Source organism: Lolium perenne, chromosome 7 (assembly GCF_019359855.2).
Source record: "Lolium perenne isolate Kyuss_39 chromosome 7, Kyuss_2.0, whole genome shotgun sequence".
In the NCBI taxonomy this organism is placed as follows: Eukaryota; Viridiplantae; Streptophyta; class Magnoliopsida; order Poales; family Poaceae; genus Lolium; species Lolium perenne.
In genome coordinates this window covers 159,294,309-159,582,666 of record NC_067250.2, presented here as the reverse complement: position 1 = coordinate 159,582,666, position 288,358 = coordinate 159,294,309, and positions in this window count along the sequence as shown.

Below are 288,358 nucleotides of genomic sequence, written 5' to 3'. Positions count from 1 at the left end.
CGCAACCAAATCACAGATCGGTCAAGAGGTAATTTAGGGCTATTTTTGGGGATTTTTTGGAAAATTTTCTAGGGACGAAATCGAGTGGGTGGAAGGTCAAATCCGCGGTAACCAAGAGCTGCTGATACCATATGATGAGGTCTAAGACCCCGTGTGTGGCCCGATCTCGCGGATTGACTTCGAAACCAAGAGGGAAGATGGGAAAACGCGAGGAACACGAAGAACACGACAAACACGAGGAACTCCGAGACTCACGCACGCACACCAACCCGATACACCCGATACTTACCCCCGTGGCTCGATGGACCACTCCAATAGAATCACCCGGAAGAGGCACGCGGCAGAATTCCCGGTGAGAGATTGGTGTTGGAGAAAAGAGATTGGTGAGGGAGAGAGAGTAGCTTGTACTAGAATCTCACTCAACAATATCCAAATCAACAACAAGGATGGCCTTGATTACAGAGGGATGATACCCAAGGGAGACTAAGCTCAAAGGTAGGTTTGAGTTCAAAACAAGTCTAAAGAGGTCTAGGGGCGTCCTGGGGGTATATATAGTCTTACAAGGTGTCATGGGCCAAAAAGGTACAAGTGAAACGGTTCGGGCCGAAATAAGTGACTTAAGTCGTGCAGGCCGGTCAGGGGGCCGGTCAGACCGGGCCTGTGACCGGGCAGGCCGGTTTCAGACCGGGCCTGGGACCGGGCGGCGACCGGACGAGGCTCCAAGTCCCCTGGATGGCGCCCGGATGTCACGAGCGCAAATCCCGGTTTCCGACCGGGCGGCCCGGTCAGGAGGCCGGTCACACCGGGCTGTGGACCGGGTGACCCGGTCAGGAGGCCGGTCTGACCGGGTTCTGGACCGGCCGTCCATCTTCTCTTCCTTGCGCTCTTCGGGCGACTTCCGGTCCAGCTCCATGTCCATCTTCGCGTCCAGCTGCTCCTCTCCTCCTCTTGACCATGGTGTGTCCTCCTCTTGGTGACCTTGATGCTCCTTGTACCTAATGACACATAACACGTCGGCATGAGGTAGCAATCCATCCAAAGGGGTACCAAGATCAAGGGTGGTGAGGAGCGACTTCACCTCATCATGTAGAGCTTTGACTCGGGCTCGTGTCATCGGTCCACTTGGGGGACTTGTTGGTCTTGGTGTAGCGACGTCGGTGACCGGGGCTACATCACCATTGCTCGTTTCTTCAATGGCCTTACTTACCCCATCAAGAGGATTGTCGAGTTCCAACCCTACTCCAACATGGTTGAGTTGGTCCACCAAGCATCGAAGGCCGAGCGCCAAGTGATTGAGGACATCAAGTACTCCAAGGCCAAGACCTATTTCTCCTCCAAGCTCGCTACATCAACTCCTCCTACTACATCAACTACTCATGCTACAAGTGCCAAGGCCGACGCATCTTCTACACCATCCAAGAAACCGACTATCCAAAGTCGCATGAAGCAAACGGTCTCCTCCACCGCCTCCTCTAAGGCATCCACGGGACCCTCTAGTGTCACTTGCTTCAAGTGCGGCACCCAAGGTCACAAATCGTTTGAGTGCAAGAACACCAAGGTTATGATCACTATGGAGAATGGTGACATCGAGACACTAGATGAAGAAGAATACGAGGCCCTTGTGCAAGCCGCCGTGGAAAGTGAAGAAGCTTATGAGCAAGAATGTGGAGAAGATCCTCTCTTATGTGAGCATGACCCAAGTCCCTCACTTGTGGTCACAAGGGTGCTAACCACACAACCTCATGATGTGGAAGAACAACGTTGCAACATCTTCCAAACCCGTGCCGGAATTGGTGGAAAATCGATCAAGGTCATCATCGATGGTGGAAGTTGCCATAACCTTGCGAGCACCGAGTTGTGTGAGAAGCTCAACCTCACTCTCCGCAAGCATCCTCACCCTTACCATATCCAATGGTTGAGTGACAAGGGCAACGTCAAGATACAACATACCGTCACCGTCACTTTCAAGATTGGACCTTATGAGGACACTATCGAGTGTGACGTGGTACCCATGACCGTGTGCCACATGTTGCTTGGCCGCCCTTGGCAATATGACAAGAAGGCTATACATGATGGACTCTCCAACACATACACCTTCAAGGTCAACGACAAGAAGTTCGAGTTGCGCCCGATGACTCCTAGCCAAATCATCGCGGATAATGCGAAGGCTTTAGCGAGGGCACAACTCCGCACCCACCATAGTGAGATGAGAGGAGAGGGAGCGACCCACCACAAAGATAGTGAGCGCCACAAGCCATACATGAGTGAGTCCAAGAGTGTCCTTCTAGCCACCAAGAGTGAGTGGAGAGAGCTCCAAGAGAACCCATCCACCATATTGCACTATGTGCTCATATGCAAGGGACCATCATCGGTGACTAACGACTTAACCAACATTCCTTCGTCTTTGTTGTCTCTTTTGAAGGAGTTTCAAGACGTCTTCCCCGACGAGCTTCCTCATGGACTACCACCACTCCGAGGCATAGAACACCGCATCGACCTCATACCCGGCGCTCCGCTCCCAAACCGTGCCGCCTACCGCACCAACCCCGAAGAGACCAAGGAGATCCAACGCCAAATTCAAGATCTCCTCGCCAAAGGGTACGTCCGCGAAAGCCTTAGCCCTTGTGCGGTTCCCGTGATTCTTGTGCCTAAACCGGATGAGACGCAACGGATGTGTATGGATTGTCGCCCCATCAATGCCATTACCGTCCGTTACCGCCATCCCATTCCGCGTTTAGACGACATGCTTGATGAACTTAGTGGTGCCACGATTTTCTCTAAAGTCGATTTGCGAAGTGGTTACCATCAAATCCGCATGGCTATTGGTGATGAATGGAAAACGGCATTCAAGACCAAACTCGGTCTCTATGAATGGCTCGTTATGCCTTTCGGTCTTTCCAATGCTCCATCAACTTTCATGCGCCTCATGAATCACATCTTCCGTCCTCTCATTGGCAAGAGCGTGGTTGTCTACTTCGATGATATTCTTATTTATAGCAAAAACCTCGAGGACCATGTGCAACATGTGAGAGAGGTCTTGTGCATCTTGCGCCATGAAAAGCTTTATGCTAACCTCCCTAAATGCACATTTGCTCAAAACAAATTGGTTTTCCATGGTTTTGTGGTTTCCGCTAATGGGATTGAAGCTGATTCTTCCAAGGTGGAGGCCATCCACAATTGGCCTACTCCTACAAATGTTGGTCAAGTTCGAAGCTTCCATGGACTTGCCGGGTTTTACCGCCGCTTTGTGAAAGATTTTAGCACCATTGCTTGCCCTTTGAATGAGCTTACCAAGAAAAATGTTCCGTTTGTTTGGGGCAAGGCCCAACAAAATGCTTTTGATGAGTTGAAGAAACGCCTTACCGAAGCTCCCCTTCTTGTTCTTCCAAATTTTGCAAAAACTTTTGAGATTGAGTGTGATGCAAGTGGGCTTGGTATTGGTGGTGTTCTTATGCAAGAGGGCAAACCCGTGGCATACTATAGTGAGAAGTTAGATGGCGCACGCCTCAACTATCCTATATATGACAAGGAGCTCTACGCTTTGGTTCGTGTTCTTGAAGTTTGGCAACACTATCTTTGGCCAAAAGAGTTTATCATTCATTCCGACCATGAGTCCTTGAAATATTTGAAAAGCCAACACAACTTGAACAAACGACATGCAAAATGGGTCGAGTTCATTGAGTCCTTCCCATATGTGATCAAATACAAGAAGGGCAAGGACAATGTTGTGGCGGATGCTCTTTCCCGCAAAAACACCCTTTTGCTAACTCGTTTGGATTTTCATGTTTTGGGACTTGAAGAGATCAAAGAACTCTATCCTTCCGATTCTTTCTTTGCTCCAATTTTTGAGAAGTGCTCCGTTGAGCGAGGAGTGGATGATTTCTATTTGCATGATGGCTACTTGTTCAAAGCTAACAAGATTTGCATTCCCGAGTCTTCGCTTCGAAAATTGCTTTTGCAAGAGTCACATGGAGGTGGTCTTATGGGACACTTTGGTCGAGAGAAGACATATGCCGTGCTTTCAGCCCACTACTATTGGCCAAGAATGTACCGCGACGTCGAACGCCTTTGCCGCCGGTGCACCACATGCTTACAAGCTAAGTCTACCTCCAACCCTTATGGCCTTTACACTCCTTTGCCTATTCCACATGCACCATGGACCGATATTAGCATGGATTTTGTTCTAGGATTGCCTCGCACTAAGCATGGTCATGATTCCATATTCGTCGTAGTGGATAGATTCTCTAAGATGGCTCATTTCATACCTTGCCATAAGAGCGACGATGCTTCACACATTGCTTCTTTGTTTTTCAGGGAAATTGTTCGCCTACATGGAGTACCGCAAAGCATTGTGTCGGATCGAGACGTCAAGTTCATGAGTTATCTTTGGAAGTCACTCATGGCAAAGTTTGGAGTGAAGCTCTTATTCTCATCATCCTCGCACCCGCAAACGGACGGCCAAACGGAAGTGGTCAATCGAAGCCTCGGCACACTCCTACGCATTCTCGTGAAGAAGAACTTGAAGTCATGGGAAGAATGTCTCCCACACGCGGAGTTCGCCTACAACCGCGCCAAGCACTCGACTACATCAAGGAGTCCCTTCATGGTCGTCTACGGATTTGAGCCACTCACGGCACTCGACATACTCCCGCTCCCCCTTCATGAGCGGATCAACATGGATTTCGACAAGCGCACCGCCGCCGTGAAGAAACTTCATGAAGAAACAAGAGCTACCATTCAAGAACATGTGCATCGTCAAGCTACCCGCCTCAACGCCAAGAAGAAGGAACGCATATTTCCAGAAGGCGACCTCGTTTGGATCCACCTCCGGAAGGAAAGATTCCCTCATGAACGCAACTCGAAGCTCAAGCCAAGAGGAGATGGCCCCTTCAAGGTCCGATCTCGCGGATTGACTTCGAAACCAAGAGGGAAGATGGGAAAACGCGAGGAACACGAAGAACACGACGAACACGAGGAACTCCGAAACTCACGCACGCACGCCAACCCGATACACCCGATACTTACCCCCGTGGCTCGATGGACCACGCCAATAGAATCACCCGGAAGAGGCACGCGGCAGAATTCCCGGTGAGAGATTGGTGTTGGAGAAGAAGAGATTGGTGAGGGAGAGAGAGTAGCTTGTACTAGAATCTCACTCAACAATATCCAAATCAACAACAAGGATGGCCTTGATTACAGAGGGATGATACCCAAGGGAGACTAAGCTCAAAGGTAGGTTTGAGTTCAAAACAAGTCTAAAGAGGTAAAGGGGCGTCTAGGGTGCTTATATAGTCTTACAAGGCGTCACGGGCCGAAAAGGTACAAAGGAAACAAGTTCGGGCCGATTTGGCGACTTAAGTCGTGCAGGCCGGTCAGGAGGCCGGTCAGACCGGGCCTGGGACCGGGCAGGCCGGTCCAGACTGGGCCCCAGACCGGGCGGCAACCGGACGAGGTTCCGAGGCCCCGGGATAGCGCCCGGATGGCACAAGCGCAAAATCCGGTTTGGACCGGGTGGCCTGGTCAGGAGGCCGGTCAGACCGGATTCTGGACCGGGTGGCCCGGTCAGGAGGCCGGTCAGACCGGGTTCTGGACCGGCCGGCCAACTTCTCTTCGTTGTGCTCTTCGGGCGACTTCCGGTCCAGCTCCATGTCCATCTTCACGTCCAGCTGCTCCTCTCCTCCCTTTGACCATGGTGTGTCCTCCTCTCCGTGATCTTGATGCTCCTTGTACCTAATGACACATAGCACGTCGGCATGAGGTAGCAATCCATCCAAAGGGGTACCAAGATCAAGGGTGGTGAGGAGCGAGTTCACCTCATCATGAAGAGCTTTAACTCGGGCTCGCGTCATTGGTCCACTTGGGGGACTTGTTGGTCTTGGTGTGGGAGTGACCGAAGGCCACCCCGCATCATCTTTCCCTTGTGATACTTGTGATACCACCATTGTTGATCATGTGGAAGTAGTTGCTTATGATAATATGTCCAGGACATGCTATGAGAGTTTCACTTTCTCTCCCATTGCTTGCAATATGTCGAACAATTGCTCTTTCCCATGTATTGCTTGCAATGATAATGATAATGATGCTTGTGTTGTGACAACCTTGCCGAACAATTGCTCTTTCCCTAGGTTTGTCGACAACAATGATAAAATGTTGAACATGTTTTGTGCTAGATGCTTGCAATACTCTCCCATTAATGCAACCAAAATGTTGAACAATTGTTCTTTCCAATGCTTGGTTTGCCATAATGTTAATATGCTTGTATATGAGATTGCCCCCATAGCTCTCTCAAATTTTGGAGACTTTGCCTATATCCATGATGAGCATGTTCCCATGTTTACTCCGCATATTCACCATATCTATTATGATGCTTTGCTTAACGCTAATGGTGATGTGCAAAAGAAATGGACCATCATGATGGATGATGTGTTCATATACCATGCACACACGTTCTTTGCTTTGCCTATTGTGTGTGTAGGTACAAGAATGCCAATGTCAACCTCGATTGAGCACGAGTTGACAAAGAGAGCTCTAGAGAGCATAATACACGTAAGTTCAAGATCGAACCCGGCTCTAATACCTTTCCCATGCTTTGCATTGAACATGCCGAACAATTTCTCTTTCTCATGGTTCTTTTGCAAGCATGATGATGTGATTTTTACCGTTGGTGTTGCCTCCAACAAGTTGACCAATTTCTCTTTCATTTGGTTTGTTGGCACACACGGTTGTGTAAATGTTGTCTTGATGAACTTTTTGGATGATATGTTGTGTGTTGCACCAAATATGAGGACCAATTTCTCTTTCCAATGGTTTGTGTGCACACATATTGATGATATTTTGGACACTCTTCCGTATGTGTTTCTCCCAAATTCTCCACTTGTTGCTTCAAGGATGTTGAACAATTTCTCTTTCTGATGCCTTGAGTGCAATAATGCACATGAGTTTCTACATGAGATGGACACCATGGTCGTCTCACAATTTGGAGTTTTTGTGTTTCCGCATTTGGAAGATGTTCATATGGAGTTCTTACACATTGACCTTGCACATGCATTATTCTTGATAAATTTGTGTTGTGATAATGGTGTTGTGAACATGAATGGACATGTCGTTGATGATATGCTCCTATATCACGCACACATATACTTTGCTTGGTCTTTGTTGTGTGAAGGTACATGTGACTTGTGGATGAGCGTCAATGAGTGGTTCCGCCCACATACTTCGACGACCCAAGATCTATCGATGAGAGCACACCGACATTATGCAAAGGTGACCTCCTTCTACTTGCGCTCTCTTGCTAAACCCGTGGAACATTGGCTATGCTTTGAGTGTTGTTTGGCTTTTCTTGTGCTATTGATAGGGCTCTTGACAAGTGAAGCGACATTCAAGCGTTGGTGTCATCTACCTCCTCTACACATTCATGAAGATTTATCGTCGAGGACGACTCTTTTTCAAGTGGGGGGAGATGATACGGGGCGACCTTCGGTCTTCACCGCATCATGTGCTTCATCGACAAGACGGCACGCTAAGGTGAATCTTCTCCTTTACGCGTGCCTCGAATCGCCTACTTGGAATGATATACTACTTCATACTCCGTCATACCTTGATGATAGGAACTCGACGACAAGTACGGAGGGAAGAGAGGACGCCACGGAGACCCGAGGACGCAAGGCCGATATCACGGAAGCATGGAAGAGAAGAAGGAAGAAGAGGAGCTGGACACTCCAGGCCGGCACTGCCGCTGCATCCTGGCCGGCACTGCCGCCTACCCCGGCACTGCCGCCCTGCCTCCACCGGCACTGCCGCCGCACCGGCACTGCCGGCCTCCCCACGCCGGCACTGCCGCCGATGTCGTGACCACTCACAATCTAAACCCTAATCTGCCACATGTATGGCTGTGCTTGTATCTTAGTTTCCCCAAACTACCCCTCCTTAGTGGCTCCCTATAAATAGACCTCCACCCCCACCTTCATGAGGGAGAGAGGATGTTTAGATGAATTGGCTTATGCCTCTATTATCCCTTTGTGGATTTGGGAAACCCCCACCTTAGATTAACCATCTATTGTATCCCTCCTTATACGGATTTTTTTCCATTCTAGTAATTCTATCAATTGAGAATCTCTTGCTTTGCAACTCTATTCTTAGTTGGTCTTTTACTCTTTGGGAATTCTATTTGGATTTGTCGATCTTTTGCAAGAGATTCTACCTTTGGTCTTTCTCTCGCACGTCTATCGAGTTGGTGGTTCGGGCCAACGAGGATAACCGATTTGTGTGTGTGCGTGTGTTTGTATCGTGTTCTTCGCGTTCATCCACTTCCCCGCGAATCCCCCTCCGCAATCACACTCACCTGGGTCAATTCGTAAGATCGGGCAACCCACACGGGCTTAGCCCGCATCACTATCTTTGGAAGTCGCTCATGGCAAAGTTTGGAGTGAAGCTCTTATTCTCATCATCCTCGCACCCGCAAACGGACGGCCAAACGGAAGTGGTCAATCGAAGCCTCTCCACTCTCCTACGCATCCTCGTGAAGAAGAACTTGAAGTCATGGGAGGAGTGCCTTCCACACGCGGAGTTCGCCTACAACCGCTGATGAGGTCTACGACCCCATTTGTGGCCCGATCTTGCGAATTGACCCGGAATCGAAAGAGGAAAAGAGGGGAAACGAAGAACACGATGAACACGACGAACACGAAGAACACGAGGACACACGCACGCACGCCAACCCGATACAACCGATGCTTACCCTCGTGGCTCGATGGACCACGCCGAATAGAATCACCCACGGAAGAGACCGCGGTAGAATTCCGAGGTGAGAGACCGGTGTTGGAGACGGAGATCGGTGAGGGAGAGAGAGTGCACCACACTAGAATCTGATGCGGTCTAAGGCCACGTGGGTTGCCCGATCTCACGAATTGACCGAGGGAAAGGCGGGGGAGAGGAAGAACACGAAGAACATGGCGATGAACACGATGAACACACGCAAACACACACCAACCCGATACAATTCCGGTTTACTCCCGATAGCCCGAACCACTATCCCGATAGAATCTCTCAAGGGAGAGACACGCGGTAGAATCCCCGAGAGGAAGATCGGTATACGATCGGTGGAATCACACGAGTGAGAGACCGGTGGTAGAATCACAAGTGTGAGAGACTAATCATATAAGGAGTGCCTTGATACAATAGATATGATAATCTAAGGAGGGGGTTTCCCTAATCCCAAAGGGATGGTGGAGGCATGAGCCAAATTCTAGTTCATCTACTCTTCCCTAATGAAGGGGGAGGTGGGAGCCTATATATAGGGAGCCACTAAGGAGGGGTAGTTTGGGCATAGAAGGGGGTACATGGGCCTTGGCCCTAATTGACTTGTGGATAGCGCTTCACATAGTCCGGAGACACTCATGTATGTAGGCCGGAGACTTCGGTCTTGATCTTCATGGGCCGGAGACTCCGTTGTGAGTTGGCGAGGCCGGCGACTTCGGTGTAGCTGCGCCTGGAGCTTCTTCCATGCTTCCACGACCTCGGCCTTGAGTCCTCGAGCATCCATGGCATCCTCCACTTCCTCCGTACTTGGCGATGTATTCCTATCACGGTCATATGACGGAGGATGAAGTAGCATACCATTCCACATAGGTAATTGTACGCACGCATAAAGGAGAAGATTCACCTTTGCGTGACATGTCGGCGTCGATGCATATGATGTGGCGAAGACCGAAGGTCGGGCTACATCATCTCCCCCCACTTGAAAAAGAGTCGCCCTCGACGATAACTCATCATGAACGGGTAGAGGTGGGAGATGACAACAACTCTTGAATGTGGCATCACTTATCATGAACCCTATCAATAGCACAAGACAAGCAACGCAACACTCAAAGAGTAGCCGAAGTTCCATGGGTATAGCAAGAGAGCGCAAGTTGAAGGAGGTCACCTTATCGAAGTGTCGTTGTGCTCTCATTGAGAGATCTTGTATAGTCGAAGTGTGTGGGCGAAACCACTCATTGGAGCTCACTTGTATCATGCTCTCAAGAGCTCTTTTTGTCAACTCGTGCTCAATCGAGGTTGACATTGGAGTTTGGGTACCTACACACATGTTAGACAACAAGAACAACATGTGTGCGTGGTATATGAACACATCATCCATCATGATGGTCCATTTCTTTTGCACATCACCATTAGCGTTAAGCCAAGCATCATAATAGATATGGTGAATATGCGGAGTAAACATGGGAACATGATCAACATGGATATATGCAAAGTCTCCAAAATTTGAGAGAGCTATGGGGGCAATCTCATTTACAAGCATATTAACACTATTGCAAGCCAAGCATTGGAAAGAGAAATTGTTCATCATTTTGGTTGCATTAATGGGAGAATATTGCAAGCATGTAGCACAAAACATGTTCAACATTTGATCATTGTTGTTGACCAACTTAGGGAAAGAGCAATTGTTCATCAAGGTTGTCACAACACAAGCATTATCATTTTCATTGCAAGCAATACATGGGAAAGAGCAATTGTTCGACATATTGCAAGCAATAGGAGAGAAAGTGAAACTCTCATAGCATGGCATGGACATATTATCATAAGCAACTAATTCCACATGATCAACAATGTTGGCACAAATATCACAAGGGAGAGTGAAAGAAGCATATGACATAGCAATTGTATCATCAAGATCATGCATGCACTCATAAGTCATCATGTCCACTAGTGGGATCATGGCATCATCAACACCCATATATGTACCTTTGTAGTTCCGCTCATATGAGGTAGGTGTTGTGGAAGTGGTAGGCTCGATGTGGCATCCATGTTCATCTTCAATCAAGCATGGTGTGATATCATCATCTTCATGCACCATGTACATCTTCTCCATGATCGGCGTCTCGTCATCCATGGGACCTAATAAGACACAAGGAAACACACTTGAGGTAGAGGGTAAGTTGTTAGAATTCGAAATGGCCTCACATGACCTATCAACTACCACTCTCATCTCACTTGGTGTATCGCTCATGCTCTCGAAGTGGAGGCACTCAAGCTCACATATGGTGGAATCGCTCATCTCACATATAGTGGAGTCGCTCATCTCACATATAGTGGAGTCGCTCATCTCACATATAGTGGAGTCCCTCATCTCCATGGCAATGGCGTCGTCGATGTCCGAGCAACCTAGCAAAGAGGAAGACAGCACAAGAGGAGTAGAGGTTAAGTTGTTAGAAATCAAAACATCCTCACTCGACTCATGGTGTGTATCACTCTTGCTCTCAAGGTGTTTGAAGTATGCGTTGCACTCGGCTTTTTCTTTGGGTGTCATTTGGGCTTCTCGAGCATCTAGCTCAGCGAAATATGCTCTCATCTCGTCTTGTTCTTGTGGGGTCATCATGTATATCTCACTAGGATAGGTGTATATGTATGGTGGAAGGAAAACTACACAAGTATCCCACCTTTCAAGAAAGTATCGGAAAAATGGTTCAAGTCAAGAGCAAAACCAAAATGTATCGGGGTTACTCACACACACACTCAAAGCACACACAAAAGGCTAAGAACTCTATATGTGGTGGGTAAGGAGTGGATAGCAAACGAAAAAGATCAACGGAAAAGTCTATTGTCAAATGTGGGTAAGATCCAAAGTCAAATGTCAAAAGTGATGATCTATGTCAAGGAAACACGGAAACACACACAACGGAGAACAATGGGGTTAGCGCGACCAAGGAAGTGAGCAAGTGACAAAGATGGTCCTAACGAAGACTATATGCTCGATGTCACGCCAACACAAGAGAGACCGTAGCTTGGTTGCACAAGAAAGAAGCAACAAGATTTGCACAAATGCCACTCTTCTCTTTTCTCTCTTAGTGCTCACAAGCTTTGCACTTCTCGGTATCGGTGGACACACACTCTTTTCTATTTCTTTTTTTTTTCTTTTCACTTTTTTTTCTATGCATAGAAGCTTTATTTTTCTCTATGTCACACTTTTCTTCTTTTGTGTATCTTTCTCACCGAGCTTGCTTTGGAGCTTCGCTCAACACAACACACACACACCCTCTCACGGTCGTGACACTTGTGCAATGCTTCGCAACATTCGGAAAGCCACTCTCAATGGGATAGGTACACAAAGAAAGAAATGGGGCTACAAGGGGTAAGGGGAGGCAAGTTATACCTATTGACGTTAGGCGGTGTCAAGCACATGAACTTGCGATGATGATGATGACGATGGTGTCGAAGATGCGCCGGAATCCGGGGTGCCAACGGTGTCGTCGCGGTGTTGATGTAGGCGCCGAAGCGGAATAGACAACCGATGCACTCCAAATCGGAAACCGAGCAAATTAAGTCAATGCCCGAAAAGTTGGTTCAAAACGAGCGGTCAAAAAATATGTTCCAAAAATCGTCAAAAATTAGGGATGGGCTATGTGGAGTATTTGGGGGATGCTGTTAAAATTTGGAGTCAAACGGGCTTCGGAAAGTTGTCAAAATTTGGGGCAAAAAGTGGAGTCAAAATTGGCCGAAATTTGGGTCAAAACTGTGAAATCCGGTCAGGGGGCCGGTTTGACCGGATCCTGGGCCGGACCACCCGGTCTGCAGCCCGGTTTGGCTCCGGTCCGGTTGCCGCCCGGTCTGGATCCGGTTTCAACAAGAATTTCCGGCGTACCGCCCGGTTTTGGTCCGGTCAGAAGAATTTTGCGCGAAACTGAAGTGGAATTGGGGAATCGAGCGGGGCAGCTTGGTCTGGCGGTGGAAATTGATGCGCGGGTGAGCGGCGCTGATAAGGGGTAGCCCGATCTTCTCAGTAAGCGACGGTGGTGATGAACACACAATGGTAGCAGCGGATAGAATCGATGATGATGAGGAGGATAACTTGTATGACGCCGACGAAGTCTCTCGATTGATTCCTGATGCCAATGCAACAGCTCTCAACCCTGCAAGATATTCGCAACTCCACACACTTGCGCACGTAGCCGCCGACCACGAAGCGGTAAATTGCAATCTTCTAATCCCCAATGGAACAGCAGATCACACACAAACTTTCAGTAGCATAAAACTCCAGATCGATGCGAATTGGAGAGTAATATTCAATAGTTTTGCAGAGCAAACAACTAAGAACTAGGGTTTATCTTAAACGTGGTCTCAAGCAACTTTGGGGGCGTCCCAGGGACTTATATAGGCGTTCGGGACGACCTCAGGTCGAAAAAGTACGGAAATAACCGACCCAGAATAGATCTGGTCGAGACAGACTCGGACTCGGCCGGTCTGGGGGCCGGTCGACCGGGCCTGGGACCGGGTGGTCCGGTCCTAGACCGGGTTCTGTGGATCGGCGGAAACCGGACGAAGGGTCCGTGTTCCCTGGATGTGGCCCGGATGGCACCGGTTCAAAATCCGGTTTGTGACCGGGTGGCCCGGCGCCAGGGCCGGTCTGACCGGGCCTGGGACCGGCCTGAAGAACTCCTCCTCTCGCGCATGCCTCCCGCTCCTCCCTCGCGCGTCCATGAGATGTCTTCACGTCCAGCTCCATGTCCAGCTTCACGTCCAGCTTCTTGTCCAGCTGCTCCTCTCCTCCTCGTGCGATGCTTGGTTCCTCCTCATACCTGATCATACATAAGTAATACGACTTAGGTAATATAAAGTTCTCGTCGATCAAAGTATCGTTTAGGAACAAGTTCACCTGTTGTTTAAGTAGCTTCGCACGAGCTCGTGTCATTGGTCCAATCCTAACTTCATTGGACTTGAGCTTCACAGACTTCATCTTCATCTTGCAATGACGGAGGTAGTAGTGAGGTAGGGATGTCCTCATCATCTCCCCCCCCTTCAAAAGGCGTCGACCTCGACGCTCCAAGGTCTTCTCCGTCATATGGTGTCAAATCAGCAACATTGAAAGAATTACTGACACCAAACTCATCAGCTGGAAGATCTATCGAGTATGCATTATCATTGATCTTGGCAAGCACTTTGTAAGGACCAGCACCACGAGGCTTCAACTTAGACTTCCGCAGCTTCGGGAACCTATCCTTGCGAAAATGTACCTGCACCATATCACCAGGCTTGAACAACATCTCTTTGCGCTTCTTGTTCATCCTTGCAGCATTGCTCTTGCCTTTCTTTTCTATCAACTCTTTAGTCTTCACATGTATTTTCTTCACAAAATCTGCCCTCTTGGATGCCTCCATATGAACTCTCTCATGTATGGGCAAAGGCAATAAGTCAAGTGGAGTAATGGGTTTGAAACCATACACCACCTCAAAAGGACACAACTCTGTGGTAGAGTGTACCGCCCTGTTGTAAGCAAACTCCACATGCGGCAAACACTCTTCCCACTCCTTCAGGTTCTTCTTGATCATGGATCTCAACAGTTGTGACAAGGTTCGATTCACCACCTCAGTTTGACCATCAGTTTGGGGATGACAAGTAGTACTGAACAGTAGCTTTGTCCCCAGCTTCCCCCAAAGTGTCTTCCAGAAGTAGCTCATGAACTTCACATCACGATCAGAAACAATAGTCTTCGGGACTCCATGTAGTCGAACAATCTCCCTGAAAAACAGGTTAGCAATATGCGATGCATCGTCGCTTTTGTGGCAGGCAATAAAGTGTGACATTTTAGAAAATCTGTCCACTACCACAAATATAGAATCATGGCCTCTCTTAGTACGCGGCAAACCCAACACAAAATCCATACTAATATCTTCCCAAGGTGTAGTAGGTGCCGGTAAAGGAGTATACAAACCGTGAGGCTTCAGCTTGGACTTGGACTTGTTGCAAGTAATGCACCTCTTGACATACCTGTCCACGTCCCGCCTCATCTTTGGCCAATAAAAGTGATCAGCGAGCATGAGTAGCGTCTTCTCACGCCCAAAGTGACCCATCAAACCTCCAGCATGAGATTCCTGCAATAAGAGCAAACGCACAGACGATTCTGGAACACATAGTTTGTTAGCTCTAAACAAGAACCCATCGTGTATGTGATATTTTTCCCATGCTTTACCAATAACACATAAGCGGTATGGTTCAGCAAAATCATGATCAGTCGCATATAAATCACATAACACCTCTAATCCAGTGGGTTGATAGCATGGCATATGTCTTGTCACGTCCAAAGTGACCCATAAGACCACCTCCATGTGACTCTTGCAAAAGCAATTTTTGAAGCGAAGACTTGGGAATGCAAATCTTGTTAGCTTTGAACAAGTAGCCATCATGCAAATAGAAATCATCCACTCCTCGTTCAACGGAGCACTTCTCAAAAATTGGAGCAAAGAAAGAATCGGAAGGATAGAGTTCTTTGATCTCTTCAAGTCCCAAAACATGAAAATCCAAACGAGTTAGCAAAAGGGTGTTTTTGCGGGAAAGAGCATCCGCCACAACATTGTCCTTGCCCTTCTTGTATTTGATCACATATGGGAAGGACTCAATGAACTCGACCCATTTTGCGTGTCGTTTGTTCAAGTTGTGTTGGCTTTTCAAATATTTCAAGGACTCATGGTCGGAATGAATGATAAACTCTTTTGGCCAAAGATAGTGTTGCCAAACTTCAAGAACACGAACCAAAGCGTAGAGCTCCTTGTCATATATAGGATAGTTGAGGCGTGCGCCATCTAACTTCTCACTATAGTATGCCACGGGTTTGCCCTCTTGCATAAGAACACCACCAATACCAAGCCCACTTGCATCACACTCAATCTCAAAAGTTTTTGCAAAATTTGGAAGAACAAGAAGGGGAGCTTCGGTAAGGCGTTTCTTCAACTCATCAAAAGCATTTTGTTGGGCGTTGCCCCAAACAAACGGAACATTCTTCTTGGTAAGCTCATTCAAAGGGCAAGCAATGGTGCTAAAATCTTTCACAAAGCGGCGGTAAAACCCGGCAAGTCCATGGAAGCTTCGGACTTGACCAACATTTGTAGGAGTAGGCCAATTATGGATGGCCTCCACCTTGGAAGAATCAACTTCAATCCCATTAGCGGAAACCACAAAGCCAAGGAAAACCAATTTGTTTTGAGCAAATGTGCATTTAGGGAGGTTAGCATAAAGCTTTTCATGTCGCAAGATGCACAAGACCTCTCTCACATGTTGCACATGGTCCTTGAGGTTTTTGCTATAAATAAGAATATCATCAAAGTAGACAACCACGCTCTTGCCAATGAGAGGACGCAAGATGTGATTCATGAGGCGCATGAAAGTAGATGGAGCATTGGAAAGACCGAAAGGCATAACGAGCCATTCATAGAGACCGAGTTTGGTCTTGAATGCCGTTTTCCATTCATCACCAATAGCCATGCGGATTTGATGGTAACCACTACGCAAATCGACTTTAGAGAAAATCGTGGCACCACTAAGTTCATCAAGCATGTCATCTAAACGCGGAATGGGATGGCGGTAACGGACGGTAATGGCATTGATGAGGCGACAATCCATACACATCCGTTGCGTCTCATCCGGTTTAGGCACAAGAATCACGGGAACCGCACAAGGGCTAAGGCTTTCGCGGACGTACCCTTTGGCGATGAGATCTTGAATTTGACGTTGGATCTCCTTGGTCTCTTCGGGGTTGGTTCGGTAGGCGGCACGGTTTGGAAGCGGAGCGCCGGGTATGAGGTCGATGCGGTGTTCTATGCCTCGGAGTGGTGGTAGTCCATGAGGGAGCTCGTCGGGGAAGACGTCTTGAAATTCCTGCAAAAGAGACAACAAAGACGGAGGAATGTTGGTTAAGTCGTTAGTCGCCGACGAAGGTCCCTTGCATATGAGCACATAGTGCAATATGGTGGATGGGTTCTCTTGGAGCTCTCTCCACTCACTCTTGGTGGCTAGAAGGACACTCTTGGACTCACTCATATATGGCTTGTGGCGCTCACTATCTTTGTGGTGGGTCGCTCCCTCTCCTCTCATCTCACTATGGTGGGTGCGGAGTTGTGCCGTCGCTAAAGCCTTCGCATTATCCGCGATGATTTGGCTAGGAGTCATCGGGCGCAACTCGAACTTCTTGTCGTTGACGTTGAAGGTGTATGTGTTGGAGAGTCCATCATGTATAGCCTTCTTGTCATATTGCCAAGGGCGGCCAAGCAACATGTGGCACACCGTCATGGGTACCACGTCACACTCGATAGTGTCCTCATAAGGTCCAATCTTGAAAGTGACGGTGACGGTATGTTGTATCTTGACGTTGCCCTTGTCACTCAACCATTGGATATGGTAAGGGTGAGGATGCTTGCGGAGAGTGAGGTTGAGCTTCTCACACAACTCGGTGCTTGCAAGGTTATGGCAACTTCCACCATCTATGATGACCTTGATCGACTTGCCACCAATTCCGGCACGGGTTTGGAAGATGTTACACCGTTGTTCTTCCATAGCATGAGGTTGTGTGGTTAGCACCCTTGTGACCACAAGTGAGGGACTTGGGTCATGCTCACATAAGAGAGGATCTTCTCCACTTTCTTGCTCATAAGCTTCTTCACTTTCCACGGCGGCTTGCACAAGGGCTTCATATTCATCCTCATCAAGCGTCTCGATGTCACCATTCTCCATAGTGATCATAACCTTGGTGTTCTTGCACTCAAACGATTTGTGACCTTGGGTGCCACACTTGAAGCAAGTGACACTAGAGGGTCCCGTGGATGCCTTAGAAGAGGCGGTGGAGGAGACCGTTTGCTTCATGCGACTTTGGATAGTCGGTTTCTTGGATGGTGTAGATGACACGTCGGCCTTGGCACTTGTAGCATGAGGAATTGATGTAGTAGGAGGAGTCGATGTAGCGAGCTTGGAGGAGAAATAGGTCTTGGCCTTGGAGTACTTGATGTCCTCAATCACTTGGCGCTCGGCCCATTGAAGAAGCGAGCAATGGTTTGTTCCTCGGACTCTTGGATGTTGGCTCGCATCATAGTGAGCTCCATCTCCTTGTAGAACTCCTCAACGGTCTTGGTGCCTTGCTTCAACTTTTGGAGCTTGTTGAAGAGGTCGGTCATGTAGTGCGTGGGGACAAAGCGAGCATGCATCTCTTTCTTCATTTCTTCCCAAGTGTCAATAGGAGGTTCACCCTTCTCTTCTCGAAGAGTGAGGACTTGCTCCCACCAAGTGTTGGCGTAGTCTTCAAACTCAAGAGACGCCATAGCCACCTTCTTGGCACCGGAGTAGTTGTGGATGCGGAATATCTTGTCAACCTTGAGTGCCCATGAGAGGTAGGCCTCGGCATCTTCTTCTCCCTTGAACTTTGGCATGGTGAACTTGAGTCTTCCGAACATGTTCTCTTCATCCTCCAAGGTTCTTCTACGAGGAGGGGCGCCTTCATCTCTTGCGGCTAGAGGAGGAATAGGAGGTCTTCTACGGCCAACCATAGCATTGGGTTGGCGTTGAAGATGAACGCTTGCTTCACTTGGTTCACGGTGAGGATGTGGTTGAAGATCTTGTCGCGGTTGAGGACGATGCTCAAGGTTGGGTCTCTCATCTTGATCATGGTGTGGCTCTCCTCGTCCACGTTGGTCATGGCGAGGGTGGCGGCGGAGATCTCGCCGAGGTTGATCTTGAGGACCTTGGTCTTGGGGTTGGCCGTCACGCCCATGGTGGGCATGGCGATCCGCTTGGTGACGATCTTGTTGAAGGCCTTGGTCTTGTGGAGGACGCTCATGTGGGCGAGCATGGCGATGTATCTCTCCACGCCTAGAGTTGGAGTGAGAGTCTTCATGACGAGCTTGTGGGCGATGAGGTCGATGATGGTCTTCATGCCTTGAGGAAGAGCTTGAGGACGAAAGGCCACCATGAGAGTAATAGTCTTGTGGCGAGCTTGAGGATGATGAAGTAGAGCGGTGTCGGTGATGACGACCCAAGTTGGTGATGGCGCGCTCGAGGCTATCCATGCGCCGCTCCATGTTGGCATCATTGGCCGCCATTTGGCCATTCAAGTTGTCCGTAGCTTCACGAAGAAGAGCCAAGTCTTGGTTCACGGCGGAGAAGTTGTGAGCCACCTCATCGTATTGCTCATCGATACGCGTCTCGAAGAGGGTGAGTTGCTCCTTGAACTCTTGTCGTTGCGTCCATAGGTTGTGTTGAGTAGCCAACCTCTCGGTGTTGCGGAGGATCTCTTCATCCCGTGTGGTATCTCCGTTCCTATCCATGATGGAAAGACAAGAACTATGTTGTGTATGTTAGTGGAAGGAGACTACCTCGCACTCTTACCAAGGTAAGATAGTATTGAGGCAATCCACCAAGCCGAAAGCAAGATCAAGTGTATCGGGAACACACGCAAAACCACACGCAAAAGCTAGCAAATATGGTGTTAGGCGAGTGTTGTGGAAATGATACGGGGCGACCTTCGGTCTCCACCGCATCATGTGCGTCAACATCTACACGTCACGCAAAGGTGAATCTTCTCCTTTATGCGTTCCTACAAATGTCTCTCTTGAATGGTATGCTACTTCATCCTACGTCATATGACCATGATAGGAATGCATCGCCGAGTATAGAGGAAGTGGATGACGCCATGGAGGCTCGAGGACTCAAGGTCAACGTCAAGGTCATGGGAAGCATGGAAGAGATCGTCAAGGAGAAGGGGACGCGCCGCGAAGGCCGTCACTGCCGCTCAGGACGACCGGCACTGCCGCCCATCTCCACCGGCACTGCCGCCCTACCACTACACCTGAGGATGACGGCCCTGTCGCCCTACCTGCGCCGACACTACCGCCCCACTGCAAAGAGCATCAAATCTGAACCCTTTATCCCTTTGTATGCCTAAACTACCCCTCCTTAGTGGCTCCCTATATATAGGCTCCCACCTCCCCCTTCATTAGGTTAGAGTTGATGAACTAGAACTAGGCTCATGCCTCCACCATCCCTTTGGGATTAGGGAAACCCCCTCCTTAGATTACCATAATCTATTGTACAAGGCACTCCTTATATGATTAGTCTCTCACACTTGTGATTCTACCACCGGTCTCTCACTCGTGTGATTCCACCGATCGTATACCGATCTTCCTCTCGGGGATTCTACCGCCTGTCTTTCTCTTGAGGGATTCTATCGGGATAGTGGTTCGGGCTATCGGGAGTAAACCGAATTGTATCGGGTTGGTGTGCGTTTGCGTGTGTTCATCGTGTTCATCGCCGTGTTCTTCGTGTTCTTCCTCTCCCCCGCCTTTCCCTCGGTCAATTCATGAGATCGGGCAACCCACGTCGCCTTAGGCCGCATCATATGGTATCAGAGCAAAGGTTGCCACGAATTTGACCCTCGAATCTCTCCAATTTCGCCCAAAAATTTTCCCTAAAAATTGCCCCAAAAATAGCTCGAAAATTGATCTCCGGATTTGTTGCGTTTTTTTGTGGTTTTGATCCATTGATTTGTTGTTATTGGTGTTGATCTACATCTCCACAAATTTTCCCCTTCAAATTTCATCAATTCCTTGCAAATCTGAGCAATTTTTGGGACTTGCCCGTGAGCTGTTCATCGCGTGTTCTTGAGGAACCCGAGTGGGTCAACGCCCACACATCCATCCATCACGCGCGCAGCCTACCAGCGCTCACCATCGCCGCCCGCCTCCCGCGCGGCAAGTCAACGCGCCGCCGGTCTCCTCCGTCCGCCCCTGCCGGCCAAGCGCGCCCAAGCTAGCTGCGCCTCGCCTCCAGCCGCGCACAGCCCCACCCCGCTCGCCTCGCCAACTGCCTGCGCGCAAGCCACGCACAGCATCGCCTCCTTGGCTTCGATCTCCACATACAGCAGCACATCCGGCCGGCCGACCACGTCCGCCCAGCTCCGGCCTGGCCCACCCGCCGCCACCAGCTCGATCTGGGCCGGCAATCACCCAGCTTCCCACGCCCGCCCCTGGCTCCGCTCAAAGCCGCTCGCAGCTCCCGTGGTCCGCGCGCGGTCAACCTCCCCAAGCCGCCCCAGATCCTCCCTGGCTCGCGCGCCTCCGCCTGGCCCCAGCTCCGCTTCGCTGCTCGCCTCGGCTGCTCTCGCCCCGCAAGTCCACGTCGCCGCCTGGCTCTGCTGCAGCTCGCGCACCAGCTCCATCCGCGCGCCAAGCTTCACCGCAAAATCCGGTTGAAACCGGAGCAAAACCGGGCGTTGACACCGGATATCTCGCAAAAAAATGCTCGGACCAGGCGCCAACCGGACGGCAACCGGATGGTCCGGCCCTAGACCCGGTCCAACCGGGCTCCTGACCGGATTTGACGATTCTGACCCAAATTTCGGCCAATTTTGACTCCTTTTTTTGCCCCAAATTTTGACAACTTTCCGGAGCCCGTTTGACTCCAAATTTTAACAGCATCCCCCAAATACTCCACATAGTCTACCCTCCATTTTTGATGATTTTTGGAGCCCAACTTTTGACCGCTCGTTTTGACCCAATTTTTCGGGCATTGACTTAATTTGCCCGGTTTCTGTTTTGGAGTGCCTTTGGTCCGTGAGAACTGCTTCCGCGCCTACATCAACACCGCGACAACGGTATCGGCACCCCGGATTCCGGTGCATCTTCGACACCACCGTCATCACCATCATCGCAAGTTTGTGTGCTTGACACCGCCTAACGCCAATAGGTATAACTTGCCTCCCCTACCCCTTGTAGCCCCTTTCTTCCTTTGCGTACCTATCCCATTGAGAGTGGCTTTCCGAGCGTTGCGAAGTATTGCACAAGTGTCACGACCGTGAGAGGGTGTGTGTGTGCGTTGTGTTGAGCGAAGCTCCGAAGCAAGATCGGTGTGAAAGATACACAAAAGAAGAAAAGTGTGACATATACATAGAGAAAAATAAAGCTTCTAAGCATAGAGAAAAAAAAAGAGTGAAAAAAAGAGAAAAATAAGAAGAAATAGAAAAAGAGTGTGTGTGCCACCGACCCAAAGGAGTGCAAAGCTTGTGATCACTAAGAGAGAAAAGAGAAGAGTGGCATTTGTGCAAATCTTGTTGCTTCTTTCTTGTGCAACCAAGCTACGGTCTCTCTTGTGTTGGCGTGACATCGAGCATATAGTCTTCGTTAGGACCATCTTTGTCACTTGCTCACTTCCTTGGTCGCGCTAACCCCATTGATCTTCTTGTGTGTGTTTCCGTGTTTTCTTGACATAGATCACCACTTTTGACATTTGACTTTGGATCTTACCCACATTTGACAATAGACTTTTCCGTTGATCTTTTTCGTTTGCTATCCACCCCTTACCCACCACATATAGTGTTTCTTAGCCTTTTGCGTGTGCTTTGAGTGTGTGTGTGTGAGTAACCCCGATACATTTTGGCTTTGCTCTTGACTTGAACCATTTTTCCGATACTTTCTTGAAAGGTGGGATACTTGTGTAGTTTTCCTTCCACCATACATATACACCTTACCTAGTGAGAGATATACATGATGACCCCACAAGAGCAAGCCGAGATGAGAGCATACTTCGCCGAGCTAGATGCTCGAGAAGCCCAAATGACACCCAACGATAAAGCCGAGTGCAACGCATACTTCAAATACCTTGAGAGCAAGAGTGACACACACCATGAGTTGAGTGAGGACACTTTGATTTCTAACAACTTAACCTCTACTCCTCTTGCGTTGTCTTCCTCTTTGCTAGGTCGCTCGGACATCGACGACGCCATTGCCATGGAGATGAGGGACTCCACTATATGTGAGATGAGAGACTCCACTATATGTGAGATGAGCGATTCCACCATATGTGAGCTTGAGTGCCTCCACTTCGAGAGCATGAGCGATACACCAAGTGAGATGAGAGTGGTAGTTGATAGGTCATGTGAGGCCATTTCAAGTTCTAACAACTTACCCTCTACCTCTAGTGTGTTCTCTTGTGTCTCATTAGGTACCATGGATGACTAGACGCCGATCATGGAGAAGATGTACATGGTGCATGAAGATGATGATATCACACCATGCTTGATTGAAGATGAACATGGAGGCCACATCGAGCCTACCACTTCCACAACACCTACCTCATATGAGCGGGACTACAAAGGTACCTATATGGGTGTTGATGATGCCATGATCCCACTAGTGGACATGATGATTTGTGAGTGCTTGCATGAGTTGGATGATCCTATTGCTATGTCATATGCTTCTTTCACTTTCCCTTGTGATACTTGTGATACCACCATTGTTGATCATGTGGAAATAGTTGCTTGTGACAACATGACCATGCCATGCTATGAGTGTTTCGATTTCTATCCTATTGCTTGCAATATGTCGAACAATTTCTCTTTCCCATGTATTGCTTGCAATGTTGATAATGATGCTTGTGTTGTGACAACCTTGCCGAACAATTGCTCTTTCCCTAGGTTTGTCGACAACAATGATCAAATGTCGAACATGTTTTGTGCTACATGCTTGCAATATTCTCCCATTAATGCAACCAAAATGATGAACAATTTCTCTTTCCAATGCTTGGCTTGCAATAGTGTTAATATGCTTGTAAATGAGATTGCCCCCATAGCTCTCTCAAATTTTGGAGACGTTACCTATATCCATGATGAGCATGTTCATGTGTTTATCCCGCATATTCACCATATCTATTATAATGCTTTGCTTAACGCTAATGGTGATGTGCAAAAGAAATGGACCATCATGATGGATGATGTGTTCATATACCATGCACACACGTTCTTTGCTTTTCCTATTGTGTGTGTAGGTACACGGAAGACAAGGTCAACCTCGATTGAGCACGAGTTGACCAAACGAGCTCTTGAGAGCATGATACAAGTGAGCTCCAATGAATGGTTTTGCCCGCACACTTCAACTACACAAGATCTCTCAATGAGAGCACACCGACATCTTGCTAAGGTGACCTCCTTCAACTTGCGCTCTCTTTCTATACCCGTGGAACTTCATCTACTCTTTGAGTGTTGTGTTGCTTGTCTTGTGCTATTGATAGGGTTCATGATAAGTGATGCCACATTCAAGAGTTGTTGCCATCTCCCACCTCTACCCGTTCATGATGACTTATCGTCGAGGTCGACTCTTTTTCAAGTGGGGGGAGATGATACGGGGCGACCTTCGGTCTCCACCGCATCATGTGCGTCAACATCTACACGTCACGCAAAGGTGAATCTTCTCCTTTATGCGTTCCTACAAATGTCTCTCTTGAATGGTATGCTACTTCATCCTACGTCATATGACCATGATAGGTATGCATCGCCGAGTATAGAGGAAGTGGATGACGCCATGGAGGCTCGAGGACTCAAGGTCAACGTCAAGGTCATGGGAAGCATGGAAGAGATCGTCAAGGAGAAGGGGACGCGCCGCGAAGGCCGGCTGATATGGGGTTGCCCGATCTTCTCAGTAAGCGACGGGTGGTGATGAACACGCGATGGTAGCAGCGGATGGAATCGATGATATGAGGAGGATAACTTGTATGACGCCGACGAAGTCTCTCGATTGATTCCTGTCGCCAATGCAACAGCTCTCAACCCTGCAAGATATTCGCAACTCCACACACTTGCGCACGTAGCCGCCGACCACGAAGCGGTAAATTGCAATCTTCTAATCCCCAATGGAACAGCAGATCACACACAAACTTTCAGTAGCATAAAACTCCAGATCGATGCGAATTGGAGAGTAGTATTCAATAGTTTTGCAGAGCAAACAACTAAGAACTAGGGTTTATCTTAAACGTGGTCTAAAGCAACTTTGGGGGCGTCCCAGGGACTTATATAGGCGTTCGGGATGACCTCAGGTCGAAAAAGTACGGAAAAAACCGACCCAGAATAGATCTGGTCGAGACAGACTCGGACTCGGCGGTGCAGGGGCCGATCGACCGGCCTGGGACCGGGTGGTCCGGTCCTAGACCGGGTTCGTGATCGGCGGAAACCGGACGAAGGGTCCGTGGTCCCTGGATGTGGCCCGGATGGCACCGGTTCAAAATCCGGTTTGCGACCGGGTGGCCCGGCGCCAGGGCCGGTCTGACCGGGCCTGGGACCGGCCTGAAGAACTCCTCCTCTCGCGCATGCCTCCCGCTCCTCCCTCGCGCGTCCATGAGATGTCTTCACGTCCAGCTCCATGTCCAGCTTCACGTCCAGCTTCTTGTCCAGCTGCTCCTCTCCTCCTCGTGCGATGCTTGGTTCCTCCTCATACCTGATCATACATAAGTAATACGACTTAGGTAATATAAAGTTCTCGTCGATCAAAGTATCGTTTAGGAACAAGTTCACCTGTTGTTTAAGTAGCTTCGCACGAGCTCGTGTCATTGGTCCAATCCTAACTTCATTGGACTTGAGCTTCACAGCTTCATCTTCATCTTGCAATGACGGAGGTAGTAGTGAGGTAGGGATGTCCTCATCATCTCCCCCCCCCTTCAAAAGGCGTCGACCTCGACGCTCCAAGGTCTTCTCCGTCATATGGTGTCAAATCAGCAACATTGAAAGAATTACTGACACCAAACTCATCAACTGGAAGATCTATCGAGTATGCATTATCATTGATCTTGGCAAGCACTTTGTAAGGACCAGCACCACGAGGCGTCAACTTAGACTTCCGCAGCTTCGGGAACCTATCCTTGCGAAAATGTACCCAGACCATATCACCAGGCTTGAACAACATCTCTTTGCGCTTCTTGTTCATCCTTGCAGCATTGCTCTTGCCTTTCTGTTCTATCAACTCTTTAGTCTTCACATGTATTTTCTTCACAAAATCTGCCCTCTTGGATGCCTCCATATTAACTCTCTCATGTATGGGCAAAGGCAACAAGTCAAGTGGAGTAATGGGTTTGAAACCATACACCACCTCAAAAGGACACAGCTCTGTAGTAGAGTGTACCGCCCTGTTGTAAGCAAACTCCACATGCGGCAAACACTCTTCCCACTCCTTCAGGTTCTTCTTGATCATGGATCTCAACAGTTGTGACAAAGTTCGATTCACCACCTCAGTTTGACCATCAGTTTGGGGATGACAAGTAGTACTGAACAGTAGCTTTGTCCCCAGCTTTCCCCAAAGTGTCTTCCAGAAGTAGCTCATGAACTTCACATCACGATCAGAAACAATAGTCTTCAGGACTCCATGCAGTCGAACAATCTCCCTGAAAAACAGGTTAGCAATATGCGACGCATCGTCGCTTTTGTGGCATGCAATAAAGTGTGACATTTTAGAAAATCTATCCACTACCACAAATATAGAATCATGGCCTCTCTTAGTACGCGGCAAACCCAACACAAAATCCATACTAATATCTTCCCAAGGTGTAGTAGGTGCCGGTAAAGGAGTATACAAACCGTGAGGCTTCAGCTTGGACTTGGACTTGTTGCAAGTAATGCACCTCTTGACATACCTGTCCACGTCCCGCCTCATCTTTGGCCAATAAAAGTGATCAGCGAGCATGAGTAGCGTCTACTCACGCCCAAAGTGACCCATCAAACCTCCAGCATGAGATTCCTGTAATAAGAGCAAACGCACAGACGATTCTGGAACACATAGTTTGTTAGCTCTAAACAAAAACCCATCATGTATGTGATATTTGCCCCATGCTTTACCAATAACACATAAGCGGTATGGTTCAGCAAAATCATGATCAGTCGCATATAAATCACATAACACCTCTAATCCAGGAATTTTAACATCAAGATGGGTTAATAGCATAGTTTTCCTAGATAGAGCATCAGCAACAATATTATCTTTTCCCTTCTTATGCTTAATAATGTACGGAAAAGACTCAATAAACTCAACCCACTTAGCAAGACGCCTATGCAAAGTAGATTGGGCTTTCAGATATTTCAAAGCTTCATGATCAGAATGTATGATAAATTCTTTTGGCCACAAATAATGTTGCCAAACCTCAAGAACTCTAATTAAAGCATACAATTCTTTATCATATATTGGATAGTTCAACTTAGCACCAGAAAGTTTCTCAGAAAAATATGCAATTGGGCGACCCTCTTGCATCAACACACCACCAATTCCAATACCACTAGCATCACATTCAATCTCAAATTGCTTATTGAAATCAGGAAGTGCAAGCAACGGTGCAGAAGTTAACAATCGTTTCAGTTCATCAAAAGCATGATCTTGGGCAACGCCCCACTCAAAAACAACACCCTTTTTAGTCAATTCATTCAAAGGTGCAGCAATAGTAGAAAAATTGGGCACAAAACGGCGATAAAACCCAGCTAGACCATGAAAACTTCTAACTTGACTCACATTCATGGGAGTAGGCCAATTTTGAATAGCTTCAATTTTAGACACATCTACTTCTACTCCATGCTTAGAGACAACATAACCCAGAAATATGACCTTATCTTTGCAAAATGTGCACTTCTCAAGATTACCATAGAGTTTACTATCACGCAACACTTGCAAAACATGTCGAATATGTATAATATGATCAGATTCATTGCGGCTGTAGATTAATATGTCATCAAAATACACAACCACAAACTTGCCAATAAAATCACGCAAAACATGGTTCATCAGTCTCATGAAAGTGCTAGGTGCATTAGTTAAACCAAAAGGCATTACTAACCACTCATATAAACCAAATTTTGTTTTAAAGGCGGTTTTCCACTCATCCCCTTCTTTCATCCTAATTTGATGATAACCACTACGCAAATCAATTTTAGTGAAAACAGCAGCACCACTCAATTCATCTAGCATATCCTCTAAACGGGGAATAGGATGACGATATCGAATAGTAATGTTGTTTATCGCTCTACAATCTACGCACATACGCCATGTACCATCTTTCTTAGGAACAAGAATAACAGGAACAGCACAAGGACTAAGGCTTATGCGGATATAACCTTTGTCGAGTAGCGCTTGTACTTGCTTCTGTATCTCCTTCATTTCTTCGGGATTCGTTCTATATGGCGCCCTATTGGGCAGCGATGCGCCGGGGATCAAGTCAATTTGATGCTCAATACCTCGCAATGGTGGAAGTCCTGCGGGTACCTCTTCCGGAAACACGTCGCTGAATTCCTGCAAAACATTAGAAACACCAAGAGGAAGAGGGGTCATGTCGTTAGAAACCAAAACCGTACCCTTGTACATGAGCACAATAGGCATGGCTGTAGGATCCTCACAAAATTCTCTCATGTCTTGTTTGGTGGCTAATGATACTAAGGAATTCACTCTCTCACTTTTCGTTATATCACTCACGGCATTACAATTCTCTCGTCTATCTATGGATGCATCCTCCAAGTTTACTTCAATCTTCTGACGAGACTCATTGACAATTTGCTGTGGTGACATAGGCTGTAAGTTAATTTTCTTGCCCTTGAACTCCAAGTGATATGTATTGGCGCGGCCATTGTGTTGCACAGAACGGTCATAGAGCCATGGCCGGCCCAACAGCAGGTGACAAACCGTCATAGGAACCACATCAAATTCAATGGAATCCTTATACGGTCCAATCTCAAAATCAACTCGCACCATGTGGGTCACCTTCATCTCACCATTATTGCTCAACCACTGAATATAATATGGATGTGGGTGCGGTAGATACTTCAGTTTCAGCTTGGCACATAACTCTTTGCTTGCTAGATTGCGACAACTCCCGCCATCAATAATGACCTTGCAAGCTTTATCAGGACCAACTAGTGCCTTTGTTTGGAACAAATTACAGCGCTGTGTAGATGCACTTGACTGCACATTAAGAACACGCTGCGAGACAACAATAGTTTGAGCTTCAGAAGGGAAAGCATCAAACCCATCACTGTCATAATCATCCTCATCTGGAGCATTTGGATCAGCATCATCTCCAGTTTCATACTCATTGTCCTCATTAATGATCATAACTTTGCGGTTAGGACAATCTCGCTTGAAGTGACCCTTGCCACCACATGTATGACAAACCATATCACGGTTGCGCGCTGTCGACATGTTAGAACTAGTTCCACTTGCTGCAGGAGCGGGCTTCTTTGTGTTGGTGACACTAGAGACCGGCTTGCTAGACGAAGTAGGAACATCTGCAGGGCGCGAAGATGGCGCCATGGAGGGCGGCGCGCGGGATGTGTAGCGCCCAGCGCCTGTAGCACGGCCCTTCATTTGCAGTTCTTCAGCCAACTGTGACTCAGCTTCTCTTGCATGATGTAGTAGCTCATTCATAGTAGCGTAGCTCTGATGACGCACAATGCCCTTGATGTTAAATCTGAGACCATTCAGAAATCGCTGTAGTGTCATCTCAAGAGACTCACGGACACGGGCACGCTGCATAAGCATCTCCATCTCCATGTAGTAAGCATCAACCGTCAACACACCTTGTTTCAATTGGGTCAACTTGTCAAAGACGGAACGCAAATAATTGGTAGGCACAAAACGAGCTCTCATTGCCGCCTTCATAGCACGCCATGTGATAATAGGCAGCTCACCATCTTCTTCACGAGCACGAACAAGTCCATCCCACCAACGCAATGCATAGCCATCAAATTCAGAGGAAGCAAGCTTGATCTTCCTATCTTCAGTATAGTCAGGATGTAAACGCCATAATCTCTCAATCTTCAGCTCCCATGTAAGATATTCTTCAACATCAGTACCTCCTTCAAATCTGGGAATTGAGAACTTGGGCTTACCCAAACCATCGTCTTGTTGTTGAGGAACACGTTGGGCTCCGACGGGGACAAAACCACGACCACGGAACGCATCTCCAACGCCACGTCCAAGACCACGACCAACACCACGCCCTTGAGCATTAGCAGCTTCAGCATTGTCACCTTGCACACTGCCATCTTCATCAGGTGGTGGTTGTTGTTGCACCATTGTACGTATCTCACCGACAGCGGTTGTCAAAGCTTGTATAGATGCTTGAAGAGTCGTCACCGACGTTTGAATGGTGTTAACCGCTGTAGTAGTCTCGTCGACCTTCAAGTGAACACTCTGAATATCCTTGTCCAACACATCACTAGCAACTCGTATTTCACGTTGCATGTGATCACGAAGTGCCTCAAATTCACGCCAAGTAACTGGTGTAGCGGCGTCCTTTTTCTGCATCACATCAACATTCTCGGTAGAAGACATGACTAGTAGGTTAGTGCACTAAACAAAGATCTTTGGTGGTACTCTCACAACTCACTCAAAACTGATAAGAAAGGTAAATCTTACCGCTCCAAAGTGAATTAGTATTGCTTACCAACTTGGATTGACGGACTAGTGCACGGATGTAGCGAAGCGAATATCAAGGGTATAAGACAAATCACACGACAAAGCAGGATATATGTGGGGCTGTAGGTGGGTTACCTATTTGCACCAATAACAAGCTCTAGCGCTGACCGTAGACAACCAATGATACTCACACAAGGCGATATAAAGGGGCAATGCAACTATATGTGGGAAAAGTTGCAATGCACTAGAGAGACGCTAGCAAAGCTCAACGAGACAGGCCCAAGATTGCTCAACTACGGGTGCAGGAAAGTAAACTTAGGCCTTCACTTGATTCAACTAGCACAACACTTTTCTTTTTGGATTTTCTATTTGTAGAACACACGCAGCTATGTAGCTCTTTTTGCTTCTTTTCAATTTTCTCTTTTTGTTTTTTTTTTGATTGTCTGACACAACTCCTTGATAACACGGCCAACAGAAATTGCAAAGCACCAAAACCCTAACGAGCAGCCTGTCGAGCGGTAAAACTAGTCTCTTCTGGGGAAGTTCCTAGTCACGTATATCGATAGGCTGTGGCTATGGTTGGGAACAAGCACACTGTACGCTATGTGGACTCGGAGTAACAAAAACTGACACACTATGATAAACTAGATGATAGAGAAAACACAACCCTAACAATTCTACTATAAGAAAGATAAAGATACGCAAAAACAACTACGAAAAGCAACTAAAACTCGAAATTAGTGCAATCTAAGGCTATGGCAAACCCTAACCCTAACTTTTTTATGGCTTTTTCTGGATAGGGAAAACACTCACAACTCAACTATGGGGTGGATTGTGGATGGCTTACCGAGGAAAACTGGAAATCTGATACCAAGATGATATGGGGTTGCCCGATCTTCTCAGTAAGCGACGGGTGGTGATGAACACGCGATGGTAGCAGCGGATGGAATCGATGATATGAGGAGGATAACTTGTATGACGCCGACGAAGTCTCTCGATTGATTCCTGTCGCCAATGCAACAGCTCTCAACCCTGCAAGATATTCGCAACTCCACACACTTGCGCACGTAGCCGCCGACCACGAAGCGGTAAATTGCAATCTTCTAATCCCCAATGGAACAGCAGATCACACACAAACTTTCAGTAGCATAAAACTCCAGATCGATGCGAATTGGAGAGTAGTATTCAATAGTTTTGCAGAGCAAACAACTAAGAACTAGGGTTTATCTTAAACGTGGTCTAAAGCAACTTTGGGGGCGTCCCAGGGACTTATATAGGCGTTCGGGACGACCTCGGGTCGAAAAAGTACGGAAAAAAACCGACCCAGAATAGATCTGGTCGAGACAGACTCGGACTCGGCCGGTCTGGGGGCCGGTCGACCGGGCCTGGGACCGGGTGGTCCGGTCCTAGACCGGGTCTGTGACCGGGCGGAAACCGGACGAAGGGTCCGTGTTCCCTGGATGTGGCCCGGATGGCACCGGTTCAAAATCCGGTTTGCGACCGGGTGGCCCGGCGCCAGGGCCGGTCTGACCGGGCCTGGGACCGGCCTGAAGAACTCCTCCTCTCGCGCATGCCTCCCGCTCCTCCCTCGCGCGTCCATGAGATGTCTTCACGTCCAGCTCCATGTCCAGCTTCACGTCCAGCTTCTTGTCCAGCTGCTCCTCTCCTCCTCGTGCGATGCTTGGTTCCTCCTCATACCTGATCATACATAAGTAATACGACTTAGGTAATATAAAGTTCTCGTCGATCAAAGTATCGTTTAGGAACAAGTTCACCTGTTGTTTAAGTAGTTTCGCACGAGCTCGTGTCATTGGTCCAATCCTAACTTCATTGGACTTGAGCTTCACAGCTTCATCTTCATCTTGCAATGACGGAGGTAGTAGTGAGGTAGGGATGTCCTCATCACCGGCACTGCCGCTCAGGACGACCGGCACTGCCGCCCATCTCCACCGGCACTGCCGCCCTACCACTACACCTGAGGATGACGGCCCTGTCGCCCTACCTGCGCCGACACTACCGCCCCACTGCAAAGAGCATCAAATCTGAACCCTTTATCCCTTTGTATGCCTAAACTACCCCTCCTTAGTGGCTCCCTATATATAGGCTCCCACCTCCCCTGATGAGGTCTAAGACCCGTGTGTGGCCCGATCTTGCGGATTGACTTCGAAACCAAGGGGGAAGATGGGAAAAACGCGAGGAACACGAAGAACACGGCGATGAACACGAGGAACTCCGAGACTCACGCACACACACACCCCGATACACCCGATGCTTACCTCCGTGGCTCGATGGACCACGCCAATAGAATCACCCGGAAGAGGCACGCGGCAGAATTCCCGGTGAGAGATTGGGATTGGAGAAGAAGAGCTTGGTGAGGGAGAGAGAGTATCTTGTACTAGAATCTCACTCAACAAGTTCCAAATCAACAACCGAGGTGCCTTGATTACAGAGGGATGATACCCAAGGGAGACTAAGCTCAAATTTAGGTTTGAGTTCAAAACAAGTCTAAAGAGGTAAGGGGGGTGTCTTGGGTCTATATATAGGCCTACAAGACAACACATGGCAAAAAGGTACATAAGTGGGTAACTTAGGCAGTTTGGTGGGTAGTTCCCGTCGGATCCGGTCTGGGGCCGGTCAGACCGGGCCTGGCACCGGGCGGTCCGGTTGTGGAGCCGGTCGACCGGTCGCCAACCGGGCAGGTCGGTCTGGGGCCCGGTCGGACCGGACTACGGGCGGCTGGGCCTCCTCCTCCCTCTTCCTTCTTCTCTTCTTCTTCTTCCTTCTTCCTTCTTCCTTGCACCATGATGAATGGCTCCTCTTCCCTTCCCTCGCTTCCTTGCACCATGGGTGTTCCTCCTCTCCGGTTCCTCGATGATTCTTGTACCTAATGATATGTAGCACACCGATATGAGGTAGCATTCCATTCAAGGTATTGACGAGGTCGAGTATCGAGAGGAAGGAGTTCACCTTGTCGCGTGTAGCGTGGTTTAGGGTTGAAGGTCCACTTGGGGGACTCTTTGGCCATGGTGTAGCATCGACGATAGACGGGGTTGCACTTGACGGTCTTGAGGCGGAGGTGTCCGAAAGCCACCCCGCATCATCTCCCCCCCCTTGGGGAAGAGTCGTCCTCGACTCTTGTTTCTCCTCATCGAAGAGGTAGTCCATGACGGTTGTCCCATGTAGAGTCGGGTAGTCGCGGTCGAAGAAGAACTTGGAGAAAAACCATTTGCGAAGGGAAAGCTCCAAGAGGCATTTGGCAAAAATGGGAACCAAAAGAGTGTGGGTGTATCCAACATGTGGAAAGGCAAAAATTTGTGCATGTAAGAGTTGTATGGTGTCAAAAATGTGTGGTGTAGCATTGTCCCAAACAAGTGGAACAAACAAAAGGCAAGTGTCGGCGGCAAAATTTGGGGCAAAATTGTTATGTGCAATGGCAAAGCGATGGAGACTTCGAACTTGGGAGAGTATGGTTGGCTTGAGCCGAGTATGGGTGTCCTCAAGTGTGAAAGAATCCATTGTAAATGCCAAAGATGAAATGAGAAATCCAAAGAAGAGCAACTTTTTGTGTGACATGCGGCACAAGATGCATAAGGTGTCTCTCACATGTATGACATGGTCCTTGAGATTCTCGGAGTGTATGATGATAACATCAAGGCATACAACAATCATTGCGCCAACAAGATATTTCAAGATAAGTTGCATAAGAGGCAAAAGGGGCGACGAGGAGTTGGACCAAACCGGAAACTCGACAAGGCAAGCCGGAAACTCCCGAGGGCGAAGGCTTGTGGGAACATACCCTTTGGTGTGATTCCCGCGGGTTAGTTCCTTGTTGGGGTAACTCTCAATTGCGCGTTTCGTGAGCTCATGCTCCGTAGCGGTGGAAGTCGATGGTCGTGTACCTACACATGGAATGAGCAAAACAAAGAGCGTATGTGCATGGTAGAGGAACACATCATCCATCATGGTGTTCCAAGACTTGTGCACATCACCATTAGTGTCAAGCAAGATAGTATGAAATGCATGGCGATAGTGCAAATGGCATGAAAGTGCATGTGTGGTATGTGGGTACTCATGATCATCAAAAATGGAGAAGGCTATGGGGGCCATCTCGTGGACAATGAAATAAGCATGTTTGCATACCAAGCATAAGAAAGGGGAATTGTTCACAATCTTGGATGCAACGATCATGGAGTAGTGCAAACATTTTGGGCAAAGCATGCGGAAGCTAATATCATCATTGTCATTGCAAGCAATACATGTGAAAGAGCAAGTAGGTAACATATTGCAAGCAATGGTAGGAAAATTGAAGCTCTCATAGCATGGCATGGTCATGGTATCACAAGCACTCAATTTCACATGATCAACAATGTTATCAAGCAAAGTATCACATGGGAAAGTGAAAGTAGCATGTGAAGTAGCAAATGGATCATCGATATCATGCATGCACTCATAACTCATCATGTCCACTAGTGGGATCATGGCATCATCAACACCTATGTTGTTACCTTTGTAGGCCGACTCATTTGAAGTAGGTGTTGTGGAAGTAGGAGGATCCATGTGGTCGATATATCCATCTTGGAGCAAGCATGGTGAGATATCATCATCGTCATGCACCATGTACATCGTCTCCATGAGCGGGAACTCGTCCTCCGTGGGAACGTAGGGCAACATAAGAAGACACCAACGAGGGAGAGGTTAATGTGTTAGCAAATGCGATGTCCTCCATGGACCTATCATCTACCTCTCTCAACTCACTTTGTGTATCACTCATGTCCTCCAAACGGAAGCACTCAAACTCACATATGGGGTGGAAGTCGCTCAACTCACTATCACTCTCACTCAAGTGGGCTAAGTGGCTCTCATTCTCACATGGGATTGCTACCAACTCATCAATGAAGCATAGGGGAGTAGGCTCGACTTTCTCATCTCCATGCGCCTCCTTGGTTGAAGGGAAATTCCCATGCTCAACCATCTCAACTCCATGCGCCTCCGTAGGTGAAGGGAGAATCCCATGCTCACCATGCTCAACTCCATCGCCTCCCAAGTCATCCGCAAGCGGTGGCGTCGTGGTGTAGTAGAGAGCTAGGCTCGGATCCACATCAACCTTGAGTTGACCTTGGCGATCTTCATCTTGAAGTGTGGGCGCGATAGGCATCTTGGAGACTTGTGCATTGAGCTCGTCGAAGTAGAGCTTCTTGGCGCTTGGCGTTGTGCATTGCCATGCCACGTGACCCTTGGCCTTGCACACCTCACATAGGAGATTGGGACATTCCCGTGGAGGGTGGTCTTGTTGCTTGCACTTGTAGCATCGGAGTCCATAGGCATGTGACGAGGTAGGGGCCATTGTGGTGGTGGCGCAAGAGGTAGAAGTCGCCTCATGAGGAAGGTATGCGCGATGTGCACTTGCCGTCCTTGTAGTGGTGGACACCCTATCATGGTGTTTGTCGCCTTCATGTCGAGGCTCTCGTCTTCGGGCATCATCACCATGGCTTGAGTGGTGTCGTCGAAGACTCGTGGAAGATGTTGGTCGATGGCGATCATGAAGTGGCTTGTGGCGGCGAAGCTCATGTGGTGACGTATGTCGATGACAGTCCTTGCCATGCCTAGATGATGGCTCGTGCGACTTGGCATGTTGCTTGCGGCGCCTTGTGGAGCTTGGAGAAGAGTGTCGATGACGATCATGTTGGGGGCGCTCTTGTTGCTCCATATGATGTACGTGAGGTCGACGATCTTGTGCATAAGCACTCTCATGGTGGCGCCTCGTGGAGCTCGAAGAAGTGTGTCGATGGAGATCATGGTGGGGACGCTCTTGATGATCCATATGATGGTGCCATCGTGGCGGTCCTCCATCTTCATATGTAGCTCCAATGGCCAAGTGGTGGTACTTGGGAGCATCGTCGTTGCTCCTTGTGGAGACTAGGTGAGGTTCCGCCATGGTGTCGATGTTGTAGACGTGGCGTTGCTCCACCAAGTCGTCGATGCCGTAGTCGTGGCGTTGCTCCACCATGTCGTCCATGCTTGAGGAGCCATTGTCGATGTAGAGCTCCTCGATGTCGGTCATGTCGTTGATGCTCGCGGAGCCAAAGTCGGTGTAGAGCTCCTCGATGTCGGTCATGTTGGCGATGCTCGCGGAGCCATAGTCGGTGTCGAGCTCCACATGTTCCTCCACATCCGCGGTGCTTGAAGAGGTATCCTCCTCGAAGTGCTCCGTGTACTCCTCCGTATCTTCTTCGTCGCTATACATGTTAGCATGACAAGATCTATATGGTGTATGTTAGTGGAAGGAGACTACCTCGCACTCTTACCAAGGTAAGATAGTATTGAGGCAATCCACCAAACCGAAAGCAAGATCAAGTGTATCGGGAACACACGCAAAACCACACGCAAAAGCTAGCAAATATGGTGTTAGGCGAGTGTTGTGGAAAGCCAAAAGACGAAATCCGAAATCAAGTTTGTTGTTAAGAGTGGGTGAAGTCCAACGAAATCAAATGTCAAAGCGATGATCACTAGAAACACGGAAAAGATATGGAACACACACACGAGATGAACGGGGTTAGTGCGACCAAGGAATGAGCGGAAAAGTGTATGAAGCCCTTAATCAAGGGTGCTCGGTGTCACACTAACACAAGAAGAGATCAAAGCTTTGGTTGCAACGAAGAGACAACAAGATTTACACGCGGCCTCTCTTCTCTTTTTCTCTCTTTTGCTTAAAAGCTTTTCCCTCTTTTGTATTTGGTGGCACTTGCACTCTTTTGTATCTATGGTGGCGCTTTGTACACTTTGGTATGTATGATGGCACTATGCACACTTGTGCTCTTTTTGTAGTTTGGCGGCTTTTTCTCGCACTATGTTAGCGTTAGCTCGCTTTTGCTATCTTGCCACACGAGTTTTGCTTAGAAGCTTTACTCCACACGACACACACACCTCACAATCGGGGCCACGTGCAATGTCTCGCAACACTCGATAAGCAATGCTCGTAGGATAGATCGCAAAAGGAAGAGGGGTTACAAGGTGAAAGCTGCAAGTTATACCTGCGATGGTGGTGGTGGTGGTGGTGGTGGTGGAGATCGCCGGACGTCGAGGTCGAAGGAGGGCGCGAGGATGCGCTCGGTCCGGGGCCCTGCTGGACCGGCGCTCGGACCGGCTCTGTCTGCTTCCGCCTGGCCGACTGGTTCTCGTGCTGGCTCGTCCGGCTCAGGGGTCTGGACTGGTTCTCAGGCCGTCGTCCGGTCCGTGGCCCGGCCGACCGGGTTCTCAGGCTGCTCGTCCCGGCTCAGGTCTTGCGGTTGACCGGGTTCTCAGGCTGGCTCGTCCGGTCTGTGGCCCGGTTGACCGGGTTCTCAGGCTGGCTCGTCCGGTTGCCGCCCGGGCCGACCGGGTTCTCAGTGCTGGCCCGTCCGGTTCAGGTCTGCTGACCGGGCTCGAAACCGGATTTCGCGGGATGAAGGTTTCTCTCTCCTGTTCTTCACGAAAACCAAGCCAAATCGACCAAATCGAAGGGAAACGATGGAATTGGAGGCTAAAAGTTGGGGAAATAGTAGATCAAGCACAACAACACCAGATCCACGGACCAAAACCACTCAAAACGCAACCAAATCACAGATCGGTCAAGAGGCAATTTAGGGCTATTTTTTGGGGATTTTTTGGAAAATTTTTAGAGACGAAATCGGGTGGGTGGGAGGTCAAATCCGCGGTAACCAAGAGCTGCTGATACCATATGATGAGGTCTAAGACCCGTGTGTGGCCCGATCTTGCGGATTGACTTCGAAACCAAGGGGAAGATGGGAAAACGCGAGGAACACGAAGAACACGGCGATGAACACGAGGAACTCCGAGACTCACGCACACACACACCCCGATACACCCGATGCTTACCTCCGTGGCTCGATGGACCACGCCAATAGAATCACCCGGAAGAGGCACGCGGCAGAATTCCCGGTGAGAGATTGGGATTGGAGAAGAAGAGCTTGGTGAGGGAGAGAGAGTATCTTGTACTAGAATCTCACTCAACAAGTTCCAAATCAACAACCGAGGTGCCTTGATTACAGAGGGATGATACCCAAGGGAGACTAAGCTCAAATTTAGGTTTGAGTTCAAAACAAGTCTAAAGAGGTAAGGGGGGTGTCTTGGGTCTATATATAGGCCTACAAGACAACACATGGCAAAAAGGTACATAAGTGGGTAACTTAGGCAGTTTGGTGGGTAGTTCCGTCGGATCCGGTCTCAGGGCCGGTCAGACCGGGCCCGGCACCGGCGGTCCGGTTGTGGAGCCGGTCGACCGGTCGCCAACCGGGCAGGTCGGTCTGCGGGGCCCGGTCGGACCGGACTTCACAGTGGCCGAGTGGGCCTCCTCCTCCCTCTTCCTTCTTCTCTTCTTCTTCTTCCTTCTTCCTTCTTCCTTGCACCATGATGAATGGCTCCTCTTCCCTTCCCTCGCTTCCTTGCACCATGGGTGTTCCTCCTCTCCGGTTCCTCGATGATTCTTGTACCTAATGATATGTAGCACACCGATATGAGGTAGCATTCCATTCAAGGTATTGACGAGGTCGAGTATCGAGAGGAAGGAGTTCACCTTGTCGCGTGTAGCGTGGTTTAGGGTTGAAGGTCCACTTGGGGGACTCTTTGGCCATGGTGTAGCATCGACGATAGACGGGGTTGCACTTGACGGTCTTGAGGCGGAGGTGTCCGAAAGCCACCCCGCATCATCCCCCTTCATTAGGTTAGAGTTGATGAACTAGAACTAGGCTCATGCCTCCACCATCCCTTTGGGATTAGGGAAACCCCCTCCTTAGATTACCATAATCTATTGTACAAGGCACTCCTTATATGATTAGTCTCTCACACTTGTGATTCTACCACCGGTCTCTCACTCGTGTGATTCCACCGATCGTATACCGATCTTCCTCTCGGGGATTCTACCGCGTGTCTTTCTCTTGAGGGATTCTATCGGGATAGTGGTTCGGGCTATCGGGAGTAAACCGAATTGTATCGGGTTGGTGTGCGTTTGCGTGTGTTCATCGTGTTCATCGCCGTGTTCTTCGTGTTCTTCCTCTCCCCCGCCTTTCCCTCGATCAATTCGTGAGATCGGGCAACCCACGTCGCCTTAGGCCGCATCAGGAAAGCCAAAAGACAAATCCAAGATCGAGTATGTTGTTAAAAGTGGGTGAGGTCCAAAAATCCAAATGTCAATGTGAAGATCACTATAAACACGGAAAAAGTTGTGGAACACACACACGAGATAAGCGGGGTTAGTGCAACCAAAAGTGAGCGGAAAAGTGTATGTATAAGTGCTCGGTGTCACACTAACACAAGGAGAGCCAAAGCTTCGGTTGCAAAGGAAGAGACAACAAGATTCACACACGGCCTCTCTTCTCCTATATCTCTTTGCTTAAAAGCTTTTTCTCTTTTGTATATGGTGGCACTTGCACTCGTTTGTATCTTTGATGGCACGTGGACACTTTTGTATGTATGGGCGTATGGATGTATGGATGTATGGTGCTACTCGCACTCTTTTTGTGTTTTTGGGGCTTTTTCATGCACTATGTTAGCGTTAGCCTCGCTTTTGCTATCTTGCCACATGAGTGTTTGCTTGGATGCCTTACTCAACGCGACACACACACCTCACAATGCGGGGCCACGTGCAATGTCTCGCAACACTAGACAAGCAATGCTCGATGGGATAGATCGCAAAAGGAAGAGGGGTTACAAGGGTAAAGTTGCAGGTTATACCTGCGATGATGGTGGTGGTGGTGGTGGTGGTGGTGATCGCCGGAAAACGAGGTCGAAGGAGGGCGCGAAGATGCGCCCGGTCTGGGGCCCGGTTGGACCGGATCCTGGACCAGATGGTCCGGTTGCCGCCCGGTCGACCGGGTTCTGTGCTGGCTCGTCCGGTCCTGGGCCCGGTTGACCGGGTCCGAAACCGGATTTCACGATTTGGAGTTTTCTCTCTCCTGTTCTGATGCGGGGTGGCCTTCGGTCACCTCCACACCAAGACCAACAAGTCCCCCTAGTGGACCGATGACACGAGCCCGAGTCAAGGCTATCCATGATGAGGTGAACTCGCTCCTCACCACCCTTGATCTTGGTACCCCTTTGGATGGATTGCTACCTCATGCCGACGTGTTATGTGTCATTAGGTACAAGGAACATCAAGGTCACCAAGAGGAGGACACACCATGGTCAAAGGGAGGAGAGGAGCAGCTGGACATGAAGATGGACGCGAAGGTGGACATGGAGCCGGACCGGAAGTCGCCCGAAGAGCGCAAGGAAGAGAAGATGGACGGCCGGTCCAGAACCCGGTCCGACCGGCCTCCTGACCGGGCCACCCGGTCCAGAATCCGGTCTGACCGGCCCCCTGACCGGGCCACCCGGTCCAAACCGGGATTTGCGCTCGTGCCATCCGGGCAACATCCCGGGGCCTCGAAACCTCGTCCGGTTGCCGCCCGGTCCCAGGCCCGGTCTGGACCGGCCTGCCCGGTCCCAGGCCCGGTCTGACCGGCTCCCTGACCGGCCTGCGCAACTTAAGTCGCCCAATCGGCCCGAACTTGTTTCCTTCGTACCTTTTCGGCCCGTGACGCCTTGTAAGACTATATAAGCACCCCAGACGCCCCTTTAGCTCTTTAGACTTGTTTTGAACTCAAACCTAACTTTGAGCTTAGTCTCCCTTGGGTATCATCCCTCTGTAATCAAGGCCATCCTTGTTGTTGATTTGGATATTGTTGAGTGAGATTCTAGTACAAGCTACTCTCTCTCCCTCACCAATCTCTTTTTCTCCAACACCAATCTCTCACCGGGAATTCTGCCGCGTGCCTCTTCCGGGTGATTCTATTGGCGTGGTCCATCGAGCCACGGGGGTAAGTATCGGGTGTATCGGGTTGGTGTGCGTGCGTGAGTCTCGGAGTTCCTCGTGTTCGTCGTATTCTTCGTGTTCCTCGCGTTTTCCCATCTCCCCTCTTGGTTTTGATGAGGACATCCCTACTATTGTTCCATCTCCACTTCATGATGATGACAAGCAAGTTGCTGCAAAGAAGAAGTCCAATGATGAAATCAGAATTGGACCTATCACAAGAGCTCGTGCAAAGTTAATAGAACAACAGGTGAATTTGCTCCTAATAGAATCTGATTATTTTGTTAATGAGAATTGTTTACTGCCTAAGTCTTTGTGTGTTTGCATACTCAGGTTCATGGGAGAAGAAGGCATAGCACGAGGGAGCGAGGAGATGGAGCAAGACGTGATGATCATGCACATGGACGCGAGGGAGGAGAGGGAGGCCGGCGACCAGCATGAGGAGGAGGACATCACGCAGGAGGCTGCATATGGCGCACCACCACATGTTTGTGCGCCATACACATAAGGCCTGCGCGCCTAGTTGGCTGCACCCAACCATTGGGTCAGTTTGTATCACGTTTGGTTGAGTCGAACCAAGTTAGAGGACCAGGTCAGGTCGGTTTGCCTTTGGCCAGCCGCACCCCCCATATAATAAGCGCCTGATGCGCCATAGAGAGGTAGACCACGTTTTAGATGAACCCTAGTTCTTGAGACTGCTGCAAGCATTCATCTTGAATCCTGTCTCCAATTCGTTTCGATCTGGAGATTATATACTGCAAGTTAAGTGTGATCTGCTGTTCCATTGGGAATAAGTGAATTGCAATTATACCGTTTCGTGGTCGACGGCTGCGTTGCGCAAGTGTGTGAAGTCGTGAATATCCGAAGGGTAGAGAGCTGCTGCATTGGCATCAGGGATCTAGCGAGGAGAGATCATCGGCGACACCAAGTTATCTATCACCATCATCACCATTACCGCAAGCTTACTGAGAAGATCGGGCCCCCCCATATCATCTTGGTATCAGATTTCCAGTGTTTCCTCGGTAAGCAATCCACCAGATCATCCGTAGTTTAGTTTTGATTTTCGTCCTATCCAGAAAAACCCAAAAAAAAATTAGGGTTCATAGTTTTGCCATAGCCTAGATTGCATCGTAGATTGGTTTTAGTTGCTGGTCGTTTTCCTTCTTTGATCCGATCTATTTCTTGTTCCGTAGGAGTCTAGGTTCTAGTCGGTTTTAGGTTTCGAGTCCACTTCGATCGCTCGCCATCAGACAAAAGACGCGATCTGTCTGGTCTCGCGCGTAGGAAGCGAACGCTCCCGATCAGACACCGCGCCACGTTTTGTCTGGTCCAGCGCGTTGGCAAGCTTGCTCCGAGTCCTGCCGCGGCACGAGTTCTGTGCGTTCTTCTGCCGTGGTACAAATCCGAGTTTTTCTCGTTTTCCTTCAAAACCGAGTCCACATAGCGTACCTTTCTGCATCTTTTGATAAACATAGCCACAGCCTTTCTACTATATAATTGTGTAGGAGCTTACCTATTTGAGACAAGCATATTTTGTGCTCCACGGGCTGCTCTGTTTAGGGTTTTTGAGTGCAAATTGTTCTGCCGTGCCGAAAAATCTTCGCGGTGCGACGTATTGTGGCCGAAAAAGAGAGAGGAGAGAAAAAAAAGAGAAAAGAGAAAAGAATCAAAAACAGAAAAGTGAGAAGCCGGCCGAAGCATACATCTAAGTTGCTGCACTCGTAGATTGAGCAATCTTGTGCCTGTTACATTGAGCATTGCTAGTGTCTCTCTTGTGCATTGCAACATTCCCTGTTTTATAGTTGCTTTGCCACGTTTATCTCCACGTGTGTGTTTCCCTTGGGTGTTTTGTTCACACGATCAGCACTAGGACTTGTCTTTGGTGTAGTTAGGATTCCATACCTACAGCTCCACCATATACTCCTGCTTTGTCGTGTGATTGCTCTTATACCCTGGTATTCACTTCATCACATCAGTGCATTAGTCCTTTATCCGGACGGGTACGCATTTGCTATTCACTTTGGAACGGTAAGATTTCCTTTTCTTGTCAGTTTTGAGTGAGTTGTGAGTGTGCCACCATAAAGATTTTTGATTTAGTGCACTAACCTACTAATCATGTCTGTTAGTGGTGTTGATGATGTGATGCAGAAAAAGGCTGATGATGCTACTGTTACATGGAGGGAATATGAAGCTCTCCGTGATCATTTGCAAGGGGTTATTACTAGATCCACTGAAAACATTGACGCTGATATTCAAGCTGTGCAAATGAAAGTAGATGCCACTGAAACTACAGTCAATGCTATGCAAGCGCAAGTCACTGCTCTCCAGACAAGCATACAGCAATTGACAACTTCCGTCAATGGGCTGCGTGTAACTGTTGAGCAACGCCACCATGAGGACCATGGCGATGTTGATAGTGTCCATGGAGATAATGAAAACATGATGGGCAACAATGGACGTGGGCGTGGTTTTCCAGGACAGGGTCGACCACCACCACCTGGTGCTCGGCGTGTGCCATTTCAGGAGGATGATGGATTGGGCAAGCCCAAGTTCACGATTCCCAGATTTGAAGGTTCCACTGATGCGGAGGAGTACCTTACTTGGGAGCTCAAGATTGAAAAATTATGGCGTTTGCATGATTACACTGAAGATAGGAAGATCAAGCTTGCTTCTTCAGAATTTGATGGTTATGCCTTGCGTTGGTGGGATAGCATTGTGACGGAAAGACGAGATAACAACGAGCTTCCTGTTCTTACATGGCGCAATATGAAGGAGATCATGCGAGCTCGTTTTGTTCCCACTAATTACCTGCGTACTGTTTATGATAAATTGACACAGTTGAAGCAAGGAACCATGACTGTTGATGCTTATTACATGGAGATGGAGATGTTGCTGCAGCGTGCACGTGTTCGAGAATCTATTGAGATGACCATGCAGCGATTTCTTCATGGGCTGAAGTACAACATCAAAGGTATTGTTAGGCATCATTCCTACAACAATATGAACGAGCTTTTGCATCATGCAAGGGAGGCTGAATCGCAGCTAGCTGAAGAGGCTCAAATCAAGGCACGATATACTTCTTCTGGGAGGTTCTCTAGCAGGGCGCCACACCAATCTGCAGCGCCTATGGAGGGTGCCACCAGAGGCCCCTCTTCTTCACATTCTCACCCAGCCTCCAATGTTTCTCATGCAAAGAAACCAGCAGCTCCTGCGCCTAGCTCTGGTTCCAACATGTCTACAGCTCGTAATAGAGATATGCAATGCCATACATGTGGTGGCAAGGGGCACTTCAAGCGAGAGTGTCCAAACAGAAAGGTGATGATTGTTAATGATGATAATGAGTATGAGACTGGAGATGACGCTGATCCGTATGATTCCAATGATGATGGTTACACAAGTGAGGGCGGCATGGATGCCTTTGCTTCCCCAGCGCCTACCATTGTTGTCTCGCAGCGTGCTTTGAGTGTCACGCCACATGCTGATTCCCAGCGCTGCAATTTGTTCCAAACAAAAGCACTAGTTGGCCCAAACAAAGCTTGCAAAGTAATCATTGATGGAGGTAGCTGCCGCAATCTAGCAAGCAAGGAGTTATGTGCCAAGCTAAACCTGAAATATTTACCTCATCCAAATCCCTACTACATCCAATGGCTGAGTGATAATGGAGAGATGAAGGTAAATCATATGGTGCGTGTGAATTTTGAGATAGGACCATACAAGGATTCCATTGAGTTTGATGTCGTTCCTATGACTGTTTGTCACCTACTGCTGGGTCGGCCATGGCTGTATGATCGCCATGTGCAACACAATGGCCGAGCCAATACCTATCACTTGGAGTTTAAGGGCAAGAAAATTAATCTACAGCCTATGTCACCGCAGCAAATTGTCAATGAGTCTCGTCAGAAAACAGAAGTGAAGCTAGAACAGCCACCTACACGAGAAAATAATGTAATAGCTGTGAGTGAAAATATAACGAAAAGTGAGAGAGTGCCTAGTTTGCTTATATTAGCCACCAAAGAAGACATGGTAGAATTTAGAGAGGATCCTACAGCCATGCCACTTGTGCTTATGTACAAAGGCGAGGTGTTAGTTTCTAATGATATGCAACCTGTTTCTCTTGGTGTTTCTAATGTATTGCAGGAGTACGACGATGTGTTTCCGGAGGAGGTGCCCGCAGGACTGCCACCATTGCGTGGAATTGAGCATCAAATTGATTTGATTCCTGGTGCCACTCTTCCAAACCGTGCTCCGTACAGGACCAACCCCGAAGAGACAAAGGAAATACAGCAACAAGTACAAGCGCTTCTGGACAAGGGGTATATTCGTGTTTCTCTTAGCCCTTGTGCTGTTCCTGTTATTTTGGTGCCTAAGAAAGATGGTACATGGCGCATGTGCGTAGATTGTAGAGCTATTAATAACATCACTATTCGATATCGTCATCCTATTCCACGCTTAGAGGATATGCTAGATGAATTGAGTGGTGCTGCTATTTTCTCTAAGATTGATTTGCGTAGTGGATACCATCAAATTAGGATGAAAGAAGGGGATGAATGGAAAACTGCTTTCAAAACTAAATTTGGTTTATATGAGTGGCTAGTTATGCCTTTTGGTCTTACTAATGCACCTAGCACATTCATGCGCTTAATGAATCATGTTTTGCGAGAGTTTATTGGTCGTTTTGTGGTTGTATATTTTGATGATATACTTATTTATAGCCGCACTGAATCTGAACATTGTGCGCATATTAGACAAGTTTTGCAAGTGCTGCGTGATGCTAAATTGTATGCTAACCTTGAGAAGTGCACATTTGCAAAAGATAAAGTGATATTTCTGGGATATGTTGTATCTGCATGGGGTAGAGGTAGATTCATCTAAAATTGAAGCAATTCAAAATTGGCCTACTCCCATGAATGTTAGTCAAGTACGCAGTTTTCACGGTCTTGCTGGTTTCTATCGGCGTTTTGTGAAAGACTTTAGTACTATTGCTGCACCATTGAATGAATTAACTAAGAAAGGAGTGCCTTTTGTATGGGGCGCTGCACAAGATCATGCATTTGATGAGCTGAAACGTTTGCTTACTTCTGCACCATTGCTTGCACTACCAGATTTTTCTAAGCAATTTGAAGTTGAATGTGATGCTAGTGGTATAGGAATTGGTGGTGTGTTGATGCAAGAAGGTAGACCTATTGCTTATTTCAGCGAGAAACTTTCTGGTGCTAGACTGAATTATCCTGTGTATGATAAAGAATTGTATGCGCTTGTTCGAGTTCTTGAGGTTTGGCAACATTATTTATGGCCAAAAGAATTTATCATACATTCTGATCATGAAGCTTTAAAATATCTGAAAGCTCAATCTAACTTGCATAGGCGCCTAGCTAAGTGGGTTGAGTTCATTGAGTCGTTTCCCTACATAATCAAGTATAAGAAAGGGAAAGAAAATGTTGTTGCTGATGCTCTATCTAGGAAGAACATGCTATTGACACATCTTGATGTTAAAATTCCTGGTTTAGAGAGCTTGTGTGATTTGTATGCCACTGATCATGATTTTGCTGAACCATATCGTTTGTGTATGCTTAGAACTGCATGGGACAAGTACCACATACATGATAGATTTTTGTTTCGTGCTAACAAAATATGTGTTCCAGAATCGTCGGTACGTTTGCTATTGTTGCAGGAATCACATGCTGGCGGATTGATGGGTCACTTTGGGCGTGAGAAGACGCTTCTCATGCTCGCTGATCATTTTTATTGGCCCAAGATGAGGCGTGACGTGGACAGATTTGTTAGGCGCTGCATTGTATGCAACACGTCCAAGTCCAAGATGAAGCCTCACGGTTTGTATACTCCACTACCTGCACCTACCACACCATGGGAAGATATAAGTATGGATTTTGTGTTAGGTTTGCCACGCACTAAAAGAGGTCATGATAGTATATTTGTGGTAGTGGATAGATTCTCTAAGATGGCACACTTTATTGCATGCCACAAAAGCGACGATGCGTCGCACATAGCTAATCTGTTTTTCAGGGACATTGTTCGCTTGCATGGAGTGCCCAAGACAATTGTTTCTGACAGGGATGTGAAGTTTATGAGCTACTTCTGGAAGACACTATGGGGCAAGCTGGGAACGAAATTACTGTTCAGCACAACATGTCATCCCCAAACAGATGGTCAAACGGAGGTGGTGAATAGAACATTGTCACAATTGCTGCGAGCTATGATCAAGAAAAATCTGCGTGAGTGGGAGGAGTGTTTGCCACATGTTGAGTTTGCATATAACAGAGCGGTGCACACTACTACTCAGCTTTGTCCTTTCGAGGTGGTGTATGGTTTCAAGCCAATCACACCACTAGATTTGCTGCCTCTTCCATTGCATGAGAGAGTTAATATGGAGGCATCAAAAAGAGCAGATTATGTGAAGAAAATTCATGAGAAGACACGAGAGGCCATTGAGAAGAAAGGCAAGACCATTGCTGCTACACGAAACCAATCAAGAAAGCAAGTTTTGTTTCAGCCTGGAGATATGGTTTGGGTGCATCTGCGCAAGGATAGGTTCCCACAGCTGCGAAGGTCCAAGTTGAGGCCGCGTGGTGCTGGTCCTTACAAGGTGCTAGCCAAGATAAATGACAATGCCTACTCAATTGATATTCCTATTGCTGAGTTTGGTGGCGTTAGCAACAGCTTCAACGTTGCTGATTTGTCACCATATGATGGAGAAGACCTTGGAGCGTCGAGGTCGACGCCTTTTGAAGGGGGGGGAGATGATGAGGACATCCCTACTATTGTTCCATCTCCACTTCATGATGATGACAAGCAAGTTGCTGCAAAGAAGAAGTCCAATGATGAAATCAGAATTGGACCTATCACAAGAGCTCGTGCAAAGTTAATAGAACAACAGGTGAATTTGCTCCTAATAGAATCTGATTATTTTGTTAATGAGAATTGTTTACTGCCTAAGTCTTTGTGTGTTTGCATACTCAGGTTCATGGGAGAAGAAGGCATAGCACGAGGGAGCGAGGAGATGGAGCAAGACGTGATGATCATGCACATGGACGCGAGGGAGGAGAGGGAGGCCGGCGACCAGCATGAGGAGGAGGACATCACGCAGGAGGCTGCATATGGCGCACCACCACATGTTTGTGCGCCATACACATAAGGCCTGCGCGCCTAGTTGGCTGCACCCAACCATTGGGTCAGTTTGTATCACGTTTGGTTGAGTCGAACCAAGTTAGAGGACCAGGTCAGGTCGGTTTGCCTTTGGCCAGCCGCACCCCCCATATAATAAGCGCCTGATGCGCCATAGAGAGGTAGACCACGTTTTAGATGAACCCTAGTTCTTGAGACTGCTGCAAGCATTCATCTTGAATCCTGTCTCCAATTCGTTTCGATCTGGAGATTATATACTGCAAGTTAAGTGTGATCTGCTGTTCCATTGGGAATAAGTGAATTGCAATTATACCGTTTCGTGGTCGACGGCTGCGTTGCGCAAGTGTGTGAAGTCGTGAATATCCGAAGGGTAGAGAGCTGCTGCATTGGCATCAGGGATCTAGCGAGGAGAGATCATCGGCGACACCAAGTTATCTATCACCATCATCACCATTACCGCAAGCTTACTGAGAAGATCGGGCCCCCCCATATCAGGTTTCGAAGTCAATCCGCGAGATCGGGCCACACACGGGGTCTTAGACCTCATCATATGGTATCAGCAGCCTTTGGTTTCCGCGGATTTGACCCCCCACCCATCCAATTTCGTCTCTGAAAATTTTCCCCAAAAATCCCCAAAAATAGCCCTAATTTGCCTTTGGACGGATCTGCGATTTCGTTGCGTTTCGAGTGGTTTTAGTCCATGGATTTGATGTTGGAGTGATTGATCTACGTTTTCCCCATCTTTTCCCCATCAATTTCATCCGTTTTGGAGCAAATCTGAGCAAGTTTTGTGCGAGTTCCGTGAAGAACAGCTTCTTCAAGCTCGCGGCCGACCTCCCGTTGACTTCTCCGCCTGGCCCATCCCGCCGCCACTCCCCGCGCCCACGCCCAGGCCTCCGCGCCCACGCCGCCTGGCCACCTCGCAGCGCACAGCCGCCGGCCTCCTCGCGCCCAGCTGCCGCTGCACGCGCTCGGCCCGGCCGTCGCCCTCGCGACCTGCAGCTGGCCGCCCGCCCACCTCACCTTGATCCACTGTAGGGCCCCACCACGCATCGACCCGCTCCGGCCTCACGCCAACACCGCCAGGCCGCACGCCCGCACCGGGTTTGGTGGTCACAAGGGTGCTAACCACACAACCTCATGATATGGAAGAACAACGGTGCAACATCTTCCAAACCCGTGCCGGAATTGGTGGCAAGTCTATCAAGGTCATCATCGATGGTGGAAGTTGCCACAACCTTGCGAGCACCGAGTTGTGTGAGAAGCTCCACCTCACTCTCCGCAAGCATCCTCACCCTTACCATATCCAATGGTTGAGTGACAAGGGCAACGTCAAGATACAACATACCGTCACCGTCAACTTCAAGATCGGCCCTTATGAGGACACCATCGAGTGTGACGTGGTACCCATGACGGTGTGCCACATGTTGCTTGGCCGCCCTTGGCAATATGATAAGAAGGCTATACATGATGGACTCTCCAACACATACACCTTCAAGGTCAACGACAAGAAGTTCGAGTTGCGCCCGATGACTCCTAGCCAAATCATCGCGGATAATGCGAAGGCTTTAGCGAGGGCACAACTCCGCACCCACCATAGTGAGATGAGAGGAGAGGGAGCGACCCACCACAAAGATAGTGAGCGCCACAAGCCATATATGAGTGAGTCCAAGAGTGTCCTTCTAGCCACCAAGAGTGAGTGGAGAGAGCTACAAGAGAACCCATCCACCATATTGCACTATGTGCTCATATGCAAGGGACCCTCGTCGGCGACTAACGACTTGACCAACATTCCTCCGTCTTTGTTGTCTCTTTTGCAGGAATTTCAAGATGTCTTCCCCGACGAGCTCCCTCATGGACTACCACCACTCCGCGGCATAGAACACCGCATCGACCTAATACCCGGCGCTCCGCTCCCAAACCGTGCCGCCTACCGCACCAACCCCGAAGAGACAAAGGAGATCAACCGCCAAATTCAAGATCTCCTCGCCAAAGGGTACGTTCGAGAAAGCCTTAGCCCTTGTGCGGTTCCCGTGATCCTTGTGCCTAAACCGGATGAGACGCAACGGATGTGTATGGATTGTCGCCCCATCAATGCCATTACCGTCCGTTACCGCCATCCCATTCCGCGTTTAGATGATATGCTTGATGAACTTAGTGGTGCCACGATTTTCTCTAAAGTCGATTTGCGTAGTGGTTACCATCAAATCCGCATGGCTATTGGTGATGAATGGAAAACGGCATTCAAGACCAAACTTGGTCTCTATGAATGGCTCGTTATGCCTTTCGGTCTTTCCAATGCTCCATCAACTTTCATGCGCCTCATGAATCACATCTTGCGTCCTCTCATTGGCAAGAGCGTGGTTGTCTACTTCGATGATATTCTTATTTATAGCAAAAACCTCGAGGACCATGTGCAACATGTGAGAGAAGTCTTGTGCATCTTGCGCCATGAAAAGCTTTATGCTAACCTCCCCAAGTGCACATTTGCTCAAAACAAATTGGTTTTTCTTGGTTTTGTGGTTTCCGCTAATGGGATTGAAGTTGATTCTTCCAAGGTGGAGGCCATCCATAATTGGCCTACCCCTACAAATGTTGGCCAAGTCCGAAGCTTCCATGGACTTGCCGGGTTTTACCGCCGCTTTGTGAAAGACTTTAGCACCATTGCTTGCCCTTTGAATGAGCTTACCAAAAAGAATGTTCCGTTTGTTTGGGGCAAGGCCCAACAAAATGCTTTTGATGAGTTGAAGAAACGCCTTACCGAAGCTCCACTTCTTGTTCTTCCAAATTTTGCCAAAACTTTTGAGATTGAGTGTGATGCAAGTGGGCTTGGTATTGGTGGCGTCCTTATGCAAGAGGGCAAACCCGTGGCATACTATAGTGAGAAGTTGGATGGCGCACGCCTCAACTATCCTATATATGACAAGGAGCTCTACGCTTTGGTTCGTGTTCTTGAAGTTTGGCAACACTATCTTTGGCCAAAAGAGTTTATCATTCATTCCGACCATGAGTCCTTGAAGTATTTGAAAAGCCAACACAACTTGAACAAACGACATGCAAAATGGGTCGAGTTCATTGAGTCCTTCCCATATGTGATCAAATACAAGAAGGGCAAGGACAATGTTGTGGCGGATGCTCTTTCCCATAAAAACACCCTTTTGCTAACTCGTTTGGATTTTCATGTTTTGGGACTTGAAGAGATCAAAGAACTCTATCCTTCCGATTCTTTCTTTGCTCCAATTTTGAGAAGTGCTCCGTTGAGCGAGGAGTGGATGATTTCTATTTGCATGATGGCTATTTGTTTAAAGCTAACAAGATTTGCATCCCCGAGTCTTCGCTTCGAAAATTGCTTTTGCAAGAGTCACATGGAGGAGGTCTTATGGGTCACTTTGGTCGAGAGAAGACATATGCCATGCTCTCAACCCACTACTATTGGCCAAGAATGTACCGCGACGTCGAACGCCTTTGCCGCCGGTGCACCACATGCTTACAAGCTAAGTCTACCTCCAATCCCTATGGTCTTTATACCCCTTTGCCTATTCCACATGCACCATGGACCGATATTAGCATGGATTTTGTTCTAGGATTGCCTCGCACTAAGCATGGTCATGATTCTATATTCGTGGTAGTGGATAGATTCTCTAAGATGGCTCATTTCATACCTTGCCATAAGAGCGACGATGCTTCACACATTGCTTCATTGTTTTTCAGGGAAATCGTTCGCCTACATGGAGTACCACAAAGCATTGTGTCGGATCGAGATGTCAAGTTCATGAGTTATCTTTGGAAGACGCTCATGGCAAAGTTTGGAGTGAAGCTCTTATTCTCATCATCATCGCACCCGCAAACGGACGGCCAAACGGAAGTGGTCAATCGAAGCCTCTCCACCCTCCTACGCATCCTCGTGAAGAAAAACTTGAAGTCATGGGAGGAATGCATCCCACACGCGGAGTTCGCCTACAACCGCGCCAAGCACTCGACTACATCAAGGAGTCCATTCATGGTCGTCTACGGGTTTGAGCCGCTCACGGCATATATAGTGAGTCAAACCCGTAGACGACCATGAATGGACTCCTTGATGTAGTCGAGTGCTTGGCGCGGTTGTAGGCGAACTCCGCGTGTGGGATGCATTCCTCCCATGACTTCAAGTTTTTCTTCACGAGGATGCGTAGGAGGGTGGAGAGGCTTCGATTGACCACTTCCGTTTGGCCGTCCGTTTATGGGTGCGATGATGATGAGAATAAGAGCTTCACTCCAAACTTTGCCATGAGCGTCTTCCAAAGATAACTCATGAACTTGACATCTCGATCCGACACAATGCTTTGTGGTACTCCATGTAGGCGAACGATTTCCTGAAAAACAATGAAGCAATGTGTGAAGCATCGTCGCTCTTATGGCAAGGTATGAAATGAGCCATCTTAGAGAATCTATCCACTACCACGAATATAGAATCATGACCATGCTTAGTGCGAGGCAATCCTAGAACAAAATCCATGCTAATATCGGTCCATGGTGCATGTGGAATAGGCAAAGGGGTATAAAGACCATAGGGATTGGAGGTAGACTTAGCTTGTAAGCATGTGGTGCACCTACGCAAAGGCGTTCGACGTCGCGGTACATTCTGGCCAATAGTAGTGGGTTGAGAGCATGGCATATGTCTTCTCTCGACCAAAGTGACCCATAAGACCTCCTCCATGTGACTCTTGCAAAAGCAATTTTCGAAGCGAAGACTCGGGGATGCAAATCTTGTTAGCTTTAAACAAATAGCCATCATGCAAATAGAAATCATCCACTCCTCGCTCAACGGAGCACTTCTCAAAATTGGAGCAAAGAAAGAATCTGAAGTATAGATTTCTTTGATCTCTTCAAGTCCCAAAACATGAAAATCCAAACGAGTTAGCAAAAGGGTGTTTTTGCGGGAAAGAGCATCCGCCACAACATTGTCCTTGCCCTTCTTGTATTTGATCACATATGGGAAGGACTCAATGAACTCGACCCATTTTGCATGTCGTTTGTTCAAGTTGTGTTGGCTTTTCAAATACTTCAAGGACTCATGGTCGGAATGAATGATAAACTCTTTTGGCCAAAGATAGTGTTGCCAAACTTCAAGAACACGAACCAAAGCGTAGAGCTCCTTGTCATATATAGGATAGTTGAGGCGTGCGCCATCCAACTTCTCACTATAGTATGCCACGGGTTTGCCCTCTTGCATAAGGACGCCACCAATACCAAGCCCACTTGCATCACACTCAATCTCAAAAGTTTTGGCAAAATTTGGAAGAACAAGAAGTGGAGCTTCTGTAAGGCGTTTCTTCAACTCATCAAAAGCATTTTGTTGGGCCTTGCCCCAAACAAACGGAACATTCTTTTTGGTAAGCTCATTCAAAGGGCAAGCAATGGTGCTAAAGTCTTTCACAAAGCGGCGGTAAAAACCCGGCAAGTCCATGGAAGCTTCGGACTTGGCCAACATTTGTAGGGGTAGGCCAATTATGGATGGCCTCCACCTTGGAAGAATCAACTTCAATCCCATTAGCGGAAACCACAAAACCAAGAAAAACCAATTTGTTTTGAGCAAATGTGCACTTGGGGAGGTTAGCATAAAGCTTTTCATGGCGCAAGATGCACAAGACTTCTCTCACATGTTGCACATGGTCCTCGAGGTTTTTGCTATAAATAAGAATATCATCGAAGTAAACAACCACGCTCTTGCCAATGAGAGGACGCAAGATGTGATTCATGAGGCGCATGAAAGTTGATGGAGCATTGGAAAGACCGAAAGGCATAACGAGCCATTCATAGAGACCAAGTTTGGTCTTGAATGCCGTTTTCCATTCATCACCAATAGCCATGCGGATTTGATGGTAACCACTACGCAAATCGACTTTAGAGAAAATCGTGGCACCACTAAGTTCATCAAGCATATCATCTAAACGCGGAATGGGATGGCGGTAACGGACGGTAATGGCATTGATGGGGCGACAATCCATACACATCCGTTGCGTCTCATCCGGTTTAGGCACAAGAATCACGGAACCGCACAAGGGCTAAGGCTTTCAGACGTACCCTTTGGCGAGGAGATCTTGAATTTGGCGGTTGATCTCCTTGGTCTCTTCGGGTTGGTGCGGTAGGCGGCACGGTTTGGGAGCGGAGCGCCGGGTATGAGGTCGATGCGTGTTCTATGCCTCGGAGTGGTGGTAGTCCATGAGGGAGCTCGTCGGGAAGACATCTTGGAATTCCCGCAAAAGAGACAACAAAGATGGAGGAATGTTGGTCAAGTCGTTAGTCGCCGACGAGGGTCCCTTGCATATGAGCACATAGTGCAATATGGTGGATGGGTTCTCTTGGAGCTCTCTCCACTCACTCTTGGTGGCTAGAAGGACACTCTTGGGCTCACTCATGTATGGCTTGTGGCGCTCACTCTCTTTGTGGTGGGTCGCTCCTCTCCTCTCATCTCACTATGGTGGGTGCGGAGTTGTGCCCTCGCTAAAGCCTTCGCATTATCCGCGATGATTTGGCTAGGAGTCATCGGGCGCAACTCGAACTTCTTGTCGTTGACCTTGAAGGTGTATGTGTTGGAGAGTCCATCATGTATAGCCTTCTTGTCATATTGCCAAGGGCGGCCAAGCAACATGTGGCACACCGTCATGGGTACCACGTCACACTCGATGGTGTCCTCATAAGGGCCGATCTTGAAGTTGACGGTGACGGTATGTTGTATCTTGACGTTGCCCTTGTCGCTCAACCATTGGATATGGTAGGGGTGAGGATGCTTGCGGAGAGTGAGGTGGAGCTTCTCACACAACTCGGTGCTCGCAAGGTTGTGGCAACTTCCACCATCGATGATGACCTTGATAGACTTGCCACCAATTCCGGCACGGGTTTGGAAGATGTTGCACCGTTGTTCTTCCATATCATGAGGTTGTGTGGTTAGCACCCTTGTGACCACAAGTGAGGGACTTGGGTCATGTTCACATAAGAGAGGATCTTCTCCACTTTCTTGCTCATAAGCTTCTTCACTTGCCACGGCGGCTTGCACAAGGGCTTCATATTCATCCTCATCAAGAGTCTCGATGTCACCGTTCTCCATAGTGATCATGACCTTGGTGTTCTTGCACTCAAATGATTTGTGACCTTGGGTGCCACACTTGAAACAAGTGACACTAGAGGGTCCCGTGGATGCCTTAGAGGAGGCGGTGGAGGAGACCGTTTGCTTCATGCGACTTTGGATAGTCGGCTTCTTGGAAGGTGTAGAGGATGCGTCGGTCTTGGCACTTGTAGCATAAGTGATGTAGCCCCGGTCACCGACGTTGCTACACCAAGACCAACAAGTCCCCCAAGTGGACCGATGACACGAGCCCGAGTCAAAGCTCTTCATGATGAGGTGAACTCGCTCCTCACCACCCTTGATCTTGGTACCCCTTTGGATGGATTGCTACCTCATGCCGACGTGCTATGTGTCATTAGGTACAAGGCGCGTCAAGACCACGGAGAGGAGGAGACGCCAAGGTCAAGGGAAGGAGAGAAGCAACTGGACATGGAGATGATCATGAAGCCGAAGCCGACGTCGCACGAAGCGCTCCAAGGAAGAGACGGACGCTGGCCGGTCCAGGACCCGGTCAGACCGGACCTACAACCGGACGCCCCGGTCATAGGCCCGGTCGACCGGGCGCAAACCGGGCCAGCTCCCTCGTACTGGACGACGACCGGACCCAGGACCGGAAACTTCGCAGTTTCCCGGTTTGCGCCGCCGGTCGATCGGACCCATGACCGGACGGCCCGGTCACAGCCCGGCCGAGCCGGCCCCAAACCGGACAGCCCGGTCCCAGGCCCGTCCGACCGGCCCCAAACCGGACCTGACGAGAATGCCCCACCAAACTGCCTTAACTTATCCATTCGCGCACTGTTCGCCCTTGCGCCGTGTATGACTATATAAGTAGCTGGAACCCCTCATTAGCTCTTTAGACTTGTTTTGAACTCAAACCTAAATTTGAGCTTAGTCTCCCTTGGGTATCATCCCTCTGTAATCAAGGCACCTCGGTTGTTGATTTGGAACTTGTTGAGTGAGATTCTAGTACAAGATACTCTCTCTCCCTCACCAAGCTCTTCTTCTCCAATCCCAATCTCTCACCGGGAATTCTGCCGCGTGCCTCTTCCTCGGAGATTCTATTGGCGTGGTCCATCGAGCCACGGAGGTAAGCATCGGGTGTATCGGGTGTGTGTGTGCGTGAGTCTCGGAGTTCCTCGTGTTCATCGCCGTGTTCTTCGTGTTCCTCGCGTTTTTCCCATCTTCCCCCTTGGTTTCGAAGTCAATCCGCGAGATCGGGCCACACACGGGTCTCAGACCTCATCATATGGTATCAGCAGCTCTTGGTTACCGCGGATTTGACCTCCCACCCACCCAATTTCGTCCCTAGAAAATTTTTCAAAAAATCCCCAAAAATAGCCCTAAATTGCCTCTTGACCGATCTGTGATTTGGTTGCGTTTTGAGTGGTTTTGGTCCGTGGATCTGGTGTTGTTGTGCTTGATCTACTATTTCCCCAACTTTTAGCCTCCAATTCCATCGTTTCCCTTCGATTTGGTCGATTTGGCTTGGTTTTCGTGGAAGAACGGAGAGAGAAACCTTCATCCCGCGAAATCCGGTTTCGAGCCCGGTCAGCAAGACCTGAGACCGGACGGCCCAGCACAGAACCCGGTCGGCCGGCGGCAACCGGACAGGCCGGTCCAGGAGCCGGTCCAACCGGACCCTGCACCGGGCGCATCTTCGCCCCTCCTTCGACCTCGACATCCGGCGATCTCCACCACCACCACCACCACCACCATCATCGCAGGTATAACTTGCAGGTCACCTTGTAACCCCTCTTCCTTTTGCGATCTATCCCATCGAGCATTGCTTGTTTAGTGTTGCGAGACATTGCACGTGGCCCCGCATTGTGAGGTGTGTGTGTCGCGTTGAGTAAGGCACCCAAGCAAACACTCGTGTGGCAAGATAGCAAAAGCGAGGCTAACGCTAACATAGTGCGTCAAAAAGCCCCAAAACACAAAAAGAGTGCGAGTAGCACCATACATCCATACATCCATACATCCATACGCCCATATACACAAAAGTGTCCACGTGCCACCAAAGATACAAACGAGTGCAAGTGCCGCCATATACAAAAGAGAAAAAGCTTTTAAGCAAAGAGAGATAGGAGAAGAGAGGCCACGTGTGAATCTTGTTGTCTCTTCCTTTGCAACCAAAGCTTTGGCTCTCCTTGTGTTAGTGTGACACCGAGCACTTATACATACACTTTTCCGCTCACTTTTGGTTGCACTAACCCCGCTTATCTCGTGTGTGTGTTCCACATCTTTTTCCGTGTTTATAGTGATCTTCACATTGACATTTGGATTTTTGGACCTCACCCACTTTTGACAACATACTCGATCTTGGATTTGTCTTTTGGCTTTCCACAACACTCGCCTAACACCATATTTGCTAGCTTTTGCGTGTGGTTTTGCGTGTGTCCCGATACACTTGATCTTGCTTTCGGTTTGGTGGATTGCCTCAATACTATCTTACCTTGGTAAGGGTACGAGGTAGTCTCCTTCCACTAACATACACAACATAGTTCTTGTCTTTGCATCATGGATAGGACCGGAGATACCAATAGGGATGAAGAGATCCTTCGCAACACCGAGAGGTTGGCTACTCAACACAACCTATGGACGCAACGACAAGAGTTCAAGGAGCAACTCTCTCTCTTCGAGACGCGCATCGATGAGCAATACAATGAGGTGGCTCACAACTTCTCCACCGTCAACCAAGACTTGGCCCTTCTTCGTGAAGCTACGGACAACTTGAATGGCCAAATGGCGGCCAATGATGCCAACATGGAGCGGCGCATGGATAGCCTCGAGCGCGCCATCACCAACTTGGGTCGCCATCGTCGACACCGCTCTACTTCCTCTTCATCAAGCTCTTCCTCAAGGCATGAAGACCATTACTCTCATGGTGGCCTTTCGTCCCCAAGCTCCTCCTCAAGGCGTGAAGACCATCATCGACCTCATCGCTCACATGCTCGTCATGAAGACTCCCGCTCCAACTCTAGGCGTGGAGAAATACATCGCCATGCTCGTCCGCATGAGCGTCCTCCACAAGCTCAAGGCCTTCAACAAGATCGTCACCAAGCGGATCGCCATGCTCACCATGGGCGTGATGGCCATCCCCAAGACCAAGATCCTCAAGATCCACCTCGGCGAGATCTTCGTCGCCACCCTCACCATGACCAACGTGGCCGAGGAGAGCCTCACCATGATCAAGATGAGAGACCCAACATTGAGCATCGTCCTCAACCGCGACAAGATCTTCAACCACATCCTCACCGTGAACCAAGTGAAGCAAGTGTTCAACTCCACCACCAACCCAATGCTATGGTTGGCCGTAGAAGACCTCCTATTCCACCTCTAGCCGCAAGAGTTGACGGCGCCCCTCCTCGTAGAAGAAACTTGGAGGATGAAGAGAACATGTATGGCAAGCTCAAGTTCAACATGCCCAAGTTCAAAGGTGAAGACGACGCCTTGAAGCATACCTCTCATGGGCACTCAAGGTGGACAAGATCTTCCGCATCCACAACTACTCCGGTGCCAAGAAAGTGGCTATGGCATCACTCGAGTTTGAAGACTACGCCAACACTTGGTGGGAGCAAGTCCTCACTCTCCGAGAAGAGAAGGGTGAACCTCCAATTGACACTTGGGAAGATATGAAAAAGGAGATGCATGCTCGCTTTGTCCCAAAGCACTACATGAAAGACCTCTTCAACAAGCTCCAAAACTTGAAGCAAGGCACCAAAACCGTTGAGGAGTTCTACAAGGAGATGGAGCTCACTATGATGCGAGCCAACATCCAAGAGTCCGAAGAACAAACAATTGCTCGCTTCTTCAATGGCCTTACTTATCCCATCAAGAGGATTGTCGAGTTCCAACCTTACTCCAACATGGTTGAGCTAGTCCACCAAGCATCGAAGGCCGAGCGCCAAGTGATTGAGGACATCAAGTACTCCAAGGCCAAGTCCTATTTCTCCTCCAAGCTCGCTACATCGACTCCTCCTACTACATCAACTCCTTATGCTACAAGTGCCAAGGCCGACGCATCCTCTACACCGTCCAAGAAGACGACTATCCAAAGTCGCATGAAGCAAACGGTCTCCTCCACCGCCTCCTCTAAGGCATCCACGGGACCCTCTAGTGTCACTTGCTTCAAGTGTGGCACCCAAGGTCACAAATCGTTTGAGTGCAAGAACACCAAGGTCATGATCACTATGGAGAATGGTGACATCGAGACTCTTGATGAAGATGAATATGAAGCCCTTGTGCAAGCCGCCGTGGCAAGTGAAGAAGCCTATGAACAAGAAAGTGGAGAAGATCCTCTCTTATGTGAGCATGACCCAAGTCCCTCACTTGTGGTCACAAGGGTGCTAACCACACAACCTCATGATATGGAAGAACAACGGTGCAACATCTTCCAAACTCGTGCCGGAATTGGTGGCACGTCTATCAAGGTCATCATCGATGGTGGAAGTTGCCACAACCTTGCGAGCACCGAGTTGTGTGAGAAGCTCCACCTCACTCTCCGCAAGCATCCTCACCCTTACCATATCCAATGGTTGAGTGACAAGGGCAACGTCAAGATACAACATACCGTCACCGTCAACTTCAAGATCGGCCCTTATGAGGACACCATCGAGTGTGACGTGGTACCCATGACGGTGTGCCACATGTTGCTTGGCCGCCTCTTGGCAATATGACAAGAAGGCTATACATGATGGACTCTCCAACACATACACCTTCAAGGTCAACGACAAGAAGTTCGAATTGCGCCCGATGACTCCTAGCCAAATCATCGCGGATAATGCGAAGGCTTTAGCGAGGGCACAACTCCGCACCCACCATAGTGAGATGAGAGGAGAGGGAGCGACCCACCACAAAGATAGTGAGCACCACAAGCCATATATGAGTGAGTCCAAGAGTGTCCTTCTAGCCACCAAGAGTGAGTGGAGAGAGCTACAAGAGAACCCATCCACCATATTGCACTACGTGCTCATATGCAAGGGACCCTCGTCGGCAACTAACGACTTAACCAACATTCCTCCGTCTTTGTTGTCTCTTTTGCAGGAATTTCAAGACGTCTTCCCCGACGAGCTCCCTCATGGACTACCACCACTCCGCGGCATAGAACACCGCATCGACCTAATACCCGGCGCTCCGCTCCCAAACCGTGCCGCCTACCGCACCAACCCCGAAGAGACCAAGGAGATCAACCGTCAAATTCAAGATCTCCTCGCCAAAGGGTATGTCCGTGAAAGCCTTAGCCCTTGTGCGGTTCCCGTGATCCTCGTGCCTAAACCGGATGAGACGCAACGGATGTGTATGGATTGTCGCCCCATCAATGCCATTACCGTCCGTTACCGCCATCCCATTCCGCGTTTAGATGACATGCTTGATGAACTTAGTGGTGCCACGATTTTCTCTAAAGTCGATTTGCGTAGTGGTTACCATCAAATCCGCATGGCTATTGGTGACGAATGGAAAACGGCATTCAAGACCAAACTTGGTCTCTATGAATGGCTCGTTATGCCTTTTGGTCTTTCCAATGCACCATCTACTTTCATGCGCCTCATGAATCACATCTTGCGTCCTCTCATTGGCAAGAGCGTGGTTGTCTACTTCGATGATATTCTTATTTATAGCAAAAACCTCGAGGACCATGTGCAACATGTGAGAGAAGTCTTGTGCATCTTGCGCCATGAAAAGCTTTATGCTAACCTCCCCAAATGCACATTTGCTCAAAACAAATTGGTTTTTCTTGGTTTTGTGGTTTCCGCTAATGGGATTGAAGTTGATTCTTCCAAGGTGGAGGCCATCCATAATTGGCCTACCCCTACAAATGTTGGCCAAGTCCGAAGCTTCCATGGACTTGCCGGTTTGTATCTCAGCTTTGTGAAAGACTTTAGCACCATCGCTTGCCCTTTGAATGAGCTTACCAAGAAGAATGTTCCGTTTGTTTGGGGCAAGGCCCAACAAAATGCTTTTGATGAGTTGAAGAAACGCCTTACCGAAGCTCCACTTCTTGTTCTTCCAAATTTTGCCAAAACTTTTGAGATTGAGTGTGATGCAAGTGGGCTTGGTATTGGCGGTGTTCTTATGCAAGAGGGCAAACCCGTGGCATACTATAGTGAGAAGTTAGATGGCGCACGCCTCAACTATCCTATATATGACAAGGAGCTCTACGCTTTGGTTCGTGTTCTTGAAGTTTGGCAACATTACCTTTGGCCAAAAGAGTTTATCATTCATTCCGACCATGAGTCCTTGAAATATTTGAAAAGCCAACACAACTTGAACAAACGACATGCAAAATGGGTCGAGTTCATTGAGTCCTTCCCATATGTGATCAAATACAAGAAGGGCAAGGACAATGTTGTGGCGGATGCTCTTTCCCGCAAAAACACCCTTTTGTTAACTCGTTTGGATTTTCATGTTTTGGGACTTGAAGAGATCAAAGAACTCTATCCTTCCGATTCTTTCTTTGCTCCCATTTTTGAGAAGTGCTCCGTTGAGCGAGGAGTGGATGATTTCTATTTGCATGATGGCTATTTGTTTAAAGCCAACAAGATTTGCATTCCGCGTCTTCGCTTCGAAAATTGCTTTTGCAAGAGTCTCATGGAGGAGGTCTTATGGGCCACTTTGGCCGTGACAAGACATATGCCATGCTCTCAACCCACTACTATTGGCCAAAGATGAAGCGAGATGTGGAGCGCCTTTGCCGTCGGTGCACAACATGCTTACAAGCTAAGTCTACCTCCAACCCTTATGGTCTCTACATGCCATTGCCTATTCCTTTTGCACCATGGACAGATATTAGCATGGATTTCAGTTCTAGGCTTGCCTCGCACTAAGCATGGTCATGATTCCATATTTGTTGTAGTGGATAGATTCTCTAAGATGGCTCATTTCATACCTTGCCATAAGAGCGACGATGCTTCACACATTGCTTCATTGTTTTTCAGGGAAATCGTTCGCTTACATGGAGTACCGCAAAGCATTGTGTCGGATCGAGACGTCAAGTTCATGAGCTATCTTTGGAAGTCGATCATGGCGAAGTTTGGAGTCAAGCTCTTGTTCTCATCATCATCGCACCCGCAAACGGACGGCCAAACGGAAGTGGTCAATCGAAGCCTCTCCACCCTCCTACGGGTCCTCGTGAAGAAAAACTTGAGGTCATGGGAGGAGTGCCTTCCTCACGCCGAGTTCGCCTACAACCGCGCCAAGCACAAGACTACATCAAGGAGCCCCTTCATGGTCGTCTACGGCTTCGAACCTTACACGGCACTCGACATACTTCCGCTTCCCCTCCACGAGCGCATCAACATGGACTTCGACAAGCGCGCCGCCGTCAAGAAACTACATGAAGAGACAAGGGCAACCATACAAGCACATGTTCTTCGTCAAGCCAACCACATCAATGCCAAGAAGAAGGCAAGGATATTCGAAGAAGGAGACCTCGTTTGGATCCACCTCCGGAAGGACCGGTTTCCCCATGAGCGCAACTCCAAGCTCAAGCCAAGAGGAGATGGCCCCTTCAAGGTCCTCAAGCGCATCAATGACAACGCTTACGTCATCGACATACCAACATCCAAGTACTTGGTGAGCAACACGTTCAACGTCTCGGACTTGTCACCCTATCATGGAGATGAGGAGGTGCAAGAGTCGAGACGACTCTTTCCCAAGGGGGGGGAGATGATGTAGCCCCGGTCACCGACGTTGCTACACCAAGACCAACAAGTCCCCCAAGTGGACCGATGACACGAGCCCGAGTCAAAGCTCTTCATGATGAGGTGAACTCGCTCCTCACCACCCTTGATCTTGGTACCCCTTTGGATGGATTGCTACCTCATGCCGACGTGCTATGTGTCATTAGGTACAAGGCGCGTCAAGACCACGGAGAGGAGGAGACGCCAAGGTCAAGGGAAGGAGAGAAGCAACTGGACATGGAGATGATCATGAAGCCGAAGCCGACGTCGCACGAAGCGCTCCAAGGAAGAGACGGACGCCTGGCCGGTCCAGGACCCGGTCAGACCGGACCTACAACCGGACGCCCGGTCATAGGCCCGGTCGGCCGAGCGCAAACCGGAGCCAGCTCCCTCATCTTGGACGACGACCGGACCAGGACCGGAAACTCGCGATTTCCCGGTTTGCGCCCGGTCGACCGGACCATGACCGGACGGCCCGGTCCACGAGCCCGGTCAGACCGGCCCCAAACCGGACAGCCCGGTCCCAGGCCCGGTCCGACCGGCCCCAAACCGGACCTGACGAGAATGCCCCACCAAACTGCCTTAACTTATCCATTCGCGTACCTGTTCGCCCTTGCTGGCCGTGTATGACTATATAAGTAGCTGGAACCCCTCATTAGCTCTTTAGACTTGTTTTGAACTCAAACCTAAATTTGAGCTTAGTCTCCCTTGGGTATCATCCCTCTGTAATCAAGGCACCTCGGTTGTTGATTTGGAACTTGTTGAGTGAGATTCTAGTACAAGATACTCTCTCTCCCTCACCAAGCTCTTCTTCTCCAATCCCAATCTCTCACCGGGAATTCTGCCGCGTGCCTCTTCCGGGTGATTCTATTGGCGTGGTCCATCGAGCCACGGAGGTAAGCATCGGGTGTATCGGGGTGTGTGTGTGCGTGAGTCTCGGAGTTCCTCGTGTTCATCGCCGTGTTCTTCGTGTTCCTCGCGTTTTTCCCATCTTCCCCCTTGGTTTCGAAGTCAATCCGCGAGATCGGGCCACACACGGGTCTCAGACCTCATCAATAAGGAGTTGATGTAGTAGGAGGAGTCGATGTAGCGAGCTTGGAGGAGAAATAGGACTTGGCCTTGGAGTACTTGATGTCCTCAATCACTTGGCGCTCGGCCTTCGATGCTTGGTGGACTAACTCAACCATGTTGGAGTAGGGTTGGAACTCGACAATCCTCTTGATAGGATAAGTAAGGCCATTGAAGAAGCGGGCAATTGTTTGTTCCTCGGACTCTTGGATGTTGGCTCGCATCATAGTGAGCTCCATCTCCTTGTAGAACTCCTCAACGGTCTTGGTGCCTTGCTTCAACTTTTGGAGCTTGTTGAAGAGGTCGGTCATGTAGTGTGCGGGGACAAAACGAGCATGCATCTCCTTCTTCATATCTTCCCAAGTGTCAATAGGAGGTTCACCCTTTTCTTCTCGAAGAGTGAGGACTTGCTCCCACCAAGTGTTGGCGTAGTCTTCAAACTCGAGTGATGCCATAGCCACTTTCTTGGCACCGGAGTAGTTGTGGATGCGGAAGATCTTGTCCACCTTGAGTGCCCATGAGAGGTAGGCCTCGGCATCTTCTTCTCCCTTGAACTTTGGCATGGTGAACTTTAGTCTTCCAAACATGTTCTCTTCATCCTCCAAGGTTCGTCTACGAGGAGGGGCGCCTTCATCTCTTGCGGCTAGAGGTGGAATAGGAGGTCTTCTACGGCCAACCATAGCATTGGGTTGGCGTTGGAGTTGAACACTTGCTTCACTTGGTTCACGGTGAGGATGTGGTTGAAGATCTTGTCGCGGTTGAGGACGATGCTCAATGTTGGGTCTCTCATCTTGATCATGGTGTAGTTCTCCTCGTCCACGTTGATCATGGTGAGGGTGGCGACGAAGATCTCGCCGAGGTGGATCTTGAGGATCTTGGTCTTGGGGGTGGCCATCACGCCCATGGTGAGCATGGCGATCCGCTTGGTGACGATCTTGTTGAAGGCCTTGAGCTTGTGGAGGACGCTCATGTGGACGAGCATGGCGATGTATTTCTCCACGCCTAGAGTTGGAGCGGGAGTCTTCATGACGAACATGTGAGTGATGAGGTCGATGATGGTCTTCACGCCTTGAGGAAGAGCTTGGGGACGAAAGGCCACCATGAGAGTAATGGTCTTCATGCCTTGAGGAAGAGCTTGATGAAGAGGAAGTAGAACGGTGTCGACGATGGCGACCCAAGTTGGTGATGGCGCGCTCGAGGCTATCCATGCGCCGCTCCATGTTGGCATCATTGGCCGCCATTTGGCCATTCAAGTTGTCCGTAGCTTCACGAAGAAGGGCCAAGTCTTGGTTCACGGTGGAGAAGTTGTGAGCCACCTCATCGTATTGCTCGTCGATGCGCGTCTCGAAGAGGGAGAGTTGCTCCTTGAACTCTTGTCGTTGCGTCCATAGGTTGTGTTGAGTAGCCAACCTCTCGGTGTTGCGGAGGATCTCTTCATCCCTAGTGGTATCTCCGTTCCTATCCATGATGGAAAGACAAGAACTATGTTGTGTATGTTAGTGGAAGGAGACTACCTCGCACTCTTACCAAGGTAAGATAGTATTGAGGCAATCCACCAAACCGAAAGCAAGATCAAGTGTATCGGGAACACACGCAAAACCACACGCAAAAGCTAGCAAATATGGTGTTAGGCGAGTGTTGTGGAAAGCCAAAAGACAAATTCAAGATCGAGTATGTTGTTAAAAGTGGGTAAAGTCCAAAAATCCAAATGTCAATGTGACGATCACTATAAACACGGAAAAAGTTGTGGAACACACACACAAGATAAGCGGGGTTAGTGCAACCAAAAGTGAGCGGAAAAGTGTATGTATAAGTGCTCGGTGTCACACTAACACAAGGAGAGCCAAAGCTTTGGTTGCAAAGGAAGAGACAACAAGATTCACACGTGGCCTCTCTTCTCCTATCTCTCTTTGCTTAAAAGCTTTTTCTCTTTTGTATATGGCGGCACTTGCACTCGTTTGTATCTTTGGTGGCACGTGGACACTTTGTATGTATGGGCGTATGGATGTATGGATGTATGGATGTATGGTGCTACTCGCACTCTTTTTGTGTTTTTGGGCTTTTTCACACACTATGTTAGTGTTAGCCTCGCTTTTGCTATCTTGCCACACGAGTGTTTGCTTGGGTGCCTTACTCAACGCGACACACACTCCTCACAATGCGGGGCCACGTGCAATGTCTCGCAACACTAGACAAGCAATGCTCGATGGGATAGATCGCAAAAGGAAGATGGGTTACAAGGTGAAACCTGCAAGTTATACCTGCGATGGTGGTGGTGGTGGTGGTGGTGGAGATCGCCGGAAGACGAGGTCGACGGAGGGGGCGTAGCTGTGCCCGGTCTGGGGCCCGGTTGGACCGGCTGCTGGACCGGCCCGGCCGGTTGTACGGCCGGTCGACCGGATTCTGGACCGGACCGGCCGGTTCAGAGCCGGTTGACCGGTGCTCAACCGGATCGCACGATTTCTCTCTCCTGTTCTTCACGAAAACCAAGCCAAATCGACCAAATCGAAGGGAAACGATGGAATTGGAGGCTAAAAGTTGGGGAAATAGTAGATCAAGCACAACAACACCAGATCCACGGACCAAAACCACTCAAAACGCAACCAAATCACAGATCGGTCAAAAGGCACTTTGGGGCTATTTTTGGGGATTTTTTTGGAAAATTTTCTAGGAACGAAATCGGGTGGGTGGGAGGTCAAATCCGCGGTAACCAAGAGCTGCTGATACCATATGATGAGGTCTAAGACCCCGTGTGTGGCCCGATCTCGCGGATTGACTTCGAAACCAAGGGGGAAGATGGGAAAACGCGAGGAACACGAAGAACGCGATGAACACGAGGAACTCCGAGACTCACGCACACACACAACCCGATACACCCGATGCTTACCTCCATGGCTCGATGGACCACGCCAATAGAATCTCCGAGGAAGAGACACGCGGTAGAATTCCCCGGGGAGAGATTGGAGTTGGAGAGGAAGAACTTGTTGAGGGAGAGAGAGTAGCTTGTACTAGAATCTCACTCAACAAGTTCAAAGTCAACAACTAAGGTGCCTTGATTACAGAGGGATGATACCCAAGGGAGACTAAGCTCAAAGGTAGGTTTGAGTTCAAAACAAGTCTAAAGAGCTAAAGGGGTGCTTGGGGTGCTTATATAGTCTTACAAGGCGTCACAGGCCGAAAAGGTAAGTTCGGGCCGAAAATATAACTTAAGTCGCGCAGGCTGGTCAGGAGGCCGGTCAGACCGGGCCTGTGACCGGGCGGGCCGGTCAGGGGGCCGGTCAGACCGGGCCTGTGACCGGGCAGGCCGGTTTCAGACCGGGCCTGGGACCGGGCGGTGACCGGACGAGGCTCCAAGTCCCCTGGATGGTGCCCGGATGTCACGAGCGCGAATCCCGGTTTCTGACCGGGCGGCCCGTCGAGAGGCCGGTCGAGCCGGGCTGTGGACCGGGTGATCCGGTCAGGGAGCCGGTCTGACCGGGTTCTGGACCGGCCGTCCGTCTTCTCTTCCTTGCGCTCTTCGGGCGACTTCCTGTCCAGCTCCATGTCCATCTTCGTGTCCATCTTCTTGTCCAGCTGCTCCTCTCCTCCCTTTGACCATGGCGTATCCTCCTCTTGGTGACCTTGATGCTCCTTGTACCTAATGACACATAACACGTCGGCATGAGGTAGCAATCCATCCAAAGGTGTACCAAGATCAAGGGTGGTGAGGAGCGAGTTCACCTCATCATGTAGCGCTTTGACTCGGGCTCGTGTCATCGGTCCACTTGGGGGACTTGTTGGTCTTGGTGTGGAGGTGACCGAAGGCCACCCCGCATCATCCGCGGCAGAATTCCCGGTGAGAGATTGGTGTTGGAGAAAAGGGGATTGGTGAGGGAGAGAGAGTAGCTTGTACTAGAATCTCACTCAACAATATCCAAATCAACAACAAGGATGGCCTTGATTACAGAGGGATGATACCCAAGGGAGACTAAGCTCAAAATTAGGTTTGAGTTCAAAACAAGTCTAAAGAGCTAAAGGGGCGTCCTGGGGGTATTTATAGTCTTACAAGGCGTCACAGGCCGAAAAGGTAAGTTCGGGCCGAAAAGATAACTTAAGTCGCGCAGGCTGGTCAGGAGGCCGGTCAGACCGGGAACCTGTGACCGGCGGGCCGGTCGAGGCCGGTCGAGCCGGGCCTGTGGACCGGGCAGGCGGTTTCAGACCGGAACCTGGGACCGGCGGTGACCGGACGAGGCTCCAAGTCCCCTGGATGGTGCCGGATGTCACGAGCGTGAATCCCGGTTTCGACCGGCGGCCCGGTCGGAGGCCGGTCGACCGGGCTGTGGACCAGTGATCCGGTCGAGAGCCGGTCTGACCGGGTTCTGACCGACCGTCCGTCTTCTCTTCCTTGCGCTCTTCGGGCGACTTCCTGTCCAGCTCCATGTCCATCTTCGTGTCCATCTTCTTGTCCAGCTGCTCCTCTCCTCCCTTTGACCATGGCGTATCCTCCTCTTGGTGACCTTGATGCTCCTTGTACCTAATGACACATAACACGTCGGCATGAGGTAGCAATCCATCCAAAGGTGTACCAAGATCAAGGGTGGTGAGGAGCGAGTTCACCTCATCATGTAGCGCTTTGACTCGGGCTCGTGTCATCGGTCCACTTGGGGGACTTGTTGGTCTTGGTGTGGAGGTGACCGAAGGCCACCCCGCATCATCTCCCCCCCCTTGGGAAAGAGTCGTCCTCGACTCTTGTTCCTCTTCATCTTCATGATATGGCGACAAGTCCGCAACGTTGAAGGTGTTGCTCACCAAGTACTTGGAGGTGGGGATGTCGATGACGTAAGCATTGTTGTTGATGCGTTTGAGAACCTTGAAGGGACCATCTCCTCTTGGCTTGAGCTTGGAGTTGCGCTCACGAGGGAACCTTTCCTTCCGGAGGTGTATCCAAACGAGGTCTCCTTCTTGAAATATCCTTTCCTTTTTCTTGGCGTTGAGGCGGGTAGCTTGACGAAGCACATGTTCTTGAATGGTAGCTCTTGTTTCTTCATGAAGTTTCTTCACGTCGGCGGCGCGCTTGGCGAAGTCCATGTTCGTTCGCTCATGAAGGGGAAGTGGTAGTATGTCGAGTGCCGTGAGCGGCTCAAACCCGTAGACGACCATGAATGGACTCCTTGATGTAGTCGAGTGCTTGGCGCGGTTGTAGGCGAACTCCGCGTGTGGGATGCATTCCTCCCATGACTTCAAGTTTTTCTTCACGAGGATGCGTAGGAGGGTGGAGAGGCTTCGATTGACCACTTCCGTTTGGCCGTCCGTTTGCGGGTGCGATGATGATGAGAATAAGAGCTTCACTCCAAACTTTGCCATGAGCGTCTTCCAAAGATAACTCATGAACTTGACATCTCGATCCGACACAATGCTTTGTGGTACTCCATGTAGGCGAACGATTTCCCTGAAAAACAATGAAGCAATGTGTGAAGCATCGTCGCTCTTATGGCAAGGTATGAAATGAGCCATCTTAGAGAATCTATCCACTACCACGAATATAGAATCATGACCATGCTTAGTGCGAGGCAATCCTAGAACAAAATCCATGCTAATATCGGTCCATGGTGCATGTGGAATAGGCAAAGGGGTATAAAGACCATAGGGATTGGAGGTAGACTTAGCTTGTAAGCATGTGGTGCACCGGCGGCAAAGGCGTTCGACGTCGCGGTACATTCTTGGCCAATAGTAGTGGGTTGAGAGCATGGCATATGTCTTCTCTCGACCAAAGTGACCCATAAGACCTCCTCCATGAGACTCTTGCAAAAGCAATTTTCGAAGCGAAGACTCGGGAATGCAAATCTTGTTAGCTTTGAACAAATAGCCATCATGCAAATAGAAATCATCCACTCCTCGCTCAACGGAGCACTTCTCAAAAATGGGAGCAAAGAAAGAATCGGAAGGATAGAGTTCTTTGATCTCTTCAAGTCCCAAAACATGAAAATCCAAACGAGTTAGCAAAAGGGTGTTTTTATGAAAGAGCATCCGCCACAACATTGTCCTTGCCCTTCTTGTATTTGATCACATATGGGAAGGACTCAATGAACTCGACCCATTTTGCATGTCGTTTGTTCAAGTTGTGTTGGCTTTTCAAATATTTCAAGGACTCATGGTCGGAATGAATGATAAACTCTTTTGGCCAAAGATAGTGTTGCCAAACTTCAAGAACACGAACCAAAGCGTAGAGCTCCTTGTCATATATAGGATAGTTGAGGCGTGCGCCATCTAACTTCTCACTATAGTATGCCACGGGTTTGCCCTCTTGCATAAGAACACCGCCAATACCAAGCCCACTTGCATCACACTAAATCTCAAAAGTTTTGGCAAAATTTGGAAGAACAAGAAGTGGAGCTTCGGTAAGACGTTTCTTCAACTCATCAAAAGCATTTTGTTGGGCCTTGCCCCAAACAAACGGAACATTCTTCTTGGTAAGCTCATTCAAAGGGCAAGCGATGGTGCTAAAGTCTTTCACAAAGCGGCGATAAAACCCGGCAAGTCCATGGAAGCTTCGGACTTGGCCAACATTTGTAGGGGTAGGCCAATTATGGATGGCCTCCACCTTGGAAGAATCAACTTCAATCCCATTAGCGGAAACCACAAAACCAAGAAAAACCAATTTGTTTTGAGCAAATGTGCATTTGGGGAGGTTAGCATAAAGCTTTTCATGGCGCAAGATGCACAAGACTTCTCTCACATGTTGCACATGGTCCTCGAGGTTTTTGCTATAAATAAGAATATCATCGAAGTAGACAACCACGCTCTTGCCAATGAGAGGACGCAAGATGTGATTCATGAGGCGCATGAAAGTAGATGGTGCATTGGAAAGACCAAAAGGCATAACGAGCCATTCATAGAGACCAAGTTTGGTCTTGAATGCCGTTTTCCATTCGTCACCAATAGCCATGCGGATTTGATGGTAACCACTACGCAAATCGACTTTAGAGAAAATCGTGGCACCACTAAGTTCATCAAGCATATCATCTAAACGCGGAATGGGATGGCGGTAACGGACGGTAATGGCATTGATGGGGCGACAATCCATACACATCCGTTGCGTCTCATCCGGTTTAGGCACAAGGATCACGGGAACCGCACAAGGGCTAAGGCTTTCTCGGACGTACCCTTTGGCGAGGAGATCTTGAATTTGGCGGTTGATCTCCTTTGTCTCTTCGGGGTTGGTGCGGTAGGCGGCACGGTTTGGGAGCGGAGCGCCGGGTATTAGGTCGATGCGGTGTTCTATGCCGCGGAGTGGTGGTAGTCCATGAGGGAGCTCGTCGGGAAGACGTCTTGAAATTCCTGCAAAAGAGACAACAAAGACGGAGGAATGTTGGTTAAGTCGTTAGTTGCCGACGAGGGTCCCTTGCATATGAGCACGTAGTGCAATATGGTGGATGGGTTCTCTTGTAGCTCTCTCCACTCACTCTTGGTGGCTAGAAGGACACTCTTGGACTCACTCATATATGGCTTGTGGTGCTCACTATCTTTGTGGTGGGTCGCTCCCTCTCCTCTCATCTCACTATGGTGGGTGCGGAGTTGTGCCCTCGCTAAAGCCTTCGCATTATTCGCGATGATTTGGCTAGGAGTCATCGGCGCAACTCGAACTTCTTGTCGTTGACCTTGAAGGTGTATGTGTTGGAGAGTCCATCATGTATAGCCTTCTTATCATATTGCCAAGGGCGGCCAAGCAACATGTGGCACACCGTCATGGGTACCACGTCACACTCGATGGTGTCCTCATAAGGGCCGATCTTGAAGTTGACGGTGACGGTATGTTGTATCTTGACGTTGCCCTTGTCACTCCAACCATTGGATATGGTAAGGGTGAGGATGCTTGCGGAGAGTGAGGTGGAGCTTCTCACACAACTCGGTGCTCGCAAGGTTGTGGCAACTTCCACCATCGATGATGACCTTGATAGACTTGCCACCAATTCCGGCACGGGTTTGGAAGATGTTGCACCGTTGTTCTTCCATATCATGAGGTTGTGTGGTTAGCACCCTTGTGACCACAAGTGAGGGACTTGGGTCATGCTCACATAAGAGAGGATCTTCTCCACTTTCTTGTTCATAGGCTTCTTCACTTGCCACGGCGGCTTGCACAAGGGCTTCATATTCATCTTCATCAAGAGTCTCGATGTCACCATTCTCCATAGTGATCATGACCTTGGTGTTCTTGCACTCAAACGATTTGTGACCTTGGGTGCCACACTTGAAGCAAGTGACACTAGAGGGTCCCGTGGATGCCTTAGAGGAGGCGGTAGAGGAGACCGTTTGCTTCATTCGACTTTGGATAGTCGGCTTCTTGGAAGGTGTAGAGGATGCGTCGGCCTTGGCACTTGTAGCATAAGGAGTTGATGTAGTAGGAGGAGTCGATGTAGCGAGCTTGGAGGAGAAATAGGACTTGGCCTTGGAGTACTTGATGTCCTCAATCACTTGGCGCTCGGCCTTCGATGCTTGGTGGACTAACTCAACCATGTTGGAGTAGGGTTGGAACTCGACAATCCTCTTGATAGGATAAGTAAGGCCATTGAAGAAACGAGCAATTGTTTGTTCCTCGGACTCTTGAATGTTGGCTCGCATCATAGTGAGCTCCATCTCCTTGTAGAACTCCTCAACGGTTTTGGTGCCTTGCTTCAACTTTTGGAGCTTGTTGAAGAGGTCTTTCATGTAGTGCTTTGGGACAAAGCGAGCATGCATCTCCTTTTTCATATCTTCCCAAGTGTCAATAGGAGGTTCACCCTTTTCTTCGCGAAGAGTGAGGACTTGCTCCCACCAAGTGTTGGCGTAGTCTTCAAACTCGAGTGATGCCATAGCCACTTTCTTGGCACCGGAGTAGTTGTGGATGCGGAAGATCTTGTCCACCTTGAGTGCCCATGAGAGGTATGCTTCGGCGTCGTCTTCACCTTTGAACTTGGGCATGTTGAACTTGAGCTTGCCATACATGTTCTCTTCATCCTCCAAGTTTCTTCTACGAGGAGGGGCGCCGTCAACTCTTGCGGCTATAGGTGGAATAGGAGGTCTTCTATGGCCAACCATAGCATTGGGTTGGTGGTGGAGTTGAACACTTGCTTCACTTGGTGCACGGTGAGGATGTGGTTGAAGATCTTGTCGCGGTTGAGGACGATGCTCAATGTTGGGTCTCTCATCTTGATCATGGTGAGGCTCTCCTCGTCCACGTTGGTCATGGCGAGGGTGGCGACGAAGATCTCGCCGAGGGGGATCTTGAGGATCTTGGTCTTGGGGATGGCCATCACGCCCATGGTGAGCATGGCGATCCACTTGTTGACGATCTTGTTGAAGGTCTTGAGCTTGTGGAGGACGCTCATGTGGACGAGCATGGCGATGTATTTCTCCACGCCTAGAGTTGGAGCGGGAGTCTTCATGACGAGCATGTGAGCGATGAGGTCGATGATGGTCTTCACGCCTTGAAGAAGAGCTTGGGGACGTAAGGCCGCCATGAGAGTAATGGTCTTCATGCCTTGAGGAAGAGCTTGATGAAGAGGAAGTAGAGCGGTGTCGATGATGGCGACCCAAGTTGGTGATGGCGCGCTCGAGGCTATCCATGCGCCGCTCCATGTTGGCATCATTGGCCGCCATTTGGCCATTCAAGTTGTCCGTAGCTTCACGAAGAAGGGCCAAGTCGTGGTTCACGGTGGAGAAGTTGTGAGCCACTTCATCGTATTGCTCATCGATGCGCGTCTCGAAGAGGGAGAGTTGCTCCTTGAACTCTTGTCGTTGCGTCCATAGGTTGTGTTGAGTAGCCAACCTCTCGGTGTTGCGAAGGATCTCTTCATCCCTATTGGTATCTCCGTTCCTATCCATGATGGAAAGACAAGAACTATGTTGTGTATGTTAGTGGAAGGAGACTACCTCGCACTCTTACCAAGGTAAGATAGTATTGAGGCAATCCACCAAACCGAAAGCAAGATCAAGTGTATCGGGAACACACGCAAAACCACACGCAAAAGCTAGCAAATATGGTGTTAGGCGAGTGTTGTGGAAAGCCAAAAGACAAATCCAAGATCGAGTATGTTGTCAAAAGTGGGTGAGGTCCAAAAATCCAAATGTCAATGTGAAGATCACTATAAACACGGAAAAAGTTGTGGAACACACACACGAGATAAACGGGGTTAGTGCAACCAAAAGTGAGCGGAAAAGTGTATGTATAAGTGCTCGGTGTCACACTAACACAAGGAGAGCCAAAGCTTTGGTTGCAAAGGAAGAGACAACAAGATTCACACGCGGCCTCTCTTCTCCTATCTCTCTTTGCTTAAAAGCTTTTTCTCTTTGTATATGGCGGCACTTGCACTCGTTTGTATCTTTGGTGGCACGTGGACACTTTGTATGTATGGGCGTATGGATGTATGGATGTATGGTGCTACTCGCACTCTTTTTGTGTTTTTGGGGCTTTTTGACACACTATGTTAGCGTTAGCCTCGCTTTTGCTATCTTGCCACACGAGTGTTTGCTTGGGTGCCTTACTCAACGCGACACACACACCTCACAATGCGGGGCCACGTGCAATGTCTCGCAACACTAGACAAGCAATGCTCGATGGGATAGATCGCAAAAGGAAGAGGGGTTACAAGGTGAAACCTGCAAGTTATACCTGCGATGGTGGTGGTGGTAGTGGTGGTGGTGGTGGAGATCGCCGGAAGACGAGGTCGACGGAGTGGGCGTAGCTGTGCCCGGTCTGGGGCCCGGTTGGACCGGCTGCTGGTCCGGCCCGGCCGGTTGTACGGCCGGTCGACCGGATTCTGGACCGGACCGGCCGGTCTGTAGCCCGGTTGACCGGTGCTCAACCGGATCGCACGATTTCTCTCTCCTGTTCTTCACGAAAACCAAGCCAAATCGACCAAATCGAAGGGAAACGATGGAATTGGAGGCTAAAAGTTGGGGAAATAGTAGATCAAGCACAACAACACCAGATCCACGGACCAGAACCACTCAAAACGCAACCAAATCACAGATCGGTCAAAAGGCACTTTGGGGCTATTTTTGGGGATTTTTTGGAAAATTTTCTAGGAACGAAATCGGGTGGGTGGGAGGTCAAATCCGCGGTAACCAAGAGCTGCTGATACCATATGATGAGGTCTAAGACCCCGTGTGTGGCCCGATCTCGCGGATTGACTTCGAAACCAAGGGGAAAGAGGGGAAAACGCGAGGAACACGAAGAACGCGACGAACACGAGGAACTCCGAGACTCACGCACACACACAACCCGATACACCCGCCCCACCCGCCGGCCTCGCTCACCATCGCCTCGCCCAGCGCAAAATCCGGTTAGACCGGATTTCTGACCGGGACGTCCGGTCTACAACCGGGTCCCAGACCGGTGCCATCCGGGCACAATCCAGGGGCCCATCCGGTTCCAGATCCGGTTCTGGACCGGGCCGGCCGGTCCCAGGTCCGGTTTGACCGGGTTCTGGACCGGGTTTGACCCAGTTGTCGCCCATTTTGACTCCACTTTTTGCTCCAAATTGTGACAACTTTCCGGCGCCCGTTTGACCCCAAACTTTCACAGTTACCCCCTTTCATCTTAACTCTAATTTTGACACCGTTTCTGAAATTTTCCGACTCCAAAATTTTGACACCTTCGATCGCTCGTCGTGACCCAAATTTTCGGGCATTGACTTATTTTGCCCGGTTTACGTTTTGGAGTGCAAGGATTGTCGTTCGAGCTTCCGCGTCTACATCAACACCGCGGCGACACCTTCGGCACCCCGGACTCCGGCGCAACTACGACACCATCGTCGCCATCCTCGCAAGTTGTGTGTTACGACACCGCCTAACTTTTCATCTAGGTATAACTTGCTCCCCACCGTGTAGCCCCTCTTCCTTTTGCGATCTATCCTACGAGCATTGCTTATCGAGTGTTGCGAGACATTGCACGTGGCCCCGATTGTGAGGTGTGTGTGTCGTGTGGAGTAAAGCTTCTAAGCAAAACTCGTGTGGCAAGATAGCAAAAGCGAGCTAACGCTAACATAGTGCGAGAAAAAGCCGCCAAAATACAAAAAGAGCACAAGTGTGCATAGTGCCATCATATATACCAAAGTGTACAAAGCGCCACCATAGATACAAAAGAGTGCAAGTGCCACCAAATACAAAAGAGGGAAAAGCTTTTAAGCAAAAGAGAGACGAAGAGAAGAGAGGCCGCGTGTAAATCTTGTTGTCTCTTCGTTTGCAACCAAGCTTTGATCTCTTCTTGTGTTAGTGTGACACCGAGCACCCTTGATTAAGGGCTTCATACACTTTTCCGCTCATTCCTTGGTCGCACTAACCCCGTTCATCTCGTGTGTGTGTTCCATATCTTTTCCGTGTTTCTAGTGATCATCGCTTTGACATTTGATTTCGTTGGACTTCACCCACTCTTAACAACAAACTTGATTTCGGATTTCGTCTTTTGGCTTTCCACCACACTCACCTACTACCATATTTGCTAGCTTTTGCGTGTGTCTTTGTGTGAGTGCCCGATACACTTGATCTTGCTTTCGGTTTGGTGGATTACCTCAATACTATCTTACCTTGGTAAGAGTGCGAGGTAGTCTCCTTCCACTAACATACACCATATAGATCTTGTCATGCTAACATGTATAGCGACGAAGAAGATACGGAGGAGTACACGGAGCACCTCGAGGAGGATACCTCTTCAAGCACCGCGGATGTGGAGGAACATGTGGAGCTCGACACTGACTATGGCTCCGCGAGCATCACCGACATGACCGACATCGAGGAGCTCTACATCGACAATGGCTCCTCAAGCATGGACGACATGGTGGAGCACCACCTTGAGGACGACATCGACGAGCTCTACATCGACAATGGCTCGTCAAGCATCGACGACATGGTGGAGCAATGCCACGACTACGACATCGACACCATGGCGGAACCTCACCTCGACTCCACCTTGAGCAACGCCTATTTGGCCAATGGAGCTACATATGAGGATAGAGGACCTCCACGATGGCACCATCATATGGATCATCAAGAGCGTCCTCATCATGCTCGTCATCGACACTCGTCTACGAGCTCCACTAGGCGCCACCATGAGAGTGCTTATGCACAAGATCGTCGACTTCAAGTACACCATATGGAGCATCAAGAGCGCCCCCATCATGAGCGTCATCGACACTCTTCTCCAAGCTCCACAAGACGCCACAAGCAACATGCCAAGTCGCATGAGCCATCATCTAGGCATGGCAAGGACCGTCATCGACATACGTCACCACATGAGCTTCGCCGCCACAAGCCACTTCATGATCGCCATCGACCAACATCTTCCACGAGTCTTCGACGACACCACTCAAGCCATGGTGATGATGCCCGAAGACGAGAGCCTCGACATGAAGGCGACAAACACCATGATAGGGTGTCCACCACTACAAGGACGGCAAGTGCACATCGCGCATACCTTCCTCATGAGGCGACTTCTACCTCTTGTGCCACCACCACAATGGCCTCTACCTCGTCACGTGCCTATGGACTCCGATGCTACAAGTGCAAGCAACAAGACCACCCTCCACGGGAATGTCCCAATCTCCTATGTGAGGTGTGCAAGGCCAAGGGTCACGTGGCATGGCAATGCACAACGCCAAGCGCCAAGAAGCTCTACTTCGACGAGCTCAATGCACAAGTCTCCAAGATGCCTATCGCGCCCACACTTCAAGATGAAGATCGCCAAGGTCAACTCAAGGTTGATGTGGATCCGAGCATAGCTCTCTACTACACCACGACGCCACCGCTTGAGGATGACTTGGGAGGCGATGGAGTTGAGCATGGTGAGCATGGGATTCTCCCTTCACCTACGGAGGCGCATGGAGTTGAGATGGTTAAGCATGGGATTTTCCCTTCAACCAAGGAGGCGCATGGAGATGAGAAAGTCGAGCCTACTCCCCTATGCTTCATTGATGAGTTGGTACCAATCCCATGTGAGAATGAGAGCCACTTAGCCCACTTGAGTGAGAGTGATAGTGAGTTGAGTGACTTCCACCCCATATGTGAGTTTGAGTGCTTCCATTTGGAGGACATGAGTGATACACTAAGTGAGTTGAGAGAGGTAGATGATAGGTCCATGGAGGACATCGCATTTGCTAACACATTAACCTCTCCCTCGTTTGTGTCTTCTTATGTTGCACTAGGTTCCACGGAGGATGAGTTCCCGCTCATGGAGACGATGTACATGGTGCATGAAGATGATGATATCTCACCATGCTTGCTCCAAGAGGGACATGTCGACCACATGGATCCTCCTACTTCCACAACACCTACCTCAAATGAGTCGGCCTACAAAGGTAACAACATAGGTGTTGATGATGCCATGATCCCACTAGTGGACATGATGACTTATGAGTGCATGCATGAACCCGATGATCCATTTGCTACTTCACATGCTACTTTCATTTTCCCGTGTGATGCTTTGCTTGTTGATGATGTGGAAATGAGTGCTTGTGATACCATCAACATGCCATGCTATGAGAGCTTCAATTTTCCTACAATTGCTTGCAATATGTTACCTACTTGCTCTTTCACATGTATTGCTTGGAATGACAATGATGAGATTAGCTTCCGCATGCTTTGCCCAAAATGTTTGCACTACTCCATGATCGTTGCATCCAAGATTGTGAACAATTCCCCTTTCTTATGCTTGGTATGCAAACATGCTTATTTCATTGTCCACGAGATGGCCCCCATAGCCTTCTCCATTTTTGATGATCATGAGTACCCACATACCACACATGCACCTTCATGCCATTTGCACTATCGCCATGCATTTCATACTATCTTGCTTGACACTAATGGTGATGTGCACAAGTCTTGGAACATCATGATGGATGATGTGTTCCTCTACCATGCACATACGCTCTTTGTTTTGCTCATTCCATGTGTAGGTACCCGACCATCAACTTCCACCGCTACGGAGCATGAGCTCACGAAACGCGCAATTGAGAGCTACCCCAACAAGGACCTCACCCGCGGGAATCACACCAAAGGGTATGTTCCCACAAGCCTTCGCCCTCGTGTGTTTCCGACTTGCCTTGTCGAGTTTCCGGTTTGGCCCAAGGCCTCGTCCCCTCTTTGGCCTCTTTTGCAAACTATCTTGAAACATCTTGTTGGCACAATGATTGTTGTATGTCTTGATGTTATCATCATACACTCCAAGAATCTCAAGGACCATGTCATACATGTGAGAGACACCTTATGCATCTTGTGCCACATGTCACTCATAAAGTTGCTCTTCTTTGGATTTCTCATTTCATCTTTGGCAATTGCATTGGATTCTTTCACACTTGAGGACACCCATACTCGGATCAAGCCAACCATACTCTCCCAAGTTCGAAGTCTCCATCGCTTTGCCATTGCACATAACAATTTTGCCCCAAATTTTGCCGCCGACACTTGCCTTTTGTTTGTTCCACTTGTTTGGGACAATGCTACACCACACATTTTTGACACCATACAACTCTTACATGCACAAATTTTTGCCTTTCCACATGTTGGATACACCCACACTCTTTTGGTTCCCATTTTTGCCAAATGCCTCTTGGAGCTTTCCCTTCGCAAGTGGTTTTTCTCCAAGTTCTTCTTCGACCGCGACTACCCAACTCTACATGGGACAACCGTCATGGACGACCTCTTCGATGAGGAGAAACAAGAGTCGAGGACGACTCTTCCCCAAGGGGGGGAGATGATGCGGGGTGGCTTTCGGACACCTCCGCCTCAAGACCGTCAAGTGCAACCCCGCCTATCGTCGACGCTACACCATGGCCAAAGAGTCCCCCAAGTGGACCTTCAACCCTAAACCACGCTACACGTGACAAGGTGAACTCCTTCCTCTCGATACTCGACCTCGTCAATACCTTGAATGGAATGCTACCTCATATCGGTGTGCTACATATCATTAGGTACAAGAATCATCGAGGAACCGGAGAGGAGGAACACCCATGGCGCAAGGAAGCGAGGGAAGGGAAGAGGAGCCATTCATCATGGTGCAAGGAAGAAGGAAGAAGGAAGAAGAAGAAGAGAAGAAGGAAGAGGGAGGAGGAGGCCCAGCCGGCCCAGAGTCCGGTCCGACCGGGCCCCAGACCGACCCGCCCGGTTGGCGACCGGTCGACCGGCTCCACAACCGGACCGCCCGGTCCCAGGCCCGGTCTGACCGGTCCCAGACCAGATCCGACGGGAACTACCCACCCAACTGCCTAAGTTACCCACTTATGTACCTTTTCGCCATGTGTTGTCTTGTAGGCCTATATATAGACCCAAGACACCCCCCCTTACCTCTTTAGACTTGTTTTGAACTCAAACCTAATTTTGAGCTTAGTCTCCCTTGGGTATCATCCCTCTGTAATCAAGGCCATCCTTGTTGTTGATTTGGATATTGTTGAGTGAGATTCTAGTACAAGCTACTCTCTCTCCCTCACCAATCCCCTTTTCTCCAACACCAATCTCTCACCGGGAATTCTGCCGCGTGCCTCTTCCTCGGAGATTCTATTGGCGTGGTCCATCGAGCCACGGGGGTAAGTATCGGGTGTATCGGGTTGGTGTGCGTGCGTGAGTCTCGGAGTTCCTCGTGTTCGTCGTGTTCTTCGTGTTCCTCGCGTTTTCCCATCTCCCCTCTTGGTTTCGAAGTCAATCCGCGAGATCGGGCCACACACGGGGTCTTAGACCTCATCACCCAAGCAAACACTCGTGTGGCAAGATAGCAAAAGCGAGGCTAACGCTAACATAGTGCGTCAAAAAGCCCCAAAAACAAAAACAAAAAAGAGTGCGAGTAGCACCATACAACCATACATCCATACATCCATACGCCCATACATACAAAGTGTCCACGTGCCACCAAAGATACAAACGAGTGCAAGTGCCGCCATATACAAAAGAGAAAAAGCTTTTAAGCAAAGAGAGATAGGAGAAGAGAGGCCACGTGTGAATCTTGTTGTCTCTTCGTTTGCAACCAAAGCTTTGGCTCTCCTTGTGTTAGTGTGACACCGAGCACTTATACATACACTTTTCCGCTCACTTTTGGTTGCACTAACCCCGCTTATCTCGTGTGTGTGTTCCACATCTTTTTCCGTGTTTATAGTGATCTTCACATTAACATTTGGATTTTTGGACTTTACCCACTTTTAACAACATACTCGATCTTGGATTTGTCTTTTGGCTTTCCACAACACTCGCCTAACACCATATTTGCTAGCTTTTGCGTGTGGTTTTGCGTGTGTTCCCGATACACTTGATCTTGCTTTCGGTTTGGTGGATTGCCTCAATACTATCTTACCTTGGTAAGAGTGCGAGGTAGTCTCCTTCCACTAACATACACAACATAGTTCTTGTCTTTCCATCATGGATAGGAACGGAGATACCAATAGGGATGAAGAGATCCTCCGCAACACCGAGAGGTTGGCTACTCAACACAACCTATGGACGCAACGACAAGAGTTCAAGGAGCAACTCACCCTCTTCGAGACCCGCATCGATGAGCAATACGATGAGGTGGCTCACAACTTCTCCGCCGTGAACCAAGACTTGGCTCTCCTTCGTGAAGCTACGGACAACTTGAATGGCCAAATGGCGGCCAATGATGCTAACATGGAGCGGCGCATGGATAGCCTCGAGCGCGCCATCACCAACTTGGGTCGCCGTCGCCGACACCGCTCTACTTCATCTTCATCAAGCTCGCCACAAGACTATTACTCTCATGGTGGCCTTTCGTCCTCAAGCTCTTCCTCAAGGCATGAAGACCATCATCGACCTCATCGCCCACAAGCTCGTCATGAAGACTCCCGCTCCAACTCTAGGCGTGGAGAAATACATCGCCATGCTCGTCCACATGAGCGTCCTCCACAAGACCAAGTCCTTCACCAAGATCATCACCAAGCGGATCGCCATGCCCACCATGGGCGTGATGGCCATCCCCAAGACCAAGGTCCTCAAGATCAACCTCGGCGAGATCTCCGTCGCCACCCTCGCCATGACCAACGTGGACGAGGAGAACTACACCATGATCAAGATGAGAGACCCAACATTGAGCATCGTCCTCAACCGCGACAAGATCTTCAACAACATCCTCACCATGAACCAAGTGAAGCAAGCGTTCATCTTCAACGCCAACCCAATGCTATGGTTGGCCGTAGAAGACCTCCTATTCCACCTCTAGCCGCAAGAGATGACGGCGCACCTCCTCGTAGAAGAAACTTGGAGGATGAAGAGAACATGTATGGCAAGCTCAAGTTCAACATGCCCAAGTTCAAAGGTGAAGACGACGCCGAAGCTTACCTCTCATGGGCACTCAAGGTGGACAAGATCTTCCGCATCCACAACTACTCCGGTGAAAAGAAAGTGGCTATGGCATCACTCGAGTTTGAAGACTACGCCAACACTTGGTGGGAGCAAGTCCTCACTCTTCGAGAAGAGAAGGGTGAACCTCCAATCGACACTTGGGAAGATATGAAGAAGGAGATGCATGCTCGCTTTGTCCCAATGCACTACATGACCGACCTCTTCAACAAGCTCCAAAAGTTGAAGCAAGGCACCAAGACCGTTGAGGAGTTCTACAAGGAGATGGAGCTCACTATGATGCGAGCCAACATCCAAGAGTCCGAGGAACAAACCATTGCCCGCTTCTTCAATGGCCTTACTTACCCCATCAAGAAGATCGTCGAGTTCCAACCCTACTCCAACATGGTTGAGTTAGTCCACCAAGCGTCGAAGGCCGAGCGCCAAGTGATTGAGGACATCAAGTACTCCAAGGCCAAGTCCTATTTCTCCTCCAAGCTCGCTACATCGACTCCTCCTACTATATCAACTCCTTATGCTACAAGTGCCAAGGCCGACGCATCCTCTACACCTTCCAAGAAACCGACTATCCAAAGTCGCATGAAGCAAACGGTCTCCTCCACCGCCTCCTCTAAGGCATCCACGGGACCCTCTAGTGTCACTTGCTTCAAGTGTGGCACCCAAGGTCACAAATCATTTGAGTGCAAGAACACCAAGGTCATGATCACTATGGAGAATGGTGACATCGAGACTCTTGATGAGGATGAATATGAAGCCCTTGTGCAAGCCGCCGTGGAAAGTGAAGAAGCTTATGCGCAAGAAAGTGGAGAAGATCCTCTCTTATGTGAGCATGACCCAAGTCCCTCACTTGTGGTCACAAGGGTGCTAACCACACAACCTCATGCTATGGAAGAACAACGGTGCAACATCTTCCAAACCCGTGCCGGAATTGGTGGCAAGTCGATCAAGGTCATCATAGATGGTGGAAGTTGCCATAACCTTGCAAGCACCGAGTTGTGTGACAAGCTCAACCTCACTCTCCGCAAGCATCCTCACCCCTACCATATCCAATGGTTGAGTGACAAGGGCAACGTCAAGATACAACATACCGTCACCGTCAACTTCAAGATCGGCCCTTATGAGGACACCATCGAGTGTGACGTGGTACCCATGACGGTGTGCCACATGTTGCTTGGCCGCCCTTGGCAATATGACAAGAAGGCTATACATGATGGACTCTCCAACACATACACCTTCAAGGTCAACGACAAGAAGTTCGAGTTGCGCCCGATGACTCCTAGCCAAATCATCACGGATAATGCGAAGGCTTTAGCGAGGGCACAACTCCGCACCCACCATAGTGAGATGAGAGGAGAGGGAGCGACCCACCACAAAGAGAGTGAGCGCCACAAGCCATACATGAGTGAGTCAAAGAGTGTCCTTCTAGCCACCAAGAGTGAGTGGAGAGAGCTCCAAGAGAACCCATCCACCATATTGCACTATGTGCTCATATGCAAGGGACCATCATCGGCGGCTAACGACTTAACCAACATTCCTCCGTCTTTGTTGTCTTTTTTGCAGGAATTTCAAGACGTCTTCCCCGACGAGCTCCCTCATGGACTACCACCACTCCGAGGCATAGAACACCGCATCGACCTCATACCCGGCGCTCCGCTTCCAAACCGTGCCGCCTACCGCACCAACCCCGAAGAGACCAAGGAGATCAACCGCCAAATTCAAGATCTCCTCGCCAAAGGGTACGTCCGAGAAAGCCTTAGCCCTTGTGCGGTTCCCGTGATTCTTGTGCCTAAACCGGATGAGACGCAACGGATGTGTATGGATTGTCGCCCCATCAATGCCATTACCATCCGTTACCGCCATCCCATTCCGCGTTTAGATGACATGCTTGATGAACTTTGTGGTGCCACGATTTTCTCTAAAGTCGATTTGCGTAGTGGTTACCATCAAATCCGCATGGCTATTGGTGATGAATGGAAAACGGCATTCAAGACCAAACTCGGTCTCTATGAATGGCTCGTTATGCCTTTCGGTCTTTCCAATGCTCCATCAACTTTCATGCGCCTCATGAATCACATCTTGCGTCCTCTCATTGGCAAGAGTGTGGTTGTCTACTTCGATGATATTCTTATTTATAGCAAAAACCTCGAGGACCATGTGCAACATGTGAGAGAAGTCTTGTGCATCTTGCGCCATGAAAAGCTTTATGCTAACCTCCCCAAGTGCACCTTTGCTCAAAACAAATTGGTTTTTCTTGGTTTCGTGGTTTCCGCTAATGGGATTGAAGTTGATTCTTCCAAGGTGGAGGCCATCCATAATTGGCCTACCCCTACAAATGTTGGCCAAGTCCGAAGCTTCCATGGACTTGCCGGGTTTTACCGCCGCTTTGTGAAAGACTTTAGCACCATTGCTTGCCCTTTGAATGAGCTTACCAAAAAGAATGTTCCGTTTGTTTGGGGCAAGGCCCAACAAAATGCTTTTGATGAGTTGAAGAAACGCCTTACCGAAGCTCCTCTTCTTGTTCTTCCAAATTTTGCCAAAACTTTTGAGATTGAGTGTGATGCAAGTGGGCTTGGTATTGGTGGTGTTCTTATGCAAGAGGGCAAACCCGTGGCATACTATAGTGAGAAGTTGGATGGCGCACGCCTCAACTATCCTATATATGACAAGGAGCTCTACGCTTTGGTTCGTGTTCTTGAAGTTTGGCAACACTATCTTTGGCCAAAAGAGTTTATCATTCATTCCGACCATGAGTCCTTGAAATATTTGAAAAGCCAACACAACTTGAACAAACGACATGCAAAATGGGTCGAGTTCATTGAGTCCTTCCCATATGTGATCAAATACAAGAAGGGCAAGGACAATGTTGTGGCGGATGCTCTTTCCCGCAAAAACACCCTTTTGCTAACTCGTTTGGATTTTCATGTTTTCGGACTTGAAGAGATCAAAGAACTCTATCCTTCCTATTCTTTCTTTGCTCCAATTTTTGAGAAGTGCTCCGTTGAGCGAGGAGTGGATGATTTCTATTTGCATGATGGCTACTTGTTCAAAGCTAACAAGATTTGCATTCCCGAGTCTTCGCTTCGAAAATTGCTTTTGCAAGAATCTCATGGAGGAGGTCTTATGGGTCACTTTGGTCGAGAGAAGACATATGCCATGCTCTCAACCCACTACTATTGGCCAAGAATGTACCGCGACGTCGAACGCCATTGCCGCCGGTGCACCACATGCTTACAAGCTAAGTCTACCTCCAATCCCTATGGTCTTTATACCCCATTGCCTATTCCATATGCACCATGGACCGATATTAGCATGGATTTTGTTCTAGGATTGCCTCGCACTAAGCATGGTCATGATTCTATATTCGTGGTAGTGGATAGATTCTCTAAGATGGCTCATTTCATACCTTGCCATAAGAGCGACGATGCTTCACACATTGCTTCGTTGTTTTTCAGGGAAATTGTTCGCTTACATGGAGTACCGCAAAGCATTGTGTCGGATCGAGACGTCAAGTTCATGAGTTATCTTTGGAAGACGCTCATGGCAAAGTTTGGAGTGAAGCTCTTATTTTCATCATCCTCGCACCCGCAAACGGACGGCCAAACGGAAGTGGTCAATCGAAGCCTCTCCACCCTCCTACGCATCCTCGTGAAGAAGAACTTGAAGTCATGGGAGGAATGCATTCCACACGCGGAGTTCGCCTACAACCGCGCCAAGCACTCGACTACATCACGGAGTCCCTTCATGGTCGTCTACGGGTTTGAGCCGCTCACGGCACTCGACATACTACCACTTCCCCTTCATGAGCGGACGAACATGGACTTCGCCAAGCGCGCCGCCGACGTGAAGAAACTTCATGAAGAAACAAGAGCTACCATTCAAGAACATGTGCTTCGTCAAGCTACCTGCCTCAACGCCAAGAAGAAGGAAAGGATATTTCAAGAAGGAGACCTCGTTTGTTTCCACCTCCGGAAGGAAAGGTTTCCTCGTGAGCGCAACTCCAAGCTCAAGCCAAGAGGAGATGGACCCTTCAAGGTCCTCAAACGCATCAACAACAACGCGTACGTCATCGACATCCCCACCTCCAAGTACTTGGTGAGCAAGACCTTCAACGTTGCGGACTTGTCGCCATATCATGAAGATGAAGAGGAACAAGAGTCGAGGACGACTCTTTCCCAAGGGGGGGGAGATGATGCGGGGTGGCCTTCGGTCACCTCCACACCAAGACCAACAAGTCCCCCTAGTGGACCGATGACACGAGCCCGAGTCAAGGCTATCCACGATGAGGTGAACTCGCTCCTCACCACCCTTGATCTTGGTACCCCTTTGGATGGATTGCTACCTCATGCCGACGTGTTATGTGTCATTAGGTACAAGGAACATCAAGGTCACCAAGAGGAGGACACACCATGGTCAAAGGGAGGAGAGGAGCAGCTGGACATGAAGATGGACGCGAAGGTGGACATGGAGCCGGACCGGAAGTCGCCCGAAGAGCGCAAGGAAGGGAAGATGGACGGCCGGTCCAGAACCCGGTCAGACCGGCCTCCTGACCGGGCCACCCGGTCCAGAATCCGGTCTGACCGGCCCCTGACCGGGCCACCCGGTCCAAACCAGGATTTGCGCTCGTGCCATCCGGGCAACATCCCGGGGCCTCGGAACCTCGTCCGGTTGCCGCCCGGTCCCAGGCCCGGTCTGGACCAGCCTGCCCGGTCCCAGGCCCGGTCTGACCGGCTCCCTGACCGGCCTGCGCAACTTAAGTCGCCCAATCGGCCCGAACTTGTTTCCTTCGTACCTTTTCGGCCCGTGACGCCTTGTAAGACTATATAAGCACCCCAGACGCCCCTTTAGCTCTTTAGACTTGTTTTGAACTCAAACCTAACTTTGAGCTTAGTCTCCCTTGGGAGATGATGCGGGGTGGCCTTCGGTCACCTCCACACCAAGACCAACAAGTCCCCCAAGTGGACCGATGACACGAGCCCGAGTCAAGGCTCTCCATGATGAGGTGAACTCGCTCCTCACCACCCTTGATCTTGGTACACCTTTGGATGGATTGCTACCTCATGCCGACGTATTATGTGTCATTAGGTACAAGGAGCATCAAGGTCACCAAGAGGAGGATACGCCATGGTCAAAGGGAGGAGAGGAGCAGCGGGAAACGAAGATGGACATGGAGCTGGACAGGAAGTCGCCCGAAGAGCGCAAGGAAGAGAAGACGGACGGCCGGTCCAGAACCCGGTCAGACCGGCCTCCTGACCGGATCACCCGGTCCACAGCCCGGTCTGACCGGCCTCCTGACCGGGCCGCCCGGTCAGAAACCGGGATTCGCGCTCGTGACATCCGGGCGCCATCCAGGGGACTTGGAGCCTCGTCCGGTCTCCGCCGGTCCACGAGCCCGGTCTGAAACCGGCCTGCCCGGTCACAGGCCCGGTCTGACCGGCCCCCTGACCGGCCTGCACGACTTAAGTTATATTTTCGGCCCGAACTCACCTTTTCGGCCTGTGACGCCTTGTAAGACTATATAAGCACCCCCATCACCCCTTTAGCTCTTTAGACTTGTTTTGAACTCAAACCTACCTTTGAGCTTAGTCTCCCTTGGGTATCATCCCTCTGTAATCAAGGCACCTTAGTTGTTGACTTTGAACTTGTTGAGTGAGATTCTAGTACAAGCTACTCTCTCTCCCTCACCAAGTTCTTCCTCTCCAACTCCAATCTCTCCCCGGGGAATTCTACCGCGTGTCTCTTCCTCGGAGATTCTATTGGCGTGGTCCATCGAGCCACGGAGGTAAGCATCGGGTGTATCGGGTTGTGTGTGTGCGTGAGTCTCGGAGTTCCTCGTGTTCGTCGCGTTCTTCGTGTTCCTCGCATTTTCCCATCTTCCCCCTTGGTTTCGAAGTCAATCCGCGAGATCGGGCCACACACGGGGTCTTAGACCTCATCATATGGTATCAGCAGCTCTTGGTTACCGCGGATTTGACCTCCCACCCACCCGATTTCGTTCCTAGAAAATTTTCCAAAAAATCCCCAAAAATAGCCCTAAATTGCCTTTTGACCGATCTGTGATTTGGTTGCGTTTTGAGTGGTTTTGGTCCGTGGATCTGGTGTTGTTGTGCTTGATCTACTATTTCCCCAACTTTTAGCCTCCAATTCCATCGTTTCCCTTCGATTTGGTCTATTTGGCTTGGTTTTCGTGAAGAACATGATGTAGCCCCGGTCACCGACGTTGCTACACCAAGACCAACAAGTCCCCCAAGTGGACCGATGACACGAGCCCGAGTCAAAGCTCTTCATGATGAGGTGAACTCGCTCCTCACCACCCTTGATCTTGGTACCCCTTTGGATGGATTGCTACCTCATGCCGACGTGCTATGTGTCATTAGGTACAAGGCGCGTCAAGACCACGGAGAGGAGGAGACGCCAAGGTCAAGGGAAGGAGAGAAGCAACTGGACATGGAGATGATCATGAAGCCGAAGCCGACGTCGCACGAAGCGCTCCAAGGAAGAGACGGACGCTGGCCGGTCCAGGACCCGGTCAGACCGGACCTACAACCGGACGCCCCGGTCATAGGCCCGGTCGACCGGGCGCAAACCGGGCCAGCTCCCTCGTACTGGACGACGACCGGACCCATGACCGGAAACCGCAGCTTTCCGGTTTGCGCCCGGTCGGCCGGACCCATGACCGGACGGCCCGGTCACGAGCCCGGTCAGACCGGCCCCAAACCGGACAGCCCGGTCCCAGGCCCGGTCCGACCGGCCCCAAACCGGACCTGACGAGAATGCCCCACCAAACTGCCTTAACTTATCCATTCGCGTACCTGTTCGCCCTTGCTGGCCGTGTATGACTATATAAGTAGCTGGAACCCCTCATTAGCTCTTCAGACTTGTTTTGAACTCAAACCTAAATTTGAGCTTAGTCTCCCTTGGGTATCATCCCTCTGTAATCAAGGCACCTCGGTTGTTGATTTGGAACTTGTTGAGTGAGATTCTAGTACAAGATACTCTCTCTCCCTCACCAAGCTCTTCTTCTCCAATCCCAATCTCTCACCGGGAATTCTGCCGCGTGCCTCTTCCGGGTGATTCTATTGGCGTGGTCCATCGAGCCACGGAGGTAAGCATCGGGTGTATCGGGGTGTGTGTGTGCGTGAGTCTCGGAGTTCCTCGTGTTCATCGCCGTGTTCTTCGTGTTCCTCGCGTTTTCCCCATCTTCCCCCTTGGTTTCGAAGTCAATCCGCGAGATCGGGCCACACACGGGTCTCAGACCTCATCATATGGTATCAGCAGCTCTTGGTTACCGCGGATTTGACCTCCCACCCACCCGATTTCGTTCCTAGAAAATTTTTCAAAAAATCCCCAAAAATAGCCCTAAATTGCCTCTTGACCGATCTGTGATTTGGTTGCGTTTTGAGTGGTTTTGGTCCGTGGATCTGGTGTTGTTGTGCTTGATCTACTATTTCCCCAACTTTTAGCCTCCAATTCCATCGTTTCCCTTCGATTTGGTCGATTTGGCTTGGTTTTCGTGAAGAACAGGAGAGAGAAACCTTCATCCCGCGAAATCCGGTTTCGAGCCCGGTCAACCGGGCCACAGACCGGACGGCCCAGCACAGAACCCGGTCGACCGGGCGGCAACCGGACAGGCCGGTCCAGGAGCCGGTCCAACCGGACCCCAGACCGGGCGCAGCAACGCCCCCTCCTTCGACCTCGTCTTCCGGCGATCTCCACCACCACCACCACCACCACCACCATCATCGCAGGTATAACTTGCAGGTCACCTTGTAACCCCTCTTCCTTTTGCGATCTATCCCATCGAGCATTGCTTGTCTAGTGTTGCGAGACATTGCACGTGGCCCCGCATTGTGAGGTGTGTGTGTCGCGTTGAGTAAGGCACCCAAGCAAACACTCGTGTGGCAAGATAGCAAAAGCGAGGCTAACGCTAGCATAGTGCGTCAAAAAGCCCCAAAAACACAAAAAGAGTGCGAGTAGCACCATACATCCATACATCCATACATCCATACGCCCATATACACAAAAGTGTCCACGTGCCACCAAAGATACAAACGAGTGCAAGTGCCGCCATATACAAAAGAGAAAAAGCTTTTAAGCAAAGAGAGATAGGAGAAGAGAGGCCACGTGTGAATCTTGTTGTCTCTTCCTTTGCAACCAAAGCTTTGGCTCTCCTTGTGTTAGTGTGACACCGAGCACTTATACATACACTTTTCCGCTCACTTTTGGTTGCACTAACCCCGTTTATCTCGTGTGTGTGTTCCACATCTTTTCCGTGTTTATAGTGATCTTCACATTGACATTTGGATTTTTGGACCTCACCCACTTTTAACAACATACTTGATCTTGGATTTGTCTTTTGGCTTTCCACAACACTCGCCTAACACCATATTTGCTAGCTTTTGCGTGTGATTTTGCGTGTGTCCCCGATACACTTGATCTTGCTTTCGGTTTGGTGGATTGCCTCAATACTATCTTACCTTGGTAAGGGTACGAGGTAGTCTCCTTCCACTAACATACACAACATAGTTCTTGTCTTTGCATCATGGATAGGACCGGAGATACCAATAGGGATGAAGAGATCCTTCGCAACACCGAGAGGTTGGCTACTCAACACAACCTATGGACGCAACGACAAGAGTTCAAGGAGCAACTCTCCCTCTTCGAGACGCGCATCGATGAGCAATACAATGAAGTGGCTCACAACTTCTCCACCGTGAACCACGACTTGGCCCTTCTTCGTGAAGCTACGGACAACTTGAATGGCCAAATGGCGGCCAATGATGCCAACATGGAGCGGCGCATGGATAGCCTCGAGCGCGCCATCACCAACTTGGGTCGTCATCGTCGACACCGCTCTACTTCCTCTTCATCAAGCTCCTCCTCAAGGCATGAAGACCATTACTCTCATGGTGGCATTTCGTCCCCAAGCTCTTCTTCAAGGCGTGAAGACCATCATCGACCTCATCGCTCACATGCTCGTCATGAAGACTCCCGCTCCAACTCTAGGCGTGGAGAAATACATCGCCATGCTCGTCCACATGAGCGTCCTCCACAAGCTCAAGACCTTCAACAAGATCGTCACCAAGCGGATCGCCATGCTCACCATGGGCGTGATGGCCATCCACAAGACCAAGATCCTCAAGATCCACCTCGGCGAGATCTTCGTCGCCACCCTCACCATGACCAACGTGGACGAGGAGAGCCTCACCATGATCAAGATGAGAGACCCAACATTGAGCATCGTCCTCAACCGCGACAAGATCTTCAACCACATCCTCACCGTGGAACCAAGTGAAGCAAGTGTTCAACTCCACCACCAACCCAATGCTATGGTTGGCCGTAGAAGACCTCCTATTCCACCTCTAGCCGCAAGAGTTGACGGCGCCCCTCCTCGTAGAAGAAACTTGGAGGATGAAGAGAACATGTATGGCAAGCTCAAGTTCAACATGCCCAAGTTCAAAGGTGAAGACGACGCCTTGAAGCTTACCTCTCATGGGCACTCAAGGTGGACAAGATCTTCCGCATCCACAACTACTCCGGTGCCAAGAAAGTGGCTATGGCATCACTCGAGTTTGAGGACTACGCCAACACTTGGTGGGAGCAAGTCCTCACTCTCCGAGAAGAGAAGGGTGAACCTCCAATTGACACTTGGGAAGATATGAAAAAGGAGATGCATGCTCGCTTTGTCCCAAAGCACTACATGAAAGACCTCTTCAACAAGCTCCAAAACTTGAAGCAAGGCACCAAAACCGTTGAGGAGTTCTACAAGGAGATGGAGCTCACTATGATGCGAGCCAACATCCAAGAATCCGAGGAGCAAACCATTGCTCGCTTCTTCAATGGCCTTACTTATCCCATCAAGAGGATTGTCGAGTTCCAACCTTACTCCAACATGGTTGAGCTAGTCCACCAAGCATCGAAGGCCGAGCGCCAAGTGATTGAGGACATCAAGTACTCCAAGGCCAAGTCCTATTTCTCCTCCAAGCTCGCTACATCGACTCCTCCTACTACATCAACTCCTTATGCTACAAGTGCCAAGGCCGACGCATCCTCTACACCGTCCAAGAAGACGACTATCCAAAGTCGCATGAAGCAAACGGTCTCCTCCACCGCCTCCTCTAAGGCATCCACGGGACCCTCTAGTGTCACTTGCTTCAAGTGTGGCACCCAAGGTCACAAATCGTTTGAGTGCAAGAACACCAAGGTCATGATCACTATGGAGAATGGTGACATCGAGACTCTTGATGAAGATGAATATGAAGCCCTTGTGCAAGCCGCCGTGGCAAGTGAAGAAGCCTATGAACAAGAAAGTGGAGAAGATCCTCTCTTATGTGAGCATGACCCAAGTCCCTCACTTGTGGTCACAAGGGTGCTAACCACACAACCCCATGATATGGAAGAACAACGGTGCAACATCTTCCAAACCCGTGCCGGAATTGGTGGCAAGTCTATCAAGGTCATCATCGATGGTGGAAGTTGCCACAACCTTGCGAGCACCGAGTTGTGTGAGAAGCTCCACCTCACTCTCCGCAAGCATCCTCACCCTTACCATATCCAATGGTTGAGTGACAAGGGCAACGTCAAGATACAACATACCGTCACCGTCAACTTCAAGATCGGCCCTTATGAGGACACCATCGAGTGTGACGTGGTACCCATGACGGTGTGCCACATGTTGCTTGGCCGCCCTTGGCAATATGACAAGAAGGCTATACATGATGGACTCTCCAACACATACACCTTCAAGGTCAACGACAAGAAGTTCGAATTGCGCCCGATGACTCCTAGCCAAATCATCGCGGATAATGCGAAGGCTTTAGCGAGGGCACAACTCCGCACCCACCATAGTGAGATGAGAGGAGAGGGAGCGACCCACCACAAAGATAGTGAGCACCACAAGCCATATATGAGTGAGTCCAAGAGTGTCCTTCTAGCCACCAAGAGTGAGTGGAGAGAGCTACAAGAGAACCCATCCACCATATTGCACTACGTGCTCATATGCAAGGGACCCTCGTCGGCAACTAACGACTTAACCAACATTCCTCCGTCTTTGTTGTCTCTTTTGCAGGAATTTCAAGACGTCTTCCCCGACGAGCTCCCTCATGGACTACCACCACTCCGCGGCATAGAACACCGCATCGACCTAATACCCGGCGCTCCGCTACCAAACCGTGCCGCCTACCGCACCAACCCCGAAGAGACCAAGGAGATCAACCGTCAAATTCAAGATCTCCTCGCCAAAGGGTATGTCCGTGAAAGCCTTAGCCCTTGTGCGGTTCCCGTGATCCTCGTGCCTAAACCGGATGAGACGCAACGGATGTGTATGGATTGTCGCCCCATCAATGCCATTACCGTCCGTTACCGCCATCCCATTCCGCGTTTAGATGACATGCTTGATGAACTTAGTGGTGCCACGATTTTCTCTAAAGTCGATTTGCGTAGTGGTTACCATCAAATCCGCATGGCTATTGGTGACGAATGGAAAACGGCATTCAAGACCAAACTTGGTCTCTATGAATGGCTCGTTATGCCTTTTGGTCTTTCCAATGCACCATCTACTTTCATGCGCCTCATGAATCACATCTTGCGTCCTCTCATTGGCAAGAGCGTGGTTGTCTACTTCGATGATATTCTTATTTATAGCAAAAACCTCGAGGACCATGTGCAACATGTGAGAGAAGTCTTGTGCATCTTGCGCCATGAAAAGCTTTATGCTAACCTTCCCAAGTGCACATTCGCTCAAAACAAATTGGTTTTTCTTGGTTTTGTGGTTTCCGCTAATGGGATTGAAGTTGATTCTTCCAAGGTGGAGGCCATCCATAATTGGCCTACCCCTACAAATGTTGGCCAAGTCCGAAGCTTCCATGGACTTGCCGGGTTTTACCGCCGCTTTGTCAAAGACTTTAGCACCATTGCTTGCCCTTTGAATGAGCTTACCAAGAAGAATGTTCCGTTTGTTTGGGGCAAGGCCCAACAAAATGCTTTTGATGAGTTGAAGAAACGCCTTACCGAAGCTCCACTTCTTGTTCTTCCAAATTTTGCAAAAACCTTTGAGATTGAGTGTGACGCAAGTGGGCTTGGTATTGGTGGTGTTCTTATGCAAGAGGGCAAACCCGTGGCATACTATAGTGAGAAGTTAGATGGCGCACGCCTCAACTATCCTATATATGACAAGGAGCTCTACGCTTTGGTTCGTGTTCTTGAAGTTTGGCAACACTATCTTTGGCCAAAAGAGTTTATCATTCATTCCGATCATGAGTCCTTGAAGTATTTGAAAAGCCAACACAACTTGAACAAACGACATGCAAAATGGGTCGAGTTCATTGAGTCCTTCCCATATGTGATAAAATACAAGAAGGGCAAGGACAATGTTGTGGCGGATGCTCTTTCCCGCAAAAAAACACCCTTTTGTTAACTCGTTTGGATTTTCATGTTTTGGGACTTGAAGAGATCAAAGAACTCTATCCTTCCGATTCTTTCTTTGCTCCCATTTTTGAGAAGTGCTCCGTTGAGCGAGGAGTGGATGATTTCTATTTGCATGATGGCTATTTGTTCAAAGCCAACAAGATTTGCATTCCCGCGTCTTCGCTTCGAAAATTGCTTTTGCAAGAGTCTCATGGAGGAGGTCTTATGGGCCACTTTGGCCGTGACAAGACATATGCCATGCTCTCAACCCACTACTATTGGCCAAAGATGAAGCGAGATGTGGAGCGCCTTTGCCGTCGGTGCACAACATGCTTACAAGCTAAGTCTACCTCCAACCCTTATGGTCTCTACATGCCATTGCCTATTCCTTTTGCACCATGGACAGATATTAGCATGGATTTCGTTCTAGGCTTGCCTCGCACTAAGCATGGTCATGATTCCATATTTGTTGTAGTGGATAGATTCTCTAAGATGGCTCATTTCATACCTTGCCATAAGAGCGACGATGCTTCACACATTGCTTCATTGTTTTTCAGGGAAATCGTTCGCCTACATGGAGTACCGCAAAGCATTGTGTCGGATCGAGACGTCAAGTTCATGAGCTATCTTTGGAAGTCGATCATGGCGAAGTTTGGAGTCAAGCTCTTGTTCTCATCATCATCGCACCCGCAAACGGACGGCCAAACGGAAGTGGTCAATCGAAGCCTCTCCACCCTCCTACGGGTCCTCGTGAAGAAAAACTTGAGGTCATGGGAGGAGTGCCTTCCTCACGCCGAGTTCGCCTACAACCGCGCCAAGCACAAGACTACATCAAGGAGCCCCTTCATGGTCGTCTATGGCTTCGAACCTTACACGGCACTCGACATACTTCCGCTTCCTCTCCACGAGCGCATCAACATGGACTTCGACAAGCGCGCCACCGCCATCAAGAAAATACATGAAGAGACAAGGGCAACCATACAAGAACATGTTCTTCGTCAAGCCAACCGCCTCAACGCCAAGAAGAAGGCAAGGATATTCGAAGAAGGAGACCTCGTTTGGATCCACCTCCGAAAGGAAAGGTTCCCTCATGAGCGCAACTCCAAGCTCAAGCCAAGAGGAGATGGCCCCTTCAAGGTCCTCAAGCGCATCAACGACAACGCTTACGTCATCGACATACCAACATCCAAGTACTTGGTGAGCAACACGTTCAACGTCTCGGACTTGTCACCCTATCATGGAGATGAGGAGGTGCAAGAGTCGAGGACGACTCTTTCCCAAGGGGGAGATGATGTAGCCCCGGTCACCGACGTTGCTACACCAAGACCAACAAGTCCCCCAAGTGGACCGATGACACGAGCCCGAGTCAAAGCTCTTCATGATGAGGTGAACTCGCTCCTCACCACCCTTGATCTTGGTACCCCTTTGGATGGATTGCTACCTCATGCCGACGTGCTATGTGTCATTAGGTACAAGGCGCGTCAAGACCACGGAGAGGAGGAGACGCCAAGGTCAAGGGAAGGAGAGAAGCAACTGGACATGGAGATGATCATGAAGCCGAAGCCGACGTCGCACGAAGCGCTCCAAGGAAGAGACGGACGCTGGCCGGTCCAGACCAGTCAGACCGGACCTACAACCGGACGCCGGTCATAGGCCCGATCGGCCGGGCGCAAACCGGGCCAGCTCCTCAGACCGGACGACGACGGACCAGGACCGGAAGCCGCGATTTCCGGTTTGCGCCCGGTCGATCGGACCCATGACCGGACGGCCCGGTCCACGAGCCCGATCAGACCGGCCCCAAACCGGACAGCCCGGTCCCAGGCCCGGTCCGACCGGCCCCAAACCGGACCTGACGAGAATGCCCCACCAAACTGCCTTAACTTATCCATTCGCGTACCTGTTCGCCCTTGCTGGCCGTGTATGACTATATAAGTAGCTGGAACCCCTCATTAGCTCTTCAGACTTGTTTTGAACTCAAACCTAAATTTGAGCTTAGTCTCCCTTGGGTATCATCCCTCTGTAATCAAGGCACCTCGGTTGTTGATTTGGAACTTGTTGAGTGAGATTCTAGTACAAGATACTCTCTCTCCCTCACCAAGCTCTTCTTCTCCAATCCCAATCTCTCACCGGGAATTCTGCCGCGTGCCTCTTCCGGGTGATTCTATTGGCGTGGTCCATCGAGCCACGGAGGTAAGCATCGGGTGTATCGGGGTGTGTGTGTGCGTGAGTCTCGGAGTTCCTCGTGTTCATCGCCGTGTTCTTCGTGTTCCTCGCGTTTTCCCCATCTTCCCCCTTGGTTTCGAAGTCAATCCGCGAGATCGGGCCACACACGGGTCTCAGACCTCATCAGAACAGGAGAGAGAAATCGTGCGATCCGGTTGAGCACCGGTCAACCGGGCTACAGACCGGCCGGTCCGGTCCAGAATCCGGTCGACCGGCCGTACAACCGGCCGGGCCGGTCCAGTAGCCGGTCCAACCGGGCCCCTGACCGGGTGCAGCAGCACCCCCTCCGTCGACCTCGTCTTCCGGCGATCTCCACCACCACCACCACCACCACCATCGCAGGTATATCTTGCAGGTTTCACCTTGTAACCCCTCTTCCTTTTGCGATCTATCCCATCGAGCATTGCTTGTCTAGTGTTGCGAGACATTGCACGTGGCCCCGCATTGTGAGGTGTGTGTGTCGCGTTGAGTAAGGCACCCAAGCAAACACTCGTGTGGCAAGATAGCAAAAGCGAGGCTAACGCTAACATAGTGCGTGGAAAAGCCCCAAAAACACAAAAAGAGTGCGAGTAGCACCATACATCCATAGGCCCATACATACAAAGTGTCCACGTGCCACCAAAGATACAAACGAGTGCAAGTGCCGCCATATACAAAAGAGAAAAAGCTTTTAAGCAAAGAGAGATAGGAGAAGAGAGGCCACGTGTGAATCTTGTTGTCTCTTCCTTTGCAACCAAAGCTTTGGCTCTCCTTGTGTTAGTGTGACACCGAGCACTTATACATACACTTTTCCGCTCACTTTTGGTTGCACTAACCCCGCTTATCTCGTGTGTGTGTTCCACAACTTTTTCCGTGTTTATAGTGATCTTCACATTGACATTTGGATTTTTGGACTTTACCCACTTTTAACAACATACTCGATCTTGGATTTGTCTTTTGGCTGTCCACCAAACTCGCCTAACACCATATTTGCTAGCTTTTGCGTGTGGTTTTGCGTGTGTTCCCGATACACTTGATCTTGCTTTCGGTTTGGTGGATTGCCTCAATACTATCTTACCTTGGTAAGAGTGCGAGGTAGTCTCCTTCCACTAACATACACAACATAGTTCTTGTCTTTCCACCATGGATAGGAACGGAGATACCAATAGGGATGAAGAGATCCTCCGCAACACCGAGAGGTTGGCTACTCAACACAACCTATGGACGCAACGACAAGAGTTCAAGGAGCAACTCTCACTCTTCGAGACGCGCATCGATGAGCAATACGATGAAGTGGCTCACAACTTCTCCACCGTGAACCACGACTTGGCCCTTCTTCGTGAAGCTACGGACAACTTGAATGGCCAAATGGCGGCCAATGATGCCAACATGGAGCGGCGCATGGATAGCCTCGAGCGCGCCATCACCAACTTGGGTCGCCATCGTCGACACCGTTCTACTTCCTCTTCATCAAGCTCTTCCTCAAGGCATGAAGACCATTACTCTCATGGTGGCCTTTCGTCCCCAAGCTCTTCCTCAAGGCATGAAGACCATCATCGACCTCATCGCTCACATGCTCGTCATGAAGACTCTCGCTCCAACTCTAGGCGTGGAGAAATACATCGCCATGCTCGTCCACATGAGCGTCCTCCACAAGCTCAAGACCTTCAACAAGATCGTCACCAAGTGGATCGCCATGCTCAACATGGGCGTGATGGCCATCCCCAAGACCAAGATCCTCAAGATCCACCTCGGCGAGATCTTCGTCGCCACCCTCGCCATGACCAACGTGGACGAGGAGAACTACACCATGATCAAGATGAGAGACCCAACATTGAGCATCGTCCTCAACCGCGACAAGATCTTCAACCACATCCTCACCGTGAACCAAGTGAAGCAAGTGTTCAACTCCAACGCCAACCCAATGCTATGGTTGGCCGTAGAAGACCTCCTATTCCACCTCAAGCCGCAAGAGATGACGGCGCTCCTCCTCGTAGAAGAACCTTGGAGGATGAAGAGAACATGTTTGGAAGACTCAAGTTCACCATGCCAAAGTTCAAGGGAGAAGAAGATGCCGAGGCCTACCTCTCATGGGCACTCAAGGTGGACAAGATCTTCCGCATCCACAACTACTCCGGTGCCAAGAAAGTGGCTATGGCATCACTCGAGTTTGAAGACTACGCCAACACTTGGTGGGAGCAAGTCCTCACTCTTCGAGAAGAGAAGGGTGAACCTCCTATTGACACTTGGGAAGATATGAAGAAGGAGATGCATGCTCGTTTTGTCCCCACACACTACATGACCGACCTCTTCAACAAGCTCCAAAAGTTGAAGCAAGGCACCAAGACCGTTGAGGAGTTCTACAAGGAGATGGAGCTCACTATGATGCGAGCCAACATCCAAGAGTCCGAGGAACAAACAATTGCTCGTTTCTTCAATGGCCTTACTTATCCTATCAAGAGGATTGTCGAGTTCCAACCCTACTCCAATATGGTTGAGTTAGTCCACCAAGCATCGAAGGCCGAGCGCCAAGTGATTGAGGACATCAAGTACTCCAAGGCCAAGTCCTATTTCTCCTCCAAGCTCGCTACATCGACTCCTACTACAACATCAACTCCTCATGCTACAAGTGCCAAGGCCGACGCATCCTCTACACCATACAAGAAGCCGACTATCCAAAGTCGAATGAAGCAAACGGTCTCCTCCACCGCCTCCTCTAAGGCATCCACGGGACCCTCTAGTGTCACTTGCTTCAAGTGTGGCACCCAAGGTCACAAATCGTTTGAGTGCAAGAACACCAAGGTCATGATCACTATGGAGAATGGTGACATCGAGACTCTTGATGAAGATGAATATGAAGCCCTTGTGCAAGCCGCCGTGGAAAGTGAAGAAGCTTATGAGCAAGAAAGTGGAGAAGATCCTCTCTTATGTGAGCATGACCCAAGTCCCTCACTTGTGGTCACAAGGGTGCTAACCACACAACCTCATGCTATGGAAGACCAACGGTGCAACATCTTCCAAACCCGTGTCGGAATTGGTGGCAAGTCGATCAAGGTCATCATAGATGGTGGAAGTTGCCATAACCTTGCAAGCACCGAGTTGTGTGAGAAGCTCCACCTTACTCTCCGCAAGCATCCTCACCCCTACCATATCCAATGGTTGAGTGACAAGGGCAACGTCAAGATACAACATACCGTCACCGTCAACTTCAAGATCGGCCCTTATGAGGACACCATCGAGTGTGACGTGGTACCCATGACGGTGTGCCACATGTTGCTTGGCCGCCCTTGGCAATATGACAAGAAGGCTATACATGATGGACTCTCCAACACATACACCTTCAAGGTCAACGACAAGAAGTTCGAGTTGCGCCCGATGACTCCTAGCCAAATCATCGCGGACAATGCGAAGGCTTTAGCGAGGGCACAACTCCACACCCACCATAGTGAGATGAGAGGAGAGGGAGCGACCCACCACAAAGAGAGTGAGCGCCACAAGCCATATATGAGTGAGTCCAAGAGTGTCCTTCTAGCCACCAAGAGTGAGTGGAGAGAGCTCCAAGAGAACCCATCCACCATATTGCACTATGTGCTCATATGCAAGGGACCCGCGTCGGAGACTAACGACTTAACCAACATTCCTCCGTCTTTGTTGTCTCTTTTGCAGGAATTTCAAGACGTCTTCCCCGACGAGCTCCCTCATGGACTACCACCACTCCGCGGCATAGAACACCGCATCGACCTCATACCCGGCGCTCCGCTCCCAAACCGTGCCGCCTACCGCACCAACCCCGAAGAGACCAAGGAGATCAACCGTCAAATTCAAGATCTCCTCGCCAAAGGGTATGTCCGTGAAAGCCTTAGCCCTTGTGCGGTTCCCGTGATCCTTGTGCCTAAACCGGATGAGACGCAACGGATGTGTATAGATTGTCGCCCCATCAATGCCATTACCGTCCGTTACCGCCATCCCATTCCGCGTTTAGATGACATGCTAGATGAACTTAGTGGTGCCACGATTTTCTCTAAAGTCGATTTGCGTAGTGGTTACCATCAAATCCGCATGGCTATTGGTGATGAATGGAAAACGGCATTCAAGACCAAACTCGGTCTCTATGAATGGCTCGTTATGCCTTTCGGTCTTTCCAATGCACCATCTACTTTCATGCGCCTCATGAATCACATCTTGCGTCCTCTCATTGGCAAGAGCGTGGTTGTCTACTTCGATGATATTCTTATTTATAGCAAAAACCTCGAGGACCATGTGCAACATGTGAGAGAAGTCTTTTGCATCTTGCGCCATGAAAAGCTTTATGCTAACCTCCCCAAATGCACATTTGCTCAAAACAAATAGGTGTTTCTTGGTTTTGTGGTTTCCGCTAATGGGATTGAAGTTGATTCTTCCAAGGTGGAGGCCATCCATAATTGGCCTACCCCTACAAATGTTGGCCAAGTCCGAAGCTTCCATGGACTTGCCGGGTTTTACCGCCGCTTTGTGAAAGATTTTAGCTCCATTGCTTGCCCTTTGAATGAGCTTACCAAGAAAAATGTTCCGTTTGTTTGGGGCAAGGCCCAACAAAATGCTTTTGATGAGTTGAAGAAACGCCTTACCGAAGCTCCACTTCTTGTCCTTCCGAATTTTGCCAAAACTTTTGAGATTGAGTGTGATGCAAGTGGGCTTGGTATTGGTGGTGTTCTTATGCAAGAGGGCAAACCCGTGGCATACTATAGTGAGAAGTTAGATGGCGCACGCCTCAACTATCCTATATATGACAAGGAGCTCTACGCTTTGGTTCGTGTTCTTGAAGTTTGGCAACACTATCTTTGGCCAAAAGAGTTTATCATTCATTCCGACCATGAGTCCTTGAAATATTTGAAAAGCCAACACAACTTGAACAAACGACATGCAAAATGGGTCGAGTTCATTGAGTCCTTCCCATATGTGATCAAATACAAGAAGGGCAAGGACAATGTTGTGGCGGATGCTCTTTCCCGCAAAAACACCCTTTTGCTAACTCGTTTGGATTTTCATGTTTTGGGACTTGAAGAGATCAAAGAACTCTATCCTTCCGATTCTTTCTTTGCTCCCATTTTTGAGAAGTGCTCCGTTGAGCGAGGAGTGGATGATTTCTATTTGCATGATGGCTATTTGTTCAAAGCTAACAAGATTTGCATTCCCGAGTCTTCGCTTCGAAAATTGCTTTTGCAAGAGTCACATGGAGGAGGTCTTATGGGTCACTTTGGTCGAGAGAAGACATATGCCATGCTCTCAACCCACTACTATTGGCCAAGAATGTACCGCGACGTCGAACGCCTTTGCCGCCGGTGCACCACATGCTTACAAGCTAAGTCTACCTCCAATCCCTATGGTCTTTATACCCCTTTGCCTATTCCATATGCGCCATGGACCGATATTAGCATGGATTTCGTTTTAGGCTTGCCTCGCACTAAGCATGGTCATGACTCTATATTTGTGGTAGTGGATAGATTCTCTAAGATGGCTCATTTCATACCTTGCCATAAGAGCGACGATGCTTCACACATTGCTTCATTGTTTTTCAGGGAAATCGTTCGCCTACATGGAGTACCACAAAGCATTGTGTCGGATCGAGACGTCAAGTTCATGAGTTATCTTTGGAAGACGCTCATGGCAAAGTTTGGAGTGAAGCTCTTATTCTCATCATCATCGCACCCGCAAACGGACGGCCAAACGGAAGTGGTCAATCGAAGCCTCTCCACCCTCCTACGCATCCTCGTGAAGAAAAACTTGAAGTCATGGGAGGAATGCATCCCACACGCGGAGTTCGCCTACAACCGCGCCAAGCACTCGACTACATCAAGGAGTCCATTCATGGTCGTCTACGGGTTTGAGCCGCTCACGGCACTCGACATACTACCACTTCCCCTTCATGAGCGGACGAACATGGACTTCGCCAAGCGCGCCGCCGACGTGAAGAAACTACATGAAGAGACAAGGGCAACCATACAAGAACATGTGCTTCGTCAAGCCACCCGCCTCAACGCCAAGAAGAAGGAAAGGATATTTCAAGAAGGCGACCTTGTTTGGATCCACCTCCGGAAGGAACGGTTCCCTCGTGAGCGCAACTCCAAGCTCAAGCCAAGAGGAGATGGCCCCTTCAAGGTCCTCAAACGCATCAACAACAACGCTTACGTCATCGACATCCCCACCTCCAAGTACTTGGTGAGCAACACCTTCAACGTTGCGGACTTGTCGCCATATCATGAAGATGAAGAGGAACAAGAGTCGAGGACGACTCTTTCCCAAGGGGGGGGAGATGATGCGGGGTGGCCTTCGGTCACCTCCACACCAAGACCAACAAGTCCCCCAAGTGGACCGATGACACGAGCCCGAGTCAAGGCTCTCCATGATGAGGTGAACTCGCTCCTCACCACCCTTGATCTTGGTACACCTTTGGATGGATTGCTACCTCATGCCGACGTATTATGTGTCATTAGGTACAAGGAGCATCAAGGTCACCAAGAGGAGGATACGCCATGGTCAAAGGGAGGAGAGGAGCAGCGGGACACGAAGATGGACATGGAGCTGGACAGGAAGTCGCCCGAAGAGCGCAAGGAAGAGAAGACGGACGGCCGGTCCAGAACCCGGTCAGACCGGCCTCCTGACCGGATCACCCGGTCCACAGCCCGGTCTGACCGGCCTCCTGACCGGGCCGCCCGGTCAGAAACCGGGATTCGCGCTCGTGACATCCGGGCGCCATCCAGGGGACTTGGAGCCTCGTCCGGTCTCCGCCCGGTCACAGGCCCGGTCTGAAACCGGCCTGCCCGGTCACAGGCCCGGTCTGACCGGCCCCCTGACCGGCCTGCACGACTTAAGTTATATTTTCGGCCCGAACTCACCTTTTCGGCCTGTGACGCCTTGTAAGACTATATAAGCACCCCCATCACCCCTTTAGCTCTTTAGACTTGTTTTGAACTCAAACCTACCTTTGAGCTTAGTCTCCCTTGGGTATCATCCCTCTGTAATCAAGGCACCTTAGTTGTTGACTTTGAACTTGTTGAGTGAGATTCCAGTACAAGCTACTCTCTCTCCCTCACCAAGTTCTTCCTCTCCAACTCCAATCTCTCCCCGGGGAATTCTACCGCGTGTCTCTTCCTCGGAGATTCTATTGGCGTGGTCCATCGAGCCACGGAGGTAAGCATCGGGTGTATCGGGTTGTGTGTGTGCGTGAGTCTCGGAGTTCCTCGTGTTCGTCGCGTTCTTCGTGTTCCTCGCGTTTTCCCATCTTCCCCCTTGGTTTCGAAGTCAATCCGCGAGATCGGGCCACACACGGGGTCTTAGACCTCATCAGGTATCATCCCTCTGTAATCAAGGCCATCCTTGTTGTTGATTTGGATATTGTTGAGTGAGATTCTAGTACAAGCTACTCTCTCTCCCTCACCAATCTCTTTTTCTCCAACACCAATCTCTCACCGGGAATTCTGCCGCGTGCCTCTTCCGGGTGATTCTATTGGCGTGGTCCATCGAGCCACGGGGGTAAGTATCGGGTGTATCGGGTTGGTGTGCGTGCGTGAGTCTCGGAGTTCCTCGTGTTCGTCGTATTCTTCGTGTTCCTCGCGTTTTCCCATCTCCCCTCTTGGTTTCGAAGTCAATCCGCGAGATCGGGCCACACACGGGGTCTCAGACCTCATCATGTTCTTCCCCAAACCAAATCCAAATCGACCAAAACAAAGGGAAACGATGGAATTGGAGGCTCAAAGTTGGGGAAATAGTAGATCAAGCACAACAACACCAGATCCACGGACCAAAACCACTCAAAACGCGACCAAATCACAGATCGGTCAAGAGGCAATTTGGGGCTATTTTTTGGGGATTTTTTGGAAAATTTTCTAGGAACGAAATCGGGTGGGTGGAAGGTCAAATCCGCGGTAACCAAGAGCTGCTGATACCATATGATGAGGTCTAAGACCCCGTGTGTGGCCCGATCTCGCGGATTGATGGGAGAACGCGAAGAACACGAAGAACACGACGAACACGAGGAACTCCGAGACTCACACACGCACACCAACCCGATACACCCGATGCTTACCTCCGTGGCTCGATGGACCACGCCAATAGAATCTCCGAGGAAGAGGCACGTGGCAGAATTCCCGGAGAGAGATTGGGGTTGGAGAGGAAGAGCTTGGTGAGGGAGAGAGAGTAACTTGTACTAGAATCTCACTCAACAAGATCAAAGTCAACAACCAAGGTGCCTTGATTACAGAGGGATGATACCCAAGGGAGACTAAGCTCAAAGGTAGGTTTGAGTTCAAAACAAGTCTAAAGAGTAAAGGAGGGGTCCCAGCTACTTATATAGGCACACATGGCCAGCAAGGGCGAACAGGTACGCGAATGGATAAGTTAAGGCCGTTTGATGAGGCATTCCCGTCAGATCCGGTTTGGGTCCGGTCTGACCGGGCCTGTGACCGGGCTGTCCGGTCATGGGTCCGGTCTGACCGGGCCTGTGACCGGGCTGTCCGGTCATGGGTCCGGTCGACCGGGCGCAAACCGGGAATCTGCAAGAATCCGGTCCTGGGTCCGGTCGTCGTCCGGTACGAGGGAGCTGGCCCGGTTTGCGCCCGGTTGACCGGGCCTATGACCGGGGCATCCGGTTGTAGGTCCGGTCTGACCGGGTCCTGGACCGGCCAGCGTCTGTCTCTTCCTTGGAGCGCTTCGTGCGACGTCGGCTTCGGCTTCATGATCATCTCCATGTCCAGTTGCTTCTCTCCCTCCCTTGACCTTGGCTTGTCCTCCTCTCCGGGGTCTTGATGCGCCTTGTACCTAATGACACATAGCACGTCGGCATGAGGTAGCAATCCATCCAAAGGGGTACCAAGATCAAGGGTGGTTAGGAGCGAGTTCACCTCATCATGTAGAGCTTTGACTCGGGCTCGTGTCATCGGTCCACTTGGGGGACTTGTTGGTCTTGGTGTAGCGACGTCGGTGACCGGGGCTACATCACCGGGTGGGTACAAGATCAAAGATCTAGGTAGGGTTCCCACAAGGGTGAGCTAAGCTCAGGTTTAATTTCACATCAAGTCTAATCTCAGATCTGAGCCAACAAGGCTATTTATAGGTGATGTAGCCCCGCTCACCGACGACGCTACACCAAGACCAACAAGTCCCCCAAGTGGACCAATGACGCGAGCCCGGGTCAAAGCGCTACACGATAAGGTGAACTCACTCCTCACTACCCTTGATCTTGATACCCCATTGGACGGACTGCTACCTCAGGCCGATATGCTTTGTGTTATCAGGTATGAACCTCGAGAGAAGGACGTCGCAGCAGACCCGAAGATGGACAAGGAAGGAGGAGGAGAAGAGTGGCCGCCGAAGGACGCCCCTCAGGGCCGGCACTGCCGGCCTCCAGGCACCGGCACTGCCGGCCTGCTCACCCCGGCACTGCCGGCCTCAAGCCCCCGGGACTGCCGGCCTGCTCACCCCGGCACTGCCGGCCTGCTCACCCCGGCACTGCCGGCCTCCAGACACCGGCACTGCCGGCCCCTCCAGCTGAAGACGCGACCAGCGGCACTGCCGGCCTCGAACCAGCGGCACTGCCAGCCCCACCGGCACTGCCGGCCCAGCCCCTGTTGACTTCATCTCAACCGTTGATTTTGCATCTATGGACCAGGATAATTTATGTAGTGCCGATTTTACCCCTGTACGAATCTGGACCTATAAGTACCTCACCCCTTCCTCCAGATTAGGGTTAGACTTGTTTTGAACTCAAACCTACCTTTGAGCTTAGTCTCCCTTGGGTATCATCCCTCTGTAATCAAGGCACCTTGGTTGTTGACTTTGATCTTGTTGAGTGAGATTCTAGTACAAGTTACTCTCTCTCCCTCACCAAGCTCTTCCTCTCCAACCCCAATCTCTCTCCGGGAATTCTGCCACGTGCCTCTTCCTCGGAGATTCTATTGGCGTGGTCCATCGAGCCACGGAGGTAAGCATCGGGTGTATCGGGTTGGTGTGCGTGCGTGAGTCTCGGAGTTCCTCGTGTTCGTCGTGTTCTTCGTGTTCTTCGCGCTCTCCCACCTCTTCCCTTGGATTTCGGGGTCAAGCTGCGAGATCGGGCCACACACGGGGTCTTAGACCTCATCATATGGTATCAAGAGCTCTTGGTTACCGCAGATTTGACCCTCCACCCACCCGATTTCGTTTCTAGAAAATTTCCCAAAAAATAGCCCCAAATTGCCTCTTGACCGATGATGTGGTCTAAGACCCCGTGTGTGGCCCGATCTCGTGGATTGACTTCGAAACCAAGGGGAGAGATGGGAGAACGCGAGGAACACGAAGAACACGACGAACACGAGGAACTCCGAGACTCACGCACGCACACGAACCCGATACACCCGATGCTTACCTCCGTGGCTCGATGGACCACGCCAATAGAATCTCCGAGGAAGAGGCACGTGGCAGAATTCCCGGAGAGAGATTGGGGTTGGAGAGGAAGAGCTTGGTGAGGGAGAGAGAGTAACTTGTACTAGAATCTCACTCAACAAGATCAAAGTCAACAACCAAGGTGCCTTGATTACAGAGGGATGATACCCAAGGGAGACTAAGCTCAAAGGTAGGTTTGAGTTCAAAACAAGTCTAAAGAGCTAAGGAGGGGTCCAGGCTACTTATATAGTCACACATGGCCAGCAAGGGCGAACAGGTACGCGAATGGATAAGTTAAGGCAGTTTGGTGGGTCATTCCCGTCAGATCCGGTTTGGGTCCGGTCTGACCGGGCCTGTGACCGGGCTGTCCGGTCATGGGTCCGGTCTGACCGGGCCTGTGACCGGGCTGTCCGGTCATGGGTCCGGTCGACCGGGCGCAAACCGGGAATCTGCGAAGAATCCGGTCCTGGGTCCGGTCGTCATCCGGTACGAGGGAGCTGGGCCGGTTTGCGCCCGGTTGACCGGGCCTTTGACCGGGGCATCCGGTTGTAGGTCCGGTCTGACCGGGTCCTGGACCGGCCAGCGTCCGTCTCTTCCTTGGGGCGCTTCGAGCGACGTCGGCTTCGGCTTCATGATCATCTCCATGTCCAGCTGCTTCTCTCCTTCCCTTGACCTTGGCGTCTCCTCCTCTCCGGGGTCTTGATGCGCCTTGTACCTAATGACACATAGCACGTCGGCATGAGGTAGCAATCCATCCAAAGGGGTACCAAGATCAAGGGTGGTGAGGAGCGAGTTCACCTCATCATGTAGAGCTTTGACTCGGGCTCGTGTCATCGGTCCACTTGGGGGACTTGTTGGTCTTGGTGTAGCGACGTCGGTGAGCGGGGCTACATCATCTCCCCCCCCTTGGGAAAGAGTCGTCCTCGACTCTTGCACCTCTTCATCTCCATGATAGGGCGACAAGTCCGAGACGTTGAACGTGTTGCTCACCAAGTACTTTGATGTCGGTATGTCGATGACGTAAGCGTTGTTGTTGATGCGTTTGAGGACCTTGAAGGGGCCATCTCCTCTTGGCTTGAGCTTGGAGTTGCGCTCATGAGGGAACCTTTCCTTCCGGAGGTGGATCCAAACGAGGTCTCCTTCTTGAAATATCCTTTCCTTCTTCTTGGCGTTGATGCGGTTTGCTTGACGAAGCACATGTTCTTGTATGGTCGCTCTTGTTTCTTCATGTAGTTTCTTGACGGCGGCGGTGCGCTTGTCGAAGTCCATGTTGATGCGCTCGTGGAGGGGTAGCGGAAGTATGTCAAGTGCCGTGTAAGGTTCGAAGCCATAGACGACCATGAAGGGGCTCTTTGATGTAGTCTTGTGCTTGGCGCGGTTGTAGGCGAACTCCGCGTGGGGAAGGCACTCCTCCCATGACTTCAAGTTCTTCTTCACGAGGATGCGTAGGAGGGTGGAGAGGCTTCGATTGACCACTTCCGTTTGGCCGTCCGTTTGCGGGTGCGAGGATGATGAGAATAGGAGCTTCACTCCAAACTTTGCCATGCGCGACTTCCAAAGATAACTCATGAACTTGACGTCTCGATCCGACACAATGCTTTGCGGTACTCCATGTAGGCGAACAATTTCCCTGAAAAACAATGAAGCAATGTGTGAAGCATCGTCGCTCTTATGGCAAGGTATGAAATGAGCCATCTTAGAGAATCTATCCACTACCACGAATATAGAATCATGACCATGCTTAGTGCGAGGTAATCCTAGAACGAAATCCATGCTAATATCGGTCCATGGTGCATAAGGAATAGGCAATGGGGTGTAAAGACCATAAGGGTTGGAGGTAGACTTAGCTTGTAAGCAAGTGGTGCACCGGCGGAAAAGGCGTTCCACATCTCGCTTCATCTTTGGCCAATAGTAGTGGGTTGAGAGCATTGCATATGTCTTGTCATGTCCAAAGTGACCCATAAGACCACCTCCATGTGACTCTTGCAAAAGCAATTTTCGAAGCGAGGACTTGGGAATGCAAATCTTGTTAGCTTTAAACAAGTAGCCATCATGCAAATAGAAATCATCCACTCCTCGTTCAACGGAGCACTTCTCAAATATGGGAGCAAAGAAAGAATCGGAAGGATAGAGTTCTTTGATCTCTTCAAGTCCCAAGACATGAACATCCAAACGAGTAAGCAAAAGGGTGTTTTTGCGGGAAAGAGCATCCGCCACAACATTGTCCTTGCCCTTCTTGTATTTGATCACATATGGAAAGGACTCAATGAACTCGACCCATTTTGCATGTCGTTTGTTCAAGTTGTGTTGGCTTTTCAAATATTTCAAGGACTCATGGTCGGAATGAATGATAAACTCTTTTGGCCAAAGATAGTGTTGCCAAACTTCAAGAACACGAACCAAAGCGTAGAGCTCCTTGTCATATATAGGATAGTTGAGGCGTGCGCCATCTAACTTCTCACTATAGTATGCCACGGGTTTGCCCTCTTGCATAAGAACACCACCAATACCAAGCCCACTTGCATCACACTCAATCTCAAAAGTTTTGGCAAAATTTGGAAGAACAAGAAGGGGAGCTTCGGTAAGGCGTTTCTTCAACTCATCAAAAGCATTTTGTTGGGCCTTGCCCCAAACAAACGGAACATTCTTCTTGGTAAGCTCATTCAAAGGGCAAGCAATGGTGCTAAAATCTTTCACAAAGCGGCGGTAAAACCCGGCAAGTCCATGGAAGCTTCGGACTTGACCAACATTTGTAGGAGTAGGACAATTGTGGATGGCCTCCACCTTGGAAGAATCAACTTCAATCCCATTAGCGGAAACCACAAAGCCAAGGAAAACCAATTTGTTTTGAGCAAAGGTGCACTTGGGGAGGTTAGCATAAAGCTTTTCATGACGCAAGATGCACAAGACCTCTCTCACATGTTGCACATGGTCCTCGAGGTTTTTGCTATAAATGAGAATATCATCGAAATAGACAACCACACTCTTGCCAATGAGAGGACGCAAGATGTGATTCATGAGGCGCATGAAAGTAGATGGAGCATTGGAAAGACCGAAAGGCATAACGAGCCATTCATAGAGACCGAGTTTGGTCTTGAATGCCGTTTTCCATTCATCACCAATAGCCATGCGGATTTGATGGTAACCACTACGCAAATCGACTTTAGAGAAAATCGTGGCACCACTAAGTTCATCAAGCATGTCATCTAAACGCGGGATGGGATGGCGGTAACGGACGGTAATGGCATTGATGGGGCGACAATCCATACACATCCGTTGCGTCTCATCCGGTTTAGGCACAAGAATCACGGGAACCGCACAAGGGCTAAGGCTTTCATGACGTACCCTTTGGCGAGGAGATCTTGTATTTGGCGTTGTATCTCCTTTGTTTCTTCGGGGTTGGTGCGGTAGGCGGCACGGTTTGGAAGCGGAGCGCCGGGTATGAGGTCGATGCGGTGTTCTATGCCTCGGAGTGGTGGTAGTCCATGAGGGAGCTCGTCGGGGAAGACGTCTTGAAATTCTTGCAAAAGAGACAACAAAGACGGAGGAATGTTGGTTAAGTCGTTAGTCGCCGACGAGGGTCCCTTGCATATGAGAACATAGTGCAATATGGTGGATGGGTTCTCTTGGAGCTCTCTCCACTCACTCTTGGTGGCTAGAAGGACACTCTTGGACTCACTCATATATGGCTTGTGGCGCTCACTCTCTTTGTGTTGGGTTGCTCCCTCTCCTCTCATCTCACTATGGTGGGTGCGGAGTTGTGCCCTCGCTAAAGCCTTCGCATTATCCGCGATGATTTGGCTAGGAGTCATCGGGCGCAACTCGAACTTCTTGTCGTTGACCTTGAAGGTGTATGTGTTGGAGAGTCCATCATGTATAGCCTTCTTGTCATATTGCCAAGGGCGGCCAAGCAACATGTGGCACACCGTCATGGGTACCACGTCACACTCGATAGTGTCCTCATAGGGCCCAATCTTGAAAGTGACGGTGACGGTATGTTGTATCTTGACGTTGCCCTTGTCGCTCAACCATTGGATATGGTAAGGGTGAGGATGCTTGCGGAGAGTGAGGTTGAGCTTCTCACACAACTCGGTGCTCGCAAGGTTATGGCAACTTCCACCATCTATGATGACCTTGATCAACTTGCCACCAATTCCGGCACGGGTTTGGAAGATGTTACACCGTTGTTCTTCCATAGCATGAGGTTGTGTGGTTAGCACCCTTGTGACCACAAGTGAGGGACTTGGGTCATGCTCACATAAGAGAGGATCTTCTCCACATTCTTGCTCATAAGCTTCTTCACTTTCCACGGCGGCTTGCACAAGGGCCTCGTATTCTTCTTCATCTAGTGTCTCGATGTCACCATTCTCCATAGTGATCATAACCTTGGTGTTCTTGCACTCGAACGATTTGTGACCTTGGGTGCCACACTTGAAGCAAGTGACACTAGAGGGTCCCGTGGATGCCTTAGAGGAGGCGGTGGAGGAGACCGTTTGCTTCATGTGACTTTGGATAGTCGGTTTCTTGGATGGAGTAGAGGACACGTCGGCCTTGGCACTTGTAGCATGAGGAGTTGATGTAGTAGGAGGAGTCGATGTAGCGAGCTTGGAGGAGAAATAGGTCTTGGCCTTGGAGTACTTGATGTCCTCAATCACTTGGCGCTCGGCCTTCGATGCTTGGTGGACCAACTCAACCATGTTGGAGTATGGTTGGAACTCGACGATCCTCTTGATGGGGTAAGTGAGGCCATTGAAGAAGCGAGCAATGGTTTGTTCCTCGGACTCTTGGATGTTGGCTCGCATCATAGTGAGCTCCATCTCCTTGTAGAACTCCTCAACGGTCTTGGTGCCTTGCTTCAACTTTTGGAGCTTGTTGAAGAGGTCGGTCATGTAGTGCGTGGGGACAAAGCGAGCATGCATCTCTTTCTTCATTTCTTCCCAAGTGTCAATTGGAGGTTCACCCTTCTCTTCTCGAAGAGTGAGGACTTGCTCCCACCAAGTGTTGGCGTAGTCTTCAAACTCAAGAGACGCCATAGCCACCTTCTTGGCACCGGAGTAGTTGTGGATGCGGAATATCTTGTCAACCTTGAGTGCCCATGAGAGGTATGCCTCAGCATCTTCTTCACCTTTGAACTTTGGCATGGTGAACTTGAGTCTTCCAAACATGTTTTCTTCATCCTCCAAGTTTCTTCTACGAGGAGGGGCGCCTTCATCTCTTGCGGCTAGAGGAGGAATAGGAGGTGTTCTACGGCCAACCATAGCATTGGGTTGGCGTTGAAGATGAACGCTTGCTTCACTTGGTTCACGGTGAGGATGTGGTTGAAGATCTTGTCGCGGTTGTGGACGATGCTCAATGTTGGGTCTCTCATCTTGATCATGGTGTGGCTCTCCTCGTCCACGTTGGTCATGGCGAGGGTGGCGGCGGAGATCTCGCCGAGGTTGATCTTGAGGACCTTGGACTTGGGGTTGGCCGTCACGCCCATGGTGGGCATGGCGATCCGCTTGGTGACGATCTTGTTGAAGGACTTGGTCTTGTGGAGGACGCTCATGTGGGCGAGCATGGCGATGGATTTCTCCGCGCCTAGAGTTGGAGCGAGAGTCTTCATGACGAGCTTGTGGGCGATGAGGTCGATGATGGTCTTCATGCCTTGAGGACGAGCTTGAGGACGAAAGGCCACCATGAGAATAGTAATCTTGTGGCGAGCTTGATGAAGAGGAAGTAGAGCGGTGTCGACGATGACGACCCAAGTTGGTGATGGCGCGCTCGAGGCTATCCATGCGCCGCTCCATGTTGGCATCATTGGCCGCCATTTGGCCATTCAAGTTGTCCGTAGCTTCACGAAGAAGAGCCAAGTCTTGGTTCACGGCGGAGAAGTTGTGAGCCACCTCATCGTATTGCTCATCGATGCGCGTCTCGAAGAGGGTGAGTTGCTCCTTGAACTCTTGTCGTTGCGTCCATAGGTTGTGTTGAGTAGCCAACCTCTCGGTGCTGCGGAGGATCTCTTCATCCCTTGAGGTATCTCCGTTCCTATCCATGATGGAAAGACAAGAACTATGTTGTGATGAGGTCTAAGACCCCGTGTGTGGCCCAATCTCGCGGATTGACTTTGAAACCAAGGGGAGAGATGGGAGAACGCGAGGAACACGAAGAACACGACGAACACGAGGAACTCCGAGACTCACGCACGCACACCAACCCGATACACCCGATGTGATGAGGTCTAAGACCCCGTGTGTGGCCCGATCTCGCGGATTGACTTCGAAACCAAGAGGGGAGATGGGAAAACGCGAGGAACACGAAGAACGCGACGAACATGAGGAACTCCGAGACTCACGCACGCACACCAACCCGATACACCCGATACTTACCCCCGTGGCTCGATGGACCACGCCAATAGAATCACCCGGAAGAGGCACGCGGCAGAATTCCCGGTGAGAGATTGGTGTTGGAGAAGAAGAGATTGGTGAGGGAGAGAGAGTAGCTTGTACTAGAATCTCACTCAACAATATCCAAATCAACAACAAGGATGGCCTTGATTACAGAGGGATGATACCCAAGGGAGACTAAGCTCAAAGGTAGGCTTGAGTTCAAAACAAGTCTAAAGAGCTAAAGGGGCGTCTGGGGTGTTTATATAGTCTTACAAGGCATCACGGGCCGAAAAGGTACAAGTGAAATAAGTTCGGGCCGATTGGGCGACTTAAGTTGTGCGGGCCGGTCAGGAGGCCGGTCAGACCGGGCCTGGGACCGGGCAGGCCGGTCCAGACCGGGCCTGGGACCGGGCGGCAACCGGACGAGGTTCCGAGGCCCCGGGATAGCGCCCGGATGGCACAAGCGCAAAATCCGGTTTGGACCGGGTGGCCCGGTCAGGAGGCCGGTCAGACCGGGTTCTGGACTGGCCGGCCAACTTCTCTTCGTTGTGCTCTTCGGGCGACTTCCGGTCCAGCTCCATGTCCATCTTCACGTCCAGCTGCTCCTCTCCTCCCTTTGACCATGGTGTGTCCTCCTCTCCGGGATCTTGATGCTCCTTGTACCTAATGACACATAGCACGTCGGCATGAGGTAGCAATCCATCCAAAGGGGTACCAAGATCAAGGGTGGTGAGGAGCGAGTTCACCTCATCATGAAGAGCTTTAACTCGGGCTCGCGTCATTGGTCCACTTGGGGGACTTGTTGGTCTTGGTGTGGGAGTGACCGAAGGCCACCCCGCATCATCTCCCCCCCCCCCTTGGGAAAGAGTCGTCCTCGACTCTTGTTCCTCCTCATCTTCATGATATGGCGATAAGTCCGCAACGTTGAATGTGTTGCTCACCAAGTACTTGGAGGTGGGGATGTCGATGACGTAAGCGTTGTTGTTGATGCGTTTGAGGACCTTGAAGGGGCCATCTCCTCTTGGCTTGAGCTTGGAGTTGCGTTCATGAGGGAATCTTTCCTTCCGTAGGTGGATCCAAATGAGGTCGCCTTCTTGGAATATGCGTTCCTTCTTCTTGGCGTTGAGGCGGGTAGCTTGACGAAGCACATGTTCTTGAATGGTAGCTCTTGTTTCTTCATGAAGTTTCTTCACGTCGGCGGCGCGCTTGGCGAAGTCCATGTTCGTCCGCTCATGAAGGGGAAGTGGTAGTATGTCGAGTGCCGTGAGCGGCTCAAACCCGTAGACGACCATGAATGGACTCCTTGATGTAGTCGAGTGCTTGGCGCGGTTGTAGGCGAACTCCGCGTGTGGAATGCATTCCTCCCATGACTTCAAGTTCTTCTTCACGAGGATGCGTAGGAGGGTGGAGAGGCTTCGATTGACCACTTCCGTTTGGCCGTCCGTTTGCGGGTGCGAGGACGATGAGAATAAGAGCTTCACTCCAAACTTTGCCATGATCGACTTCCAAAGATAACTCATGAACTTGACGTCTCTATCGGACACAATGCTTTGTGGTACTCCATGTAAGCGAACAATTTCCCTGAAAAACAACGAAGCAATGTGTGAAGCATCGTCGCTCTTATGGCAAGGTATGAAATGAGCCATCTTAGAGAATCTATCCACTACCACAAATATAGAGTCATGACCATGCTTAGTGCGAGGCAAGCCTAAAACGAAATCCATGCTAATATCGGTCCATGGCGCATATGGAATAGGCAATGGGGTATAAAGACCATAGGGATTGGAGGTAGACTTAGCTTGTAAGCATGTGGTGCACCGGCGGCAAAGGCGTTCGACGTCGCGGTACATTCTTGGCCAATAGTAGTGGGTTGAGACATTGGCATATGTCTTCTCTCGACCAAAGTGTCCCATAAGACCACCTCCATGTGACTCTTGCAAAAGCAATTTTCGAAGCGAAGACTCGGGAATGCAAATCTTGTTAGCTTTGAACAAATAGCCATCATGCAAATAGAAATCGTCCACTCCTCGTTCAACGGAGCACTTCTCAAAAATTGGAGCAAAGAAAGAATCGGAAGGATAGAGTTCTTTGATCTCTTCAAGTCCCAAAACATGAAAATCCAAACGAGTTAGCAAAAGGGTGTTTTTGCGGGAAAGAGCATCCGCCACAACATTGTCCTTGCCCTTCTTGTATTTGATCACATATGGGAAGGACTCAATGAACTCGACCCATTTTGCGTGTCGTTTGTTCAAGTTGTGTTGGCTTTTCAAATATTTTAAGGACTCATGGTCGGAATGAATGATAAACTCTTTTGGCCAAAGATAGTGTTGCCAAACTTCAAGAACACGAACCAAAGCGTAGAGCTCCTTGTCATATATAGGATAGTTGAGGCGTGCGCCATCTAACTTCTCACTATAATATGCCACGGGTTTGCCCTCTTGCATAAGAACACCACCAACACCAAGCCCACTTGCATCACACTCAATCTCAAAAGTTTTGGCAAAATTTGGAAGAACAAGAAGAGGAGCTTCGGTAAGGCATTTCTTCAACTCATCAAAAGCATTTTGTTGGGCCTTGCCCCAAACAAACGGAACATTCTTTTTGGTAAGCTCATTCAAAGGGCAAGCAATTGTGCTAAAATCTTTCACAAAGCGGCGGTAAAACCCGGCAAGTCCATGGAAGCATCGGACTTGACCAACATTTGTAGGGGTAGGCCAATTGTGGATGGCCTCCACCTTGGAAGAATCAACTTCAATCCCATTAGCGGAAACCACGAAACCAAGAAACACCAATTTGTTTTGGGCAAAAGTGCATTTGGGAAGATTTGCATAAAGCTTCTCATGACGCAAGATGCATAAGACTTCTCTCACATGTTGCACATGGTCCTCGAGATTTTGGCTATAAATAAGAATATCATCGAAATAGACAACCACTCTCTTGCCAATGAGAGGACGCAAGATGTGATTCATGAGGCGCATGAAAGTTGATGGAGCATTGGAAAGACCGAAAGGCATAACGAGCCATTCATAGAGACCGAGTTTGGTCTTGAATGCCGTTTTCCATTCATCACCAATAGCCATGCGGATTTGATGGTAACCACTACGCAAATCGACTTTAGAGAAAATCGTGGCACCACTAAGTTCATCAAGCATGTCATCTAAACGCGGAATGGGATGGCGGTAACGGACGGTAATGGCATTGATGGGGCGACAATCCATACACATCCGTTGCGTCTCATCCGGTTTAGGCACAAGAATCACGGGAACCGCACAAGGGCTAAGGCTTTCGCGGACGTACCCTTTGGCGAGGAGATCTTGAATTTGGCGGTTGATCTCCTTGGTCTCTTCGGGGTTGGTGCGGTAGGCGGCACGGTTTGGGAGCGGAGCGCCGGGTATGAGGTCGATGCGGTGTTCTATGCCTCGGAGTGGTGGTAGTCCATGAGGGAGCTCGTCGGGGAAGACGTCTTGAAATTCCTGCAAAAGAGACAACAAAGACGGAGGAATGTTGGTTAAGTCGTTAGCCGCCGACGAGGGTCCCTTGCATATGAGCACATAGTGCAATATGGTGGATGGGTTCTCTTGGAGCTCTCTCCACTCACTCTTGGTGGCTAGAAGGACACTCTTGGACTCACTCATATATGGCTTGTGGCGCTCACTATCTTTGTGGTGGGTTGCTCCCTCTCCTCTCATCTCACTATGGTGGGTGCGGAGTTGTGCCCTCGCTAAAGCCTTCGCATTATCCGCGATGATTTGGCTAGGAGTCATCGGGCGCAACTCGAACTTCTTGTCGTTGACCTTGAAGGTGTATGTGTTGGAAAGTCCATCATGTATAGCCTTCTTGTCATATTGCCAAGGGCGGCCAAGCAACATGTGGCACACCGTCATGGGTACCACGTCACACTCGATAGTGTCCTCATAAGGTCCAATCTTGAAAGTGACGGTGACGGTATGTTGTATCTTGACGTTGCCCTTGTCACTCAACCATTGGATATGGTAAGGGTGAGGATGCTTGCGGAGAGTGAGGTTGAGCTTCTCACACAACTCGGTGCTCGCAAGGTTATGGCAACTTCCACCATCTATGATGACCTTGATCGACTTGCCACCAATTCCGGCACAGGTTTGGAAGATGTTGCACCGTTGTTCTTCCATAGCATGAGGTTGTGTGGTAAGCACCCTTGTGACCACAAGTGAGGGACTTGGGTCATGCTCACATAAGAGAGGATCTTCTCCACTTTCTTGCTCATAAGCTTCTTCACTTTCCACGGCGGCTTGCACAAGGGCCTCGTATTCTTCTTCATCTAGTGTCTCGATGTCACCATTCTCCATAGTGATCATAACCTTGGTGTTCTTGCACTCAAACGATTTGTGACCTTGGGTGCCACACTTGAAGCAAGTGACACTAGAGGGTCCCGTGGATGCCTTAGAGGAGGCGGTGGAGGAGACCGTTTGCTTCATGCGACTTTGGATAGTCGGTTTCTTGGAAGGTGTAGAGGATGCGTCGGCCTTGACACTTGTAGCATGAGGAGTTGATGTAGTAGGAGGAGTCGATGTAGCGAGCTTGGAGGAGAAATAGGTTTTGGCCTTGGAGTACTTGATGTCCTCAATCACTTGGCGCTCGGCCTTCGATGCTTGGTGGACCAACTCAACCATGTTGGAGTAGGGTTGATGAGGTCTGAGACCCGTGTGTGGCCCGATCTCGCGGATTGACTTCGAAACCAAGGGGGAAGATGGGAAAAACGCGAGGAACACGAAGAACACGGCGATGAACACGAGGAACTCCGAGACTCACGCACACACACACCCCGATACACCCGATGCTTACCTCCGTGGCTCGATGGACCACGCCAATAGAATCACCCGGAAGAGGCACGCGGCAGAATTCCCGGTGAGAGATTGGGATTGGAGAAGAAGAGCTTGGTGAGGGAGAGAGAGTATCTTGTACTAGAATCTCACTCAACAAGTTCCAAATCAACAACCGAGGTGCCTTGATTACAGAGGGATGATACCCAAGGGAGACTAAGCTCAAATTTAGGTTTGAGTTCAAAACAAGTCTAAAGAGCTAATGAGGGGTTCCAGCTACTTATATAGTCATACACGGCCAGCAAGGGCGAACAGGTACGCGAATGGATAAGTTAAGGCAGTTTGGTGGGGCATTCTCGTCAGGTCCGGTTTGGGGCCGGTCGGACCGGGCCTGGGACCGGGCTGTCCGGTTTGGGGCCGGTCTGACCGGGCCTGTGACCGGGCCGTCCGGTCATGGGTCCGGTCGACCGGCGCAAACCGGAAATCGCTGTTTCCGGTCCTGGGTCCGGTCGTCGTCCAAGCACGAGGGAGCTGGCTCGGTTTGCGCCCGGTCGACCGGGCCTATGACCGGCGTCCGGTTGTAGGTCCGGTCTGACCGGGTCTGGACCGGCCAGCGTCCGTCTCTTCCTTGGAGCGCTTCGTGCGACGTCGGCTTCGGCTTCATGATCATCTCCATGTCCAGTTGCTTCTCTCCTTCCCTTGACCTTGGCGTCTCCTCCTCTCCGTGGTCTTGACGCGCCTTGTACCTAATGACACATAGCACGTCGGCATGAGGTAGCAATCCATCCAAAGGGGTACCAAGATCAAGGGTGGTGAGGAGCGAGTTCACCTCATCATGAAGAGCTTTGACTCGGGCTCGTGTCATCGGTCCACTTGGGGGACTTGTTGGTCTTGGTGTAGCAACGTCGGTGACCGGGGCTACATCATCTCCCCCCCCTTGGGAAAGAGTCGTCCTCGACTCTTGCACCTCCTCATCTCCATGATAGGGTGACAAGTCCGAGACGTTGAACGTGTTGCTCACCAAGTACTTGGATGTTGGTATGTCGATGACGTAAGCGTTGTCATTGATGCGCTTGAGGACCTTGAAGGGGCCATCTCCTCTTGGCTTGAGCTTGGAGTTGCGCTCATGGGGAAACCGGTCCTTCCGGAGGTGGATCCAAACGAGGTCTCCTTCTTCGAATATCCTTGCCTTCTTCTTGGCATTGATGTGGTTGGCTTGACGAAGAACATGTGCTTGTATGGTTGCCCTTGTCTCTTCATGTAGTTTCTTGACGGCGGCGGCGCGCTTGTCGAAGTCCATGTTGATGCGCTCGTGGAGGGGAAGCGGAAGTATGTCGAGTGCCGTGTAAGGTTCGAAGCCGTAGACGACCATGAAGGGGCTCCTTGATGTAGTCTTGTGCTTGGCGCGGTTGTAGGCGAACTCGGCGTGAGGAAGGCACTCCTCCCATGACCTCAAGTTTTTCTTCACGAGGACCCGTAGGAGGGTGGAGAGGCTTCGATTGACCACTTCCGTTTGGCCGTCCGTTTGCGGGTGCGATGATGATGAGAACAAGAGCTTGACTCCAAACTTCGCCATGATCGACTTCCAAAGATAGCTCATGAACTTGACGTCTCGATCCGACACAATGCTTTGCGGTACTCCATGTAAGCGAACGATTTCCCTGAAAAACAATGAAGCAATGTGTGAAGCATCGTCGCTCTTATGGCAAGGTATGAAATGAGCCATCTTAGAGAATCTATCCACTACAACAAATATGGAATCATGACCATGCTTAGTGCGAGGCAAGCCTAGAACGAAATCCATGCTAATATCTGTCCATGGTGCAAAAGGAATAGGCAATGGCATGTAGAGACCATAAGGGTTGGAGGTAGACTTAGCTTGTAAGCATGTTGTGCACCGACGGCAAAGGCGCTCCACATCTCGCTTCATCTTTGGCCAATAGTAGTGGGTTGAGAGCATGGCATATGTCTTGTCACGGCCAAAGTGGCCCATAAGACCTCCTCCATGAGACTCTTGCAAAAGCAATTTTCGAAGCGAAGACGCGGGAATGCAAATCTTGTTGGCTTTAAACAAATAGCCATCATGCAAATAGAAATCATCCACTCCTCGCTCAACGGAGCACTTCTCAAAAATGGGAGCAAAGAAAGAATCGGAAGGATAGAGTTCTTTGATCTCTTCAAGTCCCAAAACATGAAAATCCAAACGAGTTAACAAAAGGGTGTTTTTGCGGGAAAGAGCATCCGCCACAACATTGTCCTTGCCCTTCTTGTATTTGATCACATATGGGAAGGACTCAATGAACTCGACCCATTTTGCATGTCGTTTGTTCAAGTTGTGTTGGCTTTTCAAATATTTCAAGGACTCATGGTCGGAATGAATGATAAACTCTTTTGGCCAAAGGTAATGTTGCCAAACTTCAAGAACACGAACCAAAGCGTAGAGCTCCTTGTCATATATAGGATAGTTGAGGCGTGCGCCATCTAACTTCTCACTATAGTATGCCACGGGTTTGCCCTCTTGCATAAGAACACCGCCAATACCAAGCCCACTTGCATCACACTCAATCTCAAAAGTTTTGGCAAAATTTGGAAGAACAAGAAGTGGAGCTTCTGTGAAGGCGTTTCTTCAACTCATCAAAAGCATTTTGTTGGGCCTTGCCCCAAACAAACGGAACATTCTTCTTGGTAAGCTCATTCAAAGGGCAAGCGATGGTGCTAAAGTCTTTCACAAAGCGGCGATAAAACCCGGCAAGTCCATGGAAGCTTCGGACTTGGCCAACATTTGTAGGGGTAGGCCAATTATGGATGGCCTCCACCTTGGAAGAATCAACTTCAATCCCATTAGCGGAAACCACAAAACCAAGAAAAACCAATTTGTTTTGAGCAAATGTGCATTTGGGGAGGTTAGCATAAAGCTTTTCATGGCGCAAGATGCACAAGACTTCTCTCACATGTTGCACATGGTCCTCGAGGTTTTTGCTATAAATAAGAATATCATCGAAGTAGACAACCACGCTCTTGCCAATGAGAGGACGCAAGATGTGATTCATGAGGCGCATGAAAGTAGATGGTGCATTGGAAAGACCAAAAGGCATAACGAGCCATTCATAGAGACCAAGTTTGGTCTTGAATGCCGTTTTCCATTCGTCACCAATAGCCATGCGGATTTGATGGTAACCACTACGCAAATCGACTTTAGAGAAAATCGTGGCACCACTAAGTTCATCAAGCATGTCATCTAAACGCGGAATGGGATGGCGGTAACGGACGGTAATGGCATTGATGGGGCGACAATCCATACACATCCGTTGCGCCTCATCCGGTTTAGGCACGAGGATCACGGGAACCGCACAAGGGCTAAGGCTTTCACGGACATACCCTTTGGCGAGGAGATCTTGAATTTGACGGTTGATCTCCTTGGTCTCTTCGGGGTTGGTGCGGTAGGCGGCACGGTTTGGGAGCGGAGCGCCGGGTATTAGGTCGATGCGGTGTTCTATGCCGCGGAGTGGTGGTAGTCCATGAGGGAGCTCGTCGGGAAGACGTCTTGAAATTCCTGCAAAAGAGACAACAAAGACGGAGGAATGTTGGTTAAGTCGTTAGTTGCCGACGAGGGTCCCTTGCATATGAGCACGTAGTGCAATATGGTGGATGGGTTCTCTTGTAGCTCTCTCCACTCACTCTTGGTGGCTAGAAGGACACTCTTGGACTCACTCATATATGGCTTGTGGTGCTCACTATCTTTGTGGTGGGTCGCTCCCTCTCCTCTCATCTCACTATGGTGGGTGCGGAGTTGTGCCCTCGCTAAAGCCTTCGCATTATCCGCGATGATTTGGCTAGGAGTCATCGGGCGCAATTCGAACTTCTTGTCGTTGACCTTGAAGGTGTATGTGTTGGAGAGTCCATCATGTATAGCCTTCTTGTCATATTGCCAAGGGCGGCCAAGCAACATGTGGCACACCGTCATGGGTACCACGTCACACTCGATGGTGTCCTCATAAGGGCCGATCTTGAAGTTGACGGTGACGGTATGTTGTATCTTGACGTTGCCCTTGTCACTCAACCATTGGATATGGTAAGGGTGAGGATGCTTGCGGAGAGTGAGGTGGAGCTTCTCACACAACTCGGTGCTCGCAAGGTTGTGGCAACTTCCACCATCGATGATGACCTTGATAGACGTGCCACCAATTCCGGCACGAGTTTGGAAGATGTTGCACCGTTGTTCTTCCATATCATGAGGTTGTGTGGTTAGCACCCTTGTGACCACAAGTGAGGGACTTGGGTCATGCTCACATAAGAGAGGATCTTCTCCACTTTCTTGTTCATAGGCTTCTTCACTTGCCACGGCGGCTTGCACAAGGGCTTCATATTCATCTTCATCAAGAGTCTCGATGTCACCATTCTCCATAGTGATCATGACCTTGGTGTTCTTGCACTCAAACGATTTGTGACCTTGGGTGCCACACTTGAAGCAAGTGACACTAGAGGGTCCCGTGGATGCCTTAGAGGAGGCGGTGGAGGAGACCGTTTGCTTCATGCGACTTTGGATAGTCGTCTTCTTGGACGGTGTAGAGGATGCGTCGGCCTTGGCACTTGTAGCATAAGGAGTTGATGTAGTAGGAGGAGTCGATGTAGCGAGCTTGGAGGAGAAATAGGACTTGGCCTTGGAGTACTTGATGTCCTCAATCACTTGGCGCTCGGCCTTCGATGCTTGGTGGACTAGCTCAACCATGTTGGAGTAAGGTTGGAACTCGACAATCCTCTTGATGGGATAAGTAAGGCCATTGAAGAAGCGAGCAATTGTTTGTTCTTCGGACTCTTGGATGTTGGCTCGCATCATAGTGAGCTCCATCTCCTTGTAGAACTCCTCAACGGTTTTGGTGCCTTGCTTCAAGTTTTGGAGCTTGTTGAAGAGGTCTTTCATGTAGTGCTTTGGGACAAAGCGAGCATGCATCTCCTTTTTCATATCTTCCCAAGTGTCAATTGGAGGTTCACCCTTCTCTTCTCGGAGAGTGAGGACTTGCTCCCACCAAGTGTTGGCGTAGTCTTCAAACTCGAGTGATGCCATAGCCACTTTCTTGGCACCGGAGTAGTTGTGGATGCGGAAGATCTTGTCCACCTTGAGTGCCCATGAGAGGTATGCTTCGGCGTCGTCTTCACCTTTGAACTTGGGCATGTTGAACTTGAGCTTGCCATACATGTTCTCTTCATCCTCCAAGTTTCTTCTACGAGGAGGGGCGCCGTCAACTCTTGCGGCTAGAGGTGGAATAGGAGGTCTTCTACGGCCAACCATAGCATTGGGTTGGTGGTGGAGTTGAACACTTGCTTCACTTGGTTCACGGTGAGGATGTGGTTGAAGATCTTGTCGCGGTTGAGGACGATGCTCAATGTTGGGTCTCTCATCTTGATCATGGTGAGGCTCTCCTCGGCCACGTTGGTCATGGTGAGGGTGGCGACGAAGATCTCGCCGAGGTGGATCTTGAGGATCTTGGTCTTGGGGATGGCCATCACGCCCATGGTGAGCATGGCGATCCGCTTGGTGACGATCTTGTTGAAGGCCTTGAGCTTGTGGAGGACGCTCATGCGGACGAGCATGGCGATGTATTTCTCCACGCCTAGAGTTGGAGCGGGAGTCTTCATGACGAGCATGTGAGCGATGAGGTCGATGATGGTCTTCACGCCTTGAAGAAGAGCTTGGGGACGAAATGCCACCATGAGAGTAATGGTCTTCATGCCTTGAGGAGGAGCTTGATGAAGAGGAAGTAGAGCGGTGTCGACGATGACGACCCAAGTTGGTGATGGCGCGCTCGAGGCTATCCATGCGCCGCTCCATGTTGGCATCATTGGCCGCCATTTGGCCATTCAAGTTGTCCGTAGCTTCACGAAGAAGGGCCAAGTCGTGGTTCACGGTGGAGAAGTTGTGAGCCACTTCATTGTATTGCTCATCGATGCGCGTCTCGAAGAGGGAGAGTTGCTCCTTGAACTCTTGTCGTTGCGTCCATAGGTTGTGTTGAGTAGCCAACCTCTCGGTGTTGCGAAGGATCTCTTCATCCCTATTGGTATCTCCGGTCCTATCCATGATGCAAAGACAAGAACTATGTTGTGTATGTTAGTGGAAGGAGACTACCTCGTACCCTTACCAAGGTAAGATAGTATTGAGGCAATCCACCAAACCGAAAGCAAGATCAAGTGTATCGGGGACACACGCAAAACCACACGCAAAAGCTAGCAAATATGGTGTTAGGCGAGTGTTGTGGAAAGCCAAAAGACAAATCCAAGATCGAGTATGTTGTTAAAAGTGGGTAAAGTCCAAAAATCCAAATGTCAATGTGAAGATCACTATAAACACGGAAAAAGTTGTGGAACACACACACGAGATAAGCGGGGTTAGTGCAACCAAAAGTGAGCGGAAAAGTGTATGTATAAGTGCTCGGTGTCACACTAACACAAGGAGAGCCAAAGCTTTGGTTGCAAAGGAAGAGACAACAAGATTCACACGTGGCCTCTCTTCTCCTATCTCTCTTTGCTTAAAAGCTTTTTCTCTTTTGTATATGGCGGCACTTGCACTCGTTTGTATCTTTGGTGGCACGTGGACACTTTTGTGTATATGGGCGTATGGATGTATGGATGTATGGATGTATGGTGCTACTCGCACTCTTTTTGTGTTTTGGGGGCTTTTTGACGCACTATGCTAGCGTTAGCCTCGCTTTTGCTATCTTGCCACACGAGTGTTTGCTTGGGTGCCTTACTCAACGCGACACACACACCTCACAATGCGGGGCCACGTGCAATGTCTCGCAACACTAGACAAGCAATGCTCGATGGGATAGATCGCAAAAGGAAGAGGGGTTACAAGGTGACCTGCAAGTTATACCTGCGATGATGGTGGTGGTGGTGGTGGTGGTGGAGATCGCCGGATGTCGAGGTCGAAGGAGGGGGCGTTGCTGCGCCCGGTCTGGGGTCCGGTTGGACCGGCTCCTGGACCGGCCTGTCCGGTTGCCGCCCGGTCGACCGGGTTCTGTGCTGGGCCGTCCGGTCTGTGGCCCGGTTGACCGGGCTCGAAACCGGATTTCGCGGGATGAAGGTTTCTCTCTCCTGTTCTTCACGAAAACCAAGCCAAATCGACCAAATCGAAGGGAAACGATGGAATTGGAGGCTAAAAGTTGGGGAAATAGTAGATCAAGCACAACAACACCAGATCCACGGACCAAAACCACTCAAAACGCAACCAAATCACAGATCGGTCAAGAGGCAATTTAGGGCTATTTTTGGGGATTTTTTGAAAAATTTTCTAGGGACGAAATTGGGTGGGTGGGAGGTCAAATCCGCGGTAACCAAGAGCTGCTGATACCATATGATGAGGTCTGAGACCCGTGTGTGGCCCGATCTCGCGGATTGACTTCGAAACCAAGGGGGAAGATGGGAAAAACGCGAGGAACACGAAGAACACGGCGATGAACACGAGGAACTCCGAGACTCACGCACACACACACCCCGATACACCCGATGCTTACCTCCGTGGCTCGATGGACCACGCCAATAGAATCACCCGGAAGAGGCACGCGGCAGAATTCCCGGTGAGAGATTGGGATTGGAGAAGAAGAGCTTGGTGAGGGAGAGAGAGTATCTTGTACTAGAATCTCACTCAACAAGTTCCAAATCAACAACCGAGGTGCCTTGATTACAGAGGGATGATACCCAAGGGAGACTAAGCTCAAATTTAGGTTTGAGTTCAAAACAAGTCTAAAGAGCTAATGAGGGGTTCCAGCTACTTATATAGTCATACACGGCCAGCAAGGGCGAACAGGTACGCGAATGGATAAGTTAAGGCAGTTTGGTGGGGCATTCTCGTCAGGTCCGGTTTGGGGCCGGTCGGACCGGGCCTGGGACCGGGCTGTCCGGTTTGGGGCCGGTCTGACCGGGCCTGTGACCGGGCCGTCCGGTCATGGGTCCTGGTCGATCGGGCGCAAACCGGAAACCGCGGGTTTCCGGTCCTGGGTCCGGTCGTCGTCCAGTACGAGGGAGCTGGCCCGGTTTGCGCCCGGTCGACCGGGCCTATGACCGGGGCGTCCGGTTGTAGGTCCGGTCTGACCGGGTCCTGGACCGGCCAGCGTCCGTCTCTTCCTTGGAGCGCTTCGTGCGACGTCGGCTTCGGCTTCATGATCATCTCCATGTCCAGTTGCTTCTCTCCTTCCCTTGACCTTGGCGTCTCCTCCTCTCCGTGGTCTTGACGCGCCTTGTACCTAATGACACATAGCACGTCGGCATGAGGTAGCAATCCATCCAAAGGGGTACCAAGATCAAGGGTGGTGAGGAGCGAGTTCACCTCATCATGAAGAGCTTTGACTCGGGCTCGTGTCATCGGTCCACTTGGGGGACTTGTTGGTCTTGGTGTAGCAACGTCGGTGACCGGGGCTACATCAAGGGTTGGAACTCGACAATCCTCTTGATGGGGTAAGTAAGGCCATTGAAGAAACGAGCAATGGTTTGTTCCTCGGACTCTTGGATGTTGGCTCGCATCATAGTGAGCTCCATCTCCTTGTAGAACTCCTCAACGGTCTTGGTGCCTTGCTTCAACTTTTGGAGCTTGTTGAAGAGGTCGGTCATGTAGTGCGTGGGGACAAAGCGAGCATGCATCTCTTTCTTCATGTCTTCCCAAGTGTCAATAGGAGGTTCACCCTTCTCTTCTCGGAGAGTGAGGACTTGCTCCCACCAAGTGTTGGCGTAGTCCTCGAACTCAAGAGACGCCATAGCCACCTTCTTGGCACCGGAGTAGTTGTGGATGCGGAATATCTTGTCAACCTTGAGTGCCCATGAGAGGTATGCCTCGGCATCTTCTTCTCCCTTGAACTTTGGCATGGTGAACTTGAGTCTTCCAAACATGTTCTCTTCATCCTCCAAGGTTCTTCTACGAGGAGGGGCAACTTCATCTCTTGCGGCTTGAGGAGGAATAGGAGGTCTTCTACGGCCAACCATAGCATTGGGTTGGCGTTGTAGGTGCACGCTTGCTTCACTTGGTTCACGGTGAGGATGTGGTTGAAGATCTTGTCGCGGTTGGGGACGATGCTCAAGGTTGGGTCTCTCATCTTGATCATGGTGTAGCTCTCCTCGTCCACGTTGGTCATGGCGAGGGTGGCGACTGAGATCTCGCCGAGGTTGATCTTGAGGACCTTGGTCTTGGGGATGGCCATCACGCCCATGGTGGGCATGGCGATCCGCTTGGTGACGATCTTGTTGAAGGTCTTGGTCTTGTGGAGGACGCTCATGTGGACGAGCATGGCGATGTATTTCTCCACGCCTAGAGTTGGAGCGGGAGTCTTCATGACGAGCTTGTGGGCGATGAGGTCGATGATGGTCTTCATGCCTTGAAGAGGAGCTTGAGGACGAAAGGCCACCATGAGAGTAATAGTCTTGTGGCGAGCTTGATGAAGAGGAAGTAGAGCGGTGTCGACGATGACGACCCAAGTTGGTGATGGCGCGCTCGAGGCTATCCATGCGCCGCTCCATGTTGGCATCATTGGCCGCCATTTGGCCATTCAAGTTGTCCGTAGCTTCACGAAGAAGAGCCAAGTCTTGGTTCACGGCGGAGAAGTTGTGAGCCACCTCATCGTATTGCTCATCGATGCGGGTCTCGAAGAGGGTGAGTTGCTCCTTGAACTCTTGTCGTTGCGTCCATAGGTTGTGTTGAGTAGCCAACCTCTCGGTGTTGCGGAGGATCTCTTCATCCCTATTGGTATCTCCGTTCCTATCCATGATGGAAAGACAAGAACTATGTAGTGTATGTTAGTGGAAGGAGACTACCTCGCACTCTTACTAAGGTAAGATAGTATTGAGGCAATCCACCAAACCGAAAGCAAGATCAAGTGTATCGGGAACACACGCAAAACCACACGCAAAAGCTAGCAAATATGGTGTTAGGCGAGTGTTGTGGAAAGCCAAAAGACAAATCCAAGATCGAGTATGTTGTTAAAAGTGGGTGAGGTCCAAAAATCCAAATGTCAATGTGAAGATCACTATAAACACGGAAAAAGTTGTGGAACACACACACGAGATAAGCGGGGTTAGTGCAACCAAAAGTTAGCGGAAAAGTGTATGTATAAGTGCTCGGTGTCACACTAACACAAGGAGAGCCAAAGCTTTGGTTGCAAAGGAATAGAACAAGATTCACACGCGGCCTCTCTTCTCCTATCTCTCTTTGCTTAAAAGCTTTTTCTCTTTTGTATATGGTGGCACTTGCACTCGTTTGTATCTTTGGTGGCACGTGGACACTTTTGTATGTATGGGGGTATGGATGTATGGATGTATGGATGTATGGTGCTACTCGCACTCTTTTTGTGTTTTTGGGGCTTTTTCACGCACTATGTTAGCGTTAGCCTCGCTTTTGCTATCTTGCCACACGAGTGTTTGCTTGGGTGCCTTACTCAACGCGACACACACACCTCACAATGCGGGGCCACGTGCAATGTCTCGCAACACTAGACAAGCAATGCTCGATGGGATAGATCGCAAAAGGAAAAGGGGTTACAAGGTGAAAGCTGCAAGTTATACCTGCGATGATGGTGGTGGTGGTGGTGGTGGTGGAGATCGCCGGAAGACGAGGTCGAAGGAGAGGGGGCGTTGCTGCGCCCGGTCTGGGGCCCGGTTGGACCGGCTCCTGGACCGGCCTGGCCGGTTGCACGGCCGGTCGACCGGATTCTGGGCTGGCCCGGCCGGTCTGTAGCCCGGTTGACCGGCTGCTCAACCGGATCGTGCGATTTCTCTCTCCTGTTCTTCCCCAAACCAACTCCAAATCGACCAAAACTAAGGGAAACGATGGAATCGGAGGCTCAAAGTTGGGGAAATAGTAGATCAAGCACAACAACACCAGATCCACGGACCAAAACCACTCAAAACGCAACCAAATCACAGATCGGTCAAGAGGCAATTTGGAGCTATTTTTGGTGATTTTTTGGAAAATTTTCTAGGGACGAAATCGAGTGGGTGGAAGGTCAAATCCGCGGTAACCAAGAGCTGCTGATACCATATGATGAGGTCTAAGACCCCGTGTGTGGCCCGATCTCGCGGATTGACTTCGAAACCAGGAGGGGAGATGGGAAAACGCGAGGAACACGAAGAACGCGACGAACACGAGGAACTCCGAGACTCACGCACGCACACCAACCCGATACACCCGATACTTACCCGCGTGGCTCGATGGACCACGCCAATAGAATCACCCGGAAGAGGCACGCGACAGAATTCCCGGTGAGAGATTGGTGTTGGAGAAGAAGAGATTGGTGAGGGAGAGAGAGTAGCTTGTACTAGAATCTCACTCAACAATATCCAAATCAACAACAAGGATGGCCTTGATTACAGAGGGATGATACCCAAGGGAGACTAAGCTCAAAGGTAGGTTTGAGTTCAAAACAAGTCTAAAGAGCTAAAGGGGCGGCTGGGGTGTTTATATAGTCTTACAAGGCGTCACGGGCCGAAAAGGTACAAGTGAAACAAGTTCGGGCCGATTGGGCGACTTAAGTTGTGCGGGCCGGTCAGGAGGCCGGTCAGACCGGGCCTGGGACCGGGCAGGCCGGTCCAGACCGGGCCTGGGACCGGGCGGCAACCGGACGAGGTTCCGAGGCCCCGGGATAGCGCCCGGATGGCACAAGCGCAAAATCCGGTTTGGACCGGGTGGCCCGGTCAGGAGGCCGGTCAGACCGGATTCTGGACCGGGTGGCCCGGTCAGAAGGCCGGTCAGACCGGGTTCTGGACCGGCCGGCCAATTTCTCTTCGTTGTGCTCTTCGGGCGACTTCCGGTCCAGCTCCATGTCCATCTTCACGTCCAGCTGCTCCTCTCCTCCCTTTGACCATGGTGTGTCCTCCTCTCCGGGATCTTGATGCTCCTTGTACCTAATGACACATAGCACGTCGGCATGAGGTAGCAATCCATCCAAAGGGGTACCAAGATGAAGGGTGGTGAGGATCGAGTTCACCTCATCATGAAGAGCTTTAACTCGGGCTCGCGTCATTGGTCCACTTGGGGGACTTGTTGGTCTTGGTGTGGGAGTGACCGAAGGCCACCCCGCATCACGATGCTTACCTCCGTGGCTCGATGGACCACGCCAATAGAATCTCCGAGGAAGAGGCCGTGGCAGAATTCCCGGAGAGAGATTGGGGTTGGAGAGGAAGAGCTTGGTGAGGGAGAGAGAGTAACTTGTACTAGAATCTCACTCAACAAGATCAAAGTCAACAACCAAGGTGCCTTGATTACAGAGGGATGATACCCAAGGGAGACTAAGCTCAAAGGTAGGTTTGAGTTCAAAACAAGTCTAAAGAGCTAAGGAGGGGTACAGGCTACTTATATAGTCACACATGGCCAGCAAGGGCGAACAGGTACGTGAATGGATAAGTTAAGGCAGTTTGGTGGGTCATTCCCGTCAGATCCGGTTTGGGTCCGGTCTGACCGGGCTGTCCGGTCATGGGTCCGGTCTGACCGGGCCTGTGACCGGGCTGTCCGGTCATGGGTCCGGTCGACCGGGCGCAAACCGGGAATCTGCGAAGAATCCGGTTGATGAGGTCTAAGACCCCGTGTGTGGCCCGATCTCGCGGATTGACTTCGAAACCAAGAGGGGAGATGGGAAAACGCGAGGAACACGAAGAACACGACGAACACGAGGAACTCCGAGACTCACGCACGCACACCAACCCGATACACCCGATACTTACCCCCGTGGCTCGATGGACCACGCCAATAGAATCACCCGGAAGAGGCACGCGGCAGAATTCCCGGTGAGAGATTGGTGTTGGAGAAAAGGGGATTGGTGAGGGAGAGAGAGTAGCTTGTACTAGAATCTCACTCAACAATATCCAAATCAACAACAAGGATGGCCTTGATTACAGAGGGATGATACCCAAGGGAGACTAAGCTCAAATGTAGGTTTGAGTTCAAAACAAGTCTAAAGAGCTAATGAGGGGTTCCAGCTACTTATATAGTCATACACGGCCAGCAAGGGCGAACAGGTACGCGAAAGGATAAGTTAAGGCAGTTTGGTGAGGCATTCTCGTCAGGTCCGGTTTGGGGCCGGTCGGACCGGGCCTGGGACCGGGCTGTCCGGTTTGGGGCCGGTCTGACCGGGCCTGTGACCGGGCCGTCCGGTCATGGGTCCGGTCGACCGGGCGCAAACCGGGGAACTGCGGAGTTTCCGGTCCTGGGTCCGGTCGTCGTCCGGTACGAGGAGCTGGCTCGGTTTGCGCCCGGTCGACCGGGCCTATGACCGGGGCGTGCGGTTGTAGGTCCGGTCTCGACCGGGTCTGGACCGGCCAGCGTCCGTCTCTTCCTTGGAGCGCTTCGTGCGACGTCGGCTTCGGCTTCATGATCATCTCCATGTCCAGTTGCTTCTCTCCTTCCCTTGACCTTGGCGTCTCCTCCTCTCCGGGGTCTTGACACGCCTTGTACCTAATGACACATAGCACGTCGGCATGAGGTAGCAATCCATCCAAAGGGGTACCAAGATCAAGGGTGGTGAGGAGCGAATTCACCTCATCATGAAGAGCTTTGACTCGGGCTCGTGTCATCGGTCCACTTGGGGGACTTGTTGGTCTTGGTGTAGCGACGTCGGTGACCGGGGCTACATCATCTCCCCCCCCCTTGGGAAAGAGTCGTCCTCGACTCTTGCACCTCCTCATCTCCATGATAGGGTGACAAGTCCGAGACGTTGAACGTGTTGCTCACCAAGTACTTGGATGTTGGTATGTCGATGACGTAAGCGTTGTCATTGATGCGCTTGAGGACCTTGAAGGGGCCATCTCCTCTTGGCTTGAGCTTGGAGTTGCGCTCATGGGGAAACCGGTCCTTCCGGAGGTGGATCCAAACGAGGTCTCCTTCTTCGAATATCCTTGCCTTCTTCTTGGCGTTGATGTGGTTGGCTTGACGAAGAACATGTGCTTGTATGGTTGCCCTTGTCTCTTCATGTAGTTTCTTGACGGCGGCGGCGCGCTTGTCGAAGTCCATGTTGATGCGCTCGTGGAGGGGAAGCGGAAGTATGTCGAGTGCCGTGTACGGTTCGAAGCCGTAGACGACCATGAAGGGGCTCCTTGATGTAGTCTTGTGCTTGGCGCGGTTGTAGGCGAACTCGGCGTGAGGAAGGCACTCCTCCCATGACCTCAAGTTTTTCTTCACGAGGACCCGTAGGAGGGTGGAGAGGCTTCGATTGACCACTTCCGTTTGGCCGTCCGTTTGCGGGTGCGATGATGATGAGAACAAGAGCTTGACTCCAAACTTCGCCATGATCGACTTCCAAAGATAGCTCATGAACTTGACGTCTCGATCCGACACAATGCTTTGCGGTACTCCATGTAGGCGAACGATTTCCCTGAAAAACAATGAAGCAATGTGTGAAGCATCGTCGCTCTTATGGCAAGGTATGAAATGAGCCATCTTAGAGAATCTATCCACTACAACAAATATGGAATCATGACCATGCTTAGTGCGAGGCAAGCCTAGAACGAAATCCATGCTAATATCTGTCCATGGTGCAAAAGGAATAGGCAATGGCATGTAGAGACCATAAGGGTTGGAGGTAGACTTAGCTTGTAAGCATGTTGTGCACCGACGGCAAAGGCGCTCCACATCTCGCTTCATCTTTGGCCAATAGTAGTGGGTTGAGAGCATGGCATATGTCTTGTCACGGCCAAAGTGGCCCATAAGACCTCCTCCATGAGACTCTTGCAAAAGCAATTTTCGAAGCGAAGACGCGTGAATGCAAATCTTGTTGGCTTTGAACAAATAGCCATCATGCAAATAGAAATCATCCACTCCTCGCTCAACGGAGCACTTCTCAAAAATGGGAGCAAAGAAAGAATCGGAAGGATAGAGTTCTTTGATCTCTTCAAGTCCCAAAACATGAAAATCCAAACGAGTTAGCAAAAGGGTGTTTTTGCGGGAAAGAGCATCCGCCACAACATTGTCCTTGCCCTTCTTGTATTTTATCACATATGGGAAGGACTCAATGAACTCGACCCATTTTGCATGTCGTTTGTTCAAGTTGTGTTGGCTTTTCAAATACTTCAAGGACTCATGATCGGAATGAATGATAAACTCTTTTGGCCAAAGATAGTGTTGCCAAACTTCAAGAACACGAACCAAAGCGTAGAGCTCCTTGTCATATATAGGATAGTTGAGGCGTGCGCCATCTAACTTCTCGCTATAGTATGCCACGGGTTTGCCCTCTTGCATAAGAACACCACCGATACCAAGCCCACTTGCATCACACTCAATCTCAAAAGTTTTGGCAAAATTTGGAAGAACAAGAAGTGGAGCTTCGGTAAGGCGTTTCTTCAACTCAGCAAAAGCATTTTGTTGGGCCTTGCCCCAAACAAACGGAACATTCTTTTTGGTAAGCTCATTCAAAGGGCAAGCAATGGTGCTAAAGTCTTTGACAAAGCGGCGGTAAAATCCAGCAAGTCCATGGAAGCTTCGGACTTGGCCAACATTTGTAGGGGTAGGCCAATTATGGATGGCCTCCACCTTGGAAGAATCAACTTCAATCCCATTAGCGGAAACCACGAAACCAAGAAAAACCAATTTGTTTTGAGCAAAGGTGCATTTGGGGAGGTTAGCATAAAGCTTTTCATGGCGCAAGATGCACAAGACTTCTCTCACATGTTGCACATGGTCCTCGAGGTTTTTGCTATAAATAAGAATATCATCGAAGTAGACAACCACGCTCTTACCAATGAGAGGACGCAAGATGTGATTCATGAGGCGCATGAAAGTAGATGGTGCATTGGAAAGACCAAAAGGCATAACGAGCCATTCATAGAGACCAAGTTTGGTCTTGAATGCCGTTTTCCATTCGTCACCAATAGCCATGCGGATTTGATGGTAACCACTACGCAAATCGACTTTAGAGAAAATCGTGGCACCACTAAGTTCATCTAGCATGTCATCTAAACGCGGAATGGGATGGCGGTAACGGACGGTAATGGCATTGATGGGGCGACAATCCATACACATCCGTTGCGTCTCATCCGGTTTAGGCACAAGGATCACGGGAACCGCACAAGGGCTAAGGCTTTCTCGGACGTACCCTTTTGCGAGGAGATCTTGAATTTGGCGGTTGATCTCCTTGGTCTCTTCGGGGTTGGTGCGGTAGGCGGCACGGTTTGGTAGCGGAGCGCCGGGTATAAGGTCGATGCGGTGTTCTATGCCGCGGAGTGGTGGTAGTCCATGAGGGAGCTCGTCGGGGAAGACGTCTTGAAATTTCTGCAAAAGAGACAACAAAGACGGAGGAATGTTGGTTAAGTCGTTAGTCTCCGACGAGGGTCCCTTGCATATGAGCACATAGTGCAATATGGTGGATGGGTTCTCTTGGAGCTCTCTCCACTCACTCTTGGTGGCTAGAAGGACACTCTTGGGCTCACTCATATATGGCTTGTGGCGCTCACTCTCTTTGTGGTGGGTCGCTCCCTCTCCTCTCATCTCACTATGGGTGCGGAGTTGTGCCCTCGCTAAAGCCTTCGCATTATCGGCGATGATTTGGCTAGGAGTCATCGGGCGCAACTCGAACTTCTTGTCATTGACCTTGAAGGTGTATGTGTTGGAGAGTCCATCATGTATAGCCTTCTTGTCATATTGCCAAGGGCGGCCAAGCAACATGTGGCACACCGTCATGGGTACCACGTCACACTCGATGGTGTCCTCATAAGGGCCGATCTTGAAGTTGACGGTGACGGTATGTTGTATCTTGACGTTGCCCTTGTCACTCAACCATTGGATATGGTAAGGGTGAGGATGCTTGCGGAGAGTGAGGTGGAGCTTCTCACACAACTCGGTGCTCGCAAGGTTGTGGCAACTTCCACCATCGATGATTACCTTGATAGACTTGCCACCAATTCCGGCACGGGTTTGGAAGATGTTGCACCGTTGTTCTTCCATATCATGAGATTGTGTGGTTAGCACCCTTGTGACCACAAGTGAGGGACTTGGGTCATGCTCACATAAGAGAGGATCTTCTCCACTTTCTTGCTCATAAGCTTCTTCAGTTTCCACGGCGGCTTGCACAAGGGCTTCATATTCATCCTCATCAAGAGTCTCGATGTCACCATTCTCCATAGTGATCATGACCTTGGTGTTCTTGCACTCAAACGATTTGTGACCTTGGGTGCCACACTTGAAGCAAGTGACACTAGAGGGTCCCGTGGATGCCTTAGAGGAGGCGGTGGAGGAGACCGTTTGCTTCATGCGACTTTGGATAGTCGGTCTCTTGGATGGTGTAAAGGATGCGTCGGCCTTGGCACTTGTAGCTTGAGGAGTTGATGTAGTAGGAGGAGTCGATGTTGCGAACTTGGAGGTGAAGTAGGTCTTGGCTTTGGAGTACTTGATATCCTCAATCACTTGGCGCTCGGCCTTCGATGCTTGGTGGACTAACTCAACCATGTTGGAGTAGGGTTGGAACTCGACGATCCTCTTGATGGGGTAAGAGAGGCCATTGAAGAAACGAGCAATGGTTTGCTCTTCGGACTCTTGGATGTTTGCTCGCATCATAGTGAGCTCCATCTCCTTGTAGAACTCCTCAACGGTCTTGGTGCCTTGCTTCAACTTTTGGAGCTTGTTGAAGAGGTCGGTCATGTAGTGTGCGGGGACAAAACGAGCATGTTTCCTTCTTCATATCTTCCCAAGTGTCAATAGGAGGTTCACCCTTTTCTTCGCGAAGAGTGAGGACTTGCTCCCACCAAGTGTTGGCGTAGTCTTCAAACTCGAGTGATGCCATAGCCACTTTCTTGGCACCGGAGTAGTTGTGGATGCGGAAGATCTTGTCCACCTTGAGTGCCCATGAGAGGTATGCTTCGGCGTCGTCTTCACCTTTGAACTTGGGCATGTTGAACTTGAGCTTGCCATACATGTTCTCTTCATCCTCCAAGTTTCTTCTACGAGGAGGGTCGCCGTCCTCTCTTGCGGCTAGAGGTGGAATAGGAGGTCTTCTACGGCCAACCATAGCATTAGGTTGGCGTTGGAGTTGGACGCTTGCTTCACTTGGTTCACGGTGAGGATGTGGTTGAATATCTTGTCGCGGTTGAGGACGATGCTCAAGGTTGGGTCTCTCATCTTGATCATGGTGTAGCTCTCCTTGGCCACGTTGGTCATGGTGAGGGTGGCGACGAAGATCTCGCCGAGGTGGATCTTGAGGATCTTGGTCTTGGGGATGGCCATCACGCCCATGGTGGGCATGGCGATCCGCTTGGTGACGATCTTGTTGAAGATCTTGAGCTTATGGAGGACGCTCATGTGGACGAGCATGGCGATGTATTTCTCCACGCCTAGAGTTGGAGCGGGAGTCTTCATGACGAGCATGTGAGCGATGATGTCGATGATGGTTGTCGTGCCTTGAAGAAGAGCTTGGGGACGAAAGGCCACCATGAGAGTAATGGTCTTCATGCCTTGAGGACGAGCTTGATGAAGAAGAAGTAGAACGGTGTCGACGATGGCGACCCAAGTTGGTGATGGCGCGCTCGAGGCTATCCATGCGTCGCTCCATGTTGGCATCATTGGCCGCCATTTGGCCATTCAAGTTGTCCGTAGCTTCACGAAGAAGGGCCAAGTCATGGTTCACGGTGGAGAAGTTGTGAGCCACTTCATCGTATTGCTCATCGATGCGCGTCTCGAAGAGGGAGAGTTGCTCCTTGAACTCTTGTCGTTGCGTCCATAGGTTGTGTTGAGTAGCCAACCTCTCGGTGTTGCGAAGGATCTCTTCATCCCTATTGGTATCTCCGTTCCTATCCATGATGGAAAGACAAGAACTATGTTGTGTATGTTAGTGGAAGGAGACTACCTCGCACTCTTACCAAGGTAAGATAGTATTGAGGCAATCCACCAAACCGAAAGCAAGATCAAGTGTATCGGGAACACACGCAAAACCACACGCAAAAGCTAGCAAATATGGTGTTAGGCGAGTGTTGTGGAAAGCCAAAAGACAAATCCAAGATCGAGTATGTTGTCAAAAGTGGGTGAGGTCCAAAAATCCAAATGTCAATGTGAAGATCACTATAAACACGGAAAAAGTTGTGGAACACACACACGAGATAAACGGGGTTAGTGCAACCAAAAGTGAGCGGAAAAGTGTATGTATAAGTGCTCGGTGTCACACTAACACAAGGAGAGCCAAAGCTTTGGTTGCAAAGGAAGAGACAACAAGATTCACACGCGGCCTCTCTTCTCCTATCTCTCTTTGCTTAAAAGCTTTTTCTCTTTTGTATATGGCGGCACTTGCACTCGTTTGTATCTTTGGTGGCACGTGGACACTTTGTATGTATGGGCGTATGGATGTATGGATGTATGGTGCTACTCGCACTCTTTTTGTGTTTTTGGGGCTTTTTGACGCACTATGTTAGCGTTAGCCTCGCTTTTGCTATCTTGCCACACGAGTGTTTGCTTGGGTGCCTTACTCAACGCGACACACACACCTCACAATGCGGGGCCACGTGCAATGTCTCGCAACACTAAACAAGCAATGCTCGATGGGATAGATCGCAAAAGGAAGAGGGGTTACAAGGTGACCTGCAAGTTATACCTGCGATGATGGTGGTGGTGGTGGTGGTGGTGGTGGTGGTGGAGATCGCCGGAAGTCGAGGTCGAAGGAGGGCGCGAAGAAGCGCCCGGTCTGGGGTCCGGTTGGACCGGCTCCTGGACCGGCCTGTCCGGTTTCCGCCCGGTCGACCGGGTTCTGTGCTGGCTCGTCCGGTCTGTGGCCCGGTTGACCGGGGCCGAAACCGGGTTTCGCGGGATGAAGCTTTCTCTCTCCTGTTCTTCACGAAAACCAAGCCAAATCGACCAAATCGAGGGGAAACGATAGAATTGGAGGCTAAAAGTTGGGGAAATAGTAGATCAAGCACAACAACACCAGATCCACGGACCAAAACCACTCAAAACGCAACCAAATCACAGATCGGTCAAGAGGCAATTTAGGGCTATTTTTGGGGATTTTTTGGAAAATTTTCTAGGGACGAAATCGGGTGGGTGGGAGGTCAAATCCGCGGTAACCAAGAGCTGCTGATACCATATGATGAGGTCTAAGACCCCGTGTGTGGCCCGATCTCGCGGATTGACTTCGAAACCAAGAGGGGAGATGGGAAAACGCGAGGAACACGAAGAACACGACGAACACGAGGAACTCCGAGACTCACGCACGCACACCAACCCGATACACCCGATACTTACCCCCGTGGCTCGATGGACCACGCCAATAGAATCACCCGGAAGAGGCACGCGGCAGAATTCCCGGTGAGAGATTGGTGTTGGAGAAAAGGGGATTGGTGAGGGAGAGAGAGTAGCTTGTACTAGAATCTCACTCAACAATATCCAAATCAACAACAAGGATGGCCTTGATTACAGAGGGATGATACCCAAGGGAGACTAAGCTCAAATGTAGGTTTGAGTTCAAAACAAGTCTAAAGAGCTAATGAGGGGTTCCAGCTACTTATATAGTCATACACGGCCAGCAAGGGCGAACAGGTACGCGAAAGGATAAGTTAAGGCAGTTTGGTGAGGCATTCTCGTCAGGTCCGGTTTGGGGCCGGTCGGACCGGGCCTGGGACCGGGCTGTCCGGTTTGGGGCCGGTCTGACCGGGCCTGTGACCGGGCCGTCCGGTCATGGGTCCGGTCGACCGGGCGCAAACCGGGGAACTGCGGAGTTTCCGGTCCTGGGTCCGGTCGTCGTCCGGTACGAGGGAGCTGGCCCGGTTTGCGCCCGGTCGACCGGGCCTATGACCGGGGCGTCCGGTTGTAGGTCCGGTCTGACCGGGTCCTGGACCGGCCAGCGTCCGTCTCTTCCTTGGAGCGCTTCGTGCGACGTCGGCTTCGGCTTCATGATCATCTCCATGTCCAGTTGCTTCTCTCCTTCCCTTGACCTTGGCGTCTCCTCCTCTCCGGGGTCTTGACGCGCCTTGTACCTAATGACACATAGCACGTCGGCATGAGGTAGCAATCCATCCAAAGGGGTACCAAGATCAAGGGTGGTGAGGAGCGAATTCACCTCATCATGAAGAGCTTTGACTCGGGCTCGTGTCATCGGTCCACTTGGGGGACTTGTTGGTCTTGGTGTAGCGACGTCGGTGACCGGGGCTACATCACCGGTCCTGGGTCCGGTCGTCATCTGGTACGAGGGAGCTGGCCCGGTTTGCGCCCGGTTGACCGGGCCTGTGACCGGGGCGTCCGGTCGTGGGTCCGGTCTGACCGGGTCCTGGACCGGCCAGCGTCCGTCTCTTCCTTGGAGCGCTTCGAGCGACGTCGGCTTCGGCTTCATGATCATCTCCATGTCCAGTTGCTTCTCTCCCTCCCCTGACCTTGGCTTGTCCTCCTCTCCGGGGTCTTGATGCGCCTTGTACCTAATGACACATAGCACGTCGGCATGAGGTAGCAATCCATCCAAAGGGGTACCAAGATCAAGGGTGGTGAGAAGCGAGTTCACCTCATCATGTAGAGCTTTGACTCGGGCTCGTGTCATCGGTCCACTTGGGGGACTTGTTGGTCTTGGTGTAGCGACGTCGGTGAGCGGGGCTACATCATCTCCCCCCCCCCTTGGGAAAGAGTCGCCCTTGACTCTTGTTCCTCCTCACCGACGGTGTAGTCCATGACGATTGTCCCATGTTGTAGTAGCGGGATAAAGTCACGGTCGAAGAAGAGCTTGGGGAAAAACAACTTGCAAATGGAAAGCTTGTGGATGCCAATTTTGTGATCGGCGAACAAGAGGCTCTCAATCAAATATGAAGCATCAAGTCGTTTCTCCAAGAGGCATTTGGCAAAAATGGGAACCAAAAGAGTGTCGATGTATCCAAAATTTGCTGGGGCAAAAGTTTGTGCATGTAAAAGTTTGGTTTGTAAAGTGTCAAAAATGTGATGTGTAGCATTGTCCCACACAAATGGAACAATCAAAAGGCAAGTATCGGTGGCAAAATTTTGGGCAAAATTGTTATGTGCAATGGCAAAGAGATGGAAACTTCTAGCTTGGCAAAGTATGGTTGGCGTGAGCCAAGTATGGGTATCCTCAAGTGTCGAAGAATCCATTTCAATTGCCAAAGGTGAAATAAGAAATCCAAAGAAGAGCAACTTTATGAGTGACATGTGGCACAAGATGCATAAGGTGTCTCTCACATGTATGACATGGTCCTTGAGATTCTTGGAGTGTATGATGATAACATCAAGACATACAACAACCATTGTGCCAACAAGATGTGTCAAGATATGTTGCATAAGAGGCAAAATAGGAGACGAGGCATTGGTCCAAACCGGAAGCTCGACAAGACAAGCCGGAAAGGTATTTTAATTGGTGTGTGAGATTTATTGATCCTTTTTGCATGAGGATAATTTTGTTGTGTATTAAAAGTGAATACCTTTCTTTTGGAATAGGTTAGAGTAGCAGCAGCTTCCTGGACTTTGTGTGGTTTAGAAACCTAAATCTGGCCAGTAGGTCCATTCATGAATTTTAGTTTGAAAAATAAAAAGAGTTTTGCAACAAAACAAAGTTCCTCAGGTAGGTATCATGTTAGTGTATGTACAGATCAAGTGCATTATTTTTGTGACTGTTATTTTATTTATGAGGATTTTATAACCAAAACAGGGTGCCTTTTTAGTATACAAATTTTGATAATTATTTTATAACTCAGAAAAATGTGAAACCAATTTTGGTGGATCACATTTTTTAGTAGCTATCAGTTGGTATGCTTGTTACTGGATTGTTATGTTCTGATCTCTGTGTGCCTTCAAAGTGGATTGCTTTAGTTTCTGACTTATTAAAATGTTTTAAAATATTTAAAAGCTTATTTTTGAATGATTCCAGTGCATGTGAGTTATACATGTTAATGCCTTTTAGTAGATATGTTGTTTGTATTTTTGTGATCCACAGAAAGTTTTAGGTTATTTATTTAGTCCCTAAGTCATTTCTGGTTTTATAAAAATCATAACTCTTGTTTTGAAAACCCAAATTAAGTGAATCCAATTTCTGTAGCTTTATAAAGTCAAGCTTTACTCTCTGTGATTTTGCCAAATTTTTGTGTGCATTTTTATTGAGTGGTTTGTTAATGTGGTGTTGTTGCTTATTTTACCCATAGGGAAATTGTGTTGTTTATGTTTAAAATGCTTTTTAATGAACCTTGGCACCAGACCCCTAATGGTGGTTTCCAAAGGTCATTAGCCACCTTTGATTGCGTAGATTATGTTTTGTTGTGAGGCAGAGCCTTTTTAGCAAAATAACCATTTTGCCCCAGGTGCTATTATTTGATGTGTTTAGTGTCTCTAATTGAGTGGGTTGCTACTAGCCTTGTGTGTGTGGTTGATGCTATGGCGATGTAATGATTGTTCGTCTTTTATTTTGCGACGTTAGAATACGAGTACTATCGGAGAAGAAGGAGAGGATCGTAGTGAGGATTTCGAAGAGGAAGGAAGAGCAGAGGATCGTGAAGAAGAAGTCCAGGGAACCAAGGAAAGCCACCTCTTGATGCATCTCTGATCCTATATATCTTATTCTTGCATTATTACAGGTTTTATAAAAGTGCATGTCTTCTATTTATTTGTCGGTGGTTAGTGCCACCCGGAGTTTTATTATTCCACCCTTAGGGTGCAGCCCTCGTTGGTACCTACTGAACACATATCTATTAGCGATATGGTGCTTATCACCTTGTCATACTTGTCGCCATTTTTCGAAGAAGAACTGGACTATAGGTTGGGAGCCCTGGAAAAATGATTATGAAAAATGTTTTTCTGAAATGAAATTTTCGAAAAACCTTGGAATGGGGTAGCCCTGCCCAAATGTGGGTTTTTGAGAAGAAAAACTATTTATGGAAGGAAGATTTGCTGGAGGCAAGTGGAGAAAAGAAAATGTTTTCGAAAACTTTAGCGCCTAAGTACTCACCCGGACTGAAAAACAGTGCAACCACATTACCCCAAAGTGGGCACGGGGCGTAGCGTAGTAGTTTGTCTCGCCTTAGTTTGGGTCCTGCAAGTGTAGTGGCAGTCTGACCATGGACGCTTCGACCGGGGTTCTTCCCATGAGAAGGGACGCAACCCATTTGCCTTTTCAGGTACGCGGGGTACAACTTATGAGCTCCCATTGAAAGATGCCTAACTGGTTGAGTGGCATTCCGGAGGGTCGGGTGTCGGGGACTTTGCAACTCCTGGGTAAACGGCATCCCGGACTCTGGTGTTGGGAGGTACAACTCATTCGGCATGTCTTAGGCTAAGGCGAGGAGGCGAAAAACTACGATCGGGTACTTGTCGTGGCATATGTTGTTATGCAGGGATGATGCCCACACGGTAAGTATCTGGATCTTGTGGGGAAAGTGTACAACCTCTGCAGAGTGAAAACTATTCGAATAGCCGTGTCCGCGGTTATGGACGGTCGGGAAGGCTGTTGCTTAGCCTGAAGAGGTTTGTTTTACAAAAGCGTTTTCTCAACTATTGATTTGGGAAAGTGATGCCAGTGGGACTGGTGGAAAAATGTACCTGGGAGGTACGGTGGAAAGTTGGAAAAGTTGTTTTGGTCATACTGAGATGGTCGGAAAGAAAAATGGGTCAACCTTACCTATTAGTCTTCAAAAGAAAACTTGTTTTCAAAAGTTTTTCAACAAAGATATAGAGATGTCATACTCTCGAGAGGAACCACCTCTCGCTCCTTGTCGCCCTAGTTTAGTGCATGTTCCTTGCTACTGCCAAATTGCATATGTTTTACTTCTCTCTAAGGTGGTTTGCAAGTACAATTCATAATGTACTCATGGCTTTGTCCCTGGCTATTTACTTGGCCAGACTTGGTGGAGTTCGACAGATGAAGAAGAAGTTGACGACGTCTATGCGAGCTAGGAACGTCTTCCTAGTCAGTTGCCTGTAGGGTTATGGCATGACTTGGGCCATGCAAACGCTTTCGTCTGAAGTATTTCCGCTATGTGATTGTTGATCTCCTGCCATTATGGCAGTTATGTAAGTATTGGTCATGTGACCTATTGTAATATTTTTATTCCGTATTGTAATGGATGATGTATTTGATACCAGTTCGGTTATGCCTTCACGACACACTGATCATGGGATCTTGAATGTGTATGCATAACGGGTGTTTCAGACAGCTAGTCCGGGGCCCCACACACCCCACCCCTCATATAAGTGGAGGTGCGGCTAGGGTTAGAGATAGAACAAGTTTAGTCTCAAGATTAGGGTTTTCCCCATTGCATGTGTTCACGTGTATCATCCCTCCGGGGGTACGGCGCTGCCGTTTATCTATATTATCCGCTGCGAAGGTTCTTGTGTTCATCAAGGATTGTCTAGCTCAGGTTTGAGGCGTATCGATTCATCGATCCGTTGCTTGCTGGATTCGTTCCCTCTTCTCCAGGCTGCATTCATCGCGTTGTTGGGAGGATTTACTACCCCAGGTTCTCTGATGTAGCCCCGGTCACCGACGTCGCTACACCAAGACCAACAAGTCCCCCTAGTGGACCGATGACACGAGCCCGAGTCAAAGCTCTTCATGATGAGGTGAACTCGCTCCTCACCACCCTTGATCTTGGTACCCCTTTGGATGGATTGCTACCTCATGCCGACGTGCTATGTGTCATTAGGTACAAGGCGCGTCAAGACCACGGAGAGGAGAAGACGCCAAGGTCAAGGGAAGGAGAGAAGCAACTGGACTTGGAGATGATCATGAAGCCGAAGCCGACGTCGCACGAAGCGCTCCAAGGAAGAGACGGACGCTGGCCGGTCCAGGGCCCGGTCAGACCGGACCTACAACCGGACGCCCCGGTCATAGGCCCGGTCGACCGGGCGCAAACCGGGCCAGCTCCCTCGTACCGGACGACGACCGGACCCAGGACCGGAAACTTCGCAGTTTCCCGGTTTGCGCCCGGTCGACCGGACCCATGACCGGACCGCCCGGGCACAGGCCCGGCCAGACTGCCCCAAACCGGACAGCCCGGTCCCAGGCCCGGTCCGACCGGCCCCAAACCGGACCTGACGAGAATGCCCCACCAAACTGCCTTAACTTATCCATTCGCGTACCTGTTCGCCCTTGCTGGCCGTGTATGACTATATAAGTAGCTGGAACCCCTCATTAGCTCTTTAGACTTGTTTTGAACTCAAACCTAATTTTGAGCTTAGTCTCCCTTGGGTATCATCCCTCTGTAATCAAGGCCATCCTTGTTGTTGATTTGGATATTGTTGAGTGAGATTCTAGTACAAGCTACTCTCTCTCCCTCACCAATCCCCTTTTCTCCAACACCAATCTCTCACCGGGAATTCTGCCGCGTGCCTCTTCCGGGTGATTCTATTGGCGTGGTCCATCGAGCCACGGGGGTAAGTATCGGGTGTATCGGGTTGGTGTGCGTGCGTGAGTCTCGGAGTTCCTCGTGTTCATCGTGTTCTTCGTGTTCCTCGCGTTTTCCCATCTCCCCTCTTGGTTTCGAAGTCAATCCGCGAGATCGGGCCACACACGGGGTCTTAGACCTCATCATTCTCGCTGTGAAAGATCGGGCATCAACTTAGGTGGTTTGGCTTGGAACTACCGTATCATGTGGTATCAGCTTTCTGGGTTGCTCACAGCGAGATTTTGTTGATCAATCTCTTTGATCGGTTTGCATCGGAGAAGTTTGGCTCTAGATCGGTGGAGCTTGGCTCTCGGTCGAAGGAGGTTGGTTCGAGAAAGTTTGGTGAAGTTCTAGTGCAATTTACAGGTCATCCATGGCTGTTTCAGAGGTCAAAATCGCGAAAATTCGCGTCTGGAATCGGGAAGAAGACGAAGAATCGTGACCAGATCCGGTCTCCAGTCCGGTTGACTGGGTTCTGGACCTGCCGGGCCGGTCAAAACCGGGCCCTCGGCTGGTGCCAACCGGCCAGGATCCAGGGGCGTCAGAACAGCCAACCGGTTGCCAGGCGGGTCAGACCGGGCCTCAGACCGGCCAGACCGGTCCCCAGGCCGGTCCAACCGGGCCCTGGGCCGGCCAGGCCTTAGCTGCTGCGTTTCCTTCCCCGGTGATGTCTCCTGCTACTGCGGTGATTTTTCCGGTGGATGATGTTGTTGATGTTGTTGCTCCGGTATCCCGTTTTGGTGGCATATCATATAGATGTGACGATGTTTATCATGACTATCTCGGTTTGATGATGGGTACAAAGTTTGATGCATCGAAAATCAAATGGAGGTTGGCTAGTTCTGCGACACCGACTGAGTTTCAACTTTGGGCATCACACATTGAAAGTGGATTTGCGAGATGCAAGGAGTTTGATAGTTCTTTTGGTGGCCAGACGGAATTTGCTATTGCATATCGGGGTGTTGATGATGTTGTGGCTGGTTGGTACCGTGATGCGCTGATAGTGAAGGGAATCATTGGTCTACGGTCTAGTTGGGCAGATTTCAAGAGGTTTCTGCGTTATAGCTTTGATTTTGCGAGCTTGAGCAAGCCGGTGGTGTGCTCTAACACTACCGTGGAGGATGTTGTTTCAATTCAGGCAGTCACTGAGGAGAGGAAACCTAGCTCTGATACCAAGAGCACTACTGTGACTATTGAGGAGGGTGTACCATTGAGCGAGCTGAATATGCAACTCAAGAGGGTACAAGATGATGCTTGAAAGACAGTTGACAAGGGTCAGCGGTGGAGTTTGTTTCAGACTCAGTGCTTTATCAAAGGCAAGGCTTGCAAGTTGATGATTGATGGTGGTAGTTGTACTAATGGCATTAGCAAGGCAATGGTGGCAGCGTTGGGCTTGTCTACATGGCGTCTTCCTGAACCTAAACGTCTTGAGTGGTTGAATAGCTGTGGTATGCTGAAGATTACTCACAATATGCGTGTACCATTTACAGTTGATGATTATGTTGATGAGATCGATTGCGATGTGTTGCAATTGGAGGTGTGCGGATTGCTACTTGGGCGTCCCTGGCAGTATGATCCCAATGTGACATATGTTGGGCGAGAAAATACATATTCTTTTATGCATGGTGGCAAACAGCGGACTTTGAAGCCTATGGGTGATGATCATATCATGTCCGATGTGGAGTTAGTGGTGCGTAAGGAGAAGTTGCACAAGCCTAAAGTGCAGCTAGAGGTGCATGATGTTCCGAGCATTGATGTTGGTGATGTTTCAGCCATGCCTGTAGATGACAAGCCAGTTCTTGTTAGTGACAAGCCTGATGAAGCTACACTTGTTGTTGATGTGGATGTTGCAGCATGTGCTACAGTTCCAGTTTGTGTTGATGCCAGTATACAGACTGATGATGTTTGTGCTGATGATATTTCAGTACATATGGCGCAGATGCACGTGGGAGGAGTGGGAGGTGAGCGCGTCAGTGGAGATAGTGGACAGCGGCACTACCGTACTAGGAGTACTGCAGTCCAGTTTTCCGCGACACCGCAGATGCATCGAGGCAAGGATGGACGTGTGAGACATTTATGTGGCCCAGACATTACACATCTTGTGCAGGGTCATGTTCCGCGACACAGGGTTCCATCAAAACCTCGCAAGAAGAAGGAATTGGCGCCGCAGTCCAAGCTCATGTGGAGAAGAAAGGAGGCACCAAGTGCTGTATCAAGTCGAGAAGGCCGCGAGGGAGGATGTGGTGTGGAAGGCAAGCAAGACTTGAAGACGGCGAGGACGTGTCATGTTCATATCACGTCACCTTTTCTAGAAGACCCTCACGCGTTGGGGACAACGCTTCTTGAAGGGGGGGAGGATGATACGGGCATGGAGGCCTATGTGGAGCCCAGATTCAGGACTCCACCAGCTTATTTATCCTTGTTTATGTAATGGTCATATGTGGGCCAATTATTGTTTTTAATAAATTGAGTCAGTTTGGTTTGGGCCTATCCAAACCAAGGTAGAGAGGCCCACTAGGGGCTGGCCGGCCACCCCACCCCTCATATAAGTGGAGGTGCGGCTAGGGTTAGAGATAGAACAAGTTTAGTCTCAAGATTAGGGTTTTCCCCATTTCGTGTGTTCATGTGTATCATCCCTCCGGGGGTACGGCGCTGCCGTTTATCTATATTATCCGCTGCGAAGGTTCTTGTGTTCATCAAGGATTGTATAGCTCAGGTTTGAGGCATATCGATTCATCGATCCGTTGCTTGCTGGATTCGTTCCCTCTTCTCCAGGCTGCGTTCATCGCGTTGTTGGGAGGATTTACTACCCCAGGTTCTCGCTGTGCAAGATCGGGCATCAACTTAGGTAGTTTGGCTTGGAACTACTGTATCAATGCACATATTGATATGGAGTGTATCCTATATATTGTGGTTAGTCTAACCATTTTGGACCCAATAAGTTTGGGGACCAAGATGTACTTGAATGTTGTTTTAGGTACATTGGAGATGCAATGGAGGCTTGTCTCATTTATAAGGAAGGTGTTGTCACCATATGAGAATTGGAGTCAAGCTAGGATGATCGATGAACTCTTATCTACTACATCATTCCATTGCTATCTCGGTAACAAGTATCTTATTCATGCATACTCATATAGAATCCAACCTCTTATAGGTTGCATCTTGGCATGCAATTCTTTATTTCGAAAATATTGCGGTTCTTGAAAAATCTTTTTAAAGAAAACTTCTTATTATACATTTGAGTAATTTGAGAAGATGCATATGATAGGAATATATATATATATATATATATATATATATATATATATATATATATATATATATATCATGTTTATGATTCACCTATCCCAAATTTGCCCTCTGGCAATTTATTTCATATCAATTCCTCAAAGAGCTCTTGATGTAGCCCCGCTCACCGACGACACTACACCAAGACCAACAAGTGGACCAATGACGCGGGCTCGAGTTAAAGCGCTACATGAGAAGGTGAACTCGCTACTCACCACCCTTGATCTCGGTACCCCTTTGGATGGAATGCTACCTCATGCCAATATGCTTTGTTTCATTAGGTACAAGGTGCGTCAAGACCCCGGAGAGGAGGACACACCATGGTCAAGGGAAGGAGAGGAGTAGCTGGACGTGAAGATGGGAATGGAGCTAGACACGACGTCATCCGAAGCCCGCGGAGGAAGGGAGGGAGCCAGCCGGCCCAGGGCCCGGTCGACCGGCCCCACAACCGGACCACCCGGTCCCAGGCCCGGTCAACCGGGCGGCACGCTGGACGCACCTCGGCATCAACCGGGCGTCGCACCGGGTGATGAGGGACTGGTTTCCCGATCTTTCACGATGCACCTTGTTGATCCATAGGACCGATAGATCTTGAACTCCCTTGACAGATTCAAGGATACTCAAGCACATATGATTACTCTTGACAACTCAAGAACTCACACATCTTTATTGGATAACTAGACGAACGTCCGAGACGCCATCATAGAGCCAACCCCGCAGGGATGGTGATAACTGGAACCCAAGGTTCTACATGATTTGAATCAAAACTAGACTACACCTAACCCTAGCCGCCCCACCTCCTTATATGAGGGGAAGGGTGGCCGGCCGGCCAACCCCTATTGGGTTGGGGCGCCCACTCATGGGCCTAACCCTAATTCGACTTGGACAGGCCCAAGTCAAATAGACTCTATTAAAACCCTAATTTGGCCCACAGCATGACCTGGCTACATTATTTCCTAATAACAATGCTACGATATAATAATAATGGTACAACCTTAGACTTAATCCTCGTATCTATGGCTGTCCTAGTGTACCATGCCTGGATATCCATATCATTCTCCCCTTCTTCAAGAAGCGTTGTCCCCAACGCGTGAGGGTCTGCTAGAAAAAGGGTAAGTCAGATAAGAACATCGCCGATCTTCATCCTCAAGCCTCGCCAGTCTTCCACACCTCATCCTCCCTCTCGACTAGCTTGTCTTGAACTTGGCGCCCCTTTGGTCTTCGACGCCATCAACCTGATTGAAGACACAAGCATCCTCCCAAATGCAACTGAAGTGCACCATACATATCACCCAAAACAAACAGAACAAACAACTGTCCGCCATGGATCCAAATAAGCTGAACACACCCGAGTACGCACTCTCTTGGATCACCAATGTCTTCCTCCTTTGAAGAATTTTTTTCATACACTCCACGATGAACAAGCAACAGCAGCAACAACAGCAGCAGGAAACAGCCAAAAACAGACTCACGGCAGAAAATTCCTGTCGCGGCAGAGAAACTGGCATAAATCCTGCCGCGGCAGAGAAAACTGTCAAAAATCCTGCAAAACCGGCCCAGAGCCCAGTCTGACCGGCCTGGGAGCCGGCCCAGCCGGCCCGGGGCCCGGTTGACCGGCCTGGTGACCGTCGCGGCGCCAGCCGGTTTGGCGGCCGGTTGGCCGGGCGTGGAACCGGCCTGCCCGGTTGTGGATCCGGTCGGCCGGGCGGCGCACCGGATCGGACGGATCTATCTTCTTCTTCGCGAATTTCCTGCCGCGGCACAGAATTTCGACGAAACTCTGCCATGGCGGACGGATCTGTTTTCTACCTCGCGAAATTGTCTGTCGCGGCAGAGATTTCTTGCGAACTCCTGTCGTGGCAGAACTCTAGTAGCGGTCCTCCTTCCTCTCCCTTGTAGCGAAATTTCCTGCCGCGGCACAGAGTTCCGACGAAACCCTGCCATGGCAGAACTTGAGCAGCGTTCCTCCTTCTTCTCCCTTGTAGCCACCACCTCCGCATGCACGAAGGCCGTGAGAACTTGACTCTGCTGCCCACTTCCTCCTCCTTGATCTTCACCAACACCATGGCGGCGACGTACCCAATGGTAGCCACAGCAATCGAGCAAGAACAATTGAGCAACGAACCAATCTGCACCGTGATCAACCTAGCAATCTGATACCACATGATGAGGGACTGGTTTCCCGATCTTTCACGATGCACCTTGTTGATCCATAGGACCGATAGATCTTGAACTCCCTTGACAGATTCAAGGATACTCAAGCACATATGATTACTCTTGACAACTCAAGAACTCACACATCTTTATTGGATAACTAGACGAACGTCCGAGACGCCATCATAGAGCCAACCCCGCAGGGATGGTGATAACTGGAACCCAAGGTTCTACATGATTTGAATCAAAACTAGACTACACCTAACCCTAGCCGCCCCACCTCCTTATATGAGGGGAAGGGTGGCCGGCCGGCCAACCCCTATTGGGTTGGGGCGCCCACTCATGGGCCTAACCCTAATTCGACTTGGACAGGCCCAAGTCAAATAGACTCTATTAAAACCCTAATTTGGCCCACAGCATGACCTGGCTACATTATTTCCTAATAACAATGCTACGATATAATAATAATGGTACAACCTTAGACTTAATCCTCGTATCTATGGCTGTCCTAGTGTACCATGCCTGGATATCCATATCACCGGGGCCAACCGGAAGGACGTCTGCGACGTTTCCGGTTGGGGCCCGGTCCCCGGTCCGGTTTGGACCGGACCCGCCGGTCCCAGGTTCGGTCTGACCGGCCCCTGGACTGGATCCGTCGAAACGCCTCAACCAAAACTGGCTAAGTCGTTCACTTATGTACCTTTTCGACCTGTGGGCCATGTAGGCCTATATAAGTACCCTGGACGCCCCCCTCTTACCCTTAGACAAGATTTAGGCTTAAACATGGATTTGAGCTTTGTCTCCCTAGGGTTAGATCCCCTTTGTATCAAGGCTACCCTTGTTGGATGTATGGATTTGGTGTGTGAGATTCTAGTGCTACCCACTCTCTCTCCCACTCCTTGATTCATCTCCCTCACCGATCTCTCACCTCGGAATTCTACCGCGCGTCTCTTCCGGGTTCATTCTATTGGCGTGGTCCATCGAGCCACGAGGGTAAGTATCGATTGTATCGGGTTGGTGTGTGTGCGTGAGTTCCTAGTGTTCTTCGTGTTCGCCGTGTTCTTCGCGCTCTCCCTCTCTTTCCCCTTTGGATTTCGGGTTAACCGCGAGATCGGGCCACAAACGGGGTCTTAGACCTCATCATATGGTATCAGCAGCTTTTGGTTACTGCGATTTTGACCCTCCACCCAGCCAGTTTCGTTTCTAGAAAAATTTTCCAAAAAATCCCCAAAAATAGCCCCACATTGCCTTTGGACAGATCTGCGATTTTGTTGCGTTTTGAGTGGTTTGGTCCGTGGATTTGGTGTTGTTGTGCTTGATCTACTGTTTCCCCAACTTTTAGCCCCCAATTCCATCGTTTCCCTTCGATTTGATCTTTTGGTTTTGGTTTGGGGAAGAACAAGAGAGAGAAACGCAACGATCCGGTTGAGCAGCCGGTTGACCGGCCCCCAGACCGGACCAGCCGGCCAAGCACCCGGCCGACCGGGCGCCAAACCGGACAGGATGGCCCAGAAATCGGTCCAACCGGCCCCCAGACCGGGCGGCACTCCGCGGCCCCTCCGAGCTCGATTTTTGGCTAACACCACCACCACCACCACCAATATCGCAGGTGTAACTTGCAGTTTTCCCTTGTAGCCCTCTGCCTTTTGCGATCTATCCTATCGAGCATTGCTTATTTAGTGTTGCGAGACATTGCACGTGGCCCCGATTGTGAGGTGTGTGTAGTGGGGAGTAAAGCTTCTAAGCAAACACTCGTGTGGCAAGATAGCAAAAGCAAGGCTAACGCTAACATAGTGCGAGAAAAAGCCGCAAAAACACAAAAAGAGTGCAAGTCGCACCATACATACAAAAGAGTACAAGTGCCACCATAGATACAAAAGAGTGCAAGTGCCACCGTATACAAAAGAGTCACAAGCTTTTAAGCAAAAGAGAGAACAGAAGAGAGGCCGCGTGTGAATCTTGTTGTCTCTCCGATGCAACCAAAGCTTTGCCTCTCCTTGTGTTAGTGTGACACCGAGCACCCTTACATACACTTTTCCGCTCACTTTTGGTTGCACTAACCCCGCTTATCATGTGTGTGTGTTCCACAACTTTTCCGTGTTTATAGTGATCTTCACTTTGACATTTGAATTTTTGGACCTCACCCACTTTTAACAACATACTTGATTTCGGATTTCGTCTTTTGGCTTTCCACCATACTCACCTAACACCATATTTGCTAGCTTTTGCGTGTGGCTTTGTGTGTGTACCCGATACATTTGGTCTTGCTCTTGGCTAGATTGATCGCCTCAATACTATCTCGCCAAGGTAAGAGTGCGAGGTAGTCTTCTTCCACTAACATACACAACATAGTTCTTGTCTTTCCATCATGGATAGGAGCGGAGATGACCCAAGGGACGGAGAAGTCCTCCGCAACACCGAGAGGTTGGCTACCCAACACAACCTATGGACGCAACGCCAAGAGTTCAAGGAGCAACTCACCTTATTCGAGACACGCATCGACGAGAAATACGACGAAGTGGCACACAACTTCTCCGTTGTGAACCAAGACTTGGCTCTACTTCGCGAAGCTACGGACAACTTGAATGTCCAAGTGGCGGCTAATGATGCGAACATGGAGCGGCGCATGGATAGCCTCGAGCGCGCCATCACCAACTTGGGTCTTCATCGCCGACACCGCTCTACTTCATCATCATCAAGCTCGTCACAAGATTACTACTCTCATGATTGCCATTCGTCCTCAAGCTCCACCTCAAGGCATGAAGACCATCATCGACCTCGTCGCCCACATGCTCGTCATGAAGACTCTCGCTCCAACTCTAGGCGAGGCAAATTCCATCGCCATGCTCATCCACATGAACGTCCTCCACAAGAACAAGTCCTACACCAAGCTCATCATCAAGTGGATCCCCATGCCCACCATGGGCGTGACGACCAACCCCAAGACCAAGGTCATCAAGATCAACCTCGGCGGGATCTCCGAAATCATCCTCGCCATGACCAACGTGGGAGAGGAGATACACAACATGATCAAGATGAAAGGGCCAACAATGAGCATCGTCAACAACATCATCACCGTGAACCAAGTGAAGCTAGTGTCCAACTTCAACGCCAACCCAATGCTATGGTTGGCCGTGGAAGACCTCCTATACCACCTCATGCCGTAAGAGATGAAGGCATCCATCCTCGCCAAAGAAATTTGGAGGATGAAGAGAACATGTTTGGAAGGCTCAAGTTCAACATGCCCAAGTTCAAGGGTGAAGATGATGCCGAGGCCTACCTCTCATTGGCACTCAAGGTTGACAAGATTTTCCGCATCCACAACTACTCCGGTGCCAAGAAAGTGGCCATGGCGTCTCTTGAGTTTGAGGATTATGCCAACACTTGGTGGGAGCAAGTTCTCACTCTAAGGGAAGAAAAGGGTGAACCTCCAATTGACACTTGGGAAGAGATGAAGGAAGAGATGCAAGCTCGCTTTGTCCCAACACACTACATGACCGACCTCTTCAACAAGCTCCAAAATTTGAAGCAAGGCACGAAGACCGTTGAGGAGTTCTTCAAGGAGATGGAGTTAACTATGATGCGATCCAACATCCAAGAATCTGAGAACCAAACTATTGTGCGATTCTTCAATGGCCTTAACTACCCCATCAAGAGGATTGTGGAGTTCCAACCATATTCCAACATGGTTCATTTGGTCCACCAAGCATCCAAGGTTGAGCGCCAAGTGAATGAGGACATCAAGTACTCCAAGTCCAAGTCATACTTCGCCTCCAAGCTTGCTACATCAACTCCTACAACAAGTGTCAAGCCCGACGTGTCCTCTACACCATCCAAGCAACCGACTATCCAAAGTCGCATGAAGCAAACGGTGTACTCCACCGCCTCCTCTAAGGCATCTACGGGACCCTCTAATGTCACTTGTTTCAAGTGTGCCACCCAAGGACACAAGTCTTTTGAGTGCAAGAATACCAAGGTCATGATCACCATGGAGAACGGTGACATAGAGACGCTAAGTGAAGATGAATATGAAGCCCTTGTACAAGCCGCCGTTGCCAATGAAGAAGCTTATGATGAAGAAAGTGGAGAAGACCCTCTCTTATGTGTGCATGACCCAAGCCCTTCACTTGTGGTCACAAGGGTGCTAACAACTCAACCTCAAGCTATGGAAGACCAACATCTTCCAAACCCGTGCCGGTATTGGTGGCAAGTCGATCAAGCTCAACCTCGACGGTGGAAGTTGCCATAACCTTGCAAGCACCAAGTTGTGTGAGAAGCTCAACCTCACTCTCCGCAAGCATCCTCACCCTTACCATATCCAATGGTTGAGTGACAAGGGCAACGTCAAGATACAACATACCGTCACCGTCAACTTCAAGATTGGACCCTATGAAGACACTATTGAGTGTGACGTCGTGCCCATGACGGTATGCCACATGTTGCTTGGCCGCCCATGGCAATTTGACAAGAAGGCTATACATGATGGACACTCAAATGCATACACCTTCAAGGTCAAGGATAAGAAGTTCGAGCTACGCCCGATGACTCCTAGCCAAATCATCGCGGACAATGCAAAGGCTTTAGCGAGGGCACAACATCACACCCACCATAGTGAGTTGAGAGGAGAGGGAGCGACCCACCACAAAGATAGTGAGCGCCACAAGCCATATATGAGTGAGATAAAGAGTGTCCTACTAGCCACCAAGAGTGAGTGGAGAGATGTGCAAGAGAACCCATCCACCATATTGCACTATGTGCTCATTTGCAAGGGACCATCGTCGGCGACTAATGATTTAACCAACATTCCTTCGTCTTTTTTGTCTCTTTCGAAGGAGTTTCAAGACGTCTTCCCCGGTGAGCTCCCTCATGGGCTTCCACCGCTTCGAGGCATAGAACACCGCATCGACCTCATACCCGGTGCTCCGCTCCCAAACCGTGCCGCTTACCGCACCAACCCCGAAGACACGAAGGAGATTCAACGCCAAATACAAGATCTCCTCGCTAATGGGTACGTTTGCGAAAGCCTTAGTCCTTGTGCGGTTCCCGTGATTCTTGTGCCTAAACCGGATGAGACGTAACGAATGTGAATGGATTGTCGCCCCATCAATGCCATTACCGTTCGCTACCGCCATCCCATTCCGCGTTTAGATGACATGCTTGATGGAAAACGACATTCAAGACCAAGCTTGGTCTCTATGAATGGCTTGTTATGTCATTTGGTCTTTCCAATGCTCCATCAACTTTTACGCGTCTTATGAATCACATCTTGCGACCTCTCATTGGCAAGAGTGTGGTTGTCTATTTTGATGATATTCTCATTTATAGCAAAAATCTCGAGGACCATGTGCAACATGTGAGAGAAGTCTTATGCATCTTGCGTCATGAGAAGCTTTATACCAACCTCCCCAAGTGCACCTTTGCTCAAAACAAGTTGGTTTTCCTTGTATTTGTGGTTTCCGCTAATGGGATTGAAGTTGATTCTTCCAAGGTGGAGGCCATCCACAATTGGCCTACTCCTACAAATGTTGGTCAAGTCCGAAGTTTTCATGGACTTGCCGGTTTCTACCGCGCTTTGTGAAAGATTTTAGCACTGATGGCCTTGATTACAGAGGGATGATACCCAAGGGAGACTAAGCTCAAAGGTAGGTTTGAGTTCAAAACAAGTCTAAAGAGGTAAAGGGGCGTCTGGGGTGCTTATATAGTCTTACAAGGCGTCACGGGCCGAAAAGGTACGAAGGAAACAAGTTCGGGCCGATTTGGCGACTTAAGTTGTGCAGGCCGGTCAGGAGGCCGGTCAGACCGGGCCTGGGACCGGGCGGCAACCGGACGAGGTTCCGAGGCCCCGGGATAGTGCCCGGATGGCACGAGCGCAAATCCCGGTTTGGACCGGGTGGCCCGGTCAGGAGGCCGGTCAGACCGGGTTATGGACCGGGTGGCCCGGTCAGGAGGCCGGTCAGACCGGGTTCTGGACCGGCCGGTCATCTTCTCTTCCTTGCGCTCTTCGGGCGACTTCCGGTCCAGCTCCATGTCCATCTTTGCGTCCAGCTGCTCCTCTCCTCCTCTTGACCATGGTGTGTCCTCCTCTTCGTGCTCTTGATGCTCCTTGTACCTAATGACACATAACACGTCGGCATGAGGTAGCAATCCATCCAAAGGGGTACCAAGATCAAGGGTGGTGAGGAGCGAGTTCACCTCATCATGAAGAGCTTTAACTCGGGCTCGCGTCATTGGTCCACTTGGGGGACTTGTTGGTCTTGGTGTGGAGGTGACCGAAGGCCACCCCGCATCAGAAATTGTCTCGCTTAGAACAAGGGAAAAATTCTGTAGAAGACTATTATCAAGAATTGCAAACTAGTATGATTCGCTGTGGTGTTGTAGAGGATAATGAGGCAATGCTTGCACGTTTCTTTGGTGGTTTGAATAAAGAGATTCAGCATATTTTAGATTATAAGGAGTACAACACTATTACTCGCTTGTTTCATCTTGCTTGCAAAGCTGAACGTGAAGTGCAGGATCGTCAACCACCATGGAGAAGAGCTAATGTTTCTGCAGGTCGTACATCGTCGTGGTCTCCGCGACAATCAGCGCCACCATCGCGTGGGACTACACCAGCACCTACTACTTCCAAGTATACCGCGCCTGCATCACGAGCACCACCTGCTGCGACTCCACCACCATCTGCTGGTCCTCCTCGGAGTTCATCTTCCATGGCCTCCATAGGGAAGACGCGCGACATTCAATGTCACAAATGCTTGGGATTTGGTCACATAGAGAGAGAATGCAGAACAAAGCGTGTGATGTTGGTGCGTGAAGATGGAGAATATGATTCTGCAAGTGACTTTGATGAAGATACATTGGCCCTTATTGCTGCACGTGATGGTGCCAATTCTGATTCTGAGAGGGAGATAGAGGTAATGGATGCTGACACTACTGATCAGTACAGGAGCTTAGTTGCACAGCGTGTGTTGAGCGTGCAATTGAGCAAAGTTGAGCATGATCAACGCCACAATCTGTTTCAAACAAGGGGCGTTGTAAAAGAGCGAGCTATAAGGATCATTATTGATGGAGGGAGCTGCAATAATCTGGCTAGCGTTGACATGGTGGAGAAGCTTTCTCTGTCTACAAGACAGCGCACACATCCATACTACATTCAATGGTTTGAGAGCTCTCGGAAGCTCAAGGTAAGAAGAACTACACGTGTGCATTTTACTATTGGTACATATTCTGATTTTGTTGATTGTGATGTTGTACCTATGCAAGCTTGTTCTTTGTTACTTGGTAGACCTTGGCAATTTGATAGAGAATCTGTTCATAATGGTAGAACTAATCAGTATTCTCTTATGCATGATGGAAAGAAAATTGGTCTCAAACCTATGACTCCTGAACAAATAGTAAAAGATGATCTTGCTAGAGCTAGTAGAGTAAAAAACGAGGAGAAACATAAGAGTGAAAATCAGATTGTTGCTGCAGATTTTGTGCCACATAAGACTAATGCTAAATCTGATTCGAACCATGCTACTGAAATTCGTTTGAAGAATCCTTGTTTGCTTGCTAGCAAATCTGATATTGCTGAACTTGATGTGAACACTACTCAATGCTATGCTATTATTTGCAAAGAAGTTTTGTTTTCATTTGAGGACATGCCTCCTTCTTTGCCACCTGCGGTTGCTAACCTTTTGCAGGAATTCATTGATGTGTTTCCACAAGATGTTCCACCTGGATTGCCACCTATTCGTGGGATAGAACACCAGATTGACTTGATTCCAGGCGCTTCGCTGCCCAACCGTGCACGATACCGTACCAATCCTGAAGAGACGAAAGAGATTCAGCGACAAATTCAGGTTCTCCAAGATAAAGGTTACATTCGTGAGTCTCTTAGTCCATGTGCTATTCCTATTATCTTGGTGATGTGGGAGGAACCCAGTGGATCCTCCTAGTTGATGCCCGATCTTTCACAGCGAGAACTTGGGGTAGTAAATCCTCCCAACAACGCGATGAACGCAGCCTGGAGAAGAGGGAACGAATCCAGCAAGCAACGGATCGATGAATCGATATGCCTCAAACCTGAGCTAGACAATCCTTGATGAACACAAGAACCTTCGCAGCGGATAATATAGATAAACGGCAGCGCCGTACCCCCGGAGGGATGATACACGTGAACACACGCAACTAGGTAAAACCTAAACTTTAGACTAATCTTGTTCTCCCTCTAACCCTAGCCGCACCTTCACTTATATGAGGGGTGGAGTGGCCGGCCAGCCCTAGTGGGCCTCTCTACCTTGGTTTGGACAGGCCCAAACCAAACTGACTCAATTTATTAAAAACCCTAATTGGCCCACATATGACCATAGACATAAAATAAGATAACTAAGCTGGTGGAGTCCTGAATCGGGGCTCCACATAGGCCTCCGTGCCCATATCATCCTTCCCCCCTTCAAGAAGCGTTGTCCCCAACGCGTGAGGGTCTTCTGGAAAAGGTGACGTGATATGAACATGACACGTCCTCGCCGTCTTCAAGTCTTGCTTGCCTTCCACACCACATCCTCCCTCGCGGCCTTCTCGACTTGATACAGCACTTGGCGCCTCCTTTCTTCTCCACATGAGCTTGGACTTCGGCGCCAATTCCTTCTTCTTGCGAGGTTTTGATGGATCCTTGTGTCGCTGCACATGACCCTGCACAAGATGTGTAATTCCTGGGCCACATAGATGTCTCACACGTCCATCCTTGCCTCGATGCATCCGCAGTGTCGCGGAAAACTGGACAGTACTCCTAGCACGGTAGTGCCGCTGCCCACCATCTCCACTGACGCGCTCGCCTCCCCCTCCTCCCACGCGCATCTGCGCCACATGTACTGAATCACCATCAGCACAAACATCATCAGTCTGTATACTGGCATTAACACAAACTGGAACTGTAGCACATGCTGCAACATCCACATCAACAATAAGTGTAGCTTCATCTGGCTTGTCACCAACAAGAACTGGCTTGTCATCTACAGGCATAGTTGAAACATCAACAACATCAATGCTCGGAACATCATGCACCTCTAGCTGCACTTTAGGCTTGTGCAACTTCTCCTTACGCACCACTAACTCCACATCGGACTTGATTTTCTCATCACCCATAGGCTTCAAAGTCCGCTGTTTGCCACCATGCATAAAAGAATATGTATTTGCTCTTCCAGCATGTGTCACATTACGATCATACTGCCATGGACGCCCAAGTAACAAGCCACACACCTCCAATGGCAACACATCGCAATCGATCTCATCAACATAATCATCAACTGTAAATGGCACACGCACCTTGTGAGTAATCTTCAGCATACCACAGCTATTCAACCACTCAAGACGCTTAGGTTCAGGAAGACGCCATGTAGACAACCCCAATGCTGCCACCATCGCCTTGCTTATGCCATTAGTACAGCTACCACCATCAACCATCAACTTGCAAGCTGACCCTTGTCAACTGTCTTGCAAGCATCACCTTGTACCCTCTTGAGTTGCATATTCAGCCCGCTCAATGGTACATCCTCCTGAACAGCCACAGTAGTGCTCTTGGTATCAGAGCCAGGTTTCCTCTCCTTAGTAACTGCCTGTACTGGAACATCCTCCTCCACGGTAGTGTTAGAGCACACCACCTCCTTGTCCAACTTCGTGGACTTCACCACAAATCTAGCATGCAGAAATTGCTTGAAATCTGCCCAACTAGATCGTACACCAATGATACCCTCAACTATCAGAGCATCACGATACCAACCAGCCAGAACATCATCAACACGCCGATATGCAATAGCAAATTCAGTTTGGCCACCAAATGTCTTATCAAAAGCCTTGCATCGCTCAAAACCACCGTTAATGTGTGATTCCCAAAACTGAAATTCCGCCGGTGTCGCAGAGCTAGCCAACCTCCACTTGATGGTAGATGCATCGAAGTGTGAACCCGTCACAATACTAAGGTAATCATGATAAACATCTTCCTTCCTATCTTCCATGCCACCAAAACGTGAAGAAACCATAGTTGTACGCCAAACAAACAATCAGCAGAAAACAGCAAAAACTGTCTCACGGCAGAGAATTCCTGCCGCGGCAGAGAAACTGGCAGAAATCCTGCCGCGGCAGAGAAACTGGCAGGAAAATCTGCAAGGCCGGCAGTGCCGGTGTTCCGAGGCCGGCAGTGCCGGTGTGGCCAGCAGTGCCGGTGTGTCAAGGCCGGCAGTGCCGGTGTCCTGACGGAAATCTTCTTCTTCCTCGCGATTCCAAACTCGAAAATTCGCGATTCTCGCCGCAGAAACTGCCTGAAACAATGGCAAAACCTTGCCCAAACAGCTCCAAACTTCCTCCAACTCAACCTCCTTTGACCGAGAGCCAATCTCCTCCGATCTAGAGCCAACCTTCTCCGATGCAAACCGATCTAGATGCGATCAATCAACAAAACCTCGCCGTGAGCAACCCAGAAAACTGATACCACATGATATACGAGCGACCCACATGATGTGGGAGGAACCCAGTGGATCCTCCTAGTTGATGCCCGATCTTTCACAGCGAGAACTTGGGGTAGTAAATCCTCCCAACAACGCGATGAACGCAGCCTGGAGAAGAGGGAACGAATCCAGCAAGCAACGGATCGATGAATCGATACGCCTCAAACCTGAGCTAGACAATCCTTGATGAACACAAGAACCTTCGCAGCGGATAATATAGATAAACAGCAGCGCCGTACCCCCGGAGGGATGATACACGTGAACACACGCAACTAGGTAAAACCTAAACTTTAGACTAATCTTGTTCTCCCTCTAACCCTAGCCGCACCTCCACTTATATGAGGGGTGGAGTGGCCGGCCAGCCCTAGTGGGCCTCTCTACCTTGGTTTGGACAGGCCCAAACCAAACTGACTCAATTTATTAAAAACCCTAATTGGCCCACATATGACCATAGACATAAAATAAGATAACTAAGCTGGTGGAGTCCTGAATCGGGGCTCCACATAGGCCTCCGTGCCCATATCACTTGGTACCTAAGAAGGATGGTTCTTCACGCATGTGTACTGATTGTAGAGCTATTAATAATATTACCATTCGATACCGTCATCCTATACCTCGTTTAGATGATATGCTTGATGAATTGAGTGGTTCTATTATGTTCTCTAAAGTTGATTTGCGTAGTGCTAACCACCAGATTCGTATGCAATTAGGAGATGAATGGAAAACAGCGTTTAAAACTAAGTTCGGTTTATATGAGTGGTTAGTAATGCCCTTTGGTTTAACTAATGCACCTAGTACTTTCATGAGACTGATGAACGAAGTTTTACGTGCTTTTATTGGACGTTTTGTGGTGGTATACTTTGATGATATTCTGATTTATAGCAAATCTTTGGAGGAACATTTGGATCATTTACGTGTTGTTTTCAATGCTTTACGTGATGCACGTTTGTATGGTAATCTTGAGAAGTGCACCTTTTGCACCAATCGAGTTGCGTTTCTTGGCTATGTTGTTACTGCGCAGGGAATTGAAGTTGATCTAGCCAAGACTGAGGCAATTGAGAGTTGGCCGCAGCCAAAGACGGTCACACAAGTGAGGAGTTTTCTTGGCCTCGCTGGTTTCTATAGGCGCTTTGTGAAAGATTTCGGATACATTGTTGCGCCGCTGAATGAACTTACAAAGAAGGATGTGCCCTTTGTGTGGGGCGATGCACAACAAGACGCCTTCATGATTCTGAAAGATAAGTTAACACATGCTCCATTACTCCAACTTCCTGATTTCAATAAGACTTTTGAGCTTGAATGTGATGCTACTGGAATTGGTTTGGGAGGTGTGTTATTACAAGAGGGCAAACATGTTGCATATTTTAGTGAAAAATTGAGTGGGCCTAGTCTGAACTATTCGACTTATGATAAAGAATTATATGCGCTGGTTCGGACATTAGAAACTTGGCAACATTATTTATGGCCTAAAGAATTTGTTATACGTTCTGATCATGAATCTTTGAAGCATATTCGTAGTCAAGCTAAGTTGAATCGTCGCCATGCAAAGTGGGTTGAGTTTATAGAGTCTTTTCCTTATGTTATCAAACACAAAAAGGGTAAAGATAATGTTATTGCTGATGCTTTGTCGCGCCGTTATACTATGCTATCTCAACTTGACTTCAAGATTTTTGGATTAGAAACCATAAAGGAACAATACTTGCTTGATGCTGATTTTAACGATGTGTTGCTGATTTGTAAAGATGGTAGAACATGGAACAAATTCGTCCTCAATGATGGATTTGTGTTCCGTGCTAACAAGCTATGCATCCCAGATGGTTCCGTTCGTCTTTTGCTGTTACAGGAGGCGCATGGAGGAGGATTGATGGGTCACTTCGGTGTGAAGAAGACGGAGGATGTACTTGCTGCACACTTCTTTTGGCCACGTATGCGTCGAGATGTTGAGAGATTTGTGGCACGCTGCACTACATGTCAAAAAGCTAAGTCTCGACTTAATCCACATGGTTTATATATGCCTCTTCCTGTTCCTAGTGTACCTTGGGAGGATATTTCTATGGATTTCGTTTTGGGTTTGCCTCGTACACAGAAGGGGAGGGATAGTATTATTGTTGTTGTGGGTCGGTTTTCTAAGATGGCACACTTTATTCCATGTCACAAGACTGATGATGCTACACATGTTGCTGATTTGTTCTTTCGCGAAATTTTGCGTTTACATGGTGTGCCAAATACTATTGTTTCTGATCGTGATACTAAATTTCTTAGCCACTTTTGGAGATGTTTATGGGCTAAGTTGGGGACTAAATTGTTGTTTAGTACTACATGTCATCCCCAAACTGATGGAACAACTGAAGTAGTAAATAGTACTTTGTCTACTATGATGCGGGCTGTTTTGAAGAAGAATTTAAAATTGTGGGAAGAATGTTTACCTCATGTTGAATTTGCTTACAATCGTTCACTGCATTCTACCACTAAGATGTGCCCATTTGAGATTGTTTATGGTTTTGTACCACGTGCACCCATTGATTTGTTGCCTTTACCATCTTCTGTGCAAAATAATTTGGATGCTACAGACCGTGCTGAATTGATACTAAAATTGCATGAGACTACTAAAGACAACATAGCACGCATGAATGCTAAGTATAAAATTGCTGGGGATAGAGGAAGAAAGCATGTTGTGTTTGATGTTGGTGATCTTGTTTGGTTGCATTTGCGCAAAGATCGTTTTCCTGAATTGCGCAAGTCTAAGCTAATGCCACGCGCTGCTGGTCCTTTTAAGGTGATAGAGAAAATAAATGATAATGCATATAAACTTGACCTTCCTGCATAATTGGGTCCGGTTAGTCCTACATTTAACATTGCAGATTTGAAGCCTTACTTTGGTGAAGAAGAGGAGCTTTCGTCGAGGACGACTTCAATTCAAGAAGGGGGGCATGATGAGGACATCCCATCTCTTGATACAACCGCTGTACCTACAGCCACACAAATACAAGGACCAATCACTCGAGCTCGTGCCAAACAACTTAACTATCAGGTACTTTCGTTTCTTGGAACTATTCCTCACATACATGAGAATATGATGCTGCCTAAATCAGATATGTTTGTTACTCTTAGGAATGATGGACCAAGCATGGATGAGGAGGACAAGCATTGGAGCATGATCACGCATGGAGGAGATGGCAGCAAGCGTTTGAGGATTGAAGATGACGCCGCAAGTGGAGATTTCAGAACTTTGAAGCCACCATAAGAAGAGATGAAGACATGGACGAAATATAGAGTTTTCCACTTCATAATTTCGTCCATAGCATGTTATGGTGCTGCGTCACCTTTAGTTTTGGGCAAGGCCCATGTCATTTTCGCAGGAATTAAGTCAGCCACTTTTTAGAGTCCGTATTGAAGGGGGAAAGGCCTTCTAGGGTTTGGTTCGACCACCATACGTATGGTTGGCCGAAACCCCACCTTTTCCTCCTTTAAATACCCCCATAGCCGTCACGTTTAGACTCGGATTTTGATTAGATTAAAAGTTAGCCATTGCTGCAACTCTCGTGTACTTCTTTTGAGGCCAACGCCCAGAACAAGACCGACTATTCGGAATCCCACCTTTTTCAATAAAGCTTTCATTTTTCATCCGCAATATTCTGATTGCATCATTAGTTGATGAGGTCTAAGACCCCGTGTGTGGCCCGATCTCGCGGATTTACTTCGAAACCAAGGGGGAAGATGGGACAACGCGAGGAACACGAAGAACACGGCGATGAACACGAGGAACTCCGAGACTCACGCACACACACACCCCGATACACCCGATGCTTACCTCCGTGGCTCGATGGACCACGCCAATAGAATCTCCGAGGAAGAGACACGCGGTAGAATTCCCCGGGGAGAGATTGGGATTGGAGAAGAAGAGCTTGGTGAGGGAGAGAGAGTATCTTGTACTAGAATCTCACTCAACAAGTTCCAAATCAACAACCAAGGTGCCTTGATTACAGAGGGATGATACCCAAGGGAGACTAAGCTCAAATTTAGGTTTGAGTTCAAAACAAGTCTAAAGAGGTAAGGGGGGTGTCTTGGGTCTATATATAGGCCTACAAGACAACACATGGCGAAAAGGTACATAAGTGGGTAACTTAGGCAGTTTGGTGGGTAGTTCCCGTCGGATCCGATGCAGGGCCGGTCAGACCGGGCCTGGGACCGGGCGGTCCGGTTGTGGAGCCGGTCGACCGGTCGCCAACCGGGCAGGTCGGTCTGGGGCCCGGTCGGACCGGACTCTGGGCCGGCTGGGCCTCCTCCTCCCTCTTCCTTCTTCTCTTCTTCTTCTTCCTTCTTCCTTCTTCCTTGCACCATGATGAATGGCTCCTCTTCCCTTCCCTCGCTTCCTTGCACCATGGGTGTTCCTCCTCTCCGGTTCCTCGATGATTCTTGTACCTAATGATATGTAGCACACCGATATGACGTAGCATTCCATTCAAGGTATTGACGAGGTCGAGTATCGAGAGGAAGGAGTTCACCTTGTCGCGTGTAGCGTGGTTTAGGGTTGAAGGTCCACTTGGGGGACTCTTTGGCCATGGTGTAGCGTCGACAATAGGCGGGGTTGCACTTGATGGTCTTGGTGTAGCGACGTCGGTGACCGGGGCTACATCATCTCCCCCCCCTTGGGGAAGAGTCGTCCTCGACTCTTGTTCCTCCTCATCGAAGAGGTAGTCCATGACGGTTGTCCCATGTAGAGTTGGGTAGTCGCGGTCGAAGAAGAACTTGGAGAAAAACCACTTGCGAAGGGAAAGCTCCAAGAGGCATTTGGAAAAAATGGGAACCAAAAGAGTGTGGGTGTATCCAACATGTGGAAGGGCAAAAATTTGTGCATGTAAGAGTTGTATGGTGTCAAAAATGTGTGGTGTAGTATTGTCCCAAACAAGTGGAACAAACAAAAGGCAAGTGTCGGCGGCAAAATTTGGGGCAAAATTGTTATGTGCAATGGCAAAGCGATGGAGACTTCGAACTTGGGAGAGTATGGTTGGCTTGAGCCGAGTATGAGTGTCCTCAAGTGTGAAAGAATCCAATGCAATTGCCAAAGATGAAATGAGAAATCCAAAGAAGAGCAACTTTGTGTGAGACATGTGGCACAAGATGCATAAGGTGTCTCTCACATGTATGACATGGTCCTTGAGATTCTCGGAGTGTATGATGATAACATCAAGACATACAACAATCATTGTGCCAACAAGATGTTTCAAGATATGTTGCATAAGAGGCAAAAGATGTGACGAGGAATTGGACCAAACCGGAAACTCGACAAACCAAGTCGGAAACACATGAGGGCGAAGGCTTGTGGGAACATACCCTTTGGTGTGAATCCCGCGGGTTAGGTCCTTGATGGGGTAGCTCTCAATTGCGCGTTTCGTGAGCTCATGCTCCGTAGCGGTGGAAGTGGTCGTCCGTGTACCTACACATGGAATTAACAAGACAAAGAGCGTGTGTGCATGGTAGATGAACACATCATCCATCATGATGGTCCAAGTCTTGTGCACATCACCATTAGTGTCAATCAACATAGTATGGAATGCATGGCGATGGTGCAAATGGCAAGTAGGTGCATTCATGGCATGTGGCAACTCATGATCATCAAAAATAGAGAAGGCTATGGGGGCCATCTCATGGACAATGAAATAAGCATGTTTGCATACCAAGCATAAGAAATGGGAATTGTTCACTATCTTGGATGCAACGATCATGGAGTAGTGCAAACATTTTGGGCAAAGCATGCGGAAGATAATATCATCATTGTCATTATCATTGCAAGCAATACATGGTAAAGAGCAAGTGGTCGACATATTGCAAGCAATGGTGGAAAAATTGAAGCTCTCATAGCATGGCATGGTCATGGTATCACAAGAACTCACTTCCACATGATCAACAATGTTATCAAGAAAAGCATCACATGGGAAAGTGAAAGTAGCATGTGAAGTAGCAAATGGATCATCGAGATCATGCATGCACTCATAACTCATCATGTCCACTAGTGGGATCATGGCATCATCAACACCTATGTTGTTACCTTTGTAGGCCGACTCATTTGATGTAGGTGTTGTGGAAGTAGGAGGATCCATGTGGTCGACATGTCCATCTTGGAGCAAGCATGGTGAGATATCATCATCTTCATGCACCATGTACATCGTCTCCATGAGCGGGAACTCGTCCTCCGTGGAACCTAGTGCAACATGAGAAGACACAAACGAGGGAGAGGTTAATGTGTTAGCAAAAGCGATGTCCTCCATGGACCTCTCATCTACCTCTCTCAACTCACTTTGTGTATCACTCATGTCCTCCAAATGGAAGCACTCAAACTCACATATGGGGTGGAAGTCACTCAACTCACTATCACTCTCACTCAAGTGGGCTAAGTGGCTCTCATTCTCACATGGGATTGGTACCAACTCATCAATGAAACATAGGGGAGTAGGCTCGACTTTCTCATCTCCATGCGCCTCCTTGGTTGAAGGGAAATTCCCATGCTCAACCATCTCAACTCCATGCGCCTCCGTAGGTGAAGGGAGAATCCCATGCTCACCATGCTCAACTCCATCGCCTCCCAAGTCATCCTCAAGCGGTGGCGTCGTGGTGTAGTAGAGAGCTAGGCTCGGATCCACATCAACCTTGAGTTGACCTTGGCGATCTTCATCTTGAAGTGTGGGCGCGATAGGCATCTTGGAGACTTGTGCGTTGAGCTCGTCGAAGTAGAGCTTCTTGGCGCTTGGCGTTGTGCATTGCCATGCCACGTGACCCTTGGCCTTGCACACCTCACATAGGAGATTGGGACATTCCCGTGGAGGGTGGTCTTGTTGCTTGCACTTGTAGCATCGGAGTCCATAGGCATGTGGCGAGGTAGGGGCCATTGTGGTGGTGGCGCAAGAGGTAGAAGTCGCCTCATGAGGAAGGTATGCGCGATGTGCACTTGCCGTCCTTGTAGTGGTGGACACCCTATCATGGTGTTTGTCGCCTTCATGTCGAGGCTCTCGTCTTCGGGCATCATCACCATGGCTTGAGTGGTGTCGTCGAAGACTCGTGGAAGATGTTGGTCGATGGCGATCATGAAGTGGTTTGTGGCGGCGAAGCTCATGTGGTGACGTATGTCGATGACGGTCCTTGCCATGCCTAGATGATGGCTCATGCGACTTGGCATGTTGCTTGTGGCGTCTTGTGGAGCTTGGAGAAGAGTGTCGATGACGCTCATGATGGGGGCGCTCTTGATGCTCCATATGGTGTACTTGAAGTCGACGATCTTGTGCATAAGCACTCTTATGGTGGCGTCTTGTGGAGCATGGAGAAGTATGTCGATGACGCTCATGATGGGGACGCCCTTGACGATCCATATGATGGTGCCATCGTGGAGGTCCTCCATCTTCATATGTAGCTCCAATGGCCAAGTGGTGGTACTTGGGAGCATCGTCGTTGCTCCTTGTGGAGACTAGGTGAGGTTCCGCCATGGTGTCGATGTTGTAGACGTGGCGTTGCTCCACCAAGTCGTCGATGTCGTAGTCGTGGCGTTGCTCCACCATGTCGTCCATGCTTGGGGAGCCATTGTCGATGTAGAGCTCCTCGATGTCGGTCATGTCGGTGATGCTCGCGGAGCCAAAGTCGGTGTAGAGCTCCTCGATGTCGGTCATGTTGGCGATGCTCGCGGAGCCATAGTCGGTGTCGAGCTCCACATGTTCCTCCACATCCGCAGTGCTTGAAGAGGTATCCTCCTCGAAGTGCTCCGTGTACTCCTCCGTATCTTCTTCGTCGCTATACATGTTAGCATGACAAGATCTATATGGTGTATGTTAGTGGAAGGAGACTACCTCGCACTCTTACCAAGGTAAGATAGTATTGAGGCAATCCACCAAACCGAAAGCAAGATCAAGTGTATCGGGAACACACGCAAAACCACACGCAAAAGCTAGCAAATATGGTGTTAGGCGAGTGTTGTGGAAAGCCAAAAGACGAAATCCGAAATCAAGTTTGTTGTTAAGAGTGGGTGAAGTCCAACGAAATCAAATGTCAAAGCGATGATCACTAGAAACACGGAAAATATATGGAACACACACACGAGATGAACGGGGTTAGTGCGACCAAGGAATGAGCGGAAAAGTGTATGAAGCCCTTAATCAAGGGTGCTCGGTGTCACACTAACACAAGAAGAGATCAAAGCTTGGTTGCAAACGAAGAGACAACAAGATTTACACGCGGCCTCTCTTCTCTTTTCTCTCTTGTTGCTTAAAAGCTTTTCCCTCTTTTGTATTTGGTGGCACTTGCACTCTTTTGTATCTATGGTGGCGCTTTGTACACTTTGGTATTTATGATGGCACTATGCACACTTGTGCTCTTTTTGTATTTTGGCGGCTTTTTCTCGCACTATGTTAGCGTTAGCTCGCTTTTGCTATCTTGCCACACGAGTTTTGCTTAGAAGCTTTACTCCACACGACACACACACCTCACAATCGGGGCCACGTGCAATGTCTCGCAACACTCGATAAGCAATGCTCGTAGGATAGATCGCAAAATGAAGAGGGGCTACAAGGTGGGGAGCAAGTTATACCTAGATGAAAAGTTAGGCGGTGTCGGAACACACAACTTGCGATGATGGCGACGATGGTGTCGTAGTTGCGCCGGAGTCCAGTGTGCCGAAGGTGTCGCCGCGGTGTTGATGTAGACGCGGAAGCTCGATGGACAATCCTTGCACTCCAAAACGGAAACCGGGCAAAATAAGTCAATGCCCGAAAATTTGGGTCACGACGAGCGATCGAAGGTGTCAAAATTTTGGAGTCGGAAAATTTCGGAAACGGTGTCAAAATTAGAGTTAAGATGAAAGGGGGTAACTGTGAAAGTTTGGGGTCAAACGGGCGCCGGAAAGTTGTCACAATTTGGAGCAAAAAGTGGAGTCAAAATGGGCGAAAACTGGGTCAAACCCGGTCCAGAACCCGGTCAAACCGGACCTGGGACCGGCCGGCCCGGTCCAGAACCGGATCTGGAACCGGATGGGCCCCTGGATTGTGCCCGGATGGCACCGGTCTGGGCCCCGGTTGTAGACCGGGCGTCCCGGTCAGAAATCCGGTCTGACCGGATTTTGCGCTGGGCGAGGCGAACTCGAGCGGATCGAGCTGTGGAAAGGAAATTGATGTGAGTTGGGATTTGGAAAATTGAGCTGAAACAATGAAATTTGGTGCTCGAGCGGGAGCTAGCGCGTGGGCAGGCAGCTGTGCTGCGTGGTGGAGGCTGGCGCGCGGTGAGCTAGTGGAGGCGGACGGCCGAGCCAAGGTAGAGCAGCGGGATTGAGCTGGGCGAGCGGGGCCGGGCTGTGGTGATGCGCTGTGCGGAAAGCAGCGAGCTGCGCGGCGAGGCCCTGGCGGCGATTGGTGCCGTGTTTGGTGAGCTGCGCGCAGAGACCAGGGGCGCGCGCGGGCAGCAGGCGTTGGAGGTGGGCCTTGGTCGGCCGGCGCGCAGTGATGGGCGTGGGCGGCTTGAGGGCCTGGCGTGCGAGGATGGACGCGGCCGGCGCGGGAGCTGCTCGAGCGGGAGGTGGTGGGCGCGTGGGCCAGCGGGGGCGGCGCCAAGGAGCGGCGGGAGCTGGTTGCAGCAGGGAGGGCAGGAGCGGGCCAGGCGGGCCAGGCGCGGCGGTAGGTGGGGATTGGGTCGGCCTTGCGCGTTGACCCGAGGAACTGCTGTTCTTCTTCCCGAAGAACACGCGAATAGGGCGAACGAACAGGGCTCGAAATCCCTTCGATTTGGCAAGAAATAGAAAGAATTGGAGCTCCAAAATTGCAGGGATTGTAGATCAACCACTAAGAACACAGATCTGTGGACCAAAACCACTCAAAACGCAACGAAATCGCAGATCCGTCCAAAGGCAATTTAGGGCTATTTTTGGGGATTTTTTGGGGAAAATTTTTAGAAACGAAATTGGATGGGTGGGGGGTCAAATCCGCGGAAACCAAAGGCTGCTGATACCATATGATGAGGTCTAAGACCCCGTGTGTGGCCCGATCTCGCGGATTGACTTCGAAACCAAGGGGGAAGATGGGACAACGCGAGGAACACGAAGAACACGGCGATGAACACGAGGAACTCCGAGACTCACGCACACACACACCCCGATACACCCGATGCTTACCTCCGTGGCTCGATGGACCACGCCAATAGAATCTCCGAGGAAGAGACACGCGGTAGAATTCCCCGGGGAGAGATTGGGATTGGAGAAGAAGAGCTTGGTGAGGGAGAGAGAGTATCTTGTACTAGAATCTCACTCAACAAGTTCCAAATCAACAACCAAGGTGCCTTGATTACAGAGGGATGATACCCAAGGGAGACTAAGCTCAAATTTAGGTTTGAGTTCAAAACAAGTCTAAAGAGGTAAGGGGGGTGTCTTGGGTCTATATATAGGCCTACAAGACAACACATGGCGAAAAGGTACATAAGTGGGTAACTTAGGCAGTTTGGTGGGTAGTTCCGTCGGATCCGGCTCGGGGCCTGGTCGGATCGGGCCCGGGACCGGGCGGTCCGGTTGTGGAGCCGGTCGACCGGTCGCCAACCGGGCAGGTCGGTCTGGGGCCCGGTCGGACCGGACTCTGGGCCGGCTGGGCCTCCTCCTCCCTCTTCCTTCTTCTCTTCTTCTTCTTCCTTCTTCCTTCTTCCTTGCACCATGATGAATGGCTCCTCTTCCCTTCCCTCGCTTCCTTGCACCATGGGTGTTCCTCCTCTCCGGTTCCTCGATGATTCTTGTACCTAATGATATGTAGCACACCGATATGACGTAGCATTCCATTCAAGGTATTGACGAGGTCGAGTATCGAGAGGAAGGAGTTCACCTTGTCGCGTGTAGCGTGGTTTAGGGTTGAAGGTCCACTTGGGGGACTCTTTGGCCATGGTGTAGCGTCGACAATAGGCGGGGTTGCACTTGATGGTCTTGGTGTAGCGACGTCGGTGACCGGCGCTACATCATTAGTTCTTACTTGTTCTCGATTTCAGGTAGGAATTAAGACCCTCGCTGGTCAGGCTGATCGTGCATCCGCAAGATCAGTAACTCCCGGAGATTGTCCTAGCGATTGCATTGGCGCACGAGCTTTGCACGTGTAGTCTGATCGTTAAGCACGAACTCCACCAACAAATCGATCTATCCACGTCTCATCGAAAGATCGGCCACCTTTGCCCTATCATTACCGTCCGTTACCGCCATCCCATTCCGCGTTTAGATGACATGCTTGATGAGTTAAGCGGTGCAACGATTTTCTCTAAAATCGATTTGCGTAGTGGCTACCATCAAATCCGCATGGCCATTGGTGATGAATGGAAAACGGCATTCAAGACTAAACTCGGTCTCTATGAATGGCTCGTTATGCCTTTCGGTCTTTCCAATGCTCCATCTACTTTCATGCGCCTCATGAATCACATCTTGCGTCCTCTCATTGGCAAGAGTGTGGTTGTCTACTTCGATGATATTCTCATTTATAGCAAAAACCTCGAGGACCATGTGCAACATGTGAGAGAGGTCTTGTGCATCTTGCGTCATGAAAAGCTTTATGCTAACCTCCCCAAGTGCACCTTTGCTCAAAACAAATTGGTTTTCCTTGGCTTTGTGGTTTCCGCTAATGGGATTGAAGTTGATTCTTCCAAGGTGGAGGCCATCCATAATTGGCCTACCCCTACAAATGTTGGCCAAGTCCGAAGTTTTCATGGACTTGTCGGTTTCTATCGCCGCTTTGTGAAAGATTTTAGCACCATTGCTTGCCCTTTGAATGAGCTTACCAAGAAGAATGTTCCATTTGTTTGGGGCAACGCCCAACAAAATGCTTTTGATGAGTTGAAGAAACGCCTTACCGAAGCTCCCCTTCTTGTTCTTCCAAATTTTGCCAAAACTTTTGAGATTGAGTGTGATGCAAGTGGGCTTGGTATTGGTGGTGTTCTTATGCAAGAGGGCAAACCCGTGGCATACTATAGTGAGAAGTTGGATGGCGCACGCCTCAACTATTGATGTAGCCCCGGTCACCGACGTCGCTACACCAAGACCAACAAGTCCCCCAAGTGGACCGATGACACGAGCCCGAGTGAAAGCTCTACATGATGAGGTGAACTCGCTCCTCACCACCCTTGATCTTGGTACCCATGTGGATGGAATGCTACCTCATGCCGATGTGCTATGTGTCATTAGGTACAAGGCGCATCAAGACCACGGAGAGGAGGACAAGCCAAGGTCAAGGGAAGGAGAGAAGCAGCTGAACATGGAGATGATCATGAAGCCGAAGCCGACGTCGCTCGAAGCGCTCCAAGGAAGAGACGGACGCTGGCCGGTCCAGGACCCGGTCCGACCGGACCCACAACCGGACGCCCCGGTCACAGGCCCGGTCAATCGGGCGCAAACCGGCGCAGCTCCCTCGTACCAGACGAAGACCGGAAACTTCGCAGATTCCCGGTTTGCGCCCGGTCAACCGGACCCACGACCGGACAGCCCGGTCACAGGCCCGGTCAAACCGAACCCAAACCGGATCTGACGGGAATGACCCACCAAACTGCCTTAACTTATCCATTCGCGTACCTGTTCGCCCTTGCTGGCCATGTGTGCCTATATAAGTAGCCTGGACCCTTTCCTTACCCCTTAGACTTGTTTTGAACTCAAACCTACCTTTGAGCTTAGTCTCCCTTGGGTATCATCCCTCTGTAATCAAGGCACCTTGGTTGTTGACTTTGATCTTGTTGAGTGAGATTCTAGTACAAGTTACTCTCTCTCCCTCACCAAGCTCTTCCTCTCCAACCCCAATCTCTCTCCGGGAATTCTGCCACGTGCCTCTTCCTCGGAGATTCTATTGGCGTGGTCCATCGAGCCACGGAGGTAAGCATCGGGTGTATCGGGTTGGTGTGCGTGCGTGAGTCTCGGAGTTCCTCGTGTTCGTCGTGTTCTTCGTGTTCCTCGCGTTCTCCCATCTCTCCCCTTGGTTTCGAAGTCAATCCGCGAGATCGGGCCACACCCGGGGTCTTAGACCTCATCATATGGTATCAGCAGCTCTTGGTTACCGCGGATTTGACCTTCCACCCACTCGATTTCGTTCCTAGAAAATTTTCCAAAAAAATCCCCAAAAATAGCCCCAAATTGCCTCTTGACCGAGCTGTAATTTGGTTGCGTTTTGAGTGGTTTTGGTCCGTGGATCTGGTGTTGTTGTGCTTGATCTACTATTTCCCCAACTTTGAGCCTCCGATTCCATCGTTTCCCTTCGTTTTGGTCGATTTGGATTTGGTTTGGGGAAGAACAGGAGAGAGAAAGCTCCAGCTCGCGAAATCCGGTTTCGAACCCGGTCAACCGGGCCCACGACCGGACGAGCCAGCCCAGAACCCGGTCGACCGGGCGGCAACCGAACAGGCCGGTCCAGGAGCCGGTCCAACCGGACCCCAGACCGGGCGCAGCAACGCGCCCCCTTCGACCTCGTTTTTCGGCGATCACCACCACCACCACCACCACCACCATCGTCGCAGGTATAACTTGCAGCTTTCACCTTGTAACCCCTCTTCCTTTTGCGATCTATCCCATCGAGCATTGCTTGTCTAGTGTTGCGAGACATTGCACGTGGCCCCGCATTGTGAGGTGTGTGTGTCGCGTTGAGTAAGGCATCTGATGTAGCCCTACCCAAGGTCGATACTACATCAAGACCGACAAGCCCTCCTCGTGGTCCAATGACACAAGCTCGAGCTCAAGCCCTACACCAAGAGGTGAATTCGCTCCTCTCCATGTATGCTTTTGACACCCCTTTGGATGGCTTGCTACTTCATGCCAATACCCTATGTTCAATCAGGTACATCGACCAAGAAGCGAGCCATGAAGACCAAGCCAATGGAGAGAGAGCTGGAAATGACGAAGATGGAGCTACAGCTGCCAGGCCGGAACTTCCGCCCTCCAGGACCGGAACTTCCGCCCAGATGCCCTCAAGATTCCCTCCAGATGCCTTCCAGCGCCCAGAAGACAGGATCAGGCCGGAACTTCCGCCCCGAGGGACCGGAACTTCCGCCCACCGGAACTTCCGCCCAAGTTCCGAAAGTCGGCGAAAACCCCCCTGGATGTTACTGCGGGACAATGGCGCAATTCCGGAACAAGGCCGGAACTTGGCCGGAACTTCCGCCCCGACCGGAACTTCCGCCCCTCCAGACCGGAACTTCCGCCCCTGGCCGGAACTTCCGCCCAAGTTGACCGGAACTTCCGCCCCATCGAACTTCAGCACGACAGCACTTTTCAGCTTGTAACTTACCCCTTCGCCCCCACCTATAAATAGGCTGGTTGCCTCAGATCTGAGATTAGACTTGATGTGAAATTAAACCTGAGCTTAGCTCACCCTTGTGGGAACCCTACCTAGATCTTAGATCTTGTACCCACCCGGGCTCCTTATCGACTTGTCAAGATCTCTTTGGTGACTTCTACCGTTTGTTTGATCTTTTGCTTGCACTTCTACCTATTTGGTCTTTTGCTTGCACTTCTATCAACCTTCCGGTCTTTTCACCCTTCTAGATCTTGCGAGCTTCGATTTGTCGATCTCTTTGCGGGACTTCTACCGGAAGGTCTTTTCTCGCAACCTCTATCGAGTAGGTGTATCGGGCCTACGAGGGAAAACCGGTTTGTGTGCGTGTGTGCGTTGTATCCCCACGATTCCCCTCGCGTTCTTCGTGTTCATCGCGTTCATCCACCTACCCCCACGAGTTCCACCCAAATCCGTGAAGATCGGGCACACCCTTGGACTTAGTCCACATCATATGGTATCAGCAGCTCTTTGGTTGCCACGGATTTGACCCCCACATCCCCCAATTCCACCAATTTCGCCCAAAAAAAATTTCCAAAATTTTTTTCCCAAAAAATAGCCCCAATTTGGCCTTGGATCGATCTCTCGATTTGTTGAGTTATTTGTGGTTTTGCTCCAATAGAAACTTGCCTTTGGTGTTGATCTGCAATTCCCCCACCTTCCCACAGCTTTTGGTGCCAAATTTTCCTCGAATTCGAAGGATTTCGGCCCGGATTTCCGCCCAAATCGACGAACTGCCCGCAGATCTGATTGCGACCGGAAGTTCCGCCCGGAAATACCGGAAGTTCCGCCCCCGGACCGGAAGTTCCGCCCCTCAGGACCGGAAGTTCCGCCTGGCCGAAATTTTGACAGCAACCTTCGTTTTTCGTTTTGGTACTAACCCCCTTGTGTTTGGACTTCGGTTTGAGTGCCATTTCAGCTACCACAAAGCTTCCGCAACATCGACAACGACGACGGCACCCCGAGGATTCAAGCGGTTCATTTGACACCTCCACCATAGCAAGTTCAAGATCGTCGGCCACCATCATCAAGTGGTATAACTTGCTCCTAACTTGTAGCCCTAGCCTCTTTTGCGTACCTTTCCTATCGAGAGTGGCTTTCTAGTGTTGCGAAGCATTGCGCAAGCATCCCGACCGTGAGGGCGTGCGTGTGTTGAGCAAAGCTTCGAAGCAAGCTCGTGTGAAAAGATAAGCAAAAGAAGTGTGACATACTTACATAGATAGTAGTATCCTTACATAGTGAGAAAAAAAAAGAGAAAAAGAAAAAGTGTGTGAGTGACACCTATACACAAAAGAGTCCAAAGCTTATAAGCAAAAGAGAGAAAAGAGAAGAGAGGCGTCTTGCGCAAATCTTGTTGCTTCTCAATTTTGCAACCAAGCCACGGTCTCTCTTGTGTTGGCGTGACACCGAGCTAGTAGTCTTCGTTAGGACCATTTTGTTCTTGCTCATTTTCCAAGTCGCGCTAACCCCATTTTGTCCCACGCGTGTGTTCCTCATTGTGTATGCCTTTTGTGATCACCGCCTTTGACTTGTGACTTTTGGATCTTACCCACTTTTGACAATAGACTTTTCGTTTGGTTCTTCCATTTGGCCTTCCACATCCATACCTAACACCATATAAAGTTTTTGTTTTTGTGTGTGTAACCGGTTGTTCCTCAACTTGATACACCCCTTCGATTTTGGTTTGCAAGTTTTGACATTCTTGGTAGTCTTCCCTAACCACCCACCACATAGTTCTTGTTTTAGTTGTAACCATATCTAGTGGAGAAGGGAACCAACTACCGATGACGCGGCACCAACATTGGATAGCTACTCAAGCCATCCACGCCAAGCTAAATCAATTTGAAGCCATGCTCAAGGATACCAATGTCCGCTATGAAGAAAGAGCTCAAGTGCAAAGGAATGACCTCAACAATCAAGTGCAAGACCTCAATGAGAAGATTGAAACTCAAGGCAATGAGTTGAAGGCCACACTTGCCATACAAGGTCAAGAGACAAGGGAAATGAAGACGGCGTTGGACAATATCCTCCACACACTCAATCGTCAAGAAGAAAGAAGACACCACTCAAGGTCTTCACGCTCCCATAGCTCAAGGTCAAGAGCTCCTACACCGTCTCGCCATGATTTTAATGAAGACCCACGCCACCATAATGTGGATGTCCAAGTGCTTCACCAACAAGCTCAAGAAGCGGAACAAGCTCGCCTTCGACTTGTCCATGAACGTCAACGCCTTGAAGAAGAGCGCCTTCACCAAGAGGACCTAAATGCTCGATTCCAACAAAAGCAAGAACGCATTCGCCATGATCAAGAGCTAGTTCGAGCAAGGGAACAAGAGCGCCTCCGCAATGAACAACAAGCACTTGAAGAACAAGAGCGGCAACGACAAGCACAAGAAGCTCAAGCTAGAAGACAACACCTTCAAGAAGAAGAGAGGCAAGCGCGCCAAGAGCGCCAAATCATCAATGTTGTTCATCCTCAACGCCCTCAAGGTCAAGATAATCGCCGCCATCATGATGATCGCCCTCATGCTAGAAGACCTCCTCCAAGGGCACGGAATGAAGAATCAAGTCATCACCAAGCATCAAGTGAAGAAAGTGTGATGCCTCGACGACGCCACAACAATGATGATCAAGATGAAGGTCATGGAAGACCACCTCCTCGTCCACAACATAGCAACAACAATAGAGATGCTCCCGGTCCACAACATCCACCTCAACAACGTCAAGACCTTGGTGAAGAAAGACCACCTCCTAGGCGCAATGACCGCAATGAAGAGGAAATCTTTGGGAAGCTCAAGTTCACCATGCCCAAATTCCACGGAGAAGAAGACCCCGATGCATACCTCTCTTGGGTTCTCAAGGTTGACAAGATATTCCGCATACACAACTTCTCCGAAGCAAAGAAAGTGGCCATGGCATCACTAGAGTTTGAAGGGTATGGAAATGTTTGGTGGGAAGAAGTGAACAAGAAGCGTGACAAGGAAGATCTAGACCCCATTGCTACATGGGAAGAGATGCAAGAAGTCATGCACAAACGCTTTGTGCCCAACCATCACAAACGAGACCTCTTCAACAAGCTTACCCAACTCAAGCAAAGCTACAAGTCCGTTGAGGAATACTACAAGGAGATGCACATGACAATGATGAGTGCAAATGTGGACGAGCGAGAAGAGCAAACAATGGCAAGATTCTTGAATGGATTGAACATTCCCGTCAAGAGGATAGTGGAATTCTTGCCTTACACCAACATGGTTGAATTGCTTCATCAAGCTACAAGAGCCGAGCGCCAAGTGCGAGAAGACATAGCAAGTGCAAAAACAAAGTCCTTCTTCGCCGTGCGCAATGCAACAAATACCTCCTCAAGCATCAAGAACACAAGTGCTATTGCTCCCAAGGATCCTTCTAAGCAAATGAAGAGTGCCTTCAAGACAACAAGCTTGAAGCCGGATCAATCAACTATGTCCTCCAAAGCTTCCACGGGATCTAGTAACATCACTTGCTTCAAGTGTGGAGCTCAAGGACATAAATCCTTTGAATGCAAGAACACAAGAGTTATGATAACTCGAGATGATGGAGATGTGGAGTACTTGAGTGAAGGCGAATATGAAGCCTTGGTACAAGCCGCAACCAATCATGAAGATGATGACTTGGAAGACCAAGAGCAAGTCCTATGTGTGCATGATGCAAGCCCGTCCCTTGTGGTGACCAAAGTGTTGATAACCCATGCACTTCCCAATGAAGATCAAAGGTGCAACATCTTCCAAACAAGAGCCGGAATCAATGGCAAGTCAATAAAGGTTATCATCGATGGAGGGAGTTGCCACAATCTTTGCAAGCACCGAACTATGCTCCAAGCTCAACCTCACACTCCGGAAACACCCCCATCCTTACCATGTGCAATGGCTAAGTGACAATGGAAATGTCAAGATACAACACACCGTCTCCGTATCCTTCAAGATTGGCGCCTATGAAGACACCGTTGATTGTGATGTAGTGCCCATGACGGTGTGCCACATGCTACTTGGTCGCCCTTGGCAATATGACAAAAGAGCAAGCCATGATGGCTACACAAATGCCTATAGCTTCAAGGTCGGCGACAAGACATTCATCCTACGCCCCATGACTCCTAGCCAAGTAATTGCGGACAATGCAAAGGCTTTAGCGAGGGCTAAGGAAGCTACCACTACTAGTGAGATTAGTGGTGAGAGAGTGACCCACCAAAAGGAAAGTGAGCGCCACAAACCATATATGAGTGAGATGAAGAGTGTCCTCATAGCTACCAAGAGTGAGATGAGAGAATTGCACCACAACCCATCCACCATATTGCACTACGTGCTCATTTGCAAGGGGCCATCTTCGGAGACTAACAACTTAACAACACTTCCTTCGTCTTTGTTGTCTCTTTTGAAGGAGTTCCAAGATGTCTTCCCCGACGAGCTTCCTCATGGACTACCATCGCTTCGAGGGATTGAGCACCGCATCGACCTCATACCCGGCGCTCCTCTACCAAACCGCGCCGCCTACCGCACCAACCCCGAAGACACAAAGGAGATTCAACGCCAAATTCAAGACCTCCTCGAAAAAGGGTATGTTCGTGAAAGCCTAAGCCCTTGTGCGGTTCCCGTGATTCTTGTGCCTAAACTGGATGAGACGCAACGGATGTGTATGGATTGTCGCCCCATCAATGCCATTACAGTCCGTTACCGCCATCCCATTCCGCGTTTAGATGACATGCTTGATGAACTTAGTGGTGCCACGATTTTCTCTAAGATTGATTTGCGTAGTGGTTACCATCAAATCCGCATGGCTATTGGTGATGAATGGAAAACGGCATTCAAGACCAAACTCGGTCTCTATGAATGGCTCGTTATGCCTTTCGGTCTTTCCAATGCTCCTTCTACTTTCATGCGCCTCATGAATCACATCTTGCGTCCTCTCATTGGCAAGAGCGTGGTTGTCTACTTCGATGATATTCTTATTTATAGCAAAAACCTCGAGGACCATGTGCAACATGTGAGAGAAGTCTTGTGCATCTTGCGTCATGAAAAGCTTTACGCTAACCTCCCCAAGTGCACCTTTGCTCAAAACAAATTGGTTTTTCTTGGTTTTGTGGTTTCCGCTAATGGTATTGAAGTTGATTCTTCTAAGGTTGAGGCCATCCACAATTGGCCCACTCCTACCAATGTTGCTCAAGTCCGAAGTTTCCATGGACTTGCCGGTTTCTACCACCGCTTTGTGAAAGATTTTAGCACCATTGCTTGCCCTTTGAATGAGCTTACCAAAAAGAATGTTCCGTTTGTTTGGGGCAAGGCCCAACAAAATGCTTTTGATGAGTTGAAGAAACGCCTTACCGAGGCACCACTCCTTGTTCTTCCAAACTTTTCCAAAACTTTTGAGATTGAATGCGACGCAAGTGGACTCGGTATTGGTGGAGTGCTTATGCAAGATGGAAAACCCGTGGCATACTATAGCGAGAAGTTAGATGGCGCACGCCTCAACTATCCTATATATGACAAGGAACTTTACGCTTTGGTTCGTGTTCTTGAAGTTTGGCAACACTATCTTTGGCCAAAAGAGTTTATTATCCACTCCGACCATGAGTCTTTGAAATATTTGAAAAGTCAACACAATTTGAACAAAAGACATGCAAAGTGGGTTGAGTTCATTGAGTCCTTTCCATATGTGATCAAATACAAGAAGGGCAAGGACAATGTTGTGGCGGATGCTCTTTCCCGCAAACTCACCCTCTTACTCACTCGCTTGGATATTAGTGTTTTGGGTCTTGATGAAATCAAAGATTTATATGCTTCCGATGCTTTCTTTGGCCCAATCTTTGGAAAGTGTTCTAGTGAGAAGGGCATCGATGATTTCTATTTGCACCAAGGATTCTTGTTCAAGAGCAACAAACTTTGTATTCCTATGTCTTCGCTTCGCCTTTTGCTCTTACAAGAATCGCATGGTGGTGGTCTTATGGGACACTTTGGAAGAGACAAGACATATGCCATGCTCTCCACTCACTATTATTGGCCAAGAATGAAGCGCGATGTGGAGCGCCTTTGCCGACGGTGTACAACATGCTTACAAGCTAAGTCTACCTCCAACCCTTATGGTCTTTACACCCCATTGCCTATTCCATATGCACCATGGACCGATATTAGCATGGATTTCGTTCTAGGCTTGCCTCGCACTAAGCATGGTCATGATTCTATATTTGTGGTAGTGGATAGATTCTCTAAGATGGCTCATTTCATACCTTGCCATAAGAGCGACGATGCTTCACACATTGCTTCATTGTTTTTCGTGGAAATTGTTCGCCTACATGGAGTACCGCAAAGCATTGTATCGGATCGAGACGTCAAGTTCATGAGTTATCTTTGGAAGTCGCTCATGGCGAAGTTTGGAGTGAAGCTCTTATTCTCATCATCCTCGCACCCGCAAACGGATGGCCAAACGGAAGTGGTCAATAGAAGCCTATCCTCTCTTCTACGCATCCTCGTGAAGAAAAACTTGAAGTCATGGGAAGAGTGCCTCCCACACGCGGAGTTCGCCTACAACCGCGCCAAGCACACGACTACGTCAAGGAGTCCCTTCATGGTCGTCTACGGGTTTGAGCCGCTCACGACACTCGACATACTACCACTTCCACTTCATGAGCGGACGAACATGGACTTCGACAAGCGCACCGCCGCCGTGAAGAAGCTACATGAAGATACAAGGGCAACAATCGAGCAACAAGTTCTTCGTCAAGCAACACGCCTCAACATGAAGAAAAAGGCACGGATCTTCAACGAAGGGGACCTAGTGTGGATACATCTTCGCAAGGACCGTTTCCCTCAAGAAAGAAACTCCAAGCTCAAGCCCCGAGGTGATGGTCCCTTCAAGGTCCTCAAGCGAATCAACGACAACGCCTACGTCATCGACATACCAACATCCAAGTACTTGGTGAGCAACACATTCAATGTGTCCGACCTCTCGCCATACCATGGAGATGAAGAGACGTTAGAGTCGAGGACGACTCTTTCCCAAGGGGGGGGAGATGATGTAGCCCTACCCAAGGTCGATACTACATCAAGACCGACAAGCCCTCCTCGTGGTCCAATGACACGAGCTCGAGCTCAAGCCCTACACCAAGAGGTGAATTCGCTCCTCTCCATGTATGCTTTTGACACCCCTTTGGATGGCTTGCTACTTCATGCCAATACCCTATGTTCAATCAGGTACATCGACCAAGAAGCGAGCCATGAAGACCAAGCCAATGGAGAGAGAGCTGGAAATGACGAAGATGGAGCTACAGCTGCCAGGCCGGAACTTCCGCCCTCCAGGACCGGAACTTCCGCCCAGATGCCCTCAAGATTCCCTCCAGATGCCTTCCGAGCGCCCGAGAAGACGGATCAGGCCGGAACTTCCGCCCCGAGGGACCGGAACTTCCGCCCACCGGAACTTCCGCCCAAGTTCCGCCCAAGTTCCGAAAGTCGGCGAAAACCCCCCTGGATGTTACTGCGGGACAATGGCGCAATTCCGGAACAAGGCCGGAACTTGGCCGGAACTTCCGCCCCGACCGGAACTTCCGCCCCTCCAGACCGGAACTTCCGCCCCTGGCCGGAACTTCCGCCCAAGTTGACCGGAACTTCCGCCCCATCGAACTTCAGCACGACAGCACTTTTCAGCTTGTAACTTACCCCTTCGCCCCCACCTATAAATAGGCTGGTTGCCTCAGATCTGAGATTAGACTTGATGTGAAATTAAACCTGAGCTTAGCTCACCCTTGTGGGAACCCTACCTAGATCTTAGATCTTGTACCCACCCGGGCTCCTTATCGACTTGTCAAGATCTCTTTGGTGACTTCTACCGTTTGTTTGATCTTTTGCTTGCACTTCTACCTATTTGGTCTTTTGCTTGCACTTCTATCAACCTTCCGGTCTTTTCACCCTTCTAGATCTTGCGAGCTTCGATTTGTCGATCTCTTTGCGGGACTTCTACCGGAAGGTCTTTTCTCGCAACCTCTATCGAGTAGGTGTATCGGGCCTACGAGGGAAAACCGGTTTGTGTGCGTGTGTGTGTTGTATCCCCACGATTCCCCTCGCGTTCTTCGTGTTCATCGCGTTCATCCACCTACCCCCACGAGTTCCACCCAAATCCGTGAAGATCGGGCACACCCTTGGACTTAGTCCACATCAGCATCCAAGCAAACACTCGTGTGGCAAGATAGCAAAAGCGAGGCTAACGCTAACATAGTGCATGAAAAAGCCCCAAAAACACAAAAAGAGTGCGAGTAGCACCATACATCCATACATCCATACACCCATACATATAAAGTGTCCAAGTGCCACCAAAGATACAAACGAGTGCAAGTGCCACCATATACAAAAGAGAAAAAGCTTTTAAGCAAAGAGAGATAGGAGAAGAGAGGTCGCGTGTGAATCTTGTTGTCTCTTCGTTTGCAACCAAAGCTTTGATCTCTTCTTGTGTTAGTGTGACACCGAGCACCCTTGCTTAAGGGTTTCTTACACTTTTCCGCTCATTCCTTGGTCGCACTAACCCCGTTCATCTCGTGTGTGCGTTCCATATCTTTTCCGTGTTTATAGTGATCATCGCTTTGACATTTGAATTTTTGGATTTTACCCACTTTTAACAACATACTCGATCTTGGATTTGTCTTTTGGCTTTCCACAACACTCGCCTAACACCATATTTGCTAGCTTTTGCGTGTGGTTTTGCGTGTGTCCCGATACACTTGATCTTGCTTTCGGCTTGGTGGATTGCCTCAATACTATCTTACCTTGGTAAGAGTGCGAGGTAGTCTCCTTCCACTAACATACACCATATAGATATTGTCATGCTAACATGTATAGCGACGAAGAATATACGGAGGAGTACACGGAGCACTTCGAGGAGGATACCTCTTCAAGCACCGCGGATGTGGAGGAACATGTGGAGCTCGACACCGACTATGGCTCCGCGAGCATCACCGACATGACCGACATCGAGGAGCTCTACATCGACAATGGCTCCTCAAGCATGGACGACATGGTGGAGCACCACCTTGAGGACAACATCGACGAGCTCTACATCGACAATGGCTCGTCAAGCATCGACGACATGGTGGAGCACCACCTTGAGGACGACATCGACGAGCTCTACATGGACAATGGCTCGTCAAGCATCGACGACATGGTGGAGCAATGCCACGCCTACGACATCGACACCATGGCGGAGCCCCACCTACGCTCCACGATGAGCAAAGACGATGCTCCCAAGTACACCTACGTCGCCAATGGAGCTACATATGAAGATAGAGGACCTCCACGATGGCACCATCATATGGATCATCAAGAGCGTCCCCATCATGAGCGTCATCGACACACTTCTTCGAGCTCCACAAGGCGCCACCATGAGAGTGCTTATGCACAAGATCGTCGACTTCAAGTACACCATATGGAGCATCAAGAGCGTCCCTATCATGAGCGTCATCGACACTCTTCTCCAAGCTCCACAAGGCGTGGCAAGCAACATGCCAAGTCGCATGAGCCATCATCTAGGCATGGCAAGGACCGTCATCGACATACGTCACAACATGAGCTTCGCCGACACAAGCCACTTCATGATCGCCATCGACCAACATCTTCCACGAGTCTTCGACGACACCACTCAAACCATGGTGATGATGCACGAAGACGAGAGCCTCGACATGAAGGCGACAAACACCTTGATAGGGTGCCTACCACTCCAAGGATGGCAAGTGCACATCGAGCATACCTTCCTCATAAGGCGACTTCCACCTCTTGTGCCACCACCACAATGGCCTCTACCTCGTCACGTGCCTATGGACTCCGATGCTACAAGTGCAAGCAACAAGGCCACCCTCCACGGGAATGTCCCAATCTCCTATGTGAGGTGTGCAAGGCCAAGGGTCACGTGGCATGGCAGTGCACAACGCCAAGTGCCAAGACGCTCTACTTTGACAAGCTACAAGCACAAGTCCCCAAGATGCCTATTGCGCCCACACTTCAAGATGAAGAACTCCAAGGCCATCGCAAGGATGATGTGGATCCGAGCCTAGCTCTCCTCGTCACTACGGCGCCACCGCTTGAGGATGACTTGGGATGCGATGGAGTTGAGCATGGTGACCATGGGATTCTCCCTTCACCTATGGAGGCGCATGGAGTTGAGATGGTTGAGCATGGGAATTTCCCTTCGACCAAGGAGGCGCATGGAGATGAGAAAGTCGAGCCTACTCCTATATGCTTCATTGATGAGTTGGTACCAATCCCATGTGAGCATGAGAGCCACTTAGCCCACTTGAGTGAGAGTGATAGTGAGTTGAGTGACTTCCACCCCATATGTGAGTTTGAGTGCTTCCGTTTGGAGGACATGAGTGATACACTAAGTGAGTTGAGAGAGGTAGATGATAGGTCCATGGAGGACATCGCATTTGCTAACACATTAACCTCTCCCTCATTTGTGTCTTCTTATGTTGCACTAGGTTCCACGGAGGACGAGTTCCCGCTCATGGAGACGATGTACATGGTGCATGAAGATGATGATATCTCACCATGCTTGCTCCAAGATGGACATGTCGACCACATGGATCCTCCTACTTCCACAACACCTACCTCAAATGAGTCGGCCTACAAAGGTAACAACATAGGTGTTGATGATGCCATGATCCCACTAGTGGACATGATGCCTTATGAATGCATGCATGATCTCGATGACCCATTTGCTACTTCACATGCTACTTTCATTTTCCCATGTGATACTTTGCTTGTTAACATTGTTGATCATGTGGAAGTGAATGCTTGTGATACCATGACCATGCCATGCTATGAGAGCTTCCATTTTTCTACCATTGCTTGCAATATGTCGACCACTTGCTCTTTCCCATGCATTGCGTGCAATGATAATGATACGCATGACATTAGCTTCCGCATGCTTTGCCCCAAATGTTTACACCATTCCATGATCCTTGCATCCAAGATTGTGAACAATTGCTCTTTCTTATGCTTGGTATGCAAAAATGCTTATTTCATTGTCCACGAGATGGCCCCCATAGCCTTCTCACTTTTTGATGATCATGAGTTCCCACATGCCATGAATGCACCTTCTTGCCATATGCACCATCGCCATGCATTTCATACTATCTTGCTTGACACTAATGGTGATGTGCACAAGTCATGGAACATCATGATGGATGATGTGTTCCTTTACCATGCACACACGCTTTTTGTTCTCTCTATTGTGTGTATAGGTACCCGAATGACAACTTCCACCGCTACGGAGCATGAGCTCACGAAACGCGCAATTGAGAGCTACCCCAACACGGACGAGATACATGATCCAACCCATGGGATTCACGCCAAAGGGTATGTTCCCAAACGCCTTCGCCCTCGTGTGTTTCCGGCTTGTCTTGTCGAGCTTCCGGTTTGGACCAATGCCTCGTCTCCTATTTTGCCTCTTATGCAACATATCTTGACACATCTTGTTGGCACAATGGTTGTTGTATGTCTTGATGTTATCATCATACACTCCAAGAATCTCAAGGACCATGTCATACATGTGAGAGACACCTTATACATCTTGTGCCACATGTCACTCATAAAGTTGCTCTTCTTTGGATTTCTTATTTCACCTTTGGCAATTGAAATGGATTCTTCGACACTTGAGGATACCCATACTTGGCTCACGCCAACCATACTTTCCCAAGCTAGAAGTTTCCATCTCTTTGCCATTGCACATAACAATTTTGCCCAAAATTTTGCCACCGATACTTGCCTTTTGATTGTTCCATTTGTGTGGGACAATGCTACACATCACATTTTTGACACTTTACAAACCAAACTTTTACATGCAAAAACTTTTGCCCCACCAAATTTTGGATACATCGACACTCTTTTGGTTACCATTTTGCCAAATGCCTCTTGGAGAAACGACTTGATGCTTCGTATTTGATTGAGAGCCTCTTGTTCGCCGATCACAAAATTGGCATCCACAAGCTTTCTGTGGGAACCCCGGACTAGCTGTCCGAAATTCCCGTTATGTATACAGTTCACGATCCCATGATCAGTGCGTCGTGAATACATAACCGAACTGATATCATAGTTACATCATCCATTACAAAACAGAATAAGAAAATTACAACAAGGTCACATGACCAATCTTTACATAATAGCCTCGAAGGGCCTAACTAAATCATCAGAGTAGCGGAATCACATCAGCAGCGTAGAGCCCGAGTCATCTGCCTTAACCCTACAGGCAACTGACTGGGAGAACGTTCCTAGCTCGCATAGACGTCGTCCAATCCTTCTTCATTTGTCGAATTCCTCCAAGTCTGGCCAAGTAAATAGCCAGGGACAAAGCCGTGAGTACATTTGGAATTGTACTCGCAAACCATCAAGAAGGTACTTTGCAAGAGTGCAAGATAACAAGTGCTAATCTAGATGACAAGAGGGAAGAGCTAATTTCTCTTGTGGAAATAGCATGTAGAAGAGAAGTAGTTTCTCTTGTGGATATAACATGAGAAAGAGAAATAGTTTCTCTTGTGGATGTAGCATCCCAACATCACAGTTGAAGGGGACGCTAAGAAGATCCTATGCCATCTCTATATCTTTGTTGAAGAAGATACTACAAAAGAGTTCTACAACATAAAACACTAGGATGGGAGTAACCCAGTTTATTTCCTTTCTGACCATCTCCAAAAGGTCATCACAACTTTCCCGTACCTTCCCGGTACTCCGAAAACAAGTTCCTTCCTTTCCTTTGTCAAACACTTTTATAAAACAAAACTCTTTAGGCTAAGCAACAGCCATTCGAACCGTCCATGACCGCGGACACGGCTATTCGAATAGATTTGACTCTGCAGAGTTTGCACACTTTCCCCACAAGATCCGCGAGTTCATCATGTGGGCATCATCCCCGCATATCAACTATGCCATGACAAAAACTCGGACATAGCCTTTCGCCTATTCATCTTAGCACGGGATCCTACCCTATGGAGTATGTACCTCCCCGGCACCGTGGCAGCTCACCTCACTTTGAGCATGGCTCCACCGCCAAGCCAGGAGACCCATAGTGTCTTCTGGACGGGTCAGCCCCGAAGGCCTCCCGTTATACTATTGTCTCCACCTACAACAACCCGGACTCGGGGGTAACCTTACCCTTGTATAGTTGTGCGGTGTCCCATGCTAAGAAGAACAAACTACGAGCTAAGCCCCGTCCCACTCCAGGGTAATGTGGTTGCGCGGGTTAATTGTCACGGGTGAATACTTAGACGCCAAAGTTTTTGAAAACAAGATTTTCTTTCCAACCATCTTTTCCAAGATCCTTTCCTTTCATAAACACACGCTTGGGTAAGTCCAACTCACCCAAGGTTTTCAAAAATTCTTTTCAACAAGTATTTTTCCAAGGGGGTTCCCAACCTATAGTTTTACGGATGAACTAAGATACATCAAGGGCATGATGCTAGCCATCATACCACTAAGGAGATGATAATTGAGGTATCAAGGGGATCATACATACTTAGGATAAGCATGCATAGGGACATCATAAATAAGATGATTCAACAAGGGTCATGATGTTAATCATCATACCACTAAGAAGGTGACAATAGAAGTGGTCAAGGGGGCATACATGCTTAGGGTAAGCATGCGTAACATCAACAAGGTGTTCAACAAACTTGGGAGTAAGTATGCATAGCATCAACAAGGGGTTCAACATACTTGGGAATAAGTATGCATAGAGTAGAGGACCAAACATCACACATGGTACAAGGAACCAAGTATATAATGGAACAATGAACACAACAAGAATGATAAATAGCAAGAGATCAAAAGATGGCTTGCCTTGGTTGACTATTTGTCCCTGGTCTTCCTCAAAGTCTTCGAGTCCTTCCTCTCTTTCAAACCCGTCGATGTTCAAATCTAACGTCGTGAAATAAAGGTTAACAAACAACACAATCACAAATCAATACTACACACCAATAAAACAATCAAATAAACATCCATACCAAGTTCATTGAGTAGTTTTTAGCTTCACAAGATCTTTGCAAGTGGTTTCACAATAATAAGTTAAACTCAAGTTATAAATTTTTCAAACAAGTCATAAATATAGATTCTAATTAATCAACAAAGCTTAACTTTTGTGATAAAAAAAATTAAAGTGTTGCATTAGGGTACTGATAACACAAATTCAGCAAACTTGTTTTTTTTTTTACAGAGAAAGAGTTTTTAAAATAATTTTAAAGCTAAATGTGAATTCAAATCACACATAGAGCATAATAAATTAACTATTTATGCTAGAAAGATCGCACGGGCCTGAGACCTCTGGCATATGAAAGATATGGAAATTTGTGATCTTGTGCAACTAGAATCACGTGCTTTGAGCTCACATTTTAGGAGATATGATTTTTTAAATTTTATTTCCATTTCAAAATGGATGTACCAATTTCTGAAAAACTAAACCGTATGTGCGGTGCTAGTGGTTGGCCTATCTGTGTTGGAAGGAGAAGGTTGAAATTCTAACCGCAGGGCCCACCTGTCATACTATTGCTTAAAACTGAAGGCGTAAACCATCCATGGATCTAGATCTAACGGTTGCGCTGACCAACGTAACTTTAAAAAAAAAGCCTGCTTTAATAGTCGTGCGAACAGGCTAATCGTGCATGTCTACTGCAGATTGCAAACTGCTAGCTGAAGACGACCACGAGGCCCCGGGAGCTCACCTGGGACGGCCGGAGCTCGACGGAAACTGCGAGAGGATGGCGAGGTGGACTAGGGTGGCCCAGCGGAGCGTCTTGGACGTGCTGGTGACGTTGACGTGGCCGCGAGCGCGCGCAGCACCGGGACAGACCGGCACGGACGAAGCGGGTGACGGCGTGACGGTGACGCGGGGACGGTGCGGCGGCCTGGGGCAGCTCTGCTCTTCCGGCATGGACCTGCTGGCGAAGTCCTGGACGCCAGCAAGCTTGAGGACCGGGGATGCAGCGCCTGCACGGATGGACCTCTGCGGCGATGGAGCTCCATGACGGGAACTTCCTGGGCTCCACGCGATGGTCGACCGTCGACGACGACATGGGCGTTGCGGGAGAATCACCAGGAGGGGGTGGTGCTCGACGGCGTGGACTCAGCGGTGAAGCGGAGCGTCCAGCTCGAACGCACGGTCCTCCAGGGGACGAACGTGGACGACTTCCCCTGCTTTTCCGGCGACCATCCCGGATAGTCGACGACGGCGGTGGCTACATGGGGCTATGGACGCGAAAATGAAGCGCGTTAGGTCAAGGAAGATTAGGGGATCACCATGGAGCGAAAAAGAAGGGCAGGAAACGTCGGAGGTGAGCGCTACCTTGCGCGTCACCGGACGGCGACCACGACCAAAAACCTGTCTCCTCTTCGAGTGAGCGGGAGGAAAGGTGCCGTAGAGCATCTGGTGGCAAAGAGGGGAGGAGTGGAGTGATCTGAGAGGGGTGTGGCGATGGGGAGAGGCTTGGGGCGGCTTTTATAACCTAGGAGCGGCGTACAGTGGACGCGGTGTAGGGCGGCGGTGCACGGGTCCATGGGCTGGCCATTGGGCAGCCGGGGCGGTGGAGGAGCGTGCCTGCGCGCGTTAGGGCTTCGGAGAGGATCGCCACGCGCGGGAAACTGTCCGAAAAGAAGTGGGGCCGGAGTGCAGCGAGATTGTTCGACGAAATGCCGCGCATAGGCTGATGTCATGGGTGTTGTTGGGGATGACGCATGCGTGCTGGCGTCAGCGAGGTGGGGGTGCTGCGAGCATCTACGAGGATGGGCGTGTCATGGAAAGGTCGCTGGGGCTCGGTTCTTGCTCGCGCTCTAGGACATGGCCATCACTACTAGGAAAAGGCCTACCGCCGGCGAACCTAAAAGGCCCATTGCCGGCGCACCACGAGCCCGCCGGTGCGAACGCGCCGGTGATAAATGGCCACTGCCGGCGCACCAGGCAGTGCGCCGGCGATATGTCAGCTACTGCCGGCGCACCACCCAAGCTTCGCCGGCAAAGCCAAATTCCACCGGCGCACGTGCAGCTGCGCCGGCAGTAGGTGTTCCAGCACTGGCGCATGCCACGTGCGCCGGTAGTAGGGCATTTAGGTGCGCCGGTAATTATATTCGAAAATTCATTTTACAACTTTTTTCTAGCATATTACAATACATATTTGACATCAGTATATATTTACAACGCAGTTCATATTTAGACAGCATTACATGCAATATGCGAAGCACATAGAGAGCCAAGTTTCATTTCGGTATCAATACACAATTACGCAAGTCTCATTCCGGAATGTGTTGATTCATACAACACATGTGCATATGCAACACCGAACGACGAAGTTTCACAAAGTTAGAAGTCTCGGTACATAGTCGTCACAAGTATCGTCATACACCTCACAATGTAGGTCCTAACCTAAACTACAATCACATAGAACATGACCAACATGGTCATGATGACCATCATCACGAAGGCCATGGTCTTCATCCGGTTCCTCCTCATGTCCCTCATCTCTCCCGCTAGATAACGGGCGTATCTTCCTTCCGCCACCACCCTAGTGGGGTATCCCTTGTAGCTGTTGCCGCTGAAATGGTGCACCTGTCTCCGACAGTCCTCCCAGTCGTCGTAGACTCCAGGAACCCTCCCCTTGTACACGACATATGTCGTCGGCATCTCCATTCACAAGACAAGTAAAACGTTAGTACCAATGCAATGAACAAGTGCCAACTCAAATAAGAGACAAGTAGTATGAACTAAATAGCATGTGCCTCATACTTTGTTGGTCGAAATAAATAATAACATACAGGGATGGGGTCAGTGAGGCTAGGTAGGATGCACAATAGATTGATATTTGTGGCCATCACACCAAGCCTCACTAGCCCCACCCCGGAGTGTACAAGTGACCGAACATTTTAATCATCGGCCAATGCAATTAAGAAGTGCGAACTCAAATAGAAGACAAGTAGTACGAATTAAATAGCGTGCCTCATACTTTGTCGGTCGAAACAAATATTAACATCCAGGGATGGAGTCAGTGAGGCTAGGTAGGATGCACAATACATTTATACTTGTGGCCGTCGCACCAAGGCTCACTGGCTCCACCCCCGAGTGCACGAGTGACCGAACATTCTAATCATCGGCGAACTCCAAATACGAGGCAAGTAGTGGTCGAGTAAATGCAAATAATTATTAAGCTATGTACGCCATAATCTTGAAATATATAGCAAAGTAAATGAAACTATAGACACATGTTCACATGCACATTCATACAACTAAATAAAAGCAACTAGTCGATTCTATGGGAATATATAGCAATTATTACAGTACGGAAGTTCAAGGACATATCGTTCAAGCTTTAGCAAGTGTTCCCGTTGTAGGATCAGGTTGTACGCCTAGGGGGAATGGACGGCAGCTCTCAAGCGAGTTGAACGGCCTCTCATCACGCGACATCTCCAAGCGGAGTTCTATCTCGTCATTAGGTGGTAGACCGTAGCCGTAGAAGAACTCGCCAGACCTATTGTTGACATCCTGCAGGATTATCGTGCAAATGAACTGCTGGATGCGACCCCAGTTCTTTCTAATCTCTCTATCAGGGACATCCGCCATGTTTGCAAACCTGTTTCTGAGATTCTCTGGCAGCAACATGTCATCTGCGTACTTTATGTACTCCTGCATACGAAGGATGGCGTACTCACGCGTCCATCCCATTGTCGGGCGTCGATCGCCTGAGGCGGGGAAGTTGATTGTGTGGGTTAAGACCAAGCCTCCTCGGGATTTCCTCTCTACTTTGAGGGGGCCTGCCTTGTTGGCGAAGCCGGTGAGAGCATCATTGAGAAGGGCCTTGATGTGGGTGTAGTCTTTCTTGTGGTCCCTACCCGAGTCGAGATAGACTGCATGCGAGTGTTGCGGGTGCACGACGATGAGGGTGCAGAACTTGTCTCTGCGGAAAACACACGGATTAACCTTTGGAAATGCAAATGGAGATATAGGATAGAATGGTAATGGGGGACTAGCGAGTGATTACTTACTCGGGGAAGTAAGGGATGAGAATGGCGCCCTTTTTAATGTTCGCCACATGAAATCCTCGACCTCTTTGGGTGGCAATCGCCCGATCCCCAGCGTTGCAGATGATGCTCTCCCGCATATAGAAGGGGTCCATTATCGCGATGGTCGGCGTCTCCTCCTTAACAATCTGGGCGTACAAGCTAAGAGCAACTAGGCGAACCACACTAAAGTGGAGCGCTTGCATGCGATAGATGCTGAAGATGTCGTTGAACCGGATGAAGCACAAGTCCGCGGGGTACTTCTCGACGAAGTTCATGCCAGTTGGCACCTTCGCCACCAAGAGAGGGTAACCAGGATCTTTTGATTTGAGAAGAAGGTTCTCCACATGCAAGACAGTCTCATGCAAGCTCCTCATATCCGGGGTGAGTTTCTTCACGACATGCTCCGGCAGCATCGGTTGACCCAAGTGATGCAGAGGTCGCCAATTGTTTGGCAACTTGTCAAGGAGTGGGACCTTGTCCTTGGATTTGGCCGCCGCCGCCTTGTCTTGGGCGTCCTTCTTATTTTGCCTCTTCCTCTTCTTGGGTTGTACTGATGGACCCTCCATCGCCGTAGTGGCCGTAGCACGGAGTGTGTTTGGGCTCAACATATTTTTGACGGCGGCGGTGGCGACCTCCTCAGGATTTTCCTCCTCAGCCGTTTCTTGAGAATCAAACAGCTTCTTGGAGCACACATATTTCAAGGCCGGCGCATCCTCATGGACAACTTGTGAAGACGTAGGAATATCCCATTGGAAGTTCTCACGTTCGTATTCCTCGGCCTCTGGCGCAGCTGGCTGTTGTGGTGGGGCGCTGACCTCTGGCGCAGCTGGCCGTTCTGGTGGGGCGATGACCACGGGCGCCGCTGGCTGTCGTGGAGGGACGCTGACATGTGGCGCCGCAAGGTGCTTGTCTTTGCTTGCCGTCGACCCCGAGTAGGTGTTGATCCGAATTAGGGTCTTCGGCCATAGCAGTACCCAACCCTTCAGTGAGGCCAGATTCAACGGGCTATCGTCATCGGCACCATGCGGTTGATTAGGAGGAAACAAATCCTCATAGCCCGGTAACGCCCGATCCACTTCAACCCGGTAAACGTCATCCGCCATATCTCGTGTGTGCCACTTCTTATCCAGGGGCCGAAGGATGGACCCCCTCGCGACGTCTTTGAGTTCGTCGTTTACTCTCATCAAGAAGGTGCATGGCGTCGAGAGCGCCTGCGAGAACATGTGTATGGCGTTAGAGAGAGGGCAAGGATGACGAAACTAATATATTAACTTGATGTACACATTAGTTAATTACCGTGAGGGCGTTGAGCTCGGCTAATGTCGACGGGCCAGCACATGCGGCGGCGGGCGTGCAAGTGACGGAGGGGCTGCTACCCGGCATGGACGGTGAATCCCTAGCACCAGCGACATTGCCGGCGGCCGGAGGAGTCTCCATTATAACATTGTCATTGCCGGCGGCCGGAGGAGTCTCCATTATAACATTGTCATTACCGGCGGACGGCGGCGCCATCGAGTTGCTGCCGTCGAAGCTAACCACTTGCATTTTCGGGGGGGGCCTTGTTTGCCACCCTCATACCACGCGCGTAGAGCGTTGAAATCTGCTTGGACTGAAGCGGCGACTTCAGCTTTGACTTCAGGTACGAGTGTAGCTTTGAGTTGCGGTACCAGTTGCGGTACCAAACCAGCTTGGACTTGGGCTAGGATTGAATCCCTCATTTCCTCCGCCTCCCGCTGCTTCCTCTCATTGCGCGCATTTTTATCGGCCGCAGACGACAAGCCATAGTGATCATGCTTGTGGCCTGTACCGGCGCCAGCCACACGGCCTCTATGCGGCCTTCTCGTAGGTGAATGCTCATTGACGATGTTTAGCGCCCGTACGAGAGGCTTGTCCCATGCTACCCTGCCCGTCGATGCCTGGGACGAGGAGCCTTCGTCACCTTGTTGAGAAAGTCTTTGTCTTTCTTCTTCCTGCGGAAGAAACGTGAACCATTTAGAAATGTTGCTACTATTATATGAACGATACTTGATCTAATAAAACCGGTAAATTGCTTACCAGTTTTTTCTCCAACGACAGGACCTTCTGGTCGTTCGTGAACCAAATTATGTCGGTTACGACCTTGGGGTCCGTGACAAGTTCCCCGGTTAGTTTCTTCTTATGGTACCGCGACCTGATGAATCTTCTTTCAAGCGGGTCCTTGTACTTGAGCCAGGGGTTCTCAATGCCGGCATTTACATACGCCTCGTCCTCCTTCGCCCAATAGGGCTCCTTTCCCTCGTACCCACGGCTCCCAAGGTTGTGGTTGCCGATGTTAAGCTCCCGCATTTCCTTCCCCCACAACTTGTGATTCTTCGTCGCTTGTAGCTCTTCATTGGCCACAAAAGCATCAAAGTCCGCCTGGGAGACATGCGGAAAGGTAGAGTGGACCTCTTCGAAACCTTTGCCGTCAGCAATCATCTTCCGCACCATGTACTTATAGCTGCTGAGGTGTTTGGTGAACTTCAAGAGGGCTTGTGAGTTCACAATGTTCTTGGATTCATCAGTGGAGGCGTAGTCGCCTAGGAACTTGTATCGTGAGTGCAACCTCGCAATGAGCTGGGCTCGCAAATGCGCTTTGCTCTCAGCTCGGAGATCCGTCTCGTTGAGATTGATGACCTCTCGGAGGATACATGCCAGTTGGTTGCCGTACCCCTTGGCAACATCCTTAGGCTCCACCGGCAAACCACTGGCGGGGTCCACCTCTTTGACTGTGTCTCTGCCGGTGCCGACCGTGTTTTGGCGCCTTGCCTTCCGCGGCCTCTTGGCTCCACTTGTCCCGGTGGCAGTACTCCCGGCGGCGCCGCTAGGATCGTCGCCGCTTGTCTCGCCGCCACCCCCGGCGGCGCCGGTTGCCTCATCGCCGCTAGGCTCGTAGGTACTACCCCCGGCGGCGCCGCTTGCCTCGTTGCCGCTCGCCTCGTCGGCACTACCCCCAGCGGCATCCTCCATCTCATGGTCCTCGTCGCCGCCAACACCAGCGGCCTCGGCATCCTCCTCCGTCCTAAAGAAGTGCCTATTGTAGTGCTCCTCTAACTCTTCTTGAGACGACATGGTGGCTTGCACTAATAGAAGATGAAAGAGTTAGAATTCACGGAAAAATTCGGCATGACCTTTGCTAAAAATTGGTCATGCCGAGTGCTAGAATTGCCGGAACGGAAATGAATCGACATTCCGGCACTCAATAGCAACTCAATCCCTGTGTAACAGAAATGCAATTCACATATATGATACATAGCAAAATTTCAATTGATATAGCATTTGTGAACACTTGACAGCATCAATTGATATAGCACATTTTTTCAAACCAGCGAATAGCACTTGTTCTTTTTTCAAACCAGAGAATAGCACATACTGCAACCTCTACTTCTATAGCATTTTAAATCCCTGGCACCTACTGAGAACCTGTGTAGTACAATAATTAGGCAACCTGAATGCATCACCAGAACTCCGTCGATATCACTGGTTGAACTAAGCAACATTTTAATTTTAAACCAGTAGCTAAACCAGTAGTAGCATTTAGTCTCTGTCAATTTATCCACTATTAGTCTCTGCCAATTTATCCACTATTAACTAAACGAGCAGCAAGAGAGCAACATAAGCTTAATTTCATTTTCTTAACCAGAATTTGTACAGAATTTACAGAATTTGTACAGAATTTACAGAATTTAACTAAACCAGATGTTGCTATATCTTGGCATTTACAAAATTTGTACAGAATTTACAGAATTTCAGCTAGCCCACATGATGAACCATAGCATAAAATAATCTTTAGTAGCAGCAGCATTGCATTCCTATTTTTTATGTACCCCTGGATCAGTAGCATGCATTTGACCAAAAGGAAGCGAAGTAAAGTTAATATAGCAGCAACTATATATGAACCACATTAGTCTCTGCTATATAGCAGCAACTATATATGAACCAAGCTACTGCATTTTCCATTTCATCTAAACCAACATAAATCAACTAAATGAACCTAGCTAGCTACTGCATTTTGCATTTCATCTAAACCAACTAAACCAACTATATAAATTGCTTACCATTTCATTTTGCATTTCCTACTGCATTCATTTTCAACCAAAAAATTAGTTTCAAACCAGAGAGCAGCATGATGCAATTTCATTTTATTAACCAGAGAGCAACATGAGCTTAATTGTTTCATTTTCTTATATATATGGCAGTGGCATATATATGGATCATTTTAAAATTGGTTTAGTTTCAAAATACAGTAGCATACAAACCAGAGAACAAATTCATTTTCTAGCATACACTAGCATACCATTTCATATAAACAAATCTACTGCATGCTTTTCATTTTCTTTTTTCAAACCAGAGAACAAATTCAAACCAGAGAAATAGCATGTGAACCAGAGAAATTAAAATAGCACATGTGAACCAGACATTAGGCATTTTCATTTAAGCAAACAACAGCATAGTCATGGATTTAAGCAACAGCATAGTCATGGACTAGAGTAGCACTTACAGTAGCACTTAGCATTTGATAGCACTTACAGTAGCATAAAGTAGCATAAAAGTAGCTAGCTACTTCACTTGCATTTCATCTAAACCAACTAAACCAACATATATAAAGTTCATTTTCAACTTGATTGCTATATCATTTAAACCTACTGCATCATTTTATTTCTAGTTGAAAAATTAGAGAGAGCATTTCATATATATAGCATGAACCATTTTTTACAATAGCATGGACTGCAATAGCATTTTCTCTGGTTTTTACAATAGCATGGACCATTAAGCATTATTAAACCAGAGAATAAATGCAGTAGAATTTCAAACAATGTAATGCAATGCAACCAGGGAACATTCTTTCTTTTTTCTCTTTCTTTTTTAAACAGAGAACTATATGAATGCAATGCAATGCAACCAGGGAGCATTCTTTCTTTTTAGGGAAGCATCTAATGTAGTAGCATTTCAAACAATGCAACCAGAGAATAAATGCAGTAGAATTTCAAACAATGCAGTAGCATAGCAGTAGCATTTTCATTTCATTTTCCTTTATATAGCAGCAGTAACATAGCAATTTATGGCAGCATTTTTGCATTTCATTCTTGTTATGAGCCATGAGCATGAGCAAGCATTTTTGCATTTCATTCTTTTTATATATCAACCAGTAGCATTTTCAAGGCAGTACTACAACTTTATTTCAATTTTTGCTATGAACCCTAAACCAGGGCATCAAATTCCTATGAACCCAGGGCATCAAATTGAATTTGCTATGAACCAGGGCATCAAATTCAGAGAGTAGCGAGGGGATCGAAGAGGGAGGGGAAGAGGGAAGGGGAGAGGGAAGCTTACCGTGGCAGGTGGTGGGCGCTGGTGGAGGGGACCGTGGAGGACGGTGGCGCCGACATCCCCGGCCTGCTACGCGCGCTCCTCTCGGCAGCGGCGTTCTCCTCCTCTCGGCGGCGGGGTAGCGGCAGGTCCGGGGCTCCCCTGCTCCTGCTCCTCCTCTCTGTAGCGGCGGGCGAGCGGTGGATTCGGGCCTTCCACGCGGCGGCGTACGGGGCAGGTGGTGGGGGCTGGTGGAGGTGGATGGTGGCGGTGCAGAACAGTGGATGTGGCGGCGAACGGCGGGTTAGGGTTCGACGTCGTCGTCTCGGCTCGATTTGGGAAGAAGGGATGAGGAAGAGGATCGCGCGGTTAAGTCCCAGGTATACCCGCAGTAGTCTTACTGCCGGCGCACCAGGCCTTTGGTTCGCCGGGGACAAGTTTTCCCCTGGCGAACCAAAGGCCTGGTGCGCCGGCAGTAAGACTACTGCGGGTATACCTGGGACTTGGCCAAATCATGCAATTCCCACTCTCTTTTGTTTTTCTTTATTTCTTTTCTATTTCTTTTATGTTTCTATTATTTTCTGGCTTTTTCTATTATATTTATGTTCTTATCTTTTTAAGATAATAACAAAGCAATATGCATGAGTTATGTAAAAACATGAAGATATGAGTTATATATACATGCATGCATAAAATATTGACCAACACAATTAATATTAGTCATACATAAAATATTGGCCATGACCATATGAGTAGTTATGAATTACACAAAATATGAGTTATAGATTGCAAATAAAGTTTTACATCATCGATTGAGAAGAGTGTTTCGCTTTCTTCTAGCTTTTCTTGCTCGTCGTTGAATAATTTAGCCTCGTGTCGTGACTTCTTCTTTTGAAGGGTCGACCTGACCTCGGTAGCGTGGTCATGCTTCTTCTTCTGGTGTATGTTGTGTCTTCGTCCTCGGATTCTTCCATCATTGGGTCTCCGACTTGTCCTTCGAAGTCTTCCTCGTTGGCGACTCCATCCATTCCGACGATGGTTCTCTTGCCTCTCCTCACGATAACACGACTAGGCCTGGATGGGTCGGTTATGAAGAAGCATTGGTGCACTTGTTCTGCCAGTACCCATGGCTCATTCTGCGCAGTGGCGTTCGTGGACTTTGATTTGTTGGCTTCAGGTAGAAACATGGTGGTGAAATACCGGTCTTCTTTTGTGACGCTCTTAGCCCATCTGATACGGAACATCGGCACTTTCTCCCCAGCGTAGCTAAGCTCCCAGATTTCCTCGATTCTTCCGTAGTATCTAGTCTTTACGTCACCCGTCCAGGAATCCATCGTTACCCCTGAGTTCTGGTAAACACTGTTCTTGTCTTTTTCTTCCGTGTAGAATGTGTACCCGTTGATATCGTACGCTTGGTAAGTCATGATGTTGGGCGCGGGGCCATGTGACAAGGCCAATACTAGTTTATCCTTGTCAGGATCCATTGGTGGGGGATTAGCGTCAATGTGGTCTTTGAACCAGCGCGCGAAAGAGGAGTTGTGATCTCTGTATATTTCTTCTTCCATCATCATCGGCTTGCCACTGTTCTCTATCATGGTTTTGTGCTCTTTCAACCAAGGATCGATCAAGTCAATGTGTTGTAGCTGATGAGGTCTAAGACCCCGTATGTGGCCCGATCTCGCGGATTGACTTCGAAACCAAGGGGGAGAGATGGGAGAACGCGAGGAACACGAAGAACGCGACGAACACGAGGAACTCCGAGACTCACGCACGCACACCAACCCGATACACCCGATGCTTACCTCCGTGGCTCGATGGACCACGCCAATAGAATCTCCGAGGAAGAGGCACGAGGCGGAATTCCCGGAGAGAGATTGGGGTTGGAGAAGAAGAGCTTGATGAGGGAGAGAGAGTAGCTTGTACTAGAATCTCACTCAACAAGATCCAAATCAACAACCAAGGTGCCTTGATTACAGAGGGATGATAACCCTAGGGAGACTAAGCTCAAAGGTAGGTTTGAGTTCAAAACAAGTCTAAAGAGGTAAAGGGGCGTCTAGGGTGCTTATATAGTCTTACAAGGCGTCACGGGCCGAAAAGGTACAAAGGAAACAAGTTCGGGCCGATTTGGCGACTTAAGTCGTGCAGGCCGGTCAGGAGGCCGGTCAGACCGGGCCTGGGACCGGGCAGGCCGGTCCAGACCGGGCCCTGGACCGGGCGGCGATCGGACGAGGTTCCGGGGCCCCGGGATAGCGCCCGGATGGCACAAGCGGGAAATCCGGTTTGGACCGGGTGGCCCGGTCAGGAGGCCGGTCAGACCGGGTTCTGGACCGGGTGGCCCGGTCAGGAAGCCGGTCAGACCGGGTTCTGGACCGGCCGGCCATCTTCTCTTCCTTGTGCTCTTCGGGCGACTTCCAGTCCAGCTCCATGTCCATCTTCACGTCCAGCTGCTCCTCTCCTCCCTTTGACCATGGCGTGTCCTCCTCTCCGTGATCTTGATGCTCCTTGTACCTAATGACACATAGCACGTCGGCATGAGGTAGTAATCCATCCAAAGGGGTACCGAGATCAAGGGTAGTAAGGAGCGAGTTCACCTCATCATGAAGAGCTTTAACTCGGGCTCGCGTCATTGGTCCACTTGGGGGACTTGTTGGTCTTGGTGTGGGAGTGACCGAAGGCCACCCCGCATCATCTCCCCCCCTTGGGAAAGAGTCGTCCTCGACTCTTGTTCCTCCTCATCTTCATGATATGGCGATAAGTCCGCAACATCGATGATGAGGTCTAAGACCCCGTTTGTGGCCCGATCTTGCGAATTGACCCGGAGACGAAAGGGGAAAAGAGGAAGAACATGAAGAACACGACGAACGCGATGAACACGATGAAACGCACGCACACCAACCCGATACAACGATGCTTACCCTCGTGGCTCGATGGACCACGCCGAATAGAATCACCCACGGAAGAGACCGCGGTAGAATTCCGAGGTGAGAGAGACGGTGTCGGAGACGGAGATCGGTGAGGGAGAGAGAGTGCACCACACTAGAATCTCACTCACAAACCTCAATCAACAACAAGGGTGGCCTTGATTACAGAGGGATGATACCCTAGGGAGACATAGCTCAAATCTTATTCTAAGCCAAATCTTGTCTAACCCTACAAATGAGGAGCACGGGAGATACATATAGCCAGATTCAAGTCAAGGGTAGTTTGGGGAAAGAGGTAAACAAGTTACAGCCGCACGATGGCGATCAACGGTTCAGATCTGGATTGATTTACGTGCGGGCGGTACCACGGGCGGTACCTCCGGTGGAGGTACCGGAAAGCCTTCAAATTGGAGAGCAAATGTCCAGGGTACTTGGCGCGCGAGCGGTACCTCGGGCGGTACCTCGGGTGGAGGCTCCAGCCAGCCCCTGGGTGGAGGCTCCACTCGTGGTACCGGTCTTGTGCTTCCTTCCCGCATGGAGAAAAGGCCTAGAGCGGTACCTTGGGTGGAGGCTCCACTCGTGCTTGGGTGGAGGCTCCACTCGTGCCTGGGTGGAGGCTCCACCCAGAGGTACCGGTCCTGCCTTCTTCCCGCGCCTGGCCACCACCAGGAGGTGGTACCGGCCATGAAGGCCCCTGGAGGCTCCGGCCTCCATGGTAGGTGGTACCGGCCACCATTTGGTGGAGGCTCCGGCCTCCTTTGGCTGGAGGTACCACCAGCCTTGCCCTTCTTCTTCTTCTCTCTTCTTCCTTTGTTCCTCTTTCTTCTTCTTCTCTTCTTCTCCCTTTCTTCTTCCTTCTCCCTTGCACCAAGTGAGTGGCTCCTCCTCTCCGGATCCTTGATGAAGCTCGTACCTAGTAACACATGACATATCGGAATGAGGTAGCCCTCCATCCAAGGTTGTATCGAGATCGAGGGTAGAGAGGATTGAGTTCACCTTGTCGTGTATGGCTTCGGTTTGGGTTGTCGGTCCACTTGGGGGACTCCTTGGCCATGGTGTAGCGTTGACGATAGGCGGGGCTACATCATCTCCCCCCCCCTTGGGGAAGAGTCGTCCTCGACTCTTGTTCCACCTCATCTCCATGGTGTGGCGAGAGGTCCGAGAGGGTGAACGTCTTGCTCACCAAGTAGTTTGGAGTTTGTTTGTCGAAGAAGCGGTCGAAGAAGCACTTGGGGAAAAGCAACTTGCAAATGGAAAGCTTGTGGATGCCAATTTGGTGATCGGCGAACAAGAGGCTCTCAATCAAATACGAAGCATCAAGTCGTTTCTCCAAGAGGCATTTTGCAAAAATGGGAACCAAAAGAGTGTCGATGTATCCTAAATTTGGTGGGGCAAAAGTTTGTGCAAGTAAAGGTTTGCTTTGTAAAGTGTCAAAAATGGTGTGTGTAGCATTGTCCCACACAAATGGAACAATCAAAAGGCAAGTATCGGCGGCAAAATTTGGGGCAAAATTGTTATGTGCAATGGCAAAGCTATGGAGACTTCTAGCTTGGGAAAGTATGGTTGGCGTGAGCCGAGTATGGGTATCCTCAAGTGTCAAAGAATCCATTGCAATTGCCAAAGATGAAATGAGAAATCCAAAGGAGAGCAACTTTGTGTGAGACATGTGGCACAAGATGCATAAGGTGTCTCTCACATGTATGACATGGTCCTTGAGATTCTCGGAGTGTATGATGATAACATCAAGACATACAACAATCATTGTGCCAACAAGATGTTTCAAGATATGTTGCATAAGAGGCAAAAGATGTGACGAGGAATTGGACCAAACCGGAAACTCGACAAACCAAGTCGGAAACACATGAGGGCGAAGGCTTGTGGGAACATACCCTTTGGTGTGAATCCCGCGGGTTAGGTCCTTGATGGGGTAGCTCTCAATTGCGCGTTTCGTGAGCTCATGCTCCGTAGCGGTGGAAGTGGTCGTCCGTGTACCTACACATGGAATAAACAAGACAAAGAGCGTGTGTGCATGGTAGATGAACACATCATCCATCATGATGGTCCAAGTCTTGTGCACATCACCATTAGTGTCAATCAACATAGTATGGAATGCATGGCGATGGTGCAAATGGCAAGTAGGTGCATTCATGGCATGTGGTAACTCATGATCATCAAAAAGTGAGAAGGCTATGGGGGCCATCTCGTGGACAATGAAATAAGCATTCTTGCATACCAAGCATAAGAAAGAGCAATTGTTCGCAATCTTGGATGCAAGGATCATGGAAGAGTGTAAACATTTGGGGCAAAGCATGCGGAAGCTAATGTCATCCTTGTCATTATCATTGCAAGCAATACATGGTAAAGAGCAAGTGGTCGGCATATTGCAAGCAATGGTGGAAAAATTGAAGCTCTCATAGCATGGCATGGTCATGGTATCACAAACATTCACTTCCACATGATCAACAATGTTATCAAGCAAAGTATCGCATGGGAAAATGAAAGTAGCATGTGACGTAGCAAATGTATCATCAAGAGCATGCATGCACTCATAAGTCATCATGTCCACTAGTGGGATCATGGCATCATCAACACCTATGTTGTTACCTTTGAAGGCCGACTCATGTGAAGTAGGTGTTGTGGAAGTGGGAGGATCCATGTGGTCGACATATCCATCTTGGAGCAAGCATGGTGAGATAACATCGTCTTCATGCACCATGTACATCTTCTCCATGAGCGGGAACTCATCCTCCGTGGAACCTAGTGCAACATAAGAAGACACAAACGAGGGAGAGGTTAATGTGTTAGCAAATGCGATGTCCTCCATGGACCTATCATCTACCTCTCTCAACTCACTTTGTGTATCACTCATGTCCTCCAAACGGAAGCACTCAAACTCACATATGGGGTGGAAGTCACTCAACTCACTATCACTCTCACTCAAGTGGGCTAAGTGGCTCTCATGCTCACATGGGATTGGTACCAACTCATCAATCAAGCATATAGGAGTAGGCTCGACTTCCTCATCTCCATGCGCCTCCTTGGTTGAAGGGAAAATCCCATGCTCAACCATCTCAACTCCATCGCCTCCCAAGTCGTCCTCCGTCGGTGGCGCCGTAGTTTTGTGCAGAGCTAGGCTCGGATCCACATCATCCTTGTGATGGCCTTGGAGGTCTTCATCGTGAAGTGTGGGCGCCGTAGGCTTCTTGGTGTCTTGGGCTTGTAGCTCGTCGAAGTAGAGCGTCTTGGCGCTTGGCTTTGTGCATTGCCATGCCTCATGACCCTTGGCCTTGCATACCCCACATAGGAGATTGGGACATTCCCGTGGGAGGTGGCCTTGTTGCTTGCACTTGTAGCATCGGAGTCCATAGGCATATGACGAGCTAGGGGCCATTGTGGTGGTGGCGCAAGAGGTGGAAGTGGCCATATGAGGCAGGTATGCGCGATGTGCACTTGCCATCCTTGGAGTGGTAGACACCGTATGGTGGTGGTCGTCGTCTTCATGTCGAGGCTCTCGTCTTCGGGCATCATCACCATGGCTTGAGTGGTGTCGTCGAAGATCCGTGGTAGATGTGTGTCGATGGCGCTCATGGGATGGCTTGTGTCGGTGAAGATCACGTGGTGACATGTGTCGATGGGATCCATGAGACGATGGTGGTCGACGACGATCAAGAGGAGGTGTGTGTCGATGACGATCCTCAACATGCCTAGATGATGGCTCATGTGGCTTGGCATGTCGCTTGTGGCGCCTTGTGGAGCTTGGAGAAGAGTGTCGATGACGATCATGTTGGGGACGCTCTTGATGCTCCATATGATGTACTTGAAGTCGACGATCTTGTGCATAAGCACTCTCATGATGGCGCCTTGTGGAGCTCGTATAAGTGTGTCGATGACGCTCATGATGGGGACGCTCTTGATGATCCATATGATGGTGCCATCGTGGAGGTCCTCTATCTTCATATGTAGCTCCAATGGCCAAGTGGTGGTACTTGGGAGCATCATCGTTGCTCCTTGTGGAGACTAGGTGAGGCTCCGCCATGGTGTCGATGTCGTAGGCGTGGCGTTGCTCCACCAAGTCAGCGATGTCGTACTCGTGGTGTTGCTCCGCCATGTCGTCGATGTCGTAGTCGTGGCGTTGCTCCACCATGTCGTCCATGCTTGATGAGCCACTGTCGATGTAGAGCTCGTCGAAGTCGTCCTCAAGGTGGCGCTCCACCATGTCGTCCATGTCAATGGTGCTTGGGGAGCTAGGGTCGTTGTTGAGCTCCTCGATGTCGGAGATGTCGGTGACGCTTTCGGAGCCATAGTCGGTGTCGAGCTCCACATGTTCCTCCACATCCGCGGTGCTTGAGGAGGCATCGTCCTCGAAGTGCTCCGTGTACTCCTCCGTATCTTCTTCTTCGCTATCCATGTTAGCACGACAAGATCTATATGGTGGGTGTTAGTGGAAGAACACTACCTCGCAACCTTACCGTGGTATGATAAGATCGGGGTGATCCAACAAAACCAAGAGTTAGAACAATTGTATCGGGCACTCACACAAAGACACACGCAAAAGCTAGCAAATATGGTGGTAGGTGAGTGTGGTGGAAAGCCAAAAGACGAAATCCGAAATCAAGTGTATTGTCAAGAGTGGTGGAAATCCAAAAATTCAAATGTCAAAGCGATGATCACTATAAACACGGAAAAGATGTGGAACACACACACGAGATAAACGGGGTTAGTGCGACCAAGGAATGAGCGGAAAAGTGTAAGAAGCCCTTAAGCAAGGGTGCTCGGTGTCACACTAACACAAGAAGAGATCAAAGCTTCGGTTGCATAGGAAGAGACAACAAGATTCACACGTGGCCTCTCTTCTCTTATCTCTCTTTTGCTTAAAAGCTTTTTCTCTTTTGTATATGGTGGCACTTGACACTCTTTTGTATTTATGGTGGCACTTTGTACACTTTTATATGTATGATGTCACTTGCACTCTTTTTGTGTTTTGGCGGTTTTTTCTCGCACTATGTTAGCGTTAGCTCGCTCTTGCTATCTTGCCACACGAGTTTTGCTTAGAAGCTTGACTCCACACTACACACACACCTCACAATCGGGGCCACGTGCAATGTCTCGCAACACTAGATAAGCAATGCTCGATAGGATAGATCGCAAAAGAAGAGGGGTTACAAGGTGGGGTGCAAGTTATACCTAGATGTTAGGCGGTGTCGGAACACACAACTTGCGATGAAGGCGGTGATGTCAAGAGTACGGTTGCAAGTCCGGGGTGCCGAGGATGTCGTCGCTTGCTTCGGAGCTGCGGGTTAGTTTCACAAACAAGGCACTCAAACCGGAACAAGCAAACACAAGTTAGCGGAAGAAATCGGTCAAAGTAGCTTGGCGTCGATGGCGGTGTTATGCCGGTGGTGATATCGGTGAGCTAGCGGCGGCGGTGGTGATGGTGGGGCAGCGGCGATGCTTGCCGGTGGTATGCCGATGGTGGTATCGGCGAGCTTGCGGTGGCGGCGGTGGTGGTGGTTTGCCGCGGCGGTGTTTCCCGATGTTTTGGGAGGGTGGCGGTGCTTGCCGGTGATTTAGGGGGGTGGCGGTGTTTGCCGACGATGAAGGGGGGTGGCGGTGCTTGCCGGCTGCGGAGAGGAGTGGTGGTGGTCGGCGGTGGTGGGGTGGAGATGGTGGTGGTGGCCGGCTTGGTAGAGGATGAGCGGTAGTGGAGGGTGGAGCCTCCACCCGGAGGTACCGCTCGTGCACGGGTGGAGCCTCCACCCGGAGGTACCGCTCAGCCCTTCTTCCTCACGAGCACGCACACACGAGCCACTCTTTCTCTCTCCTGTTCTTCCCCAAATCCAAACCAAATTGATCCAAACTCGAAAATTGATGGAATTGGAGGCTAAAAAGTGGGGGAAATAGTAGATCAACACAAGAGACACCAAATCCATGGACCAAAACCACTCAAAACGCAACAAAATCGCAGATCCATCCAAAGGCAAATTAGGGCTATTTTTGGGGAATTTTTTGGGAATTTTTTCAGAGATGAAATTGGGTGGGTGGGGGGTCAAATTCGCGGAAACCAAAGGCTGCTGATACCATATGATGAGGTCTAAGACCCCGTTTGTGGCCCGATCTTGCGAATTGACCCGGAGACGAAAGGGGAAAAGAGGAAGAACATGAAGAACACGACGAACGCGATGAACACGATGAAACGCACGCACACCAACCCGATACAACGATGCTTACCCTCGTGGCTCGATGGACCACGCCGAATAGAATCACCCACGGAAGAGACCGCGGTAGAATTCCGAGGTGAGAGAGACGGTGTCGGAGACGGAGATCGGTGAGGGAGAGAGAGTGCACCACACTAGAATCTCACTCACAAACCTCAATCAACAACAAGGGTGGCCTTGATTACAGAGGGATGATACCCTAGGGAGACATAGCTCAAATCCTATCCTAAGCCAAATCTTGTCTAACCCTACAAATGAGGAGCACGGGAGATACATATAGCCAGATTCAAGTCAAGGGTAGTTTGGGGAAAGAGGTAAACAAGTTACAGCCGCACGATGGCGATCAACGGTTCAGATCTGGGTTGATTTACGTGCGGGCGGTACCACGGGCGGTACCTCCGGTGGAGGTATCGGAAAGCCTTCAAATTGGAGAGCAAATGTCCAGGGTACTTGGCGCGCGAGCGGTACCTCGGGCGGTACCTCGGGTGGAGGCTCCAGCCAGCCCCTGGGTGGAGGCTCCACTCGTGGTACCGGTCTTGTGCTTCCTTCCCGCATGGAGAAAAGGCCTAGAGCGGTACCTTGGGTGGAGGCTCCACTCGTGCTTGGGTGGAGGCTCCACTCGTGCCTGGGTGGAGGCTCCACCCAGAGGTACCGGTCCTGCCTTCTTCCCGCGCCTGGCCACCACCAGGAGGTGGTACCGGCCATGAAGGCCCCTGGAGGCTCCGGCCTCCATGGTAGGTGGTACCGGCCACCATTTGGTGGAGGCTCCGGCCTCCTTTGGCTGGAGGTACCACCAGCCTTGCCCTTCTTCTTCTTCTCTCTTCTTCCTTTGTTCCTCTTTCTTCTTCTTCTCTTCTTCTCCCTTTCTTCTTCCTTCTCCCTTGCACCAAGTGAGTGGCTCCTCCTCTCCGGATCCTTGATGAAGCTCGTACCTAGTAACACATGACATATCGGAATGAGGTAGCCCTCCATCCAAGGTTGTATCGAGATCGAGGGTAGAGAGGATTGAGTTCACCTTGTCGTGTATGGCTTCGGTTTGGGTTGTCGGTCCACTTGGGGGACTCCTTGGCCATGGTGTAGCGTTGACGATAGGCGGGGCTACATCAATTGAATGTGTTGCTCACCAAGTACTTGGAGGTAGGGATGTCGATGACGTAAGCGTTGTTGTTGATGCGTTTGAGGACCTTGAAGGGGCCATCTCCTCTTGGCTTGAGCTTCGAGTTGCGTTCATGAGGAAATCTTTCCTTCCGGAGGTGGATCCAAACGAGGTCGCCTTCTTGAAATATGCGTTCCTTCTTCTTGGCGTTGAGGCGTGTAGCTTGACGACGCACATGTTCTTGAATGGTAGCTCTTGTTTCTTCATGAAGTTTCTTCACGGCGGCGGTGCGCTTGTCGAAATCCATGTTGATCCGCTCATGAAGGGGGAGCGGGAGTATGTCGAGTGCCGTGAGCAGCTCAAACCCGTAGACGACCATGAAGGGACTCCTTGATGTAGTCGAGTGCTTGGCGCGGTTGTAGGCGAACTCCGCGTGTGGAAGACATTCTTCCCAAGACTTCAAGTTTTTCTTCACGAGAATGCGTAGGAGGGTGGAGAGGCTTCGATTGACCACTTCCGTTTGGCCGTCCGTTTGCGGGTGCGAGGATGATGAGAATAAGAGCTTCACTCCAAACTTTGCCATGAGCGACTTCCAAAGATAACTCATGAACTTGACGTCTCGATCCGACACAATGCTTTGCGGTACTCCATGTAGGCGAACAATTTCCCTGAAAAACAAGGAAGCAATGTGTGAAGCATCGTCGCTCTTATGGCAAGGTATGAAATGAGCCATCTTAGAGAATCTATCCACTACCACGAATATAGAATCATGACCATGCTTAGTGCGAGGCAATCCTAGAACAAAATCCATGCTAATATCGGTCCATGGTGCATGTGGAATAGGCAACGGAGTGTAAAGGCCATAATGGTTGGAGGTAGACTTAGCTTGTAAGCATGTGGTGCACCGGCGGCAAAGGCGTTCAACGTCGCGGTACATTCTTGGCCAATAGTAGTGGGTTGAGAGCATGGCATATGTCTTCTCTCGACCAAAGTGTCCCATAAGACCACCTCCATGTGACTCTTGCAAAAGCAATTTTCGAAGCGAAGACTCGGGAATGCAAATCTTGTTAGCTTTGAACAAGTAGCCATCATGCAAATAGAAATCATCCACTCCTCGCTCAACGGAGCACTTCTCAAAAATTGGAGCAAAGAAAGAATCGGAAGGATAGAGTTCTTTGATCTCTTCAAGTCCCAAAACATGAAAATCCAAACGAGTTAGCAAAAGGGTGTTTTTGCGGGAAAGAGCATCCGCCACAACATTGTCCTTGCCCTTCTTGTATTTGATCACATATGGGAAGGACTCAATGAACTCGACCCATTTTGCATGTCGTTTGTTCAAGTTGTGTTGGCTTTTCAAATATTTCAAGGACTCGTGGTCGGAATGAATGATAAACTCTTTTGGCCAAAGATAGTGTTGCCAAACTTCAAGAACACGAACCAAAGCGTAGAGCTCCTTGTCATATATAGGATAGTTGAGGCGTGCGCCATCTAACTTCTCACTATAGTATGCCACGGGTTTGCCCTCTTACATAAGAACACCACCAATACCAAGCCCACTTGCATCACACTCAATCTCAAAAGTTTTGGCAAAATTTGGAAGAACAAGAAGGGGAGCTTCGGTAAGACGTTTCTTCAACTCATCAAAAGCATTTTGTTGGGCCTTGCCCCAAACAAACGGAACATTCTTCTTGGTAAGCTCATTCAAAGGGAAAGCAATGGTGCTAAAATCTTTCACAAAGCGGCGGTAAAACCCGGCAAGTCCATGGAAGCTTCGGACTTGACCAACATTTGTAGGAGTAGGCCAATTGTGGATGGCCTCCACCTTGGAAGAATCAACTTCAATCCCATTAGCGGAAACCACAAAGCCAAGGAAAACTAATTTGTTTTGAGCAAAGGTGCACTTGGGGAGGTTAGCATAAAGCTTTTCATGACGCAAGATGCACAAGACCTCTCTCACATGTTGCACATGGTCCTCGAGGTTTTTGCTATAAATAAGAATATCATCGAAGTAGACAACCACGCTCTTGCCAATGAGAGGACGCAAGATGTGATTCATGAGGCGCATGAAAGTAGATGGAGCATTGGAAAGACCGAAAGGCATAACGAGCCATTCATAGAGACCGAGTTTGGTCTTGAATGCCGTTTTCCATTCATCACCAATAGCCATGCGGATTTGATGGTAACCACTACGCAAATCGACTTTAGAGAAAATCGTGGCACCACTAAGTTCATCAAGCATCTCATCTAAACGCGGGATGGGATGGCGGTAACGGACGGTAATGGCATTGATGGGGCGACAATCCATACACATCCGTTGCGTCTCATCCGGTTTAGGCACAAGAATCACGGGAACCGCACAAGGGCTAAGGCTTTCGCGGACGTACCCTTTGGCGAGGAGATCTTGAATTTGGCGTTGGATCTCCTTGGTCTCTTCGGGGTTGGTGCGGTAGGCGGCACGGTTTGGAAGCGGAGCGCTGGGTATGAGGTCGATGCGGTGTTCTATGCCTCAGAGTGGTGGTAGTCCATGAGGGAGCTCGTCGGGGAAGACATCTTGAAATTCCTGCAAAAGAGACAACAAAGACGGAGGAATGTTGGTTAAGTCGTTAGTCGCCGATGAGGGTCCCTTGCATATGTGATGTAGCCCCGGTCACCGACGTCGCTACACCAAGACCAACAAGTCCCCCAAGTGGACCGATGACACGAGCCCGAGTCAAAGCTCTTCATGATGAGGTGAATTCGCTCCTCACCACCCTTGATCTTGGTACCCCTTTGGATGGATTGCTACCTCATGCCGACGTGCTATGTGTCATTAGGTACAAGGCGCGTCAAGACCCCGGAGAGGAGGAGACGCCAAGGTCAAGGGAAGGAGAGAAGCAACTGGACATGGAGATGATCATGAAGCCGAAGCCGACGTCGCACGAAGCGCTCCAAGGAAGAGACGGACGCTGCCGGTCAGACCCGGCCGATCGACCGGACCTACAACCGGACGCCTCGGTCATAGGCCCGGCCGATCGGCGCAAACCGGGCCAGCTCCCTCGTACCGGACGACGACCGGACCCAGGACCGGAAACTTCGCAGTTTCCCGGTTTGCGCCCGGTCGACCGGACCCATGACCGGACGGCCCGGTCACAGGCCCGGTCAGACCGGCCCCAAACCGGACAGCCCGGTCCCAGGCCCGGTCCGACCGGCCCCAAACCGGACCTGACGAGAATGCCTCACCAAACTGCCTTAACTTATCCTTTCGCGTGCACTGTTCGCCCTTGCTGGCCGTGTATGACTATATAAGTAGCTGGAACCCCTCATTAGCTCTTTAGACTTGTTTTGAACTCAAACCTACATTTGAGCTTAGTCTCCCTTGGGTATCATCCCTCTGTAATCAAGGCCATCCTTGTTGTTGATTTGGATATTGTTGAGTGAGATTCTAGTACAAGCTACTCTCTCTCCCTCACCAATCCCCTTTTTCTCCAACACCAATCTCTCACCGGGAATTCTGCCGCGTGCCTCTTCCGGGTGATTCTATTGGCGTGGTCCATCGAGCCACGGGGGTAAGTATCGGGTGTATCGGGTTGGTGTGCGTGCGTGAGTCTCGGAGTTCCTCGTGTTCGTCGTGTTCTTCGTGTTCCTCGCGTTTTCCCATCTCCCCTCTTGGTTTCGAAGTCAATCCGCGAGATCGGGCCACACACGGGGTCTTAGACCTCATCATATGGTATCAGCAGCTCTTGGTTACCGCGGATTTGACCTCCCACCCACCCGATTTCGTCCCTAGAAAATTTTCCAAAAATCCCCAAAAATAGCCCTAAATTGCCTCTTGACCGATCTGTGATTTGGTTGCGTTTTGAGTGGTTTTGGTCCGTGGATCTGGTGTTGTTGTGCTTGATCTACTATTTCCCCAACTTTTAGCCTCCAATTCTATCGTTTCCCCTCGATTTGGTCGATTTGGCTTGGTTTTCGTGAAGAACAGGAGAGAGAAAGCTTCATCCCGCGAAACCCGGTTTCGGCCCCGGTCAACCGGGCCACAGACCGGACGAGCCAGCACAGAACCCGGTCGACCGGGCGGCAACCGGACAGGCCGGTCCAGGAGCCGGTCCAACCGGACCCCAGACCGGGCGCTTCTTCGCGCCCTCCTTCAACCTCGACTTCCGGCGATCTCCACCACCACCACCACCACCACCACCACCACCATCATCGCAGGTATAACTTGCAGGTCACCTTGTAACCCCTCTTCCTTTTGCGATCTATCCCATCGAGCATTGCTTGTTTAGTGTTGCGAGACATTGCACGTGGCCCCGCATTGTGAGGTGTGTGTGTCGCGTTGAGTAAGGCACCCAAGCAAACACTCGTGTGGCAAGATAGCAAAAGCGAGGCTAACGCTAACATAGTGCGTCAAAAAGCCCCAAAAACACAAAAAGAGTGCGAGTAGCACCATACATCCATACATCCATACATCCATACGCCCATACATACAAAGTGTCCACGTGCCACCAAAGATACAAACGAGTGCAAGTGCCGCCATATACAAAAGAGAAAAAGCTTTTAAGCAAAGAGAGATAGGAGAAGAGAGGCTGCGTGTGAATCTTGTTGTCTCTTCCTTTGCAACCAAAGCTTTGGCTCTCCTTGTGTTAGTGTGACACCGAGCACTTATACATACACTTTTCCGCTCACTTTTGGTTGCACTAACCCCGTTTATCTCGTGTGTGTGTTCCACAACTTTTTTCCATGTTTATAGTGATCTTCACATTGACATTTGGATTTTTGGACCTCACCCACTTTTGACAACATACTCGATCTTGGATTTGTCTTTTGGCTTTCCACAACACTCGCCTAACACCATATTTGCTAGCTTTTGCGTGTGGTTTTGCGTGTGTTCCCGATACACTTGATCTTGCTTTCGGTTTGGTGGATTGCCTCAATACTATCTTACCTTGGTAAGAGTGCGAGGTAGTCTCCTTCCACTAACATACACAACATAGTTCTTGTCTTTCCATCATGGATAGGAACGGAGATACCAATAGGGATGAAGAGATCCTTCGCAACACCGAGAGGTTGGCTACTCAACACAACCTATGGACGCAACGACAAGAGTTCAAGGAGCAACTCTCCCTCTTCGAGACGCGCATCGATGAGCAATACGATGAAGTGGCTCACAACTTCTCCACCGTGAACCATGACTTGGCCCTTCTTCGTGAAGCTACGGACAACTTGAATGGCCAAATGGCGGCCAATGATGCCAACATGGAGCGACGCATGGATAGCCTCGAGCGCGCCATCACCAACTTGGGTCGCCATCGTCGACACCGTTCTACTTCTTCTTCATCAAGCTCGTCCTCAAGGCATGAAGACCATTACTCTCATGGTGGCCTTTCGTCCCCAAGCTCTTCTTCAAGGCACGACGACCATCATCGACATCATCGCTCACATGCTCGTCATGAAGACTCCCGCTCCAACTCTAGGCGTGGAGAAATACATCGCCATGCTCGTCCACATGAGCGTCCTCCACAAGCTCAAGATCTTCAACAAGATCGTCACCAAGCGGATCGCCATGCCCACCATGGGCGTGATGGCCATCCCCAAGACCAAGATCCTCAAGATCCACCTCGGCGAGATCTTCGTCGCCACCCTCACCATGACCAACGTGGCCGAGGAGAGCTACACCATGATCAAGATGAGAGACCCAACCTTGAGCATCGTCCTCAACCGCGACAAGATATTCAACCACATCCTCACCGTGAACCAAGTGAAGCAAGCGTTCAACTCCAACGCCAACCTAATGCTATGGTTGGCCGTAGAAGACCTCCTATTCCACCTCTAGCCGCAAGAGAGGACGGCGCCCCTCCTCGTAGAAGAAACTTGGAGGATGAAGAGAACATGTATGGCAAGCTCAAGTTCAACATGCCCAAGTTCAAAGGTGAAGACGACGCCGAAGCATACCTCTCATGGGCACTCAAGGTGGACAAGATCTTCCGCATCCACAACTACTCCGGTGCCAAGAAAGTGGCTATGGCATCACTCGAGTTTGAAGACTACGCCAACACTTGGTGGGAGCAAGTCCTCACTCTTCGCGAAGAAAAGGGTGAACCTCCTATTGACACTTGGGAAGATATGAAGAAGGAGATGCATGCTCGTTTTGTCCCCGCACACTACATGACCGACCTCTTCAACAAGCTCCAAAAGTTGAAGCAAGGCACCAAGACCGTTGAGGAGTTCTACAAGGAGATGGAGCTCACTATGATGCGAGCAAACATCCAAGAGTTCGAAGAGCAAACCATTGCTCGTTTCTTCAATGGCCTCTCTTACCCCATCAAGAGGATCGTCGAGTTCCAACCCTACTCCAACATGGTTGAGTTAGTCCACCAAGCATCGAAGGCCGAGCGCCAAGTGATTGAGGATATCAAGTACTCCAAAGCCAAGACCTACTTCACCTCCAAGTTCGCAACATCGACTCCTCCTACTACATCAACTCCTCAAGCTACAAGTGCCAAGGCCGACGCATCCTCTACACCATCCAAGAGACCGACTATCCAAAGTCGCATGAAGCAAACGGTCTCCTCCACCGCCTCCTCTAAGGCATCCACGGGACCCTCTAGTGTCACTTGCTTCAAGTGTGGCACCCAAGGTCACAAATCGTTTGAGTGCAAGAACACCAAGGTCATGATCACTATGGAGAATGGTGACATCGAGACTCTTGATGAGGATGAATATGAAGCCCTTGTGCAAGCCGCCGTGGAAAGTGAAGAAGCTTATGAGCAAGAAAGTGGAGAAGATCCTCTCTTATGTGAGCATGACCCAAGTCCCTCACTTGTGGTCACAAGGGTGCTAACCACACAACCTCATGATATGGAAGAACAACGGTGCAACATCTTCCAAACCCGTGCCGGAATTGGTGGCAAGTCTATCAAGGTAATCATCGATGGTGGAAGTTGCCACAACCTTGCGAGCACCGAGTTGTGTGAGAAGCTCCACCTCACTCTCCGCAAGCATCCTCACCCTTACCATATCCAATGGTTGAGTGACAAGGGCAACGTCAAGATACAACATACCGTCACCGTCAACTTCAAGATCGGCCCTTATGAGGACACCATCGAGTGTGACGTGGTAGCCATGACGGTGTGCCACATGTTGCTTGGCCGCCCTTGGCAATATGACAAGAAGGCTATACATGATGGACTCTCCAACACATACACCTTCAAGGTCAATGACAAGAAGTTCGAGTTGCGCCCGATGACTCCTAGCCAAATCATCGCCGATAATGCGAAGGCTTTAGCGAGGGCACAACTCCGCACCCATAGTGAGATGAGAGGAGAGGGAGCGACCCACCACAAAGAGAGTGAGCGCCACAAGCCATATATGAGTGAGCCCAAGAGTGTCCTTCTAGCCACCAAGAGTGAGTGGAGAGAGCTCCAAGAGAACCCATCCACCATATTGCACTATGTGCTCATATGCAAGGGACCCTCGTCGGAGACTAACGACTTAACCAACATTCCTCCGTCTTTGTTGTCTCTTTTGCAGAAATTTCAAGACGTCTTCCCCGACGAGCTCCCTCATGGACTACCACCACTCCGCGGCATAGAACACCGCATCGACCTTATACCCGGCGCTCCGCTACCAAACCGTGCCGCCTACCGCACCAACCCCGAAGAGACCAAGGAGATCAACCGCCAAATTCAAGATCTCCTCGCAAAAGGGTACGTCCGAGAAAGCCTTAGCCCTTGTGCGGTTCCCGTGATCCTTGTGCCTAAACCGGATGAGACGCAACGGATGTGTATGGATTGTCGCCCCATCAATGCCATTACCGTCCGTTACCGCCATCCCATTCCGCGTTTAGATGACATGCTAGATGAACTTAGTGGTGCCACGATTTTCTCTAAAGTCGATTTGCGTAGTGGTTACCATCAAATCCGCATGGCTATTGGTGACGAATGGAAAACGGCATTCAAGACCAAACTTGGTCTCTATGAATGGCTCGTTATGCCTTTTGGTCTTTCCAATGCACCATCTACTTTCATGCGCCTCATGAATCACACATCTTGCGTCCTCTCATTGGCAAGAGAGTGGTTGTCTACTTCGATGATATTCTTATTTATAGCAAAAACCTCGAGGACCATGTGCAACATGTGAGAGAAGTCTTGTGCATCTTGCGCCATGAAAAGCTTTATGCTAACCTCCCCAAATGCACCTTTGCTCAAAACAAATTGGTTTTTCTTGGTTTCGTGGTTTCCGCTAATGGGATTGAAGTTGATTCTTCCAAGGTGGAGGCCATCCATAATTGGCCTACCCCTACAAATGTTGGCCAAGTCCGAAGCTTCCATGGACTTGCCGGATTTTACCGCCGCTTTGTCAAAGACTTTAGCACCATTGCTTGCCCTTTGAATGAGCTTACCAAAAAGAATGTTCCGTTTGTTTGGGGCAAGGCCCAACAAAATGCTTTTGCTGAGTTGAAGAAACGCCTTACCGAAGCTCCACTTCTTGTTCTTCCAAATTTTGCCAAAACTTTTGAGATTGAGTGTGATGCAAGTGGGCTTGGTATCGGTGGTGTTCTTATGCAAGAGGGCAAACCCGTGGCATACTATAGCGAGAAGTTAGATGGCGCACGCCTCAACTATCCTATATATGACAAGGAGCTCTACGCTTTGGTTCGTGTTCTTGAAGTTTGGCAACACTATCTTTGGCCAAAAGAGTTTATCATTCATTCCGATCATGAGTCCTTGAAGTATTTGAAAAGCCAACACAACTTGAACAAACGACATGCAAAATGGGTCGAGTTCATTGAGTCCTTCCCATATGTGATAAAATACAAGAAGGGCAAGGACAATGTTGTGGCGGATGCTCTTTCCCGCAAAAACACCCTTTTGCTAACTCGTTTGGATTTTCATGTTTTGGGACTTGAAGAGATCAAAGAACTCTATCCTTCCGATTCTTTCTTTGCTCCCATTTTTGAGAAGTGCTCCGTTGAGCGAGGAGTGGATGATTTCTATTTGCATGATGGCTATTTGTTCAAAGCCAACAAGATTTGCATTCCCGCGTCTTCGCTTCGAAAATTGCTTTTGCAAGAGTCTCATGGAGGAGGTCTTATGGGCCACTTTGGCCGTGACAAGACATATGCCATGCTCTCAACCCACTACTATTGGCCAAAGATGAAGCGAGATGTGGAGCGCCTTTGCCGTCGGTGCACAACATGCTTACAAGCTAAGTCCACCTCCAACCCTTATGGTCTCTACATGCCATTGCCTATTCCTTTTGCACCATGGACAGATATTAGCATGGATTTCGTTCTAGGCTTGCCTCGCACTAAGCATGGACATGATTCCATATTTGTTGTAGTGGATAGATTCTCTAAGATGGCTCATTTCATACCTTGCCATAAGAGCGACGATGCTTCACACATTGCTTCATTGTTTTTCAGGGAAATCGTTCGCCTACATGGAGTACCGCAAAGCATTGTGTCGGATCGAGACGTCAAGTTCATGAGCTATCTTTGGAAGTCGATCATGGCGAAGTTTGGAGTCAAGCTCTTGTTCTCATCATCATCGCACCCGCAAACGGACGGCCAAACGGAAGTGGTCAATCGAAGCCTCTCCACCCTCCTACGGGTCCTCGTGAAGAAAAACTTGAGGTCATGGGAGGAGTGCCTTCCTCACGCCGAGTTCGCCTACAACCGCGCCAAGCACAAGACTACATCAAGGAGCCCCTTCATGGTCGTCTACGGCTTCGAACCGTACACGGCACTCGACATACTTCCGCTTCCCCTCCACGAGCGCATCAACATGGACTTCGACAAGCGCGCCGCCGCCGTCAAGAAACTACATGAAGAGACAAGGGCAACCATACAAGCACATGTTCTTCGTCAAGCCAACCACATCAACGCCAAGAAGAAGGCAAGGATATTCGAAGAAGGAGACCTCGTTTGGATCCACCTCCGGAAGGACCGGTTTCCCCATGAGCGCAACTCCAAGCTCAAGCCAAGAGGAGATGGCCCCTTCAAGGTCCTCAAGCGCATCAATGACAACGCTTACGTCATCGACATACCAACATCCAAGTACTTGGTGAGCAACACGTTCAACGTCTCGGACTTGTCACCCTATCATGGAGATGAGGAGGTGCAAGAGTCGAGGACGACTCTTTCCCAAGGGGGGGAGATGATGTAGCCCCGGTCACCGACGTCGCTACACCAAGACCAACAAGTCCCCCAAGTGGACCGATGACACGAGCCCGAGTCAAAGCTCTTCATGATGAGGTGAATTCGCTCCTCACCACCCTTGATCTTGGTACCCCTTTGGATGGATTGCTACCTCATGCCGACGTGCTATGTGTCATTAGGTACAAGGCGCGTCAAGACCCCGGAGAGGAGGAGACGCCAAGGTCAAGGGAAGGAGAGAAGCAACTGGACATGGAGATGATCATGAAGCCGAAGCCGACGTCGCACGAAGCGCTCCAAGGAAGAGACGGACGCTGGCCGGTCCAGACCCGGTCGAGACCGGACCTACAACCGGACGCCCGGTCATAGGCCCGGTCGGCCGACCGGCGCAAACCGGGCCAGCTCCCTCGTACCGGACGACGACCGGACTCAGGACCGGAAACTCCGCAGTTCCGGTTTGCGCCGGTCGGCCGACGGACCCATGACCGGACGGCCCGGTCACAGGCCCGGTCAGACCGGCCCCAAACCGGACAGCCCGGTCCCAGGCCCGGTCCGACCGGCCCCAAACCAGACCTGACGAGAATGCCTCACCAAACTGCCTTAACTTATCCTTTCGCGTACCTGTTCGCCCTTGCTGGCCGTGTATGACTATATAAGTAGCTGGAACCCCTCATTAGCTCTTTAGACTTGTTTTGAACTCAAACCTACATTTGAGCTTAGTCTCCCTTGGGTATCATCCCTCTGTAATCAAGGCCATCCTTGTTGTTGATTTGGATATTGTTGAGTGAGATTCTAGTACAAGCTACTCTCTCTCCCTCACCAATCCCCTTTTCTCCAACACCAATCTCTCACCGGGAATTCTGCCGCGTGCCTCTTCCGGGTGATTCTATTGGCGTGGTCCATCGAGCCACGGGGGTAAGTATCGGGTGTATCGGGTTGGTGTGCGTGCGTGAGTCTCGGAGTTCCTCGTGTTCGTCGTGTTCTTCGTGTTCCTCGCGTTTTCCCATCTCCCCTCTTGGTTTCGAAGTCAATCCGCGAGATCGGGCCACACACGGGGTCTTAGACCTCATCAATATGAGCACGTAGTGCAATATGGTGGATGGGTTCTCTTGGAGCTCTCTCCACTCACTCTTGGTGGCTAGAAGGACACTCTTGGACTCACTCATATATGGCTTGTGGCGCTCACTATCTTTGTGGTGGGTCGCTCCCTCTCATCTCATCTCACTATGGTGGGTGCGGAGTTGTGCCCTCGCTAAAGCCTTCGCATTATCCGCGATGATTTGGCTAGGAGTCATCGGGCGCAACTCGAATTTCTTGTCGTTGACCTTGAAGGTGTATGTGTTGGAGAGTCCATCATGTATAGCCTTCTTGTCATATTGCCAAGGGCGGCCAAGCAACATGTGGCACACCGTCATGGGTACCACGTCACACTCGATAGTGTCCTCATAAGGTCCAATCTTAAAAGTGACGGTGACGGTATGTTGTATCTTGACGTTGCCCTTGTCACTCAACCATTGGATATGGTAAGGGTGAGGATGCTTGCGGAGAGTGAGGTTGAGCTTCTCACACAACTCGGTGCTCGCAAGGTTATGGCAACTTCCACCATCTATGATGACCTTGATCGACTTGCCACCAATTCCGGCACGGGTTTGGAAGATGTTACACCGTTGCTCTTCCATAGCATGAGGTTGTGTTGTTAGCACCCTAGTGACCACAAGTGAGGGACTTGGGTCATGCTCACATAAGAGAGGATCTTCTCCACTTTCTTGCTCATAAGCTTCTTCACTTTCCACGGCGGCTTGCACAAGGGCTTCATATTCATCCTCATCAAGAGTCTCGATGTCACCATTCTCCATAGTGATCATAACCTTGGTGTTCTTGCACTCGAACGATTTGTGACCTTGGGTGCCACACTTGAAGCAAGTGACACTAGAGGGTCCCGTGGATGCCTTAGAGGAGGCGGTGGAGGAGACCGTTTGCTTCATGCGACTTTGGATAGTCGGTTTCTTGGATGGTGTAGAGGAAGCGTCGGCCTTGGCACTTGTAGCATGAGGAGTTGATGTAGTAGGAGGAGTTGATGTAGGGAGCTTGGAGGAGAAATAGGTCTTGGCCTTGGAGTACTTGATGTCCTCAATCACTTGGCGCTCGGCCTTCGATGCTTGGTGGACCAACTCAACCATGTTGGAGTAGGGTTGGAACTCGACAATCCTCTTGATGGGGTAAGTAAGGCCATTGAAGAAACGAGCAATGGTTTGTTCCTCGGACTCTTGGATGTTGGCTCGCATCATAGTAAGCTCCATCTCCTTGTAGAACTCCTCAACGGTCTTGGTGCCTTGCTTCAACTTTTGGAGCTTGTTGAAGAGGTCGGTCATGTAGTGCGTGGGGACAAAGCGAGCATGCATCTCTTTCTTCATGTCTTCCCAAGTGTCAATAGGAGGTTCACCCTTTTCTTCTCGAAGAGTGAGGACTTGCTCCCACCAAGTGTTAGCGTAGTCTTCAAACTCAAGAGACGCCATAGCCACTGAGAGGTAGTCTTCAAACTCAAGAGTGAGGACTTGTCCACCTTGAGTGCCCATGAGAGGTAGGCTTCGGCGTCATCTTCACCTTTGAACTTGGGCATGTTGAACTTGAGTTTGCCATACATGTTCTCTTCATCCTCCAAGGTTCTTCTACGAGGAGGGGCGCCGTCATCTCTTGCGGCTAGAGGTGGAATAGGAGGTCTTCTTCGGCCAACCATAGCATTGGGTTGGCGTTGAAGATGAACGCTTGCTTCACTTGGTTCACGGTGAGGATGTGGTTGAAGATCTTGTCGCGGTTGAGGACGATGCTCAAAGTTGGGTCTCTCATCTTGATCATGTTGTGGTTCTCCTCGTCCACGTTGGTCATGGCGAGGGTGGCGACGGAGATCTCGCCGAGGTTGATCTTGAGGACCTTGGTCTTGGGGATGGCCATCACGCCCATGGTGGGCATGGCGATCCGCTTGGTGACGATCTTGTTGTAGGACTTGGTCTTGTGGAGGACGCTCATGTGGGCGAGCATGGCGATGTATTTCTCCACGCCTAGAGTTGGAGCGGGAGTCTTCATGACGAGCTTGTGGGCGATGAGGTCGATGATGGTCTTCATGCCTTGAAGAGGAGCTTGAGGACGAAAGGCCACCATGAGAATAGTAATCTTGTGGCGAGCTTGATGAAGAGGAAGTAGAGCGGTGTCGACGATGACGACCCAAGTTGGTGATGGTGCGCTCGAGGCTATCCATGCGTCGCTCCATGTTGGCATCATTGGCCGCCATTTGGCCATTCAAGTTGTCCGTAGCTTCACGAAGAAGAGCCAAGTCTTGGTTCACGGCGGAGAAGTTGTGAGCCACCTCATCGTATTGCTCATCGATGCGGGTCTCGAAGAGGGTGAGTTGCTCCTTGAACTCTTGTCGTTGCGTCCATAGGTTGTGTTGAGTAGCCAACCTCTCAGTGTTGCGGAGGATCTCTTCATCCCTATTGGTATCTCCGTTCCTATCCATGATGGAAAGACAAGAACTATGTTGTGTATGTTAGTGGAAGGAGACTACCTCGCACTCTTACCAAGGTAAGATAGTATTGAGGCAATCCACCAAGCCGAAAGCAAGATCAAGTGTATCGGGAACACACGCAAAACCACACACAAAAGCTAGCAAATATGGTGTTAGGCGAGTGTTGTGGAAAGCCAAAAGACAAAACCAAGATCGAGTATGTTGTTAAAAGTGGGTGAGGTCCAAAAATCCAAATGTCAATGTGAAGATCACTATAAACACGGAAAAAGTTGTGGAACACACACACGAGATAAGCGGGGTTAGTGCAACCAAAAGTGAGCGGAAAAATGTATGTATAAGTGCTCGGTGTCACACTAACACAAGGAGAGCCAAAGCTTCGGTTGCAAAGGAAGAGTCAACAAGATTCACACGCGGCCTCTCTTCTCCTATCTCTCTTTGCTTAAAAGCTTTTTCTCTTTTGTATATGGTGGCACTTGCACTCGTTTGTTTCTTTGGTGGCACGTGGACACTTTTGTATGTATGGGCGTATGGATGTATGGATGTATGGTGCTACTCGCACTCTTTTTATGTTTTTGGGGCTTTTTCACGCACTATGTTAGCGTTAGCCTCGTTTTTGCTATCTTGCCACACGAGTGTTTGCTTGGATGCCTTTCTCAACGCGACACACACACACCTCACAATGCGGGGCCACGTGCAATGTCTCGCAACACTAGACAAGCAATGCTCGATGGGATAGATCGCAAAAGGAAGAGGGGTTACAAGGTGAAAGCTGCAAGTTATACCTGTGATGGTGGTGGTGGTGGTGGTGGTGGTGGAGATCACCGGAAGACGAGGTCGAAGGAGGGCGCGAAGAGGCGCCCGGTCTGGGGGCCGGTTGGACCGGACCTGGGGCCGGCCTGGCCGGTCACACGGCCGGTCGACCGGGTTCTGGGCTGGCCCGGCCGGTCTGCAGCCCGGTTGACCGGATGCTCAACCAGACGGCGCGATTTCTCTCTCCTGTTCTTCCCCAAACCAAATCCAAATCGACCAAAACGAAGGGAAACGATGGAATTGGAGGCTCAAAGTTGGGGAAATAGTAGATCAAGCACAACAACACCAGATCCACGGACCAAAACCACTCAAAACGCAACCAAATCGCAGATCGGTCAAGAGGCAATTTAGGGCTATTTTTTGGAAAATTTTCTAGGGACGAAATCGGGTGGGTGGGAGGTCAAATCCGCGGTAACCAAAAGCTTCTGATACCATATGATGAGGTCTAAGACCCCGTGTGTGGCCCGATCTCACGGATTGACTTCGAAACCAAGGGGGAGAGATGGGAGAACGCGAGGAACACGAAGAACGCGACGAACACGAGGAACTCCGAGACTCACGCACGCACACCAACCCGATACACCCGATGCTTACCTCCGTGGCTCGATGGACCACGCCAATAGAATCTCCGAGGAAGAGGCACGAGGCGGAATTCCCGGAGAGAGATTGGGGTTGGAGAAGAAGAGCTTGATGAGGGAGAGAGAGTAGCTTGTACTAGAATCTCACTCAACAAGATCCAAATCAACAACCAAGGTGCCTTGATTACAGAGGGATGATAACCCTAGGGAGACTAAGCTCAAAGGTAGGTTTGAGTTCAAAACAAGTCTAAAGAGGTAAAGGGGCGTCTAGGGTGCTTATATAGTCTTACAAGGCGTCACGGGCCGAAAAGGTACAAAGGAAACAAGTTCGGGCCGATTTGGCGACTTAAGTCGTGCAGGCCGGTCAGGAGGCCGGTCAGACCGGGCCTGGGACCGGGCAGGCCGGTCCAGACCGGGCCCTGGACCGGGCGGCGACCGGGCGAGGTTCCGGGGCCCCGGGATAGCGCCCGGATGGCACAAGCGGGAAATTCGGTTTGGACCGGGTGGCCCGGTCAGGAGGCCGGTCAGACCGGGTTCTGGACCGGGTGGCCCGGTCAGGAGGCCGGTCAGACCGGGTTCTGGACCGGCCGGCCATCTTCTCTTCCTTGTGCTCTTCGGGCGACTTCCGGTCCAGCTCCATGTCCATCTTCACGTCCAGCTGCTCCTCTCCTCCCTTTGACCATGGTGTGTCCTCCTCTCCGTGATCTTGATGCTCCTTGTACCTAATGACACATAGCACGTCGGCATGAGGTAGTAATCCATCCAAAGGGGTACCGAGATCAAGGGTAGTAAGGAGCGAGTTCACCTCATCATGAAGAGCTTTAACTTGGGCTCGCGTCATTGGTCCACTTGGGGGACTTGTTGGTCTTGGTGTGGGAGTGACCGAAGGCCACCCCGCATCAGTAGCGCTACTAAGTTGGCCCTGTCAAAGTCGGAAGTCCGACCAGACATGTGCACGTGCAGTTCCTTCCTTCCATTTTTGTGGCCTACTCCCTCGAACCTGCGGAGGTGCTTGTTTTGAGGCAAACCAACAGGATCCTCGATGTCTAGATAATTCGTGCAGAAAGAGATGCACTCTTCGGTGAGCCAGCCCTGGACGATGCTTCCATCCGGATGTGACCTGTTACGAACGTATCCTTTAATGACCCCATTCATTCTTTCAAACGGCATCATGTTGTGTAAGAATGCCGGCCCTAGACTGACGATATCATCCATGATATGGATCAACAGATGGACCATCACGTCAAAGAATGCAGGCGGCAAGTACATCTCCATCTCACATAGGATCACCACGATCTCTTCCTGGAGCCTTGCGAGTTTCTTCACGCTTATCGACTTTCGAGTTATGACGTCGAAGAAGTTACAGAGCCCAGTCAGCGTTGCACGGACATGGTCATCCATTATACCTCGGATTGCAACCGGAAGAATCTGCGTCATCATCACGTGACAGTCATGAGACTTCATGCCGCTGAAGTTTCGTTTCTTGGGGTCCATGTATCTGCTTATTAGCCCGGAGTAACCGAAGGGCACTCTGACTCCTAGAAGGCAATTGAAAAATTGATCGACCTCGGCCGGACTAAAAGTGAAGCAGAGGGGGGGACGATAATAGTCTGGCTGCTTAATCCTTTTGCGCTTCTGACCGCCGTCCGCCTCCTCCTCCGACTGTCCCTCTTGGGCCGGCGGGATCTGAAGCTCTTCCCTGATGCCCAAAACTTTCAGGTCGTGTCTTGCTTTCGGCCCATCTTTGGTCCGGTCCGGCATGTTGAGAAGAGTGCCAAGCAAGCTCTCGCACACGTTCATTGTAATATGCATGACATCAAGGCAGTGAGGTGTATCGAGAATTTTCCAGTACGACAAGTCCCAAAACACGGACCTCCTTTTCCATACACCAATGAGCGGCGTCGTTTCCTTTTTCTTCTTCTTCTCTCCAGGCTTTTGACGAATCTTTCCCGGCGCAGGGCACTCCTTCCAACCTTTCAGTAATGTATCGATCTCTTCGCCGCTCTTCTTACGTGGAGGTCCTCGGGGTTCATTTGTACCATCGAACAGATCTCCACGCTTTCTCCACGGGTCAGTCTTCTGTAGCCACCTTCGATGCCCCATGTAAACTGTTTTCGAAGAGCCGGGATCCTTACCAAGCTGCAAAAACATCGTCTCTTCCATGCACCTGACACATGCCTTGTGTCCATGGCACACCTGGCACGAAATGTAACCGTATCCGAGGTAGTCCTGCACCGTCGTGATCAGCGCGGCTCTCAAAGGGAAATATTCTTCTGCGACGGCATCCCATGTATCTACCCCTTCCTCCGCCCACAACGTTTCAAGCTCCTCCTTTAATAGTTCGAGATACATGTTGATATCGTTTCCTGGCTGTGTCGGCCCTTGAATTAGCATACTCATCTTGATGTAGCCCCGGTCACCGACGTCGCTACACCAAGACCAACAAGTCCCCCTAGTGGACCGATGACACGAGCCCGAGTCAAAGCTCTTCATGATGAGGTGAACTCGCTCCTCACCACCCTTGATCTTGGTACCCCTTTGGATGGATTGCTACCTCATGCCGACGCGCTATGTGTCATTAGGTACAAGGCGCGTCAAGACCACGGGGAGGAGAAGACGCCAAGGTCAAGGGAAGGAGAGAAGCAACTGGACATGGAGATGATCATGAAGCCGAAGCAGACGTCGCACGAAGCGCTCCAAGGAAGAGACGGACGCTGGCCGGTCCAGGACCCGGTCAGACCGGACCTACAACCGGACGCCCCGGTCATAGGCCCGGTCTACCGGGCGCAAACCGGGGCCGCTCCCGCGTAACGGACGACGACCGGACCCAGGACCGGTAACTTAGCAGTTTCCCGGTTTGCGCCCGGTCGACAGGACCCATGACCGGACGGCCGGTCACAGCCCGTCAGACCGGCCCCAAACCGGACAGCCCGGTCCCAGGGCCCGGTCCGACCGGCCCCAAACCGGACTCCGACGAGAATGCCCCACCAAACTGCCTTAACTTATCCATTCGCGTACCTGTTCGCCCTTGCTGGCCATGTATGACTATATAAGTAGCTGGGACCCCTCATTAGCTCTTTAGACTTGTTTTGAACTCAAACCTAAATTTGAGCTTAGTCTCCCTTGGGTATCATCCCTCTGTAATCAAGGCACCTTGGTTGTTGATTTGGAACTTGTTGAGTGAGATTCTAGTACAAGATACTCTCTCTCCCTCACCAAGCTCTTCTTCTCCAATCCCAATCTCTCACCGGGAATTCCCGCCGCGTGCCTCTTCCGGGTGATTCTATTGGCGTGGTCCATCGAGCCACGGAGGTAAGCATCGGGTGTATCGGGGTGTGTGTGTGTGCGTGAGTCTCGGAGTTCCTCGTGTTCATCGCCGTGTTCTTCGTGTTCCTCGCGTTTTTCCCATCTTCCCCCTTGGTTTCGAAGTCAATCCGCGAGATCGGGCCACACACGGGTCTCAGACCTCATCATATGGTATCAGCAGCTCTTGGTTACCGCGGATTTGACCTCCCACCCACCCGATTTCGTCCCTAGAAAATTTTCCAAAAATAGCCCTAAATTGCCTCTTGACCGATCTGTGATTTGGTTGCGTTTTGAGTGGTTTTGGTCCGTGGATCTGGTGTTGTTGTGCTTGATCTACTATTTCCCCAACTTTTAGCCTCCAATTCCATCGTTTCCCCTCGATTTGGTCGATTTGGTTTGGTTTTCGTGAAGAACAGGAGAGAGAAACCTTCATCCCGCGAAATCCGGTTTCGAGCCGGTCAACCGGGCCACAGACCGGACGGCCCAGCACAGAACCCGGTCGACCGGGCGGCAGCCGGACAGGCCGGTCAGAGCCGGTCCAACCGGACCCCTGCACCGGGCGCATCTTCGCGCCCTCCTTCGACCTCGTCTTCCGGCGATCTCCACCACCACCACCACCACCACCACCATCATCGCAGGTATAACTTGCAGGTCACCTTGTAACCCCTCTTCCTTTTGCGATCTATCCCATCGAGCATTGCTTGTTTAGTGTTGCGAGACATTGCACGTGGCCCCGCATTGTGAGGTGTGTGTGTCGCGTTGAGTAAGGCACCCAAGCAAACACTCGTGTGGCAAGATAGCAAAAGCGAGGCTAACGCTAACATAGTGCGTCAAAAAGCCCCAAAAACACAAAAAGAGTGCGAGTAGCACCATACATCCATACATCCATACATCCATACGCCCATACATACAAAGTGTCCACGTGCCACCAAAGATACAAACGAGTGCAAGTGCCGCCATATACAAAAGAGAAAAAGCTTTTAAGCAAAGAGAGATAGGAGAAGAGAGGCCACGTGTGAATCTTGTTGTCTCTTCCTTTGCAACCAAAGCTTTGGCTCTCCTTGTGTTAGTGTGACACCGAGCACTTATACATACACTTTTCCGCTCACTTTTGGTTGCACTAACCCCGTTTATCTCGTGTGTGTGTTCCACATCTTTTTCTGTGTTTATAGTGATCTTCACATTGACATTTGGATTTTTGGACCTCACCCACTTTTGACAACATACTCGATCTTGGATTTGTCTTTTGGCTTTCCACTACACTCGCCTAACACCATATTTGCTAGCTTTTGCGTGTGGTTTTGCGTGTGTCCCCGATACACTTGATCTTGCTTTCGGTTTGGTGGATTGCCTCAATACTATCTTACCTTGGTAAGGGTACGAGGTAGTCTCCTTCCACTAACATACACAACATAGTTCTTGTCTTTGCATCATGGATAGGACCGGAGATACCAATAGGGATGAAGAGATCCTTCGCAACACCGAGAGGTTGGCTACTCAACACAACCTATGGACGCAACGACAAGAGTTCAAGGAGCAACTCTCTCTCTTCGAGACGCGCATCGATGAGCAATACAATGAGGTGGCTCACAACTTCTCCACCGTCAACCAAGACTTGGCCCTTCTTCGTGAAGCTACGGACAACTTGAATGGCCAAATGGCGGCCAATGATGCCAACATGGAGCGGCGCATGGATAGCCTCGAGCGCGCCATCACCAACTTGGGTCGCCATCGTCGACACCGCTCTACTTCCTCTTCATCAAGCTCTTCCTCAAGGCATGAAGACCATTACTCTCATGGTGGCCTTTCGTCCCCAAGCTCCTCCTCAAGGCGTGAAGACCATCATCGACCTCATCGCTCACATGCTCGTCATGAAGACTCCCGCTCCAACTCTAGGCGTGGAGAAATACATCGCCATGCTCGTCCGCATGAGCGTCCTCCACAAGCTCAAGGCCTTCAACAAGATCGTCACCAAGCGGATCGCCATGCTCACCATGGGCGTGATGGCCATCCACAAGACCAAGATCCTCAAGCTCCACCTCGGCGAGATCTTCGTCGCCACCCTCACCATGACCAACGTGGACGAGGAGAGCCTCACCATGATCAAGATGAGAGACCCAACATTGAGCATCGTCCTCAACCGCGACAAGATCTTCAACCACATCCTCACCGTGAACCAAGTGAAGCAAGTGTTCAACTCCACCACCAACCCAATGCTATGGTTGGCCATAGAAGACCTCCTATTCCACCTCTAGCCGCAAGAGTTGACGGCGCCCCGCCTCGTAGAAGAAACTTGGAGGATGAAGAGAACATGTATGGCAAGCTCAAGTTCAACATGCCCAAGTTCAAAGGTGAAGACGACGCCGAAGCTTACCTCTCATGGGCACTCAAGGTGGACAAGATCTTCCGCATCCACAACTACTCCGGTGCCAAGAAAGTGGCTATGGCATCACTCGAGTTTGAAGACTACGCCAACACTTGGTGGGAGCAAGTCCTCACTCTTCGCGAAGAAAAGGGTGAACCTCCAATTGACACTTGGGAAGATATGAAAAAGGAGATGCATGCTCGCTTTGTCCCAAAGCACTACATGAAAGACCTCTTCAACAAGCTCCAAAACTTGAAGCAAGGCACCAAAACCGTTGAGGAGTTCTACAAGGAGATGGAGCTCACTATGATGCGAGCCAACATCCAAGAGTCCGAAGAACAAACAATTGCTCGCTTCTTCAATGGCCTTACTTATCCCATCAAGAGGATTGTCGAGTTCCAACCTTACTCCAACATGGTTGAGCTAGTCCACCAAGCATCGAAGGCCGAGCGCCAAGTGATTGAGGACATCAAGTACTCCAAGGCCAAGTCCTATTTCTCCTCCAAGCTCGCTACATCGACTCCTCCTACTACATCAACTCCTTATGCTACAAGTGCCAAGGCCGACGCATCCTCTACACCGTCCAAGAAGACGACTATCCAAAGTCGCATGAAGCAAACGGTCTCCTCCACCGCCTCCTCTAAGGCATCCACGGGACCCTCTAGTGTCACTTGCTTCAAGTGTGGCACCCAAGGTCACAAATCGTTTGAGTGCAAGAACACCAAGGTCATGATCACTATGGAGAATGGTGACATAGAGACTCTTGATGAAGATGAATATGAAGCCCTTGTGCAAGCCGCCGTGGCAAGTGAAGAAGCCTATGAACAAGAAAGTGGAGAAGATCCTCTCTTATGTGAGCATGACCCAAGTCCCTCACTTGTGGTCACAAGGGTGCTAACCACACAACCTCATGATATGGAAGAACAACGGTGCAACATCTTCCAAACCCGTGCCGGAATTGGTGGCAAGTCTATCAAGGTCATCATCGATGGTGGAAGTTGCCACAACCTTGCGAGCACCGAGTTGTGTGAGAAGCTCCACCTCACTCTCCGCAAGCATCCTCACCCTTACCATATCCAATGGTTGAGTGACAAGGGCAACGTCAAGATACAACATACCGTCACCGTCAACTTCAAGATCGGCCCTTATGAGGACACCATCGAGTGTGACGTGGTACCCATGACGGTGTGCCACATGTTGCTTGGCCGCCCTTGGCAATATGACAAGAAGGCTATACATGATGGACTCTCCAACACATACACCTTCAAGGTCAACGACAAGAAGTTCGAATTGCGCCCGATGACTCCTAGCCAAATCATCGCGGATAATGCGAAGGCTTTAGCGAGGGCACAACTCCGCACCCACCATAGTGAGATGAGAGGAGAGGGAGCGACCCACCACAAAGATAGTGAGCACCACAAGCCATATATGAGTGAGTCCAAGAGTGTCCTTCTAGCCACCAAGAGTGAGTGGAGAGAGCTACAAGAGAACCCATCCACCATATTGCACTACGTGCTCATATGCAAGGGACCCTCGTCGGCAACTAACGACTTAACCAACATTCCTCCGTCTTTGTTGTCTCTTTTGCAGGAATTTCAAGACGTCTTCCCCGACGAGCTCCCTCATGGACAACCACCACTCCGCGGCATAGAACACCGCATCGACCTAATACCCGGCGCTCCGCTCCCAAACCGTGCCGCCTACCGCACCAACCCCGAAGAGACCAAGGAGATCAACCGTCAAATTCAAGATCTCCTCGCCAAAGGGTATGTCCGTGAAAGCCTTAGCCCTTGTGCGGTTCCCGTGATCCTCGTGCCTAAACCGGATGAGACGCAACGGATGTGTATGGATTGTCGCCCCATCAATGCCATTACCGTCCGTTACCGCCATCCCATTCCGCGTTTAGATGACATGCTTGATGAACTTAGTGGTGCCACGATTTTCTCTAAAGTCGATTTGCGTAGTGGTTACCATCAAATCCGCATGGCTATTGGTGACGAATGGAAAACGGCATTCAAGACCAAACTTGGTCTCTATGAATGGCTCGTTATGCCTTTTGGTCTTTCCAATGCACCATCTACTTTCATGCGCCTCATGAATCACATCTTGCGTCCTCTCATTGGCAAGAGCGTGGTTGTCTACTTCGATGATATTCTTATTTATAGCAAAAACCTCGAGGACCATGTGCAACATGTGAGAGAAGTCTTGTGCATCTTGCGCCATGAAAAGCTTTATGCTAACCTCCCCAAATGCACATTTGCTCAAAACAAATTGGTTTTTCTTGGTTTTGTGGTTTCCGCTAATGGGATTGAAGTTGATTCTTCCAAGGTGGAGGCCATCCATAATTGGCCTACCCCTACAAATGTTGGCCAAGTCCGAAGCTTCCATGGACTTGCCGGGTTTTATCGCCGCTTTGTGAAAGACTTTAGCACCATCGCTTGCCCTTTGAATGAGCTTACCAAGAAGAATGTTCCGTTTGTTTGGGGCAAGGCCCAACAAAATGCTTTTGATGAGTTGAAGAAACGTCTTACCGAAGCTCCACTTCTTGTTCTTCCAAATTTTGCCAAAACTTTTGAGATTGAGTGTGATGCAAGTGGGCTTGGTATTGGCGGTGTTCTTATGCAAGAGGGCAAACCCGTGGCATACTATAGTGAGAAGTTAGATGGCGCACGCCTCAACTATCCTATATATGACAAGGAGCTCTACGCTTTGGTTCGTGTTCTTGAAGTTTGGCAACATTACCTTTGGCCAAAAGAGTTTATCATTCATTCCGACCATGAGTCCTTGAAATATTTGAAAAGCCAACACAACTTGAACAAACGACATGCAAAATGGGTCGAGTTCATTGAGTCCTTCCCATATGTGATCAAATACAAGAAGGGCAAGGACAATGTTGTGGCGGATGCTCTTTCCCGCAAAAACACCCTTTTGTTAACTCGTTTGGATTTTCATGTTTTGGGACTCGAAGAGATCAAAGAACTCTATCCTTCCGATTCTTTCTTTGCTCCCATTTTTGAGAAGTGCTCCGTTGAGCGAGGAGTGGATGATTTCTACTTGCATGATGGCTATTTGTTCAAAGCCAACAAGATTTGCATTCCCGCGTCTTCGCTTCGAAAATTGCTTTTGCAAGAGTCTCATGGAGGAGGTCTTATGGGCCACTTTGGCCGTGACAAGACATATGCCATGCTCTCAACCCACTACTATTGGCCAAAAATGAAGCGAGATGTGGAACGCCTTTGCCGTCGGTGCACAACATGCTTACAAGCTAAGTCTACCTCCAACCCTTATGGTCTCTACATGCCATTGCCTATTCCTTTTGCACCATGGACAGATATTAGCATGGATTTCGTTCTAGGCTTGCCTCGCACTAAGCATGGTCATGATTCCATATTTGTTGTAGTGGATAGATTCTCTAAGATGGCTCATTTCATACCTTGCCATAAGAGCGACGATGCTTCACACATTGCTTCATTGTTTTTCAGGGAAATCGTTCGCCTACATGGAGTACCGCAAAGCATTGTGTCGGATCGAGACGTCAAGTTCATGAGCTATCTTTGGAAGTCAATCATGGCGAAGTTTGGAGTCAAGCTCTTGTTCTCATCATCATCGCACCCGCAAACGGACGGCCAAACGGAAGTGGTCAATCGAAGCCTCTCCACCCTCCTACGGGTCCTCGTGAAGAAAAACTTGAGGTCATGGGAGGAGTGCCTTCCTCACGCCGAGTTCGCCTACAACCGCGCCAAGCACAAGACTACATCAAGGAGCCCCTTCATGGTCGTCTACGGCTTCGAACCTTACACGGCACTCGACATACTTCCGCTTCCCCTCCACGAGCGCATCAACATGGACTTCGACAAGCGCGCCACCGCCGTCAAGAAACTACATGAAGAGACAAGGGCAACCATACAAGCACATGTTCTTCGTCAAGCCAACCACATCAACGCCAAGAAGAAGGCAAGGATATTCGAAGAAGGAGACCTCGTTTGGATCCACCTCCGGAAGGACCGGTTTCCCCATGAGCGAAACTCCAAGCTCAAGCCAAGAGGAGATGGCCCCTTCAAGGTCCTCAAGCGCATCAATGACAACGCTTACGTCATCGACATACCAACATCCAAGTACTTGGTGAGCAACACGTTCAACGTCTCGGACTTGTCACCCTATCATGGAGATGAGGAGGTGCAAGAGTCGAGACGACTCTTTCCCAAGGGGGGGGAGATGATGTAGCCCCGGTCACCGACGTCGCTACACCAAGACCAACAAGTCCCCCTAGTGGACCGATGACACGAGCCCGAGTCAAAGCTCTTCATGATGAGGTGAACTCGCTCCTCACCACCCTTGATCTTGGTACCCCTTTGGATGGATTGCTACCTCATGCCGACGCGCTATGTGTCATTAGGTACAAGGCGCGTCAAGACCACGGGGAGGAGAAGACGCCAAGGTCAAGGGAAGGAGAGAAGCAACTGGACATGGAGATGATCATGAAGCCGAAGCAGACGTCGCACGAAGCGCTCCAAGGAAGAGACGGACGCTGGCCGGTCCAGGACCCGGTCGAGCCGGACCTACAACCGGACGCCCGGTCATAGGCCCGGTCGGCCGGGCGCAAACCGGGCCAGCTCCCTCGTGCGGACGACAGCCGGACCCAGGGGCCGGAAACCGCGATTTCCGGTTTGCGCCGGTCGGCCGGGACCCATGACCGGACGGCCGGTCACGAGCCCGGTCGAGCCGGCCCCAAACCGGACAGCCCGGTCCCAGGCCCGGTCCGACCGGCCCCAAACCGGACCTGACGAGAATGCCCCACCAAACTGCCTTAACTTATCCATTCGCGTACCTGTTCGCCCTTGCTGGCCATGTATGACTATATAAGTAGCTGGGACCCCTCATTAGCTCTTTAGACTTGTTTTGAACTCAAACCTAAATTTGAGCTTAGTCTCCCTTGGGTATCATCCCTCTGTAATCAAGGCACCTTGGTTGTTGATTTGGAACTTGTTGAGTGAGATTCTAGTACAAGATACTCTCTCTCCCTCACCAAGCTCTTCTTCTCCAATCCCAATCTCTCACCGGGAATTCTGCCGCGTGCCTCTTCCGGGTGATTCTATTGGCGTGGTCCATCGAGCCACGGAGGTAAGCATCGGGTGTATCGGGGTGTGTGTGTGTGCGTGAGTCTCGGAGTTCCTCGTGTTCATCGCCGTGTTCTTCGTGTTCCTCGCGTTTTTCCCATCTTCCCCCTTGGTTTCGAAGTCAATCCGCGAGATCGGGCCACACACGGGTCTCAGACCTCATCACATCTGTATGTACTTCCTCTTCATGCACAGCCAGGGCGGGAGGTTGTAGATCCATACAAACACGGGCCATGTGCTATGTGTGCTGCTCTGGTTTCCGAACGGATTGAATCCGTTCGTGCTCGCACCCAACCTGATGTTTCTGGGATCTGCCCCAAAACTTCTGAATTCATTGTCTAATGCTTTCCACTGGCTTGCATCCGAAGGGTGCGTCAGCACTGGGTGCGCAATCCGCTCTTCATCATTCAACACTGCCTCCTTTCTTTCTGCGTGCCAGCGCATGAGCTTTGCTTCCTTGCGGTCCGCGTAGAACCGTTGAAGCCGGGGGGCGAGCGGGAAGTACCACACAACTTTCCGAGGAGCTTTCTTCTTCCCTTTCTTGTACCGTTCAGCTTCACACACAGGACATTTGGTCTTGTCCATGTGCTCCTTGCGATACATGATACAGTCGTTGATGCAGGCGTGATACTTTTCGTGGGGTAAGTCGAGAGGGCACGTGATTCTCTTGGCCTCGGCTAGACTACCAGGACACGTGTTCCCGGCAGGAAGGAGATCTTTCACGTATTCCAGGATGTCGTCGACGCTTGTGTCCGTCCATCCGTGTTTCGCCTTCATCTGCAGCACATCGAGAGCTACTCTCAAGCGAGACTCCCCCAACCCACGACCTGAGTCGTACAACGGAGTATTCGAGTCTATCTCGAGTTGCTCAAGCTTTGATTTCTGCTTGCCGCCTTTCGTCTTTTCGAGAAGCAGATCTTGAAGATGAGGGTCCCGCACGACTGAAGCTAGCGGCACCTCTTCGTCGTCGTCAAGGTTATTGTCGTCGTCAAGGTTATCGTCTTGTGCGACAAGCTCTTCATCGTCATCAATATCATGATGCCCTCCTTCTTGCCGGCCATTATTACCACCTGCTGCCGTCGCCCGATTGACCTCCGCGCCATCATCACTCATCCATTGAGTGTGTCCATGCATGAAACCATTAGTGAGCAGGTGCCCCTGCAATTTGCCTGAATACGGGTCAAACCATTTCCCTCGTTTGCATCTCCGGCACGGACACAATACCTCCGTGCGGTTATTTTCATACATGTCGATGATCGCGTGTTTCAGATATCTCATCACGATGCTTTCACTCATCTCGATAACCATTATCGCCTGCATGGTAAGATTACATAATTGATTAGAACCATGCATCCGTCGGTAGTTTTCACGGAAAATTTCGGCATGACCTTCCTACACGGTAGGACATAGGAGCGCCAGAAATGTGCCGAAACGGAAACTTAAAGAATCAACATTTCGGCGCAACGTTGGCAACTCATTTTCAACGCCAACACACACAAGCACAAGCACAACATATATATATGCCACACACGAGAGCTTTGCTTCAAATGTCCAACATACGTCGATTTCATTCCTCAATTTGTTCATTAATCACCTATTTGTTTGATATATTCGTCAACGAGATCGAGACGTCGCGCCGCTACCACGGCGTATGGAAGCCGACTTTCTAGATCTAGATCTAGATTGAGCGGTCAATGCGGGATAGTAGATCTAGATCTACATAGGGGGATGTGGGAGATGCATGTAGGAAGGGAAGATTTGGTAAAAAAATATGATTTTGTTTGGTCAAATTGGCTAAATTTGGGATAGAAATGGGCAAAAAATAGGTGGGTTGGGAGAAGGGTCGGGTTGTGTGGAGGAGTGGAGTGGTAGTAGTGGGGAAGTGGTTGTTGAGCAGAAATAACTGCCCAGGTTACTGCCGGCGCACCAGGGCATGGGTGCGCCGGCAGAACATAGCCCTTTCGGCTATATCACCCCCGGGCCAGGCCCAAGAATCATTGCCGGGGCACCCGCCCCGGGGTGCGCCGGCCATAGCGCTTGTTCATTGGCGCATCCCTAGGCTGGTGCGCCGGCAATGATTCTTGGGCCTGGCCCGAATCGGCGCGCCATGCCAGGATTTATCCCCGGCGCGTCTTTTTCAGTCTTTGCGCCGGCAGTAGTGCTGCATCGCCGGCGCGGCTTCAAAGTGGTGCGCCGGCAACAATTTCCACCGGCGCACGTCCTAGGTGGTGCGCCGGCACCACTTGCCTCCACCTATAGGCTTTTTCCTAGTAGTGCATGGCGTTCTGGTCGGGTTGGGCATGATCTGGTGGCCTAGGGCGTCGTGGGTGTGCGTTTGCATGGCCTGGGGTGTGTGTGGAGCGTGTTCTGGCCAATCATTAGGATGGGCACAAGTCTTGATCAAAACTTGGCCACGGCCATCTCTTCCTCTTTTTTTTTTTTTGCCAAAAAACATCGTGGCTCGATCAGTTGATCAGATTAGAAACAAACGTGAGAGGTAGATGGCTGGTAGGAAGAGAGAGGTTGGCAAGCATGGTTGCTTTGGGAAAAAGAAGAAAACTGATTTGGTCAAAATTGTCCCAAATTTGCTGTGAAAAGGATTGTACAGTTTTTACATAAGAGTGTATTTTTTTTCTTAGTGTAAAAGCGATGAAAAGGTAGGTTGAACTACTTCACAAGCTTCTGTAAATTTTATGAAAAGGTTTGGTCCCTACTTTTTTTCAAATTTCAAATATAGTAAAAAAATATATATGTTGGAGATCTGAAGAATTTGAAAATAACCAAGATGGCTTTCGGACTAGTTAATGCCCCTTCCCCAAATATGGGCTTTGCATAGTTTTACCAAAATTAAAAAAAATAAGATTTGAAAACGGGATTTTAAAACATAATAGTATAGTTTTGCAAATATTATTTTTGGAAAAACTAATGAGTCGTTATTCCTCACAACCTTTTCTTGGCATCATAAACTAAAAACGATTTTTGTAAATAAGTTCGATTACCAAGGAGGGAGATAGTTTTAAGTGACTATGTGAGGAGGGAAACAAAATAGGAATAAAGTTGAGAGAATAAGTGAACAAATATTATTTTCAAACATCTTTTTTTATAAAACAAAACAAAAGAGAAAGGATTTTATAGGTCATAGGGTTTTGTTTGGAAAAAAATGAGGAGGATTTCAAAATAGAGTTAGTAGTGGGAACCTTGGTATGAAAAGTTTTCTTTAAAGAGAACACAAGATAATGGTGATCTGGTTAGTGACATTATGCTAAGGTAGGTGTTGGTCAGGATACAAGTTCGTAGAGCTATGGTCTTACAACTCCAGAGTAGAACTAGAAGATGTGAGTCGAGGACTCGAGGTACTTATGGGAAGACACCAAGCAAAAGAGTCATAGGGTTGCAAAACTGTTTTATTAAAAGAGGTGTTGTTCTCTGAGGTAGCACAAGACAATTTTCAACAAGCATAACAATACAATTCAGCCACCAGCAGATCAAAGCAATTCATTATAACAAACAGATCAAGGCAATTCATCTTAAATAGTCTATAGAAAAAGTTTTTGTTCCCCCTAATTTTTGCACTCATGACAACTAAATAAGGTTGCAAAAGTTGGGGTGTGACAGATCTTCCACCCTTAAAATAATCTCGTCCCGAGATTACAAAGCGTAGGACTAGAGGGGTTTTCAAAGTTGACTAAAGTTAGACTCCATCCTTCTGTAGATGTGCACTTGTTGACAGGGTCACAACTTCAGCTTCTGAGAGACACGCTAGATTCTAGCCGAGAGCAAGCTTCGAGAAGAGGTAGACTACTCCAAACAGGTGTAAGATCTGTAGCTTCTTAACGACCCAAGCAGGGGTTCACGACTCTGGGAGGGTTAGCGCACTCCAACGGTGCTTTAGCAGGGTTGAAAACCTTTTAGAGTTAGCTTTAAAAAAATAGTGGAAGACGAAGTCTTCCACCCTTAAGATTTTTCATCGGGCTTTCGGAAAAACTCAGAGCTTCTGCCTTGTGGTTCTGTCCGGGGCTTTTGAAGAAGTCGTCGATCTTCCGTAATCAGTTGAAGAATCTTCAGGGGTGACGTTCAGACCACGGCTTCCATAGGTAAACACGGTGTTTACTAAACCATAGGATGCGCGGTAAGTTAGTAAGTTGATGAAACGTCTGGTTGGTATCCATATGAAGCAGCAACAAAGGTCGTCGAAGACAAATCTTCAGCTGGAGGGTCGGCGCTGACTTATACCATGATACGGGGTGGCCTTCGGACACCACTGCCTCAAGACCGACAAGCCCTCCTCGTGGTCCAATGACACGAGCTCGAGCCCAAGCCCTACGCCAAGAGGTGAATTCGCTCCTCTCCACGTACTCCTTTGACACCCCTTTGGATGGCTTGCTACTTCATGCCAATACCCTATGTTCAATCAGGTACATCGACCAAGAAGCGAGCCATGAAGACCAAGCCAATGGAGAGAGAGCTGGAAATGACGAAGATGGAACTACAGCTGCCAGGCCGGAACTTTCGCCCTCCAGGACCGGAACTTCCGCCCAGATGCCCTCCAAATGCTCTCCAGATGCCTTCCAGCGCCCAGCAAAATGGATCAGGCCGGAACTTCCGCCCCGAGGGACCGGAACTTCCGCCCACCGGAACTTCCGCCCAAGTTCCGCCCAAGTTCCGAAAGTCGGCGAAAACCTTACTGGATGTTACTGCGGGACAATGGCGCAATTCCGGAACAAGGCCGGAACTTGGCCGGAACTTCCGCCCCGACCGGAACTTCCGCCCCTCCGCACCGGAACTTCGCCTCGAGCGGAACTTCCGCCCAAGTTGACCGGAACTTCCGCCCCATCGAACTTCAGCACAACAGCACTTTTAGTTGTAACTTATCCCTTCGCCCCACCTACTATAAATAGCCTTGTTGGCTCAGATCTGAGATTAGACTTGATGTGAAATTAAACCTGAGCTTAGCTCACCCTTGTGGGAACCCTACCTAGATCTATGATCTTGTACCCACCCGGGCTCCTTATCGACTTGTCAAGATCTCTTTGGTGACTTCTACTGTTTGTTTGATCTTTTGCTTGCACTTCTACCTATTTGGTCTTTTGCTTGCACTTCTATCAACCTTCCGGTCTTTTCACCCTTCTAGATCTTGCGAGCTTCGATTTGTCGATCTCTTTGCGGGACTTCTACCGGAAGGTCTTTTCTCACAACCTCTATCGAGTAGGTGTATCGGGCCTACGAGGGAAAACCGGTTTGTGTGCGTGTGTGTGTTGTATCCCCACGATTCCCCCTCGCGTTCTTCGTGTTCATCGCGTTCATCCACCTACCCCCACGAGTTCCACCCAAATCCGTGAAGATCGGGCACATCCTTGGACTTAGTCCACATCATATGGTATCAGCAGCTCTTTGGTTGCCACGGATTTGACCCCCACATCCCCCAATTCCACCAATTTCGCCCAAAAATTTTCCAAAAAAAATTTCCCAAAAAATAGCCCAAATTGGCCTTGGATTGATCCCTCGATTTGTTGAGTTATTTGTGGTTTTGCTCCAATAGAAACTTGCCTTTGGTGTTGATCTGCAATTCCCCCACCTTCCCACAGCTTCTAGTGCCAAATTTTCCTCGAATTCGAAGGATTTCGGCCCGGATTTCCGCCCAACTCGACGAACAGCCCGCAGATCTGATTGCGACCGGAAGTTCCGCCCGGAAGGACCGGAAGTTCCGCCCCTCAGGACTGGAAGTTCCGCCTGGCCGAAATTTTGATAGCAACCTTCGTTTTTCGTTTTGGTACTAACCCCCTTGTGTTTGGACTTCGGTTTGAGTGCCATTTCAGCTACCACAAAGCTTCCGCAACATCGACAACGACGACGGCACCCCGAGGATCCAAGCGGTTCATTTGACACCTCCACCATAGCAAGTTCAAGATCGTCGGCCATCATCATCAAGTGGTATAACTTGCTCCTAACTTGTAACCCTAGCCTATTTTGCGTACCTTTCCTATCGAGAGTGGCTTTCTAGTGTTGCGAAGCATTGCGCAAGCGTCCCGACCGTGAGGGTGTGCGTGTGTTGAGCAAAGCTTCGAAGCAAGCTCGTGTGAAAAGATAAGCAAAAGAAGTGTGACATACTTACATAGATAGTAGTATCCTTACATAGTGAGAAAAAGAAAGAAAAATACAAAAAGAAAAAGAAAAAGTGTGTGAGTGACACCTATACACAAAAGAGTCCAAAGCTTTTAAGCAAAAGAGAGAAAAGAGAAGAGAGGCGTCTTGCGCAAATCTTGTTGCTTCTCAATTTTGCAACCAAGCCACGGTCTCTCTTGTGTTAGCGTGACACCGAGCTAGTAGTCTTCGTTAGGACCATTTTGTTCTTGCTCATTTTCCAAGTCGCGCTAACCCCATTTTGTCCCACGCGTGTGTTCCTCATTGTGTATGCCTTTTGTGATCACCGCCTTTGACTTGTCACTTTTGGATCTTACCCACTTTTGACAATAGACTTTTCGTTTGGTTCTTCCATTTGGCTTTCCACATCCATACCTAACACCATATAGAGTTTTTGTTTTGTGTGTGTGCATACATATCGGTTGCCCTCCGTCTTGAAACACCTTTTCGATTTTGGTTTGCAAGTTTTGACATTCTTGGTAGTCTTTCCTAACCACCCACCACATAGTTCTTGTTTTAGTTGTAACCATGTCTAGTGGAGAAGGGAACCAACTACCGATGACGCGACACCAACATTGGATAGCTACTCAAGCCGTCCACGCCAAGCTAAATCAATTTGAAGCCATGCTCAAGGATACCAATGTCCGCTATGAAGAAAGAGCTCAAGTGCAAAGGAATGACCTCAACAATCAAGTGCAAGACCTCAATGAGAAGATTGAAACTCAAGGAAATGAGTTGAAGGCCACACTTGCCATACAAGGTCAAGAGACAAGGGAAATGAAGACGGCGTTGGACCATATCCTCCACACACTCAATCGTCAAGAGGAAAGAAGACACCACTCAAGGTCTTCGCGCTCTCATAGCTCAAGGTCAAGAGCTCCTACACCATCTCGCCATGATTCTAATGAAGACCCACGCCACCATAATGTGGATGTCCAAGTGCTTCACCAACAAGCTCAAGAAGCGGAGCAAGCTCGACTTCGACTTGTCCAAGAGCGTCAACGCCTTGAAGAAGAGCGCCTTCACCAAGAGAATCTCGATGCTCAATTCCAACAAGAGCAAGAACGCCTTCGCCATGATCAAGAGCTAGTTCGAGCAAGGGAACAAGAGCGCCTCCGCAATGAACAACAAGCACTTGAAGAACAAGAGCGGCAACAACAAGCACAAGAAGCTCAAGCTAGAAGACAACGCCTTCATGATGAAGAAGCGAGGCAAGCGCGCCAAGAGCGCCAAATCATCAATGTTGTTCATCCTCAACGCCCTCAAGGTCAAGATAATCGCCGCCATCATGATGATCGCCCTCATGCTAGAAGACCTCCTCCAAGGGCACGAAATGAAGAATCAAGTCATCACCAAGCATCAAGTGAAGAAAGTGTGATGCCTCGACGACGCCACAACAATGATGATCAAGATGAAGGTCATGGAAGACCACCTCCTCGTCAACAACATAGCAACAACAATAGAGATGCTCAAGGTCCACAACATCCACCTCAACAACGTCAAGATATTGGTGAAGAAAGACCACCTCCTAGGCGCAATGACCGCAATGAAGAGGAAATCTTTGGGAAGCTCAAGTTCACCATGCCCAAATTCCACGGAGAAGAAGACCCCGATGCATACCTCTCTTGGGTTCTCAAGGTTGACAAGATATTCCGCATTCACAACTTCTCCAAAGCAAAGAAAGTGGCCATGGCATCACTAGAGTTTGAAGGGTATGCAAATGTTTGGTGGGAAGAAGTGAACAAGAAGCGTGACAAGGAAGATCTAGACCCCATTGCTACATGGGAAGAGATGCAAGAAGTCATGCATAAACGCTTTGTGCCCAACCATCACAAACGCGACCTCTTCAACAAGCTTACCCAACTCAAGCAAAGCTACAAGTCCGTTGAGGAATACTACAAGGAGATGCACATGACCATGATGAGTGCAAATGTGGACGAGCGAGAAGAGCAAACAATGGCAAGATTCTTGAATGGATTGAACATTCCCGTCAAGAGGATAGTGGAATTCTTGCCTTACACCAACATGGTTGAATTGCTTCATCAAGCTACAAGGGCCGAGCGCCAAGTGCGAGAAGACATAGCAAGTGCAAAAACAAAGTCCTTCTTCGCCGCAAGAAATGCAACAAATACCTCCTCAAGCATCAAGAACACAAGTGCTATTGCTCCCAAGGATCCTCCTAAGCAAATGATGAGTGCCTTCAAGACAACAAGCTTCAAGCCGGATCAATCAACTATGTCCTCCAAAGCTTCCACGGGATCTAGTAACATCACTTGCTTCAAGTGTGGAGCTCAAGGACATAAATCCTTTGAATGGAAGAACACAAGAGTTATGATAACTCGAGATGATGGAGATGTGGAGTACTTGAGTGAAGGCGAATATGAAGCCTTGGTACAAGCCGCAACCAATCATGAAGATGATGACTTGGAAGACCAAGAGCAAGTCCTATGTGTGCATGATGCAAGCCCGTCCCTTGTGGTGACCAAAGTGTTGACAACCCATGCACTTCCCAATGAAGATCAAAGGTGCAACATCTTCCAAACAAGAGCCGGAATCAATGGCAAGTCAATAAAGGTTATCATCGATGGAGGGAGTTGCCACAATCTTGCAAGCACCGAACTATGCTCCAAGCTCAACCTCACACTCCGGAAACACCCCCATCCTTACCATGTGCAATGGCTAAGTGACAACGGAAATGTCAAGATACAACACACCGTCTCCGTATCCTTCAAGATTGGCGCCTATGAAGACACCGTTGATTGTGATGTAGTGCCCATGACGGTGTGCCACATGCTACTTGGTCGCCCTTGGCAATATGACAAAAGAGCAAGCCATGATGGCTACACAAATGCCTATAGCTTCAAGGTCGGCGACAAGACATTCATCCTACGCCCCATGACTCCTAGCCAAGTAATTGCGGACAATGAAAAGGCTCTAGCGAGGGCTAAGGAAGCTACCATCACTAGTGAGATGAGTGGTGAGAGAGTGACCCACCAAAAGGAAAGTGAGCGCCACAAGCCATATATGAATGAGATGAAGAGTGTCCTCATAGCTACCAAGAGTGAGATGAGAGAATTGCACCACAACCCATCCACCATATTGCACTACGTGCTCATTTGCAAGGGGACATCCTCGGAGACTAACAACTTAACAACACTTCCTTCGTCTTTGTTGTCTCTTTTGAAGGAGTTCCAAGATGTCTTCCCCGACGAGCTACCTCATGGACTACCACCGCTTCGAGGGATTGAGCACCGCATCGACCTCATACCCGGCGCTCCTCTACCAAACCGCGCCGCCTACCGCACCAACCCCGAAGACACAAAGGAGATCCAACGACAAATACAAGACCTCCTCGAAAAAGGGTATGTTCGTGAAAGCTTAAGCCCTTGTGCGGTTCCCGTGATTCTTGTTCCTAAACCGGATGAGACGCAACGAATGTGTATGGATTGTCGCCCCATCAATGCCATTACCGTTCGATACCGCCATCCCATTCCGCGTTTAGATGACATGCTTGATGAATTGAGCGGTGCCACGATTTTCTCTAAGATTGATTTGCGTACTGGTTACCATCAAATCCGCATGGCAATAGGTGATGAATGGTGATGAGGTCTAAGACCCCGTGTGTGGCCCGATCTCGCGGATTGACTTCGAAACCAAGAGGGGAGATGGGAAAACGCGAGGAACACGAAGAACACGACGAACACGAGGAACTCCGAGACTCACGCACGCACACCAACCCGATACACCCGATACTTACCCCCGTGGCTCGATGGACCACGCCAATAGAATCACCCGGAAGAGGCACGTGGCAGAATTCCCGGTGAGAGATTGGTGTTGGAGAAAAGAGATTGGTGAGGGAGAGAGAGTAGCTTGTACTAGAATCTCACTCAACAATATCCAAATCAACAACAAGGATGGCCTTGATTACAGAGGGATGATACCCAAGGGAGACTAAGCTCAAAGGTAGGTTTGAGTTCAAAACAAGTCTAAAGAGGTCTAGGGGCGTCCTGGGGGCTTATATAGTCTTACAAGGCGTCATGGGCCGAAAAGGTACAAGTGAAACGGTTCGGGCCGAAAAAGGTGACTTAAGTCGTGCAGGCCGGTCAGGGGGCCGGTCAGACCGGGCCTGTGACCGGGCAGACCGGTTTCAGACCGGGCCTGGGACCGGGCGGTGATCGGACGAGGCTCCGAGTCCCCTGGATGGCGCCCGGATGGCACGAGCGGAAACTCCGGTTTCGGACCGGGTGGCCCGGTCAGGAGGCCGGTCAGACCGGGCTGTGGACCGGGTGACCCGGTCAGGAGGCCGGTCAGACCGGGTTCTGGACCGGCCGGCCATCTTCTCTTCCTTGCGCTCTTCGGGCGACTTCCGGTCCAGCTCCAGGTCCATCTTCGCGTACAGCTGCTCCTCTCCTCCTCTTGACCATGGTGTGTCCTCCTCTTCGTGCTCTTGATGCTCCTTGTACCTAATGGCACATAACACGTCGGCATGAGGTAGCAATCCATCCAAAGGGGTACCAAGATCAAGGGTGGTGAGGAGCGAGTTCACCTCATCATGAAGAGCTTTAACTCGGGCTCGTGTCATCGGTCCACTTGGGGGACTTGTTGGTCTTGGTGTAGCTACGTCGGTGACCGGGGCTACATCTCGCGGATTGACTTCGAAACCAAGGGGAGAGATGGGAGAACGCGAGGAACCCGAAGAACACGATGAACACGAGGAACTCCGAGACTCACGCACGCACACCAACCCGATACACCCGATGCTTACCTCCGTGGCTCGATGGACCACGCCAATAGAATCTCCGAGGAAGAGGCACGTGGCAGAATTCCCGGAGAGAGATTGGGGTTGGAGAGGAAGAGCTTGGTGAGGGAGAGAGAGTAACTTGTACTAGAATCTCACTCAACAAGATCAAAGTCAACAACCAAGGTGCCTTGATTACAGAGGGATGATACCCAAGGGAGACTAAGCTCAAAGGTAGGTTTGAGTTCAAAACAAGTCTAAAGAGTAAAGGAGGGGGCCAGGCTACTTATATAGGCACACATGGCCAGCAAGGGCGAACAGGTACGCGAATGGACAAGTTAAGGCAGTTTGGTGGGTCATTCCCGTCAGATCCGGTTTGGGTCCGGTCTGACCGGGCCTGTGACCGGGCTGTCCGGTCATGGGTCCGGTTGACCGGGCGCAAACCGGGAATCTGCGAAGTTTCCGGTCCTGGGTCCGGTCGTCGTCCCCGTCTGAGGGAGCTGCGCGGTTTGCGCCCGTTGATCGGGACTCGTGACCAAGGCGTCCGGTCGTGGGTCCGGTCTGACCGGGTCCTGGACCGGCCAGCGTCCGTCTCTTCCTTGGAGCGCTTCGAGCGACGTCGGCTTTGGCTTCATGATCAACTCCATGTCCAGCTGCTTCTCTCCCTCCCTTGACCTTGGCTTGTCCTCCTCTCCGTGGTCTTGATGCTCCTTGTACCTAATGACACATAGCACGTCGGCATGAGGTAGCAATCCATCCAAAGGGGTACCAAGATCAAGGGTGGTGAGGAGCGAGTTCACCTCATCATGTAGAGCTTTGACTCGAGCTCGTGTCATCGGTCCACTTGGGGGACTTGTTGGTCTTGGTGTAGCGACGTCGGTGAGCGGGGCTACATCATCTCCCCCCCCTTGGGAAAGAGTCGTCCTCGACTCTTGCACCTCCTCATCTCCATGATAGGGTGACAAGTCCGAGACGTTGAACGTGTTGCTCACCAAGTACTTGGATGTTGGTATGTCGATGACGTAAGCGTTGTTGTTGATGCATTTGAGGACCTTGAAGGGGCCATCTCCTCTTGGCTTGAGCTTGGAGTTGCGCTCATGAGGGAACCTTTCCTTCCGGAGGTGGATCCAAACGAGGTCTCCTTCTTGGAATATTCTTGCCTTTTTCTTGGCGTTGATGCGGTTTGCTTGACGAAGCACGTGTTCTTGTATGGTCGCTCTTGTTTCTTCATGTAGTTTCTTGACGGCGGCGGTGCGCTTGTCGAAGTCCATGTTGATCCGCTCGTGGAGGGGAAGCGGAAGTATGTCGAGTGCCGTGTAAGGTTCGAACCCATAGACGACCATGAAGGGGCTCCTTGACGTAGTCTTGTGCTTGGCGCGGTTGTAGGCGAACTCCGCGTGAGGAAGGCACTCCTCCCATGACTTCAAGTTCTTCTTCACGAGGATGCGTAGGAGGGTGGAGAGGCTTCGATTGACCACTTCCGTTTGGCCGTCCGTTTGCGGGTGCGAGGATGATGAGAATAAGAGGTTCACTCCAAACTTTGCCATGAGCGACTTCCAAAGATAACTCATGAACTTGACGTCTCGATCCGACACAATGCTTTGCGGTACTCCATGTAGGCGAACAATTTCCCTGAAAAACAATGAAGCAATGTGTGAAGCATCGTCGCTCTTATGGCAAGGTATGAAATGAGCCATCTTAGAGAATCTATCCACTACCACGAATATAGAATCATGACCATGCTTAGTGCGAGGCAAGCCTAAAACGAAATCCATGCTAATATCGGTCCATGGTGCATATGGAATAGGCAATGGAGTGTAAAGACCATAAGGGTTGGAGGTAGACTTAGCTTGTAAGCAAGTGGTGCACCGGCGGCAAAGGCGTTCCACATCTCGCTTCATCTTTGGCCAATAGTAGTGGGTTGAGAGCATGGCATATGTCTTGTCACGTCCAAAGTGACCCATAAGACCACCTCCATGTGACTCTTGCAAAAGCAATTTTCGAAGCGAAGACTTGGGAATGCAAATCTTGTTAGCTTTAAACAAGTAGCCATCATGCAAATAGAAATCATCCACTCCTCGTTCAACGGAGCACTTCTCAAATATGGGAGCAAAGAAAGAATCGGAATGATAGAGTTCTTTGATCTCTTCAAGTCCCAAGACATGAACATCCAAACGAGTAAGCAAAAGGGTGTTTTTGCGGGAAAGAGCATCCGCCACAACATTGTCCTTGCCCTTCTTGTATTTGATCATATATGGGAAGGACTCAATGAACTCGGCCCATTTTGCATGTCGTTTGTTCAAGTTGTGTTGGCTTTTCAAATATTTCAAGGACTCATGGTCGGAATGAATGATAAACTCTTTTGGCCAAAGATAGTGTTGCCAAACTTCAAGAACACGAACCAAAGCGTAGAGCTCCTTGTCATATATAGGATAGTTGAGGCGTGCGCCATCCAACTTCTCACTATAGTATGCCACGGGTTTGCCCTCTTGCATAAGAACACCACCAATACCAAGCCCACTTGCATCACACTCAATCTCAAAAGTTTTGGCAAAATTTGGAAGAACAAGAAGGGGAGCTTCGGTAAGGCGTTTCTTCAACTCATCAAAAGCATTTTGTTGGGCCTTGCCCCAAACAAACGGAACATTCTTCTTGGTAAGCTCATTCAAAGGGCAAGCAATGGTGCTAAAATCTTTCACAAAGCGGCGATAGAAACCGGCAAGTCCATGAAAACTTCGGACTTGACCAACATTTGTAGGAGTAGGCCAATTATGGATGGCCTCCACCTTGGAAGAATCAACTTCAATCCCATTAGCGGAAACCACAAAGCCAAGGAAAACCAATTTGTTTTGAGCAAAGGTGCATTTGGGGAGGTTAGCATAAAGCTTTTCATGACGCAAGATGCACAAGACCTCTCTCACATGTTGCACATGGTCCTCGAGGTTTTTGCTATAAATGAGAATATCATCGTGGTAGACAACCACACTCTTGCCAATGAGAGGACGCAAGATGTGATTCATGAGGCGCATGAAAGTAGATGGAGCATTGGAAAGACCGAAAGGCATAACGAGCCATTCATAGAGACCGAGTTTGGTCTTGAATGCCGTTTTCCATTCATCACCAATGGCCATGCGGATTTGATGGTAGCCACTATGCAAATCGATTTTAGAGAAAATCGTGGCACCGCTTAACTCATCAAGCATGTCATCTAAACGCGGAATGGGATGGCGGTAACGGACGGTAATGGCATTGATGGAGCGACAATCCATACACATCCGTTGCGTCTCATCCGGTTTAGGCACAAGAATCACGGGAACCGCACAAGGGCTAAGGCTTTCGCGGACATACCCTTTGGCGAGGAGATCTTGAATTTGGCGTTGGATCTCCTTTGTCTCTTCGGGGTTGGTGCGGTAGGCGGCACGGTTCGGAAGCGGAGCGCCGGGTATGAGGTCGTCGCGGTGTTCGATGCCTCGAAGTGGTGGTAGTCCATGAGGGAGCTCGTCGGGGAAGACGTCTTGAAACTCCTTCAAAAGAGAAAACAAAGACGAAGGAATGTTGGTTAAGTCGTTAGTCTCTGATGATGGTCCCTTGCATATGAGCACATAGTGCAATATGGTGGATGGGTTCTCTTGGAGCTCTCTCCACTCACTCTTGGTGGCTAGAAGGACACTCTTGGACTCACTCATATACGGCTTGTGGCGCTCACTATCTTTGTGGTGGGTAGCTCCCTCTCCTCTCATCTCACTATGGTGGGTGCGGAGTTGTGCCCTCGCTAAAGCCTTCGCATTGTCCGCGATGATTTGGCTAGGAGTCATCGGGCGCAACTCGAACTTCTTGTCGTTGACCTTGAAGGTGATGAGGTCTAAGACCCCGTGTGTGGCCCGATCTCGCGGATTGACTTCGAAACCGAGAGGGGAGATGGGAAAACGCGAGGAACACGAAGAACGCGACGAACACGAGGAACTCCGAGACTCACGCACGCACACCAACTCGATACACCCGATACTTACCCCCGTGGCTCGATGGACCACGCCAATAGAATCACCCGGAAGAGGCACGCGGCAGAATTCCCGGTGAGAGATTGGTGTTGGAGAAGAAGAGATTGGTGAGGGAGAGAGAGTAGCTTGTACTAGAATCTCACTCAACAATATCCAAATCAACAACAAGGATGGCCTTGATTACTGAGGGATGATACCCAAGGGAGACTAAGCTCAAAGGTAGGTTTGAGTTCAAATCAAGTCTAAAGAGCTAAAGGGGCGTCTGGGGTGCTTATATAGTCTTACAAGGCGTCATGGGCCGAAAAGGTACAAGTGAAACAAGTTCGGGCCGATTGGGCGACTTAAGTTGTGCGGGCCGGTCAGGAGGCCGGTCAGACCGGGCCTGGGACCGGCCAGGCCGGTCCAGACCGGGCCTGGGACCGGGCGGCAACCGGACGAGGTTCCGAGGCCCCGGGATAGTGCCCGGATGGCACAAGCGCAAAATCCGGTTTGGACCGGGTGGCCCGGTCAGGAGGCCGGTCAGACCGGATTCTGGACCGGGTGGCCCGGTCAGGAGGCCGGTCAGACCGGGTTCTGGACCGGCCGGCCAACTTCTCTTCGTTGTGCTCTTCGGGCGACTTCCGGTCCAGCTCCATGTCCATCTTCACGTCCAGCTGCTCCTCTCCTCCCTTTGACCATGGTGTGTCCTCCTCTCCGTGATCTTGATGCTCCTTGTACCTAATGACACATAGCACATCGGCATGAGGTAGCAATCCATCCAAAGGGGTACCAAGATCAAGGGTGGTGAGGAGCGAGTTCACCTCATCATGTAGAGCTTTGGCTCGGGCTCGTGTCATCGGTCCACTTGGGGGACTTGTTGGTCTTGGTGTAGCGACGTCGGTGACCGGGGCTACATCATCTCCCCCCCCTTGGGAAAGAGTCGTCCTCGACTCTTGCACCTCCTCATCTCCATGATAGGGTGACAAGTCCGAGACGTTGAACGTGTTGCTCACCAAGTACTTGGATGTTGGTATGTCGATGACGTAAGCGTTGTTGTTGATGCGTTTGAGGACCTTGAAGGGGCCATCTCCTCTTGGCTTGAGCTTGGAGTTGCGCTCATGAGGGAATCGTTCCTTCCGGAGGTGGATCCAAACGAGGTCTCCTTCTTCGAATACTCTTTCCTTCTTCTTGGCGTTGAGGCGGTTGGCTTGACGAAGAACATGTTCTTGTATGGTTGCCCTTGTCTCTTCATGTAGTTTCTTGACGGCGGCGGTGCGCTTGTCGAAGTCCATGTTGATGCGCTCGTGGAGGGGAAGCGGAAGTATGTCGAGTGCCGTGTAAGGTTCGAAGCCATAGACGACCATGAAGGGGCTCCTTGACGTAGTCGTGTGCTTGGCGCGGTTGTAGGCGAACTCGGCGTGAGGAAGGCACTCCTCCCATGACTTCAAGTTCTTCTTCACGAGGATGCGTAGGAGGGTGGAGAGGCTTCGATTGACCACTTCCGTTTGGCCATCCGTTTGCGGGTGCGATGATGATGAGAACAAAAGCTTCACTCCGAACTTCGCCATGAGCGACTTCCAAAGATAACTCATGAACTTGACGTCTCGATCCGACACAATGCTTTGCGGTACTCCATGTAGGCGGACAATTTCCCTGAAAAACAATGAAGCAATGTGTGAAGCATCGTCACTCTTATGGCAAGGTATGAAATGAGCCATCTTAGAGAATCTATCCACTACGACAAATATGGAATCATGACCATGCTTAGTGCGAGGCAAGCCTAGAACGAAATCCATGCTAATATCGGTCCATGGTGCATAAGGAATAGGCAATGGGGTGTAAAGACCATAAGGGTTGGAGGTAGACTTAGCTTGTAAGCAAGTGGTGCACCGGCGGCAAAGGCGTTCCACATCTCGCTTCATCTTTGGCCAATAGTAATGAGTGGAGAGCATCGCAAGTGTCTTATCACGGCCAAAGTGACCCATAAGACCTCCTCCATGAGACTCTTGCAAAAGCAATTTTCGAAGCGAAGACTCGGGAATGCAAATCTTGTTAGCTTTAAACAAATAGCCATCATGCAAATAGAAATCATCCAATCCTCGCTCAACGGAGCACTTCTCAAAAATTGGAGCAAAGAAAGAATCGGAAGGATAGAGTTCTTTGATCTCTTCAAGTCCCAAAACATGAAAATCCAAACGAGTTAGCAAAAGGGTGTTTTTGCGGGAAAGAGCATCCGCCACAACATTGTCCTTGCCCTTCTTGTATTTGATCACATATGGGAAGGACTCAATGAACTCGACCCATTTTGCATGTCGTTTGTTCAAGTTGTGTTGGCTTTTCAAATATTTCAAGGACTCATGGTCGGAATGAATGATAAACTCTTTTGGCCAAAGATAGTGTTGCCAAACTTCAAGAACACGAACCAAAGCGTAGAGCTCCTTGTCATATATAGGATAGTTGAGGCGTGCGCCATCCAACTTCTCACTATAGTATGCCACGGGTTTGCCCTCTTGCATAAGAACACCACCAATACCAAGCCCACTTGCATCACACTCAATCTCAAAAGTTTTTGCAAAATTTGGAAGAACAAGAAGGGGAGCTTCGGTAAGGCGTTTCTTCAACTCATCAAAAGCATTTTGTTGGGCCTTGCCCCAAACAAACGGAACATTCTTCTTGGTAAGTTCATTCAAAGGGCAAGCAATGGTGCTAAAGTCTTTCACAAAGCGGCGGTAAAACCCGGCAAGTCCATGGAAGCTTCGGACTTGACCAACATTTGTAGGAGTAGGCCAATTGTGGATGGCCTCTACCTTGGAAGAATCAACTTCAATCCCATTAGCGGAAACCACAAATCCAAGGAAAACCAATTTGTTTTGAGCAAATGTGCATTTAGGGAGGTTAGCATAAAGCTTTTCATGTCGCAAGATGCACAAGACCTCTCTCACATGTTGCACATGGTCCTCGAGGTTTTTGCTATAAATAAGAATATCATCGAAGTAGACAACCACGCTCTTGCCAATGAGAGGACGCAAGATGTGATTCATGAGGCGCATGAAAGTTGATGGAGCATTGGAAAGACCGAAAGGCATAACGAGCCATTCATAGAGACCGAGTTTGGTCTTGAATGCCGTTTTCCATTCATCACCAATAGCCATGCGGATTTGATGGTAACCACTACGCAAATCGACTTTAGAGAAAATCGTGGCACCACTAAGTTCATCAAGCATGTCATCTAAACGCGGAATGGGATGGCGGTAACGGACGGTAATGGCATTGATGGGGCGACAATCCATACACATCCGTTGCGTCTCATCCGGTTTAGGCACAAGAATCACGGGAACCGCACAAGGGCTAAGGGTTTCGCAGACGTACCCTTTGGTGAGGAGATCTTGAATTTGGCGGTTGATCTCCTTGGTCTCTTCGGGGTTGGTGCGGTAGGCGGCACGGTTTGGGAGCGGAGCGCCGGGTATGAGGTCGATGCGGTGTTCTATGCCTCGGAGTGGTGGTAGTCCATGAGGGAGCTCGTCGGGGAAGACGTCTTGAAACTCCTTCAAAAGAGACAACAAAGACGAAGGAATGTTGGTTAAGTCGTTAGTCGCCGATGATGGTCCCTTGCATATGAGCACATAGTGCAATATAGTGGATGGGTTCTCTTGGAGCTCTCTCCACTCACTCTTGGTGGCTAGAAGGACACTCTTGGGCTCACTCATATATGGCTTGTGGCGCTCACTATCTTTGTGGTGGGTCGCTCCCTCTCCTCTCATCTCACTATGGTGGGTGCAGAGTTGTGCCCTCGCTAAAGCCTTCGCATTATCCGCGATGATTTGGCTAGGAGTCATCGGGCGCAACTCGAACTTCTTGTCGTTGACCTTGAAGGTGTATGTGTTGGAGAGTCCATCATGTATAGCCTTCTTGTCATATTGCCAAGGGCGGCCAAGCAACATGTGGCACACCGTCATGGGTACCACGTCACACTCGATAGTGTCCTCATAAGGTCCAATCTTGAAAGTGACGGTGACGGTATGTTGTATCTTGACGTTGCCCTTGTCACTCAACCATTGGATATGGTAAGGGTGAGGATGCTTGCGGAGAGTGAGGTTGAGCTTCTCACACAACTCGGTGCTTGCAAGGTTATGGCAACTTCCACCATCTATGATGACCTTGATTGACTTGCCACCAATTCCGGCACGGGTTTGGAAGATGTTGCACCGTTGTTCTTCCATTGCATGAGGTTGTGTGGTTAGCACCCTTGTGACCACAAGTGAGGGACTTGGGTCATGCTCACATAAGAGAGGATCTTCTCCACTTTCTTGCTCATAAGCTTCTTCACTTTCCACGGCGGCTTGCACAAGGGCTTCATATTCATCCTCATCAAGAGTCTCGATGTCACCATTCTCCATAGTGATCATAACCTTGGTGTTCTTGCACTCAAACGATTTGTGACCTTGGGTGCCACACTTGAAGCAAGTGACACTAGAGGGTCCCGTGGATGCCTTAGAGGAGGCGGTGGAGGAGACCGTTTGCTTCATGCGACTTTGGATAGTCTGTTTCTTGGATAGTGTAGAGGATGCGTCGGCCTTGGCACTTGTAGCATGAGGAGTTGATGTAGTAGGAGGAGTCGATGTAGCGAGCTTGGAGGAGAAATAAGTCTTGGCCTTGGAGTACTTGATGTCCTCAATCACTTGGCGCTCGGCCTTCGATGCTTGGTGGACCAACTCAACCATGTTGGAGTAGGGTTGGAACTCGACGATCCTCTTGATGGGGTAAGTAAGGCCATTGAAGAAGCGAGCAATGGTTTGTTCCTCGGACTCTTGGATGTTGGCTCGCATCATAGTGAGCTCCATCTCCTTGTAGAACTCCTCAACGGTCTTGGTGCCTTGCTTCAACTTTTGGAGCTTGTTGAAGAGGTCGGTCATGTAGTGTGCGGGGACAAAGCGAGCATGCATTTCTTTCTTCATGTCTTCCCAAGTGTCAATAGGAGGTTCACCCTTCTCTTCTCGAAGAGTGAGGACTTGCTCCCACCAAGTGTTGGCGTAGTCTTCAAACTCGAGTGATGCCATAGCCACTTTCTTGGCACCGGAGTAGTTGTGGATGCGGAATATCTTGTCAACCTTGAGTGCCCATGAGAGGTAGGCCTCGGCATCTTCTTCTCCCTTGAACTTTGGCATGGTGAACTTGAGTCTTCCAAACATGTTCTCTTCATCCTCCAAGGTTCTTCTACGAGGAGGGGCGACTTCATCTCTTGCGGCTTGAGGCGGAATAGGAGGTCTTCTACGGCCAACCATAGCATTGGGTTGGCGTTGAAGATGAACGCTTGCTTCACTTGGTTCACGGTGAGGATGTGGTTGAAGATCTTGTCGCGGTTGAGGACGATGCTCAATGTTGGGTCTCTCATCTTGATCATGGTGTTGCTCTCCTCGTCCACGTTGGTCATGGCGAGGGTGGCGACGGAGGTCTCGCCGAGGTTGATCTTGAGGACCTTGGTCTTGGGGATGGCCATCACGCCCATGGTGGGCATGGCGATCCGCTTGGTGACGATCTTGTTGTAGTACTTGGTCTTGTGGAGGACGCTCATGTGGACGAGCATGGCGATGTATTTCTCCACGCCTAGAGTTGGAGCGAGAGTCTTCATGACGAGCATGTGAGCGATGCGGTCGATGATGGTCTTCATGCCTTGAAGAGGAGCTTGAGGACGAAAGGCCACCATGAGAGTAATAGTCTTGTGGCGAGCTTGATGAAGATGAAGTAGAGCGGTGTCGACGATGACGACCCAAGTTGGTGATGGCGCGCTCGAGGCTATCCATGCGCCGCTCCATGTTGGCATCATTGGCCGCCATTTGGCCATTCAAGTTGTCCGTAGCTTCACGAAGAAGAGCCAAGTCTTGGTTCACGGCGGAGAAGTTGTGAGCCACCTCATCGTATTGCTCATCGATGCGGGTCTCAAAGAGGGAGAGTTGCTCCTTGAACTCTTGTCGTTGCGTCCATAGGTTGTGTTGAGTAGCCAACCTCTCGGTGTTGCGGAGGATCTCTTCATCCCTATTGGTATCTCCGTTCCTATCCATGATGGAAAGACAAGAACTATGTTGTGTATGTTAGTAGAAGGAGACTACCTCGCACTCTTACCAAGGTAAGATAGTATTGAGGCAATCCACCAAGCCGAAAGCAAGATCAAGTGTATCGGGAACACACGCAAAACCACACGCAAAAGCTAGCAAATATGGTGTTAGGCGAGTGTTGTGGAAAGCCAAAAGACAAATCCAAGATCTAGTATGTTGTTAAAAGTGGGTGAGGTCCAAAAATCCAAATGTCAATGTGAAGATCACTATAAACACGGAAAAAGTTGTGGAACACACACACGAGATAAGCGGGGTTAGTGCAACCAAAAGTGAGCGGAAAAGTGTATGTATAAGTGCTCGGTGTCACACTAACACAAGGAGAGCCAAAGCTTTGGTTGCAAATGAAGAGACAACAAGATTCACACGCGGCCTCTCTTCTCCTATCTCTCTTTGCTTAAAAGCTTTTTCTCTTTTGTATATGGTGGCACTTGCACTCGTTTGTATCTTTGGTGGCACGTGGACACTTTTGTATGTATGGGGGTATGGATGTATGGATGTATGGATGTATGGTGCTACTCGCACTCTTTTTGTGTTTTTGGGGCTTTTTCACGCACTATGTTAGCGTTAGCCTCGCTTTTGCTATCTTGCCACACGAGTGTTTACTTGGATGCCTTACTCAACGCGACACACACACCTCACAATGCGGGGCCACGTGCAATGTCTCGCAACACTAGACAAGCAATGCTCAATGGGATAGATCGCAAAAGGAAGAGGGGTTACACGGTGAAAGCTGCAAGTTATACCTGCGATGGTGGTGGTGGTGGTGGTGGTGGTGGAGATCGCCGGAAGATGAGGTCGAAGGAGGGGGCGTTGCTGCGCCCGGTCTGGGGCCCGGTTGGACCGGCTCTTGGACCGGCCTGGCCGGTTGCACGGCCGGTCGACCGGGTTCTGGGCTGGCCCGGCCGGTCTGTAGCCCGGTTGACCGGCTGCTCAACCGGATCGCACGATTTCTCTCTCTTGTTCTTCCCCAAACCAACTCCAAATCGACCAAAACGAAGGGAAACGATGGAATCGGAGGCTCAAAGTTGGGGAAATAGTAGATCAAGCATAACAACACCAGATCCACGGACCAAAACCACTCAAAACGCAACCAAATCACAGATCGGTCAAGAGGCAATTTGGGGCTATTTTTGGGGATTTTTTGGAAAATTTTCTAGGGACGAAATCGAGTGGGTGGAAGGTCAAATCCGCGGTAACCAAGAGCTGCTGATACCATATGATGAGGTCTAAGACCCCGTGTGTGGCCCGATCTCGCGGATTGACTTCGAAACCGAGAGGGGAGATGGGAAAACGCGAGGAACACGAAGAACGCGACGAACACGAGGAACTCCGAGACTCACGCACGCACACCAACCCGATACACCCGATACTTACCCCCGTGGCTCGATGGACCACGCCAATAGAATCACCCGGAAGAGGCACGCGGCAGAATTCCCGGTGAGAGATTGGTGTTGGAGAAGAAGAGATTGGTGAGGGAGAGAGAGTAGCTTGTACTAGAATCTCACTCAACAATATCCAAATCAACAACAAGGATGGCCTTGATTACTGAGGGATGATACCCAAGGGAGACTAAGCTCAAAGGTAGGTTTGAGTTCAAAACAAGTCTAAAGAGCTAAAGGGGCGTCTGGGGTGCTTATATAGTCTTACAAGGCGTCATGGGCCGAAAAGGTACAAGTGAAACAAGTTCGGGCCGATTGGGCGACTTAAGTTGTGCGGGCCGGTCAGGAGGCCGGTCAGACCGGGCCTGGGACCGGCCAGGCCGGTCCAGACCGGGCCTGGGACCGGGCGGCAACCGGACGAGGTTCCGAGGCCCCGGGATAGTGCCCGGATGGCACAAGCGCAAAATCCGGTTTGGACCGGGTGGCCCGGTCAGGAGGCCGGTCAGACCGGATTCTGGACCGGGTGGCCCGGTCAGGAGGCCGGTCAGACCGGGTTCTGGACCGGCCGGCCAACTTCTCTTCGTTGTGCTCTTCGGGCGACTTCCGGTCCAGCTCCATGTCCATCTTCACGTCCAGCTGCTCCTCTCCTCCCTTTGACCATGGTGTGTCCTCCTCTCCCTGATCTTGATGCTCCTTGTACCTAATGACACATAGCACATCGGCATGAGGTAGCAATCCATCCAAAGGGGTACCAAGATCAAGGGTGGTGAGGAGCGAGTTCACCTCATCATGTAGAGCTTTGGCTCGGGCTTGTGTCATCGGTCCACTTGGGGGACTTGTTGGTCTTGGTGTAGCGACGTCGGTGACCGGGGCTACATCAGAAGGTGTATGTGTTGGAGAGTCCATCATGTATAGCCTTCTTGTCAAATTGCCAAGGGCGGCCAAGCAACATGTGGCACACCGTCATGGGTACCACGTCACACTCGATAGTGTCCTCATAAGGTCCAATCTTGAAAGTGACGGTGACGGTATGTTGTATCTTGACGTTGCCCTTGTCACTCAACCATTGGATATGGTAAGGGTGAGGATGCTTGCGGAGAGTGAGGTTGAGCTTCTCACACAACTCGGTGCTTGCAAGGTTATGGCAACTTCCACCATCTATGATGACCTTGATCGATTTGCCACCAATTCCGGCACGGGTTTGGAAGATGTTGCACCGTTGTTCTTCCATAGCATGAGGTTGTGTTGTTAGCACCCTTGTGACCACAAGTGAGGGACTTGGGTCATGCTCACATAAGAGAGGATCTTCTCCACTTTCTTGCTCATAAGCTTCTTCACTTTCCACGGCGGCTTGCACAAGGGCTTCGTATTCATCTTCATCTAGTGTCTCGATGTCACCATTCTCCATAGTGATCATAACCTTGGTGTTCTTGCACTCAAACGATTTGTGACCTTGGGTGCCACACTTGAAGCAAGTGACACTAGAGGGTCCCGTGGATGCCTTAGAGGAGGCGGTGGAGGAGACCGTTTGCTTCATACGACTTTGGATAGTCGGTTTCTTGGATGGTGTAGAGGATGCGTCGGCCTTGGCACTTGTAGTATGAGGAGTTGATGTAGTAGGAGGAGTTGATGTAGCGAGCTTGGAGGAGAAGTAGGTCTTGGCCTTGGAGTACTTGACGTCCTCAATCACTTGGCGCTCGGCCTTCGATGCTTGGTGGACCAACTCAACCATGTTTGAGTATGGTTGGAACTCAACAATCCTCTTGATGGGGTAATTGAGGCCATTGAAGAAACGAGCAATGGTTTGGTCCTCGGACTCTTGGATGTTGGCTCGCATCATAGTGAGCTCCATCTCCTTGTAGAACTCCTCAACGGTCTTGGTGCCTTGCTTCAACTTTTGGAGCTTGTTGAAGAGGTCGGTCATGTAGTGCGTTGGGACAAAGCGAGCATGCATCTCTTTCTTCATCTCTTCCCAAGTGTCAATAGGAGGTTTACGCTTTTCTTCCCTAAGAGTGAGGACTTGCTCCCACCAAGTGTTGGCGTAATCCTCAAACTCAAGTGATGCCATAGCCACTTTCTTGGCACCGGAGTAGTTGTGGATGCGGAATATCTTGTCAACCTTGAGTGCCCATGAGAGGTAGGCCTCGGCATCTTCTTCACCCTTGAACTTTGGCATGGTGAATTTGAGCCTTCCAAACATGTTTTCTTCATCCTCCAAGTTTCTTCTACGAGGAGGGGCGACTTCATCTCTTGCGGCTTGAGGAGGAATAGGAGGTCTTCTACGGCTAACCATAGCATTGGGTTGGCGTTGGAGGTGCACACTTGCTTCACTTGGTTCACGGTGAGGATGTGTTGAAGATCTTGTCGCGGTTGTGGACGATGCTCAATGTTGGGTCTCTCATCTTGATCATGGTGTGGCTCTCCTCGTCCACGTTGGTCATGGCGAGGGTGGCGACGGAGATCTCGCCGAGGTTGATCTTGAGGACCTTGGTCTTGGGGTTTGTCGTCACGCCCATGGTGGGCATGGCGATCCGCTTGGTGACGATCTTGTTGTAGGACTTGGTCTTGTGGAGGTCGCTCATGTGGACGAGCATGGCGATGTATTTCTCCACGCCTAGAGTTGGAGCGAGAGTCTTCATGACGAGCTTGTGGGCGATGAGGTCGATGATGGTCTTCATGCCTTGAGGAAGAGCTTGAGGACGAAAGGCCACCATGAGAGTAGTAATCTTGTGGCGAGCTTGATGACGATGAAGTAGAGCGATGTCGGCGATGGCGACCCAAGTTGGTGATGGCGCGCTCGAGGCTATCCATGCGCCGCTCCATGTTTGCATCATTAGCCGCCATTTGTCCATTCAAGTTGTCCGTAGCTTCACGAAGAAGAGCCAAGTCTTGGTTAACAGCGGAGAAGTTGTGAGCCACCTCATCGTATTGCTCATCGATGCGCGTCTCGAAGAGGGCTAGTTGCTCCTTGAACTCTTGTTGATGCGTCCATAGGTTGTGTTGAGTCACCAACCTCTCGGTGTTGCGGAGGACTTCGTCATCCCATGGGGTATCTCCGTTCCTATCCATGATGGAAAGACAAGAACTATGTTGTGTATGTTAGTGGAAGGAGACTACCTCGCACTCTTACCAAGGTAAGATAGTATTGAGGCAATCCACCAAGCCGAAAGCAAGATCAAGTGTATCGGGACACACGCAAAACCACACGCAAAAGCTAGCAAATATGGTGTTAGGCAAGTGTTGTGGAAAGCCAAATGACAAATCCAAGATCGAGTATGTTGTTAAAAGTGGGTAAGGCCCAAAAATCCAAATGTCAAAGTGAAGATCACTATAAACACGGAAAAGTTGTGGAACACACACACGAGATAAGCGGGGTTAGTGCAACCAAAAGTGAGCGGAAAAGTGTATGTATAAGTGCTCGGTGTCACACTAACACAAGGAGAGCCAAAGCTTCGGTTGCAAAGGAAGAGACAACAAGATTCACACGCGGCCTCTCTTCTCGTATCTCTCTTTTGCTTAAAAGCTTTTTCTCTATTGTATATGGTGGCACTTGCACTCGTTTGTATCTTTGGTGGCACTTGGACACTTTTGTATGTATGGATGTATGGTGCTACTCGCACTCTTTTTGTGTTTTTGGGGCTTTTTGGCGCACTATGTTAACGTTAGCGTCGCTTTTGCTATCTTGCCACACGAGTGTTTGCTTGGATGCTTTACTCAACACGACACACACACCTCACAATGCGGGGCCACGTGCAATGTCTCGCAATACTAAACAAGCAATGCTCGATGGGATAGATCGCAAAAGGAAGAGGGGTTACAAGGTGAAAGCTGCAAGTTATACCTGCGATGATGGTGGTGGTGGTGGTGGTGGTGGTGATCGCCGGAAAACGAGCTCGAAGGAGGGCGCGAAGATGCGCCCGGTCTGGGGCCCGGTTGACCGGACTGATGACCGGCGGATCCGGTTGCCGCCCGGTCGACCGGGTTCTGGACCGGCTCGTCCGGTCTGGGATCCGGTTGACCGGGTTCGAAACCGGGTTTCGCGATTTGGAGCTTTCTCTCTCCTGTTCTTCCCCAAACCAAATCCAAAAGAGCAAATCGATGGGAAACGATGGAATTGGAGGCTCAAAGTTGGGGAAATAGTAGATCAAGCACAACAACACCAGATCCACTGACCAAAACCACTCAAAACGCAACCAAATCACAGATCGGTCAAGAGGCAATTTGGGGCTATTTTTGGGGATTTTTTGGAAAAATTTCTAGAAACGAAATCGGGTGGGTGGAGGATCAAATCCGCGGTAACCAAGAGCTGCTGATACCATATGATGAGGTCTAAGACCCCGTGTGTGGCCCGATCTCGCGGATTGACTTCGAAACCAAGGGGAGAGATGGGAGAACGCGAGGAACCCGAAGAACACGACGAACACGAGGAACTCCGAGACTCACGCACGCACACCAACCCGATACACCCGATGCTTACCTCCGTGGCTCGATGGACCACGCCAACAGAATCTCCGAGGAAGAGGCACGTGGCAGAATTCCCGGAGAGAGATTGGGGTTGGAGAGGAAGAGCTTGGTGAGGGAGAGAGAGTAACTTGTACTAGAATCTCACTCAACAAGATCAAAGTCAACAACCAAGGTGCCTTGATTACAGAGGGATGATACCCAAGGGAGACTAAGCTCAAAGGTAGGTTTGAGTTCAAAACAAGCCTAAAGAGTAAAGGAGGGGTCCAGGCTACTTATATAGGCACACATGGCCAGCAAGGGCGAACATGTATGCGAATGGATAAGTTAAGGCAGTTTGGTGGGTCATTCCCGTCAGATCCGGTTTGGGTCCGGTCTGACCGGGCCTGTGACCGGGCTGTCCGGTCATGGGTCCGGTTGACCAGGCGCAAACCGGGAATCTGCGAAGTTTCCGGTCCTGGGTCCGGTCGTCGTCCGGTACGAGGGAGCTGCGCCGGTTTGCGCCCGGTTGACCGGGCCTGTGACCGGGGCGTCCGGTCGTGGGTCCGGTCTGACCGGGTCCTGGACCGGCCAGCGTCCGTCTCTTCCTTGGAGCGCTTCGAGGGACGTCGGCTTCGGCTTCATGATCAACTCCATGTCCAGCTGCTTCTCTCCTTCCCTTGACCTTGGCTTGTCCTCCTCTCCGTGGTCTTGATGCTCCTTGTACCTAATGACACATAGCACGTCGGCATGAGGTAGCAATCCATCCAAAGGGGTACCAAGATCAAGGGTGGTGAGGAGCGAGTTCACCTCATCATGTAGAGCTTTGACTCGGGCTCGTGTCATCGGTCTACTTGGGGGACTTGTTGGTCTTGGTGTAGCGACGTCGGTGAGCGGGGCTACATCAGTTGATCCAAAAAAAAAAAAAAAAACTGGGCGCCTTACCTTAGGTGCCTCTATCCTCCAGCGCCAGTTTTGCTTCCTCTTGCATCTTGTGTCGCATTGTGACCTCGTTGGTGATTTAGGCTCGCGTCTCTAATACGATCTAGCCTAGGACCAGCACAGTACCTTCGTTGAGCATTTACTCAATTTGCATCGCTGATTTGATTACTGTGCCACCATATCACTATACTTTGCCTTCCCCGAGCTCCACAGATTTCTCCACGTGCTTTGTGTCGACACCTGGTAATCGCTTTGGCAATCTTTGGAGACACTGATTCTTGTTGGTTGCCGTATCACCATTCCTCCTGTTTGGTAAGAACTTGTAAGAGCTTTGTATTTTGCTTGACGAATTGCGCGTGATACCACCATATTTGCGTAGCTTCTATGATAGAGCAAAGGTGTCCGATCTTTCGATGAGATGGGGATAAATCGATTTGTTGGTGGAGTTCGTGCTTGACGATCCGACTACACGTGCAAAGCTCGTGCGCCAATGCAATCGCTAGGACAATCTCCGGGAGTTACTGATCTTGCGGGAGCACGATCAGCCTGACCAGCGAGGGTCTTAATTCCTACCTGAAATCGAGAACAAGTAAGAACTAATATTGCAATCAGAATATTGCGGATATAGATGAAAGCTTTAGTGAAAAGGTGGGATTCCGAATAGTCGGTCTTGTTCTGGGCGTTGGCCTCAAAAGAAGTACACGAAGTTGCAGCAATTGGCTAACTTTTAATCTAATCAAAATCCGAGTCTAAACGTGACGGCTATGGGGGTATTTAAAGGAGGAAAAGGTGGGGTTTCGGCCAACCATACGTATGGTGGTCGAACCAAACCCTAGAAGGCCTTTCCCCCTTCAATACGGACTCTAAAAGGTGGCTGACTTAATTCCTGCGAAAATGACATGGGCCTGGCCCAAAACTAAAGGTGACGCAGCACCATAACATGCTATGGACGAAATTATGAAGTGGGGAACTCTATATTTCGTCCATGTCTTCATCTCTTCTTATGGTGGCTTCAAAGTTCTGAAATCTCCACTTGCGGCGTCATCTTCAATCCTCAAACGCTTGCTGCCATCTCCTCCATGTGTGATCATGCTCCAATGCTTGTCCTCCTCATCCATGCTTGGTCCATCATTCCTAAGAGTAACAAACATATCTGATTTAGGCAGCATCATATTCTCATGTATGTGAGGAATAGTTCCAAGAAACGAAAGTACCTGATAGTTAAGTTGTTTGGCACGAGCTCGAGTGATTGGTCCTTGTATTTGTGTGGCTGTAGGTACAACGGTTGTATCAAAAGATGGGATGTCCTCATCATGCCCCCCTTCTTGAATTGAAGTCGTCCTCGACGAAAGCTCCTCTTCTTCACCAAAGTAAGGCTTCAAATCTGCAATGTTAAATGTAGGACTAACCGAACCCAATTCTGCAGGAAGCTCAAGTTTATATGCATTATCATTTATTTTCTCTATCACCTTAAAAGGACCAGCAGCGCGTGGCATTAGCTTAGACTTGCGCAATTCAGGAAAACGATCTTTGCGCAAATGCAACCAAACAAGATCACCAACATCAAACACAACATGCTTTCTTCCTCTATCCCCAGCAATTTTATACTTAGCATTCATGCGTGCTATGTTGTCTTTAGTAGTCTCATGCAATTTTAGTATCAATTCAGCACGGTCTGTAGCATCCAAATTATTTTGCACAGAAGATGGTAAAGGCAACAAATCAATAGGTGCACGTGGTACAAAACCATAAACAATCTCAAATGGGCACATCTTAGTGGTAGAATGCAGCGAACGATTGTAAGCAAATTCAACATGAGGTAAACATTCTTCCCACAATTTTAAGTTCTTTTTCAAAACAGCCCGCAGCATAGTAGACAAAGTTCTATTTACTACTTCAGTTTGTCCATCAGTTTGGGGATGACATGTAGTACTAAACAGCAATTTAGTCCCCAACTTAGCCTATAAACATCTCCAAAAGTGGCTAAGAAATTTAGTATCACGATCAGAAACAATAGTGATGAGGTCTAAGACCCCGTGTGTGGCCCGATCTTGCGGTTGACCCGAAATCCAAAGGAGGGAGAGAGGGAGAACGCGAAGAACACGATGAACACGAAGAACACGATGAACTCACGCACGCACACCAACCCGATACAACCGATACTTACCCCGTGGCTCGATGGACCACGCCAATAGAATCAACCCGGAAGAGACACGCGGTAGAATTCCGAGCGGAGAGATTGGTGAGGGAGATGAATCTAGGAGTGGGAGAGAGAGTGGGTAACACTAGAATCTCACACACCAAATCCAATCATCCAACATGGGTTGCCTTGATACAAAGGGGATGAAACCCTAGGGAGACAAAGCTCATCTTCATGTTTAAGCTATCATCTTGTCTAAGGGGTAAAGGAGGGGTCCTAGGTGCTTATATAGAGGTACAAGCCAGCTTGGGCCGAAAAGGTACGCAAGTGGATAACTTAGGCAGCTTGGGGAGTCATTCCCGTCGGATCCGGTTTGGGGCCGGTCGGGCCGGGCACAGGACCGAGGTGGTCCGGTCACAGGGCCGATCGGCCGGCGGCAACCGGACAGTCCGGTCGTGGGGCCGGTCCAACCGGGTTCTGGGCCGGCCAGCCTTCTTCTCCTCTTTCCTCCTTCTTCTTCTTCTTCTTCTCTTCTTCTTCTCTCTTCCTTGCACCATGATGAATGGCTCCTCTTCCCTTCCCTCGCTTACGTGCACCATGGGTGTTCCTCCTCTCCGGTCCTCGATGACTCTTGTACCTAATGACATATAACATGTCGACATGAGGTAGCATTCCATTCAAGGTATCTACGAGGTCGAGTATCGAGAGGAAGGAGTTCACCTTGTCGCGTGTAGCGTGGGTGAGGGTTGAAGGTCCACTTGGGGGACTCTTTGGCCATGGTGTAGCGTCGACGATAGGCGGGGTTGCACTTGATGGTCTTGGTGTAGCGACGTCGGTGACCGGGGCTACATCATCTCCCCCCCCTTGGGGAAGAGTCGTCCTCGACTCTTGTTTCTCCTCGTCGAAGAGGTAGTCCATGACGGATGTCCCATGTAGAGTTGGGTAGTCGCGGTCGAAGAAGAACTTGGAGAAAAACCACTTGCGAAGGGAAAGCTCCAAGAGGCATTTGGCAAAAATGGGAACCAAAAGAGTGTGGGTGTATCCAACATGTGGAAGGGCAAAAATTTGTGCATGTAAGAGTTGTATGGTGTCAAAAATGTGTGGTGTAGCATTGTCCCAAACAAGTGGAACAAACAAAAGGCAAGTGTCGGCGGCAAAATTTGGGGCAAAATTGTTATGTGCAATGGCCAAGCGATGGAGACTTCGAACTTGGGAGAGTATGGTTGGCTTGAGCCGAGTATGAGTGTCCTCAAGTGTGAAAGAATCCATTGCAATTGCCAAAGATGAAATGAGAAATCCAAAGAAGAGCAACTTTTTGTGTGACATGTGGCACAAGATGCATAAGGTGTCTCTCACATGTATGACATGGTCCTTGAGATTCTTGGAGTGTATGATGATAACATCAAGACATACAACAACCATTGTGCCAACAAGATGTGTCAAGATATGTTGCATAAGAAGCAAAAGAGGTGACGAGGAGTTGGACCAAACCGGAAACTCGACAAGGCAAGTCGGAAACACATGAGGGCGAAGGCTTGTGGGAACATACCCTTTGGTGTGATTCCCGCGGGTTGGGTCCTTGTTGGGGTAGCTCTCAATTGCGCGTTTCATGAGCTCATGCTCCGTAGCGGTGGAAGTTGTCATTCGGGTACCTATACACACAAAAGAGAAAACAAAAAGCGTGTGTGCATGGTAGAGGAACACATCATCCATCATGATGTTCCATGTCTTGTGCACATCACCATTAGTGTCAATCAAGATATTATGAAATGCATGGCGATAGTGCAAATGGCAAGAAGGTGCATTCATGGCATGTGGTAACTCATGATCATCAAAAAGTGAGAAGGCTATGGGGGCCATCTCGTGGACAATGAAATAAGCATTCTTGCATACCAAGCATAAGAAAGAGCAATTGTTCCTAATCTTGGATGCAAGGATCATGGAAGAGTGTAAACATTTTGGGCACATCATGCGGAAGCTAGTGTCATCATTATCATTGCAAGCAATACATGGCAAAGAGCAAGTTGTCGACATATTGCAAGCAATGGTGGAAAAATTAAAGCTCTCATAGCATGGCATGGTCATGGTATCACAAGCACTCAATTCCACATGGTCAACAATGTTGTCAAGCAAAGTATCACATGGGAACATGAAAGTAGCATATGATGTAGCAAATGTGTCATCAAGATCATGCATGCACTCATAAGTCGTCATGTCCACTAGTGGGATCATGGCATCACCAACACCTATGTTGTTACCTTTGTCGGCCGACTCATTTGAAGTAGGTGTGGTGGAAGTAGGAGGATCCATGTGGTCGACTTGTCCATCTTGGAGCAAGCATGGTGAGATATCTTCATCTTCATGCACCATGTACATCGTCTCCATGATCGGGAACTCATCCTCCTCGGAACCTAATGCAACATAAGAAGACACCAAAGAGGGAGAGGTTAATGTGTTAGCAAAATCGATGTCCTCCATGGACCTATCATCTACCTCTCGCAACTCACTCGGTGTATCACTCATGTCCTCCAATTGGAAGCACTCAAACTCACATGTGGAGTGGTAGTCACTCAACTCACTATCACTCTCGCTCAAGTGGGCTAGGTGGCTCTCATGCTCACATGGGCTTGGTACCAACTCATCAATCAAGCATATGGGAGTAGGCTCGACTTTCTCATCTCCATGCGCCTCCTTGGTTGAAGGGAGATTCCCATGCTCAACCATCTCAACTCCATGCGCCTCCATAGGTGAAGGGAGAATCCCATACTCACCATGCTCAACTCCATGCGCCTCCATAGGTGAAGGGAAGATCCCATGCTCACCATGCTCAACTCCATCTCCTCCCAAGTCATCCTCCATCGGTGGCGCCGTAGTGTCGTGGAGAGCTATGCTCGGATCCACATCATCCTTGTGTTGGCCTTGTCGATCTTCATCTTGAAGTGTGGGCGTCGAAGGCTTCTTGGTGGCTTGAGCTTGGAGCTTGTCGAAGAAGAGTGTCTTGGCGCTTGGCTTTGTGCATTGCCATGCCTCATGACCCTTGTCCTTGCACACCTCACATAGGAGATTGGGACATTCCCGTGGAGGGTGGCCTTGTTGCTTGCACTTGTAGCATCGGAGTCCATAGGCACGTGACGAGGTAGAGGCCATTGTGGTGGTGGCACTAGAGGTGGAAGTCGCCGTATGAGGAAGGTATGCGCGATGTGCACTTGCCATCCTCGGAGTGGTAGACACCGGATGATGGTGTTTGTCGTCTTCATGTCGAGGATCTCGTCTTCGGGCATCATCACCATGGCTTGAGGAGTGTCGTCGATGATCCGTGGAAGATGTGTGTCGATGGCGCTCATGGAGTATCTTGTGTCGGCGGTGATCATGTGGTGACGTATGTCGATGGGCTCCATGAGGTGGTGATGGTCGACGACGATCATGAGATGGTGTATGTCGATGACGATCATGAGATGGTGTATGTCGATGACGATCCTCGACATGCCTAGATGATGTCTCATGTGGCGTGGCATGTCGCTTGTGGCGCCTTGTGGAGCTTGGAGAAGAGTGTCGATGACGATCATGTCGGGGACGCTCTTGATGCTCCATATGATGTACTTGAGGTCGACGATCTTGTGCATAAGCACGCTCATGGTGGCGCCTTGTGGAGCTCGAAGAAGTGTGTCGATGACGCTCATGTTGAGGACGCTCTTGGTGGTCCAAATGATGGTGCCATCGTGGATGTCCTCCATCTTCATATGTAGCTCCCTTGGCCAAGTATGGATGCGAGGGCGCATCGTCTTTGCTCCATGTGGAGACTAGGTGAGGCTCCGCCATGGTGTCGATGTCGGAGTCGTGGCGTTGCTCCACCATGTCGCCCATGAGTGGTGAGCTAGTGTCGATGTAGAGCTCGTCGATGTCGTCCTCGAGGTGGTGCTCCACCATGTCGTCCATGTCGTCCTCGAGGTGGTGCTCCACCATGTCGTCCATGTCGTGCTCGAGGTGGTGCTCCACCATGTCGTCCATGTCGTGCTCGAGGTGGTGCTCCACCATGTCGTCCATGCATGAGGAGCCATGGTCGTTGTCGAGCTCCTCGATGTCGGACATGCTGATGATGCTTGTGGAGCTAGAGTCGGTGTCGAGCTCCACATGTTCCTCCACATCCGCGGTGCTTGAGGAGGTGTCCTCCTCGAAGTACTCCATGTACTCCTCCGTGTCGTCTCCGTCGCTATACATGTTAGCACGATGGTATCTATATGGTGTATGTTAGTGGAAGAAGACTACCTCGCAATCTTACCGTGGTATGATAAGATCGGGGCGATCCAAAAAGCCGAGGTCAAAATCAATTGTATCGGGTACTCACACAAAGACACACGCAAAAGCTAGCAAATATGGTGGTAGGTGAGTGTGGTGGAAAGCCAAAAGACGAAATCCGAAATCAAGTTTGTTGTTAAGAGTGGGTAAAATCCAAAAATCCAAATGTCAATGTGAAGATCACTATAAACACAGAAAAAGATGTGGAACACACACACGAGATAAACGGGGTTAGTGCAACCAAAAGTGAGCGGAAAAGTGTATGTATAAGTGCTCGGTGTCACACTAACACAAGGAGAGCCAAAGCTTTGGTTGCAAAGGAAGAGACAACAAGATTCACACGTGGCCTCTCTTCTCCTATCTCTCTTTGCTTAAAAGCTTTTTCTCTTTTGTATATGGCGGCACTTGCACTCGTTTGTATCTTTGGTGGCACGTGGACACTTTGTATGTATGGGCGTATGGATGTATGGATGTATGGATGTATGGTGCTACTCGCACTCTTTTTGTGTTTTTGGGGCTTTTTGACGCACTATGTTAGCGTTAGCCTCGCTTTTGCTATCTTGCCACACGAGTGTTTGCTTGGGTGCCTTACTCAACGCGACACACACACCTCACAATCGGGGCCACGTGCAATGTCTCGCAACACTAGATAAGCAATGCTCGATAGGATAGATCGCAAAAGAAGAGGGTTACAAGGGGAATGCAAGTTATACCTAGATGTTAGGCGGTGATGAACACACAACTTGCGATGATGGTGGTGGTGTCAAGAGTACGGTTGCAAGTCCGGGGTGCCGAGGATGTCGTCGCTTGCTTCGGAGCTGCGGGTTAGTTTCACAAACAAGGCACTCAAACCGGAACAAGCAAACACAAGTTAGCGGAAGAAAACGGTCAAAGTAGCTTGGCGGTGGTGGCGGTGGTAAGCCGGTGGTGGTGGTGTCGATGCTCTTGCGGATGCGGCGGTGTTTGTTGGGGCCGCGGTGATGTTTCCCGGTGGTTTTGGGAGGGTGGCGGTGCTTGCCGGTGGCGGAGAGGGTGGCGGTGGTTGGCGGAGGTGGTGGTGGAGGTGGCGCCCGGTTGGCGCCGGTTGACCAGCCACTGGACCGGCCTGCCCGGTCTACAGCCCGGTTGACCGGGTTCTGGCCCGGTTGGCGCCCGGTTGGCGCCGGTTGGCGCCCGGTCGCGCCCGGTTGACCGGCCCTGGTGCCAGGCTGTCCGGTCATCGGCCCGGTTGGCGCCCGATCGACCGGATTTCGTGGGCGCAGATTTTCTCTCTCCTGTTCTTGAGCGAAAACCAAGCCAAATCGACCAAAACGAAGGGAAATGATGGAATTGGGGGCTAAAAGTTGGGGAGATAGTAGATCAAGCACTCCAACACCAAATCCATGGACCCAAAACCACTCAAAACGCAACCAAATCACAGATCGGTCAAGAGGCAATTTAGGGCTATTTTTGGGGATTTTTTTGGAAAATTTTCTAGGAACGAAATCGGGTGGGTGGGAGGTCAAATCCGCGGTAACCAAGAGCTGCTGATACCATATGATGAGGTCTAAGACCCCGTGTGTGGCCCGATCTTGCGGTTGACCCGAAATCCAAAGGAGGGAGAGAGGGAGAACGCGAAGAACACGATGAACACGAAGAACACGATGAACTCACGCACGCACACCAACCCGATACAACCGATACTTACCCCGTGGCTCGATGGACCACGCCAATAGAATCAACCCGGAAGAGACACGCGGTAGAATTCCGAGCGGAGAGATTGGTGAGGGAGATGAATCTAGGAGTGGGAGAGAGAGTGGGTAACACTAGAATCTCACACACCAAATCCAATCATCCAACATGGGTTGCCTTGATACAAAGGGGATGAAACCCTAGGGAGACAAAGCTCATCTTCATGTTTAAGCTATCATCTTGTCTAAGGGGTAAAGGAGGGGTCCTAGGTGCTTATATAGAGGTACAAGCCAGCTTGGGCCGAAAAGGTACGCAAGTGGATAACTTAGGCAGCTTGGGGAGTCATTCCCGTCGGATCCGGTTTGGGGCCGGTCAGACCGGGCCTGGGACCGGGTGGTCCGGTCCTGGGGCCGGTCGACCGGGCGGCAACCGGACAGTCCGGTCGTGGGGCCGGTCCAACCGGGTTCTGGGCCGGCCAGCCTTCTTCTCCTCTTTCCTCCTTCTTCTTCTTCTTCTTCTCTTCTTCTTCTCTCTTCCTTGCACCATGATGAATGGCTCCTCTTCCCTTCCCTCGCTTACGTGCACCATGGGTGTTCCTCCTCTCCGGTCCTCGATGACTCTTGTACCTAATGACATATAACATGTCGACATGAGGTAGCATTCCATTCAAGGTATCTACGAGGTCGAGTATCGAGAGGAAGGAGTTCACCTTGTCGCGTGTAGCGTGGGTGAGGGTTGAAGGTCCACTTGGGGGACTCTTTGGCCATGGTGTAGCGTCGACGATAGGCGGGGTTGCACTTGATGGTCTTGGTGTAGCGACGTCGGTGACCGGGGCTACATCAAATAGTATTTGGCACACCATGTAAACGCACAATTTCGCGAAAGAACAAACCAGCAACATGTGTAGCATCATCAGTTTTGTGACATGGAATAAAGTGTGCCATCTTAGAAAACCTATCCACAACAACAAAGATACTATCCCTCCCCTTCTGTGTACGAGGCAAACCCAAAACGAAATCCATAGAAATATCCTCCCACGGTACACTAGGAACAGGAAGAGGCATATATAAACCATGTGGATTAAGTCGAGACTTAGCTTTTTGACATGTAGTGCAGCGTGCCACAAATCTCTCAACATCTCGACGCATACGTGGCCAAAAGAAGTGTGCAGCAAGTACATCCTCCGTCTTCTTCACACCGAAGTGACCCATCAATCCTCCTCCATGCGCCTCCTGTAACAACAAAAGACGAACGGAACCATCTGGGATGCATAGCTTGTTAGCACGGAACACAAATCCATCATTGAGGACGAATTTGTTCCATGTTCTACCATCTTTACAATTCAGCAACACATCTTTAAAATCAGCATCAAGCAAGTATTGGTCCTTTATGGTTTCTAATCCAAAAATCTTGAAGTCAAGTTGAGATAGCATAGTATAGCAGTAGCGACAAAGCATCAGCAATAACATTATCTTTACCCTTTTTGTGTTTGATAACATAAGGAAAAGACTCTATAAACTCAACCCACTTTGCATGGCGACGATTCAACTTAGCTTGACTACGAATATGCTTCAAAGATTCATGATCAGAATGTATAACAAATTCTTTAGGCCATAAATAATGTTGCCAAGTTTCTAATGTCCGAACCAGCGCATATAATTCTTTATCATAAGTAGAATAGTTCAGACTAGGCCCACTCAATTTTTCACTAAAATATGCAACAGGTATGCCCTATTGTAATAACACACCTCCCAAACCAATTCCACTAGCATCACATTCAAGCTCAAAAGTCTTATTGAAATCAGGAAGTTGGAGTAATGGAGCATGTGTTAACTTATCTTTCAGAATCATGAAGGCGTCTTGTTGTTTGCATCGCCCCACACAAAGGGCACATCTTTCTTTGTAAGCTCATTCAGCGGCGCAGCAATGGAGCCAAAATCTTTCACAAAGCGCCTATAGAAGCCAGCGAGGCCAAGAAAACTCCGCACTTGTGTGACCGTCTTTGGCTGCGGCCAACTCTCAATTGCCTCAATCTTGGCTGGATCAACTTCAATTCCCTGCGCAGTAACAACATAGCCAAGAAACGCAACTCGATTGGTGCAAAAGGTGCACTTCTCAAGATTACCATACAAACGTGCATCACGTAACGCAGTGAAAACAGCACGTAAATGATCCAAATGTTCCTCCAAAGATTTGCTATAAATCAGAATATCATCAAAGTATACCACCACAAAACGTCCAATAAAAGCACGTAAAACTTCGTTCATCAGTCTCATGAAAGTACTAGGTGCATTAGTTAAACCAAAGGGCATTACTAACCACTCATATAAGCCGAACTTAGTTTTAAACGCTGTTTTCCATTCATCTCCTAATTTCATATGAATCTGGTGGTAACCACTACGCAAATCAACTTTAGAGAACATAACAGAACCACTCAATTCATCAAGCATATCATCTAAACGAGGTATTGGATGACGGTATCGAATGGTAATATTATTAATAGTTCTACAATCTGTACACATGCGTGAAGAACCATCCTTCTTAGGTACCAAGATAATAGGAACAGCACATGGGCTAAGAGACTCACGAATGTAACCTTTATCTTGGAGAACCTGAATTTGTCGCTGAATCTCTTTCGTCTCTTCAGGATTGGTACGATATGGTGCACGGTTGGGCAGCGACGCTCCTGGAATCAAGTCAATCTGGTGTTCTATGCCACGGATAGGTGGTAGTCCAGGGGGAACATCTTGTGGGAACACATCAATGAATTCCTGCAAAAGGTTAGCAACCGCAGGTGGAAAAGAAGGAGGCATATCCTCAAATGAAAACATAACTTCTTTGCAAATGATAGCATAGCATTGAGTAGTGTCCACATCAAGTTCAGCAATATCAGATTTGCTAGCAAGCAAACAAGGATTTTTCAAACGAATTTCAGTAGCATGGTTCGAATCAGATTTAGTATTAGTCTTATGTGGAACAAAATCTGCAGCAACAATCTGATTCTCACTCTTAAGTTTCTCCTCGTTTTTTACTCTACTAGCTCTAGCAAGATCATCTTTTAGTATTTGTTCAGGAGTCATAGGTTTGAGACCAATTTTCTTTCCATCATGCATAAGAGAATACTGATTAGTTTTACCATTATGAACAGATTCTCTATCAAATTGCCAAGGTCTACCAAGTAACAAAGAACAAGCTTGCATAGGTACAACATCACAATCCACAAAATCAGAATATGTACCAATAGTAAAATGCACACGTGTAGTTCTTGTTACCTTGAGCTTCCGAGAGCTCTCAAACCATTGAATGTAGTATGGATGTGTGCGCTGTCTTGTAGGGAGAGAAAGCTTCTCCACCATATCAACGCTAGCCAGATTATTGCAGCTCCCTCCATCAATGATGATCCTTATAGCTCGCTCTTTTACAACGCCTCTTGTTTGGAACAGATTGTGGCGTTGATCATGCTCAGCTTTGCTCAATTGCACGCTCAACACACGCTGTGCAACTAAGCTCTGTCTTGATCAGCAGTGTCAGCTTCCATTACCTCCATCTCTCTCTCAGAATCAGAGTTGGCACCATCACGTGCAGCAATAAGGGCCAATGTATCTTCATCAAAGTCACTTGCAGAATCATATTCTCCATCTTCTCGCACCAACATCACACGCTTGGTTCTGCATTCTCGCTCGATGTGACCAAATCCCAAGCATTTGCGACATTGAATGTCGCGCGTCTTCCCCGTGGAGGCCATGGAAGATGAACTCCGAGGAGGACCAGCCGATGGTGTTGGTGTAGTGGCAGGAGGTGCTCGTGACGCAGGCGCGGTGTACTTGGAGGTAGTAGGTGCTGGTGCAGTACCACGAGATTGTGGCGCTGATTGTCGCGGAGACCATGACGATGTACGATGATGAGGTCTAAGACCCCGTGTGTGGCCCGATCTCGCGGTTGACCCGAAATCCAAAGGGGAAGGAGAGGGAGAGCGCGAAGAACACGATGAACACGAAGAACACGAGGAACTCACGCACGCACACCTACCCGATACAACCGATACTTACCCCCGTGGCTCGATGGACCACGCCGATAGAATCTCCTACGGAAGAGACCGCGGTAGAATTCCAAGGAGAGAGACCGGTGTTGGAGAAGGAGATCGGAGAGGGAGAGAGAGTGCTCGCACTAGAATCTCACTCACAGATCTAGATCAACAACAAGGGTTGCCTTGATTACAGAGGGATGAAACCCTAGGGAGACAAAGCTCATATCCATGTTTAAGCTATCATCTTGTCTAAGGGGTAAAGGAGGGGTCCTAGGTGCTTATATAGAGGTACAAGCCAGCTTGGGCCGAAAAGGTACGCAAGTGGATAACTTAGGCAGCTTGGGGAGTCATTCCCGTCGGATCCGGTTTGGGGCCGGTCAGACCGGGCCTGGGACCGGGTGGTCCGGTCCTGGGGCCGGTCGACCGGGCGGCAACCGGACAGTCCGGTCGTGGGGCCGGTCCAACCGGGTTCTGGGCCGGCCAGCCTTCTTCTCCTCTTTCCTTCTTCTTCTTCTTCTTCTTCTTCTTCTTCTTCTCTTCTTCTTCTCTCTTCCTTGCACCATGATGAATGGCTCCTCTTCCCTTCCCTCGCTTACGTGCACCATGGGTGTTCCTCCTCTCCGGTCCTCGATGACTCTTGTACCTAATGACATATAACATGTCGACATGAGGTAGCATTCTATTCAAGGTATCTACGAGGTCGAGTATCGAGAGGAAGGAGTTCACCTTGTCGCGTGTAGCGTGGTTGAGGGTTGAAGGTCCACTTGGGGGACTCTTTGCCATGGTGTAGCGTCGACGATAGGCGGGGTTGCACTTGATGGTCTTGGTGTAGCGACGTCGGTGACCGGGGCTACATCATCTCCCCCCCCTTGGGGAAGAGTCGTCCTCGACTCTTGTTTCTCCTCATCGAAGAGGTAGTCCATGACGGATGTCCCATGTAGAGTTGGGTAGTCGCGGTCGAAGAAGAACTTGGAGAAAAACCACTTGCGAAGGGAAAGCTCCAAGAGGCATTTGGCAAAAATGGGAACCAAAAGAGTGTGGGTGTATCCAACATGTGGAAGGGCAAAAATTTGTGCATGTAAGAGTTGTATGGTGTCAAAAATGTGTGGTGTAGCAGTGTCCCAAACAAGTGGAACAAACAAAAGGCAAGTGTCGGCGGCAAAATTTGGGGCAAAATTGTTATGTGCAATGGCCAAGCGATGGAGACTTCGAACTTGGGAGAGTATGGTTGGCTTGAGCCGAGTATGAGTGTCCTCAAGTGTGAAAGAATCCATTGCAATTGCCAAAGATGAAATGAAAAATCCAAAGAAGGGCAACTTTTTGTGTGACATGTGGCACAAGATGCATAAGGTATCTCTCCCATGTATGACATGGTCCTTGAGAATCTCGGAGTGTATGATGAAAGCATCAAGACATACAACAATCATTGTGCCAACAAGATGTGTCAAGATATGTTGCATAAGAAGCAAAAGAGGTGACGAGGCATTGGTCCAAACCGGAAGCTCGACAAGACAAGCCGGAAACACATGAGGGCGAAGGCGTTTGGGAACATACCCTTTGGCGTGAATCCCATGGGTTGGATCATATATCTCGTCCGTGTTGGGGTAGCTCTCAATTGCGCGTTTTGTGAGCTCATGCTCCGTAGCGGTGGAAGTTGATGGTCGGGTACCTACACATGGAATGAGCAAAACAAAGAGCGTATGTGCATGGTAGAGGAACACATCATCCATCATGATGTTCCAAGACTTGTGCACATCACCATGAGTGTCGAGCAAGATAGTATGAAATGCATGGCGATAGTGCAAATGGTAAGAAGGTGCATTCATGGCATGTGGCAACTCATGATCATCAAAAATGGAGAAGGCTATGGGGGCCATCTCGTGGACAATGAAATAAGCATGTTTGCATACCAAGCATAAGAAAGGGGAATTGTTCACAATCTTGGATGCAACGATCATGGAGTAGTGCAAACATTTTGGGCAAAGCATGCGGAAGCTAATATCATCCTTGTCATTATCATTGCAAGCAATACATGGTAAAGAGCAAGTGGTCGGCATATTGCAATCAATGGTGGAAAAATTGAAGCTCTCATAGCATGGCATGGTCATGGTATCACAAACATTCACTTCCACATGATCAACAATGTTATCAAGCGAAGCATCACATGGGAAAGTGAAAGTAGCATGTGACGTAGCAAATGTATCATCAAGATCATGCATGCACTCATAAGTCATCATGTCCACTAGTGGGATCATGGCATCATCAACACCTATGTTGTTACCTTTGTAGGCCGACTCATTTGAGGTAGGTGTTGTGGAAGTAGGAGGATCCATGTGGTCGACATGTCCATCTTGGAGCAAGCATGGTGAGATATCATCATCTTCATGCACCATGTACATCATCTCCATGAGCGGGAACTCATCCTCCGTGGAACCTAGTGCAACACAAGAAGACACAAACGAGGGAGAGGTTAATGTGTTAGCCAAAGTGATGTCCTCCATGGACCTATCATCTACCTCTCTCAACTCACTTTGTGTATCACTCATGTCCTCCAAACGGAAGCACTCAAACTCACATATGGGGTGGGAGTCACTCAACTCACTATCACTCTCACTCACGTGGGCTAAGTGGCTCTCATGCTCACATGGGATTGGTACCAACTCATCAATGAAGCATATAGGAGTAGGCTCGACTTTCTCATCTCCATGCGCCTCCTTGGTTGAAGGGAAATTCCCATGCTCAACCATCTCAACTCCATGCGCCTCCATAGGTGAAGGGAGAATCCCATGGTCACCATGCTCCACTCCATCGCCTCCCAAGTCATCCTCAAGCGGTGGTGTCGTGGTGTAGTAGAGAGCTAGGCTCGGATCCACATCACCCTTGAGTTGACCTTGGCGATCTTCATCTTGAAGTGTGGGCGCGATAGGCATCTTGGAGACTTGTGCATTGAGCTCGTCGAAGTAGAGCTTCTTGGCGCTTGGCGTTGTGCATTGCCATGCCACATGACCCTTGGCCTTGCACACCTCACATAGGAGATTGGGACATTCCCGTGGAGGGTGGCCTTGTTGCTTGCACTTGTAGCACCGGAGTCCATAGGCATGTGATGAGGTAGGGGCCATTGTGGTGGTGGCGCAAGAGGTAGAAGTCGCCTCATGAGGAAGGTATGCGCGATGTGCACTTGCCGTCCTTGTAGTGGTGGACACCCTATCATGGTGTTTGTCATCTTCATGTCGAGGCTCTCGTCTTCGTGCATCATCACCATGGCTTGAGTGGTGTCGTCGAAGACTCGTGGAAGATGTTGGTCGATGGCGATCATGAAGTGGCTTGTGGCGGCGAAGCTCATGTGGTGACGTATGTCGATGACGGTCCTTGCCAAGCCTAGATGATGGCTCATGCGACTTGGCATGTTGCTTGTGGCGCCTTGTGGAGCTTGGAGAAGAGTGTCGATGACGCTCATGATGGGGACGCTCTTGATGCTCCATATGGTGTACTTGAGGTCGACGATCTTGTGCATAAGCACTCTCATGGTGGCGCCTTGTGGAACGTGGAGAAGTATGTCGATGACGCTCATGATGGGGACACCCTTGACGATCCATATGATGGTGCCATCTTGGAGGTCCTCCATCTTCATATGTAGCTCCAATGGCCAAGTGGTGGTACTTGGGAGCATCGTTGTTGCTCCTTGTGGAGACTAGGTGAGGTTCCGCCATGGTGTCGATGTCGTAGGCGTGGCGTTGCTCCACCAAGTCGTCGATGTCGTACTCGTGGTGTTGCTCCGCCATGTCGTCGATGTCGTAGTCGTGGCGTTGCTCCACCATGTCGTCCATTCTTGACGAGCCATTGTCGATGTGGAGCTCGTTGATGTCGTCCTCAAGGTGGTGCTCCACCATGTCGTCCATGCTTGAGGAGCCATTGTCGATGTAGAGCTCCTCGATGTCGGTCATGTCGGTGATGCTCGCGGAGCCATAGTCGGTGTCGAGCTCCACATGTTCCTCCACATCCGCGGTGCTTGAAGAGGTATCCTCCTCGAAGTGCTCCGTGTACTCCTCCGTATCCTCATCTTCGCTATCCATGTTAGCACGATGGTATGTATATGGTGTATGTTAGTGGAAGAACACTACCTCGCAATCTTACCGTGGTATGATAAGATCGGGGCGATCCAACAAGCCGAGGTCAAAGTCAATTGTATCGGGCACTCACACAAAGACACACGCAAAAGCTAGCAAATATGGTGTTAGGTGAGTGTGGTGGAAAGCCAAAAGACGAAATCCGAAATCAAGTGTATTGTCAAGAGTGGGTGAAGTCCAACGAAATCAAATGTCAAAGCGATGATCACTAGAAACACGGAAAAGATATGGAACACACACACGAGATGAACGGGGTTAGTGCGACCAAAAAGTGAGCGGAAAAGTGTATGAAGCCCTTAAGCAAGGGTGCTCGATGTCACACTAACACAAGAAGAGATCAAAGCTTTGGTTGCAACGAAGAGACAACAAGATTTACACGCGGCCTCTCTTCTCTTTTTCTCTCTTTTGCTTAAAAGCTTTTCCCTCTTTTGTATTTGGTGGCACTTGCACTCTTTTGTATCTATGGTGGCGCTTTGTACACTTTGGTATGTATGATGGCACTATGCACACTTGTGCTCTTTTTGTATTTTGGCGGCTTTTTCTCGCACTATGTTAGCGTTAGCTCGCTTTTGCTATCTTGCCACACGAGTTTTGCTTAGAAGCTTTACTCCACACGACACACACACCTCACAATCGGGGCCACGTGCAATGTCTCGCAACACTCGATAAGCAATGCTCGTAGGATAGATCGCAAAAGGAAGAGGGGCTACACGGTGGGGAGCAAGTTATACCTAGATGAAAAGTTAGGCGGTGTCGTAACACACAACTTGCGAGGATGGCGACGATGGTGTCGTAGTTGCGCCGGAGTCCGGGGTGCCGAAGGTGTCGCCGCGGTGTTGATGTAGACGCGGAAGCTCGAAAGACAATCCTTGCACTCCAAAACGGAAACCGGGCAAAATAAGTCAATGCCCGAAAATTTGTGTCACGACGAGCGATCGAAGGTGTCAAAATTTTGGAGTCGGAAAATTTCGGAAACGGTGTCAAAATTAGAGTTAAGATGAAAGGGGGTAACTGTGAAAGTTTGGGGTCAAACGGGCGCCGGAAAGTTGTCACAATTTGGAGCAAAAAGTGGAGTCAAAATGGGCGAAAACTGGGTCAAACCCGGTCCAGAACCCGGTCAAACCGGACCTGGGACCGGCCGGCCCGGTCCAGAACCGGATCTGGAACCGGATGGGCCCCTGGACTTGGTCCGGATGGCACCGGTCTGAGACCCGGTTGCAGACCGGACGGCCCGGTTCGTACTCCGGTCTGACCGGAAATTGCGCTGGCGTGCGAGCAGATGTGGAGAGACGAGCGCGGAATTGGTTCTGCTGCAAGCGGAAACGTGCGCGTGAGGTGAGCAGGACCTGCGGGTAGCCTGAGGCCGAAAGGAGCGCGAGCGTGGGCTTGGCGGCGGGCGACGCGCGGTGGTGTGGGCCAGATGGCGGCGGCGGCTGGGCCTGCTGCGGGTGGTGCGGGGCGCTGCGTGCGGGGCGGGCGTGAGCGCGAGCTGCAGGCCGGGGAGCGGCGGCGGGCGGCCTGCTTGGCGGGCGCGCGAAGTGGTGGCCTGGTCGAGGAAGAGCACGGGCGGGTGGGCGGTGCCACGGCGGAAGCGGGGCCGAGCTGCTGCGCGTTGCTTTGGCGCGCGTGGAGCTCGGGCGGCGCGGTTGGGCGAGACCTGCGTGGTCGAGCGGCCGAGGCGAGCAGCGAAGCGGAGCTGGGGCCAGGCGGAGGCGCGCGTTGCGTGGAGAGAGCAGCGCGTGATGGATGGAGGTGTGGGCGTTGACCCACTCGGGTTCCTCAAGAACACGCGATGAACAGCTCGAAAAATGGAGGTCAAAAATGCTCAGATCCAAGTAGAAATTGGAGGAATTAGAGAGCGAAAATTGGAGAAGTTGTAGATCACCACAAATAACACCAGATCTGTGGACCAAAACCACTCAAAACGCAACGAAATCGCAGATCGGTCAAGAGGCAAATTAGGGCTATTTTTTTTGGGGATTTTTTTTTGGGAAATTTTTCAGAGATGAAATTGGGTGGGTGGGAGGTCAAATCCGCGGTAACCAAGAGCTGCTGATACCATATGATGAGGTCTAAGACCCCGTGTGTGGCCCGATCTCGCGGTTGACCCGAAATCCAAAGGGGAAGGAGAGGGAGAGCGCGAAGAACACGATGAACACGAAGAACACGAGGAACTCACGCACGCACACATACCCGATACAACCGATACTTACCCCCGTGGCTCGATGGACCACGCCGATAGAATCTCCTACGGAAGAGACCGCGGTAGAATTCCAAGGAGAGAGACCGGTGTTGGAGAAGGAGATCGGAGAGGGAGAGAGAGTGCTCGCACTAGAATCTCACTCACAGATCTAGATCAACAACAAGGGTTGCCTTGATTACAGAGGGATGAAACCCTAGGGAGACAAAGCTCATATCCATGTTTAAGCTATCATCTTGTCTAAGGGGTAAAGGAGGGGTCCTAGGTGCTTATATAGAGGTACAAGCCAGCTTGGGCCGAAAAGGTACGCAAGTGGATAACTTAGGCAGCTTGGGGAGTCATTCCCGTCGGATCCGGTTTGGGGCCGGTCAGACCGGGCCTGGGACCGGGTGGTCCGGTCCTGGGGCCGGTCGACCGGGCGGCAACCGGACAGTCCGGTCGTGGGGCCGGTCCAACCGGGTTCTGGGCCGGCCAGCCTTCTTCTCCTCTTTCCTTCTTCTTCTTCTTCTTCTTCTTCTTCTCTTCTTCTTCTCTCTTCCTTGCACCATGATGAATGGCTCCTCTTCCCTTCCCTCACTTACGTGCACCATGGGTGTTCCTCCTCTCCGGTCCTCGATGACTCTTGTACCTAATGACATATAACATGTCGACATGAGGTAGCATTCTATTCAAGGTATCTACGAGGTCGAGTATCGAGAGGAAGGAGTTCACCTTGTCGCGTGTAGCGTGGTTGAGGGTTGAAGGTCCACTTGGGGGACTCTTTGGCCATGGTGTAGCGTCGACGATAGGCGGGGTTGCACTTGATGGTCTTGGTGTAGCGACGTCGGTGACCGGGGCTACATCATACGACCTGCAGAAACATTAGCTCTTCTCCATGGGGGTTGGCGATCCTGCACTTCACGTTCAGCTTTGCAAGCAAGATGAAACAAGCGAGTAATAGTGTTGTACTCCTTATAATCTAAAATATGCTGAATCTCTTTATTCAACCCACCAAAGAAACGTGCAAGCATAGCCTCATTATCCTCTACAATACCACAGCGAATCATGCCAGTTTGCAATTCTTGATAATAGTCTTCTACAGAATTTTTTCCTTGTTCTAAGCGAGACAATTTTTTCAGCAAATCACGTTGATAATGTGGAGGAACAAAACGAGTACGCATAGCAAGTTTTAACCCAACCCAGGTAGCAGGAATATTTGCTGCATGTGTTCTACAATATTCAGACCACCAAATAGATGCAAAATCTGTGAACTCACAAGTAGCAGCACTAACACGCAAGTGATCAGGGTATTTTAAACATGCAAAGCGTTGTTCTACTTCCAATTCCCATGTAAGATATGCATCAGGATTATATTTACCCTCAAATGGCGGAATATTCAGTTTCAGTTTAGCAACATGATCATCATCATTACGTACCGGACGTGGAGGTGGTCGAGCATTGCGGTTCAGCTGCCGTGGACGACCAGGTGCAGGTTGTTGGACTTCTTCGCCGTCCAGTACGTTCTCATCTACCAGCTCGTCTGCGTCCCCTTCATAATCTTCGTAGCCTTCATCAGAAGGCGCGTCATGTGCGGCTGCTGCAGCAGGAGCGGTACCCGCAGGAATGTCCGCACGAGGAACGTGGCGTGCGCGGCGTTGCACGTTGGCGCGAGGCGGCGGTAACCGAGTCAGAAGCTCCTGGAACTTGGCGTCGAGCTTGGAGTTGAAAGCTGCCTCGAGGCCATCCAGCTTGTCCAGCGCGTCGGTGAGTTTGGCATCCACGTCACCAATGCGCGCATCGGTGTCGCGTGCATGCCCGCCCAAAAGGTGGGTGAAGTGAGCATGTAACTGCTCAGGCGTCATCTTGGCCGGGTCAACAGCGGTCGGATCAACTGGTCCTGACATGGTTAGGACAGACAAAAGCACAAATGTATATGCCTACAAAACTACGGAATATGGTGGTTCACGCGCAATTCGTCAAGCAAAATACAAAGCTCTTACAAGTTCTTACCAAACAGGAGGAAGGCGATGTAACAACCAGCAAGGATCAGCGTCTCCAAAGATTGCCAAAGCGATTACCAGGTGTCGACACAAAGCACGTGGAGACAATATGTGGAGCTGTAGGATGGCTTATATATGGTAGCAAAACAGCAATTGTCAAAACAGCAATGCAATATTGAAAGTATGCTCAACGACGGTACTGTGCTGGTCCTAGGCTAGACCGTACTAGAGACGCGAGCCTAGAACACTAGCGAGGTCACGGCGCGGCACACAAGCAAGTAGCAGCGATGAGGTGGCGATGAGGTGGCGACGCGAGGTGCGAAAAATCACTATGATGGCAAGTGTCTCAAACTGATCCCCAAGGTCTAAAAACAGTATAGCCTCAGAAAATTTTTTGCCGAAATTTCGGGAGTGCTCCGGAAAGCGCGCTGGCGCCAAAAAAATGTCGCTATAACGGCCAGTGCCGAAAAGTGATCGCCAAAGTGAAAAACCAAAGTAGCCAGAATTTTTTTTTTTTTTTTTTTTTTTTTTTTGCTCTCCTTCCAATTCTTTACTGGCGGCCGAAACTTAACTCGCGGAAATTTTTCTGCAGCGCAAGATGATATTAGAAGGTAATAGCTAAGTAGGAAAAACAGTAAAACCTAATTCTACACGGGCTCTGTCGCGGCAGAGAAACAGCACGAATCCGTGTCGCGGTAGGATACAGGGTATATGGCAGATGTATATGTCTGTGGCGGAAACAATCTGGTGGGTGTATATGGGGGTGGCGGAAGTATATGGTGGGTGTATATGGCGGTGATCTGCGTATGGTGCGAGTGGGCGGCGGCGGCGTGACTAATATGACCAGAACTCGAAACTCTAAAGGAACTAGACGCTAAGACCAGCAACTCGACACGAAGATGCAGACACAAATTCAACTATGCAAAACTGAAAAGACAATGCAAGGCGTGGCAGGGGGTTGATGGGACGATGATCTAAAAACCCTAACAGTATTTTTGGCTTTTTCGTGGTTTATGGGTATGATGGCAGATGCAATCTATACTACGAAAACTGTAAAATCTCACCGAGCAACCTGAAATCTGATACCACTTGATAGAGCAAAGGTGTCCGATCTTTCGATGAGATGGGGATAAATCGATTTGTTGGTGGAGTTCGTGCTTGACGATCCGACTACACGTGCAAAGCTCGTGCGCCAATGCAATCGCTAGGACAATCTCCGGGAGTTACTGATCTTGCGGGAGCACGATCAGCCTGACCAGCGAGGGTCTTAATTCCTACCTGAAATCGAGAACAAGTAAGAACTAATATTGCAATCAGAATATTGCGGATATAGATGAAAGCTTTAGTGAAAAGGTGGGATTCCGAATAGTCGGTCTTGTTCTGGGCGTTGGCCTCAAAAGAAGTACACGAAGTTGCAGCAATTGGCTAACTTTTAATCTAATCAAAATCCGAGTCTAAACGTGACGGCTATGGGGGTATTTAAAGGAGGAAAAGGTGGGGTTTCGGCCAACCATACGTATGGTGGTCGAACCAAACCCTAGAAGGCCTTTCCCCCTTCAATACGGACTCTAAAAGGTGGCTGACTTAATTCCTGCGAAAATGACATGGGCCTGGCCCAAAACTAAAGGTGACGCAGCACCATAACATGCTATGGACGAAATTATGAAGTGGGGAACTCTATATTTCGTCCATGTCTTCATCTCTTCTTATGGTGGCTTCAAAGTTCTGAAATCTCCACTTGCGGCGTCATCTTCAATCCTCAAACGCTTGCTGCCATCTCCTCCATGTGTGATCATGCTCCAATGCTTGTCCTCCTCATCCATGCTTGGTCCATCATTCCTAAGAGTAACAAACATATCTGATTTAGGCAGCATCATATTCTCATGTATGTGAGGAATAGTTCCAAGAAACGAAAGTACCTGATAGTTAAGTTGTTTGGCACGAGCTCGAGTGATTGGTCCTTGTATTTGTGTGGCTGTAGGTACAGCGGTTGTATCAAAAGATGGGATGTCCTCAACATTCTAGGCATATACACTTGTGCTTTTTGGGTGCTAACCATGAAAGGAATTGAGGATTAAGCCATCGACCCGAGTAGCATGACGACTACGGAGATGCATGTGCAACCATTTACAGGAGATCATGATCAGGTTATATCTTTACCAGTTTATGAGGGTAGATATAATACAGATGCTTATTTTGATTGGGAGTTTGAGGTTGACAATATTTTTGGATGCCATGATTTTAATGAACATGAGAAAGTAAGAATTGCCGCCCAAAGTTTTATTGATCTTGCTTCCGTTTGGTGGGACTGAAATTATAAAGAAAATATTGATAATACACCTACTACTTGGGTAGATTTAAAATCTGTTTTGAGACGTAAATTTGTGCCTCTTTCTCATCAACGTGAAATGATCCGCAAACTTAAACGGTTAGAACAAGGTAGTAACACCGTGCATGTTTACTATCAGGAATTTCAATTTTACATGTACCGTTGTGATATAAAGGAATTTGCGGAAAGTACTAGAAACATGTTTTTCAACGGCTTGAACCCTGATATTAGGGTTATGTTTAAGTATATTCCTCATTCTACTATTGGTATATATGTTCGCGCTTGTGCTTTTGAGAAACAAATACAGGAGAAAACGTTGGACCATTCCAACTCCTTCAAGTCATGCACCCTACCATCGGTTGTTTCTTCTAACGTTCCATGCATGAATATTGTTGTGCGAGTCGCCCAGCCACAGACTTGTGACACGTCGCTGCGAACATCTTCTACGTTGGAGTCACAAGGTAAAAATAAAGGTACTGATGTTGTCCCTCCACATGAGATTGGTGAATGCAATGTTAGCTTAAATATACCATGTGATGAGGTAGAAAATAATTTGGTCACACCACCTATATTAGAGGATTGTGCTGCTAATTTGATGTTATGTGATCAAACAACTCAGATAGATGATGGTTTAAGTGCACCTATTGTTGATTCTAATTCATGCATTGATATGAGTGTATCAACGGAGACTTTTGTTTCCAAGGATGACCATGTGTTAGGAACTTGTGTAAATGATATACCAACTATGTTGAGTACACCTACTGTACAAGTTAATTCTTCCATATCTATGAGTGTACAAACTGAAATTTTTGCTCCTGATAATGCACCTTGTGATTTGAAAGATGACTATAGTATGGATCATATAAAACTGGTTATGAACAGTGAAGTGTTGGCTAAGATTTCCCATGCTAATTTCTTGTTTTCTGTTGTGATGGATCCACCTATATCTTTGTCACATGCTAGACATAAAATTGATGAACTTCCTTGTTTAAAGAGTGTTTACGCCCCCGATGTTACATTTAATTTGGTTGGGGAGTATGTCAGCAACAATGTTTTTATGGTACATAGGATTTGCATCATGTGTGATGATTCTTATAGTTCCAATAAACCTGAATTTGTATATATGCTTTCTCATTTTGATATGACCTCCAATGTTGGTATTCATTCTATGATGTAGCCCCGCTCACCGACGACGCTACACCAAGACCAACAAGTCCCCCAAGTGGACCGATGACACGGGCTCGAGTCAAAGCGCTACATGATAAGGTGAACTCAATCCTCACTACCCTTGATCTCGATACCCCATTGGATGGACTGCTACCTCAGGCCGATACTCTGTGTGTTATCAGATACGAACCTCGAGAGAAGGACGCTGCAGCAGACCCGAAGCTGGACAAGGAAGAAGGAGAAGAAGAGTGCCAGCTGAAGGACGCCCCTCGGGTGGCCGGCAGCTGCCGGCCTCCGGGCACCGGCACTGCCGGCCTGCTCACCCGGCCTTTGCCGGCCTCAAGCTCGGCACTGCCGGCTGCTCACCCGGCTGCCGGGCCTCCGGTTTCCAGCCTTGCTGCGGCCCCTCCAGCTGAAGACGCAACGAGAGCCAAGACCGGCACTGCCGGCCTCGAACCAGCGGCACTGCCGGCCCCACCGGCCAATCCTCACCGGCACTGCCGGCCCCACCCCGGTTGACTTCATCTCAACCGTTGATTTTGCATCTATGGACCAGGATAATTTATGTAATGCCGACTTTACCCCTGTACGAATCTGGGCCTATAAATACCTCACCCCTTCCTCCAGATTAGGGTTAGAGATGAACTAAGAAGAAACTTGAGCTTTGCTCTTACCCATGTGGGAAACCCTAGATCTATGATCTTGTATCCACCCGGGCTCCTTATCGACGCGTGATGATCTCTTTGGTGACTTCTACCATTTGTTGATCTTTTGCTTGCACTTCTACCTATTTGGTCTTTTGCTTGCACTTCTATCAACCTTCCGGTCTTTTCACCCTTCTAGATCTCGCGTGTTTCGATTTGTCGATCTCTTTGCGGGACTTCTACCGGAAGGTCTTTTCTCGCAACCTCTATCGAGTTGGTGTATTGGGCCAACGAGGAAAAACCGGTTTGTGTGCGTGTGTGTGTTGTATCCCCACGACTCCCCCTCCGTGTTCTTCGTGTTCATCGTGTTCATCCACCTCCCCCACGAGATCCACCCAAATCCGTGAAGATCGGGCACATCCCTGGGCTTAGCCCTTATCATATGGTATCAAGAGCTCCTTGGTTGCCACGGATTTGACCCCCACAACCCCCAATTCCATCAATTTCGCCCAAAAATTTTCCAAAAAAATTTCCCAAAAAATAGGCCCAAATTGGCCTTGGATCGATCTCTCGATTTGTTGAGTTATTTGTGGTTTTGTTCCAATAGAAACTTGTCTTTGGTGTTGATCTACTATTCCCCCAACTTTTCCCACCAGTTTGTGCCAATTTTCCCACGAAATCGAAGATTTTCGGGTCAGTTTTCCGCCAAATCGATGAACAGCAGCTGAGGCCGGCACTGCCGCCCCAAAATCGCCGGCAGCTTGCCCGGTCAGTGGCTCTTGCCGCCGCCCAAACGTGGCTGCTTGCCGCTGGCCCCGAAATTTTTCACACTTTCTTCGTTTTCGTTTTGGCACTTCCCATTTGTGTTTGGTCTTCGGTTTTGAGTGCCATTTCAGCTACCACAAGCTTCCGCAACATCGACAACGACGACGGCACCCCGAGGATTCAAGCGGTTCATTTGACACCTTCACCACCATAGCAAGTTCAAGATCGTCGGACACCATCATCAAGTGGTATAACTTGCTCCTAACTTGTAGCCCTAGCCTCTTTTGCGTATCTTTCCTATCGAGAGTGGCTTTCTAGTGTTGCGAAGCATTGTGCAACCGTCCCGACCGTGAGGGTGTGCGTGTGTTGAGCAAAGCTTCGAAGCAAGCTCGTGTGAAAAGATAAGCAAAAGAAGTGTGACATACTTACATAGATAGTAGTATTACATAGTGAGAAAAAGAAAAATACAAAAAGAGAAAAAGAAAAAGTGTGTGAGTGACACCTATACACAAAAGAGTCCAAAGCTTTTAAGCAAAAGAGAGAAAAGAGAAGAGAGGCATCTTGCGCAAATCTTGTTGCTTCTCAATTTTGCAACCAAGCCACGGTCTCTCTTGTGTTGGCGTGACACCGAGCTAGTAGTCTTCGTTAGGACCATTTTGTTCTTGCTCATTTTCCAAGTCGCACTAACCCCATTTTGTCCCACGCGTGTGTTCCTCATTGTGTATGCCTTTTGTGATCACCGCCTTTGACTTGTGACTTTTGGATCTTACCCACTTTTGACAATAGACTTTTCGTTTGGTTCTTCCATTTGGCTTTCCACATCCATACCTAACACCATTTGACTTGTGAGTTTTTGCTTTCCACATCCATTACCATTTGACTTTTGCATACATATCGGTTGCCCTCCGACTCGAAACACCTTTTCGATTTTTGTTTGCAAGTTTTGACATTCTTGGTAGTCTTTCCTAACGACCCACCACATAGTTCTTGTTTTAGTTGTAACCATGTCTAGTGGAGAAGGGAACCAACT